This window comes from Eptesicus fuscus, chromosome 5 (genome assembly GCF_027574615.1).
Source record: "Eptesicus fuscus isolate TK198812 chromosome 5, DD_ASM_mEF_20220401, whole genome shotgun sequence".
In the NCBI taxonomy this organism is placed as follows: domain Eukaryota; kingdom Metazoa; phylum Chordata; class Mammalia; order Chiroptera; family Vespertilionidae; genus Eptesicus; species Eptesicus fuscus.
The window spans coordinates 24713381-24977061 of NC_072477.1; the positions used below are offsets into that span (position 1 = coordinate 24713381).

The following is a 263681-nucleotide window of genomic DNA, read 5'->3' on the forward strand; positions in this document are numbered from 1 at the left end:
AGAAAAAGCCTAACTGGTGTTACAACAATCATGGGTATAATTAGCAACAAAGACACAGATCAAACCCACTGCATCATTTTATACCTGCTAGGAAAAATTCTAGGAATGCCTGTACTCACCCTTCATAGTGCTACAGTTAAAACAGACATCCTTGCAAAAGCAATGCAAATGGGCAGAACCCTTTGGGGTGGGGGGTGGGGGGTGGGGGGGTAAGCCAGAGTATTCAGTTTGGTGGGCTCTGTAATCTCGCCACAGTTGGAAGTATTCCGCTGTCCAGAAGCAAAAGAGATTTGCGCTGCTGAGCCCAGGACTCCTGCTCACACTCACACCAGCTCTCCACAACCTTCATTCCTCCAGCAGCCCCCGAGCTCTGCCCCATTTCCCACTCCTTGTAACCTATTAGCATCCCCTCTTTCTCTGAACCTCCCCTACACTCTCCACACACCCTCAGTCCCCAGAAGACATTCATAGAGAACATCTTGGTTTTACAAGGTTTTCTGATTGCTCCACTGCCCCCGTCTCACCGTCCCGCCACCCGCAACCACACAAGTGTCCAAGCCAGGGACTGCCTCTCGTTAGCTTTAGGACACCTAGTCCCTAGTAGAGGCTGAAGGATAAATTCAGCTCCTTCTGAATAGGAAACAGGTGGTACAACACGCACTGGGATGTGCTTTTACAACCTGTAAGAGGAAAACCTATGGTCCAGAGATACTCACTCCCATGCTATTTGTTTAGTTTACCATGTGTGTTTTCATCAAAGTAATGCGCACTCTATTAAAGGCAAACAGCACTCCAGGCAGAGAAGGAAAAACACTCAAACTAAAAGCAAACGGCGGGGCGTTACTCGTCTTCTCCACTCCCAGGAGCAACTGCTTTCCATTCACTGCACCATTTCCTCCAGTGTTTCCGTTTCCCAAATAATGCCCACGTGCTGTTTCTTGACGTGTCCGTTTGTGCTCTGCTGAAGTTCTGCTTGAAAGATGAGAAATACCTATGCTTCCAGTGAGCGCCCCCATTCCCTTGCCCATCTATGTACACATGTACTACAGATGTATGTGTATGTGTGTGTGCATGTGTACATATATATGTTACTATAGCTATATTTATATTTGCTGAGTAGCTTACTTTATTTTTCCTGGAGTTGATAATTGCTTCATTTCCCTCCCCAACCTTTAATTCTTCCTAATCTCAACAAGAGAAGGAAAAAAACAAAACTCTTCTCATTACTTTTTCCTACCTGGTCAGAAGCAACAGGTGCTCTATGAACTCCATTTCTCCTTCCTGGAGACCCTCTCCTAGAGCTCTCCATTGTCACAGCTGAGCTCCGTCCAGCCCGGCTGACCTCCAGGCCTGCGGCACAGGCATCCCGGAAACATCCCATCAGCCTCATCCTGGCAGTGCCCTATCCTGGGATGGACCCATGCTTCCCAGATCTCAGATCTTCCTTCTTAGTTTAATTCCTCATGATGGACCATGAGTGGCAAAAGCTTTGAGACTTGGCATGGCTAGCCTTATACTGACTGACGGTTTGGCTGAGTACAGAACTCTATATTTACATTTAGAGTATTTTAGGTGTTATTTCATTATTTTCTAGCTTCCACTGTAGGAATTAAAACAATGATATTGTGATCCTGCTCTTTTACACATTACATGTTCTTTTTCAGGAATTTTTTAGGATCATCTTTGATACTGGAGTGGCCTTTGTATGTCTTTTTATAGTGCTTGTACTGGACATCCAGAGGGTCTTTTCAATATAAAAACATACCTCTTTCAGTTAAGTGCAATTTTATTTCATTTTTTTAAAAAAATAATTTCCTTTCCTTCCTTTTTCTTTCATTTTATAAATGTTCTATTTTTTGGATACTGAACCTCCTGTATAGTTCCTTATCTTTTCTCTCCCACCCTCCATTTCTTTTTCCTTTAGATAATTAGGAGAATTTTTTACACTTCATTTTCCAACTAGACCATTTAATTTTTCATATTAACTCTAGGACCCAATTTTGAAGAAATTTTGTGTCCTCTGATTGTTTCTGTTTTGAGTGTTTGTTTTTTTAATCATATATGAGCATTTACTCCAATCCTACCGGCAGTATGGGGGAGCAGCAGGTCATCCACAAAAAATCTGCTCTGCACCCCCGTAAGCCAGCTGCTTAGATGGGGCAGGACAAAGATTACATGGGGAAGTAGGCAATGTGGGCTGGGTGGGACTCCATTGTTTCAGTGTTTCTGTTTCTTCCATTTAAGAAATTCTATTCTTGTTTCGTGACTGCAACATTTTTGCAATAAAGTTTTCTTTTCATATTCAACTATCTGTATTTCTCCAATTTACTTTTCTTCTGTTTGTGGCAATCACCATCTTTTTCCCAGGGAAGGTTTTTGCTGATCCGTCTGCCATCCGTAACTGTGCCTTTATATTTACTGTCTGTCTGGGGGCAGGGCTTGTTGACTATGAAGTAGACTCTCCGGTAGGGGCTGCCCAGGAAACCAGTTGGTTTCCTTAGGAAAGCTGGACATGGGGAAACACATCTCTATGACTGCCTGGCATCTGTGTAGTCAGTCTCTGAACTCTCTTCCTATATCGAGGGAAATTCCTTGCCTTATCTAGAGTCTGTCTTTAATATAGAAGCTAAAAGTGCCACACTGTCACCTAACCAGCCATTCTTACAGACAGGGCGCAGACATACCACCTGCCCCTCAGCCAAAGGGATGTTCACGTCCTGGACTCTGAACTGCAAAGTCGTGTCTGGAGAGAGGTAGGCAGCAGATCCATTTACACGGAAGTGGGTGGCAGCAGTGGGGGCTCCGGTGTGCAGTGGCACCCTGTTACAGTGCTGGTGGTGGCAGTGCAAAGGCACCCAGTGTTCAGGGACCCGCCGCAGCATCTTTCTTGGGTAATTAGAGCAGCAGTCGCCAACCTGTGGTCCACGGAAGGTTGGCGAGCGCTGAATTAGAGTACTGTCTTGGCCACTTGGCATCCCTTGCTCTTGCCCATTTTCCAAACCTAGTTCTACCGCCTCCCCAGTGATTCTGCAAGTCTCTAAATATTATTTCCATGAACTCCTTTCCTGCTTAAATCAGACCGGGGTTCCCCCTCTGTACCGGGAGACCCAAACTGCCAGTACTCACTGGTCATTTTTAGAATACACTCCATTTTTCTAGAGAAGAATGGTTCTACTTCCTGCCTGGCTTTCAGACTCTGGGAACCAATCTTAGCAAAAATGTTTCAAATAATTCCTCCCTGTGTCCAGAGCCTTTATGATTACACTGATCAGAGAAGAACCCAACTATCTACCCATAACCAGTCCCACCTCACGGTCCAATCTTCCCAGCTATGTGGCCTCCAATTCCAGATCAGCACTTTCTAGAATCCCTCTTAGTGACAATACATTCATCTTTCCACTGACCAAAACTGCACTGACATTTCAAATCTGCTCCTACTTCTTTTGCTCTTACTTGTCCTTGTATATTTGTATCTTTTGAGATTCCTTTAATAACTGGCATAGGGCTTGGGGAGGGGAAGGAAGTAACTGCAGCATGTGATCAACCTGCTGTGTTTGACTGGGGACTGAAAACTTTCAATTGTGACATATTTGAACATGCAAGAACTTTGAGATACTTAGTACCCATCTTCCAGATTTAATAAATGTTAATATTCTACCAAATTTGCTTCAGATCAAAAGGAAATAGAATGTTACAAGCACAGCTAACATGTCAACTTTCAATCCCATTCTTCTCTCAGCCTCTCCAGAGAAACCTCTCTCTTCACCATGCTATGCAGCCTTCCCTTAAATACTCTGTATGTTTATGAAATCTATGCAGATGGTGTCATTTGCAACACATCCTTTGGCAACTTGTTTTTTCACATAAAACTGTCTTCCAGATTTATTCATAGTGATACAAAAAAATATATAGATCCTTTATAATAACCTCTTCATGTTTTGCATTCTGTGTGTATACTAGGGTTTGTAAATTAACATCTAGGCTATTTCCAATTTTTGCTATTACAATGACAGAATGGCTGCTTTCCTTTCGCTTCTTCTTTGGAAAGGTGTGTAAAAGTCTCTCGAGAGGACTCTAGAATTGGAAACTGTTGAAGCCTTACATTGGAGCACCTTCCAACAATATTAGATAACAGAAAAATGCTCTCCAAAGTGGTCTCAACAATTTTGCAATCCAACAGTAACATAAAATACCATTTGCCTCCACATCTTTGCCTTTAAATTGTTACCAATTATGGTACAAAATATTATCTTGTTTTCATATCACTTGCTTTCAATGGCATTTCCCTGATAACTAGTGAGAATTTTAATTTGTTCATTGGTCTTATCTACCTATATTTTGCCCATTTTTCTCCTAGGTCCTTGTCTTCTTTGATATTGATTTGTAGCATTTCTTCATTTACTATGGATATCAAATCTTCATTAAACATGTGTGTCTGAATGGATTCTCATTCTATAGCTTATCTTTTACCTTTAAGGTATATTGTCTTATATATACATTTAAACCTTTTCACGTAGTCAAATTCATCACTCCTCTTCATAGTTTGGGCCTTTTATATCTCATTTTAAAAAATCCAATATCCAACATCATAAAGATGCTTTTCTATATTTTCTCCTCAAAGTTTAAAAAGCCTGTCTTTAAAATGCATGTCTCAAATTCAACCAGAATTGTTTATAGGAATATAACTTTATTTTTACCAAACTGTCCCACCATTACTTTTTGAATAGCCTGATCTTTCCATAGAGATTTGTAATACAATGTCAAAATCAAGTCCCATGCACATGAAGGTCTCTTTTTGTGGTGTCTCTTCTGTTTGGATGGTCAGTTCTCTATCTGTGTGGCATACCACAGCAATTCAACTATCACAGCATTATAATAAATCCTGCTGTCCCATTGATTCTACTTCTTCAATTAATTTTAGTATCCTTCTGTCAGGTTTCGTGGCAAACTCTCTTGGTTTTGTTCTTTTGTTTTCTTTTTGCATCAAATTTATAAATTTAGGGAACTTTAAAATCTTTTTAATACTGAGTTTCCCATGCAGTATCATATATAATTCCTCTTTATTTAGATCTTCTTTAAAATATCATATCCACAAAGTCATTGGATATCTTTTGTTATATTTTTTATGAAGTACACTATAATATTCTGTTATTTTGAGTAGGATTGTTCATGTAATTATGTTTTCTAATATACAGCTGTCAGTATACCAAAAGGCCATTGATATTTTGTTCATTTAGTTCATATCCAATAGAGTTACTGAACTCTTATTAGCATTAATAGTTTATTGATTCTAATTTTTCTAGTTAGACAACCATATCACTTGAAAAATGATAATTTTCCCCCTTGTGTTGCTTTATTGAGTTGTCTAGGAGTTAACATGGCTTAAATTTAAGATGTAATATTATTTAAAAATAGACATGGTATATTCTACTTTGTAAACACATATATGCAAAAACACATGGACTTCAGGGGAATATGGGAAAATAAAAACAGTTGATTTTTTGGAAGGAAGGATTTACTTTTTAAAAGTATTTGCTATAATGTAGTAATGTGCAAGAAAATAAAATATACTCTAAAATTTTTATTAAAAATGATGAGAGATCAGTAAGAAGGTCATGGAAATATGCCAGAATATTTAAAAAAGGACTAAATCATACCATATCTGGATATTTGTACAATGATAAAGGATTTATCAGTTAGCAAACCAAATGAGTCTACTCCATATAGCCCACCATCCTCACTAAATCCAATGGCAAGAAGTCCACTGTAGTGTTATTACATTCCCTGTAGCATGAGTGTAGTAATAAAGAGATGGATTATACTTTCAAAAGCACTTTTGAACTGTTATTAATTTTGACTTGATTACAAAATTAATGAAAGATGGAGCCTTCAGTAAAACCACGGGTCAAGCCTGCCAACCTCCTTCCCCAAAGCAATGTTAGGATCAATGTTAAGAGCACACAACGTTAAAGCTAGGTCTCTAAGGCCTAGCGTGTTAATAATAGTAATAAAAGGCAGACAAAAATGATATCCTGACCCAACTGAAAAAGTTATGTAAGATAGTAAGTAAAACAAAAATTGAGCAACAGAATGGGGGAAATTATCAGAGAAATAAAGTGAATGAAAGATATTAGGGTTAATATGAAAATGTAAGATGATAGGATAAAAATGAAAATTTCTAAATAAAAACTCCAAAGAGAAAATAAGAACAAATAGAAAAGAATCAATGTTCTTCAAAAGACAACCCATTTCTCCATATTCTCTGCAACAACCTTTAATTTCTCTGAATTTGATGATGTGAAATCCAATGACTCTTTCTATAGAGAGAAATGGAGGGCATGATTCAGAGAATGAAAGGAAAAGACAGAGAGGTTTGTGATATGAGACATGCCAATATGGAAAAGTACTAATAAAACCTGTGCAAGTAACTAGCACCTGTTTTAAAATAAACAGTTACACTGAGTAGAAAAAGAGTGGGGATAGGACAGAAAATATTAAGAACAAGAATTAGGACAACAAGGAAGAGGAAAAAATTCTGTTCATCTTTCTAAGTGCATGTTCAAACAAATCAGGCCTCCATGCACTTTTTTAAAAACCTCGTAAGAATTAAGTCATTTATTGACATCACACCAAAGAAAACTGGGTCTGGAATACAGAGAACAAAAAAGTACAACTGCCTTGTAAATGATAAAAATAGTATTGATGAAGAAGAGAAGAAAAAAAACAGCAATATTTACTGAGCACATAGTGTGTGTGTCAGGGACTGTGGAAAGCACACTGAATTATAAGAAGAAAATGACTAGAAATATACACATTGTGCAGTAAGAATACACAAGACAAAAACCTAAGATTTACTAGAGTTAGGGAAGTCTTCATAGGAAAATAGTTGAGCTGAATCTTGAAAGTAAAATAGGATAAAGCTAGGATGCAGAGCGTGGTGAGAGAAGAAAGAAAGAAAGAAGCATTTGCTGCAGCAGAAAGGAGTGAATCAAAACACACTGCATTGTGAGGTCCCCAGAATAGCAAAAACAGGATTAAGAATGTGGATGCAATATGTAAATAGGTCATGAGAAATGGTGTAGTCCAGAGATCACACTCCAAAATATAGGAAGAAAACAAATCATGGTCAATGGCAGAAGAAACCGATTATAATTCTTAAAGATACATAGCCTTAAAACCAACATACAGGTTCTCAAATTAAAAACAACAACAATAATTTAGGAACGTTTAAGTCTAAAAATAAAAGCAATTTACTTCCACCTTATTGAAAGAACCTCAGTTTGTGATAAAACAAAATCAAACATGTTGATTTCAAGATGTATAAACCAATAGAAGAGAAAATTTAAAATGCAAAATTTAACAAAGCTGTATCTAAAACAAAACAAAACATAACCAGCAATATTATTGGATGTCAACAGTAATAGAAAAATATCAAGCTAGGTATCATGATAAAAGAAATATTTGTAATAAAATTTTATGTCAAGTAGCAATAAATGAACTCAAGGCAAATTAAGACATAAAAGGAGAAACCAACTGAAAAGAATCACAGTTATTAGACAAATATTTACTGCATGTCTACTCTGCACCAGGCATTGCTCCGAATGAAAGTGACAAAATTCTCTGCCTTCTTGAAGTTCTAGTCTAGGAGAAAGATACACAAAAAAATAAATAAAAATACTTTTGACATGCTGCAAAGTGCTGTAAAAAGTAACAAAGCAGAAAAAGGAAGAATGAGTGCTGGGAATCCCACGTCTAAGATCTGCAGGGAAGACATAAGCTGAGAAGTGAATGTTTCTGCCAAGAGCAGGAGGAAGGGAGGAAGGCAGTCAGAGCACCACACAGACCTAGCCCGCAAACTCGGTAATGACAGGAAAAACCGAAGGCTGAAATTAATGAAACAAATAAAGTTATACTGATCGCCATGGCCTAAAAAAATGGGATCAACTTTCTAGTCAATAAACTGTCTATGGTATCCTATCTAATAAAAGAGAAACATGCAAATTGACCATACCTCCACCATGCCCACAACCCAATCAGGAGAGTGTATGCAAATTAACCCAACCAAGATGGAAGTTAATTTGCATATCCAGGCGCAGAGCGAAGACTGAAGACAGCGTAGAAGGAAGCCAAGCGCTGCAGAAGGGAGCGAAGCTTCGGAGAAGCAAGCAAGCGGGGCGGGGAGAAGGGAGGGAAGCAGGTGTGGTGGCGGAGATGGAAGGGAAGCAGGCGGGGTGGCAGAGACCGCCACAGGAAGCTCTATTCTTGCAGGAATCTTCCTGCAACGGGCCTCTAGTGTATATAAAAACTGAGCAAATGGTATTTAAAAACCCTAAAACAAAATAACAAAATAATAACTATGTGTAAGACCAAACTGAAACACAAAAAAGATTCTTTAGAATCCCTAACCCTAACTCTAACCCTAACCCCCAAAAGTAAAAGTCTAGCAAGCCTTTTGCCTACAATCTCCTCCCTCCCTACCCCCTTTCTCCTGGAGTACAGAAAGAGCAATCTGCATCTTCCATCCATAAGGCCAGCCTGAGCAAAGACCCCAATGGAATGAAGGACAAAGATGCAGGGTACCTTGAGGCATCCCTGAGCATGTACACCTGCCCTGGAGTGTTGACTTCTGGTGCTGCTTCTCATATGAGAAAATAAACTCACATTTTGCTTAAGTGACTAGAATATTTTCTAATGCCTGTAGCTGATTGTATCCTAACTGATAAAGCAAATAAACCTGAATAGGTAAATTCACAAATACTTGCCATTTAATTTTTACCAAGAGTAGATAATATTTTGATCAAAGACATTTCAACAAGAGGTTACAAGCAGAACAAAGAAACAAATGAATAAATAAATTTTAAGTGACAACAGGATCTTGAAGATGTAACTCTAAATTTAGTTACAAGTCTCATTAATGAAGAAGTTTCATTCTCTCAATCTATATTTGAATGTTTATCTAAGAAAAAGTACTCCACATCAAATCTGGCTTAGAAAAAAGAAGAGAAAAAATAAACTTACATAATTCTCCCGCTTTAAATAGGAGGGAGGTGGCTTCTTATTTTTTTAAGAGTTAGAAAACCAGCTCTTGGAAATTTCAAAAATTAAATTTTATATTTGGTAGAGAAAAATGCACAAAACATTTTTTAAAATTCTGTTTATAGAAGCCAATCAATTAGAACTGATACCAGTAGGTAAGAAACAGCTGACCATTAGCCCTTCAATCAGGGGTGTTGGTTTTAGGATTATGTATTAAGAAACTTTAAAATGTTTACATATTTCTACCCAGTTATTTTATTCCTGACAATTTCTTTAAAAGTAATCCAAATGAAAAAATTGTATCCAGAAGATATTCATCACAACATTATTTATAATAGAAAAGAACTATAAACAACCTAAATGCTCTCAAACTACATAAATTATGTGCTGTCCACAAATGCAATCTATATATATAAATAATAGACAAACATGTAAATTGACCGTACCTACGCTACGCCCACAGCCAATCAGAGTGAGTATGCAAATTAATCCAACCAAGATGGAGGTTGGATTGCAGGCGCGGAGCGGCTGGGAGAGGCAGGACGCCTGCTATGAGGGGGAAGGGGGATGGCGGAGGGAGCTACAGGAGCAGTGCTCCGGACAGAAGCGAGGACTTGCTGGCTCCCGGGCGGGCCTGGAGCGGTGATGTGGCGGCTCCCGGGTGGCTAGGAGTGAAGCCAGGGGAAGGAAGGCCTAATCTTGTACGAATATCGTGCAATGGGCCTCTAGTCTATATATATAAAAGCCCAGCGACCAGAACGGTGGAATGACCAGAATGACAGAAACGACCGGGGGCTATGACGCTCACTGCAGCAGCCAAACAGCCTGACCGGGGCCCAATCAGTCCCCAACCCCTGGGCGGCTTGGCCCCCAACACCCCAATCGAGGGCGGGGCCAGCCAGCCAACCCCCTACAGCCCCTCCCCCATCTGGCCCTGCTCCCGATCGACCCCAACACCTCAATCAGGGGTGAGGCCGGCCAGCCAACCACCTGCGGCCCCTCCCCCTGACTGGCCCCACCCCCGATCAGCCCCCAACACCCCAATTGGAGGCGGGGCCAGCCGACGAACTGCCCGCGGCCTCTCCCCCCCCTTCGCCGGCCCAGCCTGATGGGCCCCCATCAGGCGGGCCGGCTGGACCCCACCCGTGCACGAATTCGTGCACTGGGCCTCTATCCTATATAACAAAAGCCTAATATGCTAAGTATCTAGTCAACCGGTCGGCTGTTCAACCAATCAAAGCATAATATGCTAATGATATGCTAAGGCCACTCAACTGCTCACTGACCACCAGGGGGCAGTCGACCAGTCGCTATGATGTGCACTGACCACTAGGGGGTAGACGCTCCAACCGGTAGGTGAGCTTGCTGCTGGGGTCTGGCTGATAGGGACTGAGCAAGAGGGTCTGGACACGCCCTGGAGCCCTCCTACAGTCCTTCCCCAGCTGGCCAACCTCCTGTGTCCCTCCCCAACCCCAATCATGCACCAGTGGGGTCCATCAGCCTGGCCTGTGCTCTCTCGCAATCCGGGACCCCTCAGGGGATGTCGGAGAGCCAGTTTCGGCCTGATCCTGCAGGCCAGGCTGAGGGACCCCACTGGTGCACAAATTCGTGCACCGGGCCTCTAGTATTATATACTCCTTAAAATTATGTTCAGAGTTTTTAATTACACAAGAAAACACAATATAATGTTAAGTTTAAATTTAAAAAGTTATGTATGTTAGTTAATACGATCTCAACAATGTAAAAAGGGGGAAAACCAAGTAACAAAAGCACGTTCACGGATGGGGAGAATACTGCCAGCAAGGAGTAGTTCCGGGTTTGTAATGTTAATAGGGATTATTATCCGTCCCTTTGTACTCTACTGTATATTCCAGGTCTCCTATGGCTCTAGGAAGACAGAGTCACCACTATGCTCCCAGCACTGTACCTGACACATAGTAGGTACTTAGAAATATTTGCAAGGAGACATATGTAAAACTTTAGACAATAAATAAATAAATAAAGGAAATATATGGTGACTAAATTTAAAGCCAAAGGAAAAATAAAAACACTGTATAAAAAATTAATAAACATACACATACATGTATATATTTACATGTGTATATGTACATGTATATGTGTGGATGTGTATATATACATGCAAACAGAGTGGCAGTATTAAAAATTAAAGACGGAGAAACTTTCCTGCAGCTATGTTTATATTCATAATATTATAAAAAGCAGGATAGTATGAATAAGAAAGAAAACATCCAAAAACTGGCCAAACATTTTTTATAAGAATAAAATCAGAGGATGTTGTAATTTGTGAAGTGTTATCTTTGTTCTGATCAATATACAAATGAACAAAGAAAAACACTCACTGCTTCTTTATACTTTGGGGAGTTTTATTCAAGAATGCAAAGAATGTCTCCTCAAGTTTCAGACCCAGAGTAACTGATAAGGAGCTAAGGACTTCATGCATCAGAAAAGAGCATCTTTCTCAGTATTCCTATCGCAAAAGCAGTGTAAGCTTTAACGTTTCTATTTTTTAATCATTGCAATTATTTTTAAATCTCTGATGTTTCCATTCCAGTTTTAAGGTCATCCACTTTTAAATTCAATATTGTGTCTTCATTCATGCAAACGGAAGCAGTAACACTGTTTAAGAAGAAATGAGGCGTCTAAACTTCCTGAAATTAATGTTTGAAGGGTTCAACACAGTGAAACCATTATTGGATTGATAATTAATATATTAATTTGTTTAGAAAAAAATACTTCTGTATTTTAAACAGAAGAATTCCTCAAAACTACCTTTGCTGAACAGAAATGTGTTAGTACATGTTCCTACATACCAACAGAAGAAACCACCATTGATAAATATTAGGGGGGAAATCCCTATTTTATATTAATTTCATATTAACCCTTGGTACATGTGAATGTTCCTCCCAATAGGCCAAGGCTTAAAGTCAATAAATGGGTGAAGATATGAGTTTCAAATATAAACACTATCTGAACAATAAGAAGGACAACCAGAGCTATCTTTTTTTGCATTTCCTATGGCAATGAACTAATTGGTTCAAGAATGTTGCATCTACCAATCTCCAGCATCTCCACTACTAAGATGAGAAACTCCAATTCTCCAAAAGACTATTTGTGACGACTTACTACTTCATATATAATACTAAGTTCTCAGTTTTTTAAGAAAGCTGGTAAGAATTGCATTTATTCAAAGAATCAATCTGTTTTACACTAAAAACTAGCATACACACATTTTGATATTTGCTTTCTCTCTAAAAAAAAATTCTATCCTACATAATAAAAAGGTAATATGCAAATTGCATCACTCCGCTACACCCACGATTGGGCCGGCTGGAGGCGCGGGGGGTGGGACTCAGGGTGGCCGATTGGCTAGCGGTAGGAGGACTAAACGGCCTGCGCTGCGGGAGGACCCATGGGGCTGGCGGGAGGACCCATGGGGCTGGCTGAAGACGCCGGTGGCGGAACTCGGGGTGGCTGATTGTGTGGCTGCCAGCACCAGTTTTCCTCTGGCCACCCCCGATAGGAGCGCCTCCAGAGTCCCACCCTCAGCCTTCGGGAGGCACTCCAATCGGCGGGTGGCCAGACGAAAACTGGTGCTGGCAGAAAACTGGTGCTGGCAGCCAGGTGAAGGAAAGTCTATTGCATGAAACTTCATGCAACTGGCTTCTAGTCTATATATATAAAAGGCTAATATGCAAAGTGTCCCCTCGGAAGTTTGACCAGGAGACCGGGAGTTTGATCCCTTGTTATGACGTGCACTGACCACCAGGGGGCACGCAGAACAAAGGAAGGCCCCGGCCAGCAGCCAGCAGCCAGCAGCCAGCAGCCAGCAGCCAGGGAAGAGTGGCCTGCACCAGCAGCCAGAAGGAAGGCCCTGGCCAGCAGCCAGAAGACCCCGATCAGCCCTGATTGCTGGCCTGGCCTAGGGACCCTACCCATGTATGAATTTCATGCACTGGGCCTCTAGTAAGAATATAAAGTCGTCCTAAGCAAGTCAGTATGACCTTTAATTCACATAAATCTGTAAAATGGGTACAGACCCCAGAAATAGGCCCCCTCCCTTATCTTAAAATATCAATTCACTAGAGACCCAGTGCATGATTGAATCATGCACGTGTAGGGTCCCCTACACGCTTTCCCTTTCGATCACGGGGAGCTGGGTGCCTGTCCGCTGGTGCACCAGGCTTCTGGTGGCTTCTGAAAGGCCTGGTGCCTGAGTGGACAGGCACTCAGCTCCCCCGCTTTTGATGGTCCGCACGGCGGGACGTCAGCTCGCTGCCCCAGAGGCCCCTTCTGTGCTGCAGCACAGCCATGGCGCAGACGCTGAGCTCGTGCTGCTGCTGGCGACGCAGCTCAGCGTCCCGCCTGCCCAATCAGCTACCCCGGCCACCCCGAGTCCCGCCCCCCCACGCCTTCTGGCCAATCATGGGCATAGCGAAGGTATGGTCAATTTGCATATTTGTCTATTATTAGGTAGGATAGGTCTGCTCAAATTATGTTAGCTTATTCCAGGGTGAAAAAATTGCTCTGAAAAACATGCCTTTCCTACCTTGATGCTCAATTTAAAACATTCATATTAAATATCCCATTGGTTGACTGAGGGGTAAGGAAGAAGTGAGGAGAAGAAAACGGAAGCCAAAGAAAACAGTGTCTCCTCTCTGTCATTACTGCTTTTAACCTCACACGCTGCTCAAGTGCTCAGCTCCATGGTGATAGCAGTGGGCGGAAAATATAGAAACACTGGAAGAACAAATGCCCTCAGAATATTGTAGAGTTTCGGTGCAAAGCTCACCATGGCTTTACAGAGATACATGTTGAAAACAGATTGTTACAACTTAGTAATGATGTAAAATGAACAATCTACCTTTATAATAGCTTTTAAAAATTCTGCTACATTCCTTCCCCATCCCCCAAAACAGCCTTCTACTTGATTTTCGTAATTAGTAATTTCCCAAAGCAAAGAACATAGGGTGAAAAACCCATAATTATTGTTTAGAACAGTGTGTTTCAATTTTGCCCCCACCCAAGGAGACACTTGGCAGTATCTGGAGACATTCATTTGTGGTTGTCACAACGCAGGGGGGTGAGGGGGGCTATTGGAAGTAGAGGCCACAGACACTGCAAAACATTCTACAAGGAGACAAGCTTCCATAACCAAGAATTACCTGGCCTCAAATGCCAGTGTTCCGAGATTAAGACCCTGATTTAAAAGTATCTTTAACACTGAAATGCAAAGAATTACTTGGAAGCCAAGTTCTAAGCCACAGTTGCTTGGGTCAAAGGAAGCAAAGCCTCTGCTCTGCCCACAGACCGAGGGATGCAACAATTCCACCTTCACACTCGAAGTGCAGTCCTCAGAACTATCACAGGAAGAGAATTCACTAGTGAATAGCTTACCAACTCAAAAGAAATATAAGAAAATGCATTTGCAAATAAACCTGGAAAGGTTTTGAAATCATTTGAACTAACATAAATAAGGATGACGATGCACTACTACTATACATTTTATAGTAATAACTAGAGGTCCAGTGCACGAAATTCATGCACGGGTAGGGTCCCTAGGCCAGGCCAGCAATCAGGGCCGATCGGGGCCTTCCTTCCCCCGGCTGCCGGCTGCTGGCCAGGGCCTTCCTTCCCCCAGCTGCCGGCTGCTGGCCAGGGCCTTCCTTCCCCAGCTGCCGGCTGCCGACAAGGGCCTTCCTTCATTCCGCGCCACCCCCTGGTGGTCAGTGCACGTCATAGCGAGCAGTTGAACTCCCGAGGGGACAATTTGCATATTAGCCTTTTATTATATAGGATAACAGATATCGGACAGTTAATTTCCACTTATTGATCATCGCTTGCTAAAAATCTTTTAAAATCTTTCCCTCAGAGTTTGAATTAGATGGCCTGGGTGATTGAGTTTATTTTTTTTCTTTAATTAATAATATTTCCTGAACACCTACTTTTTGACCTGTCTACAGCCTGGGAACTGGGTGGTGAGCACAGCAGAAAAACCCTCGTCGCTCGGGAAGCATTTAGTTCTAGTGGGGGAGAACAGGGACACACAAATCAATATGACATATACAGGTCGGGGAGTGCAAAGCACCATCCAGAAAATTCACATTAAAAAGGAGCATGGTTGAGATGGCTGGGTGACTGCTCTCATCAACTGGTTGTGGTCCAGGAAGGCTGCCTCTCTGTGGAGAAGTCGTTTAAGGTAAGAAGATCTGAATGCCAAGAAGGAATCAGCTATGTAAGGGAAGGACAGCCCAGGCAGATGAAAGGACATGAGGAAAGACCCTAAAATACGAACAAACAGCACGTCCAAGGTGAAGTGAGCCAGTGTGGCTAGAGGGGTGGGTCAGAGGACATGGGGCAGGAGAGACAGCCGGTATCCTATATAATAAAAGGGTAATATGCAAATTGACCAAAAGGCGGAACGACCAGTCGCTATGACGCACACTGACCACCAGGGGGCAGACACTCAACACAGGAGCTGCCCCTGGTGGTCAGTGCGCTCCCATAGGGGGAGCGCTGCTCAGCCACAAGCCAGACTGACAGCTGGAAAGCGCAGCGGCCCGCCTCTGCAGCGGGGCTAAGGATGTCCCACTGTGGCTTAGGCCCACTCCCCATGGGACTTCTTCTGAGGGTTCCCGGACTCTGAAAGGGCACAGGCTGGGCTGAGGGACCCCTCCACACCCCCACTCCCTGTGCACGAATGTCGTGCACCAGGCCTCTAGTCAGACTATAAGGACTCTCAGAGGCCTTGGTAAGAGCAATGTGAGGCAGATGCCAGGTTCCACGGCCTCATCTCATGAGATGACCTAGCACAGGGTATGAAGGGCCTGCATTAAGGGGAAATCAGCAGAGGTGGAGAAGAGAGGAAAGTTCAGTATTTGGGGATGTAGAGAGAGAAAGCAATGCAGACAGATTAGTTTGGTTAAGAAACATGACATACTGATGAATCAAGGACAACTATGGTATGTTTATCTGGAGCAACTAGATGGATGACTATGAGGAACTCAGACTGGGAGAGACACAGTTTTAAAAACTATAAACAGGATGCCCAACCAACCTGGCTTGCCTGGACCTAGAGGCTTCCTAGAATGTGAGACTTTCAGTGTTAACACCAAGAATGTCCTGGAAAACCAGGAGGAGTTGATCACCCTAGATATAAATGAAGAGTTCTGTGCTGACCATGTCTATCGGACACCTATCTGGAGATAAGGGAAAGGCAGTTAGAAATACAAGTCTGCACTGGAGATACAGAACTGGGAATCAGAGGCCTAGGGATGGCATGTTAAAGTCATGAAACTAGATGACATCACTCAGGAGAGAAGGGAAGAGGGCTCAGAACAGATAATATATGTCAAGATGCCTGCCTCGGTTCAGCTCTCTTCTGACACAGCCATTGCCTTTTAGACTTTTTATTCTTACTTTCCAGATCTCCCCAGAAAATCAGAAACAAAGTAAAACACATCTGAAATGTGTTTGTAGACTTATTTAAGCTGCTTTGCTTAAAGCCTCAGTCACACCCTTCTGAGCTCCTCTCCCAGGAGTCACAGAGGAGCCCAAGCATATGGAACAGATTTCTGTCCATCCTTGCCTTTCTTTTCTTTAAGGGTTTACTTTAAAAAAATAAAAATATAAAAATATATAAATATATATATATATATATATATATATTGACTTCAGAGAGGAAGGGAGAGGGAGAGAGAGATAGAAACATCAATGATGAGAATCATTAATCGACTGCCTCCAGTACACCCCCGCTACTGGGGATCGAGCCCGCAACCTGGGCATGCGCCCTTGATTGGAATTGAATCTGGGACCCTTCAGTCTGCAGGCTGACGCTCCATCCACTGAGTCAAACCAGCTAGGGCATCCTTGCCCTTCTTTTTCCCAAAGTTTTGCTGCAAAGAAATCTCATTATTGCTACTGATAAATGTTTGGCCCCTTTTTCTTACTCCCAATCCCATGTCCCTGTTTTTCTAATTATCTTCAACAGCCATGATCCTCAACTTCCATAATCAAAAACTCTCACAATTGAGGAAAAAGGAATTCAGAAGGAAATAAGTAGACAATAAAACTTCTCCAAGGGAAGTTTTGGTTGACAGGGACCCACAGGTCATTGCATTAGTCTCTCTGGAAAGACTCCTAGCATCCTTGGCTGGAACTTAACTTGGGTACACTGTTATTCAAAAAAGAAACAATTACCAGAGGGAATCAACAGATGGGCCATTTAAATGATGGAACTAATACAATGTGTGTGGTGACCTAGTTCAAAGTAACTAAACTGAAATCTCCTGCCAATTGGTTAACTTGTGACTGAAAATATCAAATGTTGTGTTTTTTTTTTTTTTTTTCGTTTTTTTATTGTCTAAAGTTTTACCTATGTCCTCCTTTTCCCCATTTGACCCCAGGCAAGCCCCCACCGCCCCAGTGTCTATGTCCATTGGTTATGCTAATATGTATGCATACTGGTACAAGTCCTTTGGTTGCCCTTGCCTGATCTGACTCTATCTGGGCAATCTATGCAGAGATAAGAAGAGAATAAATAAGACACCAGAAATAATCAGAAGGGGTCCTAGGGCTTGTAATGGACAGAAATGGACAGACACCGTGGAATTACTTGCTCCCCTGAGGAAGAGCTCTTTGCCAGGGAGGGCAAGCATCCTACAGAGGGAAAGCAAGAAGACTCGGAGCATTAAAAAGACTGAGTCTGAGAGATGGTAAAATAATTGGAAAGGTAGAATTTCAGAGAGAAGCAATTAATGGGAATATCTCACACCTAATAAGCCCCAGGGCCCTATATAAGGCCAAGGGAGCCACTGTAATCACCCTTCAAAAGGACTTCCCAGGTCTTTGTCCAGCACTTAAAAACAATCACATGCGAAATCACTCTGTACTCTCATTAAGTGTAATAAAGGTGAAGTATTTTTAATCCTATGTAAGGAAAAAACAAACAAAAGAGCAGACTTGCGTTTAAAAATAAAAACAATAATAATAATTTCCGAAGGGTAAGGCTCAACTGCTCATGATCAAATAGTTTAAATAATTATCTCATTATATAATCACACCTTTCATTTCACTTTTACACTGAATACCAATTTTTTTTAAATTAAGTATCAGGAGGGAAAAATCCCCCCTACCATTCTTGTTTTTTGTTTTTGTTTTTGTTTTTTGGCTGATTTAATAATTAAATTGACACAAGACAGATTAACAGAAGGGGGAAAAATTTAAGCCATACATACAGAGATCTCATAGATATGAGATCTAAAGAAATGGCCAAAGCATATAGATTTTACACTTTTTAGACAAAGAAACAATAAATTGGTGAGGAATTGACAGGTCAAAGAAACATGGGCTTGAGTGCTTAGTGAGGAATCTAAGCAGAGTTTGGGCTTAGGGTAGTAAATTAGTAAAGAAGCAACCATTGCCGAAACCGGTTTGGCTCAGTGGATAGAGCGTCAGCCTGCGGACTCAAGGGTCCCAGGTTCGATTCTGGTCAAGGGCATGTACCTTGGTTGCGGGCACATCCCCAGTAGGGGGTGTGCAAGAGGCAGCTGATCGATGTTTCTCTCTCATCGATGTTTCTAACTCTCTATCCCTCTCTCTTCCTCTCTGTAAAAAAATCAATAAAATATATTTAAAAAAAAAAAAAAGAAGCAACCATGTTTGCCCTGGCCAGATAGCTTCAATTGGTTAGAGCAACGTCCCAATACATCAAGGTTGTGGGTTCGATCCCTGGTCTGGGCACATACAAGAATCAATCAATGAATACATGAATGAAACAACAAATCTCTCTCTCTCTCTTACCCCACCAGAATGGCTAAAGTTAAAACAAACCAACAAAAAAACCCTGATAATACCAAATGCTAGTAAGAATGTGGAGCAACTAGAACCTCAAAAATTGCTGATGCAGGTACACAATAGTACAACCACTTTAGAAAAATAGTTTGGTAGTTTCTTTTATAGTAAAACACACATCTTCTCTAAGATCCAACAATTCTATTCCTAGGTATTTCTCCACGAGAAATGAAAATATATGTCCAAAAATTACTTTATAAAAATGCTTATAGCCGCTTTATTCATAACAGCCAGTAACTAGAAAGACAAATCTTAAGAACACTTAAGATCTATGCATTTTACTGCATGTATATCTCAAAAAAACAACAACTTTAAGATGAAAGAATAAAGGTATAAAAGAGTAGTAGAGTAATCCTTCCTCTTCCCCTACTTTTTTGTTTTCCCAAAACTAGAAACAAGAAAGAGAAGATGAGAGGGCTGGGCGGGGGATTTGTGCTGGAGAAAGAGGGCTGAAGGAAATTCAGGGGTAAAGAAAAGGCATGAAGAGATGAGAGGAGAGAGTGGCTACAGGATTAGCATCTAGAGGGTGGAAGACCACAGGACGAACAGGATGAATAGGGAAACTGTGGAGTTAAGGATGGAGAACGGAGGAAGTGAAGGTGCTTGGGTGCTGGAAGTACGTTTATTCTCTCACAGATTGGAGCCGGGAGCTTGCAAAAACACCTGTCTTTGACTCCTTCCTCTCTCTTAACCCAATAGTCAATCTATTACTTCTAAGCCTTGGGTGTTTTTTCATTCTTGTGCCACCCGATGGAAAGTGTATTGAAAGGGGAACCTTGAGTTATTACTGTGGAGCAGCTATAATATTTGCCTAATATAGTGAGAGAATATCTGGCCAAAGACTGGAATCTCTCTTTTGAATGATGTATGCACTGTGTCAACATGGATTAACTTTTACAGAAAGTATGCTAGGGCCCATCTGTTTCCTGCTCTTTCTATGGCTTGTCTTGCTACTTTGAACAAATGACTATGCATTTGGGCCTTTATTTACTTAACCTAAGATGGAGATGTCACAGACTAATAAACATGAGAATCCTTAGATTAGCCAAACATTCTACAAATGGAACATGTTCTCTAGGTCAATTTACTCACCAACAGGTGGAAGTTAACATTTAATAAATGGCCCAACAAAGCAGCTGATTCCTCAGATGGAGTAAACTCGCTAGAGGTGGGGACAAGAAATTATCTTCCGTGTAGCATGAACAGGTCTGGGTGCTGTGGAAGCCACGACTTTCTTTCCTCTACGCCCTGGAGCAGCGGTTGCCAACCTTTCGGACCTCACGGACCACCAGTTGGTGACTGCTGCTTTGGAGTATGTGCTCTTTTTGAGGTCATCAAACAATTTAAGAAGCCAAAAGAACTGATAAGTTTAATCACCACTCTCTTCTGAAGAATTCTATCCTAAGAATTAAAATGTTTTCATCAAGGCCAGTTTTCCCATTGCCACTATATCCTTTTCTCCTCCTCCCCCTCCCCTCCCCGCCGCTCCCCCGCCTTAAATAAAAGTTTCTTTGAGCCAAACTGATAACATGTGCTGGGAACGAAATCTCAAATTCTCAATGCCCCCCCCCCCCTCTCTCTCTCTCTCTCTCTTTCTCTCTCGTTTTATGCCCTTCTTTTTCTTAGGTCCGTGGTCAGCAAACTGCGGCTCACAAGCCACATGCGGCTCTTTGGCCCCTTGAGTGTGGCTCTTCCACAAAATACCACGGCCTGGGCGAGTCTATTTTGAAGAAGTGGCATTAGAAGAAGTTTAAGTTTAAAAAATTTGGCTCTCAAAAGAAATTTCAATCGTTGTACTGTTGATATTTGGCTCTGTTGACTAATGAGTTTGCCGACCACTGCCTTAGGACATCACTTCTAAGATAACTGATAACTTTTCATTAGCCCTAGCTATAATGATACTGTACTTTACAAAATAAAAAAATCCCTTAGAACAAATTCTAGGAGTCAACTTGATCCCAGCCTTTCACAGAACTTGATGTCAATATACACTGGAAAGGAGAGGACAGACAGCGCGGGCTCGGAAATGTCCCTCTAATCAGGGCGTCTTACAAAACAGGCAGTAATCAGCCCAGCTCTTCCCTGAGCGGAACAAGCTGCTGACAGCAAGCGATTAGTGTTCTGAAACAACTCCAAGAGGCTTGTCGATGTAAACTACCGGGCAGCTCCAAGGAAGGTCGCATCTCCATGACACTGTCTGTTCAGAGCCCTGCATCAGAGTCAGCACGGGTTTACCATGATATGCAAACAGCATCTGGGATGAGGTGCTGCTGCCCGTGCAGAAGCAGTGCTAGGCCGGCTTCCAAATGTGCCCTGGCATCGTCCCACTGAACGAGGCACCCGCCAGGATCACATCTGCAGCAGGAGCGGCATCTGTTTACCCACGGGGGCTTGGGGACTTAAACAACAGTTCCGCTTTCTAATCACTCCAGGAGCAAGGGGAAGGAAATGTCTTTCCCCGCTTCTTAATTCTTCTTGCGAGCTACGCCGTCTGTAGTCCAGGGCACACACATCTCTCCGTGAGCGCAGTCTCTTGCATCGATTTGTACAAACTGAAAAGCCTGAGGGCAAAGAGTTAAACCACCCAAAAAAGCAGCAATCTATACAAAGGCTTAACAAAGGTACAGGTCTAGCCGTCAGATAAAGGTCCTCTCGCTGAATAAAAAGTGAGATTGAGACTCTGAAATAATAATTACAGAAGCCGGTTATTTTTCTCGTGGCCAGGAAACTTCATGGTCTTTGCCAATAGAAACTCAGTGCCGTACACAGAGGGCCGTGCCTCCTCTAGCTGTAATCATTATGAAATACCAACTCACTTTAATGCAATATAGGCTAAATTTGTTCCACGTGCAAAGTGCTTTGTTTTGCAAAAGGTCCCAGCAAGTAAAAGTGGCCTAATAAAAAAAATAAATAAATAAATAAATAAAAAAGCTTTTCCCTGGAAACAGGACTGTCAAATGTAATAACAATACCCCCCCTCCCCCATTTCTGACACTTTACAGTTTATCAGAGGGCATTTCTGTATTCCTTATCTCATTTGGGAAAATGGGCCACAGGAGCATCCCAGCACCAGACAAGCCATAGAGCCTTACAAAGGTCACAGGAAAAACAAAGTAGCCCCTCTGTCCTTGGAGGACAAAACTAACAAAATCAAAATGTGTGTCTTCTCTTGAGCTGAGAAAGAGTAACTAAGAAGCTATGACACCACAAACATGTCCCATAAAAGTGGTCTGAGAAGAAAGACTGCAACTACTTAAGAAACCAGACCTCGGCTTTTCTTTCTTTGTTCTTTTGTTTTTGTTTGTTTTCCAAGCATTGAAATGTATAGGATTAGGCCTACTTTGCCCTTTTGTATCCAGAAAACAGATACAAACTCCAAAAAGCTCCATGTCTCTGCCTCTACTTTATAACAATAGGAAGAAAGTGGACCAGACAATGACGTTTAGAGACCTGGCAATGAGGACAGATAGATCAGAAGTAGCAAACCAGAGAAGGCCGAAGAGAAATGCTCAAGTGCCCAGATCCCATTCTGCCAGACGTGACAGATCAGTGTCTTCCTCGCCAAGGATGGCAGCCTCGTGTCCCAGGTGAGAGGATGAGCTCTAAGGCAGCGTGGATTTGAGCTGTGGTTTCAGACCACCTCTGGGGGACTCCCAAGAATCTCAAAGACTGACAAAGTTTTAGGGTAACATTTTATTTCAACCAATTTGTGGAGGACTGATGTACCGGAAATATCGAATGTAAGTATGGTTGGATATCACCTCTCTGGGAACTAGACAACAGTGTACCCTCTTGTTTTGAAATAAAGAAAAATAACTTCTCACACTTCGCACTCTTCTAGAGAAAAAGAGATCCTGGTATATAACGAGAGGAAAGAAGGTTCGCTTTTTTAAAACTATTCAATTTATTTCATAGACGCTTCACAGAATTAATAAAGGAGGCATTCATCTAGGAGAAAATCACAGCAGCTATTTTAAGGAAAGAAACCAAGATTAGGGTTAGGGTTAACAAGTCAGCAAGTCAGTCCAACTTTCTATTAACTGAGCATCTACTATTGAAAAAAACAAAACAAAACAACAGAAAACACCAAAAACTGAAAAGTTAGCTGTTGCTCAAAAGCTGTCCTCAGACCTTGGTCAGAAAATGGTAACTATCTGATATGACTCAAGTCAACAACAACGAAACAGGTAAAGGAGTAATGATGGAATTAGCAATTTTTCTTTGGTGTTTTACTTTTTAGGTGACAAATTTTCTAAAACAAACAAACAAAAAAAACTGTCTTTTCATCTGAGTAGCAAATTTCACAGAATCAGTAACCACTGAGAGAGAGAGTACAGTAACTTCCTAAGAGTCCAAGTAGCAAATAAACAAATAGAGAGGGTTCTTTATCTCTGGCTGAGAATAGGTCCCTATAATAAATCGGAGTGCTGTGCAAGGAAACCAACTAATACACAACCCAGCACTGGGGATGAAATGACAGCAGTTAAGAACTATTGAACATGATTATGCAAAATCTAAATGTCCTATTAGTAAAAGAAACAAACAAAACAAAACAAAACCCACAGGAAAAATAGGATTACTATTAGTGACAAAAATTTGTAAACAAATTAAAATGTGTTCTCTTTAACCATTTAAATACTAAAATCTCAATTTGATGGTTACAACTAAAAACATATCATGATACCAATTACTCAACATTTGAGTGAACTCAATACAACAATACACACATGAAATAATCTAACACTTGGAAATATTTGCCTAATATCATTCCAATTGGCCTCTCAGTGGAAGAGACTGCAGTGGCAAAAGTGAAATCCGGAGAGCTGCTGTAGAGTCCAAGAATCTTCAGACAGTGCTGTGCTCTCGCTAACATTAACAGCTGCTGAAACACATTCTTTTCTAAATCCTCACTTTCTTCCAGGGGTGGAGTTTCCCAAAGAATTCCAGGCGCCAAAACGGAATGATTCCACAAAATGCAGACTTCCCTCAACTCAACTTGGACACTGTACTTGGAGGAGAGGACAGAAGACAAAGCTCTCATCCTGCTCTGTTTACACCACAATGGCCTCAGGACGGGGAGCTGTGGGGTCATTCCTGGCCAGCTGGTGGCAGGGAGAAAGCCTCTCTTAAGAACACACTCAGAAGCAGCCCCAGTAGGCCTACGGGCTGTGGCACATCATGTTATTTTGAGCCTCAGGGAAGGAAGCCCACAAACAAATGCTCAGAAACTATCCAAACACCACAAAGGGCAAATGCCTTCAGGTCCAGGGTGAAGTCTGTTGTTTGCGTCTTTGTGGTGCGATGATCTGAAAACCAGACAATCACCCAAGTTATTGTAAATGGAAGCATGGAGTGGATAATCAGAGATGCTGAGGTAGGGCAGGATTCCGTAAGCTGTTTTGCAGGGTTGCGCTGTCCAGTTACATGGAGCTGTTCCAGCACAGGGGACCGAGCAGAGAGAAGAAGCACACGAGAAAGAATGTGGCTGAGGACAGATACACCACGTCCAAAAAATTCATCCAGAAGGGACTGTCCTACAATTACCACTTGAGAACTACCATGTGCAGTCTTTGGTCACTTGACTTTCCTATATTTCTCTCAGGGGAACGGAAGACATTTCTCTTAAAAGTATATTACTCTTCTACTCCTTCTATGTAGCAGCTTATTTTGCATGACTTTTTCACTTGAAAAACTCACGCCCTCATAGAGAAACACACTCTTCACAAGAAAATCTCTCCTTGAAATCATTGGAAAAACTCTAAATCATGTATTCACAAAGATATATGCACCCCTATGTTCATTATTCACAGTGGCCAAGACAAGGAAACAACCGAAGTGTCCTGCGACCACAGATAAAGAAGATGTGGTACATATACACAACAGAATACTACTCAGCCATAAGAAAGGAAGAAATAATGCCATTTACAACAACATGGATGAACCTTGAGAACATTATGCGAAGTAAAATAAGTCAGTCAGAAAAAGCTAAGAACCATATGATTTTACTCATATGTGGGATATAAAACTCAGACACAAACAGCAGTGTGGTGACTGCCAGAGGGAAGGGGGTGGGGGGTGAAAGGGATCCTAATACATGGTGACGGGAGAAGATTCGAATTTGGATGGTGGGAACACGGTGTAATATACAGATCTTGTAACATAGAAACCCACATCTGAAACCTGTATAATCATGTCGATCAATGTCACCCCAATAAATTTAATTTTAAAAAATGATAATTAACAAATGGGGAAAAAAATCATTGGAAACAAAGCTAACGGAAATGGAATAGGCCAGAGGCCAGCTTCTCTTTAAAGAGGCTCTCTCCTTATCCTATGATGAGATGTCACAACCTATAGAAAGAAATACTTGTAATTTAGAAGATATTAACTTTAACGCACACCATATAAATAGGTGAGAGTTTCTGGGGTCCATCACCTTCAGTCAGTCCTTTATGGATAGTTGGTGTGAGGTGTTTCTGAATGAAATGCTCTGTGTTCTGTGAGAACACATTATCAGCCAATGTTAATAATAGCTACTCTGGATGGTAAAATTGCAGGTCGTTTTTATTTTCATCTTTATACTTATCTGCTTTTCTACATTTTCACAAGTATGTATCATTTTTATAGATGTTACCTGAGGCCCGATGCACAAAATTCGTGCAAGAGTAGGCCTTCCTTCCCTCCCCACCGGCTGCCGGCACCGGCTTCCCTCCAGCACACGGGACCCGGGCTTCTCTCGCAGCCCTGGCTTCCTCAGGAAGGACGTCTGGTCTAATTAGCATATTATGCTTTTATTATTATAGATTTTTCTGGAAGAAAGTGTTAACTGAGATTTTCTTGATGCTTCAAGCAAATACAACTGAGTGGATGTTACTCCAAACGCTGAGTGAAATACAATTAAAGGATCAAATCATAGCAACAATGATTGCTGGACCTTGGCCTGAATCTTTAAAACCAACTAGCTCTTTACTCTTGCAGAGTGAATGGATATATACTGGCGTTTCCATCTTTAAAACAAGGCCACTATGCAATTATACAATACAGATACCAAATTTTAGAGATGGGGCCAGCTATTCAGACAGCAATAGAGACAGCAAGCTTCACACACTGTTTTATCAGAGCACTTCAGATTACAGAGGGAGCACCTAACCCTACAGACCAGACTAATGGTATTTTATTGATTTGACAAGAATTTAAAAAATAAACAAGTAAGGGTGGAAAGCTCTCATCAGAGATTAGCATTCACTCAGAAACTGAGATTTCATTTCCAGAGGTAGAAGACATCTGATACTGAGGGGATGCCATGCCATCAAAGGTGAAACTCTTAGATATGCTTCACCTTGTTGGAAGGTCAGAATTCCTGACTGCTGTCTCACAATCACCGCACCCATTAGCAACAGACACTGGCTGCCCTGGGAGAAATAACTCACACAGTAATCCAGAAGCCCTAAAGTGATGTGAAACTCCCACTAAAGGTAAAACCTTTCACACTCCTCTGTTTAGGTGTTGGCTAATGACCTAATTATTTATACAATATGCAAGCTAAGGATAATAAGGTTGGGCGATTTGTATTTGGTACTAAAGCATGGTCTCTGGGCTCCTAATTGCAAAGAGAGACAAAGTGAAAAGGATAATTGGAAACTAAACAAGTCCTTAGACAAACAGGATCACAGTTCTTAGTGAATAGCAGCTTTTATAATCACAGCCTAAATCGATAATATGAAGGTCTTGATAATTTATATCAAGGAAAAAGAGCTTAACTATGTAATAAAAGAATTTTATCAAGCGTAGTCATTGATATGAAATACTTCACCAGTTAGTTTCTTAGAAACTCACTCTAAAATCTTTCAACTGAACTCAGCAGATCTGCTAACAATGTTATAATCTGAACACCTGATTCTTTACAGCTCCAAAGTGAACATGATAACGTGTAACACACAGCACTGCCACGGATGAAGACAACCTCATTCACAGGCTCACGCACATCTACCCACAGACGCAAAACACAAAGTTACACAGCCAGCTATGGCTTCCTTCTTCCCACCAAAAGAGGCATTCCTCTGCCATGCCCACTCACACATACTCCAATATGAAGAGAAACAGTTACCCACGGATTAAAAAGTCAACTCACATTACAAGCTGAAAAGCTGGTGTGTTTCTTACAAATTGGATAAATCTGCTTGTTGTTGTTTTTGTTCTCTCTCTCTTTAGAGCAAACATAGTAAGACAGTAAAGTACTGGGCAGGACCCTTAATGCACCATCAGAGAAAACAAAAAGGAAAAAAAAAAAAACTAATTAAAAGGTTCACTTTCTATCTAAAAATAGTCTTTATTCCTAAATGACTTATAAATGTCCTCCACTTTAGAATGAATATGATTATTTTAAAGTTTTGTTATAAAATAAATGGAAACAAAGTCAAGTTACTATTTAGTGAAGACAAAAACTGACTTCCACCCGCTTCATTGCCAGGTGCCTAACAGGTCGTTCGATACATCTGTTGACCCATCATTTTGAGAAAGGGAAAAAAAGCATATCAAAATTCCATCCTAACTGTGAGAGATAATGATGAATAGGACAAGTTAGAGTAAGCAAAACAGATACAATATAAACTTCTAGAATTCCCTCCTACCTCCAATGTGCTGTGGGGGTTAAGCTGAGGCTCCAGGGGGCAAGCAGCCCCTAGGTTTCCCTTTCTGAGAGAATGGGGTGTGTGTGTGTGGGGGGGGGTGAACTGGAGCTAGGAGACAGGCAACAGTTACCACCTTCTTCACAAAGGAAAGGATATAAAGCGTGGAGGAATGTTGTAATACAGACCCACAAAATCGGAACTGCTTTACCAACATCAGATATTCTGCTTTGCACTCTATCTAGGGAAGGCATGTGCTTTCACGGGTGTATCTTCACCCTCCAGGATACTTTGAAACTCAAAGAACAAGTCTCCCTTTCTAATTCCCTCAATGAGAATAGAGAGGAGAAAGCGTTTAATAGCATTCCAGATAATTTGTGCCAATTTAGATGATTCATGGATAGCTTTCCCAGACTAAATGGTCTATGGCCAGCACTTTCAAGTCAACAAGGGTTTGGAGAGCAGGACCTAATTACAGATCTGAGTCACTGTCTGCACGTCCCCTCAGCCCAGTGGGCCATCCCCCACAAAGGCACCGTTTCATTTTGAGGTATAAAAACAAGCCAAGTCTACGAATCCCTTTATGCAGAAAATAAGTAAGAAGACGTCATTCCACAAGAAACAAAAAATTGATTTTTTTTTTTTATTTTTTTTTTTTACAGAGGGAGGGAGGAAGAAACAGCAACTTGTTGTCCCACTTCTTTATGCATTCATTAGTTGTTTCTTGCATGTTCCCCATGGAGAGCAAACCCGAAACCTTGGCACATACGGACGGACAATAGTCTAACCAACTGAGCTACCCGGTCAGGGCCCTGAATTAAAGTTTTTAAAAGAAAATTTTCAATAGGCTTTTTCCCTTTAAAAGTACCCATAACACTAAAGTTTTTAAAACAAGAAAACGGATATAAGACATATTACAGGATATCTTGCATTTCTTGTGTCTGTATTTGGCCTGATGTACAAAATGACATACTATCTTGAAAACTGACCATATCCTAAGGGGAGAGACTTAGTAGCTCTTTTCATAGGGGCCTCATTGATTAGGTGTTTCAACTGGATGGCTTTAATCTTCTAACAGTGGCAACATTTTAATTTAAGGTCCTGGGTCCACATTGAAGGGAAAAAAACTAAAGATAGTGACATTTAAACAAAATTAAAAGAAGAACACATTCTTTTAACAACAACCAAAAAAAAACAACAAGCATGCACAAGCACAAAAACCTAAATTTCAACAAAAGATGTTACTGTTTTCCTTCTTGTAATATAGATACAATATAGCTGAATTAAGGGGTAAAACTCTTTTGCGCTTACTTTTTGTTCACACGGGAAACATTTAAGCAAAGATAACCCTGAAAGTAAAAAGGAAAGAAATCCTCTCTTGATTGTCATTGATCTTTCTCTGGCACTTTATCAGTAATTCTGTTCCCCAACCGAAAGAATTAATGATCTCTAAATGGAAAGGACTATTCAGTTTCTAGCTCCAACAACAACATTCCAAACAAGAACAAGGGGTAATAAGATTCCTCCAACAGAAAGAGAGGGGGGGAGAGAGAGAGAGAGAGAAAGAGATCTGAATTCAGAAGTTAAATGACCTAAGATACATTTCAGACAAGAATGATAAAAATTATCTCCCAGGCTCACATTGGGGCCCAAATGGAAATAACAGCACAGCAAAGATTTCTGAGGTTTGCAAGGGACTGAGATACTGAGAACCTCCGTCACTTCTGAGGTTCGCAAGGGCCTGAGAGACTGGGGAAAGCATAGTTTGCCACCCCAAAACATGCCTTTTGGAATACTGATTATTTGAAGCTGGTTATTTTTTTAAGAAACAGAAGACTCAGAAGAAACCTTTAACCTTCCCCCTAACTGCCTAAAAAAATTTAGACAGAGGACCTAAAGGAAGGGAAATGTCATCACAGATAATTGCAGTTAACATCAGTAGGGTGTAATAGGGAGGAACCTAGCCAGGCCCTCTTGATCAAAGTCCTCTGTGTCCTGTTAAGGATGGTCCAGCAAACATTTACTTATCAAATATTTGCTTTTCTATCTCCATGTGAATTACCTTCCTGCCCTTTGAAGTCCTAAACCACAACCCCACTCCCTATCCCCCATCCTCCATCCCCCATCCCCCAAGGTGGCTTATAAGCCTTAACTGCCTGATCTGTCCTCAGATCTCATATTCATATGGAACCGCTGTAGGTGCACATGTAATAAATTTGGTCAGTTTCTCCTATTAATTTGTCCATGTTAATTAATTAGTCCAGCTAGAAGAACTTAAAAGGGTTTTGGCGAGCCAGCCAGGAAACTTGGCTGGCTGGACTCTGTTCGCTTTGGGAATTTGATCATTAGTCTAGCCAGAAGAGCGTAGAGGGGTAGAAGAAAAATGATATTTTTCCTCCCTCACAGTATATGTTTCCAGGTGCACAGTCTATTCATTGGAGTGGATGCCTCTTTTATAACTGCTGCTAGCAGCACAAGGGACAAACTGACAAACTTAGAAAACACAGAAGTAAGTTCTGTAAGTGTGACAGCTAACTGTCAGAGTACAGAAAAATGCACAGATTTACCTAGGTATCCCAAAAGCAAGCACACTGACCATAGGATGAGTAGAGCTATTTAAATAAAAAAGGAATGAACACATTCTGAAAAGCTCACTGATGACACAGCTGGTCTGAAAGTGTCCTGCACGTACCAAATGCACGGGAATGCAGAACCAGGTACAGAAAGGACACTCAGAAGGTCACCAGACTACGGCGTAAGTTAAAAGGCTGTCAGCATGTTGATTAAATTCATCAACCACTTAAAAGTTCAGATCACTAGGATGCCTAGTAATCAATCTTTAGAGAAGCATTTGAGAACTAATTTACAGCCTCTTTCCCTGATCCTGGATTTATTCTAAATCGAGATTCTGAACAACAAATAGACATAGTATCTACATTGCCCGAAGTTAAAAAGCATGCAAAAAAAAACACACTACACATGTGTGGTAAAAGGACAAACACATGCCCAAGGAGAATAAAGACCAAAACCAGGATAGTGGTTCCTCAGAGGCAGAGAAATGGCACTGCGGTTTGGAGGCTTACCCTGGGTTTTAACTGCTTCAAAGAATTGGTAAACAAATTGGGTTGATTAAAAGGCAAGACCTTCAGGAGGAGGGGGGAATCTAAAAGTGATATATTTTATCTTCCTGTCTTTGAATACGAAATCACTACCTGTTAACTGTTAAGTGTGAAGAGGGTGCCACCAACACACCAGCACACTCGGCCAGTGTAACTTAATGGTACCATTTTGCCTCTCTTTGTAATTACTCCCACATTCCCCAGGGAGAAACTAATGGATTACTAAAAATAAATGGAGATTAAGTGAATCACTTGGGATATTTGGCTCCCAATTCAAACTGGCTTAAACAGAAAGGAAATGTATTGACTCAACAGCTTGGACTTCTGGTGGAGAGACGGGCTCCAGGACTGGCTTCTCTGTCCTCCACCCTGTGTGGCTTCTTGCTCAGGCTGCAGACACACCAGACCTCACACTGGCACAAAACAACACCCAGAAGAAGAAAGAGGCAGGCTCTCCCTGTACTCTGTTTATCAGAAAACTTCTGCCAGAAGTTCCTGGCAAGCCTACCTTGGAGTCTCATACACTAGAATGGGATTACCGAGCCATTCCTGAAACCATCCTTCTGGCCAGGTAATGCCCAACACTAGTTGATGTTTTATCCACGATGAGTCATCATGGACAAAGCAAAGATAGGGTTGCCCCTAATCCCTGGGCCTACCCTAGAGCTGCAGTCAGTTGCTCAGCTCATGACAGGGGGATCAGTAGGATACATGACATGGCTCCAGCCCCAATATGCTAATACTTACAAAATAACCTAGGTAAGACTGTCATGATATGTAGTTATAAATATGGCTGAAGACTCAAGAAGCAGATGAAATGAACTGACCCCTTTGAGAAAAGTAGATTTTAAAAACTTGGCTTCTATATTTCCACTGTTCCAATGAGAAATTTGAAGACAAAGTCAACACATTTAAAGTAGGTACATCATAGGAAGAATGGTCTAGTACTTACTATAGTCTTGTGCCATGGCTACAGAAACATAGACAATTAGCATCCACAGAAATAATGTATAACCTGAAAAAAGAGAAACAAAAAGTTAAAATGGTATAAAATTTAAAAGTTAAGTACAAAAGAAATTTCACTAAAATAAAACAGTTGCATAAAAAACTTTTTATCGTTTTTTCTGAAAGCAAACCAGCCTTTTTAAAGTATGCAGCTGCTGTGCTTGCTTTGGCAGCACATATACTAAAATTGGAACAATACAGAGATTAGCATGGCCCCTGCGCAAGAATGACACGCAAATTTGTGCAGCATTCCATATTTTTGTGAAACGGAAGCATGCAATATGTCAGAAAAAGAATTCAGAATAAGGGTCATACAGTACATAAACTGAATGGATGAAAAAAATCAACTTATATAAGAATCAAGAAGAAATAAAGAATGATATAGCTGCAATAAAAAATACCATGGAAAGTTTCAACAGTAGACTAGGAGAAGTGGAGGACCGACTGAGCAAATTAGAAGACAGGGGAGCAAAACACACACAAACTGAACTGCAATTGGAGAAAAAAAATTAAAAGACAGGAGGAGAGCCTAAGGGAGCTTTGGGACAACATGAAACAAAGCAACATATGAATAATAGGGGTGCCAGAATGACAGAAAAAGGAACAAGGGTTAGAAAACCTACTTAAAGAAATAATGTCCAAAAACCTCCCTGATGTGGGGAAGAAAAAAAAAAAATCACACAAGCACAGGGAGTCCCAAACAAGATGAACCCACCAAGACACTTCGTAATTACAATGGCAAACATTCAGGACAAGGAGAGAATCTTAAAGGCTGCAAGAGAGAGACAGAAAGTTATGTACAAGAGATCTCCCATTAGATTATCAAATGATTTCTCAACAGAAACACATCAGGCCAGAAAGGAATGGAAGAAAATTTACAAAGTGATGCAAAGCAAGGGACTGATCCAAGAATACTCTATCCATCAAGGCTATCATTCAAAATTGAAGGGGAAATAAGGAGCTTCACAGACAAAAAAAGGCTCAGGTAGTTTATCACTACCAAGCCAGCAATGCAAGAAATGCTAAAGGGACAGGTGAAAAAAGAAGAAGTAAAAAGGGAAGAAGGAACACAGGTACAAAAAATAAAAATGGCTACAAACAAGTACCTATCAATAATAACTTTAAATGTAAACAGACTAAATGCTCCAATCAAAAGGCATCAAATGGCAGAATGGATAAAAAAAAAACATGACCCATATATATGCTGTCTACAAGAGACCCACCTCAGAAAAAGGGACTCACACAGACTGAAAGTGAAGGGATGGAAAAATATCTTTCAGGCAAATGGAAATAAAATTTTAAAAAGCTGGGGTAGTAATACTTATATCTGACAAAATAGACCTCAAAGTGAAGGCCATAACAAGAGATAAGAAAGGCCACTTCATAATACTAAAGGGATCGATACAATAAGAGGATATAACCCTGGTAAACATTTATGCACCCAATGCAGGAGCACCCAAATACATAATAAAAACTCCTAGAAGATATCAAGGGAGAGATCGACAACAATATAATCATAGTAGGGGACATTAATACCCCACTGACATCACTGGATAAATCCTCTAGACAAAAAACCTGCAAAGAAACAGCAATCCTAAATGATTCACTAGATCAGATGGACTTAATTAACATCTTCAGAACATTTCACCCCAAAGCCACTGAATATATGTTCTTTTCAAGTGCACATGGGACATTTTCAAGACAGACCACATATTGGGTCACAGGCAAAGTCTCTCCAAATTCAAGAAGATTGAAATCATATCAAGTATCTTCTCAGACCACAATGGCATATTAGAAATAAACTATAATAAAAACAATTCAAACACTTGGAAGCTGAATAGCATACTATCAAACAATGACTGGGTTACCACAGAGATCAAAGAAGAAATTAAAAACATCCTGGAAATAAATGACAATGAAAACACAACAATCCAAAATCTATGGGACACAGTGAAAGCAGTCCTGAGAGGGAACTACCTCAAAAAAAAAAAAAAAAAACACAAGAAAAATGGTAATAAATCATCTAACTCTACAACTTAAAGAATTAGAAAGAGAACAACAAGAAAAGCCCAGAGTGAGCAGAAGGAAGGAGATAATAAATATCAGAGCAGAAATAATGACATAGTGACCAAAACAACAAACAAAAACAATACAAAAGATCAATGAAACAAAGAGCTGGTTCTTTGAAAGGATAAACAAAATTGATGAACCTCTAGCCAGGCTCACAAAGAAGCAAAGAGAGAGGACCCAAATAAACAAAATCAGAAATGAAAGAGGTGAAATAACAACAGACCCCACAGAAATACAAAGGATTGTTAAAAAATACTATGAACAACTCTATTACAACAATCTAGACAACCTAGAGGAAATGAACATATTCCTAGAAAAATACAACCTTCCAAAACTCAATCAGGAAAAATCTAAAAATCTCAATAGGCCGATAACTATGGAGGAAATAGAAGCAGTCATCAAAAAGCTTCCAGCAAACAAAAGCCTGGGATCAGATGGCTTCACAGGGGAGTTTTACCAAACATTCAAAGAAGAACTAAAACCTATCCTCCTCAGACTATTCCAAAAAATTCAAGAGGAAGAAACACTTCCAAGCTCATTCTATGAAGCTAGCATTACCTTAATGCCAAAACCAGATAAAGACAACACAATGAAAGAGAATTACAGGCCAATATCCCTCATGAACATAGAGGCCAAAATCCTCAACAAAATTCTAGCAAATCGGATCCAGCATTACATCAGAAAGATCATACACCATGACCAAGTAGGATTTATCCTGGGGATGCAAGGATGGTGCAAAGCAATAAATGTGATACATCACATAAACAAATTGAGAGATAAAAATCACATAGTCATAACAAATGATGCATAAAAAGCATTTGACAAAATCCAACACCCTTTCTTGAAAAAAAAAAAACCCTCAGCAAAATGGGAATAGAGAGATCATACCTCAACATAATAAAAGCCTGTTATGACAAACCTACAGCCAACATTATACTCAATGGGCAAAAACTAAAACCATTTTACCTAAGAACAGGAACGAGACAGGGATGTCCAGTTTCTCCACTCCTGTTCAACATATATATGAAGTACTAGCCATAGCAATTAGACAAGAAGAAGAAATAAAAGGTATCCAAATTGGAAAAGAAGACATAATATTGTCATTATTCGCAGATGACATGACATTGTACATAGAAAACCCTAAAGATCCCATCAAAAAATTATCAGACTTAATAAATTAATTTGGCAATGTAGCAGCATACAAAATTAACACCAAGAAATCTATGGCATTTTTATATACCAATAGTGAACTTACAGAGAGATTTTTTTAAAAATCCCATTTACCATTGCACCAAAAAAATTAATATACGTAGGAATAAACTTAACTAAGGAGGTAAAAGAACTATATGCAAAAAACTATAGGACACTGAAAAAAGAGACAGAGGAAGACATAAACAGATGGAAGAACATACCGTGTTCATGGATTGGTAGAATCATTAAAATGTCCATACTACCCAAAGCAATCTTAGATTCAATGCACGCCCCATTAAATTAACAACAGCATAGTTCACAGACCTAGAACGAACTTTCCAAAAATTCATATGGAATAAAAAAAGACCCCCAATAGCTGCAGCAATCCTGAGAAAGAAGAACAAAGTAGGAGGGATCTCAATACCAGATATCAAGTTGTATTACAAAGCTACTGTTCTCAAAACTGCCTGGTACTGGCACAAGAACAGACATATAGACCAATGACATACAATAGAGAACCCAGAAATCGACCCAAACCACTATGCTCAATTAATATTTGACAAAGGAGGCAAGAACATACAATGGAGTCAAGACAGTGTCTTCAATAAGTGGGGTTGGGAAAATTAGACAGATACATGCAAAAAAATGAAATCAGACCACCAACTTACACCATACACAAAAATAAAGTCAAAATGGATAAAGGACTTAAACATTAGACGAGAAACCATAAAAATATTAGAGGAATCCACAGGCAGCAAAATCTCTGACATATGCCGAAGCAATATCTTCACCAATACAGCTCCTAGGGCAATGGAAACTAAAGAGAAAATAAACAAATGGAACAACATCTAAATAAAAAGCTTCTGTACAGCAAAAGAAACCATCAACAAAACAACAAGAAAGCCCACTGCACGGGAGAACATATTTGCCAATGTTATCTCCTATAAGAATTTAATCTCCAACATTTACAGGGAATTCATACAACTTAACAAAAGGAAGATAAACAACCCAATCAAAATGGGCAATGTACCTAAATAGATATTTTGTGAAAGAGGACATTAAGAAAGCCAAGAGACATATGAAAACATGCTCATAGTCACTAATTATCCAAGAGATGCAAATCAAAATGACAATGCGATACCATCTCAAACCTGTCAGAATGGCTATCATCAACAAATCAACAAATGACAAGTGCTGGCGAGGTTGTGGAGAAAAGGGAACCCTTGTGCACTGCTGATGGGAATGCAGACTGGTGCAGCCACTGTGGAGAACAGTATGGAGTTTCCTCAAAAAACAAAAATGGAGCTCCCATTTGACCCAGTGATCCCACTTCTAGGAATATATATCCCAAGAAACTAGAAACACCAATCAGAAAGGATATATACACCCCTATGTTCACAGCAGCACAACTTACCATAGCTAAGATTTGGAAACAGCCTAAGTGCCCATCAGCAGATGAGTGGATTTAAAAAACTGTGATAAATCTACACAATGGAATACTACGCTGTGGTAAAAAAAAAAAAAAAGGAATTCTTAACATTTGCAAAAGCATGGATGGAACAGGAGAGCATTATGCTAAGTGAAATAAGCCAGTCAGAGAAAGGTAAGTATCAATCACATGACCTCACTCATTTGTCTAATATAATGAACAACATAAACTGATGAACAAAAACAGATTCAGAGACAGAGAAGACTAGATCAGACCGTCAAACCTCAAAGGGAAGGTAGGGGAGGGGAGGGGTAAGGGGGAGACATCAACCAAAGGACTTGTATGCATGCATATAAGCCTAACCAATGGACACAGACACCAGGGGGGTAAGGGCATGGGGGGGGGGATAATGGTGGGATAAGGATACATATGTAACACCTTAATCAATAAAGAAAAAATAAAGTATGCAGCTGCACTTAAATTAAGAGAAAATGTCTGTAATATTAGTATCTCTAAATATTTTCAAGTTCAAATCATCTGCAGACGACCAAAACAAACACACAAAATACATTTTAATCAAATAATATTGCTCTGCAATGCTATTTATTAAATTGAAACAAAAGCAGAATTACTAAATTGAACTAAAAAAAATCATACATTACAACACACATCTGCTCTATTCCATTTGATGCAACTTAAAATTAAGTAAATCAGCTTCAAATTCTAAACTCAGGGATCTTAAGCAATAATAGTTCTCAAAATAATACACATTTCTGGTTCAAATATTTCACACTGCCTCCTAATAAAATCTTAGAATATTCAGCGTGTATATGGAATGCTAAAAAAACACACCCATAGAATTGAGGACTCTAAGACCCTAGAATGGCTTTTAATATTCATAAGTGAAAGACAAAAGAGTCCAGGACAAATAACAATATAGCAAATCACACTCTTAATTAAGCAGGACTTAGATGCATAGAAATTGATTGATGCTGTGGTGTTTCCTGGGGCTAGTGTGCCTTGACAAGGCCAAGGACAGCTACTGTCCCTGTCTCTACAAATAATACCATGTCTAGTTTCACTTGTCTCCGTGTTTGCAGGAGAGAAAAAACTTCCTCTACCCTCTCATGTTCAGTTCCTGGGCACATGCATATTAAACTGATAAAAAGAAATCAATTGGAGGAAAGGCATATATTTCTTTATTGATGTTAATATTTTTATATGCAGGGGTATATCACAGAAAAGAAGTAAAATCTCAAAGTGGAAGTTATGGGACTTATATACCATTTTAACAAAGGGCGATACATTTTAGAGAAGTGACTAGACAAAGGAAAAGGTTTGGATTCCCACAGATGATAAACTGTAGGAATATGACTAAGAAATGTATGGTAGGTAAGAGTTGGTTAGTAAGATCTGTTATGCAGACTCAATTTCTGGTGATAAAAATCTTTTTCCTCTTTCTGGTTTGGAAGATGGGTGCACCTTTAAAAATGGAAACTTATGCCCTGCTTTCAGGCAGATAGGGGGAAGACATGTCTTCCTGTGTCTGCTATTTCTCAATTTCCTTCAGTTCAAAATATGTCACCATTGGCATATTGTGGGGTACATATCCTGATCCCCTACAGCAGTGGTCAGCAAACTGCGGCTCGCGAGCCACATGCGGCTCTTTGGCCCCTTGAGTTTTTAGCAAAGGCCAGCTTAGGAGTACTCTAATTAAGTTAATAACAATGTACCTACCTATATAGTTTAAGTTTAAAAAATTTGGCTCTCAAAAGAAATTTCAATCGTTGTACTGTTGATATTTGGCTCTGCTGACTAATGAGTTTGCAGACCACTGCCCTACAGGTTCAGAAAGATAAAATAAAAAATACCTTAAAAAATAAGCAGGACTTAGATGCATAGAAATCAGCATGAAAGAAGATGTTTTCAATATATATATCCTCCAAAGGACTCCAATAGAATACATAAAGAATTCACATAAAACAATAAGAAAAAGACAGGCCACCCAAACAAGATATCCAAGTGACAATAAGCATAGGAAAGGTGCTCAATCTCAATCATTACCAAGAAAATACACATTAAAACCACAGTGACATAAAATTATATACTGATCAAAATGACTAAAAATGAAAATCTGAGGACACAGGTCTTAGGACCTGGAGCAATTCAGCTCTCATGCACTGCTGGTGGGAGTGAGGACTAGACAACTGTTCCTCAATAGCTAATGAGGCGGAGCATAGATATACACTGTGACCCAGCAATTCCACTGCTAGGGAAATGCCTACCAGGAATGCACATACAGACACATCGTCCCAAACACACATACAATAACATTCAAAGAAGACAAAACCCAGTAACAAATACACTGTGGAGCATTCATACAACTGAATACTATACAGCAGGGGTCAGTCAGTGTTTTCTGAAAAGGGCCAGATAATAAGTATTTTGGGCTTTGCAGGCCATAAGGTTTCTGTGCCCTGTTGCAACTACTGGCCTCTGCCTTTGGAGTGGGAAAACAGCCCCAGACCACATGGAAATGAATGGGTGGGTCTGTGTTCCAATCAAACCTTATTTACAAAAACAGGCAGCCAGCCCAGGCTGTAGTCTGAGTGCTACACAGTAATGAATATGAATGAACTATAAAGAATGCAACAACACAAATGAATTTCACAAACATAATGCTGAAACAAAAAAAGCCAGACATCTGAGAAAATATGATGCCATCTTAGTAAAGTTCAAAAGTAGGTAAAACTATTTTTTTACAAAAATTCCAGAGACAACAAGTTCATGAGATAAAGTTACCTCTGAGTGCAGGGGGGTGGTAGAGACCAGGAGGAGGTGGAAGGGGGAATTTTGGTGGGCTAGTGATACTGGATTCTCTGATTTGAGTGGTGGTTTCATGACTATGCTCAATATGAGAAAATTCATCAAAGCATTCACTTATGATTCACTTGTCTTTATGTGTGTTATGCTTGAATAAAAAGTAAGACATTTTAAATTTTTTAACAAACAAAGAATATGGGCCAATTCTATAAGTGGCTGCTTTCTCATAGCTCACTCTCCCTGGACATCAAACACAGATGCACCAGCAAGCCCTGTGTCCTCCCAAAGCAGAGCCAGGAAGCCTCCCTTTGCTGAAGGTGATGTCTGCATTGCAGCTCAACCTCTGCTCTGAGTTCCAGGTGGGACTTTGGAGAAGAGTTATGATCAGATGGAACACACAGGAGTGTCAGGAGCAGAATGCGACCCTCAGGGAGAGAGGAAAGTAACAGATGGTGGGCGAAGAGACTGGTGGAAATAAGCCCCTACATTTCAACATACGCAGCTGAATATTCTATACAGAAAAGAGGGTAAGAAAAACAGCTTAGAAACACAATTTGGAAGGTCACTGGGCTTGCCTTTTGGACAAAAATAAAGACATTTTAAAAGCGGACTACGTTCTTCAAAGGCTGTTGAAGGGATTTATTTTCAATACCACAATTTCGTCCAATCTAACACGTAAGAGGGTAGGAAGTTTTAACTTTTCAAATGAGAAAGCAACCCTGACAGATAAAATTAGTCTTGCCTTTCTAGGCCTGCATATTTTAAACCATGTCTACATCTTGTCATCTTGTCCCTCCAGACCAGTGGTGGGGAACATCGGGCCCAAGGGCCGTATAAGGCCCGGAAATCATTTGGTCTGCAGGGCATTGGGGGTGAGTTAATTAAATGTCTGACCAAATATAGCAGGCTAGTTTTAAAGCTGATAATTTTGTATGGCCCGGGAATGATGTTCTAAATATCCAAATGGTCCTTGGCAGAAAAAAGGTTCCCCACCCCTGCTATGCTGTGTCTAAAATTTAATTGTAACTTTCCAGGGATCATAGGAAGCCATTAAATTTCCAGGGTTGTCGAAACCGGTTTGGCTCAGTGGATAGAGCGTCGGTCTGCAGACTCAGGGGTCCCAGGTTCGATTCCGGTCAAGGGAATGTACATTGGTTGCGGGCACATCCCCGGTGGGGGTTGTGCAGGAGGCAGCTGGTCGATGTTTCTCTCTCATCGATGTTTCTAGCTCTCTATCCCTCTCTCTTCCTCTCTGTGAAAAATCAATAAAAAATATATATATTTTAAAATTTCCAGGGTTGGGCCCACATATATTAGGAGAGGCAGAAAATATGAAAATTCCAGAAACAACAAGATCATGGGCATCACATTATATGGATTCACATTCTGTAACTATGAGCTTATATCATGAGTGAAATAAAGAGCAAAGGAGGAAAGAAAAAAGTCTGTTATTTTGTCAGTCAGCAACCACCACGGGTGTGATTGCTTCTCTTAGGTTCATACCAATTGTGTTGGGGATTCATTTAAAAAATACATATTTTAGCTCTGGCCAGTGTGCTCAGTGGTTAGAATGTTGAGTTCCATGCACAGATGGGTTGCAGGTTTGATTCCCAGTCAAGGGCATGTACCTGGGTTGCAGGGTTCACTCCCCACCCCAGGTTGGGGCACATGTGGGAGGCAACCAGCCGATGTGTCTCTCACATTAATGTTTCTGTTTCTCAGCCCTCTCTCTTTCTCCGCCCCCTTCACCCATCCCTCTCTTCTCCCCTCCCTTCCCCTCTCTTGGAAGAAGCAATGGGAAAAAACATCATTTGGTGAGGATTAACAAAATATATGTTTTTTATATTTATTTATATATGTAAATTTCTACCAAAAAAATAAATAACTTTTCAAATCAGTACAACTGGATTAAAAACAAAACACTGCTCACAGTTGTATGGCCCTCTGATAGTGATCAGCAGTGGTGTCACCATTGCTAACTGACCCGGCCAAAGTCAGAATGAAAAGCACTCAGGAGCCTACCAACCACCCTCAAAGCAATAGGTTCCTCACAACATATAATAAGATTAGCAAATTTTAACAACTGGGAAAAGCTTAAGCTACGTATTTACATTTGGCAGCAAAGGAACAATCTATTTTTCTTTATTTTAAATGTTATAGAATAGTGTTCAGAATTTAGATCGTGGTCCATATTTTATATGGTGGGAGTATGTACAAAATCTTTACAACAGATGGGAAATTACATAAAGACATCAAGTGACATTTCTAGCTGATTCAGCTCTAATTCATTTTGTTTGCTTTCTAACAGCACTAGTTTAAAAAGAGCAGTTCTGTGGTCCATAGAACAGAGTTATACTTTAAGCAGAGGTGACAATCTTTACTTATATAAGAAGCAATTACACAGGTTAACAGAAGAAATGAACTGTAATGGAATACACTAGAGATATGTCAGGGGAACCATTAGTTTTCATTCTTGATGGTATGTAATAAGTGCATCAGTCTAACAGTTATTGAATTTATTAAGCCATAATTTTGCTACACAAATTCTCCATTCCTTTTTTTTTTTTCAGAGCACACTGAATAATCAGAAGGCAGTGTTTGCTTTTCTCTATACAGTAACAACTGTGCACTTGGCCTGAATTCTAAATAACCAGGTTCTTTACAAATTTTTTGAATTCTAGCCAACATACAGATCTTTTCACTAAAAATAAGCATGTAGGAAACAGGCTCAAATCATAACTGTCATATTTACTCAAAATGGGGAGAACATACTTCTCAGACAAGTTGGATAAACATGCACAAACCTCACCATCACCATATATACTCTACTATCAATTAAAAACAACATTGTTGTTAAGAACTTGAGGCATGAATATTCAATGGGATGTTTGATGACATCAGTATCTACAGCCTAAAATTTATTGCTATAATAGTTAACCAATCAGATAGTGTCTTTCTACACTGGTTAAGCCTAAACAGTAGGTGTGATGGTTAGTTTATGTATTAACTTGGCTAGGCTATAGTACTCAGTTATTTAATCAAATACTAATCTAGGTGTTGCTGTAAAAATAGCTATAATCATTTGACATTTTAGTATTACCCTCAATGATTTGGGTGGGCCTCATCCAATCAGATGAAGGCCTTAAAATCAAAGACTAGGTTCCCTAAAGAAGAAGAAATTCTCATTCAAGACTTGAGCATCAGCTTATATATTTCTACTGGTTCTGTTTCTCTAGAGAACCTGGACTGATACACTAGGCAAAATAGGAATCGCACTATGAGTTTTAAAGGTTTTCATATTTAAAGTCAAACAAGGAAAGAAATGCCTTAATTTAATTCCATTCACCTGGGGGAAAAGGCATCATGCGCCATCACACCCCTAACCCAGGGGACACAACACAAGGGATCCTCTGCACATGGGCTGCAGAGGAAACACCTTTTCTTTTCTTTTAAAAATATATTTTATTGATTTTTTACAGAGAAGAGGGGAGAGGGATAGACTGTCAGAAACATGGATGAGAGAGAAACATCAATCAGCTGCCTCCTGCACACTCCCCACTGGGAATGTGGCCCCAACCAAGGTACATGCCCTTAACAGGAATCAAACCTGGGACCTTCAGTCTGCAGGCCGACGCTCTATCCACTGAGCCAAACCAGTTCGAGCATAAACACCTTTTCTGACCGCTCATTGGCTAAGCTCCCTGTATACCACCACTTGCAGTGTTCTTGGTAACTTGGGTAATAAGAATCCAAGAAGGTGATCTAGGGTTTGTCCACCACACTCCTGGAGAAAAAAACGAAGGTCCACTGCTGGAGGGGCTAAGAAATGTCACATCCTGCCCTAGCTGGTTTGGCTCAGTGGATAGAGCCTTGGTCTGCTGACCACAGGGTCCGGGTTCGATTCTGATCAAGGGCATGTACCTAGGTTACAGGCTCCTCCCTGGCCAGAGCCCAGGTCAGGGCTCATGTAGGAGGCAACCAATCAAAGTGTCCCTCTCTCACTGATGTTTCTCTCTGTCTCTCCCTCTCTCTCTCTTCCACACTCTCTAACAATCAATGGAAACATATCCTCAGGTGAGGATTAAAAAAAAGAAAGAAAGAAATGTCATATCCTATGAAAGACACATCTTAAAAATGCCTAAAGAAAGTTGTCATTTTTTTCATGGTGAAGGGACTGGAGTCCATGTTGATGAAAACACCTTGGTGGCTGCAGTGGCTGGCAGTGGCTGCAGCAGCGGGTGATAGGGCTGGCGCCTTCCCCTAATGAGCCCAGTCGCCTCCCACAGATGGAGGCCAGGGAGCAAGCCTAAGCCGTCAGTAGGACAATCCCCTGGGGGCTCCCAGTCTGTGAGAGGGGGCAGGCTGGGCTGGGGGACCTCCCCCTTCCCAGTGCACAAATTTTGTGCACCGGGCCCCTAGTCCTATCTAATAAAAGAGTAATATGCAAATTGACCATCACTCCAACACACAAGATGGCTGCCAGAAGATGGCCAGTGGGGGGGAGGGCAGTTGGGAGGGATCAGGCCTGCAAGGGAGGGCAGTTGTGGGCAATCAGGCCAGCAGGGGAGGGAAGTTGGGAGGGACCAGGCCTGCAAGGGAGGGCAGTTGGGAGTGATCAAGCCTGCAGGGAAGGGCAGTTAGGGGTGACCAGGCCAGTAGAGGAGGGAAGTTGGGGACGACCGGGCCTGCAGGGAAGGGCAGTTGTGGGGGATCCAGGCCTGCAGGGGAGAGCAGTTGCGGGGGACCAGGCCTGCAGGGGAGGGCAGTTAGGGCCAAACAGGCTGTCAGGGGAGCAGTTAGGCATCAATCAGGCTGGCAGGGGAGTGGTTAGAGGGTGATCAAGCTGGCAGGGAGAAGCGGTTAGGGGCAATCAGGAACGCAGGCAGGCGAGCAGTTGGGAGCCAGCAGTCCTGGATTGTGAGAGGGATCCCAGATTGGAGAGGGTGAAGGCTGGGCTGAGGGACACCACCACCACCACCCCCGTGCACGAATTTCGTGCACCAGGCCTCTAGTTGTTAAATAAACAGAAAAATTCACGTCTAAACTACCCATGAAACTACTCCACGTCAATTGGTTAAGGTCAATTCAGAAAGATGTCTCTCTAATTCCTGTCAACATAAATGTTATATATACCAAGTATTTGAAAGCCTCTTTTTAATTGACCGGAATTATCATGTAATATTTAAGTTACTTAAATTTTATCCTATATGTTAAAAGCATTTTAAAGTAAAAAGCAAAGGAAGAAAAAAATATTAAGCACAATTCAGCAACATATTCCTCAAATTATTGCATATAAGAGAACCACTTACACTACCATAATAAGAAAACTGGCCAGTTAACAAAGGGAAAAAGTTAGCAGGTTTTCCTCCAAATTTCTATGTAACAAGAAGAGGGAAAAGTCCATTTAACACGAGAAGATTTACAAGAATTTAAAGCATCATAGTGGCAAAAGCCACCAGTCTGTGAATAAGCAGGACTACCTCTGTACATTTGGCTTAAAAAAAGTCAATTTAGCAATTCTACACCTACACAGGTTTCCTTGTTAAGACTTTTGTATTAGATTATTAGATAAATAGGATATAGAACATAGAATCCATAAGGAACTATTAATTCAATATTAAACAGAATGGAAATGTTCACCCTCATTAATAATCAGAAATAAATATTAGAACAAAAATGAAGTAGTCATCATTTTAGAACTTCAAATTGATAAAAGTAACATTTTGTACACTTATTACATTAGTAAAATAATTTTTGTGCATTTGACACTGGTAAGCCTGAAATTAAAACTGGCTGTGGCTCTATAAACTGGGATCACATCTTTAAAAGTAGGTGATGTCTAACAAAATGTTCAAAAGCCTTGTAATCTATGGCACTCCCAGAAATGGATTTTATGTAAAAAATGCAACAGAAGCAAAAGGTTGTATGAATGAAAATATACTCTGTTAGAATGTTATTTTTAAACAAAAAAGACAAAGAATCTGGAAACAAGTCAACTTTCCAACAACTGAAATATTATATAGAAAATTATAGTGTATCAACACTATAATCTATAATTTATTGCCCCTTAATGTGACAATAATAAAGGCCATATGGACCATGGGAAAATAATTGTTATCATGTGAAGGTAAAAAATAAAATAATATGCCTACCAAGATTACAACTAGGTAAAAGAAAGACAGAAAGGAAGGAAGGAAGGAAGGAAGGAAGGAAGGAAGGAAGGAAGGAAGGAAGGAAGGAAGGAAGGGCTTGCATGTGGTCAAGCCAAGGATGAGAATATGCAAAACAATGGAAATAATTAATAATATACTGGATGATACATTTATGGAGCGTTTCTTTCATGTTTTAATATTCTTTTAATAATACCGTAGATGAAATAGGAAGAAAATCTGCATCACGGGATTATAAAATTGGCACAGAGACAAAAACTGCAGTGCTCAAGAGAGAGGCTGGAGAGAGCTGGGAGAACCAAATATAAGAGCAATAAGAGGTTTAACAAGTGAACTAAAATTAGAAAGCTACTGGGGACCTCAGAGAGCAGTTTCAGCAAAATGGCAGAGGCATAAGTCTTATGCAAAAAAAAATCTATCTATCTATATCTATCTATCTAAATATATATATACATATATATATATATATATATATAAAAAGAGGTAATATGCAAATTGTCCAGGATACCATAACATCACGACCGCTCAGGAGGAGACTGCATGCGCAGGTGGGTGGGAGGGGACTGTGTGCGAGGTGAGGCCAGCCACAGATGGCGCAGGCCCGGAGCGGAGACGGGGAGCCCGCCAGCCTCGGAGCGCCAGCAGTCCCGCCTCTGCACGTGAGCTGCACAGGAAACACCTTCTCTGACCGCTCATTGGCTAAGCTCCCGGTACGCCACTCACAGTGTTCTTGGTAACTTGAGTAATAAGAAGGTGATCTAGGGTTTTTCCACCTCACCCCCAGAGGAAAAAACGAAGGTCCGCTGCTGGAGGGGCTAAGGAATGTCATATCCTGCCCTAGCCGGTTTGGCTCAGTGGATAGAGCCTCGGCCTGCCGACCGCAGGGTCTGGGTTCGATTCTGATCAAGGGCATGTACCTAGGTTACAGGCTCCTCCCTGGCCGGGGCCCAGGTCAGGGCTCATGTAGGAGGCAACCAATCAAAGTGTCCCTCTCACACTGATGTTTCTCTGTCTTTCCCTCTCTCTTCCCCGCTCTCTAAAAATCAATGGAAACATATACTCAAGTGAGGATAAAAGAAAGAAATGTCATATCCTATGAAAGAGACATCTTGAAAATGCCTAAAGAAAGTTGTCATTTTTTTTCGTGGTGAAGGGACTGGAGTCTGTGTTGATGAAAACACCTTGGCGGCTGCGGCAGCCAGCAGCAGGGTAATGGGGGTGGCGCCTTCCCCTGATCAGCCTGGTCACCTCCACAGAGGGAGGCCAGACTGTGGCTTAGGCCCACTCCCCACTGTCAGTAGGACATCCCCTGAGGGCTGCCAGACTGTGAGAGGGGGCAGGCTGGGCTGAGGGGACCCCCCCCCCAGTGCACGAATTTCGTGCACCGGGCCTCTAGTTGATTAATAAGTAACTGAGGTGAAGAAGTATCTGGGAGTCAGGCAATGCTGGGAAAGAAGAAATGAGTGGTAATCTTAGGGAAAAAAGAAATGTACTAGTAGTTTGGGGAAGAATCAGGGTTGAGAAATGTTTTTTTAGGCAACAACCTAGGAGAGTGAATAATCATTTAGTAAAGAGGAAAATGGAAAATTCGGAAATGATGAAATCAGGATGTATCTTATTATCAGTGACATCTTATCATACTTTAAAAGGCTGTGGTCTTTTCTCTTAATGATACATAAATTAATGGTATATCTTACAGTTGAAAGCATCTTAAATTCAAAATGTGGGATCTCTCTGTCCTTACAAAATACTCTCTCATGTTACTATACAACTACAATATAAAAGAGGAGAAGAGAGGGGAATGAAAATTTGGCACATGCTATTTTAAACTACTTTATTTTATAAAAATATAAAATTGTGAGCATTTCTCCAGGCAGATTTCTGATTCTATAACTGAATGATCCCCAGGGTCCTGATTCAATAGATTATTCATGCTCATAAGTGTAAAACACAAATCATATATATATATACACATTTGTTTCAAAGCTCTCCATATAGTTGATAGCCATTTTTACAGTGCAGGAAAATGGACATTTAAGGGAAAAGAACAACTAAACTAGCATACTTTCATTTAAACATAATAATACTCTAAAGCAAAAATCTTTTCCACTGAACAAAAATCGGAAGTAAAGGTATTTTTATTAAAAATAGTAAACACTAATAGAAATACTAAATAAAGAACTATCACTTAGGACAATTTAAAATGCATATTCACATCTTTATAAGTTTTTTATAAATATAAAATTATTATAAGATAGTTTACTAAAATCATTAAATATATATATATATGCATATTAATTTCTACTGGCAATTTGGTGTTTTAACCTCAACAAGTGGGTTATCTGGGAAGATAAAAATTTAAAGAAAAATATTTAATGAAACATTTACAACATCAAACACCTTTGGAAATTAGCCACTCTAAATTGCAATTCACTACATGTTTTTTTTAAAATATATTTTATTGATTTTTTACAGAGAGGAAGGGAGAGAGATAGAGAGTTAGAAACACCGATGAGAGAGAAACATCGATCAGCTGCCTCCTGTCTTTGATGCTGCCTCCTGCACGCCCCCCACTGGGGATGTGCCCACAACCAAGGTACGCGCCCTTGACCAGAATCGAACCTGGGACCCTTCAGTCCGCAGGCTGACGCTCTATCCACTGAGCCAAACCGGTTTCGGCATCACTTCACATTTTTTAATGTTTTACAACTAAGGAAACCAAACTTGCCAACCAATACATTTATTATACCTCAGTATCTTGTGATAATGCACAAGATAATAAAATCAATGAAATTAGCATCTTAAAATGTTTCTTCAGCATAATCAACTATGTCAGGCCAGTGATTTACCCATAAAACATTTTAAAGCCATTATTAATTTAAACATGGGTTCAGCATCAAAGACAGAATAGGACCATGCCAGAAAATTCCTTTACAACCTTCTAGTTGTAAAACTTTGCAATTTACAAAGCACTTTCACAGCATTGTTCTTTGAATAAAATGAGCTACCTATCAAACATGAGTCCAATTTTTACACAGTATTATCTACACTATTTGAGGCTAAACTTAGACAAAGTTAATCACACTGACATATATTAAGAACAATTTTTCAATGGAGGTAACAGGATAGATGCTACATGATCATCACCAAACCACTGCAACTAATTTTGTCCTATATACTAGTAAAAGGGAAATATACAGCAAGATCCACAACTTCCAGGATGTTATCCCTATCTTCTATAAAATGTGAAGACAATCAACATTTTATTTTTTCTACTTGCTAATTGACTTTCATTCTTTTTAAAAACATTCTCTGATGATTTAATATAAGCAACATTTTATGTTAGGAGAAATAAACAGTTCCTGCCCTGAAGAAAATTATAGCCTACAGGGAAAAGAAACATAAAGAACCTTAACATATGGCAGAATATGTTAAGTGCTAGTTGTATGAAAACACAAAGGTGATAAAATTATATTAGCTAAGAAGTATATTACACCATGAGTAGATTTACATTATTACAAATGAAAAAAAATTCTCTCTGAACCAACAAGATCACTAGTAAGACGACTTACCAGCACCTTATTTTAGTTCTCTGCAACATGCATTTTTTTAAAATCCTCACCCAAGTATATTTTACTGATTTTTAAAAAGATATATTTTTATTGAAAAAAAAATTTTTGAGAGAGTGGGAGAGGGACAAAGAGAGAGAAACATCTATGAGAGAGGAACATCATTGATTGGCTGCCTCTTGCATGCCCCGTACTGGGGACCAGGCCCTCAAGGCCAGCATATGCTCTGACCAGGAATGGAACCGGAGACCTCTTGGTTCTTGGGTCAATGCCCAACCCCTGAGCCACATCAGCTGGGGGCTTTATTGCCTTTTTTAGAGAGAGAGAGAGATGAGAGAGAAACATCCATAGGTAGCCTCCCGCAAGCCCCAACTGGGAATCCAACCAGAAACTTAGGTATGTGCCCTGAACAGGAATCAAACCTGAAACTTTTTGGTATAAGTTATCTGTGATATTTTTTGTAAACAATGATAGGTTTCATATTTCATAAACCCACTGTAGTTTATTCCTAACCTAACAGCCAAGAAATTTTGTGTTTGACTCTTTAAATATTCAGACTTTACAAAGATCCTTATAGTAGTACAATATTGTGACACATAAGAATTAGATCTTTAGCCCTAACCGGTTTGGCTCAGCGGATAGAGCGTCGGCCTGCAGACTGAAGGGTCCCAGGTTCAATTTCGGTCAAGGGCATGTACCTTGGTTGCGGGCACATCCCCAGTAGGAGGTGTGCAGGAGGCAGCTGATCGATGTTTCTCTCCCATCGATGTTTCTGACTCTCTATCCCTCTCCCTTCCTCTCTGTAAAAAATCAATAAAATATATATATTTTTAAAAAAGAATTAGATCTTTAGTCATTCAGGTGGCCAAATATGTAGATGGTCTTTGTTCAGTCAGCTTCCTGGCTGACAGGTCCCCAAACTCTTGGAATTTCCTAAGCGAGGAGAGCTTACAAGTGTCAATGAGGTGACTTTTAGAAAGCAACATGAATAGGGGCTGGTTGCCAAAGGAGCCAACCATTTGATTAGAGTTGGAACTTTCAGTCCCACCTCCTGCCTCCCCAACCTCCAGAGAGGGCAGGAGAATGGTCAATGATTTAATCAATCATGTCTAGTAAGGAAGCGTCCATAAAAGTTCAAGAGAACAGGGTTCGGAGAGCTTCCAGGTTGTGGAACACAGAGATTTGGGGAAAGTGGCTTGCCTGGAAAGTGAACCCACCCATGTAACTACTACTCAATCAAGAAAGAGCATTATGACCCTGGCCGGTGTGGCTCAGTTCGTTGGGCAATGTCCCATGCACTGAAAGGTTGCCAGTTTGATTCCTGGTCAGGGCACATATCTGCAGTTGCAGGCTTGATCTCCGGCAGGGGGTATACAGGAGACAGCCAATCGATGTTTTGCTCTCACATCAATGTCTGTCTGTCTCTCTTTCTCTCTTTCTCTCTCTCTCTCTCTCAAAAATCAATTTAAAAATCTTACTTATGACTTCTAGAACCACAGATTGGTTCTACCTGCTTCTGAACTGGCCATTCTACAGCACAACCAAAACAATTTCTATAAATGAGGTCACAGAATATGCTGTCCTCTTTCACTCAATCCTGTGAACCTCATCCATATTGTAACATGAAGCATTAGTACCATTATATGAACACACTACAGTGTATTTCTCCATTTACTATTAAGAACATTAGTATAAGTAATGCTGCTATGGATATTTTGGACATGTTCTTTGGGGCACATGTGCATGTTTCTATTGAGTCTGTACACACCTAAGAGCGGAACTGCTGGGTCAAAGGACCCATTGATATTCCCACTATCAATGTGAATGAGTTCCAGCTGCTCTACATTTGGAATTAACAGTCTTTTTCATTCTGGTGAGAATATAATGTTATATCATCATAATTTTAATTTGCATTTCTCTTATAAAAAATCATTTTGAAAAGCTTTTAAAAGACTTAGTGGCCAACTGAGTATCTTCGTTTGTGAACTACCTATTCAAGTCTTATGTCTTTACTTGGGGCAAGGGTAAGAGAGAATGGAAGGTCTGGCTTATATTGGTTTGTAGTTCTTTATATATACTGGATGAGTCCTCCGTTGGATATAGATCTATATCTATATAGATGTATATAGATATACAGATATATATAGCAAATATCTTCCCCCACTGAGTAAGTTCCCTTTTTGCTCCTTACCAATATTCTCTGATTGTTCAACTTATCAATATCTTTCTTTCTGGTTAATTACTCAATGGAATTCAAATACTACTCCCCAAACGTAAAAAAAGGAACATTTACACTACTTTCAATTAACATACTGTCATGTTTAAAATTAATCACTTTAAACAAGTATATATACAAAGATTCTTAACCTCTAACAAATTAAGTGTAGATAATTGTTCAATAAAAACATCTTAGGGTCATTTTAGTGTGGAATTATCAGGAACTGTATCCCTGGTCTCTGGTGGGACATATCCCATATTAATAATCTCCATCCCAGTCAAGATATTTTAAATTTCTACTTCCATTTGAATAATTTTGAACAATAGTTCTTAAAGATAAATTTTGCTTGATTATCATGAAGAAATCTGGGAATCTAAGTATGATTTTTTAAAATAAATTACATCTCTGAATATCGTATAACTAAAATTAGGGTGCTGATCATTTAGTATATCAACAACCTTTCTCTTGTACTTCTGCTTAAATAGTTTCTATTGACATAAAAGGAATTACTACCTTCACATCCTGAAATGAGAACCAAAAATAATTATATCATATTATGACATAATTACATATATTTTGAAGAACTTGCTTGACAGTATAAGGCATGCAAAGCAGCAAAATACTTTAGAGAGTTAAGAACTTGACCAAGAATACGCAAGTAGACAGACACTGTGCTTCTATAAATTACATACGTGGGAACAGTTTCCTTTTCTATTTTATAAACTTTGTGTTAAACCACCAAGCCACTAATCAAGTTTTATTTATAGTAAATGCATTAAATGACATAAAGAATATGGAAAAAGAGTCAACCCTGCAACCCATGATTTAAACATTTCATGTATGCAACAATGATTTGAGGAATACACTTTTTCTTGTCATTTTTTAGTTTAGTTTAGGTTGCTATGAATAATAATTCACATAGGCCCTGTTGTTCGAAGAATGTGAAGAACCTACAAGTATCCTAACTTCCATAAGAGGACTTTCAGCAAAACATATGCCACACTATATGTTGTAAAAACGTTTGGTTAACCACCTACCTGCGGTTAAACAAAACAACCTAAATTCATACCTCACCCTGTCCTGGTTGGTCATGAATAGCACCATCTAAGTGATTAGGAAAGCTCTGTCGGATAACCTCTGTTCACCCTACAGTGACAATAAAAGAAGCAGCAGTAGCAAAAGAGCTGGTAGAAAAATTACACTGGAGAAAACCCCCACTGTTATAATAAATCCAGGTTGCTCAGCAGCATTCAGATTACTTCTGAAAAATAGTAGATTCTATTGCAAGTTATATCGTTTATTCAGCCTATAAACAATGCTTAGTGCATATGCATCACATTCAGACCCCTCACAGCAATTTCATGGCTCCAGTTTGAGAAGCACTGAAACAGATGTTGGAGTTTATGTACTTGACTGAGAGAAGAACTCCCGCAGCACTTCCTGAGAGCACTTCACCATTCTTTATCAAACACAATTCTAACAGGCCTATTCGCGATCATTTCATAAAAGCAGTCAACCAGAAAGGTAATGGGAAGTGGATGGCTGCCAGAACCAGGCGCAGACAGCAGGAAAGTGAGCCTGAACGCGACAGAAGCTGCCTTACACCACTCGATGTCCTTGAAAGCTTCCCGGCGATTCCAAACCCATATAATAATTATGGCGCATAACAATGAGCTCCGTTATCAAAAAAGATTATATTCAGTGCACTTAAACAATTTTTCTCAGAAATGATTAACACAGAAAATTTAAAGCTGAAAGAGGACACTTCAAAGAGGCTATAAGGATGGTAAGTACATGAAAGATGTCTACACTCACTTGCCATTAGGGCAGTGGTCGGCAAACTGCAGCTCACGAGCCACATGCAGCTCTTTGGCCCTTGAGTTTTTAGCAAAGGCCAGCTTAGGAGTGCCCTAATTAAGTTAATAACAACATACCTACCTATATAGTTTAAGTTTAAAAAATTTGGCTCTCAAAAGAGATTTCAATCGTTGTACTGTTGATATTGGGCTCTGCTGACTAATGAGTTTGCCGACCACTGCATTAGGGAAATACAAAGCCATGGCGAGGTACTGCTACACACCTACTAGAATGGCTAGAATGACAAGTACTGGCAATACTCTGTGGTAAGGGAAGCAAGGGGAACACTCAAACACTGCTGGTGGGAATGCAGAACGATACAGTGCATGGCAGTTTCTTATAAAGTTAAACATGCACTTACCCTATGACCTAAACATCACACACCTGGGTATCTACCCAAGAGAAATGAAAACTTATGTCAACAGAAAAACCTGAACGCAAATGTTTATAGCAGCTCTACTCATAATCACCCCAGCTAGAAACTACCCAAGTGTCCTTTCACAGACAAATGTATAAACAAACTGGCACATCCCCACAATGGAATACTCAGTAAGAAAAAGGAATGAACAACTGACAAATGCAACAACTCCAATGAACCTCTAAGGCAGTGATGGCGAACCTATGGCACGCGTGTCAGCACTGACACGCGTAGCCATTTCTGATGACACGCGGCTGCTGAGGCGGCCGCATGCCGAGGATGAAACATTTGCGAAATAATGTTTTTTCCTCAAAGTGACACACTACCCGAGTTATGCTCAGTTTTTTGGCGGAGTTTGACACACCAAGCTCAAAAGGTTGCCCATCACTGCTCTAAGGCAAGCTAAGGGAAGGAAGCCAGTCTCATGTATATGACTCCATATGATAGTCTAATTCATTAAGTTAAATAACATTCTCAAAAAGACAAAAGTATAGGAATGGAGTACAAACCAGTGGTTGCTGTGGGATATGGGTGGGAGGAGAAGTGACTATAAAGGGACTGTATGAGGGAGTATTTTGGGATTATGAAACTGTTCTGAATCCTAATTGTGGTGGAAGTTACAGGAATCTAAATATGTGTTAAATTTTATAAAACTGTACGCATACATGATAGTTTAAAACTGTGTGATCGCCCAGCTGGTGTTGCTCAGTGGTTGAGTGTCCACCTATGAGCTAGGAGGTGGCGGCTCAACTGGGACTCGGGGCACATGGCTGGGTTGTGGGCTCAATTCCCAGTAGGGGGTGTATAGCAGGCAGCTGATTAATGATTCTCTCTCATCATTGATTTTTTTTTTTTTTATCTCTCTCCCTTTTCCTTCTTTTCTGGAATCAATAAAAATATATAATTTTTTAAAATGAAGAAAATGTAGCCTCACACCCCTCCTCTTGCTACTGCTACTGCTTTTTCTTTTTTAAAAAAAAGCACACCAAGTTGATCCTTTATACTGGTGGAAAAGCATGATTATACTGAAATTTAAAATTTTCAAGCTACTAAAACTAACACCATGCTCCTATATTCTGGCATGCCTCACCTCCCTCCTTTCTGCCACGTCCTTTCCGTACTGTGCCATGAGGCAGCCAGCACAAAACATAAAGCCAGCACACCTCCTTGCACTGCAGCCCTGGTAGTCACCGGTATTTCCCAAAGGATCCAAACAAAGACCTTGTTGTCAAGAACAAGAGTCTGTGCCGACCTGGCTGCCTTGGCGGGTCATCACAGACAGGTTTAAGTACAGTCAGACCACCGGGTGCCGACAGCCTTCGATGAGCAGAAAACAGAAGCGCATTTTTCTCAGGCCATCAGTCGGTTCAGAAATATTTATTGGGCACTCTCTCTTGTGTCAAGCTCTGCTCAAAGTCAGGGGCACACTGCAAGGACTAAGACCAACCCGCAGGACTTCAGGGAACCTTCCCTAAACCTCATCCAAAATGCAAAACTAAAAATTCCAGCTGTAGTTTAGGAAAAAAGGAAAACAGTTAACCCCCTTATGCCCCATAATAATAGCAGTAAAAGACTGTATGATCAAACCTCCTACATCTACTCATGCTGCCTTTTAATTAATATGTTTTCTCAACACAGCAACCGAGTGGCCTTTGGAAAACACAGGACACCCTTGCCTAGAGCCATTCCATAGCTCCTCATCACACATGAAATTACAAATCCATGACATTGTCTAAAAGCCCCTTCACTACAATCCAGCACCATGCCCCCAACTTGTCAAACACATTCAGCTTCCCTGTGTGTGTTGGGGGTGAGGAGGTAGGGGGCTGAAATATTTTCGCACTTCCCAAGTCGAAATTTGGATCATCCCCACTCATCTTTGTTAGAAATGCTTTCTGCCATCCCCCGGCTCCTCCTCCACCACTTTCACCCCAAACACACCCTGAACTAAATGAGGGTAGGTATGTTCTCATATTTCTAAATAACTTGCTTTTATGTACCATCTGAGGAAAATGTAACCCATTAACCCCACCTCTTGCTTCTTGTAGTGTTGTGTATTTTTTAAAATATATTTTTATTGATTTCAGAGAGGAAGGAAGAGGGAGAGAGAGAGAGAGAGAAACATCCATGATGAGAGAGAATCATGGATTGGCTGCCTCCTGCAAGTCCCCCACTGGGAATCAAGCCTGCAACCCAGGCATGTGCCCTTGACCGGAATCGAACCTGGGACCTTTCAGTTCGCAGGCTGACACTCTATCCACTGAGCCAAACCAGCTAGGGCTGTTGTTGTTTTTAATAAAACATCAGGTTGTTCCTTTATACTATTGGAAAGACAGGGTTATGCTGCTTCCAGAGCACTTGTCTAATGTAAAGTTCAATTTACCTGTCGTTACGGATTTTCAGCTTGGTGAAGAGACAAAGACAAGCTCGGTGTCAGGGTGGGGAAATACAATGTCCCCAGAGCCTACAATGGTACCTGACACATAGGAGAGACTCAAAGAAACAACGAACAACTGATGATTACTGACCAACGGTAACACGGTAATTTAAACTTCAGAGAACTGTGCCCAGAGACAGCTCAGAGTTTCCAAGAACCACATTTAGTTTTTTGCTTGAGTTTTCCGTTATAGTGAAGGCTTTACTGAGAAAACAAAACCCACAGTGATTAAAAGACTGATGAAAATCTAGTAATTGGTAGTTCCTTTCCAATCGGTTAGAAATGAACCTATTATGTGGATTTGATTTCTTTTTGGTTTTAAATGTAATGCCCCGTTTATCTAAAGAACTAGTGTTCCCATTGCAGGAAAAATCCTGCAATAGGGTTTCCTGCTGCACTCTACCCCGCCCCGCCTGCTCTCCTCCCTTGTCCCCCACCCCGCCTTCTCTGCCAGTCCCCCTGCTTTTCTCCTTCTCCGCCAGCCCACCCACTCTCCTTCCTTCTCCCCTGGCCCCGCCTCCGCTCCTCCCTTCTCCCCCAGCCCTGCCTCCGCTCCTCCCTTCTCCCCTGCCCCGGCTTCTCCGCCAGCCCGCCCACTCTCCTTCCTTCGCCCCCGGCCCCGCCTCCGCTCCTCCCTTCTCCCCCCCCCCACCTTCTCCGCCAGCCCCCCCTCTCTCCCTCCCTCGCCCCCGGCCCCGCCTGCTCTCCTCCCTTTTCCCCCGCCCCACCTTCTCCACCAGCCCACCTGCTCTCCTTCCTTCTCCCCGGGCCCCGCCTCCGCTCCTCCCTTCTCCTCCCCCTGGCTTGCTTGCTTCTCCACAGCTTTGCTCCCTTCTGCAGCTCTTGGCTTCTTTCTACACTGTCTTGATATGCAAATTAGCAGCCATCTTTGTTGGGGTAATTTGCATAATCGTCCTGATTGGCTGGTGGGCGTGGCTTGGGCATAGCGAAGGTGCGGTCAATTTGCATATTTGTCTATTATTAGGTAGGATATCTCTTAGGATCAAAAAGGGTGTTATTACATAAGCATTCGGCAACCTATGGAGCATCATAAAAAACTAAGCTATTACAAATATTATTGTTATTAAGTTAAACAAACTTCCCAGTATTGGGAACAGTCATCTTCATTCCTATTAAAACACTAACTTTGAAAATGTTCTCTATAGCTACACACATCATTATTAGGAAGCTACTCAATCCCTACTGTTACTTTTTTTAACAAAATTCTACTTTTTATAGTTTTAACTTTTTATTATGATGAAAAATTACTATTCTGTTTTGCTTTTGTCCAAGCAGGTATACAAAAAAAAAAATATATACGTAAGTGCTTCCACAAATGTGTCGCTGTATGACATATCTACTCTAGCTAGTGTGGCATGGTAGTTTTGGAGATATCTAAACATTACTTGTGCAATGCAAAAATATTCACACTAGCCCTCTGTCGAAAACATCAATTTTAGTAATAACATGGGACACACATACACACACAATATGTACAATATACTCTGACCTCTTATAAGCAGGTCAGATATTTATTTTGATGTACAAAGTAATATTACAGATACAAGAGAGTCACAAAATATATAATTTTGTGTTGCTAAATGAACCAAAAAGGCTTAATATTAAACACGAACTGTTTAAAGGTATAAGCCTCAAAGAAACTGTTATGCAAATGTATTCGTGATAACCATTAATACTATAAGAGGTGTCTAGATATAAAGATACATTTTACTGCATAAAAAGTTTATTTTACCTTTTTAAATCATGAAGAAAAAATTTCCCTTAATAAGGGTTGCTTTTTTAATGAAGTCAAATAACTCAAGTATTTAAAACTTTACACTTACCATTTTGTATCAATCTTGAACAAGATTTTAGGGCAAACATATCCACACAAGTTCAATGTATGCTTGCTTCTCTGACAATCAAAAGGTTAATAGTAGACTTCTCCCCCACCTAACCTTACCCCATTAACTTTTCTGTTGAACACATTCCCTGTAAATCTTAGACTTGGGTGTGATAACTGAGACATGAAAGAATTATTCCATATTTTGATAACTGATTAATCACTTGCATAGTATAAATGTTTAGTTACATCACTGGATAAACTAACTCTGAGCCCCAGATCAGAGCAACCAGTAGTCTCATCTTTCTCATCATTAGGGTTACCAACATTTACCATGTCCCCTGAGGAATATTTCTGATTGATCTTACTAAAACTGAAGAATATATCATATAATGGTCTTATTACCATAAAATTAACCTGTTAGATCTCCTTTCTACGTTCTGTAGCCTTTCCTAGTCAAACTGGAAAACACCCAATAAAATAATGTACAGAAATCAGATTCCCTTCTATGATGCACAGTCTCTCATCTTCCATGAATTCCTTGGAAATGATGCGTATGGACTGAAGGTAGTGGTGTGTAGTATGAAGACTGGGTCTCAAGTTATGAGGGCACCGGTTCATCCAGCCTAAATGCACACTGCCTTTCAGAGTCTAAAACAGGGCTGGGTGAGTTATGAGAAATAGCCCATCAGATTCCCAAGCCCAAAATGTACCAGAGGTCAGCTTTCTCGAGGCACTGTCTATTTTTAAACTAATATAAGTTGGGTTCTAAATTTGACCTGCATTTAAATTATCATCTGGTGAGGAATGTCCAGCTGGACTCTCATGCACTTGAAGTTGCTTGAGGGAGGTCCAAACAAAGTTCATTTTATATGCAACAGACAAAGCCTCCTCTTAGCAACTGGCATCCTCCACAAAGGAAGAATAGCAGCTGTGAAAAAAGAGCTATCCTGCAGCTGAGGGACCCTGGAATCTACTTCTCCATATAATTAATAAAAGCGGGCATTCTTTATATGGAGATGGTTGGGGAAAACCAATTTCCGATTGCTCAGCACAATAAAATAAAGTAATAGAACATATTTTCAATGGGATGCAGAGAACATGTCATCCCAAAAAAGAAGCCAACAAAAACCTATTTTGAAGGGTCCTCACAGTACATGTCTCTTCAGAAAGTACAAGTTCACAAGGCCATACTGACCAGAATAGTCTCTTTAACAATGAAGAACGTTTTCTTTTTTAATGTGTGTTCAGAAACCGGAAGATCAAAGAAAACCATAAATATCCTATCAAAAATATCAGTGAAATAATTACAGCACTGATTGCTGATAATTTTGGAAACTGTTATCATCCTCAATTTTAAGGAAGCTTCAAAACACTTAAAACTTTTACAATTTAAAAAATATGTATTTCAAGGGAACTACAGTGGTATAAGGTTGGCACTAGCACACTGCCTCACTTAGGAAATTATGTTCTAGTAATTTTGGTGTCTACATTCAAAAAAACCATTGCCAGGACAGAGGTGAAAAATATAAAGCAATACATTTCTGTAAAAACATCTATAAGTATAAAATGACATAATTATATATCCATTTCTATAAGCCAAAATAATAGTAATTCAGTAGAAGCCATTAAAATAAATTAAACTATTGCTAATTAAGAAGGAACGTAAAATACCAGAGGTGCCCATATATGTACTAGTAAATGTCACTATAAAACCAGTCTCCTCTCATAAGCTTACAATTCTAGCCTGGTCCACCAATGCCTACAGAGAAACTAACACTATGATTCAGAGCAAATCCAAATAGTTCATTTTCTAGACATCTGAAAGACCAATCTGATTTTAAGGTTCAAAAACTAGACCATGAAAAGTGTATAATATCTGTACCAAAAGCCTTGATCCTGCCATGTTTCTTTCATTCAGTCATTCAAATAACATGTATTAAGCAATATCGCTGAAGCCGCTTGTTCCTACCCAATATCCACTCGCCACTTGTTCCTAACAGAACCCCAAATTTATCTCAGGGAAACAAGGCAGCTAACTAAAAGGCTACCAGCATAGTCTTCCTTGCAGCCAGGTGAGTCCACATGAATAAGCTCTAGCCAATGAAAAACAAGCATGTGTGTTTTGAGAAAACAACCAAAGACAGATTGCCCAAAAGGAGCTGACTCTGTTTAGAACTGCACCTCTTTTCTCTCCCACCTCCCACTTTTTAAAATATGAAAGTGTTGCTTCCAGTAGCCATATTAAACCGTGCAGACACCTTAAAGGATGCAGGCCCAGAGATCACAGAGAAGGTCTAAGTGGTTTGTCATTAGTGTTGTCACATCCAGGGAGGCAGTGGTCAGAGATATTGGCATTGCAGAGTATAATGACCTCTGATGCTATTTTTGCCTCGCTACTGCTAGCAACAGACTGGTGTCTCATACATATTAATATATACAAACTTATAAAATCTCTGAAAGAATGGGGCCTACAGAACAGCACTTACCTTCCATACTGAGAACTTACCAGTAATGCTCTTAAAGAAGAAAAACATAAGAACCACCGGTCCCTTCTCTGATCATACCTATAATCTTTCACTTAAGCACTTACACACTAAGGATGGTGTGTATGTGGTGTTCCCTCCACTATCCTGTGGAACTTAAAGGTAAGAATTATTCTTGTTCACTTTTACAGACACTCGAGAAGCACTAAGTGAAAAACTTAAAGCAAATTAATACAGAGCTCCTAAATTAAGTGTTCCAATGACAGGTAATTCTGGAAATTATACCATGGTGTCTGTAGAAGGGCCAGCTCACTCAGTAAGACAGGGAGAGCTAAGGTCCCCTGCTCTTTCCATCAGGGATGTACAGACCTCTCCGCCTCGTGTCTCCACGGGCTGAGTAGACGGAAGTGAACACTGAAGGACTCCGGTCTTTCTCCTCTTCCTGCTGACCCACTCACTTGCTCGTCCATTACACATTTACTGAGAACACACTGCAGGGATTCTAGTGAACAAAACATGGCAACTGTCCTCAAGCAATCTATGATCCAGAAAAAGCACAGAAGCAATTACAATGAGGTGTAAAAAAAGATGGATATGGATGATGTGTGTTCCCCATGGGGAGGCTGGGGACCATTCAGAGTGCTTTTCACGGACTAGTTCACTTACTCTACACCATCACCCCTGGACTTCCTCTGAGAGGCGGGCAGCTGAGACCAAGAGGACACTCAGTAGGACGGAGCCCCAAGCAACTAAACCAGTCAGGAGGCAGCAGGTGGAGAGGGTAGGCAGCACAGACATCTGAAAGACCAATCTGATTCAAGTAGATGCAGGGCAGGAGAGGCTGAGCAAAGGAAGTGAAGTCTGAAGGTGCAATAGAACTTCCCCAGGTTGAAAGGTAGAGGCAGAACTTTGGAGAGAATTTACCAGGGAGAAAAATCCAGAGGCAAGAAAAACCACAGCACATCAGAATTTGCCAGGAGATCGTGAACATAGCCGCCCCCAAGCAGTTTTGTGTTTTGTTTTGTTTTTTTATTGATTTCATAGAGGAAGGGAGAAGGAGATAGAAACATCAGTGATGAAAGAGAATCACTGATCGGCTGCCTCCTACGTGCCCCACACTGGGGATCGAGCCCGCAACCCAGGCATGTGCCCTGAGAGGGAATCGGACCGTGACCTCCTGGTTCATAGGTTGACACTCATCCACTGAGCCATGCCAGCCGGGCCCCCAGCAGTTTTTAATACCTGACAGGCTGAGCTTTCATGAGTTAAAGGACGGACTCTGAGAAAGAGAGGATGATTTTCACAAATATTTTTAAATCATGCTCCCTTTAGGAAAGGCAGGAAAGAATTCTTTAATCTGAAGTGCATAATATCAATCCTGCTCTATTTTTAGCCCCATGTTTATTAATATTTATAATTTTATAATTTTAAAAGATTCCTTATTAGGGTGTAATAAAAGGACATTAAGAATTTTTTTTAAAACATAACAGTTCTTTTGGGGAAAAATTCCCCAAACTGAAACAGTTCTTTAAAATATGCTACATAATATACTTCCCTTTAAACTTTGAAAATATGGTTACGTTAGATCCATGGCTTCAAAAATAAAGTTTGCATTTGGTGGTAGAAAGTCAACTCTTTCTAACCTAATTTCCACTTCCCTCCCCCTCTTCTCTAATCACAGAACTCTGGTTTTATTTGGGCTGGCAATGTGCCCACTTACACATCTCACTTGGGTCCCCCTTGAAGACATCGGTGGCCAAGGACTTTCAAGTAAATGTCAATGGGTGGAGGTTCCACAAAGTCCCTTTGCCCCGTTCCCTTCCCCCTCCTCTGGCAGACATCCTTGCTGCAGCTCCAACAGTGGCCTGTGGTTAGGGACGAAGGCCTATGCTCAGGACGCTGAAAATCGGAAGGAGCCTAAGTCCTTCCTGATGACTTGGTAGAAGCACATTCCTAAAGGACATTTTATATGAGAAAATGAAACCCTGTTTAATCAGATCCCCCTTCCTACTTACCAGTCAACACAAATTTCATTGCAGATGCCAGAGAATATTTAAAGTATACATGGTTAAGATTTGGCAAAAAAGCAATTTCAAATGAATTTACAGTATTAAAACATATTTCACGATTCACTGCCCTTTTTCATCTAAATCTCACATCCACATCCTTTAAAATACAAATAAATCTTTTCCAAGTTTTTTTTCTTTGGGCACAAAAAGCATCTGGATACATCGGATATACTCTGGGGGCTTAACTGGGCAGAGTGAGTGGGACCAGCAGAACAATCCCTGGAGAGTGGATGTGTGGGGCAGTGCACAGGGGGATTAAGAAGTTAAACAACAGCCCTGGCAGTGTTGCCCAGTGGCTTGGAGCGTCGTCCTGTGCACCAAAAGGTGGCAGGTTTGATTCCTGGTCAGGGCACATGCCCAGATTGTGGGTTAGATCCCTGGTTGGGGCCCGTGCGGGAGGCAACCAATCGATGTTTCTCTTTCTCTTTCTCTCTCTCTCCTCCTTCCTTCCCTCCTCTTCTCTGGAATCAATAAAAAATAAATAAAGGAAGTTAAACAACAATAACACATCACACTGTAAGCTGTTTACAAAAGCTTCTTTGTGTTTTGCAAACCAGGAGAATGGTTACTAACAGTCACTCGGGGGCTCTACGATCTGAACTACTCCCTGGCTACTATCACAGAACCACGCTGAGATTGAAAAGTAACAGCATTCTTATTCTGATACCCCTCACCTTATTTTTAAAAGTTATAGTTGTTTTATAGCAACCTGCCTAAAGAGGTGAGATAAATTATTTGTATTTTACTTTTTTGGAAATGCTCTTGTACTCTTTCCTACTCATACCATCAAAACAGCTACAGGATTGTGTGCAATAGATTATGCCTAGCATAAACAGAAAAACTCCACAGAGCGGGGGTGGGGTGGCGGAAAAGGCTCCTATCTGTGGGGAGAATCAGAAATTTACTGACTATAGAAAAGTCACGATCAGCTTCTCCACTTGAAGTCGACGTACTGATTTTGTTTAAAGCTAGAAACAAAATCCAAATGAAGAAAGTAAACATGAAATAACCTATTTCCATTTTTGTCGTCACTTCCTTAAAAAAGATCACTTCTTTATTTTCCAAATATTATTGCCAAACAAAATAACAAGCCTACTGACATCAAGTCACCACTATCTGACAACCGGGACCTCCTGCTGTACGTTGTCATTACACAAACGTCAGTTTTTGAGATGTACATAGCATCTAGAGTCAAACCTAGATTTGAATCCTGGCTCTAATAATTACTAACTGTGGGTAAAACCTTGGGCAGGCTAACTTACTTCTCTCTGGCCTCAGTTCCTACCACTATAAAATGAAAATAATGCTACCATTCTCCTCCTAGCATTGTTGGAAAAGTTAGTGCTAATGTGTCTGGTAGGCATTTTGTAGCTATTAATATGATGCTAACTACTAAGGAGGTTTTATTTGATTGTTGAAGATAAAAATTTTAAATAATAAGTAAGCTAACTAAAAGATCAAATAAAATAGGAAAAAACAATGAGAGCTAGAGTAACTTCTGAATAATAGAGTCCTCTCAGATCCTGTCTGGAACACCTCTAGTGATGGGATCTCACTTGCTACCTCAAAGGCAACTCCATCATCCATGCAAGGCTGTATGAACACACCCAGAAGATGGTATCTACTACCATCTGTGTCTATTTCTGTATCAGGCTTGAGGAAACAGAATATTAAAACATGGTCCCCTGCTCTCAAGGAATTCACAGCTCTGTCACATGTTTAGTGAGACAGGCAATGTCACATGTACAGTGACAGGGCATGCTACAGGAGTGCAGAGGTGGGGCACCCTACCCAACCCAGTGGTGTCAGAAGGAAGGAATGCCTCGAGTAAAACCTTTCAGAACAAGGAGGTGGAAAGTGCTGAGAGGAAACAGACCAAGCACCCTGCGGTGACAGAAGTACCAAGTTCAAAGCAGGGAGTGGTGGACGATGTGGTTGCCAGGTTCCCATCAGAGGGCTGGAAGGCCACCTTAATAATCCTGGGCCTTCTCCCACAGGCTGTGGGGTGCACTGGGAATGTTTTAAACAGGAGAGTGACATGGTTAGATATGTTTTTTTGCAAAGAAATTATGGTGGCAATCTGGAAAATGAACTGGGTGCAGGGGCAGAATGAGACAGTAAAACCAGGTAAGCAAGAATAAGGCCACATAATAGGGATGCACATTTTAAACTAAACCACGTTGTTACAAAATTTTGTAAGGAATTACAATTAAGATGGGTCTTCCGTGGTTTCTGTAGAGGTTTTGTACATATGTAATCTTCCAGTCTTCAGAAGAATAGAATCAAGTGAATAGAATTGAATCTGGTTTTAAATTCTCGCAAAGTATGATACAACGTGAATGAAAGGTGAATTTGGAGACATTTTCATAAAGAGGAATGTGCAACTTCACAGTGAGATACCACAGAGCACAACCCCCACATCAGTTTCACATCCAATGAGCAACTAGTAACAGAAATAAAAACTGAATCTCAAATATTCATCATTTGTCTATGTGCTGTGGGTAAACTGCTATCTAAGCAAGTGTTTCAATTTAGGTAAAGAATGAAATTTTGATACAGATAGCCCTTAATTTGGACCTTCTAAGACTTTCCCCCAAGGACTGTAGAATGTCCTTGGCCTATAGCTATGAAGGCACTTATTGAAAAAACAGCAAAACAGCTCTGAGGATCTTATCTGAGTTTAGCAATTGGCCGGCATTGCTCATAAAAAGGAAGGATACCACACAAGTTGTCTGGCTGACTCTGACTTGGCTGCTGCCTGTACATTCACAAAGGAAAATGTGTATAAACATGCACATCCAGGCACAAATATTCATCTGGACAGGATGTGAGCAATTCCTTAGGGTCTTATTCTCTCTTAGAAGCATAAAATCAACCAACTGGTTTAGAGCATCTTAATTAATTTGGGTGAGAGGGAAGGACAGAGAGAAGGAGTCATCTCTTTTGAACACAAAGACTCATCTCTGTAAGGTCATTTTGGAAGTTTAAAAGATAAAGTGCATTAGTACTCTAAATTATCCATATGAAAACGTAACAAATTCTTATTGCCTTGAACTTCAGCCCTTCCTTTGGATTCTGTCCCCTGACACTGGGCTAACAAAGCTCATTGCAGCACAATTATATGGAGTCAGACATACTCAAGAAAAGGGGGATGATTACAAGAGGCTACTTATACCAAGCTGACATGGGGAGAACTGGCAGAAGGAATGTTCTGTTGACATAATGAATCATAAACCAAGACTGTTCTATTCTTTCTTCGGCTGAAATTGGATAATCATGAAACCCAGTACTTGATTTTTGAAGCTCCTATATACCTAGTCAAAATGCTCTTTACCTTCATAAAATGCATAATTTTTAGTGAGGTATAATTGACACATAGCATAATATTAGTTTCATATGTTCAATATGATTGAATATTTGTATATACAGGGTAGGGTAAACGTAAGTTTACAGTTGCGAGTACGCAAAACTGTTTATTCTTGTATTCTTATTTATTAATTATTGTATTTTCCATACAAACAATTGTAAACCTACTTTTGCCCAACCCTGTATTGCAAAATAATAACCACACTAAGTTATCCATCAATAATACACAGTTACAAAAAAGTATTATTTTCCTGTGATGAGAACATTGAAGATCTCTCCCCAATTTTTAGTATTAGTAGTCACCATGCTGTACATTATATCCTTGGAATGTATTTATTTTACAACTAGAAATTCGTACGTTTTGATCCCCTTCACCCATTTCACCCAACCTGCCACCTCTGGCAACCACCAACCTGTTCTCTGTGTCTATGAGCTTGGTTTTTGTTTTGTTCTTTTTGTTTTGTTTTGTTTTCTAGATTCTATATATAGGTGAGATCATGATGGTGTTTGTCTTTCCTTGTCTGAGCATTTTACTTAGCATAATGCCCTCAAGGTCCACCCATGTTGTCACAAACAGCACGATTTCCTTCTTTTTAACAGCTGAATAATATTCCATGCCTACACACCACATTTTCTTTACCCATTCATCTATTGATGAACTCTTAGGTTGTTTCCATATCCTGGTTTTTGTAAATAATGCTGCAATGAACGTTTATAGTATTAAATTAGGTCTTCTCAACCCCTTCCTTAAAAGTGGAGAAAGTCTTGCCCTAGCTGGTTTGGCTCAGGGGATAGAGCGTTGGCCTGCAGGCCAAAGGGTCCCAGGTTTGATTTCAGTCAAGGACACTTACCTAGGTGGCAGGCTCCTTCCTGGCCCTGGCCCTGATCAGGGTGTGTGCAGGAGGCAACAAATCAATGTGTTTCTCTCACAGCGATGTTTCTCTCTGTCTCTCCCTCTCTCTTCCACTCTCTCTAAATGATCAATGGGAAAATATCCTTGGGTAAGGATTAACAAACAAACAAACAAAAAAGTGGGGAAAGTCTTCAAAGGGGTTAAAGTTAAGAATTTATTCCCATTCAACTGGACAATTTTGTAGCTGAAAGGTTAAGAGCACCAGCCTCACAGAGTTCTTATGAGGATGACACAGGATAACCCAGGCAAGTTGCTCAGCACTGGGTCTAGCACAGAGTTCTTTAAACATCCCAATGTTGTAAGTCTTAAATAATATAACATGGCACAAGCACTAGGAGAGGCAATATTCAAGTCCTCAAGACTTGATCACTCAGGGGAAAAACAGATGCTAAAAGCATGAAAACAATAACAACCATTGTGTTACATCTATTAAGGAATAATAGGATTATCCAACTATCTTCCATATTCATATATTACCATCACTTTTTATCATTTAAATGCTACTAGTAAATGAGTTATTCTTAATTACCTGAAACTTGGCCTTACTAATTGCCTGCTCCTATATACTGCTGTGATCACATTCACATGGCCTTCTGAGGTTGATTCCAAGAGATTGATCACCTACAGTTGAGTCCCCCGTCACTAATTTTTAATATATTTCTTCTGATAAATAATTACTTTAATGTGCTAATTTCTAGACCATGGCATTGTTTCCACTAGGAATCCACTGAACTAATTTTTGTTTTTCACCAAATGTCTGATTAATTATATTTAGCCCACTTTTCTTTTTTAAGTCAGTAGAGAATGAATCTGTTAACAATAGCCTCTCATTTTTGGACTTCCCTAAGTCCTCTAATTCCTCCTAGAGCTTATACAAGGGGTTCAGAATGAAGATGCATCAACTCTCATCTCAGAGGCAACTCAATACTGGATATTGAGGACTTAAAATCAGACAACTCTTGATGTAACAAAAGATAAAAACTCCGAGGTAAACAGAATAGTGAATGACTATAGGCTTCCCAAATGCATTTCTGCACCAAAAATCAGATGGTGCTAAATGAAAATTTGTATCATGGCACTAAAATGTTTACCTCAAATTGTTAATTTTTTATTAGTGAAGAGGAGCAAGAGAAAGAGCCCATTGTATTCTTAACACAGGATTTCCACAAAACTAGGAGGTTTCTACTTTGTTCTCATACTTATAAATGTAAATCAATTCAGGCAAGATAATATGACTTTTGTTTTAAAGTCTATGAGAAACAATTGTCCACAGAATACCCACTGTTTCAAGATTTATGTAACTCATCCAAAACACTATTCCAAATTTTGTATTTAAAAACAACATAGAGGGGACACTGGTTCTGGATAAGATGAAGGAAGTCCACTTGTCCCGTCTCTCCCTGAAGGCACTTGTACTGCCTGTACAGAATATAGGAAGCAGCTATTGGAGGGCTCTGAAAAGTAAGATGATAGCAAATTGACTGGGAGAGAAGAACAAAATTCAATCACTAAACTAATGATAAACTTCCCCATTTTTTCCTCCAAAATCCCCCAGCCTGGACTCAAGGCAGGCAGACTCCTAGAAGTAAGCACCAAGATGCAAACAAATGGAGCAAACCCACAAATCCCTTGAATTCTAGCTTGAGAAGCAGGAAAGGGGATTCCGAACCCTGGAAGGATTGGTGGAAATCCCTCATTTTCCTCCTTTTTTCTCTATTCTCTTGCTTCCCAGTCCAAGGCAATCTCAAGGTAATGGTGGGTAGAGGGAACCACAGCCACCTAAACCTATGAGGAAAAGGAACCTTCCTCTCTAATCAGGGGAACTGTGATCTCAAGGTATAGGGCAAACCTCTGTAGCTCTTTTTCTCCGTCTTTCTGCCTCGTGCTCCAGAATGTAAGCAGTCACAGGAAGTGCACCACCCCATTCTAAAGCCCCATCTTTGTGGCTAGATGGCTGAGAAAGGGAACCGCGGGAAAAGGAAGTACCAGAGAAATTGACCCCCGTGAATACAGCCAGTTGATTTCTGGCCAAGATGCAAAGGGCAGTTCAAGGGAGAAAAGGCTATCTTTTGAACAAATAGTGTTAGAATAATTCAACATCCATGTATTAAAAAAAAAAAAGAAAGAAACTTGACCTAAACCTCAGACTTTATACAACTATCAATCCAAAATAGATCGTATAGATCTACATGTAAAATGTAAAACGCTAAAGTTTTTAGATGACATACAAGAAAATCTTTATGACCTAGAGATAGGCAAAGAGTTATTGAACATTATCTCCAAAGCAGGATCCACTAAAAAAATAAGAAAGATAAATTGCACTTCTTCAACATTAAAAATTCTTGCTCTGATTTAGACACTACTAAGAATGAAAAAATAAGGGACACACTGAGAAAAATATTAGCAAATCACAAATGCAACAAAGATTTGTGTATCTGGAATACACACACACACACACACACACACACATACACACACACACACATCCTTTGAAAACTAAATTTAAAAAAAACAATTAAAAATGGACTTTAATAGATTGTTCACCAAAAGTGTGGTGTGTGTGTGTGTGTGTGTGTGTGTGTGTGTGTGTAAATGACTGCAAGCATGCACATAAAAAATGTTCAACATCATTAGCCATTAGGGAAATGCAGACTAAAATCACAATTAGATAACTGCTACACAACTAATAGAATGACTAAAATTTAAAATATTTAAAAACACTAACAATACCAAGTGTTCACAAGGATGCCAAGTATCTGACACTTTACAAAATTAAATGTACACCTATCATATAACCCAGCTATTCCACCCAAAAGAGAGAAAAGCATGTGTCCAAACAAAGATCTGTACACAAAGGTTCATGGTAGCTTTATGTATAACTACAGGCCTGATGCACAAAATTCATGCAAGAGTAGACCTTCCTTCCCCCAGCTGCCAGCACCAGCTTCCCTCTGGCACCCCGACCCAGGCTTCCCTCCAGCTGCCGGCAGGCACCCGGGACCCGGGCTTCCCTCGCAGCCCCGGCTTCATAGGGAAGGACTCCGGTCTAATTAGCATATTACTCTTTTATTATTATAGATACCCCAGAACTAGAACAACTAAAATGTTCTTCAACTGGTTAATGGACAAATAAACTGCAGCACAGTCACACAATAGATCCTACTCAGCAATTAAAAGGAACATGCTATTCATTCCCACAACAACCTGGATAAAACTCAAAGGCATTATATGAGTAAAAGAAGTCAGCTTCAAAAGATTTTATACTGTATGCTGCCATTTAAATGACAGCTTTGCAAAGACAAAACTATAGCGATGGAAAACAGATTGATGGCTGCCAGGGTTTGAGGGTGGGAAGAGAAAACAGCATGAGGAAACTTTTGGAGGGGATGGAACACCTGTGAGGATGGCTATACAAATCGACACATGTGCTAATACTCATAGAATTGTGTACGAAATAAATAAAGGTCATTTTACTTCATGCTAATTTTCTAAACCAACATAAAAAATACCTCAGATTTACAATGACAGCACCCATAACTAACTTATGTAAATATCGTATTGAATGCTGCCACAGAAATGGGTTTTAAGACAGTGGACACAATAGTATTATGCATATTTAAATCAAATTTATTTATATAAAACATTTTTTATAATATATTTTATTGATTTTTCACAGAGAGGAAGGGAGAGGGATAGAGAGTTAGAAACATCGATGAGAGAGAAACATCGATCAGCTGCCTCTTGCACACCCCCTACTGGGGATGTGCCCGCAACCAAGGTGCATGCCCTTGACCAGAATCGAACCTGGGACCTTTCAGTCCGAAAGCCGACGCTCTATCCACTGAGCCAAACCAGTTAGGGCTATTTATATAAAACATTTTTTTAAAGGCACTATAAAATTGTTTCTTTCCAACGGGAACTGCTTGACCATAAAAATACAGCTGTTTAATAGCAAGAAAGCCAATATTCAACAGAGCCCAAAAGTTCCAGTCATTTTGGCATCTGCCTTTTGAGATGTTGATGTTACAAAGCAGGTGAATCATCCAGGAAACAGATGCATGAGCTCAGAGTCATCCAAAGTTTGTCCACTATGACAGGTTCCATCTCTGCCCCACGGGGCTTCACACACCTCCTCGGTTTCCTCTACAGGAAGCACTCATCGAGCAGTTTGTTTTTAGAAACTGAAGAGCATGTATACAAAAGGAAAGGGTCAAGGAAACCAGCTCACTGAGCACGTGTGCACTTGGTCATCACTACCACCACAATGGCTGGTGCCTTCCCAGTGCCAGAAACAGACCCCGACTCCTGTACACCTCGTGTCAGAACTGATGCTGTCCTCAGCTCGCAACTGCACTGCTAACCCGAAATGATCGCCCAGGTTCAAAATGCTATGAAAGAATCATTTCCTAAGACATATCTCTGCACTGTTTCTATGAAAATATGCTAGCCTTCCATTGCCTCAAAGCATTTGTTATGAAGTTATTTTTGCCTATTTCAAACAATAACAACCACTAAAAGGATAGAAGTACAACCATCTTTTGTCCATTGAGGCTCCTTTCCTTTTTCAAGTGTGCGCAGCATGATTTAATGCTGGTCATTCAAGTGCTTAAAATAATCACATATGTGCTACTTTAAAAAGTACTTTTAAAGAAGAATTTTCATTTTAATGGTACAGCTATGGACAATTTTTTTCTCTCTATTTTTCTCTACTTGTCAAAGGTTCCCTAACTGAAACATCGAGATAGTTGAAGAATTCCCTTTCCTCTACTTCTGACATAATTTGCTATAAATTATGGCTGTCACTATTATGTTTTCATTTTTCACAATCTTAGAGAGATTTTAAAGGCTCTCCTATCCCACCATCACCACCCAGAAAGTGGGGAAGGACAGTTAGATATTCTAACATTTCAGATAATATTGCTCTCACCAATTATTACAAAAATAATTCAGTTACCAACATAAGGAGAGTCAAGTTATTTTTTAATGGAGAAGCTCCTCCTTGATATGTTTAACTTGGCTGAGAACAGTGCTCAGGCACGAATGGGCATTTAATAAGCCTGTTTTGATGATAATAATTCAAGCCTAAAGCATATGCTCCATTATTCTTCAGAAAGTGGTACTTCTTGGGGTCCTTTCAGACATACACTTAAAATAATCACCCGACTGTACACGACTGAACCTTGACTCAGGCACAGGGAACGCTACTTTCTGTTCGATGTCAAAATGAAAGGTGATTCCAATGATGCCGTCATAGCAGGGCTCTCCTTTCTGTTGCCTGGGATGCTATTATTTCTATGAGCCTTGGTAGCTGACAAAGATATTCTGCCTTCTAAATAATATCAATACACAGAATTTCACACACACACAAATTTTACATGATTTAGAGCCTTTAGTTGAAGGTTTTTTTCAGACTGAACTATGTTAGCAATGCCTAAAATTTAAGTTAGAAATCAGGCCTGAGTATATATCACTGTCAACAGCCAAATGAAGGAAGGAAAAACGGGATGCCATTCTGTGAAGCCTGATGACACCAAGGCAAAGAGGAATTCCGATGCCCCCTGCCCCCCTGGTGCCAAGAACAGGGACCCATCCCTGTGCGTGCCCAGAAGAGAATCCCCACCTAAACAGTAATGGGCTTGGATGAGATACTCCACAAACCCTTACACTCCTCATTCGATAATTTTAGTGCAGGATTGAGACCTCTTTAGACTGTGAGCTCCTCAAAGGCTCTGTCTTCTCCATCCCCCAGGCATGGCACCTGGCACCTAGGAGATGCTCAATAAATGGTTGTTGTATAGAAAGACCTTTTTCAAAAATTGAACTACATGAAAACAACCATGACTTCCAGTGGTCATTATCCACGGGTCCCCTGAAGCACACGCAAAAAAGAACTACATTTTCTGAGACAAAAGTCACTTTTCAGCTGACTTCATAGCTGATAATAGGATGTACTCGAAAACATATCAGCTCTGCTAATTTTTCACAGATCATTTATGTTTGCATTATCAACATTACCTTCAACCCATGGTTCCTCATAGGAATCTTTATAAGCCAATTGTCAACTCTGTTGTTTTAATTATAACGGTTAACATAATCTGTAAGTCTCTTGAGTAAACGCAGCATGTCACAATAGGCTGAAAGCAGACAAGAGAGTGGGGCCGCCTCCACCCTCTGCAGAGTGGAGCCCCTTACAGTTCCCAGACACCTGTGTTCCAAAGGGGATGCCTATCACCAGACTTAGGACCCAAACAAGGGTCCCAGCTTCAATCTCAATGCTGAATATTAGTAAATTTTAGTTTATTTCTTAGAACAGCTTAATAACAGCTCCAATGTTTTCTTCCTTCACTCCAACATATGCAACCATTCTGGAAGACAAATCTAGGCTTCTTCTGATAGCATTTCTGCTCTAGCTCATCGGGTTATGTAACCTTCTATCCACAGGTTCAGGACTTCTAAGGCAGAACATCACTAGTCCTTCTTTCCATACTTAACTTTACTAAAGAAAAGATTAAAATGCAGTGCTGGGGGCAGAAAGACCAACAGTTTTAGAATCAGAAAATCTGGGTTCAGAATCTGCCATTACCAACTGTGTAGCTTGGGATAGGCAAACAACTCTTTCTGAGACTGTTTTTCTTTATGTCTAACATGAGGGAAATGCTATTTGGTTCAACTATCTTGGTTATTATAAAGATTAATAACTATTATAAATGAGTACTAATAATTATAAATATTGAAAGCAATTTTTTCTATACCTCTAAACTTTAATTATATATTATCTTTATTATTATACAGATGAACAGAAATTTTATTTATATATGCATATATTTAAGTTTTAAAATAAAGGTAATTTGTGTATATACTTAATTATAAGTAATTAATAATTATTTTAAAGACTAAAAGTAATTCTTACCATTTCCATTTATTTTCTCTCTTAGTAAGTCATTCTATGAAACACCAACTCTCAACAGCAACCAAATTCAAAAGGCCTCTTTGTATTTCAAGTCAGCCTTTGCTATAATAAGGTTATTATGTGGTATAACACCTGTCTGTCATTTGTGAGAATTACAAAATTCAAAATTAAGTACAAAATATACACTCAAAAGTCACCCACCATCCTACTACCCAGATAAAGTCCATTATTGTTGTGGTACAGTTTTTAAAGCTGAGGTCATATATGTAAAACGCCTTGTACTTCTCCATGCCATTCAGGGTTCTTCAAAACCAGATGCTCAATCCTGCATAACAGTCCTCTAGGTGTACATGTCACAGCTGAACCATGGTTACAACACCTGACATATAGGCTGCACTCAACTTTTATGTTTAACTACTAAGGTAATAAACATTCTGAACATAAATTTTTGTGAATTTAAAAAAAAAAATGTTTTTCCAGAAAATCCTAGAAGTGCTAAAGTAGTACATAACCATTTTGAAGGCTCTTAGCACAGACTATAAAACTGGTTTTTATTACGTTCATAGGGCAAAACCTCACTTAACCAAGGTAACAAGATAACTGGTTTAGAAATGTAAAGGCTGCTTTAAGCAGAGAACCATTAAACACACACACACACTCCTTGGCCATTTCATTTTAAGTTAACATAATATACATTCTTTTGCCAATTTCCTGATGTGGGGGTCAATGTCTTTTCCATAAATAATCAGTCTGTGGATTGACTGTTAGGCTAGTCATTCTTATACAAACCATACCCAAAAAGGCATCACCCCCAATTTCCAATTTCCCTTTTTTATTAGGGTGGACTCAAAGGCTCTCCAGAAGCAAGGTGAGAATCCTTACGGAAGTGTAATTACTCCCCAATCCTTTATAGTTGCCATGACCATACCCAACTTAGCAGCATTTGGGGCGGGGGAGAGGGGAGGAGAGTGGGGGGGGGGCAGGCTCGCCTTTGGAGGCCTTCCAAAGCATTTGGCAAATCTTCGCAGAAAAATAATATCATATTTAATCAGATTACATAAGATTTTAATTATGTGATTATAATAACAAGTACCACTGACAAAAACAGGCTTTTGTTATAAACACAACTGACTGGATCGACATTCAAATCGACCCTCCAACCCATAGGGACATGGGCACCTAGGGTGGCTGCCAGCCTGTAGGTGTTGGGGTAATGGGCATCAAGGTGTTTGACAGGAGGAGGAGGTCAGGGAGGTGGAGGTCACCACAGAGAGCTCTCATCTCTCAGCACCTTGCACATATTGAGTATTATGATTTTACAAGTCATAAATACATGCACAGTATAAACTTACACAGACACAGGTTGCCCCTGAGCTTAAAGGAAGAGCAGTATATGCTAGTATTTAACACAGACTTGCTGAATGGAAGCCAAAAGCAACCAACCACGGTCTCTCTATTCCACTCCTCCACCTGACCTCCAAATGTTGGAGGCCAGGATCGGTCCCCAACAATCCTCCCTTTTCTATCTAAATTCAGTCACCAGTTGATCTCATCCACTCCCAAAGCTTCAAAGACCATGTATAGAGCAAAGATTCTCAAATTTAAGACTCTAGATAACTTGTCTACCAAGCAGCTCACACTTAGCAGTATAGGGACCCAAACCTGTAGCATTTACCAGACGTAATCACCACCACCCTCTGCTTAAGCTACATGGCTCAGATGACCTTGACTTGTCCCATGTGTAACCCCACACCCATTGTAATAGTAACTCCTGTCACCTCCCCATGTGTTTGTTAGTTTATCTCCTGTCTCTTCTCCTTAAAAATGCAAGCATCCAGAGAGCTGGGCCCTGCCTTGTTCATGACTGTATCTCCAGCCCCCAAACTCATCCCAGACACATAATACGTCCTAAGTGACACTGTTGAATGAAAAAGGCTCCCAAAAAATGTCAGACTGCTCTAGGAGATTTTCCGTGTATAATTAGAAGAGTAGGAGACAATTTTCCAACCCTTTTTAAAAGATGCAATTTTCCCAACTTGGGAGTGACAACCGACCACTACTTCAATACTCTCATTTTACAGATGTGAACCTTATAGTCCAGAAATTACACAGTTTACCCAAAATCACGAGAACGCAGAGCTCCAATTGCAAATGTAAACTGATGCACAAGTAGCCCCACAAATTACCCCTCCACCCCCTCTGCTTTTGCTGATATACAACACATTTTTTTCCAAGTATCTGGAGAACACTATACTGAGTTAACATTAGAGATGTGTATTTTGCCATTTGGGGTGTGGATAACATTCGGCAAGAGGCCTCTCACACTGTACCCGATTACACAGCCACTCAAAAAGCCCAAGATGAGTGTTGAGGCTGCTGAAGCACCAGAGAGCAACTCACAGCAGACAGAAACCAAGTCAAGTCACCCAGATTCAACATCCCAAAGCCACTGCAGGAAGCTGTTGCTGCTAACCTCACTTCCTCTTTTCACAAGCCTGTCCCTACCAGAATCTACTGTAAATTTCCAGTACAGAGAGAGAGACAGAGAGTAGCTGGGTGTTCAATAATTGGTAATTGTCATCTGGTTTCATATTTATTGTTCAAAGATTCTTCATAAAATGCAGCAACACAGGGCCTCACTCAGAAAGCTCCCCCAAGTGAACTCCCCACAGATGTAAAGAAATGTTACCTTGTTGATTTTATCATTCCCCTGTCCCCAATCTCAATACCCTGGTGCTTACAAGCTCTTGGTACCCCCACCCCAACTCCCAGCTGCTGCCACCAGCTTGGGACCAGACCCAGTCAAGGTCAGCAAGGTCTCCCCTCACCTCCTGTCCCTACTCACCTAACCACATCAGCCTCCTGGCTAGGACTAAGCATGGTGTATGAACTTATCCAAACGTGATCAGAAGTTCTACCTAGTTATTTGTTTTTAGAAACAATAACTAATAAGCACTTTAAAATTAACAAAATGGTTTTTCCACAAACATCTCATGTACGCTGAATAACCACCACCCATGAAGTTTCTAGCAACATCACCTTCCTTGCTTTTCATATGAGAATGTGAGTAGTCAAAAAGGTTAAGAACAGGGCCAGCCCAGCTAGTATGGCTCAGTGGTTGAACACTGACCTAGGAACCAGAGGTCATGGTTCAATTCCCGGTCAGGGCACATGCCCAGATTGTGGGCTCAATCCCCAGTGTGAGGCATGCAGGAGGCAGCTGATCAATGATTCTCTCTCTCCCTCTGCCTTCCCCTCTGAAATCAATAAAAATATATTTTTAAAAAGAACAGTGCCAATGTCACACAGTGACATCCACACCTACACCATCTGTCAAAACGAAGCCCTTGCTCTTTTGCCTTCGCTGACTATAGAGCCTCTGGTGAGAGCACCTAGATCTGTTAGCCACCTCTGCTACGCCCAGCAGAGCATCCTTCAGCTCACACAGTCATTACAGCTCCCTATTGCCTTGATCTTTCCCAAGGCTAGGATGAGAGGTGGGGGAGAGATGACAGGTTAAAAATACAAGAGGTAAAAAATAATGCAAGAAAGATAAGGCAATGATCCCCTCATCGCCGCCGCCCCCCCCCCCCATATACATACATCTTTACTGTACTTCATAATTTGCAAAGAGCTTTCATGTAGACTTAGCGTCCCCTAGAATCATAACAGAGCACTGAGGCCGGAGCCTGAGAAGCTGGGACTCAGGTCTGTGGTTGGATAAGGTATCCTGGAGCTGAGACACAAGTGCACTGTGAAGAATGGAGAAGGTCTCAGGGAGGTTGAGGTGAGAGACCAGAGTATTCCAGACTTAGCACATACCACCACGACCTGGAAATGGACACAGACCTGGAAAGTCGGGAACCTCCACGCTGGAGCACTTGGTTTTTATTATGGACTAACAAGAGCTCAGATGAAAGCAAGGGAGATGTTTAAAGAAAAGTAGGGGGACTTCAACTTCATCTAAAATAAATTAATAGCTCTATAAGAGAACAGACATAATGAGCTCTCTTCCGTAAAGATATGTGGTTTTCAGAGAAAAGGCTCAGACTTTTGGGGATGGGATTTTATGTTTCTTGTCCTCTAAGATCAAAATTCACCTTTTATACTCCTTCATCTCCTCCGTTTTCACTGCAAAAGAATCATATCTTTTTATGAATATACTAGAGGCCCGGTGCACAAATTCGTGCACATGTGGGGTCTGGCCGGTCCTCCCCAATGGGCAGTTCCAGCAGGAGGTTGGGGACATGGGAGGTTGGCCGACTGGTCCTGCCACCAATCGGGGGTGGGTGGAAAGGCAGTCTGACATCCCTCTTGCAATCCGGGACTGCTGGCTCCTAACTGCTCACCTGCCTGCCAACCTGATCACTCCTAACAACTCTGTCTGCCTGCCTGATCGCCCCTAACTGCTCATCTGCCTGCCTGTCTCATCGCCCCTAACTGCTCGCCTGCCTGCCTGATCACCCCCTAACCACCTCTGCCTCGGCCCCCACCACTGTGGCTTTGTCTAGAAGGATATCCGGAATGACGTCTGGAAGGTCGTTCAGCTGTGTGGTCTAACTAGCATATTACCCTTTTATTATTATAGATTGCCACCTAACACTTTCATTTGTTTATCTATTTAAATATGGTGCAAGATTTCAAAGAAGGGACCATGTCTTTTATTCCTTATGTAATGCCCTGGAGAATCTAGAGTAATACCATGAAAGTTACTCTTCAAATATCATTGACTGATCAGGACCTCACAGACTTACTTTAACATAATTGGAATTGATATAGGAGAAGCCGCCGTAATACACACATCCATCTCTTTCACCCTTTATACTCTTGCTCATTTGTCCTTACTATGTGCCATGCACTTTATATCAACGTATACATCCTGCCACCAACCCTAAGAGGTGCACACTATTATCAGTGTTGTTACCATTTTATAAAGATGAGGATTGAAGCACAGAGAATTTAAGTAACTGCCCAACATCACAAAGTGGGTATGCAGGCAAGATTTGAATCCAGGCAGTCTGCTTCCAGAGTTAATGCACTAAACCTTCATGCATGACACAGTCTCTCAGAATAACACAGTATACTTGAAAACACATGAGCCAAATTTTGCTTCTTCAAAGAAGTTTTTAAGCTGTGGCAGCAATCACATTGGGGTTTTTTTTGTTGTTGAAAATCTGACACAATGCAAACTGCAATTACTTTCTTAAACCACAAAAAATACAAAGACTTTAATATGCTTCTAAATAATACATTTAGATATGGGCTTGCATGCTGTTTATTCTAGGAAGTACATCTGCTCTTGGCATTAAACACAACAAAATTAGCTGTTTTATGATTACACAATGAGAATGTCAGTGCTATCATCTGATCAAACAAATAGTGAATGACTAATGCGTCTTCTTAGAGAAGATTCTTTTTAAACATATTAACGGATAAATAGCTAAACAAACATTACTTGATTCAAGTAACCCAATATCTACAAAGACAAGGGAGTTCTTTACCTATAAATAAGAGTCAACGTTCACTTGCACGCGGCAGCATCCAATGGTGCATTTGCAAATATCCCCACAGTGTTGAGTCAAAGGATCCCCCACCAACAGTAATTAATGCTGACATAAATCTGGACACTGGGATGGCAATGAACGGCATGGCTGGTTTCACATGACAATTAAGAGTGCTGTTCCAAGCAGTCAGGAAATTTTTCTGTAACAATGTTCTAAAACCTCGTATCTGAGTTATAAGATAAAGCTAGTTTGACTTACGTCCCTAAAATTATTAACTACTACATATATTAACTGATTTACAGATTGAAAGCGTTCATATACCATGACTTCACTCCATTAAAATACAACAAATAAGTTTGTTTTTTTGTTTTTTCAAGAGAGAGTAGGGGAAAGGGAAAGAGAGACAAACAGCAATGTGAGAGAACATCGAATGGTTACCTCCCATACACACCCCCGACTAGGGATCAAACCCGCAACCTGGATATGTGTTCTGACCGGGAATCAAACCCAAGACTCTTCGGTGCATGGGGCGCCACTCCAACCAACTAAACCACACTGGCCAGGGCAAGATAACAAATATGAAAGTAAAAATTTTTATCAAAATATAATAAAAGGACAAATAAATAACTAAAGCCATTAAATTTGGTTCCTGTGTACAATACAAAATAGTCCATAAAAACTAACTGGTCAACATGCTTGAGACTAGAAACATTAATCTTAACCCACTTTAACCAGAAAAAGTAGCAAACACTAAGCAAAACAAGTGCTCTTTAAGAAAAAGCATTCAATTTGGCTTATAATGCATATACATCTCCAGTTCAGGCACAATTTTTAGATTAAAAAATTAATATAGCTTTGCTCAGAGGACAGAATCAGAACACAATGAATTTTATTACTGTTGCTTTCAGCATGGTTCTATTAATGCCCAGTTGTTTATCTCTGCAAATAAAGAGGAGCCTGGGAACTGTCCTAGTTTCTTTGTGAATTATCGACTGAAGCTAATGTTTCCTTAGTGAGAAGGCCACTTTAAAAGGGTACTCCTATGAACCTGGCCCACTTCCTTTGCTATTTACACAGAAACAGCACCATTTGCAGCATGGGCAACACTAGCATTGTGATGGAATCTGAGTATACTCCAGTGAGGTCTCTCAACAGTCCTCATTATGTTCATTTGCTCAGCTAAAAATAAAGGACAACCTTTACCCCCAATAAAGAGCAAGTTTAAAGAGTACAATCATACATTAGCATCGCAACACGAAGTGAAGCTCCCTTTAGGAGTAACATTAGCTTCTTCCTGTCCTACTCATACCCCACAGCAGTGTCCTGGACACATTCACATGCAGTACACGGACACCTTTCTTTCCCCCGCCACACATCTCAGAAGTGACCGAATTAGCAGTACTATATATTGTAGTGTTACCTACTGTGACTCAGACACTTGTAGGGCTCATGAGAAGCCACCATTCAGAAGATGTACTAGGAAACTATTGTATGTTCCCCCACACAACCCCCAAGTGTGTGCTGTGAAAATCTTTCTTAACTTCCTCTTTAAAACCAGATTGTTGTAAGAAATGAATGCTTACAGTGTGGCTATCCTACCTAATAATAGACAAATATGCAAATTGACCGTACCTTCGCTATGCCCATGAATTGGCCAGGAGGCGCGGAGGGACGGGACTCGGGGTGGCCGGGGTGGCCGATTGGGCCGGCAGGACGCTGAGCTAGCGTAGCCAGCGGCAGTGCGAGCTCAGCATCTGCACCATGGCTGTGCAGCGGCACAGAAGGGGCCTCTGGGGCAGCAAGCCCATGTCCCGCAGCAGACCATCAAAAGCGGGGGAGCTGGGTGCCTGTCCTCTGGTGCACTAGCAGACAGGCACCCAACTCCCCGCGATCGAAAGCGGGGAGCTGTGTGTCCGCTCCGGCACCAGCGGACCCCCTGCCATCAAAAGCAGGGAGCAGGCTGCTAGCAGTGTCCGCGGAGCATGCTAGGCTTTGTGGGGCAGTGGATATGGCCTGGATGGCAGGTTAGGCCTAGGGGACCCTACATGTGCATGATTTAATCATGCACTGGGCCTCTAGTCACATAATAAGAACCCAAAATATATACCATCAACGAAGCCACATTAATTGCTGAGAATTCTCTTTAGCCTGAGATGCTGGTACTTGGTGATATTTCTACAATGTCCGAGGAGACACCTTAAACAGTAGGAATAAGGGATATAACTTGAGAGAACTGAAAACTGATAGCAATTTTGAGCCCCATACTATATCTAGTAAAAACAATTAAGTAGGTTAGGTTTAATAAACTCAATCAATTTGATTCTTTCAATTCAACTACTAATTGCAATATGATTTAGTATCTTAATAGGCAAATCACTCCAAGTCAGCTTCATAGGACATCTGTACAGAAATGCATCTCTACCTGGTACAATATACACACAAAACGTTGCAATCTTGTTCTGCACCCAATACCACTTATTTCATTATGGGGATGAACCCAGTTACCAAAAATATATACATTTATTTGTTAATTGCAATGGTTTTGAGACAACAATCGAGGTATGTCAAAAAGGTTTTGACCAAAATGCTATCACAGACGTCAGTGACCTAACATATATCTTAATCATGATCATCCTCCAAAGGTTCTAAAAACTCTAAATCAAACTTACTATTACATATGATGTCTAGACTGCCAAATTCTCAGAATGCCAAAATCCTCACTTCTAAAATGGAGGTGATGCCTAGCCCGAGTGGCTCAGTAGTTGAGCATTGACCTATGAACCAGGAGGTCACGGTTCAATTCCCAGTCAGGGCACATGCCTGGGTTGAGGGCTCGATCCCCAGTGGGGAATGTACAGAAGGCAGCTGATCGATGATTCTCTCTCATCATTGATGTTTTTCTCTCTCTCTCCCTCTCCCTTCCTCTCTGAAGTCAATAAAAATATATACTTTTTAAAATAGATAAAACATAGGTGATATCTCTTAAAGATTGAATGTTAATAATATAGCATGTGAAAAAAAATTAATTCAAGATGGATCATGGACCCAAACATATGCTAAACCCATGAAGCTTTCAGAAGGAAATATATGCGAATATTATCAAGATTGGGAGTAGGTAAAGGCTTCCTAAGACACAGAAAGTAATAATCATTTTTAAAAAGTGATAAATTAGATTTAAGCACATTTAAAACATTTGATTATCAAATGACACTGTTTTAAAAAAACAACAACAGGGAAAATCATGGCAAAATTACTAATCTTTAAAAGGGAGGACTGGTATCTCGGCTATGTAAGCACCTCCTACACTCAGCAATGAAATGTTCACCGTGGCTTGTTTATAATAGCCTGTTTGGGAAGGAACAGCTCAATAGAGGAAGAGAAGGCACTGGAAATTTCTCTCCTGTGAAAAGCTAAGGTTAAGTGGCTAGAGAAGAGTACACTGCCTAGAAGACTACTTGAGGGAGAACAAAGAAAACAAAAATCAGATGCTAGAACAGTTAGAACTATTAAAAAATATACTGCATTCAATGCCAGTAAGTCTACATCTAAAGGAAATTTGGATATAAAGTGGCAGTTTTGCTGTCCTATTAAGTTCGTTTCAAAAGGCTCCTACCCAAATTTAATGCCAGAGCAATAATTCCTATTTATGTTTACTCAATTCTCCAAATCAAGAAACATATATTTGTGTGGGTAATATATTTTAGTTAAAACCTGGATTCGTATTATATCACATTGTACACATCTTCTGTTTTATCTACAAATAAACTTTAATTCTTCTACAACAATAAGCCAGAAAAATAAGACTACGAAGTAATATAACATGGCATAGAGTTGCCAATAATTATTAAAGTTTTTCAGCCATAATTTCTGAGCTATGTTTTTATGTAATTATACATTCGGCCCTGTCTAGACATGTCATTCAGTTGGATTTGTAAAGCATACCACCCTTCACCACAAGCACTGGCAGACCAACATATAATAAACAGTTATCCACTGTGGTATTACAGGACACAAAATTGATAGTTATGTTTTTAACATGTAGATGTCAACTACTTATAACAATACAAATTTTTGACATTTATTGTTTTTTAGATGCTAATCTAAATACATGATGGATGACGGATCAGTTCCTGTGAAACCCTACTGTCTCATTTTATTTACCCTGCTCTTTGCTATTTGACCTTAAGTGTAAAGGAGTTGCTTTGTTGCTATCCATGCACTATGCCCTTGCATAGTAAACTACACAACAACTTGAGATGCTGTTCTGCACAAATTAGTAAGAAATATCTAAACTCCAGTCCTCTGTCTGAGGACTACTAGAACCTGTTTAGACTAAACTGCCAATCAGAAAAATATGACATATGTGAACACAAAATAATTTTTTCTTCCTTTAATCTGCTTAAAAACACACACAAAATAACGTAACTTCTAAGTATTGTACACACAATAGTAAATGGAAGAGTTTTGACCAGAATAGCTAAGATGTCAAATCAACAAATATCTATAATAATAAAAGCGTAATATGCTAATTAGACCAGACATCTTTCCAGACGACCTTCTGGACTAAGCTAGGGCTGCAAGGGAACCCCGGGTCCCAGGTGCCAGAGGGAAGCCAGTGCCGGCACCTGGGGGACGGAAGGCCTATTCTTGCACGAATTTTGTGCATCGGGCCTCTAGTTACTACATAAAGATTAGAGACAACCAAAAGTATGTTATTTTAACATACTAAAATAATGGATCCTACCACTATAATATGTGAGGGGAGAAGCATAAATACATAGAAAAACCAGGGAAGAACAGTTAAACATAGTGGCTCAGATACTGAAGGCAGATAGATGTGGGTTTGAACCCAGCTCAGCCACTTAACAAGTTTTATGTGACCTTTAGAAAGCAATTAGTAACATGAGTATACCTGTCAACATCTCACAGGATAAAAATGAAGATTAAATGAGATAATGGAAGCAAAAGTCTTTAGCAAAGTTTTGGGTACAAATTAAATACTCAAAAATGGTAATTATTATTATTTTCATTATTATTTATTAACTTAAAATTTCTTCAATAAGGATCAGCAATTACCAAAAGGCCACAATGTAAAGAAACCAAATTTAATCACAAAAAATACATCAATCAAAGATTTCTAGTTTAGTAATATTTTCTTGTGGTCCCAACCAACAACATTGTAGAACAACACAAACGGATGAACAAAAATAGAACCAGAGACATAGAAGCATCGAACAAATTGTCCAACCTATGCAAACTGTCCAACCTATGAGGGAAGGCGGGGGGTGAGGCTACGGTTAAGAGATCAACCAAAGAATTTGTATGCATGAATATGAGCATAACCAATGGACACAGACAATAGGGGGGTGAGGGCATGTGCTGGGGGAGTGGGAGCAGCTGGGGAGAGAGGGCAATGGGGGGAAAAAGAGAATCATGTAATACTTTAAACAATAAAGAATTTAAATTTAAAAAAAAAAGAAACCAAGCAAATTTTAAAGTTTAAACAAGCAATACAGGGTATAGAAATAAACCTTTGTCCTTCCTTTTTCCTAGTCCAAAGAGTTTAAGAAAAGGAATGAGAGAGGGAAAAACAAAAACAAAAAAATCATTTAGGAGTTTTTTTTTTATCAACAATCATTCACTTGGTCAAACAATGGCACACATGCAATCATGGCTACAGATAAACAGTTCCTGTGTAAAGTTACAAAACTACACACTCAGTCCCTCTTACCTGTAAGCCAATACTACAATGATTTTCTAGGTTAGGTTGCCAGTAACCCGAACAAATACTGTTCATGATAAAAATATGAATTCAGTAAGAAGACATAATCTTCTATTTCATTCAGTCCTTCATTAGTGCATTATTCATGAAGGATCTATCAAGTTCTCACTCTGTGCTTGGCTCTGTTAAATATTAACATGGTAACAAGGGCAACTCCTACAGAGAGAAGAGCATCTATAAAGAGTATGAAGAAGCATGTCCTGTCTCAAGCACAGGCTCTCCAGAACCTCCAGAGCAAAGGACCCGATAACGGGAGTGATGGGGTGACATTTACCAAACAAGGCCAGCCATTTGACCACTAAAGGACTCTTAGTTTCATTTTATGAGCCAAGAGAATTTAATATTAAAAGCTAGAAACCGGACTCCAGGATTACAATTCTCCCACAAATATTTCATAGAACTATTAGACTTAGACTGGAGTCTCAAATTCACTTTGCACCTACATTAAATTTACTTGTAATTTTTTTTGGAAGTTAATGAAATTCTTTTATTAGGTGCACGTCGTATCATATATGAAATTGTCTAGTATCAAATAACAAATATCTGGGTAACAAGGAGTTAAAACTCTTCCATCTATATAAGAATTCAAAGTCTGAGTATTACATATTAATAATTAAAGAAGGATAAACATGGTCTTGATTTGGTCAGGATAAATGTGTTTCTCCTGCCCCAATCATTATGTCAATGATGGCCTTATTCTAGAACCTCCCAAACTGGTTTTGAACATTCCCAGTCATCATTCCTAAAAATGAAATATTATCTGCTATGTACTTGAGCTCTTGAGAGCTTTCATAGCTTGTAATTAAATAGGCATAAAAGGTGAATAGCACTTTCAACTCAAGTGGAATACTGGTTTATCAAGCATTTGCAAAAGTACTTGTAATTTTCTATTCTACAGTGAGATTCTTTTCAAGGTTCCTCTGAATAAAACCAGGGGATGATGAGTCACGCTCGACATACTGGTCTAGAGAAAATTATTGCACTAAAGCCAGAGAGTTTTTTCTTTTTCTTAAGTTGAATTCTTTGACCAGCATCTTAATCGGTCACAATGAAAAGCAGATGGTAACCTGAAATATTTCATGGTTTCAAACACTTCAGAATAGAAATCACATTAAATTGGGTCATCAAGCAGCAAAATCTGGCTGCACAACAAGTTGTATCTACTGGTGATATCCCACTTAAATGATGCAGAAGAATAAATTCTGGGTCTGGTGATGAAGAACTTGATGCACAACACATCTTCAATGCCAGAGGGAGAGAACAGTCTCCATTAAAACCGAAATAAAGTTCAATTAGCACAAGACTGAATAACAGTAGATTTTCCTAGGGTCAAAGTATTCATACTCCCTAGTCATCAGGAAAATGCAATCTAAACAAGGGGTACCACTCCACACCCACTAGACTTAAAGCCTAAGAGTCAGTGTCGACTCTTGTCTACTAAAGCTGAACAAACACATATCCAACCTCAGTAATCCCATTCCTAAGCAGATACACAACAGAAATGTACACATATGTGCCCCAACACAGGAATGTTTATAATAAATAACATTAGCTGTGAAGGCTCAAAACTGGAACAACAAACAAACAAACAAGAAACAGATGTTGTGGTAAATCAATTAGACTAGTTACATGATTAAATACTACATGGGGGAGGAGGAACCTGTTACACCTACCCCACAAATACTGAGCAAACGAAGCCAGAACATTATTCCATTTTTATAAAGTTCAACATCAGACAAAACTAATCCAAGGTGACATAAGCCAGGACACTGGTTACTTCTAATAACCATGGAGGTGGCTGGAGGTAGTGAAATAGAAGAGGACATGTAGGAACTTCTGGATTGTTGGTAATATTTTAATTTTAAATTTATGCATGTGTTTTGAGTCTGCAAAAATCTATCAAAGGTGAAAACAGGATCTGTGTGCTTTTCTACGTGCATGTTACACTTTTTTGTTGTTATTGTTAATCCTCACCCAAGGACATTTTTACCCACTGATTTTCCTAGAGAGAGTGGAAAGGAGGGGGTGAGACAGAGAGAGAAACACGATGTGAGAGAGACACATCAATTGGTTGCCTCCCATTCACACCCGACCTGGCTGGGGATCAAGACTGCAACCAAGGTACGTGCCCTTGACCAGAAGAGAACCCACGACCCCTCAGGCCACGACCCCTTAGTCCACGAGCCAACACTCTAACCACTGAGCCAAACCAGTGAGGGCACACTTTTTTTATAAGAGAAAATTTCAAGGTATTTATGAGTGCATATATCTATATTTTTTATGTAAGGATGAAAATACATAACGATATTTGAAAGAGTAGAGTGCTTTTTCTTAATAAAATTGGCATTGTATACAATTCCTAACAAGCATTTTTCTCTTATTATGACTATTTTTACCTCTCTCAAATATTTTAGAATGAAAAGTTTTATGACTGCAAGGTTGAAGGCAGTATTGGATAGTCATATGCTGCTGCACAATTTTTCAAATATTTGCCTTCAAGAGCAATGCACCTACGAACAGCATGGGACAGACATATCTGTGCATGTCTCTGTTTCATTAAGATACATTCCTTGGGCCAAAGGACTCAGCTGGAATGTGTGCAATAAAACTCTAGAAAAGTTTTCATCAACACTGTTTAAAAAATCTCAGTATTCAGCCCTGGCCGGTTTGGCTCAGTGGATAGAGTGTCGGCCTGAGGACCAATGGGTCTTGGGTTCAGTTCCTGTCACGGCACATACCTCGGTTGCAGGCTCCTCCCCAGCCCGGGCCCGGGTCAGGGCTCGTGCAGGAGGCAACCAATCGATGTGTTTCTCTCACACTGATGTTTCTCTCGGTCTTTCCCTTTCTCTTCCACTCTCTTAAAAAATTAATGAAAAAATATCCTCAGATGTGGATTAAAAAAAAAATCGTAGTATTCATTTATTAGATGAACACTTAACTACATGGAAAACTTGGCTACCCAGAATCAAAAATTTCTCTGGAGTTTTGCTTTATTAGTAGATTCATCTTCCTACAAAGATTTTAGATCATTTTACATAAATGATACAATCCTAGAGAAAGCACTCTCTAGCTATAAATGGACACCCTGAGAAATAAATCTATGACATCAGTGCAGGAATCATTAAAAAAACAATAAAGCTCCCCAAAATATGACAGAATATTAAACCAAACAAAAAGTTGTATATATGCATTTTTATATTACATGTGTACAAAAATTACATAAGGACATTTTACAAAAATGTTAAATACATCTCTGGGCTAGAAGTTGTGTAATTTTTACTTTCAGTGTTACTGTTTGCATTATTTACAGTAAACATATACCAACCATTTTTTAAATCCTGTTAAAAAATAATAGCCGTGGCTAGGTGGCTCAGTTGCTTGGAGCGGCGTCCCATACACCAAAGGCTGCTGGTTCTATCCCAGTTAGGGCACATACCTAGGTTGCGGGTTTGATTCCCTGGTCAGGGTGTGTACAGGAGGCAACCAATCAATGTTTCTCTCTCACATGGATCTTTCTCTCTCGCCCCCTCTCTCTAAAATCAATAAAAACATATCCTTGGGTAAGGATTTGAAAGGAAAAGGCTAATAGATGTCTTCTTTCCTATTCACAAAACAAATTACACTGGTAGGAGAGAATTTTCTCAAGTTTATGATTTTTCTCCCATATATTTTCATCAACCTTCTGGTTTCTGCCACAGAGTTTCTGCTAGCAAATACCAACAAGGCACACACAGCAGAAAAAAATGAGGAAAGAACAGTAGCAGGAAACTGGCACACCCCCACCCCAAAATAATCATGCTTAGTTGAGGCAGTTCCCCACCCCACCTCCACGCCTGAGCCAGTCACATAGGCGGTCATTTTCTGCTAGTAAAAACATTCTTAGTTCCTAAGATTCAATTAAGTGCATGTATATTTGATGGTTCTCTATTAAAATCACCATGACTTCCTGGTGCTATCTAAACCTGGTTGATATCTAAACCAAAAAAAGGACCCAGAGACTTCCCTGTTGCCAGACGTGTAGCCTCGGTATAACATTAATTATACCCTGCAGACCCATAAAGGTTATTAATTCAGCTCCCTATGAAAACAGGGTTGTTTACCCATTATCTCAATTACCCTTCCCAAGAGAACTGATGTCACTTCATGGGTTCAGAGAGAAAAACAAAAGCCAAGTGAGTGCACATTCCCAGCCAATCAAGCCATCCACACTAAGCTATAGAATTGAAACCAGAATTAGTATCTAAATTTCCGGTTCCCTTTCTTCACGGTAGTGCCTTGCTTATTAATGATCATTAAAAACAGAGCCTTAGCAAATCAAAGATCAAAACGCTAGGATCCAAAATGGGAGCAGCCTTTGTGGTGTCCCTTTGGCTTCAATCACTGTGAAGGTCACAGTTTTTACTCCATCGGGAATTCTCCTTCCTTGGAATAAACAGGCTGACTCGGAGAGTAACATCCCATTGAGCGTAAGGGCCTTATTCCCCCACCCTAACTTCAAAAGAGAAGACTAGCAGAGTAAACACTTGCATTACTGCCATTTGGGGGGGGGGGGGGGGTACAATTAGATTTGAAGTGCAGGCTATTATAAAGAGTCTCTTAGCTACAGTTCAAGGGAAACAGATCATCCTAATGCAAAAACATTTTCAGCTTTCCCAAAATCCTTTTCAGCCAATTTCAGAACTTTATCTCAACTTGGAAATTCAGGTTATACTTGTTGTAAATGTCAGAGGATCCTGGGAATACAGAACTCCAGAGATTAGATTTAGCACGAAGGTTGTTTTAAGTGTGTTCATGCCGCAGAACACAACCAGTCCCATGGGAGGTGCCCCAGGCATGATGGGGGAGTTCAAAAAGGTGGGTGGCCAGAGTATAGGCCCCTATAGGTTCAATACAGCACCAATCTATACAGACTAAACATGACAACTTGATTATCCAAGTGATTAACCAGATGCAGGAGCATACCTGTAACACAGCACCAACAATGAGCTCAATGGCTAATGAAGACGATGATACAGAAGCAGAAATTATAACTGTGCACATGCAATAATCATCATAACTACTATCCTTTACTGAGAGCTTAGTACTGCTTCGAATTTACATACTGTATTTTCATTTATGATTCTCAATTACCCTCTGACATGAGTGTTAAAAACTGGGCAAGTTTCTTATCCTCTCTGGGCCTAGGTCTCTAAAAAGAGGGTAATACCTATTCTTTAGGATTGGGGTGAGGGTCAATGTATGCAAAGCATTTAGAAGAGTAACATTGCCTTGGACATGGCAATTGATCAATCAAGCTCAGCTCTTGTTATTATTATAATCACTGCTATAGGGGGTGTTTTTACTACGGGAAAGCCAACCAAGGAAAATAAAGGGAAAGAAGAATGGCAGCTGCCATATAATAGCCAAAGGGCATTAGACAAACTTTTTCAGTTTCCTCATCTATAAAATGGGATGACACCACCTGCTCTATCCTCCTCCTCACAGGGCTGTCCTGGAGGCCACCAGAAAGCATAGTTAGCCGCAAAACACAAAGCTAATGCCGTATACTATCTTTGACCAGAGGACCTCGCTAAACTGTGGAAAACAATAACCCTTCATGGTGAGCCCTAAGTCAAATAACTGTGGATATGAAATGAATATTCTGGACATCACTCCCACCAAAAAAAAAAAAAAAAGAAAGAAAAAGAAAAAGAAATCAAAAGTATATGCTTTTTAAAAACCCCACAATAGCTAGATAAAATGTAAATACATGGTAAACTCTCCACTACTTAATGACACTAAATCGCATACTTAGAGCCTTTCATTGGCAGGACAGTAAGAATTTGGCATTTGACATCATTTTAGAGGCAACCCCGAAGTGCTGAGAAACCTGACTGAATTGAGGCGCCACAGCTCATTTTGGGCGCCACAAGCAAGTACGGTCTAGCAGATCCAAACTCCATTTATTTCAGATATGACCTTTTGAATAAAGTGATTTTCAAGCTTGATGCTATATTTTATTATGTCTTAGTTTCCTTTCACTGCAGCACTAATGTGAAAGTTAATAGGAGGTAAAGTTTCCACTTCAGGCTTCCACAACTTCAAACACACATACACAAAGCTTCTGGCACTGTTTTAATCTTGTGGTCAGTGCTGGGAGATCACAGACATCCAACAGACGATGCCTGTCCTGCGAAATTCTCTGATTAGACGCCAACCCTCTTTAGCCGCAGGATCTACTCAACTCATTAACTAGCAATGTGCTTTCAAATATGGTTTTAATATTTTAATTAAGAAAATACTAATATTAGAAACATAAATGAGGATTTCCTTTTCTTGTCCCTTTCTATTTTCCAAATTAGCTAAAATAAGCATCTATTACCTAGTCAGCAAAAAAGAAATCCTTTAGAATAAACAAAAAGGCATGAAAAACTATTTTATTTTAATTGAAAATTCTGTTAAATCACCTACTACCTATATTACTTATATTACAACTACTACAATAAGAGGAAAAATGTACTTTGCAGTAGCAATTCAGGTGATTTTCAAACTTGATTTTCCAACTGTTACAGTCAACAAAGATTTTTATACTCATCAGAGTATTAACACTTAGTAAGAAGAGATAATTGTGCTACCCAATATTAATATCAAATGCATATCTCCCTATAGCACATATGCATTTAAACAGCTAACCAGCAGTGTTACAGCCAATCAGCGACTGTCCAGACTCTCTCTCCATTCATGGATGAGAACAGCGATTCTGCCGGACTAACATCAGATTTTGTTTTTAAAGAAAATCCCCAGAAACCATGATCAGTGTAGGTGTACTGGATTCAGCTTCAGCTCTGGCTGCTAACTTCTCTCATCTCAAGACAAGAAATAGGGGAAAACTACTTATCTTCCTTAATACGTGGGGTAGACACATCAACCAGTATTTTCTCCAAATGGGGGGACACTATACCTTGATTCTTATCCTCAGCTCTTATCAGGGCCTCAGACGACTGAGAATCCTCAACATATTAGGGAATAAGGAGGAGGTCACACCTTTTGAAGAACAGAGTTTCTCCAATTCACCTTCTCTCCCCCTGTTCACACATCAGAAGTCAAAACTCCTAGCTATGTTTTCAGCTTGCTAAGTGGATTTTCTTTCTAATCTTGGATAGGTAAAAACTGTCATAGGAAGCAATTAGCTTGCACGACAACTTCCACTAATTGCAATTATTTCACTCAAAAAAAGTTTTCTCTCCCCAAATAAAATGTAAGCCCGATTTTAAAGTTCATTATCACAAATATTTTATAATTAAACTTGGCATCTGCTAGCTTTTGCTCAGCCTTTTAAATGTGGGCACCAATTGGTCCTGGGGTGAAGGCTCCCCCCAACACACACACATTTAGGAACTGGCTCTTATGGGCACAGAATGGGTGCCAGAAGCGAGCTCCCCACTCCAGCCTTTAGTGGGAAGGACCACATAATCAACTTCTTTAAAATCTCCCAAAGCTACAAGTGTTACTCCCGATTACTTCACATGCTACAAAAACCACAACTGGGCAGCCTGTAGGGGCAAAGTCTAAAGAGTCCAACCACGTTGTCCTCTGTGCAAATAAAGGAGTGAGCAGCACGCACCTCCTGGGCCTGGCTGCACAGAGCCTACTGTCAACGCCATTCTCCAGGAGCCAAAGGAAAAGAGGTCAGTCTGGTTTCTCACAGTCCTGCTCGGTACACAGACTATTTGCAAAAAAATAAATCATATCTCCTTATCTTTCAGGCTGAGCAAAAGAAATACAACCAGGGAACTACAGATGGGAAACGGTCTCAGGCATTCAAGTCTGATGCACATTCATTCCCTGTTCTAAGAACCACGAATCAGCCAAGTCCGGGAATTTTTTAAAGTTCTGTCTTCTGAAGTTCCTCCAATTTCAGAACATTCTCCTATAACCCCCAGAAAAAATACAGAATGGTATACCTCTATTTTTTTCACAACGAATGCTAACTTGATTGAGATTTTAGACTGGTCCCATGGAAGTAAATACAGTCATTCTTTGTGTCCTAGAGGACTGGGAAGGGCTGTAGCTCCACACTATTTGTAAAGGCTCTGGACACCTAAGAGGTGGCCAAGGATATTACTTTCAGGGACATGAATTCCCTGGCTCTGTCCTTAACACACCTGCTAATAAACACACACAGAAACTAGAGCCCCAGAGTATCTACCAGTAAACACACACCAAAAAGGAATGTTCTTACAGCACTGGCATCTAACCTTTAAAAATGTCATATTCTAGCCCGGCTGGTGTAGCTCAGTGATTTAGTGTTACCTATGAACCAGGAGGTCACAGTTCAATTCCCAGTTAGTGCACATGCCTGGGTTGTGGGCTCGATCCACAGTGTGGGGCGTGCAGGAAGCATTTCTCATCATTGATGTTTCTATCTCTCTCTCCCTCTCTCTTCCTCTCTGAAATATATATATATTTAAAGTCACATTCTAGCTCTAGCCAGTTTACTCGATGGTTAGAGCACCAGCCCTCGGACTGAAAGGCTGTGGGTTCAGTTCCAGTCAAGAGCACATACCTTGGTTTGGTCTCAATTCCCGAGTGCCAGAGGCAACACATGGATGTGTCTCTCTCACATCAATGTTTCTCTCTCTGTGTCTCTTCCCCTCCCTTCCACTTTCTCTAAAAATCAATGGAAAATAATATCCTTGGGTGAGTATTAACAAAAAACAAAACAAAAAAAATGTCATGTTCTATTTTGTTTTAATGACTATAATAGAATAGCCTGGACAGAAACTGATAATCAAAGAAAAATGTGTCCAAGCCTGTCTGGATTTCACATGTTATTTATCCCCTGGGGGGCGGGGGGATCTAGTCTCTTCTCCTGCCCAGCTATGCAGGCGCCAAGGGATGGACTCCACACAGCTCGTACATAGGGGGTCCCTAGGCAAGTGCTTTTCAGCACCAGGAAGACTGGCTTCCTTTCTCTCTAAGAAAAGGGCTGTTCTGACTGCACAAATTTCATGCACCGGGCCACTAGTGAAATTATAACAGGCTAAATATTTTCAGAGATGAATGAAACTATGACATTTTTTATAGTATAAAAATAAAATCTCAGGCCTTAACCGGTTTGGCTCGGTGGAAAGAGAGTTGGCCTGCGGGCTGAAGGGTCCCAGGTTCAATTCCGGTCAAGGGCATGTACCTTGGTTACAGGCACAACCCCAGTACGAGGTGTGCAGGAGTCAGCTGATTGATGTTTCTCTCCCACCGATGTTTCTAACTCTCTATCTCTCTCCCTTCCTCTCTGTAAAAAATTAATAAAATATATTTTTAAAAATAAATAAAATCTCAGGACTTTTTAACTCAAGATCTATAAGCATAAAATGTATCTCCCCACCTACTACTGTATACTGGCTCCCAAATGTGTAGTGTCCAGAAACTTCCAAAGGATATTGCAATAATCACCTCACAAGCAACATGTCATACTACGATGCTACATTATATTGAAGAAAACATAAGGACCTACTCAGATGATCCAATCTTCAAATAATCACCCTTTCCTCATATTTTGATATCACTTTATCCAAAAAACAAATCATATTTAATATTAAGATATTAACTTTTTATTAAATGTTAAAAAACAACATTTTTTCATAATTAATTACTAGAATTACAAAAATAAATTCCAAGTTTCTGGGGGCAAAATAAATCTCATTACTGCTCCATGCTTGTACAAACTTTCTTGCACTTCCTTCTATACTCTGGGCTTTGAATCAAGTAAGTGAAATCTTGGCCGGAAGGGAGATATCTTTTTTTTTTCTTTTTTTTAATATATTTTTATTGATTTCAGAGAGGAAGGGAGAGAGAGAGAGAGAGAGAGAGAGAGAGAGAGAGAGAGAAACATCAATGATGAGAGATGCCTGCTGCACGCCCCACACTGGGGATCAAGCCCAGACCTGGGCATGTGCCCTGACCAGGAATCAAACTGGGACCTCCAGGTTCATAGGTCAATGCTCAACCACTGAGCCACGCCAGCAGGACAAGATATTCTTTTTTTATTATTTTTGATTTTTCACAGAGAGGAAGAGAGAGGGATAGAGAGCCAGAAACATCGATGAGAGAGAAACATCGATCAGCTGCCTCCTGCACACCCCCTACTGGGGATGTGCCCGCAACCAAGGTACATGCCCTGACCGGAATCGAACCCGGGACCGTTGAGTCCGCAGGCCGACGCTCTATCCACTGAGCCAAACCGGTTTCGGCCGGAAGGGAGATATCTTAATGTGACCCTTTCTAAAGAGAATGGAAGAAAATGCAATGCTACATTTTTTTAAATTAGCCTACAAGATTTTATATTTTTAGTTACTGTTCTATTTGGTTATTTTATCTAAAAAGAATTTTTAAGTGCTATTAACATTTTCAAGCTATATATTAGATAAGCGTTTAAAAATCTTTATCACTAACAAAACCTGTAGAACCAGGAAAAAAGAGACTTAATGAAAAATGTCACCAGTTTTTCCATCAACTGCAATAGCTACTCCATAGCAACAATCACCCAAGATTCATCATAAACATTCATTAAACAGCATTTATTTAGGGCTTACTGTGTCCCACGCACTGAGCTCAGTCATGAAGAGACAATTACGAACAAGACAAACTTGGTGCCTAATTGTAGGAATCTTTCAGACCGTATCCTTCTGTGCCACCACCTCTAGGCTCAACGAAAAAACATGTTTCACATCAGTCCTAAATAGTCTTGAACAAATTTTCTCCTTACATTGAAAGTAATAAATAAGAAGGTTTTTATTTGAAAGTATAATCTTCAACAACTGTATTTTTAAAAGTACTCTGCATGTCTCAAGGTCCAACCAGAACCCCTTGGGAACTTCTGGGCACTAACATAAGAAGAACAGCCACCAGAGGTCTGGCTGGAGCTGACTCCTCTCTGGGACCAGGGAGGCCAGCCCAGTGGAGGCCACCTAAATGCTTTGGCTGGCCTTATGCCCCATGGGAAAGACTCCCTGTGCAAGACGTTGGATCTGAAACAGATCCATAAATAACCCATCTGTGGCAGACTTAGTGGCTGTGTATATAAAATAAGTCACAGAAGTACCACTATTCAAATAGATTTACGAGAATACCATGTTTCCAGTCCTTCACAGCCATGAACTCACCAAGCTGACAAAATCCTGTGGAAGTTTATACACTCAGAATTATAGCCATAAAACAATTAGGTTTCACAATCTTTCCTGGACAGTAAACCTTGCTTGGTTTTTCCCCCTACGGAATCTTAACTTTCCTGAGCCCTATTGTTTAAGGAATTTAGGAATAGTTTTAACTTCATTCAAAGATACAGCTAAAGATAAAATTCAAATTCATTATGAAAAACAAATCACATCCACCACCTTTACCTGCCCCCAAAGGATCAATGGCTTCTCAACACTACCTCTATGAAAAAGGGTCTGAATTCTTTCACTGGGCATTCCAAGTCCTCAATGAGTCAGTTTCAATCCAATTTTCAACTGGTTTCTCTCTATACCCTTCCACGGAAGCCATCACTCCAGGCACAATGAACTATTATTCTCTCTTACCTGAGCACTTTCTTCACTTTCCTTCTTACCGTGCCTTTTCACATGGATTCAACTGCAATAAGAGCCCACTGACACGTGTCCATAACTCTAAATTACATCCCCACTAGTCTGCCTAATGGAAGAGCTGCCTCATGGAGCCTGTTAGTGCCTCCTCTGCTGAATGTCCACATCTATGGGGAAAGAGCATGTGCTTTAGAAACAAAGGTCATGCAACTCTCAGCTCTGCCATGTGTCAGTTAGGCCTTGAGCACAGTACTTGCCTTGCTAACCTCAATCTGAACAACACAGGAGCCGTAATTACTACTCTGCAAGGTTTAAGGGCTTCTTAACAACATTTGCTGCCATGGGTTTAAATCTCAATTCTAACAACTGTAAATGGTCTGACCTTGGACTTACCTTAGAAAAGAAACAAACACCAAGGGCCTCAGCTTTCTTCTCACGGGTCAACTGGGAGGAGCTGCATCCATTTCACAGCAGGATAATGAAGGTAGAGGATCAGTGCAGGACTCTCCCTCCCAGGCTGGGCCCCTCTACCCCTACCCATCCTCTGGATCAGCGACCTTCCTCTGTCATCATATGACCTCTTTTCTCCATCAGACTCTCCCCCTCTGATGGCATGTTTTCAGCCCAAGCATAGACAGCCTGGCAGAACACAGGACCTAAGATGAATAAACACACTAGAAAAAAGTATTTTTAGGTTTGAAGTGCTGCAGAGATATAAATCAAAGCACACAAATAAAAATCAGAACACTGAGAGATTCTAGGGCTGAGAAACAAAGGAAAACACCTGCTAAAATGTCCCTTACCCTTTAAAGCTCAATTCAGATAACAGGAGCTGTGACTTCTGGACGTGCTAGAGGCGGGGAACAGCCCAGGCACTTGCCTGCTGCCTCCTTTCCTTCGGTGGTTTCCCCAGGGAAGCTCACTTAACTTTGGAGCCACCACCACCACACTTCACCAATTCACCTCTAATACAACTCACCGCACCCTTCCCTGCACTTTGCTTCCATCAGAAGCTCCAGGAGGTCAAGGCCTGTGGGGGAAGGCCGTTCTTTCCAGTCCCTCCTCCTCACCACAGAATAGGAATTAAATGAATTAAAAAGGGGCGGTAAAATTTTAGAAATAAATTACCCAAATCACGAGGTAACTCAACATTGCACTGTTGCTCTGCCAAGTGACTCAGCACCTCGAAGAACCCCAAAGTCAGGTTTGAACAGATCTAGACAGTTGTCTTATATCCAGGGAAGGAACTCACCAAAAATCCCTCAAAATCATAAGAAAAAGTTTTCCACGAATAAGGTTTTCATTAGTGGTAAAAGAATCAGAAACAACAGAGAACAGTGAACTGAAACCAAAAATGTCAGGGGGAAAATTTCTGTCCTGTCGAACTTTAGAATGTCCACGATATTTAATATTCTCCTCTCCTCAAGACAAATACTTTTCTTAGAAAAATAAATCAATGTTTCACATTCCATATTCATGAGTAGTTATAAAAATAACTAGCATATACTATGGTAGGACTTTTTAAAGTCCTTGATTAATCAAATTAATGAAGGTTGACTTATAAAATATATTTCGAATCGCTTTTTTCCAATGTGGAGGTCACCTCATTAAAACATCTGTTTTCTATCTCCACCATTTCAGAATCAGCAAACCTCTAACAAAAACTGAATGCCGCCTGCCTTTTTAAAGATGTAGTTTTAGAGACAGATAGAAACATCAAGGATAAGAGAAGAATCATTATCGACTGCCTCCTGCACACTCCTCACGGGGATTGAACCTGCAACCGAGGCATGTGCCCTGACCGGAATCGAACCATGGCCTCCTGGTTCTTAAGTCCACGCTCAACCACTGAGTCACACCAGCAGGGCTGCTCCCCCCTTTTATGGGAGGGTGGCAGCAGTGAAGAAGAGGGAAAGGTTGTGATTCTGGAATTAAATATTTGGGTATCCCTCTCCTTGTCTGTAGTAGTGAAAGAACCAGAAGCTTGGATTTAATTCTGAGTTCAGCAAAGCCTGAGGAGCCAACTGCTGAAACAGAAATTCATGGGCAAGCTAGCCATCCCTTGTGTTGCCTCTTCTCTGTGATGTCTGCCCAGAGAGGACTGCTCCACCTCTCCTTGGGACACCAGAGGTGAGCTATTAGAAATGCTCTCACGAAGCTAAATCAAGTGAGTTAATCAAGTGAAAGAACAGTAAGCAGGGAAGCCAGAGGCAGGGGGGAAAATCTCTGCTCTCCTATGATTTTTGAATCAATTCCAAGAACTTTCCTTCTCCCACTGCCAGCAGCACCCATCAATTCCCATAGTAACCAGCCCACGGATTTCCAACTGGTCCAAAAGGGAGGCATGCATGCTGCAGAGAGAAGCACATGAGAGCATGACCCAAACCCCAGGCACCAATCCAACTGCCGCTTGGTTGTTTAAACATTCCAATTCAACCTCCCTGATTCCCTTAATCCCCAGGTTACCAAGTGGTTCTGTTCTTCCTCCCTCCCTTCAACCGAAAGCCGAGACAACGAAGGAGGCGATTTCCTAGGACCCGGCACAAAACAATGTTCTGTTTTCTGCTGCAATCTTGGTTCAAGGCTATATGATGTGAAAGCAATCATGCCTCCCCACCCCCACTCCCAACCGCCACGGTGCACAAAAATGTTTGTTTAATGAAGGAATCCTCTGGTATAGAAATAAAGATTTCAAAGATATGGGGTATAGATTTGTGATCCTGGATAGGAATGCAGAGGCTCTACTCCCAAAAGGAATGAAGAGAAGATAAAAGGGCTACAGTGGGTGGAGTTCATCTTATCTTTGTGAAGAATAGGATTTGTTAGGATGACTGAGCAGGAGTGAGAACCGGAGGAGGAGGACCACAGGGGACTAGAGTATTTCTGTGCCCAGCACACACAAGGACACTGCAGTCAGGAACACTGGCTCCTGATGGTGATTTTCAGCAGGGAAGGAGGAATGAGCAGAACTGGGGGGAAGATGTGGGTGATCGCTTTGTAAGGTTGAAAAGAAAAAAATATATATTTAGCTGATTCTACCATGTTTATCTAAAGAATGACTATGCTGAAGAGGTTGTTGGTTTGTTTGTGTGTGTTTTTTGTGGGGTTTTGTTTTTTAACAGAAAAATTAATTTATTCTTCCATAATGAAAAACCCATAAATGAAAAATCCAACAATGGTATTTAGGCTTCAGAAAACAATGTGATCAGCCACATTTTTCTGTTGGTGTTGGTTTGTTTTTTAAACTAAAAGGGTAAGGTGGAGACTCAACTTAAAAGTGCTCAGGCTATGACCCAGTTCTACACAATTTCACATCTTCAACAGTACTTAATGGCTAAAGGAAAGGGTGGCCGTAGGTGCTGTAAAAAGCAGCCCTGTACTTGCCACTGACACGGAGCCTAAGCCTCACTGAAGAGATGCACATGTTTTCCTTAAGGTAGATGCTGAGTAACGCAACTGCAGGGTTATGATGTATGCATGCATACATCTTAGTTTTGTTTTTCTTTTATTTTTTTAAAACATGTTCTTATTTGTTTTAGAGAGGAAGGGAGCAGGAGAAGAGAAACATCAATGATGAGAAAGAATCATCAATCAGCTCCTCCTGCATACCCCCTACTGGGGATCTAGCCAGCAACCCAGGCACATGCCCTGACCAGGAATCGAACCATGACTTCCTGGTTCATAGGTCAATGCTCAACCACTGAGCAACACCAGCCGGGCGCTTTTATTTATTTTTTTATTGTTGACATTATTACAGTGTCCCTCATCCCCCTCCCTTTGCTCACCTGCAGCCAGCCCCCGTAACCTCCTCTCCTGGGTTTCACCATACTGTTGGTGCTCCCAAATTACTTTCCAGCAAGGACCCCACAGCAGTCTGAATGATTTTTTGTGTGTGTTTTTTTCAATGAGATTTTTAAACATTCACCTACTATATTCATGGTACTGTGCTAATTACAGGACATGAAGTTATAAAATAAAGACTCTAAAACATGACTCAGCATCACCAAAAGTATCGGGAAAATGGAAGGAAATATATGAAAACAGTAAAGTTTATTGTGCTAGGAAAATAAGATTACATGTAATGTAGTTTATATTATCAGTAATGAATCTTTCTAAGATAAACTTTTTAAAAAACAAGAAATATTTGAGTTATGCCAAACAAATTCCTAGAGGATTCATGCTCTAAAAAGAAAAAACAACTAAAGTAATATGTAAGTTTATCACACTCCCAGTAAGACTAACAGGAAATTAATCTAAGTCTAAAGTTCATAAGGGAAAATAAATGAGCGAGAATAACAAGAGGAGTTATGAAAAGGAAGACTAATAAAGGAGAAGAGCCTTAATACAGGGCAGGTGGTAAACTGTTTTACAAATATATACTAATTTTTAAAACGTGAAATGGTTCATGGATAGACCAAAAAATAAAAGGGTAAACTAAAAATTCTAAAAAAACTTTGGAGATAAAGGGATGAAGGATAAATTGGGACACTTAAGATCAGTGCAGAAAAGACAAATCACTCGATAAATGGTATAGGCACAACTATACAGCCACATGGAAAAGAGAATAGGATACTGACTCGCACCAAAAAACTCCCAAATTGATCAAAAATTAATTATAAGAAACCACAAAAGTATTAAAGAAAGAAGGAGACATTTTCATATTCTTGAAGAGCATAAAACCATTCTAAGTAGGAGATAAAATCCAACACCCAAAAGTAAAATACTAATAAATTTGATTATACAAAAGTAATAAACTTATACATGGCAAAATTTACCGTTAATGACAAAATATAAACCAGTGGGGAAAAAGTCACAAGGTGCTAATCTAATCATTTTTTCACTTAAAGGGCTTATCTCCCTAGGTAAATGAGCAAAGGATCACAAGAGTCAGTTCACAGACAGAAAAACTGCTCTTCCCCACACACCAGTATGTGGAACCTCACTTATGACAAGAGAAATGCACAGGAAAAGAGCAACGAAATTCCCTTTTTCGGGTATGAAACTGGCAAGGATCAAAAGGTTTAATCACACACTATTGGCAAGAGAGAGCAGAAAGGCACACAATGTTCATGGGAGTGTAAATTTGTACCATGTCTATGGAGGGCAGTTTAACAATACTTATCAAAGAAATGAAGATACATATTCTTGGACCCGGAAGTTCCTTTACATAAACCGGCACAGTTGCAAATTCAAGGACAGCCACTGTATCATTGTTAATAATATCAAAAGATCGGAAACAACTCCAAGTCTATCATCAAGAAATGGGATAATAAATTACAATCATAAGCTAGAATGAAAAGGAATGAAAGCATAGTACAGTATTCTAGCATCTGTGTAAAATTAAATTTCCAAAAGCATATATACTAAATGCAATATGACATTTCTGGACTGGGTCCTGGAAAAGTAAAGGGTAACAGCAGAAAAACCAGTGAAATCCAAGTAAAAGCTACGCCGTTTAGTTTCACAATATAACCTTTTAGTTTCATAATATAACCTTTTGGATTTACTCTATGGGCATGAATTAGCTTTTTAAAATATAAAATTTAATTTTTTTTAAATCCTTACCTGAGAATATTTTTCCCCCATTGATATTTAGAGAGAGTAGAAGAGAGGAGTAGAGGCAGACAGAAAGAGAGAAACATCAATGTGATAGAGACACATCAATTGGGCCAGGGATGGTGACTGCAACCAAGGTATGTGCCCTTGACTGAAATCGAACCTGTGACCTTTCAGTCCATGGGCTGATGCTCTAACCACTGAGCACTGGCTAGGGCATAAACTTTAATTTTTTAAAAACCTAATTGCTTTATGATTGAATTTACACTATCCATAGTATCCATATCCTTCTATATATCACTAATGAGACACATCAAGTATACATGTACTGCTTTAACACTTCTAATTGCACTTAATACAAACCTGCCTCACCTACTAGATTTTAGGTGCTTAACACGTTAAGCGCCACGTCAGTCACCGGTGACTGACACTATACTTTCCGTCCAGACCGGTCAGTCACTGGTGCCACCAGCATATCGGTGAAATCGGATATCACGGGCTAAACGGAAAGGAAGACGTGTTAAAGGCAGAAGCCTTGTCAACTCATCTCTGTACTCATAGAATCTGGAGACTACAGGGTAGGGCAAAAGTAGGTCTCCAGATGTGAGTCCAAGAAACACAGAGTTGTACTATTATTTATTAACTAGAGGCCTGGTGCACGAAATTCATGCACGGGGGTGGGGAGTGTCCCTCAGCCCAGCCTGCACCCTCTCCAATCTGGGACACCTCGGGGGATGTCTGACTGCCCATTTAGGCACGATCCCTCTCACAATCCAGGACTGCTGGCTCCCAACTGCTTGCCTGCCTGCCCTCCTGTTTGCCCCTAACCGCTTCTGCCTTGCAGCCTGATCACACCCTAACCACTCCCCTGCCAGCCTGATGGATACCTAACTGCTCTCTTGCCAGCCTGTTTGCCCCTAACTGCCTTCTCCTGCAGGCCTGGTCACCCCTAACTGCCCTCCCCTGCAGGCCTGGTCACCTCTAACTGCCCTTCCCTGCAGGCCCAGTCGCCCCCAACTTCCCTCCTCTGCAGGCCTGGTCACCTCTAACTGCCCTCCCCTGCAGGCCAGGTCACCCCAACTGCTCTCCCCTGTAGGCCTGGGTCCCCCCCAACTGCCCTTCCCTGCAGGCCCAGTCGCCCCCAACTTCCCTCCTCTGCCAGCCTGGTCACCACTAACTGCCCTCCCCTGCAGGCTTGATCACCCCCAACTGCCCTCCCTTGCAGACCTGGTCCCTCCCAACTGCCCTCCCCTACTGGCCTGATCGCCCACAACTGCCCTCCTTTGCGGGCCTGGTCCCTCTCAACTGCCCTCCCTTGCTGGCCATCTTATGGTGGCCATCTTGTGTCCACATGGGGGCAGGATCTTTGACCACATGGGGGCAGCCATCTTGTGCGTTGGAGTGATGGTCAATCTGCATATTACTCTTTTATTAGATAGGATGATTGTATTATTAAACCTACCTTCGCCCCACCCTATATGTCATAAGGTAAGACTTCAACAAATGAAATCCAAAATTATGTCTGGCCTAGTGTTCTATTTTTGAAATTTTGTATTTCAAATGTCCAAACAATTCTTTTTGGGGTTTCCTTCGATCCTGGGTTCACAATGACATAGAAGAGAAAAGCTAGGGGCAGCAGAGGAGGGTGAAGTAATAATTCTCACTGAGGATTTGGGTAGGAAAACCGAGAGAGACATTTCAGATAAACAATCCTCCAACTGAACTTTCTAACCATTTCACTGTGTGCTAGGAGCTGCAAGGAGCATTAAGATAAATGAGACCCTGTCCTTACAGTGGAAGTTAGGCATAATTAACTTAATGCCAACACTTGTAAAGGCGAAACTATGAAGCTGCCTTGGATTTCCAAAAATGTTTTACACAAAGGCGATTAAAATGCTTTTCAAAAAATGATCTATTTTGCAATAGAAGATAATAATAAAACTCCAATTTAACAAAGTGTTGGTTTTCTATGATGTCTTCTCAGGAAATGAGCTCATGGGCGCCATGCTAAAGAATAGTCAAAGAAAAAATTCTAGCCTTAAACCCCATCAATAACCGAATTTTCTAAGAATTCAAAATACAAAAGATAAACTACTTATGAAATACTCTGAGGCCCCTGACTGGGTGGAGAAACACTAGAGTTTCTCAGAAACGCATCACTGGTGATGTCCCATCTCCACAAGCTCAGGGCTCGGAGCCGAGTGTCATAAAGTAACACAACCTGGGCAAACCTCTGATCCCTGGGAATACCCGTCTTTCATCTATAAGATGAACCGATGCCAGCTAAGGCTCCTTCCTGGTCTACAATGCTATTAGCTCTCTTTTCCTCCACACCCCAAATATACACTAAGGCCTTGCAGTCCTTTCATATGAATAGGCATACCAACACATGCATTTGTCTGTGTGTCCTGGGGAAAAAGCTACCTGTAATACGTCCTCCCTATTCCTAGAAGGGCCTAACATAGCCCCAAAAAATATGACTACAAATGGGTACCATATAGAAGCAGTTCTCTATTCAACTCTATATTGAAATTACATGAAAATGTGCATGCTCCACAGTGAAACAGCTGTTCAACTGTACATTCATTCTTGTTTAGAATTATAAAAGCTTCTAACTTGGTTTTCATCTGTCTGTTATGGACGAGTCAGTCCACATGTAACTTCCCCTGAAAGTTATATTGGTATGTTTGTCTTGTCTACCACTTTTCATAGCATAGGAAAAAGATGAGAACGGAGCAAGTTGCAGGCGTACTCGTCCGTGTGCAAAGATATATGAATTATCAGTGGGCAATTTTGTTCCCATTTATTTACAATAACCCTTACTCTGACCTACTGGCTTGAAAGGTGATTGTGTAAAAAGCAGAACAAAGGTCTGTGAGTAGGAGCTAAGAACATGGTACAGTATCTACTGAGAGTTTAATTATATCTGTCAGTTGACTTTTTTTTTCCCGAAACATAAAAATAACATTGCACTGTTAGCAAATATGGTTTTCTTGTAAGGAAGTTGTTTTTCCCTAAATAACCAGCATTTCATGGCATAGGTCCCTTATAAATACTAATGGGGACACAGAAGAGTTTTCTAAGACATGCACAAGTAAGCTCAAATTTTCACAGTGAAAGATATAGCTGAGTGAATGTGAATATGAAATAATATCCACCTGTAGGATTAGCCCGAGAGGCCTTCCTGAGGAAATGAACTTGAATGTGTTTCAAAGGAGGACAGGGAGGCTGACAGGTGGTGAAGAAAGGGAAATTCCAGGCAAGGAAAAGGTTGTGCGCAAAAGCTGCCTCTGTGGTTTCTTAAGAAGCAGGGCCACAAAGCGATCTGGCGTGTGGCAACGATTACTTCAGTCGTTTGGACAAACCGAAGGAGGACTGACTGGACTTCACACTCCTGACCTCGGTCTTCTCATCTGCTGCAGGAGGCTGGACTCGGGGCTTCGCTGGTCCTGGGCAGCTGAGCACTTGCTTCCTAATAGGCAGCACACTGGCACCTCTCCAACAACCCTGCAAGGCCTGTGGCTTATCAGCCCCATTGGATAGATGAAAAGAGCGAGGCTCAGAATTCCAATGAAGCTTCCAGTTACAGGCTTTAGAAAGTAAAAGAAATATGCATAACTTTTGTAGAGAAAAAAGTAGTATATGAAGACTGACAACTTCAAAAGTCAGAGCTCTTGACCATAATCAATCGAAATCATTTTTACATTCTCTTAAGAGATCAAAAGAATATAGAGCTGTATTAGCCTTCCCCATCATGCCAACCAATCAAAGGAAAGGAAAAGGGTGTATATACCGTCTTTACTTTGAAGAATGTGCTTTAAGGAAAACCAAAGGAGACACCATGCCTATTCCTGCCCGGTAGTGGCTCTCATTTAATTATGTATTCCCTCTCCCTGCGGTGTCCACAATGAGGTGGGTGTTATGTTGAATATATAACACATTCTTTGGCCATTAGAACAGAGATTAGCAGCTCACTGAAGAGGCCTTCCAAACCTCAGAGCAATTAAGACAATCCTCACAGCCAGCTTTACCTCCAATGCACAAATTCTCTAGAGAGAGGTGTTACTTTTATACAAAAGCTCAGTGGACATTATCATAACTTACTTGTAACTATTTAATTGCAGAATTTTCTATGTATAAATTCAAATCTGGTAGCAAAATATAGTGCAAAAAATAAAACCAGTCTTAAAGAAAAATTCTGAAGACTAAATATTAGAACTTAATGAGGTCTACTTATTTATAAATAAGTTGGTTCTTCAAATTTAGCTCCCCCCCTACCATTTCTTTAGATAAACATGTGGAGTTAAAGAACCTGTCCACTACTGATGGGAGTCCCTGGTAAAACAACTTGGGAGTATCTATTACACTATCCCATGACCTGGCAACTGCCTGGAGAAACATATGGCCGTGTGCACAGAGCCGAGGACAGGGCCTTATTTGTACTCAGGTTCTATCAAAAACAACCTAGAAGCTCAGCAATAGGAAAATGTTAAAACACACACACACACACAACTATACAATATTCCCAACTAGTCTATATAACATTAAGCGGCAGTTCAAAAGGATGAACTAGATTTACATGAACTAACATGGACAGATCTCCAAAGCATGTCACTGAATGAAAAGAAAAGTTACTGGTATTCAACAATACCAATTATGTGAAGTTTGTTTGCTTATTTTAATACTCAACTGAGGATATGTTTTATTAATTTCAGAAAAAGGAAGAGAGGGAGGGAGAGGAAGAGGAAGAGGAAGAGAGAGAGAGAGAAACATCAATGTCACAGAGAAACATCAATCGGTTGCCTCACATGCAGGCCCCAACCAGGGTCAAGCCCACAACCTAAGTATGTGCCCTGACAAGGAATCAAACCTGCAACCTTTTGGTGTACGAGATGATGTTCCAACCTACTGACCCACCTGGCCAGGGCTATTATATGAAGTTTTAAGACACAAAAAATACAATACTATTATATTATAAACAGCCAATCAACAAAGTGTTTGCCTCTGGAGAGCTACCAGAGAAACCAGGAAGGGGGTAGGGAGTGAGGAATAAACCTTATAGACTAATTTATTACCTTCTATTAAAAAATTAATTTTAAAAATCGTATCACAAGGGCTTTATAGGGTTATTAAGTGAGTTAGTACTAAAGAATAAGGTAAAATAAAGATATCTCTGCAACCACTGCTAAATTAAAAGCTAATCAAATGCAAGAAGACAAACTACCAGGAGCAACTGCAACATCACAAATGAAGCTAGGGGCTTTTTTGACGAAGAACAGAAGACTGTCAACTTAAATGGCCACATGAGGCTTCAGTTGGTGTAACTAATTATTATTAGTGTGAGCCTGTACACATATTCTTTTTCCCAGGCTAGAAACTTTGCAGTAACTGAAAGAGAACCTGATACCGAAATGTTAAAATTACGTTATCATCACTAAGCTAAAACAGTCATGCTCCCTTTAACCCCTGGGAATCCTTCCCCACCAGTAGTCTATGTTGATGTAAGAATACAAACTGAAATTTTTAATAAAGGTCAGCTTATCTATATATATAAAAGCCTAAGCGACCAAACAACTGAACCACCGAACGACTGGTCGACCAGTTGATCGGTCGCTATGACGCACACTGACCACCAGGGGACAGACGCTCAATGAAGGAGCTGCCCCCTGGTGGTCAGTGTGCTCCCACAGCGGGGACACGACTCAGCAGACCAACCCCTTTCTGGAGGCCCACCAGCCACTCACTCCCTCAGTAGTCCTGCAGGTCTAATCTCCAGAGAATGGGCCAGTCACTGACGGACCAGTGCCACTGGCACAATCCCAACAGCGCCATCGGCTTCCTGGAAGTCGGTCTCGGGCACCTTGGCCGCTTACCCTCCCTTGACGCTCAACAACGAAGAACCGATATAAAAGCGGCCGCCAGGTGGCTCCCGACAACCAGCACGAATGTCAGCAGGACGGATCCAGATCCCGGGCTGGCAAAGGCTTTCCACTGCCCAACCAGAGGGCTGATAGTATCCACCCCCCCGCCGCCAGGATGGGCGCCAGATGCAGGGCCCACAGGCCACCCTGAGGGACCCCACCTGTGCACGAATTCATGCACCAGGCCTCTAGTGATAACAATAATGAGGGGCCCCTTCATGCACTGGACTCTCCAGAAAATCAGGGTCTGGATGGTCAACCTTCACCTTCTCTATTTCCAACCTTGTCAGTGAACTATCAGCCAGGCTGTCTTTTACACAACCATCTATCTGCGTTCCTCAAGGGGGGAGAATGAATCCTCAATTCAAATAATTACATCACCAATATTATATCCATCCATATCAAATGTGGGAGGGAGGGAGGGAGGAAGGGAGGGAAGGAGGGAGAGAAGGAAGGGAAGGGAGGGAAAGGGAGGGAAGACTTTGTTATTATAATACATAACATTAATGTAAGATTTGCTTTAAATACAATCAAATGCATCTTTCTCACTTTTAGTTACTATAATGCCATAAGATCTAACAGAAAATAAAAATTAATTGTAGAAGAGTAAATGTCCTCATATATTATTAAATATAAAAAGTAACTATTTTATAAAAGTTATAAACAGCAGATCAATATAATCCCAATTTTGCTTTTAAAATATATACATGGTTACATAAAAGAACAAAAATGAAAGAAAGCTACTAAAATAATAGTAGTCCTAAAGAACAAATGACCCAATTTTTCCCACAATAAATTGCATGAAAAAAGAAGGGAACAGAAAATGTTAGAGTAAGAAAGACCTAAAAGAGGGGAATGCAATGTGTTAATCCTACTGGGATCCAGATTCCAACAAACTAACTGTAAAATGACATTTTTGGCAAAATGGAGGAAACTGAACATAGACTCCAGGACTAGCTAATAAATACTAAAAAATAATTGTTAATTTCATTAAGGTTAATGATATTGTGACTAATTTTTTAAGTCATTATCTGTTAAAAAATACTAACTGGAATATTTATAGGCTACATGGTATAATATCTGGGCTGTTTTAAAACTCCAATCAATCAATCAAAGCAGGGAAAAGATAGATGCAATAAGAATGACAAATTATCTATAAATGTTAAAGCTGGAAGATGGGTACATGGGGCCTCATTGTATTATCCCCTCTACTTTTGTGTATGTTTAAAAATCTCACAAATAATCAGTAAAAATGCAAGCAGGGATAGTTATCTCTGGGTGGTAGAGACTGAGTGATCTGGTGGGAACTGGTGACTTTTACTTTGATCTGTGTGCCCTTTAGAAACATCCAGATTTTATACAATAAATATTAATTGCTTTGGTTACTTGGGGAAACAAAGGTTCCTCTTTTAATAGATGGGTCAATGGTTCTTTCAGTGCCCACTCGATGGATTTAATTCTCCCTCTATGCATTTTACTTGTATTTCCACTACAGGCCTTAATACATTTGGTAATTTATTATAACAATTTTTAATTATGTCTTGTCTCCCCCTCTAGAAAAACAACTTGATCACAAGGGGAATTTCTTTTTGTATTTCTGCTCAAAGCAAAAAGATCTCTCTATATAATAGGTGTCAAATAATTCTTTACTTAACTGAATTAACTGTTCCACTAATAAATCCAGGGAAGAAACAAGTGGCAACAGAAGTAAAATATCTTATATCTTGTAACTACAAAAGCTTTAAGGGAGGAACATGACCAGAGGTCCATATACAAAGACCAATATCTATCAAATCAACCTAGTGAATTCCTCAAACTATTTATTTTTCAATTAACAAGGGGGCGGGAGGGGGACATCATTCAGCAAAGAAAGGTTACAGACTTTTAAAAAAAACAACAACTCCCTGAGAAGAAAATCAGTGATGAGCTCCTCAATAAGCATTCATTATTTAACCTCCTGAAGACTCATCTACAGTGCCCAGCAGTCTTTTTTTTTTTTTCTTTTCTTTTTTTTAATTAAGGAAACCATTTTTGGAAGAACGCAGAGCTAGCCATGTGCTGAGACACAATGGTTTGGAAACTTCCCTCGCTCTGAAGAGGCTGACGTCCTGTGGAAGGGCTACACTACACACCTCTCATGTTTCCCTTACCATCAAATTGCTGGAGACCTCAATATGTGCACATGTGAGCAGTAGCCTATTCATCTCTCCATTATCTTGCTTAAAAATCATTTCCAAAAGAACACAATAAAGCCCTCCTCCCAGGAGTACCAAGACCCCAAGAACATGGCCTACTGGACTTCACCACCCTATAGCCTTAATTTTGCATGCATTATTTTGATGAAAGCCACTCAAATAACAGTGAGGATATTTACAACTTCCTTTTACATCTAAAATATGCTTCCGTTTGACAAACATTAAATAAAGTCAGGTTTCAAACTCAAACCCCCACCACTAAGTTTCCCAAACCTTTTGAGAAACATCAGTATATCACGAAGAAATGGCAGGTGCAAGCTCTCCACAAGTTTCATCTCTAGGTCCACCTTGTGATCTGGTCCCAGAAGCCAGGTCTTCACAAATGCGTTCACCCACCCAATTTATGAAGTCAGGCCAGAGCCGGAGGGGAGGGCAGAGCTCTGCACAATCCCCACCCTGACCTCCACCATACTCACACACACCGTTCGTGTTCTTACTTCTCCTTTTTCTGATTCCTTACTTTACACTTTTGTCCAAATCACTCCTATTAGCCAAGTTTAAATTAACTAGACAGTCAAGAAAGTGGTCACCTGGTAGCATCACAAAGAATCATACATGTACAAATTGGGCTCAGAAAAATGACTTGAGGTATGAACTAAGAAATAAGGCACTCTTCCAACCATGTGTGCTGTTTGCCACTAGAATGAGCTTAAAAGAGGCATCTCCCTATTTGATGTGGACCGCTGCACTCTAAATTTCTGAAGAACGTCAAGATAAGAATTCAGTGAGAATAAACTGTCCTCATGGAAGAGAAGAGGGTATGATGGCATTAATAAATGTGAAGGGGTCATATCACAGTTCTGCAGACTGGTAAAAATGTTTGCTAGGCCAAAAAATTTCACCAATTTTCTTTTTTCAAGAACAAAGAAGGCTTTTCATAATAAATAAGCATCATAAAATAATTCTGAGGTGACCTCAAGGCATGCCAAACTCAATTCAAATTAATCATGGACAAAGATAAAAGGAAAACTCTGCAATCATCCCTTTGCTACTCTAAATATTTAATATTTTCATTATACTTAGCATTTAGTTCATACAATTTCATCTAGTGTTTATCTTAAAAAGTTATCTCCATTTTGTACCCTCAGTGCCACCATGAAACTTCAATTTAGGTTGACACAAAGAATCTAACAAGTCTACTCAAGGTAAACATTTGAGTGATATTCTTCCTAGAGTTAATATATTCAAAGTACTATTATTATTTAACTCACTGTCTTTTGTCACTGGCACAGCATTTCTTTTATGTTGTAATGAAGACATAATTTGTTAGAATAATGAGGAGAAGAGAGACAGGGTGCACACCATCAATGGACATGAGAGGGTAAGTGCCCTTACCCTCTCGTGTCCATTTTTAACTAACCTTTGAATCTTCCATCATCATTCTATTGCCCGGTTGGCCAATGGAAGGCATTATGATTATTAGGTTTCTTGCTACCACCACATATAACAAGAAAAGTCTAGGAGCACTTTTTCACTTATTAAGTAGTTGCAACTTCGCATAAAACAACAAAAAGTATGTCTTTACTTCTGTGTATTCTATCAGCAAGCTATCAGTTTAAGTAAATGTGATTAATGTTATTTTTTTTTAGAAAAAGGAAGAAGTTGAGAGTTTTTTTTAAATTTCCTCAATTAAAATCTGAAGCCTGGGTTGCAATAACTACACTAAAATAACTGAAAATTTTAAATAATATCTCACCTACCTATGAGTACATAATTATCTATATAAGGGGAAAATCCAAAATAAAAATGTAATACCTGGGAAAATGCTTAACTTAGTTAGAGATCATAATCAATACTTGGGATAACATCCCTCTATGTTTCTTGCTGGGTATTTATTTACAAAGAATATAGCAATTTTAAAAAATTTTAAAGGGAAGGGGAAAAGTGTGCTTTCTTAATTCACTTTTATAATTCTAGAACAATACTACTAAAAAATAAGTAAATAAAAAGATATAAGAATGACAGACTTAATAAGATACACATACAGAGCTACCTATAAAACACAAGGTTTTGTGGGTTGGGTTTTGGTGGGTGTGTCGTTTTGGGTTTTTGTTTAGGTCTCCCTTATGTGGAGAGCACTTTAGGAAAGAGCACGACCCATTTAGAAGGCCAAGAAAGAGTCAGGCCAGCAACAGGTCTAGAAAACTGTTCAATGGCCTCCCTCATCTGTTGTCTGAGTAGACCTGAGAAAGTACGAATGCCTAAGAGAAAAATCTCCCACCCAACCTGCAGTACCAGCCTCCTCAGATATTACTGCCATTAAACAAAAAATGAGTTAAGTCTTAGGTTATTAAGCTAAGCAACTAATTCAAAAGACAAGGTGTAGCTGCTTAAACAAGGTTGGCTTTGTAATAAAGCTAAAACGTAAGGCCTATGCTAAAAACTGTCACACTCGAGTATATCAACCAGCAGTTATTTATTCAAAAGTGTTTCAAGTATCGTAAGACATACAGAGACAGCACTGAAGGTGCACATTTCTACACAATTCTCAGGAGGGGGGAAAAAAACAATCTTGAAAACAACTTACATGATTGAGGTGAAAACCATTGGGCACTCCATAATATTCAGATTTTTCTTCTCTCACGGAGTACCTGAGCTACAGCTACCTTCATGGAGCATGCCTGGCAGGCTGCTGCTCACCACTAAGGAATTCTTGATGGTTAAAAAGACGCTACATTCCCAAAGACATATTTTCATTTGTGTTGCTAATAAAAAACGTGGACTCTTCATGGATAAAAATTACAGAGACCTAAAATTCTTTCTCAGATTCCACCTCTATTAAACAAGAATGACTCTGGGAATCGTCAAATAAGTGCCAGAAGCAATGTGTCCTCATATAGTTTAAAAACATTTTCAGAATTAATCATTCCCCAATTTCTCTTACTGAAATTCAAGAAGGTCAGAAATAGCAAGCCACTTTGAAAGCAGTGCTCCATTTACCCAGCGGACTTCAGGAAAGAAGCCCTAAGCTCTGAGCAAAGGTGGCAAGGGGTGAGGTGCTCAGATAACCTTGACCACCCTGGCAGGATGCAGGGCTCCAGAGGAGCTGACTCCTCAAGCAACCGGCTTCTGCTCCTGACAAAGCAGAAAAGAAAAAAACCAAGACCTTGGTTTCAGCATCTGGCTGAGTTGAAGGTTAAGTACAAAGAAAGAAAACCAAAGAAACCTACACAACTCAAACCACTTGTTTTATCTGAATTTACGAGTTGAGCATATTATAGCATTTTCAGTCTACAAAAAAAGTCTCTTTCAATCAAAGTGAGCTGTTATTCTTCTCAATGAGAATATCTTTTTAAACTGATGAAAATATTTGAGAAACGTCCACTAAAGCATTAGGATAGGCCTAGGACAGAACTGGGTTTCTACCTAGCAGTACCCAAGTGCAATCACTACAAAGATCAAATGCAAATGTCAGTCAAACAGTAGATCATCCAACCATCTCTCAATTTTTCAGGATAAGCTTGGTATTCCAAACTAATGTATCAGGTTAACAGGATTCATATTTAGAACATGAACTGAGGTATAAATTCCAATCACAATTTAAGAAACATAGGTTTTTTGAAATGCATTTACTATGCAGCAGAAACGTAAATATGAACAAAATATCTTCATATTATTAATTTAAGTAGCCAGAAAAATTTCTGAACCATCCTATATAATAAAAGCCTAATATGCTAAGTGTCCGATTGTCTGGTCAGCCATTCAACCAATCAAAGCATAATATGCTAATGATATGCTAAGCCCGCTCAACCGCTCACTATGCTGTACACTGACCACCAGGGGGCAGATGCTCCGACCAGTAGGTTAGCTTGTTGCTGGGGTCCAGCCAATCGGGACTGAGCCAGACACGCCCTGGAGCCCTCCCAAGACCCCTCCCCAGTTGGCCAACCTCCCGTGTCCCTCCCCGGCCCCGATCATGCACCCTCTCGCAATCTGGGCTAAGGGACCAACCCCCAGGATCCACCCACCCCCCGAGTGCATAAATTTCATGCACCGGGCCTCTAGTTTTATCTATAAAGATGGAGAGAGGGGTTTCCTCTCTTCTCTCTGTTCATTTCTGCCTCTCAGAAATAAAACAATTAAAGGAGGAAAAACCAATGGGGAAAAAAATAGGATCCACATTTACTAAATCAAAATTTTGCTATAAGCAGCTGGCCTTCTAAGAATGAACACTGAGTGACATTCCCTTCCCCCAACAGGACTTAGTGACTAATGCACCAACTCACCCTTTTCCACTTCAAAGTTCTTGCCTTTGAGTCCAACTTGAGGTATTCTCTCAAAACCTAGATTAAAATAATTATAAAGTTTAGTATAACAAGGTTCTTCTCAACGTTTGAAAAACAAACAATGGTACCTCATAGAAATAAAAGGAGGAAAATCACTACTACAAATACAATCATAATTGCAAAATGTACTTTATCTCTAAAACCCTCTTTCATTTGTAAACTCTCTATGTACAGTTCAACACATTCAAATTTAAGTCAGCTAATAACCACTCCCACTTAAACAACAAATTCTTAAGCCTGGCTATTCAGTATCTACACAAATGGGAAGAAACCCAAGAACCTGTAGGAGTAAGAACCTCCCTCAACTAGGTGACTTTGATGTAGTTAGTCCATCATCTGCCTATGGCAACCACTATTCCAAACCAGTGGTTCTCAATAGGGGACAACCCCGGGGACATTTTGAAATGCCAGGACATTTTTGGTAATCACAACAGAGGGAGGAGATATGCTACTGGCATTTAAAGGGTAGAAGCCAGGAATGCTGTCAACCACCTTACAATGCACAGCACAGCCCCCCACTACAAACAATTATCCAGCCCCAATTATCCAGCAATCGTAAGGTTGAGAAACTCTGTTCCAAAGCAGCCAGCCATCGTGATTACTGATAAATTCTACAGTTCTCACACTGGTCACTTCAGATAGGTTTATAAGCAAGAGTCATAAGCATCTCCTGTGACTGCTAAGCTCATTAGTTCAAAGAATGCACAAACGTGGCCAATATTAATAATTTACAGTGCATGTGCTATTCTAAAAATATTAAAATAAACCAGACTATACATGTCCATCAGAGCTTTCAAGAAACCAGTTTTTAAATTTTTGCTGAGGTGAAACGGTATTTCAAATTATGTTAACTCCCAAACCCTGTTCCCAAACGTATAAAACAGAAGTTAAGAGTAAGAACAACAAGACCTTAGTCTCCCTCACAGATATTCCCAATTCCTGGTGAGGACAAGAAGGAAGGTTCCTCTTCCCAGCCTATCACCTTGGATATTAGGGCTCCCACCTTTTATTCGGCCAAATATAAAAGCACTTCACAGCTTCCTTTAACTGCATGCAAAACGAGACTTACTGAGGGACTACTATGTCCCCACACTATGATCTTATGTAATACAGCAGAATAAAGCTCAGGAAGACCCTGCAACGGGTCTTTTCTACCCTACCGTAATCAAATGGTATGCACAGCAGAAGAAAACTTGGGGGAAAGGAAACCTATAAGAGGATATTCTGAGTCAGATATTCCAGGTAATAAAATTAGCATTTTTTTATATAATTAGTCTACAGATTGCTCCCACAGAATGGGTCAAGGAACTTCTAACACTCAAAATATATACTTTGTTTTGTTAATCGTAATGGCAAAAGACACCATGTGATACCAGAAAGTCAGACCTCGGTCCTTGAGTTTGGCTAGAAAGTCACAGAGGTAGAAGAAGTGAGCCAGCTGAGCTGCATGGACTCAGGACACAAGTTACAGAGGCTTAGGAGAAAGAAAGCAAAAGTATGCACCTTGAGGAAAGAAACGGGAGGAAAAGCATGGGGTGTGCTCTAAAGCAGTGGTCGCCAACCAGTGGTCCGAGAGGTCCAAAAGGTTGGCAACTGCTGCTCTAAAGAGAGACCACACCTGAGGGAAGAAGGGGAAAGAAGGGTCCTTCTTCTTAAGGGGTTTTATCTGTTTCCGAAAGGCAGGATTTTAAGGGAAATCTCAGGGGAGGATTTCAATCGAATATTCATCAGCTTTCCAGGTGTGTCCCTTTAGGGTTGTGGTTTCTACTGACTGGTACATGCCAGGGGGTCAATAGTCATTGCAGCTGGTCCTCAAATCAGCCATGGAGTTGCTTCATTTGATTTTGCTGCTTTTATACGCCTAGAACTGAAACACAGCTGAGGCTTAATTGTTATCTCTATTATGACCAAAACCCTGTCTCTGTGATCAACACACCCAAAGCTTTGTTTCTAAGAGTATTTGATGCAGACCAGAAGAACCTCACTGTGCTGGGGGCTTATTGCTTAAGGGAGTGGTCATGCAAGGCTTGTATGGAAGTCATATGAGACTATTCTCCCGCCCCTTGTTCCTCCTCTAAGGGTTCTACCACCTGCCAGGGGAGAAAACGTCAGGGGAGGGTCGGTTCCAAATACCATAACCAGCAATATGCTAGGGGAGGAAAGGTCACCTTGGGGATGAGGTCCCACCCTAATACTTGTTTTCCCCATTGCTAGCACCTGGATCTTTCCACTGGTGACCTTCTATACCTGGCCTATCATTCTTTCTCTGCTCATGTCTGTCTACCTGTCTACTATATCATAACTAGTTAATTACATAAATAAAACATACCTGAGAGCTAATTTGCACTAGTATTACACTTAAGTACATGAACAAGCATGCAAATTTTAAACTCAAACAAAGGATATGATTTCTGAACACACTTAGAAAGAGTCCATCAGAATTACTCCATTCCACTGGACAACATTTCCATGATGTGGCATATGGGCTTATATACTGACTAGAGGCCCAGTGCACAAAATTCGTGCACTGGGGGGTGAAGGGAGTGTCCCTCAGCCCAGCCTACATCCCTCTCATAATCCAGGACTGCTGGCTCCCAACTGCTCGCCTGCCTGCCTGCCTGCCTGCCTGCCTGATTGCCCCTACCGCTTCTGCCTGCCAGCCTGATCACTCCCTAACCACTCCCCTGCCAGCCTGAATGCCCCCAACTGCCCTCCTCTGCTGGCCTGATCACCCCCAACTGCCCTCCCTGCCGGCCCGGTCACCCCTAACTGTCCTCCCCTATAGGCCCAGTCACCCCTAACTGCCCTCCTCTGCAGGCCCAGTTGCCCCTAACTGCCCTCCCCCACCAGTCTAGTCGCCCCTAACTGCCCTCCCCTGCAGGCCTACCCCCCACACACAACTGCCCTCCCCTGCAGGCCTGGTTGCCCCCAGCGGCCCTCCCCTGCAGGCCTGGTTGCCCCCAACTCCCCTCCCCTGCAGGCCTGGTCACCCCCAACTACCCTCCCCTGACAGCCTGGTCACCTCCAACTGCCCTCCCCTGCCAGCCTGGTCACCCCCAACTACCCTCCCCTGCCAGCCAATTTGTGGCGGCCATCTTTGACCACATAGGGGGCAGCCATCTTGTGTGAGGGTGTGAGGGTCAATTTGCATATTACCTCTTTATTATATAGGATTTCTTCCTCTGAATTTCCAAGGCTATAAAGGAACCACCCAAATCAAACTCAAGCACCAGCACCCCAGGCAAAGAGCACCCGGCCTTGGAGCCTTTTGTACTAACTAAATCGTTGGGAAGCTCTACTGAAGGACATGCTATATTCCAAAGAAAGGGCTAACATACACCTAAATTCAGATGCCTGTTAAAGCAGCATAGAGCCATCGCACCTCCACTACAGAAAGGAGACAACTGGCAAAGGCAGCCTCGTACAAAAGCCAGGAAAATAATGACCTGGTCAAAGACGACTTCTTAATGTCCATCAATGACTAAGAGAACAAAACAAGCAAAGAAAGGTTAGGGCCTTCAGACCTTCCTTTCTTTCTACACACACACACACACACACACACACACAAGGGCCCAAAAATTACTAAGAAGGTTGAGAAATATTAGTGCGCAATATGAAATTTAATCCCTTCCACCATTTTTCTAGATTAAAATTGATCATTAAATAAAAACATCATAAAATTTCAAAACATAAACATTTCATTTTTTCCCCTCTCTCTCTCAGCAGTAAAATATATTCTGTTCCAAAAAAGAAAGGTTGCTCAATTTCCTGTCAAAAGCAATCCGGAGAAGGCCACCTACACTGTAAAAGCAGCGAGAGAGAAAAATAAAATGCTGAAGAAAAGCCTGTATGTGTGGGTGTATACTAAGTGCAATGTAACTGCTGCTCTGGGTTTTTAAAAGCTTTATTCCTTGAGCCTTCTGAGAAATGTGGAGATTAGTATAACTGCTAAGGAGAAGTTTGTCCTCCAACCTATTTAAGGAAAACAAGCCCTCTGATGGACTTTAGTTCTACCAAAGAAAAGAAGGTATGGGATGGGAATGGGAAATTCAAGGCCTGTAACCCATGATTTTCTATACTGAGGGGGAAAGAGAGATTCTACCAACCAGACAACTGACAAGTGCTGTTCTCAGAAAGAGAAGGCTGCTGTGACAGTTCATCTACTCCCCACAGCTACCCTCCCCCCATTCCAAATCACACACATTTTTAGAATAGGACCAGCTTGGTCCCAATATGCTTAATCCTAAACCTGTGGGCTAACCATTCACAAACACAGACATGAGCTGACTAGATATGAATTAGTACAGCACCACATTTGCCACTCTACCAAATTCCCCTTACCCTGCTGATACTTTCTGAAAACTCTGAATTCTAAGACAGCAATCAACTAGCTCAACACCTTTTACTAAAAACCTACTGAAACATGCTCAGTTCGGGGATAGAAGCAGTGTGGTGAAAAAAGAAAGCTTAAGCAGCTCACCAGTGAACAGAGGAGAAAAGAATAGCATAACAACGTAAGGTCAAATGCAGCATTATCACAGAATTGCATCGCAGTAAAATGCCACCTTTCTGTAAACCAGACTTTCCCACTGAAAGAAGCAGTTTGTTGCAAAAGCCAAACATAGGTAATGGGAAATAGAGAATGGGCAAGGAAAATAATGTATTAATGAGGTGATGGAGAATATCTGGAAGAATAGCAAAAGACAACAATATACAACAGGAAGCCACACTGACAAGGCAGTTAAAATTCAAGACAACTCAGAGAAGCAAACCCCTTAAAATGGTTTGTTTGATAAGCAAACGAATTTGAAGTACTAATCAACTAACAGAAGGGGGGGTTCAGGGGGTGTCTTATTTAATAATCTCAGATCTAACTACAAAAAAAAATAATATTGCCGGTTTGGCTGAGCATCAACCTATGAACCAGGAGGTCAGGGTTCCATTCCAGGTCAGGCACATGCCCAGTCTGTGGGCTCAATCCCCAGTGGGGGATGTGCAGGAGGCAGCAGATAGGTGATTCTCTCTCATCATTAATGTTTCTATCTCTCCCTCCCTCTCCCTTCCTCTCTGAAATCAATAAAAATATATTTTTTTAAAAAAGAAGTTACCAGATTAGGACAAATAACTCAATTTCCCTGAATCAGCTGAGAGTAAGTAGCCAATATAATGGTCTATCACCCCTACAGAGTTTACTGAGTAACTTTTATACACAAGGACACTCTCCTACAAAGCTACAATAATTATGACCATCAAAATCCAGAAATTAACTGTGATATAGTACCATCATCTAATCCACAGACCAGATTTGCCTTTCTTCAGTTATCCCAATTATGTCCATTTTTATAAAAGGATCCAACCCAGGATCTCACATGGCACTTAGTATTCATAGCTTATTAGTCTATTTCAATCAAGAATTCCTTAGACTTCCTTGACTCTCAAATATTGACCATTTTGAAGATTCCAGGCCAGATTTGTAGAATGTTCCTTAATTAGAGTTTATCTGATACTTTCTTATGATTAGACTCAAGCTATGAATATTCAACAGGAAGAGCTCCTCTCATTGTATTCTATCAGGTGCTATTGAAACCAGCATCTGGCATTAAAAAGACAAGAGAAGTTATCCTGAGGAATTCTGAATGAAGAAAACACACTGGATAACTTAATAGGCACCTGTTTCTCTAATCCTACCTATTAAGCTTACATGATCACAAGACAAGCAGTAATTATCCTTAGGAGTTAAGGAAAAATAGCCCAGTTTTAAAAGAAATTTAAAATCTAAAAAAGAAATAAGAAATAAGTTAAAATGTATTTGTTAACACCCCAAAAAAAAGGAAAACTCTGAAACATTAGAGTTTCATTGTAAACTCCCAGATAATGAATTCTGGATAAAGATCAATACAGCTATTTGAGAAATAAATCTTCGCAGGCTAATGTAATTTACTTGTTGTTGAGACAACCCACTTATCAAGGGATTGCAAGACTTGTATTTTTTAACTTTAATGGATTTGACAACTCATGAAGACACAAGAAAAATGTTCTTCCCAAGAATGTGTATACCCAATGGTTCTGTGGCCCCAAGCTGTAGAAACTACTTCTTCTTCTTCTTTGCCCTGCAATTTGACGCATAAAAATTCTACATAGACAGAGAGCAGGAAGCAAATAAAGTGGCTAAGAAAAGGCTGTATGGTGATGACAAAAGAAGTCAGTCATTTTACAGGCTTCTTATCTTCATCTTGAGGCTTCTTCAACTCAGTTAAAGTCACCTCTATCTACCCTTTAACTTGAGCCAAAAATTTAGGATTCATCCCCATTCCTTTCTTTCACACCCCTTTTTCATTCTGTCAAGACATAAATTTTACTTCCTGAACACTATTTGAATCCTCTCCATCTTTCCACTGTCACCACCTTAGTCCAAGTCACAGTTATCTCTCAACTAGACAACTGCCCCAGATTCCTCATCAATCTCCTTTCTCCCCGTGATCATGTCCACAGAGTACTCAGACTGACTTTTAAAAAGGTTTACCTCTCCAAATGGCACTCTTCTAGAACAGATAGTCCTAATCGCCCACAGGAAGGCACAGGCTGTTGTGACAACTTACAAAGGGTGCCACCTACTCTTCACACCAGAAAAGTCACTTTGGGGATTAAAGTGACAAGAGGATATATTCATGGCGAGCTTGTTGCCTACAACAGTAAACAGATCTTTAGAAAGTGAGTTCTTCTCACTGGAAGAACCCGAAGCCACATGTGCATGGTGCTTCTGACTCCACGGGCAAAGGCACGAGGTGGAAACTGCTGTCACATACAGGAAACAGATGGGGGGGATACTGCAACTAGATAATCAACTGCCTCCCTCTTCCCTTCACTAGAATTTAAAAAACACTCAGTTAATAAGGAAACAAACTAGAAATGCAGTTCATAGCTGATGCAGGACCTGAATACACATCAAGGAACATATTATGAGCATCACAAAGTGGTTAGACCTAAACGACAAAAAAATTTCAGCTGACAAAAATAATTTCCTTATTCTCAGAAATGAGTGTTATACTTGCCCCAGCCTCAATTAAAACTGAGCTCCACCTATACCCTAACAAGTAAGATCTTAATGGAGATGCAATTATTTGCTGTGTTTAAAAACAAGTATTTGCTTTGATTCAAACCCTTCTTAAACATCGACGGGGTATAAGGCTCTAAGCACAAAGCTGCAGAGTTCCGAAGATCACAGGCATACAGACTCTCCCTTCAAAAAGTTTATTATCTTATTCATGGGGAAGGATATGAAAAACAGCAATAATACAAACCAAAGTGTTGGTAGGTCCAATTTCAGGGATGGCAAAGAACACAAAGGTTAGAAGACATACTCAATGGAATCAAGGAAGAACCACGAATAAGTTTCCAAAGAGCAAAGAAGAGAACAGAGGAAAACCTTTCAGGGGAGGAAACAGAATTCAGACAGAAAATCTGCTGTGCACATAGTGTTTGAGTAAACAGAGTACACACCATGGAAACCATTTAAATATCAAATATACAAAGGAGCACTTGAACTCTAAAGGCTGCATGGAAATTTTCCCTGAGAGCCACAGGAGATGAATTGGCTTTCCTCTCCATTCAATGTCTGTCGAATAGCTTTGGCCTTGCCCTTCATAAAGCCAGGCAGCCAGATGCCTACCTCAGTATCATTTCTGACATCCATGGACTTGTGTGGGATCAATCACCACACAATTACAAAGATGACCACCAAACCTCCATCCTAACAGCGTCAGTTGTCAGCACATGGCCCAGCAATGGGAGTTACTGTTGTAGTGTGGGTCATCACTTTCAAAGAGAAGTATTCGGGTGAAACTAGGACTTATAATGTGACGTATAAATGAGCATTTTTTAAAACCTATGGTGATGCGAATGCCTTGTGAAGCTTTGTGGTCTTCATTATACAAGGAGAGGTAGGCTAGCAGAGTGAGTGAGTGAGGGAGTGTGTGTGTGTGGGGGGGGGTTTCCTCCAGTTTTATTGAGATACTAGAGCAGGGGTCCTCAAACTTTTTAAACAGGAGGCCAGTTCACTGTCCCTCAGACCACTGGAGGGCCGGACTATAGTTTAAAAAAAACTATGAACAAATTCCTATGCACACTGCACATACAAAACGGCAAAAACACCCACATGTGGCCCGCAGGCCGTAGTTTGAGGACGCCTGTACTAGAGGCCCAGTGCACGAAATTCGTGCATAGGGGGAGGGGGTGTCTCTCAGCCCACCTGCACCTTCTCACAATCCAGGACCCCTCAGGTAGGGTCCCTAGGCCTGGCCGGTGATCCGGGCCTTTCCTTCCCCCAGCTGCCAGCAGCTGGCCCCACCCCCGCCGCTGCCACTGCTTCGACAGGCGTGGGCTACAATCACTTGGCTGCAGCCCCCCCTCCCCCCGATCAATCAATCACCCTGCTGGCCGGTGGCCTAGGCCTCCCTCTGCGGGGCGATCATGAGGTGATGGCAGGGCCTTCCCAACCAATCGCATATCACTCGTCTTGGCTGGCCTGGCGCCACTACGTGTCATAGCACGGCCGTCTGGACGACCTTCCGGACGTGGTCGTTCTGTTCAGTCATTCGGTCGATTTGCATATTATACTTTTATCATTATAGATCACTGACATATAACATAGTATTAGTTCAAAGAATACAACATAATGATTTGACATGTATATATTGGGAAATGATTACCACAGTAAGTTTAGTTAACATCCATCTCCTCACATGTTCCAAATAAGTATTTCTTATTGCAAAAGAAAATACTATAATTCTAATGATGAACTTGAAGTTAACTTTATATACAAAAAATAGTTCAGAACTTTAAAATACTGCCTAAATTGGAAAATAGCTTTCAACACATTAGTATAAAGAAATGCAATTAAATTTTAGATATTTTATTCCATTTAGGCCATAAGCCTTTCAAGAAAAAAATATTCTATGTGAGAATTTTTCACACCTTGTAAAGCAAAATGAAAACACTGCTACCTTAGATGACAGAATTGCTTCAGCATGTACTAACATAAGATATTCAAACAAGATGAAATGGTGGCTTTTTTAAATTAAGTTTATTGGAGTGACATTGGTCAACATGAACAAATAGGTCCCAGGGGTGGGTTTCTATGTTACAATATCTGGATATTGCACCGTATGTCCACCACCCAACAGCAAATCTCCCGTCAGAAATGGTGACTGTTACATTTATAAGGCTACCTGAACAACAGAAAGTGTGAACACCTAATGCCAGCAAAGCATCCCTAACAATCCCACTGCAAAGAAAGCAGCGCACTGACTGGAACCACCTGGAAGGGCAAGGAGAAGGTGAGGGACTGGTGCTGGAAGGCAGGAACCATCCCACAGTTTTAAACAACCTGCTAAGGAGACTACACTACAGGCAACAAGGAGCCACCAAAGATGTACTAGGGATTGTCACAATCAGGACCAAATATGCATGTATGTATATATGCAAACACACACACACACACACACACACACACACACACACACACACACACTTTATTTCCCCCCGAAAGTACCGTATTTTCCAGCGTATAAGACAACTGGGCATATAAGATTTTCCTGGGTTAAAAAGTCGTCTTATACGCTGGAAAATACAGTAGTCCAATATATCTAATCCATTATATCTAATCCCATCAATATAGTCCAATATACCGTATTTTCCGGCGTATAAAACGACTTTTTAACCCAGGAAAATCTTATACGCCCAGTTGTCTTATACGCGGGAAAATACGGTATTCAACAGTGACATGGAAGAGAGCCTGAAGGAGGAAAGGCACTGAATAAAGGGCTGGCGACAAGGTTGCTGCTATTTTGTAGGCCAGAAAATGGGGCTGAACCAGGAGAGTGGGAACAGAGAAAGGAATGAATTAAGAGAGACTTAGAGATAAAACTGATAACACTTGGAACATAATCTCATGTGGTGATTGTGGTAATTAGAAAAATGGAACTCAAACAAATCACAATCTCTATGGTGACAAACTGGAGCATACAGGGCTGATGGTACCCAAATGAGGAACTGCACACTATTCTCAAAATTAATATTTTTATCAAGGTTACATTTAACTGATTTTCGAGATTATGACTATCTTCAACATTCTGAAATCATCCATTAGCCACACAGAAACCAATTCTAGAAAGAGACTCAGCTCTAAATGCGCATTTAGAAAGGTATCACTTTACATGAAAGATCTATCTGTAAATAATTGAGATTTATCAAAAGATACAAGATATTCTGCAAAAGAAACTTCCAAAAATGGGATGAACTCAAGTTTCTCCAAAATGAATAGCATTTGCTCAATGAATCCTATATAATAAAGAGGTAATATGCAAATTGACCATCATGCCCTCACAAGGTGGCTGCCTATGACCAGGCTGGCAGGGGGGTTAGTGAGGAACGACCAAGCAATTGAACAAGCAGGCTGCGTGGGGCAACCAGGCTGGGGGGGGCGGGGCGGCAGTTAGGGGTGACCAGGCCGGCATGGAGGGGGCAGTTGGGGGCAATCAGGCTGGCAGGCAGGTGAGCCATCAGGAGCCCGCAGTCCAGGATTGTGAGAGGGCTGTCCGACTGCCGGTTTAGGCCCGATCCCCGGACATCCCCCAAGGGTCCCGGATTGGAGAGGGTGCAGGCTGGACTGAGGGGACCTCCCCCCCCCCAGTGCATGAATTTTGTGCACCAGGCCTCTAGTTTATATCATAATAGAACATGTTACATGTTCTACTTAATGAGTTTTAGCATTAACTCATTTACATCACTTTAAAATATAGTAAACTTTTTAAAATGACACATGTAGTATAATATATGGTAAAGTATTAACAATGCTACTCAACACAATACAAAAGTATATGTACATTATGTAATAAGGGTTAATGCCTAATAAAAGAGCTAAAATGGTAATATTTTCATTAAAAAATTATACCATTTTTATCATACCACCTTCCTTATAACCTCCCCCACCACCACTACCACAACCCCAGATTTCCTGAGGAATACTTGACAAATAAAACTGTAGAATATTTAAAGTGTACAACTTGATGATTTGATATACAGTGTGGGGCAAGAGTAGGTTTACAGTTGTGAGTACGTGAAGTTTAATTTATTCTTGTATTATTTACTAATTATTGTATTCACAATTATTTTATTTTCCATACAAACAACTATGTAAGCCTACTTTTGCCACACCCTGTAAATACACGTTGTGAAAGGATTCCCCCCATTAAGTTAATTACCATATCCATCACCTCACATATTTACCTTTGGGGGGATTTAAGTCATACCCCTGTAGAAAACTTTAATTATGCAATACAGTGTCATCAACTATAATCACCACGTTGTACATTAGATGCTCAGATCATATTCATCTTATAACTGAAAGTTTGTATCCCAGGCTGCCTGTTATTACTCAAAATCAGGGTAACTGACCACTCCAACCAAGTCTCTTTGTGGGACATGGCGGCTTCCAAAGATGAACAGGCTGATCTTAAACTGTGAAGAACACAGAAACCCACGTCAGCGATTCAAAGTACAACCATAAACGAACCAACGGGACAATCGTTGGCCAGGGGCATAAATACTAGGTAAAAATGGGTGGGCAAAAGAAACTAACACTTGTTGAGGGCCTCCTGTAAGTCTGGTTCTGGGCTAAGAAATCCAGCCCCTCTATCCTCACTGTAATGAGTGAGTCTTTGGATGGCTGGGTATAAGCTTTATGAAAGCTGAGAGGGCTTGGAGGCCAGCACAGCTCCAGGTTCTCAAACAACACCTGGCACTCAATAAGTAGTCAATAAAAGTTTGTTAGATGCTTTTGGTGAATGAATGGATGGCTAGGTGGCTGATGGATGAATGAATAGGTAGTTTTAATAAGGATGTTCATCTGGCCCAAGTATACAGAAAGAGATCCTGACACCTTAGGAAAGAGGGAGCAAGAAATGTTGTTTCAACCACTGTGTTTCCTTCTTCAGGCCCAGAGTATCACAGCCGAATGGAAAAAGCATGGGCTCCATCATCAGACCTGGATGGGAAGCCAAGGTTCAGACTCGCCTTTAGTGAGTCCCTGGACAAGTTACTGCTCTATGACTGAAATGCATAAACTAATTCCTTAATCTTGAAGCTGTAAAAAGGCTTAACTGAAATAACACATTTAGAATACCTAGCAAGTACCTAGCACATAATTAGTTCTTAATAAATATAAATCTCTCCATGTCCTGGGCCAAGGGAAACGAGCCTGGTGCTGACAGAGTCCCGGTAGAAGAAATTCTAGTGTAGTCCACAGCAGGACCACGTTTGAGTCATTCTTAACCATCCATCCAAAAGCCCGGCTCAGCCTATCGCTAGAGGAATTAACAACCATAGCATGAGCCCCACAGAATTCAAAGAAGGGCTGGACTCTGACAGTGCAACAAAACACAAAACTAACCAACCAGTATATGCTCTGTGCTAGAGAATTTCACATTTGCCAAAATTAAGCGTGTTTTTCTTCGTTATTATGTCAAAGCTACTTCTCTGATAATATATGAAGTGTATTTTATTGACTTAATAAAACTATGGATCAGCAAGGATTCTTTTTAAGAAAAATTTCCTAAGGGCTTACTCCAGGTTTCATCTCAAGAGACCAAGATAATTGCATGTTTGGTTATAATTAGCCCCTTATCCGTTTTCTCTTTCACAGTTCAACAGTATTATATCATAGAATGCAGCCCAAACATGACTAAAACCCCCAAACTTCTTAACCATAATTAAAAAGGTAAAAATATTTTTTGACAAGTTCTAATATAGTTTCCTCTTAGTAGCAAAATAAATCACAAATTATCTTACCTCTCTTTCTAGTTACTGCTTAACCATCATATGAAGTCAACAGCATGTTAATACCTTTTCTCTTAATGAGTTCATGAGGAATTTACCTTAACTTTAGAAGGTGTTTTGAGCATATTGCTCAACGATAGGCTTCAGGAAGATCAATGTGAATTCACACCACTCAACTGAAACATGGATCCAAATCACTAAATTCAAATATGCAGATAGATAGTCTGCTTCTGGATGAAGTAACTGTACTCACTGCTGATCTTAAGTGAACATTTTACAAAGGACGAACGTAGCTGGAGACATGGAGAAAAGGAGAACAAATTTGGACAGAGAGAGACAGTCACGCCAGAGAAAGCTTCTCAAGTAAAAAGGTTATTTCTTATAAATAAAAATCTGAGTATCAATCAACAAGTCTAGAGAGTAGATCAATGGAAAAAGAGATCAATAATAAAAATCTCTACCTACAAAATAATAGTCCCTTACAGAGGGTTCCAGTTAATAAGTCAACATTTGAAAATGAATGCTGTGTAATTTGGTGAACAGAGAAACTGAAGCTGTTTAGGACAGTAGGGAAGGAACGCCCTATTTTGATTAGAATCAGCCAGAAGCTCTGAGAAAAAGATTAGTGCCTAGAAGAACAACTCCCTGAAGAAATCTAGGGCAATATGTTGGCTGGGAACAAAGAACCAAACTTGGGTAACAAGTCTTAAGCTCCACCTGTAGGAATATCTGATCAGCTTCAATGCCTTCATCCGCCCTTGCCAGCCTTGATGCCACACACACACACACATCTTGTAGCTTTCTGAAGATCATGATACTGCCCTACTAATCTAACAGCTGGGAACAGGGCTCCTCTACACTATGAGATGCTCATTCACTGGGAAATGTATTTGTCATTGCATGATAATTCATTTTCTAGTAGACATCAATGTTTAGAAATGTCTGTTTAAACACATCAGATTTTCCAAGGTCTGATTAGCCCTGGGCAATCAGGGTATTGATGGATTACGAAGCCTTTTTAAAAAAATATTTTTTTTTTCTTAATTTCAGAGAGTAAGGGAGAGGGGGAGAGAGAGATAGAAACATCAATGATGAGAGAATCATTGGTCAGCTGCCTCCTGCATGCCCCTATTGGGGATCAACCCACAGCCCGGGCATGTGCCCTGACTGGAAACCGAACCGTGGCCTCCTGGTTCACAGGTCGATGCTCAACCACTGAGCAACACTGGCCGGGCTGAAGCCTTTTTTAAAGCAAGTCCTGCAAGCATGAGTGTGGTCCAGTAACATCTTATAAATCAGCTTTTGCAAACTATGAGCTCTGCATCGTATCAGAACACAATCTGTTCTTTAGTTGCTCATAGTGTACTTTCAATTTTATTTGAAATACTTCTTACTATAGATTTCCTTCACTCTAAATACTTTCCTATAAACACCTATCACCTCTTTACCACAATAGTCTAAAAAGATGGTGATTCTCAATTTGTTTCTTAGTCTCATTTTACCCTTTCTTAGTCCTGATTAAGATAAGGCACTTCATGAAAATATGAATACAACAATTTGATAACTCTGCAAAGGTTTTAAAACAAGATACCCCAAATGCCTAGCCGGCGTAGCTCAGTGGTTGAGCGTCGACCTATGAACCAGAAGGTCAGAGTTCAATTCCCAGTCAGGGCACATGCCTGGGTTGCAGGCTCGATCCCCAGTGTGGGGCATGCAGGAGGCAGCCGATCAATGATTCTCTCTCATCACTGATGTTTCTCTCTCTCCCTCTCCCTTTCTCTCTGAAATCAATAATATTTATATATATTATATATATGTAATATGTATGTACATAATATCTATATATACATATATAATATACATACTAGTATATGGAAGATAACCCTAGTTACTTTTAGTGGTAACGAGGAACATCCTATATAATAAAAAGCTAATACGCAAATCGACCAAACGGTGGAATGACCAATCACTATGACGTGCACTGACAACCAGGGGGCAGACGCTCAATGCAGGAGCTTCCCCCTAGTGATCAGTGTGCTCCCACAGGGCGAGTGCTGCTCAGCCAGAAGCCAGGCTCACAGCTGGCAAGCGCTGCGGCAGTGGTGGGAGCCTCTCCTGCCTCCACTGCAGGCAGGCAATAAGGAGCAAGGGGTCCCAGACTACAAGAGCCCTGGACTGTGAGAGGGATGTCTGACTGCCAGCTTAGGCCCAATCTCTGGGGGAATCGGGCCTAAGCCAGCAGGTGGACATCCCCCAAGGGGTCCTGGACTGTGAGAGGGTGCAGGCCGGGCTGAAGGACCCCCTTTCCTCCCCAGTGCACGAATGTCATGCACCAGTCCTCTAGTATGCTATAAAGTAACTAATGCTAGGAAGCCAAGAAAACTACAGATGCTAACATTTAAACTGGTCCTGAAAAGGAGGGAAGAAAGAATTCATTCAATAATAGAAATTAGTGTTTGAGAAAAAGAAACAGCAACGGCCCCAAAGGGCAAGACGTCACATTATGCAAGGAATTTCCACATCCCTGGAACAAACAAGGCTCAGTGAGGAGAGATGTTGAGGAGAGAGGAGTTGGCGAGAAAGCCACAGGCCTGCTACCATGGGAAGGCATTCAGACTTCATCCTGTGGGCTATGGGGAATTCCTGGAGCATTTAGCTGTAGGAGCCTATCCTCAGGAGACACTGGTTATTGGGAGTCACAGCTCTCCCTGAGGACCCCAAGCCTCCATGGCTTCCTCTTGCCTAGAAGGTTGAGTTAGAGGGGTCCCTGGGCAGGGAGGCGACTGGACACTCTTCCTCCACACCTCAATTACACAGGCTGAAAACAATCCTCAGGGTCTTCCTGGCTCCCATGAGATACGGAATGGCTTCAGATCCTCCAAAAGCTGTGGAATCTTAGAATGGAAAGGGTACTAGTAGAGCCGTCTCATGGCCTGTCAACTCTCAGAATCCCTTCTATACACCTCGACAAGTGACTGCATATTGGACAACAGCTAACATGCCCTCGCTGTCTCTTCTTTTCTTCAGAATCACTTGCTATAGTTCTAGCCAGGCATCATTTGAAATCCTTTCTAAAATCTTCTTCAGGATGATTCCTTTGGATGTACTCCAGCTGGTCAGAGCTGGGCACAAAGAGCCCCGATGTTCTCCAACCACAGCAGAGCACTGTCAGCACGTTATGTTCTTAGAGTGTAAAAGGCATTTCTCGGTTGCACTGACCTTTACAGACATGCAAGACAAGGATCATATTAAATCTGTGGTCAAATAAAACACCTTGTTTTATTCGTTCTCATACACACCATTTGCCTCTCCTTCAAACCATTGAACACAGTTATAAGATATCCTTTATTTGTGTGATTATCTGAATAATGTCTGCATCTCACCGGCCTATGAACTAAGCATGTTGAATGCAGGTACAAAACTGGTTTTTTTGTTTCTTTATTTCCTTTTCACTGCCATTGTATTGTGAGGTCTTATCATAGTACCTCTTCCAAGGAAAGGTTCAGCAAATGCTAGATGAAGAAATAGATGTGTACACTCAAAAAATTACATGGGGCAAGATGCAGTAAGTGTGACAGGAACATTCAAATCAACATTCTGTGCAAGCCCAGTGGAGGTTCCTGCAACACCCCTGTGAAGGAAAGGCGTCCTGAGGAAAAGGCATCCAAGCCAATTCCTAAACAGTGTTTCAACTACATATGTAAAGTAAAGAAAATATATGGGCAAAACAGTTATTTACACGGGAAAACAGTTACTTGAAAAATAGTTATTTACATGGGAAACTGCTCAGATTAAATTAACAAACAGGGTGATTGTGGGGGGTAGAGAATGGGGAAAGGTGGAGAAGGCAAAGAGGGGATAAATGGTGATGGAAAAAATAAAATAATACAATAAAAAATTAATAAACAGGACATAAAACAGTATGCCCCCTTACACTAAGGTGACCAGACGTCCCGCTTTTGGTGGGACAGTCCCGATTTTTAACAATTTATCCCGCGTCCCGTGGCGTTTTTAAAAAGTCCCGATTTTTTGAAAGAATGCTCGACAAGCTAGGGAACGACGGGAGAACGGGAAGGGAATATACGGTTTTCTGCGGCCATGTGGCTATTTAGCCAGGATATGAGTTTTATATTATTTTTGTTAATTGTATAATGTTAAACTTTAATAATAACAAATAATTGTTGAGAACTGATTATCGAGAACTGCTTATTAAAGTTCGCATTGTTGATCAGTTGTTAGAATTCGACCACCATTGTTTGGACTTAATGAACAATGGCATTTTTGGGGATTGGCAACGACGAAAACATTTTGTAACTGTCTCTCAGACGATACACATCGTACTGCGTGCTAGTAAGCTAGTTAAACAAGTGATGTCATTACAAATCAGCCATTCAGATAATTTAGGTAAGTAATTTATTTATTTCATAAATACATAAATTTTCTTGAATTTAGCAGACAGTACTCGTATTAATTATATTTTATAGTGGCGGCAAAAAGTCTAGCGCCGGCCTTGAAAGTGACACAACTTACATTATGGCAAATTCATGACCTTTTAAACGACGATAGCAATCTACTAAAAAAATTCACTCAAATGAGAAATATGCCAAAGAATAAAATAATACTATACATAATTTTTTATTTATTATATTTGTAAATTGTACTTATGTTGAAATTTTTAAAAATATATTACAATACTATTTTTGCGTTCTATGAAAATTTTTGTTGCTCCATATAGACCAAATTTTTAATCAAGAACCGCCCCCCCCCCCCCCCCCCCGTCAATGGTGTCCCGCTTTACCAATGTTAAAATCTGGTCACCTTACCTTACACACACACATACACACAGGAAAAAAATCAAAAACAGAAAAGCCCTTCCAGGCTCTGAGATCTGCCCACCTGTCCCTCCCCCTTCCAGCTACCCACGGACCCAACTCCCCGGGGTGTGTTCCCTCAGGACTTCTTGCAGAGGAGCCAGCCCGGCTCACCCTTACCAAGCCTCCCTGTCTCAGAAACAAGCAAGCCAACTGTCCTGGATGTTTTGGAGATTCATCAGAACACTACTAATACACAGAGTAGTAAAAAGTCCATGGTGCGCCATGATTATAGATTCAAGGCAGCTCTTCAATGAGAAATTAAAGTCCTGGCTGACGTGCAGCGTGCACTAGGGAGACGCTGATGGAAAACAGAGGAGACTGGCAGCTCTAAGGTCCTAGAGCTCCTCGGGTGATTGTGATGCTCAGCCAGGGCTGGGAACTGCGGCCCCAGACCCTCAGGCACCTGCTCTTCATGCACTCGAGTGTATTTCAAGATTCCACCCCCTTCTGCAGGAAGGACCTCCCGGCTCCCCATCCATTCAGATTCTAGGTATCCTATTAGGAAAGAAGAGCAGGTGTGACTTTGCAGGCCATCACAGTGACTCTGGAGTCTGGGATATGGCACAGAAAGAGGGCTTCAGTCACGTAAAACATTCATTTATGTGAATTCATAGCATTCTTCCAGGCTATGAAAAGAGAAACAAAAGCATGTGTAGGAACTATCCACTCAAATTCTTAGTGCGCGTGGAAGATAATAATATTTGTGTGGTTTCAGAAAAAATTCCTTGTGACTGTTCTCCCAAATATGCAAGATAAATGAGAATTAACTTCTTTGCTCAGGTCAATTAAAGTCTAGGCAGTGGAGTTTGCTGTGACAAAGACCTGCATATACACTTTGTACTGAATAACTTCTGCATTACTTTTTTCAAATTCATGGTACATTATCTTAAATTGAGTGACAGTGAACAAAATAGTTTGCAACATCTTCTGACTTTAGGAAAAGCTTAAAATTGTATTGTACGTCTATCTTTTTTGAACACCTTGTATAACATCTGTACTATGCACAGATATCCCATTAACGCACTGCTCTGCAGAGTAGAATTTGGGTACAAAAGTGGTCGGTATTGGCCTCCTTCCAAAAGGATGCTGAAATGCAATGTTTCCATTATCATATGGATACTCTAGAAATTAACTTGAATTCCTCTTCAACATTTTCGACATAAATTGAATCATACCAAAAGTATCTGCCTTACGGTGTTATTTAAATGTTAAGCACAATAAAACCAACCATTTTAATGGCTTGAAAAACAAGCCACACAACCCAGTAGCTTAAGCACTGGCGGGTTATTGTGCTGGTTTAGTCCCTTTTCCACTGTGCAAGAGACAAGGCATTTTCCCATGTGCTAGAACAGGAAATCATGACACATCCCATTGGAGAACAATGCCTGTAGAGGTAAAATGGTTACACAGAGGGACAGCTTCAAATACATGTACACATAACTGTCCTAAATACTCTTTTTAACTCACCAAATTTTTTTATCCTCGCCCGAGGATATGTTTTATTGATTTGAGAGAGAGAGAAAAAACATCAATGTGAGAAACTTGCCTCCCCAACTGGGGATGGAACTAGCAACCTAAGTATGTGTCCTGACCCAGAAATTGAACCCGCAACCTTATGGTGTATAGGAGGACACTCCAATCAAGTGAGCCACCCAGCCAGGATACTAAACTTTTATGTGCCTTCTACTATTCAGATGATCCAACACCTAGAGTAAGGCACACACAACTTTCTTGGCTATGTACCTACCCATGTCTTTATTAATTAAAAACAAACTTTAAGATGTGGCCTTTAATAACCTTTTTAAATAGTTCTGTATTAACAATATTTATTCAGTCTGTCTTTTAATACATACCCTTATCTAAGTACCGACTAGTGTTCAAGGTAAGTATGGGCATACCTAACACAAACGGATGAGAAGGTTCATAGTAGGAGAAAGTACTGATGTTAAAACACAACTCACTCAACCTAGCTAAGCCTGTAAATTAAAGACAGTAAAATTTAACCTATCTAAACAATGTTGCTAAAGGGATGTATCAGTAAGATAACATATTTGCAACTGATTTTAAACTAAAAGTTTAATAAGCATCATTCAGCTGCTGCTCTGGTTAGAAACTGCCAAGACAGTTTCCAACTAAAAACAAATAAAATAATGTTCCTCTGTTTACTTACCTTTGAAGTTTTGCTGCGTCCTTCTTCCTTTCCTCCCTCCCTCTCTCCCTTTCTTTCTTCTTCCTTAATTTCACAGAAATTTACTGTGCTTCTACCATATACCAGATATAGTTCCAGTCCCGCATTGCCCAACACTGTAGGCAGTAGTCACATGTGGCCAGTAAGCATACAACATGGCAGTGGTCCAAATGGAGGTGCACTGTAAGTATAAATATACACTGGGCTTTGAAGACGTGGCGTGAACAAAAGGAGGTAAAATTTCTCAATTTTTTATATTGGATTACATGTTGAGATGATAGTATTTTGGATATGCGGGTTAAATCTATTATTAAAATAATCTGTCTCTTTTTACTTTCTTTAACATGACAACTACAGGTTTTAAATATATGGAGGCTCACATTATATTTCTGTCTGACAATGCTACTCTAGACCTTGGCGCTATATTAGGAGTCATGTTTCCTTACATGTAAACATCTATGGCCCTAAAGTATTCAGCAGAAAAGGGAAACTGAAAAACAGCAAACATGTCCAGAGAGGACTCTGGGATGAAGGCCCGACACAGAGAGCTGGACACACCTTCTGTTAGTCCTTCATTCTACCAAAGGCAGGGCCCAGAGCCTCAGGACAATCATTCAGCAAAATGGTGAGCTATGACCTTGACCATCTTGGAGAAGACTGCTCCTTCCACGCTGGGCGCTTCTGAGAATGTGACTTTTAATCCAGACTTACTAAGGAAGAAGGCTTTTAATTTAGGACACAGGTAGTTTCAAGGCATCATTTTTAGTACTTTGGGTTATGGCTCAAAAGCACTTAAAAAGGCTTCCAGTTGTTGGAAGATGATTCCTAACAAAGGCACCCTCCCTCTGCATTCCAACACCCTCCCTTATCATGAGAGTCCTTCGTTTTTCCTCTCCACGGGTCCAATTAGCCCTGCCGCTCCTCAATACCTTTAGTTCTCACATCACAGGCAGAGCTTCTACATGAAGAGCAAGAAGCTGAATCCGACCGCAGGAGTCCCTTACAATCGGAAGGTCTCTGCTGGTCTAAAGAAGACAGTCAGTGGGAGGAAGCTCCAGTCGGCTGACTACAGGCCAGTTAAATGGAAGGTGACTTGTTGTAAGATTTTAAGGAATTTCTGGAGGGTAAGCTTAGTTTAGACCAAATGGGCCTATTTTTCAAGAGCACTTTTTCTACCAAAAAGGCATCTTAAGCATTTGAACTTTATATTCCACATGTTAGGAACTTACCTTAAATTCAAATCACAGTAAGGCAAACATTTTGCTGGACCATCCATCTTCCTGGCAGACTACCAAAGAAAATCAGGGCTTTCAAGAGATTCTCTAGCCTGTAAAGTGGGTGTAGCAGGAAGCCGAGAGGCTCAAATTTCAAGGCAGATAGTGTTATTTCATATGTGACTCCATCTCTGTCCTCTCTGCTCAGGCTGCTCTCTCAGCTGGGCGTGCCCTGTCCCTTTTGCCAACATAAATGTTACACCTCCCTCAACATCAAGCCCAAAGCCCAGTCTCACACAAATCACCCCCAGTAACCCAAAATCCGGAGTAATCTCTCTCCTTCACTCTCATAGGAACCCAGTCAGCTAAGTATCATATGGTATCTTACTTTACCTCTTCTCGAAGTATTTCAAACACATATAACTCAGAAGGAAAGCAATAAGGAAACATCAATAAGATGTCTAAAAATTCATCACCTTCCCTTTCAATTAGCTGAGATTTATCCAAGCTTCATTCAGTCACAAATATGAACGTAACCCCAGGGATACAAAAGGGATACACAGTCTGAATCCCTTCTTCCGTGGCAATTAGAAAAAGCCTCACAGAGAAAGTAACATATCAGCAAAGAATTTAACACTTTGTAGAGATTAACTAGGTAAAGTGAGAAAGGCATTTCAAAAGCAGCAAAGCAGGGCATATTAAAAGAAATGAGAGAATCTGTTTTAAACCATCACATAGAACCACTGAAAAGAATAGTATCTTCTAATATATTAAACTAGAGGCCTGGTGCACGAGATTCGTGCACCCCGGTGGGGGGGGGGGGGGGGGTACCCTCAACCCGGCCTGCTCCCTCTTGCAGTCCAGGAGCCCTCAGGGGATTTCTGACTGACAGATTAGGCCTGCTCCCCGCAGGCCTAGGCCATCAGTCAGACATCCTTAATGCTGCCATGGAGGCGGAAGAGGCTCCCACCACCGCCACTGCGCTTGCCAGCCTCGAGCCCAGCTTCTGGCTGAGTGGCACTCCCCCTGTGGAAGCACACTGACCACCAGGGGGGGCAGCTCCTGCATTGAGCATCTGCCCCCTAGTGGTCAGTGAGCATCATAGCAACCAGTCATTCCGCCATTTGGTCGATTTGCATATTAGCCTTTTATTATATAGGAATATTCATGTGGGCATTCGAGGCTCTACATAAATATACTCCAATCCACCTCTGCTACATTTCCAAAAGTATAACAATGCAAATCAGGGTGGGCTCTCCAGAAACAGTCAGGGGTCAGATTCTACTAAGTTCTACTTGGAAGATGTTTTCTAATCCTTGCAAGTTTCTTAACCTACCTGTATATCAATTTCTTCATCTGTAAAAATGGGGATGATCTACCTCAGAGAGTTATTATGTTATTGTTATGATTAAATGAATTAAAATAAATGATAATTAGAACAAGTCAGGCATTCAATACATGCTGGCATCATCATTATTTACTTCCCATGCTAGACACTATAGCAGATCTGAAGTTCTTACTCCCAGCACTTGTCCATGCCTCAATCTGAAGAGCTCTTCATATGATCAAATCCCACCTAGCAAGACACTGCTCAAATACCACTTCGTACAGGAGCCTACTGAGCCTGCTCCCCTCACTCACTAGGACAGTGATGGGCAACCTTTTGAGCTTGGTATTTCAAACTTCGCCAAAAAACTGAGCATAACTCGGGTAGTGTGTCCCTTTGAGGAAAAAACATTATTTCGCGATATTTATAGTTTAAATAACATAAATGTTTCATCCTCGGCACATCAGAAATGGCACTGACACGCGTGTCAGAGGTTCGCCATCACTGCACTAGGAAATAACATGAGTCTGCCTCCCTCCTCTGAACTCCTGGTCTCTCTTCGGGCACTCATCACTCTACTATCATTATGCTCATGTCTGACTTCCCCTAGAATGCTACAAAACAATCTTTAAGAGCAGGGACAGCATCTTACTGATCCTTGTCCTCCCCCAGAGAACTGACACATACAGACACTCAGTGTTTGCTGTTGAACAAATTAAAATACTCTCCTCTTTAATTAAGTCAAGAATAGACTAGAGCTTCTAAAATTGCTGTGACATCTACCAACGTATTCTTCCTAATAAAAACCCTTACTGAGAGAGAAGCTCAGTGCAGTTTTCTGTAGCTCCTTTGTTAGTGAATCCTAAAGAAAAGTCAATAATAATAAGTTCTTCAGTTACTGACAAATCTGAGTCACCTTTGAACTGCTGCTGGGTAAACAAGTCTTTCTTAATTTTTGAACTAGTTCTAACGTAAGTCTGTTTAGGTTATTGTTACTTTTCCGCTACTTATTTGCAAAAGGTGGAACAAAGTTTCCATAGCAATGCCATTTTTCCTGCTTATCCAGATTCTAAAGCCTATTCTGTCTGGATTTTACTGCTTTCTACCACGCAGGCAGAGGAAGGCCAGCCTGGAACCACCCAGAACGCTTGGCTTACACAACAGCAGTGTCAATACCAAACTGCACAGACCTCCACCTTTGGTGCCCCGTCCCTAGTGAAAGGAACGGGAAGATCAGCATCATCACTCTCCTCCAACGCTGACCTAACTCAGTAACATAATTATTGCTAAGTAACATTTGATTACAGTCCTAAGCTTTAATTAGCACAGAAAAGTGTTAACTAGGATTGGCTTCCTCCTACAATAAAAACATTTTGACATTCTAGTGCATGCAAGCAGTTCAAAGACAGTCTTCATCTACTACGCAGTATCAGTGACTTTTCTGAGGAAGAGCCTTAAACAAATAAAATTAACAAAACAAGCGAAAATAAAACAGAATTCAAATGGGACTGCCCTATCCTTAAAATACATGTATGCTAACAAGCTCAGAGATAGAGAACAGACTGGTGCTTGCCGGAGGGAGGCCAGGGAGATGAGTGAAGGAGTGAAAATATGTATGTATGCAATTATTTTCATAGTATCACACTGGATATCATGGATACAAAAAGAAGGAATTGGACACAGAGGAGAGGTGAGGTTACCATCCCAGAAATACATTCACAGAGATGAGGGTCCCGAGAATGAGCAACCTGACTGGCACACACACAGTATATCAGAAGTCTATGAAAATATCCCACTGTAGCCTGGCTGGTGTGTCTCAGTGTCGATCTATGAACCAGGAAGGCACAGTTCAATTCCTGGACAGGGCACATGCGCAGGTTGTGGGCTCGATCCCAGTACATTCTCCCTCATCACTGATGTTTTGATCTCTCTATCCCTCTCCCTTCCTCTCTGAAATCAATAAAAAAATATATTAAAATATATATACATCCGACTGTTGTTGCCCATAAGTCTGTTCAATTCAAAATTAATGCTACCTTATAATAAAGATTTTTCAATATCTCCAGGACCAAAAAAAAAGATTTTAAGCAAATGCAATGCACTTGAATGGCTTCTAAAACCAATACCCCTATGATTTTTCAAGCACCAAGGCTATTTACACCTTATATCAACAAATATAAAAGTTGTAACTAGGTGAATCTATTTTTAAAAAATATATTTCTAATATATTGATCACTATTATCCCCAAATTGACAAATATCACTATAAATGTATCATTTCCTCTATAACTTAGCTGCTTCCAAAATAAACTAAATAAGAGCAGAAGGGGCAGGGAAAGGGAAGATTGTACACTCATTAAATACATGACATCAATTAATGCTTTATACTTTATCTAAATGCCAATTGTGCTATAACAGAAATAGCCAATTATTAATATTCTTTTTTCCCCCAGTTCTCCTAATTAAGAGTGGGAAAACTTACATTTTTCCTCACAACTGAAACAAGCTTTAAGAGGCTTACAGGAGGAGCATACTAAGTGTTGCTAAGTTGCTAGTACTTATTAGACCTTTGGAATGCAAGTGCAATGAGTTTTATGCTTAAACTAGAGGCCCGTTGCTGGAAGATTCCTGCAAGAATAGGGCTTCCTGCAGCCTGAGCAAAGCAGAGAAGGGAGCAAAGCAGAGGCGGGCTTCACTTCCTTCTCCGCTGCCTCGCTCCCTCCTGTCTCCACTGCCTCGCTCCCTCCCATCTCTGCTGCCTTGCTCCCTCCCATCTCTGCTGCCTTGCTCCCTCCCATCTCTGCTGCCTCACTCTCTCCTGTCTCAGCTGCCTCGCTCCCTCCCTTCTCCGCTCCCTCGTTCCCTCCCTTCTCTGCCACTTTGCTTCCTTCTGCAGCGCTTGGCTTCCTTCTATGCTGTCTTCAGTCTTCACTCTGCGCCTGTGTATGCAAATTAACCACCATATTTGTTGAGTTAATTTGCATACTCGCTCCTGATTGGCTGCTGGGCATAGCGCAGGGACGGTCAATTTGCATGTTTCTCTTTTATTAGTATAGATAGCACCATAACCATAGAAGTATGATGATGATTACGAGATGAGACAGGGCTGGATTTAAAAGTACTACAACATAGCCGTATTATCCCTACTCCACTTGAGATCACTTCCTTGCTTCCCAAGGCTAACGGCTATGGCTCGCTATCAAGGTCTACCACCCTGACATTGCTCTAGATTTTAGATTTGTTCTAACCTCCCTCACAAAAAAAACAGACCTATATCCTATTCCTTAATATCCTGTTCTCCAGACAAACTAAATTGGCTGACATTCCATAGGCAGACAATATCTCAAGATGTAAGTTCTCCAGTGATAAGACTGGCAACCTAACAGGAGTCTTTGGAAAGCATCCCAAAATTCTAGGTTGAACACAGAGCAACTTAGAGGTCTATGAGTTCTTGAGCATCCTTTAAGTAACAGCATTAGGACTGAACCTGGCCTTCAAAAATATCATGAAATGAACATCATTTTGCAAAGCACAGGACAAGTTCTACACCATGAAGAATATTCAACTAAAAGTTATTTGCAAGAAGTCTTCAATTACCAAAGAGCATAAATACAAATACTTTAAATTCCTGACTGCCCAAGGACACATTAATTACTCATCACACCACCTTACACAGATGTCCTTCTTTACAATTTTTAAAACACTTTCCTGTCTGTTATCTTACAAGTAAGATAGCCTTAACAATCCTATAAACTTTATATTTCCCATTTATAGGTCAAGAAGATGGCAAGTGTATTTAACTGATTTACCCAGGTAACTCAGGTCAAGGAAATCTCTATTTTATATAATAGCCCTAATGTGTTTATTTTAAAAAATAAGGCATTTGAAAGAATATAGCAACCGGGGCTCTAGTATTAATTATAATTGTTTCCAGGGAACTCTACAGATCATTTCTAAAGTAGACTCCATCCCATTGGGCCATTTCTCATTGAAGATGTATTCGACCTATGTACTCATTCTAGTGTTTGTAAAGTGTAATCTATGATTATGCAATTGAATATTACAGTCACCCCAGGCCATCCTGTGTTTAAAGAGAAGTGTTTATGGCCATAACCTGCCAAACAACCATAATACCACTTAACCTCAGTTCAACCACTGCTTGAATGAACTTGTTAGGATTACACGGAAATACAGATGCAAAACAAATACTAGGCCAAGGAATGTAATGTCCACATATTAAAAGGGAGGGTGGGAGGATCCTTATATAATGCCACTAGGACAGAATGTACATGAGTATTTAAATTCTGAAAGCTGGAAATTTAAGTCCAGAACATGGATAAAAATAACAAACACTAAATTTTGGAAAAAGAAATGAATTCCTCTGAAGGGTAGAGTGTGTCATCTCAGAAAGCAGCCCCAAGTAGGTAGCAATAAAATACAATGTTGTTTCTGGATCTCACCAAATTAGCAAATCTAGAAAAAGATAAATCTGAGACCATTTTTTAAATGTACTGTTTAGAGTGGACTGCACTAGGTTATTGATTTGAGTCTACTGTATATCGATATAAACTAAAAGTCACTACCGCCCAATTGCTTCCTGTGATGTAAACCCACTCTGTGGTGCCAGACTAATTCTTAGTGAGCAAGTCAACACAAGAAGGTAAGCCAACGCACTCATTCTCTTCTGTCAGTCAGTTATCAAATATGTACTAGCCAAAATATGTCTTTTAAAGAATACTCATAAATTAAAAACCGGAAATGAGACAGGATGATAATGTCTGAACTGTGGTTTACCAAACATTTTCTTACTTCTTAATAAAATACAGAGTTCATTCTGTAAGGCTGAGAGCCCACCCAATATGGTGTCTGTTTCAACCATTCAGACCCATATTTCAAGTTTAAAAAGAAGTTTTGTTTATTAAGGAGACTGAGTAAGGATTAAAAAACTGAAACTCACCATCACATGGACTCCAGACCATGCCACTTAAACCTCCATTTTATTTTATCATTCATGTGAAATGTGACACAGGAGTACACAAAGAATATATGTGAAACCACGTATTTGCTAAAATTCCATTTATAATCATCATTATTGAGAAATAACCACCCATGGCTCCTTAAAACAATTATGCCTGTAATTTAAGTTATGAAAACATATATTTCAGTGTGTTTTGCTCATGGATCAAAAGAATTAACATTATTAAAATGTCCATATTTTCCGAATCAATCTATAGATTCAAATCAATTCCTATAAAATACCAACGGCATATTTCACAGATCAAAACAAATATTCCAAAAATTTATATGGAACCAAAAAAACACCCCTAATGCCCTCAGCCATCCTGGAAAAGAACAACAACGTTGGGAGAGATCCTAATACCTGATATCAAACTATACTACAAGGCCACTGTAATCAAAGCAGCCTGGTAATGGCACAAGAACAGGCATATAGATCAATGGAATAGAAGAGAGCCCAGAAATAAACCTACATCTTTATGGTCAATTAATATTTGACAAAGGAGGCAAGAGCATACAATGCAGTAAAGACAGTCTCTACAATAAATTTTGGGAAAATTGGACAGGCACATGCAAAAATATGAAATTAGACCACCTTCTTATTCCACACACAAGAATAAACTCAAAATGGGTTAAATAAAGACTTACATGTAAGACTCAAAACCATAAAAATACCAAAAGAAAAATTTCAGACATTTCTCATAGCAATATTTTTGCTGATATATTTCCTTGGGCAAGGGAAACAAAGGACAAAACAAATGGGACTACATCAAACTAAAAAGCTTCTGCACAACCAAAGAAGCCATCAACAAAACGAAAAGGGAACCCCCTGAATGGAAGAACACATTTGCCAATAATACAACTGACAAGGGGTTAATATCCAAAATATATAAAGAACTTATACAGCTCAACACCAGAAAGACAAACAACCCAATCAAAACATGGGCAAAGGACCTGATTAGACACTTCTCCAAAGAGGACATACAGATGGCCTATAGACATATGAAAAAATGCTCAATGTCACTAATCATCAGAGAGATGCAAATTAAAGCCACAATGAGATATTACCTCACACCTATCAGAATGCAGATCATCAATTAATCAACAAACAAGAAGTGTTGTCAAGGATGTAGAGAAAAGGAAACTCTAGTGCACTGCTGGAGGGGATGTAGATTGATGCAGCCACTGTAGAAAACAGTATGGAGTTTCCTCAAAAAATTAAAAATGGCCCTAGCCAGTTTGGTTCAGTGGATAGAGCTTTGGCCTGCAGACTAAAGGGTCCCAGGTTCGATTCTGGTCAAGGGAACATGCCCAGGTTGCAGGCTCAATCCCCACTGGGGCGTGCAGGAGGCAGCCATTCAATGATTTTCTCTCATCATTGATGTTTCTCTCCCTCTCCCTTCCTCTCTGAAATCAATAAAAATATATTTTTTTAAAAATTAAAAACAGAACTGGCCTTTTGACCCAGTGATCCCATTTCTGGAAATATGTCCTAAGAAACTCAAAAACATTAATTTGAAAGAATATATGCACCCCTATGTTCATTGCAGTGTTATTTACAATAGCCAAGATCTGGAAACAGCCCAAGTGTGCATCAGTAGATGAGTAGATAAAAAAGCTGTGGTACATTTACACAATGGAATACTACTAGGCTGTAAAAAAAAGGAAATCTTACCTTTTGTGACAGTATGAATGGATATTATTATGCTCAGTGAGATAAGCCAGTCAGAGAAAGATAAATACCATATGATCTCACTTATATGTAGAATCTAATGAACAAAATAAACTGACAAAACAAAATAAAACACTCATAGATAGCTGTCACAGGGAGGGTGGTTGGAGGACTGGATGAAAGAAGGTGAAGGAATTAAGCAAAAAATCCTATATAATAAAAGCCTAATACGCTAAGTGTCCAGTAGTATGGTGGTACGTTCAACCAATCAAAGCATAATATGCTAATGATATGCTAAGGCCGCTCAACCACTCGCTATGACAAGCACTAACCACCAAGGGGCAGACACTCTGACCAGTAGGTTAGATTGCTGTTGGGGTCCGGCCAATCGGGTATGAGTGAGATGGGCCAGACATGCCCTGGAGCCCTCCTGCAGTCCTTCCCGGGCTGGCCAACCTCCCATGTTCCTCCCCAGCCCTGACTGTGCACCAGTGGGGTCCCTCGGCCTGGCCTGCACCCTCTCGCAATCCGAGCTGAGGGACCCTCCCCCCCACCACCACCACAAGTGCACGAATTTCGTGCACCTGGCCTCTAGTAGATATATAAAACACATAGACACAGACAACAGTGTGGTGACAGCCAGAGGAAAAGGGGGGTGGGGTAGGTGGAAGTGGGCAAAGTGAGGGAAAATGGGGAGGAAAAGAGACTTTGCATTGGACAGTGGGTACATGACACAGGACGCAAATTTTTTGTTGAGTTGTACACTTGAAGTACGGTTTTGCTAGCCAATAGCACCCTACTATAGGCAAGTTAAAAAAAAATTTGTACTAAATTATATTAGTATATTGCTTTTATTATAAATACTTTCTATAAAATAGAGCTCCAAAGCACAAACTATTTCTGCATTTGTTAAATTTTTACTGGTATTACAAGGCAAAATACAGAAATATAAGTAATTTAGAAAGTAACTGAGATGTCACAGATGCAAAGCACCATCTCAGATTCCATGAAATCCTGACATCATAGTTGGAAGCAGAAATCTTTGCATTCTAAATCTAACCTTCACATGTGACATGACTTCTCCAAATCATTTCTAAATACTCAACCTGAAAAATACCACAAACCGCACTGTTGTTATTGAGAGAAAGAAATGAGACTGTGTATACAAGGAGCTCTCAACTCTGTGCTTAGCATAAGATAGTACTGGCCATTACTGCTGTGCTGCTGTTGTTATTGAAGGGAAAAGCATGTAGCAAGCATACCTAAAGGAATTAAACTTGAGCAATACACACACGGGTCTTTAAAGGTCTATCCAAAGAGTAAAATGAGACTACCAAAAAAAAGCAAAATTTACAAAACCATATGAATAGGTTCTCCAAGGTCTAGTATACTTTACCACAATTTTTTTAAAAATCTAAGTTCTGTTCTGACTTGAGCATACAATGTCTAAGATTTCATATGCAAGACATTGACTACTTCATTTCTCAATATCCTAAAGACAGAATAAATCTTTTAATAAGAATTAACTAATATTTTAATAAGAAAACTCTAAGAATGTTCATTAGCATTTTCTGCAAAAGTTAAAAATTGGAAACAGGCTAATGTCCATCAATATAGAAAATATATGAAAAAATTAAGCAGCTATAAAAAGAATAAGAGGAATTTATATATACTTATATGGAATGACCTAAGACATGTTATCAAGCTAAAAAATACATAAAACATATAAAATATGACTATGTTTAAACAACCAAAAAATAACTTGTTACATGCATACATATTTATGCACTTAAATTCATACACAAACAATTGAAAGCATGCAAGCAATGGTGACCTCTTGATTTGACTCTGTATAATTCTGCTATTTGACTATTTCAGTGAGATTGTATTTATGTATTACTTGTGTAATTTATGACCCGCAAGGAAAGTTAGCCAATAAATACACTAGGCTAAAATAAAAATAAGTTTTAGAAAGCACTATAGTTTACAAAAGGATTTTATAATATTTTAAATAAATCCTTTAACACATTACCTAATTTGATCCCCACAATAAGCTTCTAGAATTTTAGGTAGTGTCCTTATTTTAAAAGTGAGAACACTCACTTAACAATAAATACAGCGCCCAAATGGAAACATGGTCTACTGACTCAAAATCCAGTGTTCTGGTCTTGAGGCTACAGTACCCCCATGCCCTGGAAACACTAATATCTACACCAAGGCTCTCAGTCTCTGCAGCGCTGCCATTCACACAAAAGTTCCACATGGAAGTTCACAGTGCAGAGAAAAAAGGCACTAGAGAAGGAATCAAAGATCTGGGTTCTAGTCCTTTTTTTTTTTTAAGCAGGAGAATATCAAGTTTTAATACAAACACATGGAGAATTCATAAAGCATGAAAACCCCATAAAAATTCCAAAGATGGTGAGGCAATATTTGGGTATATAACACATTTTTTAACCAAGGAGAAAGTGGGGAAGGGGTATGCAATTTCAGAAGTGAGACTGTACAAGTTATAGGTAGTTCAGGAAGAGGCAATGGGACATGAGGGTGCAGGCCCCTGTCTAAAGCCTTCTATTTGCCAACCTTAATTCAAATTAGGCTAAGGTGACATCCTAAGCTCTCCTTCCGGAAGCAAGTTTCTCTGAATCTCTTGGTTCTTTCTGAGTCTTGTTTTTCAATAAACACCTTAAAATTAATATCAGAATCTTGGTTATAGGTCTTTGCTTTTCATCATTTTTAATATTTCTTGCCAATCCCTTCAGGCCTGCAAAGTTTCTGTTGAGAAATCAGCTGACAGTCTTATCAGAGCTTCCTTATAGATAACTGCTTTTCTCTTACTGCTTTTAAGGTTCTCTCTTTGTTTTTAACCTTTTGCATTTTAATTATGATGTGTTTTGGTGTGGGCCTCTTTGGGTTAATCTCTGCTTCCTGAACTTGTACCAGTATGTCTATTTCCTTCACCAAGTTAGGCAAGTTTTCTGTCATTATTTTTTCAAATAGGTTTACAATTTCTTGCTCTCTCTTCTTTTTCTGGCACCCCCATGATGTGAATGCTGGTATGTTTGAAGTTGTCCCAGAGGCTCCTTATACTATCCTCATCTTTTTAGATTATTTTTGTTTGTTTGTTTTTAATATATTTTATTGATTTTTTACAGAGAAGAAGGGAGAGGGATGGAGAGTCAGAAACAGCGATGAGAGAAAAACATCAGCTGCCTCCTGCACGCCCCCTACTGGGGATGTGCCCGCAACCAAGGTACATGCCCTTGACCAGAATTGAAACTGGGACCCTTCAGTCTGCAGGCCAAAGCTCTATCCACTGAGCCAAACTGGTTAGGGCAGATTATTTTTGTTTTGTTTTGCTGTTCTGATTGGGTGTTTTTTGCTTCCTTATATTCCAAATCTCTGATTTGATACTTGGCTTCATCTACTCCACTCTTGATTCCCTATAATGTATTCTTCATTTCAGTTCATGTATTTTTTATTTCTGAAAGGTTTTTTTTTATGTTTTTATCTCCATTTTTATGTTTTCTATCTCTTTGTTGAAGTTCTCACTAAGTTCATCAACTCTTCCCCTAAGTTCCTTGACTATCCTTATAACCATTGTTTTCAACTCTGCATTTTGTTTAGTTCTTTTTCTGTAGTTTTGTTCTTTTCTTTTATTTGGAACATGTTTCTTTGCCCCATTTTGGCAGCCTTCTTGTATTTGTTTCTATGTATTAGGTAGAGCTGCTGTCTCCCAGGCTTAGTAGAGTAGCTAATATAGTAGGTGTCCTGTAGGGTCCAGTGGCACAGCCTCCCCGATCAACCAAATTGAGCACTCAAGGTTGTTCAATTGGGTGCGTACACCTTCCTCTTATAGTTGAGCCTTGATTGCTATTGGTACATCAGTGGGAGGGATTTACCCCTCAGGCCAATCAACTGCAAGGATTGGCTGTAACCACCAACCACCAACCTCTGACCACAGTGGAGGATCAGCTGTGCAGAAGCCCACCCCACAGAGCAGAACTTACTTCAGGAGGGTCTGGTGCCCACTGAGTCTTCCCCTGGAGTGTGTCGCTGTGGAGGTGGTTGGGTGGTAGTGCTTTGACATGCTCTGAAGTTGTCCACTGAGTGCACTCGTACAAGTACTTCTCAGAAGGTGCAGGCCAAGAACATCTGCTGCCTGTTCTGCCTGGGCCACCCGGCATGAACTACGAAGTGATCTGCAGATGGCTACCACTTCTGCTGGGCTTGGAGATGCCCAGGTGAGGCCAAGCTGTGAACCAAGGCCAGGCTATTGCTAGTGCTGGGCCTGGGGCCAATTAGTGAGCGGTACAGGGCTCTCTGAGGCCAGATGCGTGTTTGAGAGATTTTAGGAAAATCTGAAACATGAGCTAAGGTACACCATTCCTATGGAAAAGCCACTGGAAACAGCTTAGGTGAGCCCAAAAGTTGGTTTTGGTGGGGCCTTAGAGAATCACCAGAGCAGGGCAAACAATGTGAGTTAGGTTGATGGAGTCTCAGGTATGGTGCCCACCGGCTGGCTCTGTGGAGGGAGACAGGTCTCAGAAAAGAAAGGATGGTGCCTGCTAGTCCTTCTGTCTGGGAGAAAGTTGCCACCACCACCCCCCTGTCCCCAGCTCTTGTCCTGATCGGGGCAATTTAGTTTCTCCCCATATGTCTCTGGTGCCTTTTTTTAAAAAATATATTTTATTGATTTTTTTACAGAGAGGAAGGGAGAGAGAGAGAGAGAGTCAGAAACAGCAATGAGAGAAACATCAATCAGCTGCCTCCTGCACACCCACTACTGGGGATGTGCCAGCAACCAAGGTACATGCCCTTGACCATAATCGAACCTGGGACCCTTGAGTCTGCAGACCAATGCTCTATCCACTGAGCCAAACTGGTTAGGGCTCTGGTGCCTTTTAAGCTGCCGTTCCTGTGCTGCAGCTCAAAGGGAGTGAGTCCAAGTAAGACCATGTGCCATACCTTTAAGAGGAATTTTCTGGGCCTCCAGCAGCCCTTGTCTCCTTCAGCCTCAATTCCTGCTGGTTTTTACAGAGAGAAGTTATGGGGATTTCTCTTCCTGGCACTAGAACCTTGGGGGGGGGGGGGGGCGCTCGTTTGGGGCTGGGACCCCTCACTCCTCAGGGGTGAGTCTGCAGCTGAGACATCTCCCAATTTTTATTTGCCACACGTAGATGTGGGACCATCCTATTCCATATCTCTGCTCCTCCTACCAGTCTCAATGTGGCTTCTTCTTTAATTCCCCAATTGCAGGACTTCCATTCAGCCAGATTGCAGGTGGTTCTGAATGACAGTTGTTCTGTAGTTTAGTTGTCATTTTTATGTGGTTGTGGGAGGAGGCAAGTACTGCATTTACCTACGTCACCATCTTGACCAGAATTTACTGTGTTGCTGGGGGAAGTGGTGTTCTGAGTTGCAGGAAAGCACCCCAGGGACCCACGCATGGAGGCTGGACCTGGGTTCTACTCTTGACTACGTCACCACTAAGACTTCATGATAAATCAAACTCTATGCCCATGATTTTCTGTGGCTGCACATCAGATTCCACAGTGATATTTTTTTTAAATATTAATACCCAGGCCTGACCTCCAAAACTTAAGATATAATTGGTGAGGTGTTAGCAAATTTATTAGACGCTCCCTAGGTTATTCTAAGGTGTAACTTGGTTAAGACCACAACTTTAAGACTTAATATATTTATCTGATCAAAATCCTATATAATAAAGAGCTAATACGCTAATTAGACCGAACAGCAGAATGACTGTCCAGACGAACTTCCGATGAAGCCGGGGCTGTGGGGCTGCGAGGGCCGAGCCCCTTGCATAAATTTCGTGCATCGGGCCTCTAGTAAGACATAAAAATCCTTTGTGACAGGTACTTCGCAGAGTTGAAATGAGGGATGAATATTATATGGGAAAACCTCTTATAAATAACACATGCTTTATAAATGTAAAGGAATGATTATTCATTCATTCAAACATGTATTTATATCTTCTTCTAAGTGCCAGGCATGTGCTTAGGATGGAGAGGAAAGGCATTGCCCCCAAGAAGCTGGGAAGCTATCACATCCTTAAACAACTACTGAACAGTGACACCACAGCAGCAGCAGCACAAAGGTGGTGATGACCAGCCCAGCCCTGGACAAAGGTGCACAGGGGTGATGGCGAGAAGACGGCTTAGAGAGGCCTGCACAGAGGAGACCCTGGGGCTAGATCTTGGCATTTACATCACACCCAGGCAAGTACTCAGGAGAACCAAAGGTTCTCAGAGAGAGGTGTTGGGATCCTGGAGGTACCGGAGACCTTTTCAGGAGGCCTGTGAGGCTGAAACTATTTCAATAATAAAACTAAGACACATCCCAAATTAGAAATAACCCAAATTCCCTCCAAGTGGTAAATAGACAAACTGCAGTATATTCATACATTGGAGTAAGACTCAGAATTAAAAGGAACAAATTAGTGATACACACAACAGCATTGGATGAATCTCAAATGCATTATGTTAAAGGAAAGAAGCCAGCTCAAAAGGCTACAGAATGTATGATTCCATTTATGTGGCATTTGGGCAAAAGCAAACTATACGGCTAGAAAATAGGTTAGAGGGTATGAGGCTAAGGGTGGGAGAACATTTTGGGGAAATGGAAATGTTCTATAACTTCATTGTGGTTACACAACCGTATGTGTTTGTCAAAACTCAGAGAACTGCACACTAAAAAGGGTGGGTTTCACTTTATATGTTATACCTCAATAAATCTTAACGCTTAAAAATAACACTGTGCTACCTGCCGGTTTCACTCTTGTTTTCTCACAATTGTACCATGTTCCCCAGAAGCTGCATGGCCTCGATGATGTCATCACTCTGCACTAAGGAAATGTATATTCCCTTGGGTTTTTTTTTTTAATTTTCATTTTATTTTATTTTTTCCATCACCATTTATTCCATCTATGCCCTCTTCCACCTCCACCCACCTCCCTACCCCTGCAATCACCACACTGTTGTCCATGTCCATGAGTTCTCTTTTTTTCCTTTTTGCTCAATCCCTCCACCACCCCACCAAAACCACCACCCCAAGCTGTCTGCCTGCTCTCTGTCTTTGAGTCTCTTTATTTTGCTTGGTAGTGCAGTTTGTTCTTTAAATTCCACATAAGTGTGAAATCATATGGTTCTTGTCTTTCTCTGACTGGCTTATTTCATTTAGCATAATGTTCTCCAGGTCCATCATGCTGTCTAAAGGGTAAAATTTTCCTTTTTACAGCAGTGCAGTATTCCATTGTGTAAATTTTTCTTGGTTTTAATTTCTAACACAGTCAATAGTGAAGAATCTAATCAACCTAAGCAAAAGCTCTCTTGGGGCCTCAACAATTTAACAATATTAAGGGATTCTGAGACCAAAACGTTTTAAAATCACTGCCATAGAAAATGGGGAGGCCCTGAAGTGTTCTAAGCAGAGAGTAACAAGACCCAACTTTACAAAGAGTGATGCAGGGAAATTAGTTAAGAAGTTACTGCAAAGCTCTGATTAAGGCTGACCTCAGGGTGCACGGAAAAGAAATTATGTCCACACATCATCTGTGGTGTTACAAACCCTGAGCTAGTTCTTCCCCACTGGGCTGTCTTTGCTGGTGTGCTAACAATGCTTTCCAGACTAAATCCTGCTAACTGGCAATGTAGTTAGGAAACTAAATCTGCTACAAGAGACATCCTACAATGCATTACTGATAAGTGATTTTTGGATTATTTGCTCAATTGCCTATCATTTAAAACTGAGTTTCACATATTTTAAAATTGGAAAGTCACCAGCCTAAAGAGGTATAGAAACTAATTTAGAAGTGACTCACTACCTCAAAATAAATTAGGGAAATTAGGTAATTGCTTAAAAAGCCGATATATTACTCCTCTGAAATGTGCTTTCATTTGCATCCAGAAACACTTATGACAATCCCAACTCAGCACAATTTTTCTGTACAATCAATGTGGGATTTTTGGGGTGTTTTTCTTGAAGGAGAGAGAGGGAGGGTGTTTGTTTTTGGTCTGCACAGTTCCCTTTCCTCCTGGGAAAATTCCTTTCTGAGTCCTAACCCTATAAATTATAAATTATCTCCGGTACAGATCTTTTTCTCTAATCTTCTCATGCCCAGAATTATTATAAACTAGTAGCCCGTTTGCACGAAGATTCGTGCAATAGACCTTCATTCACCTGGCTGCCTGCACCAGTTTTCTGCCGGCACCGGGGACCCAGGCCTTGGCTGTGGCCACCGCCTTCTGCCTTCTTTCAGGGTCGGGGCTAAGCCCCAGGCGGTGGCCTTGGGCTCGGCCGCACCCAACATCCCTGCTAAGGATCGCAGGAGCCGACCCCCAGTGGTTTCCTGTGATCCATGCAGGCTCCCCGCAGGTGCCCAAGGCCAGGAAAGCCTCCGCCCGAGGCTTTCCTGGCCTTGGGCTCGGCCACACCCAGCGTCCCTACTACGGATCATAGGAGCCGACCCCCTGGTCGTTGCCTGCGATCCGTGCAAGCTCCCTGCTGGTGCCCAAGGCTGGGAAAGCCTCCGCCCGAGGCTTTCCCGGCCTTGGGCTCCGCCACACCCCAACATCCCTGCAATGGTTTCCTGGTGGGCATGGTTGGTGGGCGTGGCTTGGTTGGTGGGCGTGGCTTGGGCGTAGCGAAGGTGCGGTCAATTTGCATATTTGTCTATTATAAGGTAAGATACTTTGGGATGCCACAAAGGTAGAGAAATTAACCTTAAAACCATCCATGTCTTTAAGTTTTAAATGTATAGAAAATACATGAAAGGATAGATAGACGATAGATCAATTAATCAATCTAGGAGGAAAATGGCAGATATTAGAGGAAAGGATGATTTCCTTCCCCTAAAAGAAATAAAAACTTATAGTTTTACAAGCCACTTTAAATGGACATGAATATGTTTTAACTGCCACCACATATAGCTTCTCTAAATATTCTATGTAGCCAACCCCATTGACACCTCTTAGGGAATCCCAAACAGGAGAAAACCTGTCTGGAAAATTCAATTTGCCACCTATACATGTGAAAGGGGGTAAGGGTAACTCTTAGCTTCTGCCAAGGTAGCTGTGTATTGTTAATACAAAAATAATTAGATCCTTACCTGAAAGTATAGTCCTTTTGATCTACCTCTGACATAAAAATCTTGGAAATTAGGTTACAGTCAGTACTACAGAAGATTCCAATTTGAAACTGAACCTATGGATTGAAAAGAGGAAAATAATTAATTTGAAATACATGCCCAAGGAAGATAAAAACACCAATCTGATCAAAGATGAAATTTCCGTACACTTGTTGAAGCCAAATGGTTTCTGCAGGAAACCTGTTTTCTGTGACTCAAATCCAAAAGGGAAAATGTGGGTGGCTCTTCCTGTCTTACCACCAAGAGTCAGCCAATTGGCTGGTGAAGTTTTCACACAACGGAAGCTCAAACTCTAGCCTTCCATCTGCTCCAATACTGTCATACCTTAGCGAAATGAAATAGGAATAAAGGCTTTCTTAAGCCTCACAATAAGCCTTTAATGGAGTACCTTGGCTTATTCTATCTGAGCAAACTGCCAAGTTCTTCAAAACTTCAAATCCAGACGATGTGAAAAATAATGAGAGCGAAATCACAAAATAATTCAGGGACTTGAGAACTATCTCCGACTTTGGAGCTATGATTTATGAAAAATGACAAGTGAATCTCTCTTGGGTGCTAAGCGACAACAGCAGCGTAACTGTGGAGCAGGGGCTTCCAGCCCAGCCATCTTACCCAGGCTGCACTTCTTCCCCACCCAAAGTCACTCACGTGCCTGCCAACACATACCATATATGAACTGCTAAACACAACTCTGCCAGGCTGGGGTAAGAATTCAATAATTCAATAGGGTATTTCTGCATCTCCACCTAGAGCTAGTAAACTGGCTGATGTGATACAGACTTAACTGAAAACACACACAACAGTATGCACGCCTTCCAGGAGAAAAAGAGCACGGGTATGTGATACTAGCATGGTAAAACAATCGTGTACAGTAATTCCTCAATTAACGTCACTGATAGGTTCTGCAGCTTTAAGTGAAATGACATATAATACGACCAATTTTGCCACAAATAAATTTAAGTTTCTAGGCATCTCATCAACATCTTAATGAAACATTATTAGAGGACCTGCTGTACACTGCCAAAGGCTTCCTTAAATTTACACCTACAATCAACAAAAAAATCTGCAAGCAGAAGGCAATAAAAACTCAGATGACTACTTCCAACAGTAATACTGGGACTCCAAGTGCCAAACTGCTCAGGGTTAGCAACTGTCCATTACCTAAAGATTCCAGGCCCAATATGAAAAGTCCTCTTGTCTTAGAGGTTGTCTCAAAATGCTGAGAGTCTCATATAAAAGGACCTTTTGTGAGCCACCAGGGACTACTCAGCAAGTTCAAGTTCTCGCCTGGTTCCTCTGGTAGTCACGCAGGAAACTCACTGACCAGACTAAAGCAGGGGTGCTGGCTCCCAAAATATTCATCTCCAGGGAACTATTTCATTGTGTGGAGACAATGAAACCTGAAATAACGCATAACTGTTTGTATGTTTAAATTTTAGAAAATATGTGGATGGAGGCACTAAGCAGATCATGAACAAATACAGATCATAAGCTTTTAGAGTTGGAAAAGACCTCAATATCCCATTTACCACAGTAAAACCCTCATTTTACAAGCAATATTAAGTCAGGATCTCCTGACTGCCAGCTTAGTGTTCTTTCTACAATGCCCTGCTCGCTAATCAATTGTGGAAACAGTATTTTGGAGCATATAAAAATAAAGTCATAACTCAGTCGCATGATAAGTTACACTTGACCATGTATTACAAAAGAAACAATTTACATAAAAGATTACAAAATAAGAACCTTTAGAGCAAGCATGTCAAACTCGCAACCCACAGGCCACATAAGGCCCACAATGAATATTTTGGCAGCCCAGCCAATATAATGGTATGTAAGAAAAGTTTTAATAAAAATTTCATAACTTAATTTTTACAATATCCTGTTATAGATAATGGGGAGGCCCTGAGTGTTCTAAGCAGAGAGTAACAAGATTTATTACATAATCCTATATAATAAAAGGCTAATATGCAAATTGGTCAAACAGTGGAATGACCGGCCGCAATGGTGCACACTGACCACTGGGGGGCAGACGCTCAATGCAGGGGGAGCACCGCTCAGCCAGAAGCCGAGCTCATGGATGGTGAGTGCAGCAGCAGTGGCAGGAGCCTCTCCCGCCTCAGCAGCAGCACTAAAGATGTCCAACTGCCGCAGACCTAAGCCAGCTGTTGGACATCCCCCAAGGGATCCGGACTGCGAGAGGGTGCAGGCCAGGCTGAGGGACCCCTCCAAGTGCACGAATTTCATGCACTGGGCCTCTAGTTATTAATAATGAACTACAACGTTCACTAACGACTGATTACTATAATTGTGTTGCATTAATTTCCCTTACGCGCCTTACACGCAGGTGCACCATTTCTCTCCACTAATACTAGCAGCAAATATTTTAGGAGCCAATTGCCATGTCATTAGTCTTGAACTGACTTGTTTGGTGTGCGCAACAGGAAATATTTCGCTTTTGGAGAACAAGAAAAATAGATTTAAATGTCTGGTAAGTTAATGTTCAAGAAAAAATATTAATTTTTATTAAAATATTCTATTATTTTATGTTAATGATTAGTCATTTATTTCAGCCCTTTGTATTCAGCATGTCTCTATCAAAATAAACCTAAGTTTCTATGAAAATTGAAGCTTTTGTTTTTTTTGCAGCCCACATAAACTTATTTATTCGCCTAATTTATTTGGCCCATGTTCACCTTGAGTTTGACATGATTGCTTTAGAGTATTCCCTGCTGGGGAAGTGGTAGGGTGCAGAATGGCTGTCTTTCTCCACACAAATATGGTCTAACTTCATGGTCAGGGAAAAGTATGTACAAATTATCTATACAAGTCATTATCTCTCTCTCTGTCTGTCTCTCTTTCTCTCTCTTTTTAAATTGATCACTTCCAAACTACTGGAAGTGAAAAGATACAAAACAGGATATCTTAGTTCACTTACACAGAATGTTGAATGACAAAAAGAGTAATCTTTTCTTCTCAAATTGAAATTTAAAATATTTTCTACGTAAGATATTTTCACTATACTATCATTAATTCCCTCTAATATAATATTTAACATCAAAACAGATCAAGTAGATTTATTTCCCTGCTGTAATTTTCTTTTAAAACTTTGATTTTTTTTAACAGTTCTAAGACAACATAAAGTGATCTTTCATTCTGTTCATGTCCTCACGTTCCAAATGACAATTTCTCAAATAAGCACATTTTTTGCAAAGAAACAAAACAAAAACAAAGAAAGAAAAAAAAGAAATACCACATGCTAATACACATAAAAAGAGAAATCCATAAATAATTTGTATAGGATGAAATAGCTGCATAAAATTTTTTTTTTTAATTTTTTAAGCTCTGGCTGGTTTGGCTCAGTGGATAGAGCATCAGCCTGCAGACTGAAGGATCCCGGATTCAATTCTGGTCAAGGGCTTATGCGCAGGTTGCGGGCTCGATCCCCAGTGGGGGCGTGCAGGAGGTAACAGATCAATGATTCTCTCTCATCATTTATATTTCTATCTCTCTCCCTTTCCCTTCCTCTCTGAATTCAATAAAAATATATTTTTTAAAATTTTAAGCTAAAACATAAATCTTTACACAAATTAATAATTGTTCCTTGGATTATCTCCAAAGACAGTCTATACACACCTCTCCTAGTAAGGATACTTCTCTGAAAATTTGTGATAAAAATTAGTGGCAATTCTGCCATGAATTAGTTGTGTGATGTTAGACAAATCATTTAAGCTTTGGACATTAAGTATCACCTTTATTTCCCTTGAATTAAAGAAATTAAGTATCACCTTTATTTCCTAAGACATTAAGTATCACCTTTATTTCCCTTGAATTCTAAAAGTCAAATGTATCTTTAAATAATAATGTTAGTCTTTATAAACTACAGTATACCCTAGAACTTACTAGGAGACGACCACCAGCTTCGCTAAATGAACATTTTAAGACACTGTATACTCTAATTTAATGAACTGTGCCTCCTTGTCTCATGTCTGAGCTTTTCCAACAAAGGTTCAGAATGTACTTTCACATCTGGACGACTCTGCAGAAACCTCTTCCACTCCACTGAGACCTCGGTTCCTCCCTCTTCCCTCCCCATTGCCTCAGTACCTCATGCTCTTAAACCTGTTTGGTTTAGCCACAATGTTGAAAATGAAAATAAGCAAGTAAATAAATGGGGAAAAATAAAATGAAAACCTAAGTCATTTGTTTAAAACCAGCTACTGTCCAAGTCTATATATGAAAAACTCTGTTTTTATCATTTAGTAATCTAGATTTTAATAGCTAAAGAATGTGTTCCACTGATGATATCTGAAAATCTTATGATTTTTCTCATCTGAATCCAAGTTCCTTGTTTATTGCCAAAAAAGGCAAGGAGATTCCAGAATACTGTATATAACACTACTTATTTTCTTTACATTCCAACTGATGATTCTGCCATCCCCAATGAGTTCATGAATAAAATAATCACTACGGCCCTAACCGGTTTGGCTCAGTGGATAGAGCGTCAGCCTGCAGACTGAAGGATCGCAGGTTCGATTCCGATCAAGGGCATGTACCTTGGTTGTGGGCACATACCCAATAGGGAGTGTGCAGGAGGCAGCTGATCGATGTTTCTCTCTCATCGATGTTTCTAACTCTCTATCCCTCTCCCTTCCTCTCTGTAGAATATCAATAAAATATTTTTTTTAAAAAGTAATCACTATCTGTCTTTATACTAATCAGAATCTGTCTTTTTACTAATGAGAATCCTAAAGAATATCTGTTTTTGCCAAGTGCATTTATTCAACATATATTTATTGAATATCTACTATAGGGCAGGTACTATTTATTTTTCATGCTAAGGATACATAAACTGAGAAAAATCTGCCTTTATGGAGCTAATAGCCTGGAAGAGACACCATAAGCAATCAACATAAGATACAAACTACATGTTACATAATGTTAGAAGGGATATGTGCTATTAAAAAGAAAAAGGCCAGAATGGCAGAATAAAGGGGTTCGGAATGAATGGAGTAAAGGTGGATTGCAATCTTAAGTAGACTATGTCGGGTACGATGCACTGCAAAGGCAGCTCTGAGCAAAGACTTGGAGGAGGTGACAAATGAGACAGACTGAAGTTTCCTAGTAATTTTGACCTTGTACTAAATATGCAAGTAACGACGGATGCCTTATCCAGAGTTGTATATGAGCAAATTTATGAACAGCCCAGTTTGGTGTACTAAGTAAAACTTACATCTTCAATTAGGCTTTCCCCACCCCGCCAAGTGTGGTTTTGAACAAAAGTCATACTTCTGTGATTCATTTTCCTTAAAAGTTAAGAATAAATTTCCAAGTATTCAGCAAACACATACAAGCACACCAATGTCATCCAACTAACATCAGCCCCCTGAAGACAACCCGACTACTTAAATCAGGACTTAAATGTCAAGATGGGAACCCAAGAGGCTGTGGCTGAGGCGAAACCTCTGCATTCCTAGAGGGCTTTGTGGGAAAAGGCCTCGCCACCTGTCTAACCCTGAGCAAATCACTTCACCCCCTGGGCTTAAGTTTCCCTCAGCTACAAAATCAGGGGACTGGACCACGTGATGTCCAGTCCCCGTCCACCCCCCCACCCCACCCCCGCCGCCCAGAGTAATTTTGAACAAATTCTTACTTCTGTGATTCATTTTCCTTAAAACTCAAGAACGAATTTCCAAGTATTCACTTGATACATAAAAGTTTTATTATTTCAAATAGGCGCTGTAATGGCCATCTGTTATTCAAGAGGCCCATAATCTTTGGCCCATTCTCCATGTAGAATTTAAAAATGAAAACAAATAAATAAATCAGGGATGGGAATATTATGTTTCCTGTTTCCCCACCCTTTAGTCCAGGGAGACTTATGAGTTATGTTCTGCCAACCAGACACACCACAGAGACTCCTTAAGAATGGAGTTAGCTGGGGAAAGAAGCAAGGTAGCAGAGTGTGTGGCATCCATTCTGCTGGCAGACAAAAGCGAAGGGATTCTGGTTCTGGCTTCTCGATTTGGAGCATCCCCACCCAGGCAGGGGCAGCAGCTCCTTGGAGATCCAGTTCCACAGTGCAACACGGGCTCCCACAATGCAGCACGGGCCCCCACAGGGCAGAACTGGCCCCACAGTGCAGAACTGACCCCACAGTGCAGAACTGGCCCCACAGTGCAGAACTGGCCCCACAGTGCAGAACTGGCCCCGACGGTGCAGAACTGGCCCCACAGTGCAGAACTGGCCCCCACAGTGCAGAACTGGCCCCCACAGTGCAGCACTGGCCCCCACAGTGCAGAACTGGCCCCCACAGTGCAGCCCTGGCCCCCACAATGCAGAACTGACCTCCACAGTGCAGAACTGGCCCCCACAGTGCAGAACTGGCCCCCACAGTGCAGCCCTGGCCCCCACAGTGCAGAACTGGCCCCACAGTGCAGAACGGGCCCCCACAGTGCAGAACGGGCCCCACAGTGCAGAACTGGCCCCACAGTGCAGCACTGGCCCCACAGTGCAGCACTGGCCCCCACAGTGCAGAACTGGCCCCCACAGTGCAGCCCTGGCCCCCACAGTGCAGCACTGGCCCCCACAGTGCAGCCCGGGCCCCCACAGTGCAGAACGGGCCCCCACAGTGCAGAACTGGCCCCCACAGGGCAGCACTGGCCTCTACAGGGCAGCACTGGCCTCCACAGTGCAGCCCTGGCCCCCACAGGGCAGAACGGGCCCCCACAGGGCAGAACGGGCCCCCACAGTGCAGAACTGGCCCCCACAGTGCAGAACGGGCCCCCACGGTGCAGAACGGGCCCCCACGGTGCAGAACTGGCCCCACAGTGCAGAACTGGCCCCCACAGTGCAGAACGGGCCCCACAGTGCAGAACGGGCCCCACAGTGCAGCACTGGCCCCACAGTGCAGAACGGGCCCCCACAGTGCAGAACTGGCCCCACAGTGCAGAACGGGCCCCCACAGTGCAGCACTGGCCCCCACGGTGCAGAACTGGCCCCCACAGTGCAGAACTGGCCCCACAGTGCAGAACTGGCCCCACAGGGCAGAACTGGCCCCCACAGTGCAGAACTGGCCCCCACAGTGCAGCCCTGGCCCCCACAGTGCAGAACTGGCCCCCACAGTGCAGCACTGGCCCCCACAGTGCAGCACTGGCCCCCACAGTGCAGCACTGGCCCCCACAGTGCAGCACTGGCCCCCACAGTGCAGCACTGGCCCCCACAGTGCAGAACGGGCCCCACAGTGCAGAACTGGCCCCACAGTGCAGAACTGGCCCCACAGTGCAGAACTGGCCCCACAGTGCAGAACTGGCCCCACAGTGCAGAACTGGCCCCCACAGTGCAGAACTGGCCCCACAGTGCAGAACTGGCCCCACAGTGCAGAACGGGCCCCCACAGTGCAGCACTGGCCTCTACAGTGCAGAACTGGCCCCACAGTGCAGAACGGGCCCCACAGTGCAGCACTGGCCCCCACAGTGCAGCACTGGCCCCCACAGTGCAGCACTGGCCCCCACAGTGCAGCACTGGCCCCCACAGTGCAGCACTGGCCCCCACAGTGCAGAACGGGCCCCACAGTGCAGAACTGGCCCCACAGTGCAGAACTGGCCCCACAGTGCAGAACTGGCCCCACAGGGCAGAACTGGCCCCACAGTGCAGAACTGGCCCCACAGTGCAGAACTGGCCCCCGCAGTGCAGCACTGGCCTCTACAGTGCAGAACTGGCCCCACAGTGCAGAACTGGCCCCACAGTGCAGAACTGGCCCCCACAGTGCAGAACTGGCCCCACAGTGCAGAACTGGCCCCACAGTGCAGAACGGGCCCCACAGTGCAGAACTGGCCCCACAGTGCAGAACTGGCCCCACAGTGCAGAACGGGCCCCACAGTGCAGAACTGGCCCCACAGTGCAGAACGGGCCCCGCAGTGCAGAACTGGCCCCCACAGTGCAGAACGGGCCCCCACAGTGCAGAACTGGCCTCCGCAGTGCAGCCCTGGCCCCCACAGTGCAGAACTGGCCTCCACAGTGCAGCCCTGGCCCCCACAGTGCAGAACTGGCCCCCACAGTGCAGAACTGGCCCCACAGTGCAGAACTGGCCCCACAGGGCAGAACTGGCCCCACAGTGCAGCACTGGCCCCCACAGTGCAGCACTGGCCCCCACAGTGCAGAACGGGCCCCACAGTGCAGAACGGGCCCCACAGTGCAGAACTGGCCCCCACAGTGCAGAACGGGCCCCACAGTGCAGAACTGGCCCCCACAGTGCAGAACTGGCCCCCACAGTGCAGAACTGGCCCCCACAGGGCAGAACTGGCCCCACAGGGCAGAACTGGCCCCCACAGTGCAGCCCTGGCCCACACAGGGCAGAACGGGCCCCCACAGTGCAGCCCTGGCCCCCACAGTGCAGAACGGGCCCCCACAGTGCAGAACGGGCCCCCACAGGGCAGAACTGGCCCCACAGGGCAGAACTGGCCCCACAGGGCAGAACTGGCCCCCACGGTGCAGAACTGGCCCCCACAGTGCAGAACTGGCCCCCACAGTGCAGAACTGGCCCCCACAGTGCAGAACTGACCTCCACAGTGCAGAACTGGCCCCCACAGTGCAGAACTGGCCCCCACAGTGCAGAACGGGCCCCCACAGTGCAGAACTGGCCCCACAGGGCAGAACTGGCCCCACAGGGCAGAACTGGCCCCCACAGTGCAGCACTGGCCTCTACAGTGCAGAACTGGCCCCACAGTGCAGAACTGGCCCCACAGTGCAGAACTGGCCCCCACAGTGCAGAACTGGCCCCACAGTGCAGCACGGGCCCCCACAGTGCAGCACTGGCCCCCACAGTGCAGAACTGGCCCCCACAGTGCAGAACTGGCCCCCACAGTGCAGAACGGGCCCCACAGTGCAGAACGGGCCCCACAGTGCAGAACGGGCCCCACAGTGCAGAACTGGCCCCACAGTGCAGAACGGGCCCCACAGTGCAGCACTGGCCCCACAGTGCAGCACTGGCCCCACAGTGCAGCACTGGCCCCACAGTGCAGAACGGGCCCCACAGTGCAGAACTGGCCCCACAGTGCAGAACGGGCCCCACAGTGCAGCACTGGCCCCCACAGTGCAGAACTGGCCCCCACAGGGCAGAACGGGCCCCCACAGGGCAGAACTGGCCCCCACAGTGCAGCCCTGGCCCCCACAGGGCAGAACTGGCCCCCACAGTGCAGAACTGGCCCCACAGTGCAGAACTGGCCCCACAGTGCAGAACTGGCCCCTACAGTGCAGAACTGACCCCACAGGGCAGAACTGGCCCCACAGGGCAGAACTGGCCCCCACGGTGCAGAACTGGCCCCACAGGGCAGAACTGGCCCCCACGGTGCAGAACTGGCCCCCACGGTGCAGAACTGGCCCCCACAGTGCAGAACTGACCCCACAGTGCAGAACTGGCCCCCACAGTGCAGAACTGGCCCCACAGTGCAGAACTGACCCCACAGTGCAGAACTGGCCCCACAGTGCAGAACTGGCCCCACAGGGCAGAACTGGCCCCCACGGTGCAGAACTGGCCCCCACAGTGCAGAACTGGCCCCACAGTGCAGAACTGGCCCCACAGGGCAGAACTGGCCCCCACGGTGCAGAACTGGCCCCCACAGTGCAGAACGGGCCCCACAGTGCAGAACTGGCCCCACAGGGCAGAACTGGCCCCACAGGGCAGAACTGGCCCCACAGTGCAGAACTGGCCCCCACAGTGCAGAACTGGCCCCACAGGGCAGAACTGGCCCCCACAGTGCAGAACTGGCCCCACAGGGCAGAACTGGCCCCACAGTGCAGAACGGGCCCCCACAGGGCAGAACGGGCCCCCACAGGGCAGAACTGGCCCCACAGGGCAGACCTGGCCCCACAGGGCTGAACTGGCCCCCACAGTGCAGACCTGGCCCCACATGGCTGAACTGGCCCCCACAGTGCAGAACTGGCCTCTACAGGGCAGAACTGGCCCCACAGTGCAGAACTGGCAACCATTCCCAGAAACTCAGCCTAAGTCTCTTTCTTCAGCCCTCCTGATGATTGCTAAGCTAACTATCCCCTTTAATAAGTCCTGTTGTGCTTACTCTATCTAGACTAGATCTTAGTATCTATAACTAAAAACGCTGACGGATTCACCAAGCACATATTCCTTTCATTGTTTCACATACAAGAGCTGAGACTGAAAGAAACAAGTGACACACAGAACATTCTAGTATAAGTCAAGAGTTCTTTGCTTCGAGCCAGGGCTCAAGTCCACAATCAACACTCACAACCTTTCCTTATATGTACTTTCTCATAAATTTCATCACCTCTGCCATGCACGGAGAAGAAAATGATTTTTACCTAACTAATTTTCTATCAATAAAGAGTCTGATGACAGTAACTTGGCAAGATATTTGAGAACAGAATACAATAAACATCCCCTTTTTTACCAGCTCGAGTTTGTGGAGAATCCTGCAGTGTTAGGTAGCACAGAACCTTCCCAAACTGCAGACAAGGTGATCTAATGCTGCGTTTGAATGCCAGAACGATCAGCGCTCTGTGCCAAGGCACAACTTGATTCACAAAGCAGCGATGAACTTTTCACTTATTTTCTCCCATCCCTCAGGGCAAGACAGTCAAGTTAAAACCACAGACACATCAGGTAACTAAAATATGACACTATTACCTAATGCCAAAAGCAGACTGGAAATGCTGAGGAGTGAGTATGCATGTTAAAGTGCTCTTCTTGGTAGAAAGGCATTACGTCCCATAAAACCAGTTGACAAGGATGGGAAAGTTGTTAGTAACACTGTCCTTTAACATGGTCACAGAGTTTTACAAAGGATAGTTGATATCTTTGAGTAATCAAATTACTCAGTCTGAAACGGCACGAAATATTTCCCAGGTAATACTCAAAGGCAACACGTTCACATAGGAGATCACTTACACGCTCCTGAGGCTTTCTAATGACACGGACTCTCACCGAGAAGGCGTCTCAGGGCTCTGCCAAATGGAAGATGGTATCCAATTCAAAGGAAAGCACCAGTACGCCTCAGCGGAGATTCAAGGCAAGTCTGCTTGTTCGTGCCAGCCAGGCTCTGGGTCACGGACACTCATCTCCACCTTTGTTACTGCAGTACCACTTTCCTTTCCCCCTCCCGCTGCCCCACGCGGCTCTTACCAAGTACTTTGTACTGCGCTTAGCTTTAACATTGGGGGTTGGGGGGTGGTATATCCAAAAGTTAAAATGTAGCTATACTGTATTTGTCCCTAAGGACAAGGCAAATCAATTTGCTAAAGAAAACTGGGAGGTTGGCTACTTCAACACAAAATTTTAGAAACAATAATTTCATAGAGCCCAATAGCAAAGAAGATACTAAGATGAGTATCAGCCTTACTATGATTGCAGCACGTGTACCATATGTGCTCTTAGGAGGCATCTGGCTCTCTCTTTTTTTAAGAGATGAAGTATTTCTGGGCTAGAAATGACACATGGCCTACTCTGACCATGTTTTTTTATGGTTTTTCATATTTAGACTCTAACCTCAATCAATCTTACTGCAAGTTTCAGGACAGATATGATGCTCATTTATTAACAGTATCAAAACCAAAGGATATATGCATAATGCTACAGATCAGTGATTCCTAAAGCTGGTCTGCAAAACAATATCAGCATCTGTGGGTCTTCAAAGAAATGAGGGGGAAAAAAGCAAAAAACAAACAAACAAAACAAAAAAAGACAACAACACTTGTTCATGAGTATTTCAGAAAGCTAAATTTATCCAATTTAAAAGGGTTGCCTTTTATACCGAGGTTATGTCCTTCCCATTTTTTTTCATTTATTTTATTATTTTGGTATTCAAATGGCCTTTCTTTATAAAATGCTAAAAAAAAATATTTTACATCCCTGGGTCCGGGTGAGACCATGTGTCCCAGGATCCGGGTGAGGCCTCGTGCACCTAGGCCCGGGTGAGCCCAAGTGGCCCTGGGTCTGGGAGAGGCCAAGCGTCCCTGGGTCCGGGTGAGACCATGTGTCCCTGGATCCGGGTGAGGCCTCGTGCACCTAGGCCCGGGTGAGCCCAAGTGGCCCTGGGTCTGGGAGAGGCCAAGCATCCCTGGGTCAGGGTGAGACCATGTGTCCCAGGATCCGGGTGAGGCCTCGTGCACCTAGGCCCGGGTGAGCCCAAGTGGCCCTGGGTCTGGGAGAGGCCAAGCGTCCCTGGGTCCGGGTGAGACCATGCGTCCCTGGATCCAGGTGAGGCCTTGTGCAACTAAGCCCGGGTGAGGCCACGTGCCCCTGGGTCTGGGAGAGGCCAAGCGTCCCTGGGTACGGGTGAAGCCAGATCCTGGTTCCGGGTGAGGCCGTGCGCCCCTGGATCCATCCGGGTGAGGCTGGGTCCCAGGCCCGGGTGAGACCACGCGCCCCTTGGGTATGGGTGAGGCCACGTGCCCCTTAGTCCAGGTGACGCCGTGCCCCTGGGTTCGGCCGAGACCAAACCAGAGGGAGTCGGACCTCCATTACCACCATTTGTCCACCATCCAGAGCTGAGGGGTCAGTGCTGACATGTACACATAAGGAACTACTGGACATCGAAATTGGGTCTCAAAAGAACTGTTGGTCCAGGGGGAAGCTCGCTACAGATTGATTCATTTGCCTGTCAGCATAAATATTATTGCTAGTCTCACATTCAGTTCTTATTAGTATATATCTAGTGACATTTGATCTCATTCATCTAGAGGAAATGATGAACAACATAGACTGAGGAACAAGAACAGAACCAGAATCAAGGAGGCATCGATCGGACTATCGGGCCTCAGAGGGAGGATAGGGGAGGGGAGGGGGAGGGTGGGGGGAGGGGGAGAGTTCAACCAAAGGACCTGTATGCATGCATATAAGCCTATCCAACGGTTAAGTTCAACAGGGGATTGGGGCATGCGTGGGGAGAGGGGTGGGATGGGAATGGGGGGATGAGGACAAATATGTGACACCTTAATCAATAAAGAAATTTAAAAAAATATATATATATTTTAATTACATGCATAAAATGCATAGGTTTGGCTATAATTAACTCCGGATCTTCTTTGCCTTTTCTTGTCTCCCACATCCAACTTCCCTCCACCTAATGCCATTCTTGACTCCTCTTGTTCACAGCACTTCCATACCTTAAGCATAACCTGTCAGCCTTACTCTCAAAATGTGTCCATATTCAACCACTCTCATCATCACAGTGAAGATCTAGAACATTTCCATTACTCGAAAAGTGGAATCAAGTGGCCAGTAAACATGAAAAGGTGCTCAACTTCATTAGTCTTCAGGAAAATGCAAATTAAAGCCGCAATGGAATATTTCTACACACCCACCAGAGCAGCTAAAGTCAAATGGCAGGCAATACCAAGTGTTGCCAAGAATGTGGAGCTGTCATACGTTGCTGGTGGCTATGTAAACTGATACAACCACTTTGGAAAACTGTTTCTCAGTGTCTACTAAAGTGAATATACACATACCGCATGACCCGGCAAGTCCACTCCTAATTATAGCCCCTGTAGATGTCTTTACCAGAAAGACATACACACAGGGATGTTCATGGCAGCACTAATCACCAGTCAAAGACAAGGAAACAACTGTGGGATCATCATACCATAGAAAGCTCTACAGCAACGAAAATAAACCAACTGCAAACACGTGCAAGAACGTGAATGAACCTCACAGACACACTGAGGGAAAGAAGCCAGAAACAAACAAATACATTATGCATGATCACGTTAATATAAAGTTCACAAACTGACCCAAAAGAACTAAGCTACAGTGTTAGGAGTTGAGGGGTAATGCTTTGACTGGGAGGAGGGAACCAGGCCTTCTGAGGGGCTGGCAATTATCTGTTTCTTAATCTGAATCTGATTATACAATCAGATTATTAGTCACTTTGTAAAAATTTATCCCACTGTATCTGTGCTTTCTGCACTTTTCTAGATGTTTGTAAAAACTAATGTATAGTGTTAGAAGTCAAAGAGTGGTTACTTCTGAGGAAAAAGGAGGGCTAGGGATCACAAAGAGACACTGAGAGCTTCTGAGGGGCTGGGAATGTTCTGTTTCCTGATCCTGCACGGTGATGACATGTGTATTCATTTCCTGATCATTTATTAAGCCGTATATTTATGATTTGTGCATTTGATGTATATTATAATTTTTAAAGTTTTTTTAAAATAATTGTGGTAATTTCACATTTTTTCCTACAAGCTATAGATCATCCTAGGAATAACCTCAATATACATTTGTAGCCATAGCCTACTCTTTTGTTCCCATGCTTATTACATGCCCTTTTCTCTTCTGTGCACCACTTAAAATCAGGTTTCCTAAAAAAGTGAAAAGATGCCCTGGCCTGGTGGCTCAGTTTGATGGAGCCTCCCGTACACCAAACGGTGGCGGGTTCAATCCCCCATCAGGGCGCATACAGGAAGCAATCGATCAATGTTTCTCTCTCTCCTTCTTTCTCTCTCTCTCTAAAAATCAATGAAAACATATTCTAGAGTGAAGATTTTAAAAAAAAAAAAAAGTAAAAGACAACACACAGAATAGGAGCAAATGTTTGCAAATACCTTATCTGATAAAAGATTTGTATCTAGGGTATATAAACAACTCTTACACTCAATAATAAAAAGACAATGTTTTCATAAGAAGAGGCTTTGAATAGACACTTCCCCAAAGAAGACATATAAATAACAGATAATCAGTGAAAAGAGGCTCAACATCATTAGTCATTAAGGAAATGCAAATCAGCCAGATGAGAGGGAGGTTGCTGGGAATGGATAAAAAGGGGAAGGGATTAAGATGTGCAAATTGCCAGTTATAAAATCAGTCAAGGGGAAGTAAAGTACCGCATAGGGAATATAGTCAATATTGTAAGAAGCATCTATGGTGTCAGATGGGAAGTAGATCACTTCCTAAGTTATATAAATGTCTAATCACTATATTGTACACCTGAACTAATATGTCAACTGTAACTTAAAGAAGAAATAATTTCTTTTAAAATTTATTTTTTTTAAAGGAAATGCAAGTCAAATGAAATACCACAATGAGATACCGCTTCACACCCATTAGGATAGCTAAAAGGCCAGCTCAGCAACAAGTGTTGGGAAGGTTGTGGGCAAACTGAAAGCTTCATAAACCGCTAGTGGGGATGTGAAAGGGGACTGATACTTTGGAAAACAGTCTGGCAGTTTATCAAAAGGTTAAACATAGAGTTACTACGTAAGCCAGCAATTCCATTCATAGATATATACACAAGAGAGATGAAACAGTGCACACAAAGACTAACACATGAATAGAGGCATTATTCTTAATACCCAAAAAGTGAAAACAATCCAAATGTCCATCCAAATGTCATAAATGAATTAACAAAATGTTATATATCCATACGATGGAATATTACTCAGCAATAAGAATTAGGAACTGATACATGCTTACAAAAGACCACATATTATATGATTCCATTTACATGAAACACCCAAAATAGGCAAATCTATAGAGACAGAAAGTACATTAGTGGTTGCTTAAGTCTGAGGGGAGGGGAAGGGGAAGTGAGAGCTAAAAGACATGGGTTTCTTTCTGAGGTGATGAGGATGTTCTAAAATTGACTGTGGTGATAGTTGTACATAGCTGTGAATGCACTAATCACCAGGGAACTCCGTTCATTTTAAATGGCCTAATTCTATGGCATGTGAATTATACATCAGTAAAGCTACTTTTTAAAAATCTGGCTTCTTCTGCAATGGCCCTAAACAGCAGTGCTGCCTACTTCAGAAGAGGGCCCCATTTTTGCTCATTAGTGTGATTTACAATTCTACAGTCACAACTTTTGTTTCTTGAAGTTTTCCATCCATCTAGATGAAATCATATTCCTTTTCATAGTTCTGCTAGCCTTGGAGGTACACTACATTTTCTCTGAACTTTGTGAAATCTCTTTCTAAAATTCTAGGCCCTAAGACTCTCTTCCATCATGAAGAAACTCCAAGATGAAACAGCCACTTGCACCCAAATTCTCAGCATGAACCAGTCACAATTCCCACTTTCTACCTTCTAAAACTGGAATGACAAATAAGCCAGAGGTCTCCACTTACAGGGCTGTGACTCCCACAAATACACAGGGAGCTGAAATGCACCACTGACAAACTGATTCCTGCACCAGCTTTGAGCTTACACACATTTATTCCGGGATGCATTCAAGATTAGGCTGTGGGAATACAAAGTCGCAAAAGACACAGCCCTGGCCTTCAAGGTCTAATGGAAGAAGCAAATACAGAAAAATAACTTTAATATAATTTGGCAAAGCTCCCCAGCTTCCCTCTACCCTGGCACTTAAAAGTAAATTGTAATTTTCTGTTACTCATCTGTCAACTTGGTTGCTCTCATGAGGACGGATGGTCCCTCTGGGTCTCAAGACTAATGTGCCCTGAACATCGGAGAGCTTCCAACAAGCTGTGGCTTGCACTGTGTGTGAATGAAAAAGCACGAGTATGCCAGGAGAACCAAGTATCTCCCTCGGAAGTACCCATCCTGCCCCCTTAATCCCTGCTCACTGTTCCAAACCCCAGCCACACGGGTCATAGGACAGTCCTTGCTGAGGCTGGCAGGTAGCAAATTAAAACAGGAAAATACCCAAATTGCTTCTGCCCTCTGCTCCCTCCCCTCTTCCCCATCTCAGCTCTTGGCTTTCCTAGCCCTAGCCTTCCCCCATCTCACACCCAGGGAAAATGTTCAGGATGACCTCACAAAGAGGGCTACCCCTGAGATGGGATTTTCCTATATATGCAGATGAACCTTATTTTACAAATCCAAGAACCCACCATTATAACCCAAATGAAGTTTATCCCTCAGTCAGGGTCTGTAAAAATCCAAGGGGAAGAGACTAGGAAACCTGAGGAGCTGGGAGGCTTGTAAGGAAGGATGGGGAGTTGACACCTACTGTGTTTGTGCTGCCATACAACTAACATCCTAAGAGCTCCCATCTACTGGAACTGAATCCAAACTGTGAGAAGGGCGTTATGTACATTGTCTCATTTCATGGTGACAATAACCTGAGTTAAGCATCATCACTGTCCCTGTCTTAAAAACTAAGACAGCCCTAGCCACTTTAGTTCAGTGGACAGAGCATCAGTCTGCGGACCAAAGGGTCCTGGGTTCGATTCCTGTTGAGGGCATGAACCTGGGGTTGAGTTGCAGGCTCCTCCCAGGCCCACATCCTAGTCAGGGCCTGTTCAGGAGGCAAATCAATCAATGTGTTTCTCTCACATTGATATTTCTCTCTGTCTTTTCCTCTCTTCCACTCTTTCTAAAAATCAATGGAAAAATATTCTCAGGTAAGAATTAAAAAAACAAAAAAAACTAAGACAGAAATTAAGGAATTACCCGAGGTCACACTGGTAGGATGGAATCCAGGTCTCTGGTCCCAAAGCCTGCCAATTACTGTGTAACCTAGACAAGCAACTTAGCCTCTGAATCCATTTTCTAACTCTAAACTAGAAAAATGAGGAAAATCACCCTGGCCACGGTAGCTCAGTTGGTTAGAGTGTCATCCCAATATGCTAAGGTTGTGGGTTTGATTCCTGGTCAGGGCACATACCAGAATCAGCCAATGAATGCATAAATATGTGGAACAACAAATCAATGTTTCTCTCTCCCTCTCTCCTCCTCTCTCTCTAAAAATTAAAAAAATAAAAATGAGGAAAATCCCTTCCTCAAATGCTATGAAAATGAAATGAGACAATATATCAAAACTAGAGGCCCAGTGCATGATTGAATCATGCACGTGTAGGGTCCCCTACACGCTTTCGCTTGTCGCGGTGGAGCTGGGTGCCTGTCTGCTGGTGCACCAGGCCTTTCAGAAACCTCTGGCTCGGCGGAGGCTTCTGAAAGGCCTGGTGCCGGAGCAGACAGGCACCCAGCTCCCCCACTTTTGATGGTCTGCGGCCGCTGAGGGGGGCTACCCTGCGCCTCTCAAAAGTCGCTGAGGGGGGATGCCGCGGACACCTGGCTACCCTGCCGTTGAGAGGCGCAGCTGGGTGTCCAGGGCAGGCCCCCTCAGTGGCCGCGGATCTGGCCGTTGAGAGGCACAGGGGGAGTGAGTCCAGCCCCCTGCACCTCTCAACAGCAGAGTAGCCCCCCTCAGTGGCAGCGGATCCGTGCCTCTCAATGGCCAGATAGGCCACCCCGAGTCCCGCCCCCCAGCCTCCCGCCGCCCAATCGTGGGCGTAGCGGAGTGATGGTAATTTACATGTTACTCTATTATTAGATAGGATAAACAGTGCTAATACCTAACAGACCCTCAAAAATAAAATTGCTTCTCCTGCTATGAACTCTCTTATCTCGTAGCCTTAACCCACGGCCATGCAGTGGACACACTGTAAGCTGTAAATCGTCTCTCACGGCCTGTCCTAAAGGGTAGGCTCTGTCTTACGCATCTAGAATAGATTAAAACAAAATTAATGTTTGAGGAAAGCATTTGGAATGCCAACTACCATTTTTACAAAGTTTTAGGACACAACACACTTGTAACTCGGGAACTATGCACAGATAAATCTAAGGTCAACACTGCTGCTGGGTTTTTTCCCCCAAAGTTTTCTTTCTGAGAAATCCCTGAAACCTTCCCTCAGGCTGCTGTGTTTGATGTCATAGTCCACCACAGAGCAAACACTGCTGTTTTCCGGGGCCTCATGCCTTCTCCCCAACAACTTCCACCTTAAAGCCCTTTTTTACTGGACAGAGTGCTATGATTTGCTTATTTTTAGAAGCCATTTTTAAAAGACAGGAAACATGAAAAAACAATGGTGATGGTACTACTTGGGTGGTAGAAGGATGGATGACTTTTTTCTTCTTCTTCAAACTTTCTTATATCTTCCAAACTTTCCACAAAGCCTTATGCAATGTGTTCATAATTTAAAAAAGTAGCCCTAACCGGTTTGGCTCAGTGGATAGAGCGTTGGCCTGCGTACTGAAGGGTCCCAGGTTCGATTCCGGTCAAGGGCATGTACCTTGGTTGCGGGCACATCCCCAATAGGGGCTGTGCAGGAGGCAGCTGATCGATGTTTCTCTCTCATCTGATGTTTCTAACTCTCTATCCCTCTCCCAAATCAATAAAATGTATTTTAAAAAATAAATAATTAATTTTAAAAAGTAGACAATACATTTAAATTTCATTCATCTCCTGTTGGACATGTTTTCCTCAATTCTTCCCAAGTTCCCTGGAGAGCTGTTAGCATCTTGAGAAAAGAACTGCTATACTTTCAGCACAGTCCCTCATCCACACTAGGTGCCTGGCACAAAACAGCTAAGTCTTTGCTGGTGAATGATGAATATTCAGCTAATACTTAGAAACAGACTGCCGACGGATGGTGGGTGGACCAAGGTGAAAATGTGGCATGCCCTTAATGGGCTTAGATTATTGCAATTACATATCATTATTAAAAAGGGAGCTTTCAAACGATCAAAGCAGTTAAACTGAAGACTGCAACCTAAAGACAAGGTGAGCCGCTCAAGGTGAGTTGTTGCTGCAGTGGTCAGCCTAGGACAGGCCAGTGAACAGGCCTAAGGTCCTTGCGCATCTTGCTATAATGAGGGCACCCAGAACTGAATTCCTTAAATAGCCTCTGAGCTCTCTGCCCCATTTAGAAGGCACATTGTGGCCCTGGTCAGCCACCCAAACTTAACAATACTCCTAAAGATTAATCTTTGTTCTTAAGATTAAATAATAAGCCTAAATCCTACAGCAAACGGGGGATTAAGATAAAACCACCCCAGCCATGTTATTACGCCACCAGCAGTCTTTATCTAATAAACCAAAGCAGAAAATCTTGAGGATTTATTTAACAGGAAAGAGAAATCTCAAATATTTGGTTTGCAGAAATGACCTACACATAAAGCTTAAAGAAGGATACAATAAATTCAATAAACCTATAAAGCCCACAATTCAATAGAAAAGTTAAGGTAGTAAAAAATGCTCTCCTTTTTCACCATAATCTAAGTTAACTAGGTTAACTTTTACTAGTAATTTTGATACCGTTGTAATTAGCTAGTTATTAATAACTAGAGGCCTGGTGCACGAAATTTGTGCAGTGAGGTGGGGGAGGGCCCCTCAGCCCAGCCTGCGCCTTCTCACAGTCCGGGACCCCTCAGGGGATGTGTGACTGTCCTCTCACAGTCCAGGACCCCTCGCTCCTTACCTCCCACCTGCTCACTGCTCCTTACTGCTTGGCTCGCTGCTCCTTAGCACTGCCACGGAGGCAGGAGAGGCTCCCACCACTGCTGCTGTGCTCACCAGCCGTGAGCCCGGCTTCTGCCTGAGCAGCGCTCTGCCTGTGGGAGCGCACTGACCACCAGGGGGCAGCTCCTGCATTGAGCGTCTGCCCCCTGGTGGTCAGTGCACATCATAGCAACCGGTCCTCCGGGCATTCCGCCTTTCAGTCGATTTGCATATTAGGCTTTTATTATATAGGATAGGAAAGGAGCAAAGGGAGAAGCCAGACATTATAGACATGTCATTTGGGCAACTTCACCAGGAAGCTGCAATTTCATACTCCCCAGGGAACCACCAGCCCATTCCCCACAGACCACTGGGGTGAGGAGTCCAACAAAGGAGAGATAGACACATGCACAGTGAAGTTGGGGTGGCTATGGGAGGTGTCTATCAGTGAAGTTGGGGTGACTATGGAAGGTGTCTTTCACGGGCTTGCATTAGTTCTCCTCATTCTGGTCAATGATCTCTGGGCCAAAATGAGTAGAACCAATGCAAGCCCGTGGAAATTTGGGGATACATAATCCCCCAAAGGAGTTCACTCTCTTGGCTCGTGGGGCTGTCTTGTTACTGTTTCTTTGCACTTCCCCATGTTCCCTCCAAACCTTGTGGCCATGTGGATCCCTCATGCAATGGACTGATGGACTACAAATGGGAACACAAACTAAACTAGCCTGATGCTGGACTGGACCTGGCTCCAGCATGGAGTGACAACTCCGGATGCTGGCTCTGATTCTAGCTCTGCTAAAGCCACGGCTATACTTCTTCTTTGGGGGACAAAGGCAAATGGGACTTCGGAAACACAGGGGTTTGATTTCAATGGAATAAAGCTTTCTACAATATCGAATACTCCCACGTGAGACTCAGAAAATTCTTTTTCTGTGGCTATCACAAGAAGCCCACAGCGGGGATAAGGATCTCTCCACACCTATATCAACTTTAATTCTGTTTGATGAATTCAATGCTTCCTAGAAACACAACTGATTGCCAAGATTGATCTTATATCTGTTTTTGTATTTTTAATTAACTTCAGTTCATTAACTTCTCTTTTAAAACCTACATATTTCTAACATGCTTCCAGACTTTTAAGATACTTCTTTCAAAATAGAGCAGATGCTGACTTCATGACAGCATGATCATTTTAGGCTATAGCCAGAAGTCAATGACAAGATGAGTGCACAGCAGAACCCATGCTACAAGATATGAGGAAAAAATTCTATCCAGAATATAAATTTCTCACGAATCTTGTGTTGTTATCAGTTGGGAAGTAAAGTTAAGGTGTTCTTAATAGGAAAAAAATTCTGTGGTTATTACAAACTCTGTGAAGCTTTATATTTATTTCATCACAACTATAAGTATTTACATTTTATCTACCAATTTGTACTAGAAACATCTGCAACTCCAGGCCTTGAACTTCTCTAGCACGTGTGAGCCCAACATGAGGTTTGTTTCCCAGATCTCAGAAAAATTCAGCTGGTCAGAGAGAACATTCAATGATAACCATCAACTAGACTCCACTGGAAGGGAGAAAAGTAAACATATTACCCAAGAATTTTCCCTAGGAGTCTGAGATACTTGCTCTTCTTCACCTCCTAAAAGTTTACTCATCTACCACTTAATGTTTCTCAGTAAAGCCAGCAACAGAAGGTGAGAGAAATTAAAGAAATGGTATCACTCCTGTGAGGGCCTCAGGAGAAATGCAAACAGATAGGAGTCTGAAAGCTAGGCAAGTTACTAACCTTTCTAAGCTCCAGTTTCACTGTCCTTTAAATGCTAATGGTATCTATTTAACAGGAATTTCACAAGGATAAAATGAGATGGTATAAATAAAGAACCTAACATAGAATTAACTATTGGTAAAGTTCAGCAAAGACATTTATGATCATTATTAACTGAGAACTCTGGAGGTCACCTTGACATGCCAAAGTCCTACAACAGATACACTGTGTGTGTGTGTGTGTGTGTGTGTGTGTGTGTGTGTGTGTTTGTGTGTGTGTGTAGGGGGGCGGGGGGAGACACCAAATGGGTCACATGCCAGTTTTGGGAAATCCTGATCATCACTGAAAATATAATAAACAGCCCCTGACTCTCCACTGTGTCTCAACACGGATGAATGATAAAGTGCATACCAGGCTTAAAAATCTACCAGTAAGTCCTGGCCAGGTAGCTCAGTTGGTTAAAGCATCATCCCAATAGCCAAGGCTGCAGGTTAGATCCCTGGTCACAGCACATATAAGAATCAACCAATGAATGCATAAATAGAACAAGAATCTATGTTTCTCTCTCTCTTTTCCTCTCTCTCTAAACAATCAATAGGTAAATAATTTCTCTTTAAATCCACCAGTAAGACCAGGCTTTCATTGGAAAAATGGGTGGAGAGCTTCTATCATCAGTGTGGCATAGTGTTTAAAACAAATGAGCAGTTAACCAACAGGATAATGGTCATTACTACCCTATCATAAGTAGACAGGCTTTCTGGCATTCCAAACAATAAGATACATTCTATGCACAGAGCTAAAACATGACTGCACTACCCTAGTCCCAACAGATGACTGCACTAGACAATTTCTCAACTCAGTAAATGCTGCAATGTATCCCCCCCCCCCTCTCTCTCCTCTCTCTCTCTCTCTCTCTCTCTCTCTCTATATATATATATATATATATATATATATATATATGCCTAAGCAACCATCTAACCATTCAACTGTCCAACCGGTAGCTATGACGCACACTTACCACCAGGGGGCAGACGTTCAATGCAGGACCTGCCTAGCTGCGGTGACTTGGCAGCTGCTGTTCTCAGGTGACACACCCAGAACCAGAGAGGAGGGAGCCTGATTCCAGGGTGCGTCACCTGAGAACCGGCCTCTCGAAATCCGGGACCCCTCGGGGGATATCAGAGAGCTGGTTTCGGCCTGATCCCCGCAGGCCAGGCCGAGGGACCCCACCGATGCACAGATTTGTGTCAATATAAGAAGAAATTCTATAACAGGAACTCAACATCCTCTCTCCCACTCAGAGTCCTAACATCTATCTTGCAGCTTGTTATAAAGATTAGCAATAATGTGACATGAAGTGCCTGGCATACTGGTATTCAGTAAATGGTAGCCAATGTTAATTTATTAGTAGGAAACAACAAATCTCAAAAGGCTGAACCTGCCATGAAGCAACTGTAGATAGAGCAGCTCCTTCTCAACCAATAAGTTAAGCTGTGTGAAAACAACTGCATAAAGAATACAAGAGACAAGCTTTACAACAAGTCAACCAGTAAACAGCAGGCTTACCACTCCAGAATAAATGCCAATGTGCCCCTACAAAATGAGAAATGGTCCCTATCCTCAAAAAATCCACATCTACCTGACAAGAACCCACCTGGTTTCACCCATCTTCTTCATTCCCCCTTGACTCTAGGTCCTTTCAAGGCAAAATCCATAACTTTACATGGTCACACATGCAGACACTCAATAATACTTGGTAAATAAATGAGACACTCATAGGATCTCAAAAGTTTCCAAACCTGACTTCACAGACTACTTAATCTAAACTTGCCAAAATCTGGGAATCTGTACTTAACATGCTCCCCAGGTGTTTGTGACACTATAGAGTCTGAGAACTACTACTCTCATTGAACCCCCATGAATCATCTGAATGCCCTTTACAATGACCCCATCCAAAATGCTCTAGCCTGTGCCTACCTGTCATCCCTGCATGCAGCTCTGCTAGAAAAGTTCTTTCAAATCTATATTCACTCATTGTTCTACCCTGTGGCATCTGAGAAGACAAAGGTAATCTCTCCTCTTTCCACATGACAAACTTTCAACTCTTTTGACAATAGACAACGTCCCTTCTGAGTCTTCTAAAGGCTACCCATCCTTGATGAATCATGCATTATTAAATGCTAAGCTCTTTAAGTATACTAGTACGACAGAGTACAACAGTGTTTCAGCAAAGGGAGAAATCAAGATGAGTTATAGAAACCAGAAAGATATCAGTGAAGAGGTGGGTCTTGAAGGATGAGAAAGATACACATAAAACTAGAGTTCTGGGGCTGGCATGGCATCAGTGGGAATAGGGAGACAAGATAATGGTAAGGAGCATGATATGCAGGGAAGGGGATAAGAGAGATGAAGCTATGCGTGAGGAACTTAGTAGATTTTACACACATTTTTAATGGAATAGAACAAAAATTGGAAATGAACAATAGTTGGGGAGAGGAGAAAGCAGAGGCCCAGCATATGAAGGCAAAGACACAGTCTTTAAAAAACCAAAGAAATCAGATAAACAGGAAAGGAGAGACCCAAGAGAAAGATCACAAAAGCAAGCAGGAAAGTGTGAGTTTGATGTGGAGAGGTACTGGAACCACTTTAATTCCTCCAGGGTGGCACCTGTACTTAAGTGACACATTAGAAATAATCAGACAAGATGGATTGGAGGTGGGGCAGCAGGTGTCAAAGAGGTCAGAAAGGAGACTGCTACAGCTACCTATAAACATCATGGGTCTGTTCTTAGATGGTGGCAATAAAACTAAGAGAAGCTGAAAACAAGAATCAATTCAAAAGAAAAAAATAGCAAGGCAGGGTTCCAGACCAGACCAAAGGTAGAAGAAAGAGAAGAATCAGAGATGATTTCTAAGAGGTATCTGAAAAATTCAAGGAAGAAGTAGACAATGGTCAGGCAAGCAGAGGATTAGTACCCGGGTGGCTCCTCACTCTACACACACACACACACACACACACACACACACACACACGTAATGTGATTTTCCTATTTTCTCTGGTACCAACACAGGCTGTAGTTTTTGTGTCAGCAGACTGGGAATATCTGGTTTTGATTCTGAAATCTGTAACATTAACACCAAAGTTAGGGTCTTTAAAAAAATTAGATGTGCTTTGATAGAGCTAGGTAAAAGAAGCTAGTCACAAAATACCACAAAAGTTATACAAAACATCCAGAATAGGCAAATCTATAAAAATTGAAAGATTAATGGTGGACTGGGGGTGGGGAGGTGGGCAGGGGTTAGAAAGAAATGGGAGTGACTGCAAATGGGATTGGAGTTTCTTTTTGGGATAATTAAGATGTTCTGACATTGTTTATGGAGATGGTTATACAATTCTACAAATGTACTAAAAACTACTGTGTACAACTCAAATGGGAGAATTGTATAGTAAGTAAAACTCAATAAAGGTGTTATTAAAAAAACAAAAAACTTAGGAGCCCATAAATAGGTACTATGACTTCAGAAACTTAGAATATCTCCCCCATAAAAATGACTATTAAGACTCCAGTTCAAATAAAAACCATCAGGCGATTTGGAAAACATTACAAGATATTTTAGAAAGTCTAAGTAAGTTACATTCCTTCTAGAAGCATGAAAAAGACAGAGATTTAAACATATACATTCCTTTAAAATTATTTTTTACAACTTATCTAAATATTCTAATACTAGAGGCCCAGTGCACGAAATTCATACACGGGGCGGGGGGGCGGGGGGTTGTGTTTGTCCCTCAGCCCAGCCTGCACCCACTCCAATCTGGGACCCCTCAAGGGATGTCCGACTGCCCTCTCACAATCCAGGACTGCTGGCTCCCAAACGCCCTCCTGCCTGCCTGCCTGGTTGCCCCTAACCACTTCTGCCTGCCAGCCTGATCACCCCCAAACCACTCCCCTGACAGCCTGATCGACGCCAAACTGCTCCGCTGCCAGCCTGATTGCCCCCAACTGCCCTCCCCTGCTGGCCCAGTCACCCTTAACTGCCCTCCACTGCCAGCCTGGCTGCCCCTAATTGCCCTCCCCTGCTGGCCTGGTTGCCCCCAACTGCTCTCCCCTGTAGGCCTGGTCCCTCCCAAATGCCCTCCCCTGCAGGCCTGCCCCCCCCCCCAAACTTCCCTCCCCTGCAGGCCTGGTCGCTCCCAACTGCCCTCCCCTGCAGGCCTGGTTGCCCCTAACTGCCCTCCCCTGCAGGCCTGGTTCCCCCCAACTGCCCTCCCCTGCAAGCCTTGTCCCCCCAACTGCCTTCCCCTGCAGGCCTGGTCACCCCCAACTGCCCTCTCCTGCAAGGCTTGTCCCCCCAACTGCCCTCCCCTGCTGGACATCTTGAGGCGGCCATCTTGTGTCCACATGGGGGCAGCCATCTTGTGTGTTGGAGTGATAGTCAATTTGCATATTACCTCTTTATTATATAGGATGTACTTCAAAAGGACAGACAATGGCATGGTTTTTTTTCCATTATATCAAGTGATATTACACTAGCTACCTATGGTTCAGTTTTTTAGAAGCTGAAATAAAATAAGGTATAGTAAGGCAATTCGGTGAAAAATAAAAGATTATATAACTTAACAATTATCGAGCAGATGAGTAAAGTTACTTTATAAATCTGAGGATCTGACAAAAACCCTAATATAGAGAGATGTCCTCATTTAAAAGATACCAAAAAATAACCCAAATAATTTCGGCCTCCACCATATCTCCTAACAAATATAGGCCCTGTTACCCTGACACATCCCCTCATTAAAGCCATTGCTGCCCTCTTTTCACTGAACACCTGGAATACTTACTTAGACAGGGTTCCCAACAATTGTCAGTTGTTCATAAACATGTGTCAGGCACTCAAGGGCACGTAATTTCACCTTCTAAATCACATAACCTGCACTGGGCACAGACAGCCAATACCCAACTGAATCTTGTAGATCAGAGTTTTTCAACCTTTTTCGTCTCATGGTACACAAAAAGTAATTACTAAAATTCTGTGGCACACCAAAAAGTATGTTTTTGGTCAATTTGACAACAAAAAGAGTACATTTTTATTTATTCACACTGGATGGCTATTGTTGTGTTGGCTGCTGTCAGTTTTTTATTTGACAATCTAAGGGGAAAGAGGTCAGTGCCCCTGACTAAATAGTCAGGGATTGCCCGTTTTAAGAATTCCTGCTGCCTCTTGCGTCTCACCAGCTGAAAATCGCTGTTGTGGATGGATGATGAAATGAGCAGGGCAGTGAAGAAAGAGCAGTAGTGTTTCTGCTCAAACTGCCTCATGGGTGAGAAAAACTAGCACCACATCTCTTGACTGAAGATGTTCCTAAAGCAACATCTCACTTTTGGGAAGAAGCCAATTATCAAAAAATACTGCATTTTAAGGATACAACTTTGTATTACGACCTCTAAGGAAAGACATTTAGTAAATTCAAAATACCATTGTTTGAAATATAATACTGATGCTTTTCAACATTTTTACGCATATCTTAAATAAATTTTAATTCAGTGGGTTCAAATATATATTTAACATATTTCACCTGCTTATAACAAAGTTGTAAGCAATCAAAAAGAACCTAGGAGTACACGGAGAATGGTTTCCCCAATAAATCTGACCTATAAGACCTTACCTGAGCTAAGTTATGGAAAGCCTAAAATAATAAAGACTTTGAGAAAAGACAGGGCCTTTTTGTTTTCCTACTACAAAATCCTCCCACTTAAAAAAAATTACTTTTGCCTGAAACCATGTTTATTAAGGGGCAAGTCTGGTGCCACACATGTAGTGCCCCAACGTCTTTACACAAAATAAAGCCCATGACACCCTGGAAGGAACTGAAATACCAAGTTCTTCCAGAAGCTGCCCAGAAATCACAGAATGGATCACAGAAAGCGTTTCTATCTATTTGAAGAGAAAGCATTTGGACAGCAAATGCTAACTTTCCACAATACATTCTGGCCTATGAAGCTCAAAAGAGACCACAAAGTACATAAGATGGTAACAGTGTACTTTCCAGAAATAATATCACCACCAAAGGACATAACTTTAGAAGCTTTAACTTTTTTATCTCGAGAATTCTGAGAAGAGCAAATACGTTCCCCATGTCACCAATGAGAAAACTGAAGCTCCTGAAGATTGGCAGACCTACCCGCTGCCACCTTGACTTCTCCACTTGCACATCCACTGGTATCGCATACCCAACGTGTACAAATCAGCACGAAATCCCCACCCAAACCTGCTCCTCCAGTCTCTCCCATTTCAATAAATGGCACCTCCATTACTTCAGCCATTCAGCCAAAAACCTTGGTGTTATCCTTGACTCCACTCTTTTTTACCCCACATCATCTCACCCTTCAGTAAATCACATTAGCCCCACTTGGGCTATGCCTAGAACCCAGACACTTCTCATCACCTCCACCATTGCTATCATCACATCTCACCTAGATTATTGCTAGAATCCAGTATCTCCCTGCTTCCACCTTTGCCTCCCCTCGCCCTCCCTCCCACCCACACACACACACTTCTATTCTCTACACAGCAGAGTTTTAACCTTTAAAAACATGTCAGATCAAACCCCTGTTCCGTCTAGCGGCTTCCTATCTCACTCAGAGTTGTTCACAACTGTATATCCAGGATGAGAACAGTATTTGCCATCTAAAGGTACTCAATGAATGTTGCTGATCAATAAATGAAAGAAAAAAAAAAGGCCACAGCCACAGAGCCAGAACTACAACCAATTTTCCAATGTTCTTTAGTGACACTGAGGCCAGATTCCCAACAGCCAACAATATCCACATGAGGGAAAAATTTTTAAGTTTTACTTTCCATAGCTGAATCTTATAACACATAAGCAATACTCTGTGGCATTTCTAACAACAAATTAAAATGAAATTATCATTTTATAAAGACACAGAAACTCACACTGGGCTATCTGAATCTCACATATTTGCAGCATGGGCAATTGCCAGCTAATTATCACAGTGATGTTACTAAGATCTTCAGTGTGGCTTCTGCACCCAGTGACCATGTGTCACCATATCTCAAGACTACCCCACACATAAGTGATACGAGCCCTAAAAGATTCAGAACCGAGCACACGGGAGAGGTGATAGGCATTTCCAAATCTCCCACAATGGCACTGTATCCATCATCTGAAATAGGGCGTTACAAGTAACAGCAGAAAGGTTAGATCCAGAACTGTCTTCTACCAAAACTTCAAGGAAAGACTCTCAATGTTGAGTTAAAATGTAGATTTTTTTTCAGATCAGAATGAAATTAATGTTAAAATGACCCAGCATTATAGAATTTTGCCACTAAAATGTTTTAAAGTTTAAAACAAAAACTCTACATTTCTATTTCTTTAGTGTTTTTTTTTCCAAAAACATTTCTACTATCTGTAAAAAGCCCCCAAATCTCTATAAATCACACTAATAAATTCACAGAATTTTAACAGTTGGCCTTCAAGGAAACTTAATTCAACCCTCAACCTTCTTCCTTTTACACATGAAAATATTATCTGGTATATCATTAGTGCACATCGAAAATTTGTTACATGAACAAATGAAAGAAGATCCAAAAAGGGTATATGGCTCTTTTAAGATGTGACAATTATTGGATAAATCCAGAATTAGCCAAAACGAGGTTTCTATATTCTCTAGGCGCAGAAGTGAAAGAAGAAACCAAGATTTTAAAACCTTATTTGGTTCCTCAGGAAAACCTTAACCAGATTCATTAGAGCCAGTTTCCTTTATGTTACTTAGAAAAGCACTTGATAAAACAAATTTAGCCAAGACATCTCCTTGGAAACCAAAAGGCAGAACTGTCTAGTGTTTCTTTCTTCCTCTACACAAAGAGTATTTAATGTGGGGCTATTTTCAACTACAATTGTTTTATGCCAGAAGTAATACAGGTGCCCTTTGACTAAAAGAAAAATCCAACCAGATGAGAGGATAGAACACTGAAAAGGACCACGCAAATCCCTAGAAGAGTATCCGCCCCATGAGAGCAGGAATCATGTATCTGTCCTTTCTGCACTAGAAGTGGCCACCAGCCCCTGGCATACAGTGAGAGTCAATAAATATTTATGGGATAAATGAGTGAGTTACTGCTTAGAGACCTACCCAGGTACACATAAATTTACTTGGTCACCATTAAATAACTCTTTACTGCAGCATACTATATGTAAGCAAACCACCATTTTCCCCACAGACATTCTACTAAATGTCTTGTCAATACACCCAACCAACTATCCCCCTAGTTTTATTAAGAAGGTGAGAAAGTAGGTCTTAAGTATCCTAAATTATTGAAGCAGCCACTCAACTTGCTGTTCTGGCTCCAATCTCTCTCCTTCAACTCATCCTATCCAACCCAGCCAGGTTAATTTCCTTGTTTTTTGCACATCATACAAATTAAAACAGTGCTATGGCTAAGCACTCTATCTCTGTATGCTGCCCAATGCCATTCAATGAGCAGATATAAAAAATAAGAAACTACTGGATTGGATTAGGAAAGGCAGTATCGTGTCAAGAAAAAAAAAATCGCCGAAACCGGTTTGGCTCAGCGGATAGAGCGTCGGTCTGCGGACTGAAAGGTCCCAGGTTTGATTCCTGTCAAGGGCATGTACATTGGTTGTGGGCACATGCCCAGTGGGGGGTGTGCAGGAGGCAGCTGGTCGATGGTTCTCTCTCATCGATGTTTCTAGCTCTCTATCCCACTACCTTCCTCTCTGTAAAAAATCAATAAAATATATTTTTTTAAAAATCACAAACAACAGTTCTTATAATAACGGATCCCATTGAAAATTTTGAGATTACTATTAGAGGTTTTCATTAAAGACTTCCCTACAGCACTGTGATGCAACGGACACAGATGGTTTGGGGTATTTATACCCACTGAAGTACACATCCAATCTTCAAGATAAATTCAAGATCCATCATCCTCTTGAAGCTTTCCCAAGTCGTTGGACTAAGTATCTGTGAAAGTCCTTGGTAAACTAGGAAGTGCTAGCCCACAGCTCTTACTATAACAGTTGGCCAATTGATAATCTTGCATACATTCTGCCATTTAAATCATGTTACCTCATTTTTAAATGTGCCTAGTCCCCTCAAAAAAGTGAGAAGTTATGTGAGTTGTTTTCCCTATTGTTAACTTCTCTATTCTCTATTACTTAACCCCTACAATAGCATAAAGTAAATGTCTCTTACACTTCCTGATTTCAAAATATATTACAAAGCTAATATATTCAAAACTGGGTGACACTGGCATAAAGATAGACAATTAGATGAATAGAATAAAGAATAGAATAGAATAGAATAGAATAGAATAGAATAGAATAGAATAGAATAGGAGAGCCCAGAAGTAAACAATCACTTATATGGTCAACTGACCTTTGACAAGGGTCCGATGATCACTCAGTGGGGAAAGGACAGTCTTTTCCACAAATGGTGCTGGGAAAACTGGATACTCATGCAAAAAAAATGAAGCTAAACATTTATCTTACACCATATATAAAAATTAACTCAAAATGTATTAAAGATCTAATATAAGAACCAAAATTATAAAACCCCCAGAAGAAAACATAGGGGGAAAGCTTCATGACATTGTACGCAGCAATGATTTTTTGGCTGTAACACCAAAAGCACAAGCATAAAGACCCAAATTAGACAAATGCGACTACATTGAACTCAAAAAACTTTCATGCATCAAAGGACACAATGAAAAGCTAATGTACAGAATGGGGGAAAATATTTGCAAATCATATATCTATTAAAGGGTATTAATATCCAGAATATATAAAGAACTTTTATAACTCAACAATAAAAAATCAAATAACCCAATTAAAAAATGGGCAGTCTTGGATAGACATTTCTCCAGAGATGATATAAAAATGACCAACAAGTGTATAAAAGATGCTCAATATTACTTATCATTTCAGAAGTACAATTCAAAACCACAATGAAATTATCACCTCACACCCATTAGGATGGTTACTATTTAAAAAAAAAAAAAAAAGCAAAGTAAGTGTTGGTGAGGATGAGAAGTAACTCTTATACATTTCTAGTAGAAATGTAAAATGGTGCAATCACTATAAAAATAGTATGGAGGCTGCTTAAAAAATTAAAAATAGAACTACCACATAATTCGGCAATCCCACTTCTGGGTATATATCCAAAAGAACCGAAAAAAGTTCACAAAGAGATATTTATACATCCATCTTCATAGCAGCACTATTGGCATAGCCAAAATGTGAAAGCAACCCAAATGTCCATCTACAGATGAATGGATAAACAAATGTGGTATATACACACACTGGAATATTATTCAACCCTAAAAAGGAAGGAAATCCTGTCACATGCCAATATGTATGAACCTTGAGGACATTATGCTAAGTAAAATAAGCCACCAAAAGACAAATACTCCATGATCCACTAAAATAGTCAAATTCATAGAAATAGAAAGCAGAGTGGTGATTGCCAGGGATGAGGGAAGATGAAATGGACAGCTGCTTAATGGGTACAGTTTCAGGTTTGCAAGATAAAAACATCCTGGAGATCTGTTTCACAACAATGTAAGTATACTTAACACTACTAAACTGTACACTAACACATGGTTAAGAAGGTAAATTTTACGTTATGCTTTTTACCCCAATACCAAAGTAAGTGCCAACATGCAATTCCAAAATGGATTTACATGTCCTACCTCCTCTTTAGGAGTTAAGCAGCCTCGCCCTTTTAGCTGTTGACAGTCATTTCCAAATTACTTCCAAGTTTTCTTTTGTCTTTTTTAATCAACGGCACTGTACAGAGGACAGGGCGTTCTCTTTTTCACCCATCCAAAATGAAGTTTCCACAACCCCCAGGAAGCTGCTTTCTGGTTTAAGTCCATTACTTATTTGCCTATTGTCAGACACAAATCCAAAAATATAAAAACCATTATGTTCTCAAGTGGGTGGGGAAGAAGCATAACAGAATCTCAAACCATCTATTCACCTATCTAGCATGCTCCCCGGGAGAAAAGCCCCAGCGGTCACTGCGATTCTCTACCCTCTCCATCAAGCGCTCACTGCTCCCCCCAACACATCCTACCCAAGGCACTGAAAACCACTATTTTTAAACATACCTTGAAAACAGCCTTCAGAACAATCCCACTGAAAGCCATTACTGGGCTGAGGTTCCGGGACTTATAGTAAGTCTTATCTGTGAATCCTATTGTTCTCCATAATCATTTATCTACTGAAACAGGTGCTTTTAATGTGTGTGTGTGTGTGTGTGTGAGTGTGTGTGTGTGTGTTATCTGTATTGGTTTTAGAGAGAGAGGAAGAGAGAAGTAAAGGGAGAGAGAGAAACACCAATTGGTTGACTTCTGCCCGGACCAAATCCGCAACCTGAGTATGCGCCCTGACCAGGAATTGAACCTGCGAACATTTTGGTACATGGGACAATGCTCCAACCCAACCAAGTCACAACAGCCAGGGCTCTACTGAAACAGTTTTGTTATGCAATTGTTATACCTCATTTTCTCCTACAAAGGATAAGCACGAAGATCCTAATTTTAAAAATAAAATAAAGTAACACTAAGACTCTGAAGAATCACAGGCATTTCTAAAACTGAAAAAGAGACAGAGTTAGAAAACTACATTCAGGCTCAGCCAGAGCAAACCTTCCAAACAGGTTTTTCAAGGGCAAACCAGGAGCCAAACCCCACCCCAAACACATATACATACACTGAGTACACTCTCTTTACACATGAAAAACCAGCTACTCAGAAGTTAGAGTCTGGCAAAGTATATTGGCAGAACCTTCTGAGGTCTCCATTGGAGCAGCCACAAGGATGGTTAGGGAAGAGTCAAATCAGCTAACACACCAACCCTCATTTCAAGACTAAGAACTTGTGTTTCTGAAGTCTTCAAAATAGTATGGTTCTGACAAGTCACAAACTTACACTTCTTGCAAAAATAGGGGGAAATACTGCTTTCCATTTTTCCCTAGGTACATACCAATGAAATAAGCAATAAAAGTTAGTCAAATTGGGTGAAAATGTTAGGCCATTCTAGTCCTTTATAATTGCATATCATAGAGGCATTTCCTTATAAGTACTCTCTCTTAAAGGGCAGCAGTACCACAGTTCAGTTATCAGTTGCTTCTCTGCAAGCATTAAGAACTAAAAATAAACTTTGAAAGACAAATAGTCAATCAATTCTGGGAAATAAGACTGTTAGAGGAAATGCAAGGATCTGACCATATATCAAACCAGAATTCCTACCTAGGCAAATAATTGAGAATACCGGGGAAAAATAAATTACGGAAAAATAACAGAGGAGTCAAAGTAAAAGATACTGATCACAGTCGAGTCTTGATTATAGGAACATGACCGTGAGGCACATAGCCCTTGGCTTTTTGTTTCTCAATAGCTTTATTCTGAGAACTTCAGAACTCATTCTAAAAGGAAGCAAGATGCGCCAAAACTGGTTTGGCTCTGTGGATAGAGCATCGGTCTGTGGACTGAAAGGTCCCAGGTTCGATTCCGGAGGAGGCAGCTGGTCGATGTTTCTCTCTCATCGATGTTTCTAGCTTTCTATCCTTCTCCCTTCCTCTCTGTAAAAAATCAATAAAATATATTTTTAAAAAATAAATGAATGAATGAATGAATGAATGAATGAATGAATGAATGAATAAATAAATAAATAAATAAATAAATAAATAAATAAATAAATAAAAGGAAGCAAGATGCTGAACCACAAAGTCCAATCAAAGACTATCCTTGTAACTTTGGGAAAAGGTTTTGAGGGGAAAGTGGACAGAGAAAAGAGGAATAACCAAAATTCACCGCTGGGTCTGTAAAACTCATTTAACCTGAACTTACTCTGGGGGAGGAGAGAGGAGAAAAGGAATCCAGTGGCCACCTGGGTTGGATGTCCTACCTGCTCAAGTTGCCTCTGAGTGACCCCTGTGTTTGTACAAACGTAACTGTCCCTCTCCAAGCAGGCATTCTCCCACAAGTATGCATTCTCCTCCTGCCTCTCCTGCATTGAAAAAAAAGGAAATCTAACATTATGCAATTGCCCGTTTCTCTCAGTTTAAAGTTAGGCATACTACAATCCTAATTAAAGGGAGAACTTGGTGCAACATGACAAGTAACAAATTAGAATCTAAAGGCTGAACATTCTCATCACAGACCTCCAGAGGCAAAGAAACAGCTTCCCTGGCTCAGTGGCACACCCACCAAGCACTGCTCTTTACTAAGGAAGCCCCTGACAGTCCCCTGTGTCATTTTGGTATAATTTCTCTCTAGAGTGTCAAGAAAACGCTCATCACTGGGGCAGTGGCAGCTTGCCCGGGGTAGGAATGGCTGGGGGGCAGAGAGGGTCAATTGGGGGAAAAGGAGACATATGTAAAACTTTAGACAATTAAAAAAATTACCTATACTAATAAAAGGGTAATATGCTCATTAGACCAGGAGACCTTCCGGACAAAGCCATGGTGGCAGGGCCAAGACAGAGGCAGTTAGGGGCAATCAGGCCAGGAGGGGAGGGCAGTTCGGGGTGATCAGGCCGGTGGGGGGGGGGGGCAGTTGGGGGCGAGCAGGCTGGCAGGGGGGGCAGTTGGGGATGAGCAGGCTGGCAGGGGGTGGCAGTTGGGGACAAGCAGGCCAGCAGGGGGTGCAGTTGGGGGCAATCAGGCCAGCAAGAGCAGGCAGTTGGGGGCAAGAAGGCCGGTGGGGGGGGGGAGCGTTGGGGGCGAGCAGGTCGGCAGGCAGAGTGGTTAGGGGCGATCAGGCAGGCAGGCAGGCAGGTGAGCGGTTAGGAGCCAACAGGATCGGGCCTAAACCAGCAGTCAGACATTCCTCGAGGGATCCCAGATTGGAGAGGGTGCAGGCCGGGCTGAGGGACACCCCTCCCCCAGTGCATGAATTTCGTGCACCGGGCCACTAGTAATAAAATAAAAATTTTAAAAAAATACACTCATGTTCTATTTCAGCTGGATTTACCTTACTCTCCTCAGGTCAGAATAAAAGAAGAAGGTGGATGGGGACTGGCCTCTATCCTCAAAAGATCCACCAGATAGATGGTCTTACCCTTATGACCAGAAACCCTATGACACTCATATTAGTCCATCCCTCACCCAAATCATCTGTGTTTAAGAAAGCCAAACAAAAGGGAGTCTTTATATTTCTGACTCACTCCAGGGCTCATCGAGAGCCTAAGGAAAGAATAAATGAGCTTCATCTTAGAGTAATTAACTTATATACAGTTGACCCTCGAACAATGCAGGGGTGAGGAACCCTAACCAGTCCCCCTCCCTCCCCCAGTGCACTCAAAAATCTGATTATAACTTTTGACTCCCCCAAAACTTAGCTAGTAATAGTCTACTGTTGACCCAAAGCCTAGATAACATAAAGTCAGCATATACTGTGTATGTTACATGTAATACATACTGTGTTCTTATAATACAGTAAGCTAGAGAAAAGGAAACATTATTAAGAAAATCATAAGAGCAAATACATTCACAGTATTTATTTTTTAAAAATCCGTGTAAAATTGGACCCTCACAGTTCAAACCCATGTTGTTCAAGGGTAAACTGTATAACCTTTAAAAAACAAAGTACAAATGTGAGTACATGCATGGGCTTTGTTTTGGTTTGCTTTTTTTTAAAAAAGAAAAAGAAAACCAAAGAGCAAAAATCCAATGAGGCCAATTTATTTCCCATACCAAAAAGTAGAGGTGCAATGGAGAGACGGTTGGATTGTCAAGTTCAAGTGACAGTGAAACACCCATATTTTAAATAGCACTGTATATGGAACAAGACACAAATTTTTATGTGAGCACTGAAGGAATAACATAAGGCTTAACCCTCCCCGGAACAGGGAGAGCCCCTCATTTAAAAGGCAGTCTCCTAACTGGCAGGGATGTTTCTTGTCTCCTGGCTCAGATTACCCAGAGGAAGGTAGGGTAGTGCTATATAAATCAGTCACGTTCTCAACAGGAAGCTCCTACAACATTTTCCTGTTTTCTATGCAGTTATCCTTCCACCTGACTGATCCTCCCCACCCCCAACCCCTGCCCTCTGGTTACCCTTACAGGTAGCTGAGAGAAGGTCCAAAAGTTGCCACTGTTTCAGAAATAAGGAAGATACAACCACTTCTTCTACAAATGAAAAACAAGTTTAAAAAGAGAAGAAAATGGTAAACTAGAATAAATTAAGTTTGGCTTCTCTAAAGAACATACAAGTACATTGTGCTCTGACTTAACAAAGATTCCTTTTCTTAAAAAAAAACAAGCCTACAGGCTCTACCATGTAAATACTTTAACTCATAATTTCTTTTTCCATTACTTTGGGATTTGAGTAACTTTAACTAAAGCTTAGTTACTGAATACTACATCAATGCTGTTTTCATAGCTTTTCAACCTTTACATAGATTTTGTTTCCTTTAAGTTTTGCTACTTCTCAGTTCAGACATTTAATGAACTCTGAACCCTTAAGTGTGAGAGGGGAAAAGTAATAAACAAATTTTAACTTAACAGGCTTTAAGGTAGGAAAAAAACAAACCAGGAAACAGAAGTAGAGTTAACTCTGACAACCAACTAGTTGTATAACCTTCAACAAATCACTTTGACTTCCTGGTCTTCAGTTTACCCATCTGTAAAATGGGGAGGATGGGCCAAATGATTTTTACTCAAAATTCCTTCTAGCTGCAACAATCTATGAATCTGCTTATCAGAAAGTAAGAAAATGCAATTACAAATAGACTTTATGGTTTACAAAGTACTCACACAATTTTGCAGAAAAGATGTGAGGCAAGTATTGTGCCCATCTCCGCAGAAAAAGATTTTTGGAAAGACAGTTCAGAAAAAGGTTCAATTATTTTTCAAGATTCCCATACCTGGAAAACTTAAGCCCAGACCCTCTGAGAACAAATTCTTTAGTATATCATGATTTCAAAATTATTTTTCAAAAAATTACTTTTAATTAAATTATTTCAGAAATTAATTTTAAAAAGTCAGTTAAAATTCAAAGACAATTGCCTGCTATGCAAGACCTTCATGGGGGCATCAGGATATCATAACACCAAACCAGGAAAGTTTACTACAAATGGCCCCGTTGCACAGAAGTTCCTTGAGGCAGGAACACACTGTAATTCACCACTGGGAATCACAGAATCCAAGAGCATGCCTTCCAGATAGGAGCACCCACTAAATACTGTTTGACTTACTACAACTCTCAAAAGGTTAGGGATATAGTGATATTATGGGGGCGGAGGGGTCTGAATTTGAGAGATGAACTTCCGTGATGTGAGTCAAAAGGAAGAACAGAGCTCTAACTCTATATTAATGGGGGTGAGTCTATTTGTCTTCCTCAGAGGAAGTCCAATTTGGTCAGTGAACCAAATGTGAGATATCATGAGAAAATCTTCAGACTACTCATATTTTACACTAGAGGCCCGATACACGAAATCCGTGCAAGGGACTCAGCCCTGGCAGCAGTTGCAGCTTGCCTCAGCCCTCGCAACCCCAGCTTCGTCCGGAAGGTCATCCAGAAGGTAGTTCGGCTGCCCAGTCTAATTAGCATATTATGCTTTTATTATTATAGATATGCATTGATGTGGACCAACAGAAATGATAATACAACAGTAAGGACTGACGTAAACACATAATCATGTTATCATTAATCACTATATATTTTCCACTAAATGGGAAAGATTTGGGGAATCTGTACTCTTATACTGTTCTAACTCTGCTCATGCTCCTGTTTCACAGCTCGGAGACATAGAGAATAGGAATTTATTTAAAATTTCAAACTTGAAGATATATATCTCTCAACTCATAGTCAACCAAGATCCCCCAACGTCTACTGAATTGCTAATTTCAAGCAATCTTCCATCTATGACTTCAATGAAGTTACTAGAAAGTAGTTTTTAAAAAGTTGTTTTAAAATGGGGGGAGAGGGGAGACACCAAAATTATACACCTAATTCAAAACAAAAGCAAATACAAAAGCCAGAAAAGAATAATGAAAGGATAGAGGTAAAAGAATCTCAATATACAATTTTAGTGAGGTGCTTTGAAATTATTCCCAAGAGTTCAAGTCAACCTTGCCATGGAATGCTACAATGGAGTCACAACTAACACTGCCTGACACTTGGGATCTAAGTTCACTGCACCAGAACTGCAATTTCAAATTCGAGGAGCAGTACCGGGAACTGCAGAGAAGCTAACAGCAACACCTACTGACTGTCTTGAGCCACTTGCCAAACTTGTTCTCTCAGTCAACTAGAGAAATCTAATGATACAGTCAACTTCAAGAGTCCTTTACTTAGGCATAATGAGATAAGAAAATAAATGGTCAGCCACATGAAACCATTCATCCCCCAAAAGCTCTTATTTTGCCCCTAACCATTTCCATGCAAATCACCACCCAAGTCATTTTAAACGCATTGTTAATTGCTAATGCTTTAGTAGAAATAATTTATTCCATGGGAAAACATGCTTTAATATTAATATTCTTGTTAATAACTGGTATGTCATCTAATAGTCAGAGACATCAGTGGCCATAAACTGCTTTGTGTAAACCTTTTATTTGAAACTACTGTTACCACTGTTCTATATTATTCCCATCAGCTTTCTTTCCCATCCTCGTAAAAAAAAAATGGCTTAATTGCAAGCTTTCAAAAAAGTAAAAAGTAAAAGTCATTAAATCAAGGTTATATAAAAACAAAAAAGTACCGTTACCAAGCTACCGAGAATTGATTCCATAGGACTTAACCTTGTCCTTTTCCAAAAAAAAATTGAGTCAGAGAATCTTTTCCTAGGACGAATATTCCATCTGAGAAATCAAGAGAAAGTTGACACTTCACTCCCACAGAGTACCAGTATAAAACAATGGCTTTAAGAGTCTGAGTCAGAGTTTCAACATGAAAGAGGTTTGCTTTATAGAGGAAACGCCAACCCCAGTTCATCCAGATAGACCTGGAACCTGATGAAAGCCGACACCTTTTACTCTGAAATTTGCATCGCATCCCTGGCTCCCCAGTTTAGAAATATAATCGTTTAGCAGGTAGTAACAATTTCAGTGACGGCTGCCTCCCGTCATGAAAAATAAAATCGATAAGATAAATAAGATAAATGCCGTCTCGGAGCCGTCCGTCCCCAAATGCTTCCCTTCACAAGGAATACCAACGGCTCAAACACCATCTCTCCTGAAAGTGAGCCATTCCCCTTGTCTGTATGTTTTCTGAACGGCGAGCCCGATGAAATTTCAACCTGCCCAGCACGCTCACTAGTCCTCCTAAAAATGCCGCGGAGCGATGGAGAGCCTCGCTAATGTCTTTGAGGTCAGGAGGGAAGTTGGAAACAGATGGGGCGAGGGAGGCGAAGTTCTTTTTTGCAGTACCCTCACGCGGAGCTCCCCATCCCTCTTGAGGTGTACTTCAGAGTAGGTGAGAGCACCCCGAAATTCCACCGCCCCCGGACCCCTGGGAGAGAAATGAACCAGCCGCGGGCACCGAGCTGCTCTCCTCTGCATCTCGCGACTACACCTCTCGGCCTGTCCCCGCCGCCAGCTCAGCCTCCAAAGCGCTCACCCAGGTGACTGAAAGGGAAGGCTCTCTCCCGCGGAGACGACGGCGGCGGGGTGGGCGCAGCCGCCCCAACGGGGCGCGGGTCTCTCCCAGCCTCTCCCACGGGCGCCAGACGGAGAGTTGTGCAGCTTTGGATTCCTCGGGGCGCGCGCGCACGCACGCAGACTCGCCCCCACGCAGACTCGCCCCCGCCAGGCTGCGGTACCAGCACGCCACCAAATCGGAAATAAAACTTTGGCCGCCCGGTGTCCTGCTCCGGGTCCTAGACCCGAGCTCCGGCCAGAATGCGGTGGGAGGCTGTCAACAGTCCTGCACCCCCACTTCCCTGGCCGGATCCGGGGCGCGGGAGCCACTTACCGCTGGGCCCGGATCTCCGGGGCCGCCGCGCGTCCCGGGCGGGTCCGCCGCGCGCTCTCCCTGGGGAGAAAGAGAAACCGTGGGCCGTCGGCGCGCGCCCCCTCGCCGCCGCCTCTGCGGAGAACGGCAGGCGGCGAGGCTGCTGGGCCGGGGCGGGCGCGGAGCTGAGGGGCCCAGGGGAGGCGGGGGCGAATCAGCCCAACTCCCGAACCAGGCTCCGAGGGGCGACCCGGAATGCAGACTGGAGCGCAGCCGGCGGGGGGCGCGTTCCCGGTGGAGTAGGGGGCGGAGGTGCCCGGTCCCCGAGCATCAACTATTGTCTGGGCGCACGGGTCCCAGCTCGCGCCGCCTCCAGAGCTCGGCACCCCCCATCCCGCCCGCCTGCCCTCGGGAGATCTAAGAGCCGAGGGGGCGGCCGGCGCGGGAAACCAGTGCGGGGTGTCTGGGGGTCCGAGGTTCAGAGGTCCTAGGTGGGCGCCGGGGAAGGGGAGGTGCGTGCCGAGTGGGGGAGGGGACAGGTAACTGCAGACGCGGGTGGGCAGGCCGGGGAAGACCGGCGGCGGGAGGAAATAGGAAGGGAGCCACGGAGGCAGGAGGGGATGGATGGCCGGGGCTGGGGGGCGGGGGCGGCCTCTGAAGTCCAGACCTGGCCCTCCCCGGGGACCCTTCTCCCGGGCACTCAGCGCCGCACTGACTTTCGCTCACTCGCTCACGCTCGCACTGAACTCGTTCACAAAGTTGCCGGCGGTGGTGGCGCCGAACTCGCCCTTCCCGTCTCCTCCCCTCCCCTCTCCCCCCCCCCTGCCTCCCCCCCTCCCTCCCCGGCCGCGGTGAGATCACCGCGGAGCTGCCCGGCTCTGCGCGCAAATCTCGCGAGAAAAGCGGCAGCTCTGCCCCGCCGCCGGGGGAAGTGGTAGGAGTTGGGGGAAGGTGGGGGGGGGGATCGCGGAACTCCTGGTTGCTATGACGACGGCAAAGCCCTGCCGAGAAGAGGCAGCCAACGTGGGTGCAGTTTTCAACCCGCCCCCTCCATTGCCCGACGCCCGAACGGTGGGGAAAGCGAGGACTGGAAGCGGGAGGATTTTTTTTAACCTACTCGGAGAGGACATCTGGAGAAGACGAGCGTCCCGATAGCTGGCCACATCTGGCAATTAAGCCTAATTGTGTTTTAAGAGGTTCTGGGGTAGATTTCTGCCTAAAAAGTCTGCGCATATCTGTACCCTTATATTTCTGTCTTACATATACTCAGTTTTTCGATCACCCGGTCTAATCTCATCCCTCAACCTCCACCCACTCCATTCCCTCCCTCTCTTTCCTCCCCACCCGCCCACCCCTCCGTAGAGCCGCTGCCGCCCCCAGACTGGGCTCCTTGAGGAGCTGCCTGACTCATCTTTGTATTCTTAGCGCTTCCACAGGCTTGGTACAGATTAGGTATTTACTTTATGTCTATGGGGTGAGGGGGGGATGGACGCAACAATCTGTGCCTGCCCTAGCCCTTTTCTTGCACCCTACCCTGGAAAAGTGCCTAGGCTTAGAATGTAAGTTTTCACTCCACAGTTACGTTTTTTCAGTCTACGAAACTAACCTCCCAGTTCCGTTCACACAGAATGTGTCTGTTTTTAATAGTTATAATCCCTCCTTTCTCCATCTTTGTTTCATAAAAACCCTAATCACCCTGGGAGGGGGGACATTTTATTTTAATCACTAAGCTTCTTCAGACGCCTTTGTACCTACTCCAAAAAAATGCTGTGAAGGGTGAACATGAAATCTTTTCAAATCCAGTTTTTTCTTTTAATTTTAGAAACTTTTCTTTGGGGGTTTTATATACCCACTGCCTAAATAAAATAGACACTATAAGTAGAAGTTAAGTTTAAACTTTCAATATAAAAATGAATGAGTAAAAATTGATTTCATGGTATCTGAATTAGATGTTTCTCTCTCTCTCTCTAAAATCAATAATAAAAGTTAAGGGAAAAAAACTTTAAAGAATAGATTCTATCCCTATTTAACATCAATATGGGGAACCATTATTGAACCCACTAGAACTAGAAACCTAAAAAAGTACATTAAGCCAGCCGGCGTGGCGCAGTGGTTGAGCATCGACCTATGAACCAAGAGGTCATGGTTCAATTCCCAATTAGGGCACATGCCGGGTTGTGGGCTCGATGCCCAATGTGGAGAGTGCAGGAGGCAGCAGATCCATGATTCTCTCTCATCATTGATGTTTCTCTCTCTCTCCTTCCCTCCCTCTCTCTTTTCCTCTCTGAAATGAATAAAAATTTATACATTTTTAAAAAGTACATTAAGTCTCTTTTAGGTTACATGCAAGCTTAAATGCTATGTGGATGAAAGTTTTTATATTAGAAATCTAGTGATATGGTCATAAAAAGCACTAGACAAAGTCAGGAAACTAGCATATCACTAATAATTGACACTCCTTGAGAAGTTATTTAATCTTTCTGATTTTTCACCTGTAAAATGAGGAGTAGACCAGATGTTAGGGCATTACAGCTTTAAAAATCTATAGCTCTTAGGCTTAGGAAAAGTTCCAATAAATAACAGATATTTTCCTTTTACATCAAACAGAATTAAAAAAAAACACTGTTTCATTTTGTAGGTCAGCTTCACAAAGTTTAGCTACATGTTGACAAGTGGATTTTAAAGTTCTCTTGTCTCAAGTATAAAAATAACAAAAATATTGACCATGTTACAGTAATTTCAAAGAGAATCCATTGTTCCTGGTTTGCTTTTACACTAACTCAAAACAGATCCCTTGTTATTTAATAAATATGCCAGCTCAAACCAAAGACCCAAACTGAATACATCCATACCCCCACCAAAATAATTTTAAGAAGAAAGGAGGGAGGGACGTAAGGAAGTATGGTGTTTTGTGTTGTTTTTTTTTTTAATTGGTTTTTAGAGAGAGACACAGGGAGAGGGAGAGAGAGAAACATCGATGTGAGAGTGAAACATCCATTGGCCGCCTCCTGCATGCCCCCCACGGGGGATGGAGCTGGCAACCCAGGCATGTGCCCTGACCAGGAATATAACTGGCAACTTATGGGCCCCAGATGACACCCGACCCTCTGAGCCACACTGGCCAGGGCCAGACTGGTATTTTTAGTATCAAAATTTTATACAAACGGAGCATCACCGTCAAGCTGTTGATCTGTCTTAAGGAACCATCTTTCATAGCATAGCAGACAACCAGTTGTTCATGTGCTCTGTCTCAACCTTTTAACATCCTTTTGCCCTTAAAGGACGGTTGCCCATCTATATCCACCAGATAGTACAATTTCAGGGCCACCTGTTTTATGACTCCCAGAGAGCCATTTGATACATTTGAAATAATTGATCCAAGTGCTGGCCAAATCTGTTAACTTTATTCAGTGCTTCTTATGAGGCTCAAGAGATGGGTATTGGCCTCAAGTTACAAAGATGACTTCCCTAACCTTCAGGCATAGTAGAATAGCAGGAACTGTTCCGGAGAAAAACTGCTCTTTCAGGACTACTATTTACCCCTCATGGTGGCAGAACTTTCACTAGTATTTCTGGAGGAAATCAAAGGCAAAAATCCACCAAAGTTAAGGTTCCAACTGCACATTTTCTGGGTCAGGGACTCCTGTACCCTCCCTGACCTTCCAGAGGTTTCAAAATAACAGACAAGGGGCAGCAGAAGAGGGAAGTGAGGAGTAGAGAGTTTGCCAAGCACAGATTAGATCTCAACCCCCTTCTTGTCTGCTCTCTCTCGGCTCCTCTGTGCACAACCCCTCCACACACAGCTAAGGGATGTGTAACATTTCTTTTCTTTTTTTTTTTTTAATATATTTTATTGATTTTTTTACAGAGAGGAAGAGAGAGGGATAGAGAGTTAGAAACATCGATGAGAGAGAAACATCGATCAGCTGCCTCCTGCACACCCGCTACTGGAGATGTGCCCGCAACCAAGGTACATGCCCCTGACCGGAATCGAACCTGGGACCCTTGAGTCCGCAGGCCGACGCTCTATCCACTGAGCCAAACCGGTTTCAGCTAAGGGATGTGTAACATTTCTTAGCGATAAGGTGAGCATCCAGTCATTTACCATCTTATTTCCTGTTCAGCTGAATTAATTTCCCTCTGGCTATTCACTTCTACTCAACAACACACCCTAGCATATCCAATATGAAAACAATTTTGACACCGAGGCCTACCAAGCAAGGAAAATTGATATTTTTTAATAATATAAACATCAATTCACAACTACATGTTTTGCTATTAAAATCTGGTTTGTCCATCCTATTATCATAAGACTAGAGGCCCGGTGCAGAAATTCGTGCATGGGTGGGGTCCCTCTGTGTGGCCTGCAGGGATCGGGCCAAAACCCACTGTCCAACGCCACCTGCAGCTCCTACCTGCCGCTCCCTCTCATCCCAGCCCCACTGTGCCTGCTGTGGGCTCGTGGGCTCATGCCCAATCAGAAGAGGCTCATGCTGCTGCAACAGCACTCGCCAGCCATGAGGCCTGCATCTGGTGCCCTCCCAAGGGGAGTGGCCTGTGGGATCACGCTGAAACCGGCTCTCTGACATCCCCCAAAGGGTCCCAGATTGAGAGAGGGGGCAGGCCAGGCTGAGGGATTCCACCGGTGCACTATCGATCGGGCCAGGGAGGGACCGCAGGAGGGCTCTAGGGCGTTTCTGGCCCATCTCGCTCAGTCCTGATCAGCCGGACCCCAACAGCAAGCTATCCTTCTGGTCGGAGCATCTGCCCCCCTGGTGGTGCACATCATAGCGACTGGTTGACCAGTCGACTGCCCCCTGGTGGTCAGTGCACAACATAGCGAGTGGTTGAGCAGCCTTAGCATATCATTAGCATATTACGCTTTGATTGGTTGTTCGGTTGTTCTGATGTTTGGTCTATTTGCATATTACCCTTTTATTATATAGGATAAGAATTTCCTGTTACTGGCTATACATCTACAAGGCATTATTAACTAATACTCAGAAAAAATGGCTCTTAACTATTAAAAAAAACACACAAATTGCCCCCAAATCATCAAAGATTAAATTATACCCAATGTTGTTTCAATTTTTTTTGTTTTATTGTTTTAGCCCTCTGTGTGTAACTCTACTTACCTGAATACTAAATTTCTTAAAACAATTCATTCTCCCATCTTCATAACAGTATTTATTACATTTTTAAAACATCAACTACTTTATAACCAATTAACATTCCTTAGCAAAGATACTACACTTTCTTGTTCACTCTCCCACTTTCGTAAAGGACTATTTCATACCTTCTCCTCCTCCATCAAACCTCTAGCTTATTCCTCACAGCTTATGGTCCTGCTTTTCTTTTTTAAATATATATTTTTATTGATTTCAGAATGAGGAAGGGAGAGGGAGAGAAGGATAGAAACATCAATGATGAGAGAGAATCATTGATCAGCTGCCTCCTGCACACCTCCTACTGGGGAGTGAACCCGAAACCCTGAAACCCGGGTATGTGTCCTGACCAGGAATTGAGCCATGACCTCCTGGTTCATAGGTCAATGTTCAACCACTGACCCACACCAGCGGGGCTGGTCCTGAGTTTCTTTCACTGGTATAATAAAAGCAATCAGAAGAGAACTTAGCACACACTCTCTCTACCACTCTACATGCATCTGTCTGCATATACCCTTCTGTCCTGTTGCTCACAGTGAATGCTCAGTGCTCATGGTGAAGATTAACCTGTCTCCCCGTGTACTAGTTCCATTCCCCTCTGACTCAGGGACATGGATTCAGGAAATTGTCCCTCTCTCTCTTGCATCAGGAAAAATTCCCTCTCCATTGAATCATTTTAAGAGCTTACAAGCATACTGTAACACTTTTCATGGTAAAAAAATAAAATAAAATAAAACATTTGTTAGATTCCATATCTCCCTTCACTTTATCACTGAAATCTTCAAAAAAAATTTTTCCATGCCTGCTTTCATGTCTTCAATTCCTCTCCTCCCATTCTCTTGAGTCTACTCTGAGCAGCCTTTCAGACCCACCACTCCCGGGAAAGGATCACTTCTCGGGGCCCTTAGTGACTGACTCGTCGCTAAATCCAGTGGTCAGTTCCCATCCTGCCCTCAACCTACGGCTCAGTGGCAGGGAAGAAGTTGACCACTCTCATCCTTAAAACACTCTCTTCACACGGCTTCAGTGTTAAGAGACTGAGAAGCCCTGGAAGGCCTTGGGGCAGAGAAGTGACTGAGGCTCCTCATCTCACTCAGAGAAAAAGCCAAAGTTCCTATCTGCTCTAGAGATCTGTATATTATCTCTGACACCTGTCTAGAGCTCTGGTCTCATCTCCCTCCTCCCAGCCTCCCTCTCTCCGCCCCAGGCCGCACTGGTTTCTCTCTGTTCCCTGAATATACCAGGCACTCTCCTGCCTCCAGACCTTGCCTTTGCTGTGCCTTCTATGGCTCATTCTCTGAGTTCCCTTAGGTGTCTGTTCAAAGGTCACTGTGTTAGTCATTTGCCTGCTTGCTCTCTGGCACCCTCTCTTCTCCTTTCCATATCTTGCAAGGGGGCTGACATCCCCCCAACCCCACCCTGGGTTGTGTTTCCCAGGCTCCCCTATCAGGAGCTCACTGCTGGGTTTAGCCTCTGAGAATATTTTCTCAATGTGTAAACTTTGTAGGCAGGATATGTGTCTTGTTCCCTCTTAAATCCCTAATGTCTAGCATAGTTCCAGTCACAAGCAAGACACTCACTACGTTTGTGGAATAAACTAATGGAGTTTAATAACAAGTAGAGTCAGAGCTCCCATCCTGGTCGGGTGGTGAAATCACTTAACTGGCTTTACCTGACGTCAGAAAGGGAAGAGCACACCTTGCTATTAGGAAGCCTCCTTGAGCTTTTTGAGCCACGAAGATATAGGGGCCCAGGGCAGGGAGACAACCCAGGGTGCAGGCATCAATGTCAGCAATGACAATAGGGGCTTTGTGTGATAGGGTGAGGACTTGGGGCCTTATTCTGTAGGCAACAGGGAGCCATTGAAGGATTTCAGCCAGGCAGAAACATATTCAAATTTGTGTTTAGTAAGGGATAGCACACTTAAAACATGAGATTTTGAAATTCATGGGTCAGAGAAGAGGTCAGAAGTAGAGTCGTAAATGTAGGAGCCAGGAGCTTATCGTTGCTGACATATTTTTGCATTTTGCTAACATTTTAATTAAAAAGACCCTCACAAATTTTCTTTCCTTCTCCTAGGTATCTTCTTTTGAAATATTCCATTGAACTATAGTACAAGCCATTCCTGGTTTTCTGATGATTTTCTTATTAATATGAGCTCAATAAACATCCCATGGCTTACTAGTCCTTTTATTTTTTAATTTTAAATCCTCACTTGATATGTTTGGGTGGGTTTTTTTATTATTGATTTTAGAGAGAGAGAGAGGTGAGAAACATCCATTAGTTGGCTACCTCACTTACCCACCCTGACCAGGGGTCTAACCCACAACCCAGTTATCTGCCCTAACTGGGAATCGAACCTGCATCCTTTTAGTGTATGGGACAACGTTCCCACCAACTGAGCCACCTGACCAGGACACCAATCCTTTTGACCTTTTTCTATGTAGGCACCAGCAGATACGAGTCCAGCTTTAATTTTTAAAGAATTGTCTGAACCACTTAAAAATATTTTTATTCGTCCCCCCAATAGTATTTCCTTTCAGTGAGTTCTTTGCACTGTTTAAAACAACTTGAATATTTTCCTAGGAGCTGGAATTTTCCTCCCAAGTAACCTTCCTTTCATCAGATTTCATAGTGGAGAATGTGTCAGGGAAGGAAGGTGGGGGAAAAAGATCTCTCTCCACTCCCTTGTCTTTTTTAAATCCCTAGAAATGAGAAGAGGCTTGCTCATGACTTAGAAGTGGTGGGCTGAAGCCTTCTAGAGCCATCTGGTGGGTTCCATTGCCAGCCGGAATCCAGGCAGCATTCATGGGAACCAGGAGCTGCAGGGCGCTGGCACGGCAGCTGCCCCTCGTGGCACCGAGGAGAGCGCAGCGCGAGTCTGCAGGAGAAACCACGCCTTGCATGTTCCTGAGTGCAGGAAACATGTAACGAGGGTGTCTGTTCATGGGCATACCAGGGAGCACGACTGGAATGTTAAAGCCTTCAGAGCCTCTATTTGAGGAAAAAGAGGGGGAAATGAATCTGCTGATACTTCATATATATTTTAGGACCTTAACACAGCTCAGCACTCACCCTGAATTTTTGCAAATCACCTTTCAGAAATTAAAGCTTTTAAAGTCTCTTTCCATTTTATTATTTTTCATTTGGAGGGTAGTGATGTGTATATCTACTTCACATCAGGTATGAGAAATGGCCAAGGCCAGTACATGTAATTTTTTATGTATCCTACAAATACACCAAGAAAATATCACCCAGTGGCATGGAAGAAAATCTACTAGACCTTAGGTTCTGGCTTGGGTTTCTGGACTCAAACTCAACCAGCTCAACTCTAACTTTAATAAAGTTATTTAATTTTTCTGGACTTCTCTTTCTTTAAATGAAAAAGGAGAAGACGAAGGGCCCATCCTTCTAGACTAAATATTTGTATGTTGCCATGTTGCCATCTTTCAGGGACCTATATAGTATGCGGTGGGTCAGGAATCTGAGATCTGAAAAAGAAAGTTTCCTGAATCTCCCTCCATTCCTATCACCTTTTCTGCCCCCTTCCCATACGTCCATTCCACAAACCCATCTCAGACATCAAGGACAGCCATTAGTCATGCTAGTATGGTGGAGACGGGTGGACACCCTTGGTCAATTCTCAGTCACCTCCTTCCTGAAGAGCTCTCCTGGTGGCTGTGGTTGGCGTTGCTACAATGGATCTCCATCATTGCTTGTGGCATGGCCAGCCCATGCTAGCTGCTCTAGTGGCAGTGGAATGCCTGGGACTGCTTCACCCAGCTGCTCCCACCTCTCCTAGTGTGGCTCCCAAGCTACTGGATCCCTGGGCATTTACACATCACTTGCTCCGTACTTCCTCTAGAGGGCAGCACAAATCACAGTCCCTGCCAAGTAGTTGGCTTGTAGAATCCATTCTAATCCCCCTAGCCTGGATTGATATTCTGGGAACAAGAACAAAAGTGTCACACCCACTGGTCTTCCCCTGAAGGCATTTCTGCATGGTGGAATCAGCCCTGGCCTGATATCCCATTTCCACCTCCATGCTTAGTAGCCACGTGGTTTTGGGGAAAGTTATTGAACCTCTCTAAGCCTCCGTTTTCTTACCTTTAAAATAATAATAATAATAATAATAACCATAGATTTTTAAAACACATGGTTGTTTTGAAGATTAAGTCAGATAACACATGTCTTTTTTTTTTTTAGACTGTGGATTGGCTGCCTAAAAGCCATCCACACCCCCTTTTCCCTTGCCCTCATTCTTTCCAGACTTCCTTGAAGCCTCCAGGACTAGTTTACACAGAACAGGGACTTTATTCTAAAAATTATGAGTTCCAACAGATTCCCAGGGATAGAAATGTAATACCACCCAACCTCTCTCCATCACTCATGTGCCCCTCTCTCTCTGCAACTGCCTCTCTAGCATTCTTCTCCCCTTCTATAGAATGCTTTCCTGGACTCTTTTCGTCCACAGAGGGAAAATGCCTCCTGGGTTCATTACGAACTCAAACATCTTCTATGTTTACAAAATACCCGGAGAGGAAAGGACCTGCCTGACCCAGCTTTGGATCGGGTGCCTGCCTCTAGACCGGTCGGCTGTGACCAAGAATCCAGGCCATGTTGTATAAAATGGCGCAGAGGAACCATGACACGTCTGCGAGGGTGGCAGTTCCCAGAGAAGAGGAACAGCAGGCAGCAATAAATGTGTAGGGTGGAGGAGTTACATAAGAGGTATAAGACTAGGTTTTAGCCCTTACGGAGGTTATCATGTAGTTGGGGAACATTAAGAAACAGTCTTTGGTTAAAATTGATTTTGAGCCCTGGCCAGTGTGGCTCAGTTGTTTGAGCATCATCCCCTGCACCAAAAGGCTGCTGGTTCGATTGCCAGTAGGGGCATGCCGGAGGCAACCAATCAGTGTTCCGCTCTTACCATGGATGTTTCTCTCTCTCCTTCCCTCTCTCTTTAAAAATCAATAAAAAATCGTTCTTAAAAGTTGATTTTGATGGTGAAGGGAATAATGTTTTTAAAAACAACTCCAAAAACAATCAATAGTGGTATAAGAAATATTGTGTTTCTTTAGGTCCAATCAATGAAGCCCAATGCAATGCTGGGTGTGTCATGCGGGCATTGCCCTTCCTTCTGCCTTGGAAGAGAATTAAAGAAAGCACTTATTCAAAATAAAAGATGGTAGGAAACAGGCCTAGTCAGAGAGGGGAAGCATTTAAAGTGGGATGGATCTATCTGCCCTGGGCAAGAATTAATGGAATTAAGCCAGGAAGGGGGATTTACTATTCACATGAAAGAGGTTGCAAAATAAGGCAGGATTAAGTAGCATAATTAGAGGCTATGAAAAAGAGATCAAGAAGTTTGGTTCTATGAAGCCAGTAGATCTTGGCCCAGGGGTAAAGAAGATGGAGGGGGCAGGGGCATTCCTGGAGGCATACGGTGAACAAAGGAACCCAGGTTGGAGTGAACGTGCAAGGGAGCCCAGAGCAGCGGCCCTTAAACTGTGGGATGCACAGCGAAAGCACCCAGAGTGCCTGTAAGATGCAGATTCCTGGCTCCTGGTGCAGAGATTCCCCTATAGTTGGTCTGGAGTGGGTCCCAGGACTGGACATGTTTAAGGAGCACCTCAGGGGTTTTGCCTCAGGGGGTCTGCGGAGCACAGCTTGAGAAGCACAGGGGTCTACACTGGTGCTGCCTACTAGGCAAAAGAAATGGCTTTTCCTTCTGAGTATGTGTTTCCTCGGTGACAGCAGCTACCAGACTATGAAGTCTCTTCTGTTGGCCCAGGAGAGCTGCTTTCAGCCAGTGCCATCGTGGCAACCTCCTAGGCTCCTTCAGTCCTCCATCCCCAGAGGGGCCCCTTGATCACCAGCTGATATGACCTTCATCGCACAGCCTGTCACTGTGAGGCAGTGACACCAGCTCAAGATGCAGGAGGCAGCCAATTGATGATTCTCTCTCATCAATGATGTTTCTCTCTCTCCTCCTCCTCTCCCTTCCTCTCTGAAATCAATAAAATAAAATAAAAATCTTAAAATAAAAAGACCTGGGCCCAGAAATGGCACACTGTCACTCCTGCCATATTTTATTGGTCAAGCAATTACATCTCTGCCTGTGCAGTAAAAGAGAGGAATAGTAAAGAATATGTGGCCATCTTTAATCCATCACAGAGGTTATGCACCAAATGTTTGTAGAACATGTCGTAAGGTCTGGGCCCAGTGAAAGGCTCTGGGAGTACTCAAGGAGAGCTCACTCACTCCCTGCCACTAACAAGCCAGAGCCCCGAGGAGAAGCTGATGTGTTTATACTTCCTACTCTTGATCTTTCAGGAACTCTCCAAGACAATAAATCAGTGAGATCAGGAATGAATTTTAGAAGGAGATAATGTTAAAAGTAAAAGAGAAAAAAAACACACATTGTCTAATAATCTCCAGTTGCTCATAATTCAAATGTTTATTTATCTAATAATACCTGGTGTTACAAATAAATTGTGGTGTGGAGCTGAAGCTTGAACGGTCAAAGGGGAACTAAATGGCAGAGATAACTTCTTTGAGGAACAGAGCTTGTGCGTGCTAAGAAGAAATTGTAGTCGGTTCTCAGAGATAGTGGGATGAATTCTAAATGATTTTAGTTCCCATCTGTAAGGCAAGTGGTTAGACCAGTTATCATCCTTGGCAAACCTGTCAATCACAAGTCAGAGAAGGCTCACTCTTGTAAAGATTGTTAGGATCATAAAGGAAAGGCAGAGTAATCACGCATCACACCTTGGTGAAGAGGGAAGGTAATGTTCCTAGTTCAGCAGCCTTCCAGCTAGGATGCTGCCTCGTCCTAAAGCAGAGCTATTAGACATGAAGCCACTTAGTTTAATAGACTGACATGTCACAGTTGATTAAGGTCTGAGATTTCTAGCAAGAGTCTGGAATAATATGGTTAGACTATAATAGGATATTGTATTCATAAAGGAAAAATATAATAAAGATTTTTACTATGAAGCAACTGGTTTAGATTCTGCTTTTGAGGGTTGTTTCCTGAGGGACATGGCCATCCATTTACTGACGTACAAGTTGTCCCCTGAATGCCATGTTCTTTTGGGTCTCCGGGCTTTGCCCATGCTGCTTTCTCACCTGGAACACCTGAGTTATACTGGAAAAGGGAAAGGAAAACGTGAGAAGGTGACTAAAGAAGTGGTCCCAGGAAGACAACATGTTTTCCTAACAGAGATGCAGATTACAACTGCTGTTGTTTAGACAGGAGAGAGATCAATGAGGACCCACATGATGAGAAAAGGCCTTTTTTTAGGATGTATAATCTTTTGCTAATCAGAGATGTTGAAGAAGATTTCATGCTGGCAAAATAGCACAGGTAAGAAATGGATGCGGTTCGGGCCAGTGGTTTTTGTGCACCTACTCTATGGCAGGCATTGGCTGCTAATGAGCAAAGAATGGGACCAGGACACACTCAGGAGACCTTGAGGCAATCAGCCCAGTACCGGTGTCTCTGGGTGATTGAAGAATGTTGGGAGAGAGGGTTAGCAACATAGCCATGGCCAAGTTCGGAAGAGGCTTGAGCCCTCTACTGAAGTCTTCGAAGCCAGTATTCCTCATTCTAGAAGTAGGAGTTTCTTTGTTTGCTGCAAAGAACTCTTGATAGATTCCTTCCCAAAGGCATAATCCATTTTTCACATAAAAAAGAATAAGGCCTGCATGCTACATATAACTCTATTGTCATCTCTGTTAAACATAATTTATATTTGAAATCAAATGCCTAATGTTCTTGGTACCAGTCTCTGTACCCATAGACTTCTTATTCTTACATATTTGCTGATTTAGACATGATATGAACTGTGTATTGTCCAATGATTTAAAAATATCATTGGTTTTCTTAGATGATTATGAAATTAGGGGTAAACTATTTCATATGTTGTGTTTTTCTAAATCACATTCTAAATCAGTTTACTTCAGGAAGATGAGGCTAGGAGAAGGAAGAATAAATAGTATCTATAAAGTAGACTCCTGAAAATGGAAGATAATTGTAATTCCCGATCTTCTATTTTCCCCTGGTATAGTAGGGGTGAAGTACATAGACTGCTTCAGCTACTGTGGGAATGCCTTCCATATACCAACATTCTTGCTGCTACAATTCTCTTACTTCAACCATTTCTTCCATGACACGCTTTCCAATGTTTCGACTATATTAGGCTAATCTTAGATATTGTCCATCTTAAAACATGGTCTTCTAAACTAAAGCAAATAACTCAGATGGGATCTGATTAGACCATGTCATAAGTCTGGTCTCCCAAACAAAATTACAAGGCTCTCAAGCCAAGCTCATTGCCATTCTCCTCTCTGGGGCCCTCAGCCCACCCCAAACACATATCAATTCCCATCTTCTGCCACATGTACACTTGGCCCAGTTTCTGAATGTGATAGTGGTTAGGATTTCCATCTACATTGTGAGTGGAGTATTAGTTAGGAATGCTTTCCATTGTGAATAATGGAATTCTATCAATGGCTTAAACAAAGGGGTTTATAACCCTATCTAATAAAGAGGGAATATGCAAATTGACCATCACACCATCACAAATATGGCAGCACCCATAGCCACAAGATGATGGTGCCCAGTTCCCTCAGCCCCGCCAGAGTCCCACAGTCCTTTCAGCCCAGCCAGGGGGGTGGCAGGCGCACGGTGTGGCCGGACCTGCCCTCAGCCCCCCAGCCATCCAGGGCCGGCCCGAGGCACAAGCAAGCCTTGGATGGAGGCTGCCCAGCCGCCCAGGGTGGGCCCGAGGCATAAGCAAGCCTCGGATGGTGGTTTCCCAGCCGCCCAGGGCCGTCTGAGGCTCAGGTAACAGGGCCAGCCAAGGTTTGCACTGCCGGCAGTGGCAGCAGCAGAGGTGTGATGGGGCGTTGCCTTCCCCTGATCGCCAGGTCGCCTTCCGCCCCTGAGGGCTCCCAGACTGAGAGAGGGGGCAGGCCGGGCTGAGAGAGACCCCCCCCCTTTCCAGTGCATGAATTTTCAGGCACCAGGCCTCTAGTTCTTATATAATAGCAGACAAGATAAAAGTTGCTCCTGGCATTATTTTAGTGGCCAATGATGGCAGGGCTGGCATCTCTTAGACTTTCTTAGCGTTTTCTTCCTAGTTACAAGTACAGGCAAGTCGGGGGGGGGGGGGGAGGAGTGAAGGCTAGGTCTGTTCTATTCCTTTTAAAGGAAAAACAAAAGCTGTCCCAATGACATCTTCAGCAAACTTCCCCACTGTCTCATTGACTACACTTGGGTCATATGGCACTTACTGCTGCAAGGGAGTCCAGGAAGTTGGAGAACATGACTGATATGACTAGCTTAGACTGTTCACAATCCATTGCCTGGGGCTGGGCACATTACTGTCCAGAAACAAGGAAGAAAGAAGGGAAAGGTCCTGGATATCAGAGAGTGTGTAACAGTGTCTGCCATGGTGGAACATGAAATTCATGTGGCCCTATATCCAATGTCTACATTGCTTGGGGATGAAATTAGTCTTTGGGCAGGCATATATACATCCATCTACAGCCTCCCTCCCTACTCTACTGGTATCTATTCATTTTCTGCTAGAACTGAAGTCCAGCTACAAACAGAAGCCATGAATTCAGCTAATGCCTGCCAATCTCTCGCTCTGGATCCTGCAACCAGTTATAACTTTCAGCAATCTCAACAGATGTCCCTGATCTTGGACTCAGACTTGACCCTTAAGTATTAGAGCTTTTTGTTGCTTTTTAATATCTGCTTCATGTCCCATTTTACCTTTCCAATTCAGACTTCTTGATTTTGGAATTGGGCCTGGACTGGGATTTGGTCTTGGCTGGCGTTAGCTCAAATCCTCTTCCTAACTGGGAACTCCCAGCATGCCTTGAAGCTCAAGCCACATTGTTTATGACACATAAATAGATTACTAAATAAATTCTTGTTGAATTGCTTTGAATATTTAAATTCCCAGGATGTCAACTGCTGTTACTAACAGCAATTGCCATCTGTCAGAAATGCTATTAAGGAAGTGACCTCATTCAGTGAAGATTTGTAAGTAAACTTCAATTTATTAGACAATATGGTCAAAGATAAATGAAGTTCCATTTTTAAGAGAGAAACTTTTGAAAGTTTCATACATCAAATAATGAACCACAACAACAATCAGAAAGTGATAAAACAGGACAAGTCTGAATATGGGTTGATTTTGTGCTGTATGGCCAATCTTCCCTGAATATTTGATGACTAAGTTTTCATATAAAAGAAGCAAAAGCAGAAAGTCAGAAGACTTGGAAATATGATAACATCATGTACGAATCCTGATATCTATATTCCAGGAAAGTGTCTCATCTAAAGAGTGAAAATACTTTCTTTTACCCAGATAATGAGAATTATTTAACCTACCATTTTTTTCTATAGCTCAGAGCTAAGAATAATACATAAGCACAATATAATCACATTTTCTAGAGTCTTGGTATCTGTGCATCCCCATAATCCTGCAAAGCTTTTTATTTTCTGTGTTTTTTAAATTGTTTTTTTTACATATATATAGCCTATTGAAAGACATCTAAAAGTCTTTTTTACAAAAGACAAAGGTGTTTTTGTTTTTATTTTTGTTGTGATTGTTTTGGTTTGAAGAGGGACAGCTCAAAGGGGTTGCAGTTAATCAGTTCCTGATATACAAATTTTTTGTGATCTAGCTTTTTAAAAAATGTAGATTAGATTAACTGTAAGTAAATAGGTAGATCATATCTGACTTTCATATGATGTCAGTTGGGCATTTAACATGGTTTGGCAAGATTTGAACGGCAATAACATCAAGGCTGAGGTCTCTGGCAAGAGCTTGCCCTGTAGACATTGTGCCTATATTGCTAACTGGGAGGAGTTTCACATGCTGTGGTAACTGGGTATGCCTATGTCAGGGATGATCTTTGATTATAAAAGTTCAGAAATCCAACTACTTTTCTTACTGTCCTGAGGGTCTCGTGACCTCTTAAGGTAGAGCCACAATTTTCTTTTGGGGAAATTCAAGTAATTGAATGAATGTTTACATAAGGTCTCAGAGTACCATCCACTGACCAGGCATGCCAACTCTGATTGACTTGTAGTGGCTGTGGGCACTGTGTTGCAAGGGTTCTGAGATTTCATCCAGCCTCAATGGGAAAGATGCTCAGTGTCATTAATACTATCTGTCGGGGATGGAGGGGAAGTTAGAATATGGTTGTTTGTTTTTAAATTCTCATCCGAGGATATTTTTCCATTGATTTTTAGAGAGAGTGGAAGCGAGAGGAAAAAACAGAGAGAAATATCGATGTGAGAGAAACACATCGATTGGTTGCCTCCTGCAAGAGCCCCAACCAGAGCCCGGGCCGGGGAGGAGCCTCCGACTGAGGTACGTGCCCTTCACCGGAATTGAACCTGGGACCCTTTGGTCTGCAGGCTGATGCTCTATCCACTGAGCCAAACCGGCTAGGGCAGTTGGTCCTTTGTGCTCTGAAGAAACTGATGTAGCAAATATGATAACATCATGTATAATCCTGATATCTGAATGAGTTGTTTAATATTGATCATTTGAAATCTGAAGGGATATTAGCTGAAGGCAGCAGTTTGGAGTGTGGACCACCTAATAGAGAATTGTTCTCTCACTGCGAATTAGATATTAGGAGAAGCTGCATATTGAGCCTACTTTTGGTTCATGGATTGTGAAATCAGAATAGAACAGGGCATCTGTCCTCCTGTTTGCGGGGCCTGAGGAATGGCATCCTACTCATCTAACAGTTATTAATAACTGAGTACATGCTAGGCAGATTAGGTTTTGCATATATTACCACATTTAATCCTCATGTCAACCATTTTCCAGGTGAGAAAACAGAGGCTCAAAAAGGCTCCATAACTCTCCTAAGGTCACAGAAATAGTAAGGGGCACAGCTGAGACTGAAATCCAGGCAGTCAACCTCTAGGGCTTGTACCCTTACGTCCTACAGTATCTGCAACTGCAGACTAAACCAAATTAAACAGCTGTTGGTTGAAGGGGCGAGGACCAGGACACAGCCTGGTTTTATAACATTTGAGCCAGACATAAGATGTTCAAAGATTATTGCTCTCCACTGTGATTCTAGAAATACTATTTTACTACAATCTTGGTTCACCTGTATTTCCATTGTCCTTATCTGGCAAGGCCACCCCAATGACATGGATGGGAAGTGTTAGCAAAAAAGTTCTATGTAAGTCATGCCATTGTCAATCATATCTCCTTTTAAACATGCCCAGGGAGTTGGTTATTTAAAGGAATCTATTGGCAAATGCTCTCCCTGAAAATGAAAAATCTTCTTGTAATGAAAATAATCAGCCCATGTTCTGTTTTACAAGTCTGATTTTTTTTTTTTTAACTCCAGATTTTTTTTCTTGGCAGGTGGGAGGTGTTTGGTTTGAGTGGGGAGAATTTAGCCCTGAGGAGAAATCAGGAGCCAAAACCAGAAGCTCATTTGCTTTTTTTATCCTTCTCCTTCTTAAATCTAGGGGGCAAGGTGGGATTTAGACCAGGAATGGGCATCGCTGCACTGGACATGGGTTTCTCTGCCTGGGTGGTTACTGTCCCCACGCCAGGGGACGGTTGCCTTGCCCAGCAAGACTCCCCACAGTGGACGCCACGGAAGCCTGGTGAGCACAATAAACCAGCATCTGGAAGGCCAGCATCATTCAATTTGGGGTAAAGATCAAGGAAATGAGAGAAAAATGTTCATCAATTCTCATACGGGAGGCCAAAGAGATGCTGTGTAACTTCACATAGTCATCCAAGGGCGAACTGTCAACAACAACAACAACAAAAGTTCAATGGCCCTTTCTCACACAGCCTTCATCTTGGGAATCTTGATGGGACTCTTAGGAATGTGAGTTTCCCCGGATTTGTCTCTGTGTACTTACCTGGTTTACAGAGCCATTTTGAATTGTGAAAACTCTGGGGCCGTGAATAAGAAAGGAGAGGGAAGATGCAAAACCCAGACTAAAACCTGTGCTCCGGAGTAGTCGCTCAGCTGCGCCAGCTGCTTTATGAATCTTCACTTATTGTTATTTAAACTGTGTTTTAAAAGCTGAAAAAATTTTCCCTGATCTATATGTAGATCAATGCTTCTCAAACTTTTCAGCTGAAGTACCTCTAACCACAGCAGGGTTGAGCCATACACTTCTTCCAAAGAGGTTCCCCGCCAAAATCTCCTGCGTGTCTGACCCCGTATTGGTGTTTGCCTCTTGAAAGATCTGAACTAACCTAAAAGCAAAGGGGTAATTATAAGATACTAGTAGCCCTGCGTATAAATCCGGCGGGGCTGAGAGGACTGGGCGCTGCCATCTTGTGGCTATGGGCACTGCCATCTTTTGTGATGGAGTGACTGTTAATTTGCATAGTACCCTTTTATTAGATAGGATTCTAATTGCTAGGATTCTCAGTATGAAACAAAGGAGATGTAATATAGAATAAATTAAATAAAAACCCTGAGTCCTACATGTGAAATGGAAGTTTCTGTAGAAAGGTGTGAGGTATTTTATCTTTAAATACCAACCAGCCTCCAGGATGGTCCCCAGCGTTCTGTCCTCTGGGTATTCACAGCCTCATGCAGTCCCCACCCCTTGCCTGACCTGTATAGCGAGTAGGAATAGCTTGTGAATGACAGAGTGTGACTCCCAAGGCTAGATCATAAAAATCATCGTGTTTCTGCCTTGTTAGCTTGGATCACTTGCTCCGGGGAAAGCCAGCTGCCACGCCATGAGGACATTCCTGCAGCCTTTGGGGAGGTCTATGTGGTGAAGGCCTGAGGTGTCCTGCCAGCAGCCAGCACCAACGTGCAGATCGGGAGGGCACTACCTTGGAAGTGCATCGTGCAGCCCTGGCCGAAGTCACAACCCCCCCAGGAAAGCTGCTCTCAGGTTCCTGACCCACTGAAACTGTTTAAAATCATAAATGTTTATTGTTGTAAGCAGCTATGCTTTGGGGTAATTTACACAGCACTAGAAAACTAACTCACACACACACACACACACACACACACACACACACACACACACACACTTTATAACTTTGTCCATTCGCTGAAAGACATATTAGTATAAGCAATGTTTCTCATAGCAGGACTCCCTAGTGCTCAGACTAGCCTTGAAATACCATTTGGCCCTAAAAGGAGCCAGGTTTGGCTCAGTGGATAGAGCATCAGCCTGTGGACTGAAAGGTCCTGAGTTCGATTCCAGCCAAGGGCATGTACCTTGATTGCAGGCCTGGGCCCTGGTCAGGGCAAGTGCAGGAGGCAACCAATCTCTCACATCACTATTTCTCTCAGTCTTTCCCTCTTTCTTCCACTCTCTCTAAGAAGCAATGGAAAAATATCCTTGGGTGAGAAATAAATAAACGACTGAAAGGAGCCAGGGTTTCTTGGAGCAGTGATTTCAGATCCAGGGTAGGAAAGGTACAACATGAACCAGAGCCTCTTATCATTTCAGCTAGCAGGGAAGCTACCAAAGACTACTAGGGTCCTCCCATAAGGACTTAGGAGTCAACTTCAAGGGACTCCCACGAGCCCAAGGTGGGATGATTTGAGCTTCAGTAATGATAATGATAGCAATGGATTGAAATCTATCCAATATATGTAATTCTATGAATCATTATGATATTAAAAAATAATTGTTCACTTTTGGAGGATAATGGGGAACGAATTTATTATCTTCAAAACTGGTTTAAAAAGATGGGAAATAATCAAGCATTTATTACCTTTCTATATAAATTGTACCACTGGGTTAGTAGAAGAAGGAAATATCTCTTTACAAAAGTATTCTAGCTTAATAAATGAAAAAGAAATGATAGAATTAGAGCATCATTACTTTGCCACCCCTAATGAATTAATGGATCTAGACATTATTAACAGCTTCTAACATCCCCAACGGAGAGACAGCCATACACTATTTGCCTCCTGAAAAAAGGACAGAACGCCACCTGTAGTCTTGCCAACAAGATCAAAAGTCCAACGAAGCTTCTGAATCCAGCTGCCAATTTACAGGAAATGCAAGGACAAAAGAATATGTTGATTAAAAAAAAAAGAAGAAGAATATGTTGAACTGAACTGCACCACACATTCAATCAGCAAATTCATGTATTCCAATTTAAACTGTGTGTTAGTCAGCAAAGTCAAACCGTGGGGAACTCTGCAGGTCACGCAGCCTGGGTCCTTGAACAGGAAGGAAAGGGAAAGAAAGGGCCGGATGGGAAACCTTTAGATTAAAGGAGACTTAAAAATCACAGTCAATCTTAAAAACAGACAAGAATATAACACAGTGTTTAGAGATGCATACTTTGGTGATAAAACTAGAAAGAAACACAAGGAATTGATCGGTATTAAATGGACAAGGCAGATACTATAAAACAATTGTTCTCAAACTTTAAACACATGCCCGAATCACCCAGAGGGTTTTTCGAAACACTGATCACTAGGCTCTACCCCTGGAGTTTCTGACTTAGCAGGTCTGTGATAGGGACCAAGAATTTGCATTGCAATCAAGTTCCCAGGTAGTGATGAAACCACTGGTCCAGAGACCACCTGCTGTAAGGCAGGGGAGTGGCTACTTGGGATGGGAAGGTGACAAACAAATGAGGACAGGTGGCTGGCCAAGTTCCAGTTCTTGGGTATTGGTTACCGGAATGTCAGCCTTATTGTAATTCATTTCGCTACACATTTGTTTTATATGGGTTTTGTTTGCATCTGAGTTCTGTTTTATAATAATGAGGCTAAAAAATTAAAATTCTGCAAGTGAAACAAACATACAGACGTCAGATATTTAAAGTCCAACTGAGTGATTTCCTCAGGTTCCAAAATCAGAATTTAGGTATGGCACGTCTGTCTCCTATATGGCATGTACAGTCTATATTTTAGTTCCAGCCTCAGTATAGGCTCCCCTGTTCCCTCCTACAGAAATTAGATAAATCATGGAGAAACGGAACAGTCTCACATGTGAGAGACAACTTATTTATAATTAGACATTTCTCACTTTTCTTTACCACTGATATTGTGATATATCTGAAGCAGCGATGAAAGTAAAGCCCTGGTATCAATATAAAATGTTGGGAGTTAGAAACAAAACAAAACAAAGCATAGTGTGCATTGGTGGCATAGTGGGAGCACAGCTGCCTTCCAAAAGACTACTTGAATCCTCAAGGCACTTTGGTCTACTCTGGAGATGCAGATTTTTTTTTTAAAGTTTTTAAAATTGATTTATAGAGAGAGGGGCAGGGAGGGAGAGAGAAAAACATCAATGTGAGATGGAAATATTGATCAGCTGCCTCCTGCACGACCCTCACTGGGGATCGAGCCCGCAACCTGGGCAAGTATCCTGACCGGGAATCGAACCGTGACCTCCTGGTTCATGGGTCAACACTCAACCACTGAGCCACGCAGGCCAGGGCAGAGAAGCAGATTTTTTAAAAAGGCTACAAATAAATGAAATTAGAAACATTATATAAAATTAGAAACATTGACTGTACTTTTTGTTGCTCTCTTCAATACATTTGACTTGCTTTAAAAATTTTACAACACTATAAATTTAGAAGTCATAGTTATAATCTAAGTCCCAAACTATTGAAATATTTATGACAAAATTAAGTTCTAGCAAAGCTTTTATGGAGATATCTTTGTAGTATCTTATTTTTATTTCTTCTTGATTCCTTCTTATCACCATCAACTATTTATTATCTTCTCTTTGTAAGACACTGTATTGAGAGTTTTACAATAGCTTGATTATTGTTAAATTGAAATAGATAACGTGGGCATAGTGATTTAACTAGGGCAACGTTAATATTAAGTGATCATCTTCCTATCACTCGTTCCTTCTGTGTCAACAAGACGTTTTCATGGTGTTCAACTTCTCCTTTTATTTCTATTTTCTCCTTTGAATTGGGTATTAAATGGACAAGGCAGATATTGTGAGAGAGTCCAGAATTCTGGTACTTTTGTCGTTCAATAAATAGATGCTGAGAGAGGAACCAAGATGGCGGCATAGGTAAACGCCTATACTTGCCGCCTCCCACAACCACATCAAAATTACAACTAAAATACAGAACAACTATCATCCAGAACCGCGGGAAAGCTGGCTGAGTGGAAGTACTACAACTAGAGAGGTCAAGAAGAAAGCACACTGAGACTGGTAGGAGGTGCGTAGGCACAGAACAAGCTGGCCCGGCACCCGGGTGTGCCACTTTTTTAATCAGGAGGAGATCGCCTCGGCGGAGGCTGCCTGGAGGAGCGAGGGGTCCCAGTACCAGACGTCCAGCCTAGTGTTCCAGAGTTGGGGAAAGAAGTTCCTACGGGCAGTAAGAACTACGGACTGTAAAAACAAGTGTGGATTGGGGCTGAGTGACACACAGGTTGCTGGAGACTCAGCTGCTCATCTTAAAAGGCCTACACTATGAACTGAATTTACAAGCTCCCGCTTGCTCTGAGCTCCAGTACCAGGCAAGGCTCTGGTGGACCCAGACAGATATGGGGAGAAACTGGACTGTCTGGCATCAGTGCAGGAATGTGGGGGTAGCTCTCTTCCAGATGGAGGTGCTCGCAGAGGTCATTGTTCCTGTGCTGGGACCTTCCTGGTGCAGGGCTGACTGGCAGACATTTCTGTTCACTCTGCCCTGGAGATTCCCTGAGACCCTGCCCCTCCCAATTTACAACCACACCCAAGCTGTGCGCAGCGGCTTTTGTATATGAATGGCCTGTCCTTTCTCAGCCTAAAACCTGTCAAACAAGCTGCAGCTGGGTCAGGGAGCCCCAGAGTTTTCAAAAAAAGGCCCAAGGCCAGCCCCAGCACCAGCCTGCCTTGCTTCACAGCTGGGCCCCATCCAGGCACTTCCAAACCTGATACAAGGAGGAGGAATGTGCAGATTGCTCTGTAGCTCCTGCTGGGTGGCTCCAGGCAGTGGCTGACTTTGCACCTCCTTGGAGATCCAAGAGCCAGTGTAACCAGTGGTCAGTGTGAGACCATACCAGATTACAACTCTTCATATCCATAAGCGACACACTCAAGGGGCAGACTCAGTGAGCACCAAAGCCCCACTGAAGCAAGTCCTGCCCCATAAGGGTGTCTCCTGCACAGCACCTCTCCCACTGTAGTCACAGCTGGTCCCCAGAGCCAATTGGCCTGGAGGTCAATTCCTCCCAGTGATACCAACAGCAATCAAGGCTCAACTACAACAAGACTGTGCATACAGCCCACAAAGGAGTGTACCAAGAGTGTCCACCTCAGGTGATTGGGGAGGCTGAGCCACTGGACCCTATAGGACACCTACTACACAAGGCCACTCTATCAACTCACGGAGACTTAGCAGCTACCCAATACATAGAAACAAACACAGGGAAGCAGCCAAAATGTAGAGACAAGAAACATGTCACAAATGAAAGAAATGGAAGAAAGCAAACTACTGGATATAGAGTTCAAAACCGCAGTTATAAGGTTACTCAAGAATCTTCTAGAAACCTCTGAGGAACTTAGTGATACCTTCAAGGGTCTTAGTGAGAATGCCAAAAAAAAAAAAAAAAAAAGAAAAAGGACCAGTCAGAAATTAAGCATACACTGACTGAAATAAAGAATAACATACAGGGATTCAACAGTAGACAAGAGGATCCCAAGAATCAAGTCAATGATTTGAAATATGAGAAAGCAAAAAACATCCAACCAGAAGAGCAAAAAGAAAAAGAATCAAAAAATATGAAGATAGTGTAAGGAGCCTCTGAGACAACTTCAAGCGTGCCAACATCTGAATTATGGGAGTATCAGAAGAAGAGATAGAGCAATATATTAAAAACCTATTTGAAGAAATAATGACAGAAAACCTCCCTTACCTGGTGAAAGAAATAGACTTACAAGTCCAGGAAGTGCAGAGAACCCCAAACAAGAGGAATCCAAAGACGACCACACCAAGACACATCATAATTAAAATGCCAAGGGCAAAAGACAAAGAGAGAATCTTAAAAGCAGCAAGAGAAAAACAGTTAGTTACCTACAAGGGAGTACCCATATGACTGTCAGCTGATTTCTCAACAGAAACTATGCAGGCCATAAGGGAGTGGCAAGAAATATTCAAAGTGATGAATAGCAAGAACCTACCCAGCAAAGCTATCATTTAGAATTGAAGGTCAGATAAAGAGCTTCACAGACAAGAAAAAGCTAAAGGAGTTCATCACCACCAAACCAGTATTACATGAATTGCTGAAGGGTATTCTTTAAGAAGAGGAAGAAGGAGAAAAAGGTAAAGATAAAAAATTATACCCTGACTGGTTTGGCTCAGTTGATAGAGCATCGGCCTGCAGACTGAAGGGTCCCAGGTTCGATTCCAGTCAAGGGCATGTACCTTGGTTGTGGGCACATCCCCAGTGGGGGTGGGGGGGTGCAGGAGGCAGCTGATCGATGTTTCTCTCTCATCGATGCTTCTAACTCTCTATCCCTCTCCCTTCCTCTATGTAAAAAATCAATAGAATATATATATTTTTTAAAATTATGAGCAACAAATACATATCTATTAACAAGTGAATATACAAATCAAATGAATAAAAAATCTGATGAACAGAATAAACTGGTGAATGGAATAGAATAAGAGGCATGGAAATGGAGCAGACTGATAATTCTCAGAGGGAAGGGAGGTGTGTGTGGGGGTGTGGGAAGAGATTAGACAAAGATCTTATATGCATGTATGCAGTACCTATGGACACAGACAATAGGGTGGCAAGGGCCTGGGGTGGGGTGGGGTGGGAACTGGGTGGAGCAGAGCTATGGGGGGGAAAAAGAGGGACATCTGTAATATCTCAACAATAAAGATAAATAAATAGGAGAAGGGCAGTAAAAAAAATAAATAAATAGATGCTAAGGGCCTCCTTTATGATTTTTACTGGTGGTTTGTTTGTTTGTTTTGCTCACACTGTTGAAAATCAGAGGAGAGCTATAGACTTACACCTTAAAAAATGTCCAAAGGCACCACAGAACTTCATGATGCTTCTAGGCTGTGTGCCAACATGCATGGATTTCCCACTGGGTTCAAGGACCGGGCAGAGCATACCTGACTTCATTATGCTATACTCTGCTGAGTACTGGGAATAGAAATAAGTAAACAAATGGTCCCTGTTTTCTAAGAGCTTTCATCCCAGTGCATAAAAAATAGGCAAAATATTTTTATTGCAATAAGATAATGTTTTAATTGAGCTATGTACAGGTCAAAGCCTTTTGGTAAACAACACTATCCTTTTTATATGCTTGTATCTTTTCTGAAAATACCTTAGAGCTCTTTATAAACCATACTAGAGGCCCGGTGCACAAAAATTCGTGCACTTAGGGGGTCCCTCAGTCCCGCCTGCGCCCTCTCATAGTCCAGGACCCCTCGGGAGATGTCCACTTGCCAGCTTAGGCCCGCTCCCCAGGGGATCAGGCCTAAGCTGGCAGTCAGACATCCCTCTGGCAGCCTGGGAGCCCTCAGGGGATGTCCGACTGACAGCTTAGGAGCAGGCCTAAGCTGCAGTCGGGCATCCTTAGTGCTGCCGAGGAGGCAGGAGAGGCTCCCGCCACTGCTGCTGCGCTGGAAGCCATCAGCCTGGCTTGTGGCTGAGCAGAGCTCCCCCTGTAGGAGCACACTGACCACCACGGGGCAGCTCCTGCGTTGAGCATCTGCCCCCTGGTGGTCAGTGCACGTCATAGCGACTGGTCCTTCCCGGTCATTCTGCCATTAGGGTCAATTTGCATATTACCCTCTTATTATATAGGATTTCCAGATGGTAAAACGGGTGAGAAGAGAGATTCTGAGCTTGCCAAATATGACTCAGCAGTCAGTGACATACCTAGACATGGAAATGAGAAACGAAACAAGTTTTCAGCAATGTTCCTTGAAACAAGCCATCTCTCTATTAACTCAGCACTGCAGTTGGAGAGAGGCAGCTCTGACACTGTAGGAAGAAGCCAGTGAGTCAGCCAGTGAGGAGACAGGGTTTGAAGAGAGACTTCCCGGGCAGAACAGTGCAGAACTCTGACTCCTTGCCTTAGTCACTTCCTCCCTGGTGGCTGGAGAGACCTGGCCACGCTTTATGCAGCGGCCCATCCTGCCACCTGCGTTTTCTTTGATCGATGACACAGAACCTGTCACTTCTGATTTCTTAGAACTGTTCCTGTTTCCTGCAGGTAGACTGACTGGCTGGAGGTTGAAGGTGAGGCGAGTTTGGGTCTATAGACGCTGCCCTGCAGACTTTTTTTGGGGGGGAGGAGGGGGAGTTGTCTTGTTGGCCCTGAGAACCTTCTAGTGAAAAACTCTCCAGAGGAAATGAAGTGTTTTGTCCCCAGGACCTGGCCTAGGAACTGACTCATATGTGGATGCTTAATAAAGATGTAATCATACTTATCAGAATGTGCTGCCGTTGTGTGCTTAGACTTCTCTACTAAATTATGGTTTCCCAAAAGGCAAATATGACACGTATTCATTTCTCTATCCTTAATAACCAACATATGGCCTGGAGCTCAGTAGATGCCCAATCAATTCATGAATGAGTGAATGCTGAATTATGATGAGTCTATATGATGCTAGTTCTTGATATGGGTTTTAAAAGCGGGGGGGGAGGGGGGGGAGAGCGTAGTTACAGGGAGAAAGAATTCAAACCAAATTATTAAAATCCAGCTCTAAGTAATGATAAAGTTAAATGTGTATGTTTTAAAAAATTTGTTAAGGACATTTTTATTAGACTACTGCTTATCACTTTAAAATCTAAGTAAAACCAAAAGTGCAAAGAATAAATTAATCACCTCACCCAAATGGCCCAAGTCCAAAAGTAACCACGATTAAAGTTGGGTTGCCATTGTTCCAGACATCTGTTAACACATAGGTTTATGGATAATATTTTAAAATATTAAACTGGTCCAGTTAATTCTCTTCTTAACGGGTTCCCCAGCAGCCTACCCTCATCAGGGCTGAGTAGTTGAGTTACAAGGCTTATTGTTCCTGGGAAATTATAGATACTGCCTGGAATAGGGAGATTGATCACAACTGATTTCCTTGACCTCTTAGTTTCAAACAAAAAAATATTCATGAAAACCAGACATTATTAAGAAAGAAAAGGGGTTTTAAGCCATGCCACCGCCCCCTCTAACATCAATACTAGGTCACAGAGCTTCTTCCTCAGTGCAGGCTGGCTGCTCTGGGAAGAGTTTGTGCTGCTGATGAAATGGAAGTCCCAAAACCTGCCCAATTCTGACCCCAAGAATTATTCAAAAAGAAGGGTCAGACAGGGATTGAGAAGGTCAGATAGAAGGTTCTGGTTTTCCACCTGCCTCAGAACCAAACTCGTGTGCACAGAGGAAGGTTTACGATGTCCAGATAGCTAAGAAGAGTCCAGGAACTCGGGGGTTCCCCCACCCATCCCACAAGGAGGTCTCCATTCTCTAGCGCAGCCCAGCAAGCCCCCACCTCCAGAAGAGCACAAGGCAATAGTGCAGCAGCCTTGGTGGGGTTCAGGTAGGTAGTTCCACCTGAGGCAGAGTTTCTCATCCCCCCATGACTTGTGTGCGGCCTGTAGGGGGCCCAGAAGTTCTTACATGTCTGAGGACAGGAATGCACAGGGAGACATAGGGTCTGTGGACAGGCAGAAGCCTGATTGTGTGGGACTTCAAGACCAGAGGCAAATGTCCAGGACCATACGCCGCAGTGGTACGTGCCTCAGAAGCCACCTGTCCAAGAAAGTCTACCACAGCCAGTTCAAAGCAGAGCTCTAGGTGATCGGAGGGTTGAGCACGGATTTGAGGACTTTGTCTCTACCCCCCACTCCTACTGAGGCCACCATAAGTTCATATAATCCACCTTCCCTTATAAAGACAGATTTCACCTTGGAAAGAAGCAAGGAGAAGAGGAAATCTGAGAGGCCGAGAATTTACCTAAATGAACTCCTTAAATCACTGCATTCTCTTAAGCTTCCCAGATTGGAGTACAATTTGGACCCCTCCCTCCTTGTATTCTACCCAGCACAACAACCATTATCACATAGCTGAAGGAGATTATAAACAATATGAGAGCATTTATTTATTTTTTAAATGGTGTCTTTTCTTTGTACAGATGAGTATAGTAAATTATACAGATACACAGATAGAAGTGTTGAGAGGTAAATGTAAACAATTGTAGCAACATGTGACCATGTTGTGTGTTCTCATTAGGATTCAGCTGTACACAGGAGAAACATTTGCAGTTTAAGCAGACAAATACAATAATGAAAGGGCAGGGAGGCAGGCTTCTGGTTTGGGCCTCTAGAAATGGCTTACAGAGCCTTTCACAACGGGTATGACAAGCAGTGTTTACTTCCGCTACAATCAGGAAGCTGCTGTCCCAAAATTCAAGTTCCAGGATGATACCACTTGTGGTAGACTGAAAATGGCCCCCCAAAGATATCCAGGAACCTATGGGTGTTATTTTATGTGGAAATAGGATCTCTGCAGATGTGATTTAGTTGAGGATCTCGATTTAGGATTATCCTGGGTTACCAGAGGGAGGGATCTAGAGGTGTTCAATAGGTACCCTAATAAAAGGGAGGCAGAGAGAGATTTAACACAGACAGGAAAGGAGAAGGTGATTGAAAATGGAGGCAGAGACTAGAGCGGTGCATCCACAAGCCAAGGAATGCTGCAGCCTCAGAAGATGGAAGAGGCAAAGAACAGATTTTCCCTGAGAACCTTTGGAGAACATTACCACTCCCATTTAAGAAAACACAGTAGACTGAAAATAGGAAGAGGTGTTAAATAATCCATTGTATGTACCATATGATCCTTGACATTTTCTTCTATTTTTTTTTTAATCCTCCCCTGAGGATATTTTTCCATTGATTTTTAGAGATAGTGGAAGAGAGAGGGAAAGACAGAGAGAACTATCGATGTGAGAGAAACACATCAATTGGTTGCCTCCCGCATGTGCTCTGACCAGGGCCGGAGATCTAGCCTGCAACCGAGGTATGTCCCCTTGACTCCTTGACTGGAATAAAATCTGGGACCCTTCAGTCTGTGGGCTGACACTATCCACTGAGCCAAACTGGACAGGGCCCATTTTTTTTTTTTTTTTAACTACAGTTTACCCTATTCATCCCCTGGTTAACTTCATTTTATTCTTAAACCTTTAAAAAATTTCTGGCAAGAAGTTGTACTTCTCTCCTTGTTTGGTTGCTACTAAGTGAAGCTTGTTTGTATGTTTATTGAATACTTGGTTATTTTTGTATCTTTGTTCTTAAGAGGCAGATTTTATTGTTTGCATATTAAACCAGCCCTTTTTGCCATCTTGACCTGAAACTCTCCAAGAGCTAGTTTGGAAGATCAGTGTGGGAAGGGCCCCTATTGGTCTTACAGACAGACAAAGCCAGTGTCCCTGTGCGCTGGTTCTGTCTGCCAGAGCAGAATACACTCCTGTCCCAAGTAGCGACCTGCGAAGTGGCCCTTCATGTATTTGAAGAGAGCTCTCCTGTCCTGTCTTCTCATTTCCAAGGTAAGTATTCCCAGATCACTTCCACACCAATAGCAGTTTTGATTGGACTTCTCTTTGTCACCATCCATCATAAAATGTGATTCCCAGAGCAGAACACCACAGATAGAACAATGAACACAGCAGATCCCAGCAGGCCTAGGCCTTCCTTTGTGCCTCCACGTCTATGATCATAGCTCAAGTTCATGTTAACCTTTTTGGCAGCTATATTTCACCATGAACTCATGATGAATTTGTCTTTACTTAAAGCCTCTAAAACTGTTGTACACGTGCTGCTGTTGACCCATCTCTCTCCTATCTTCTATTTGTGTAGCAGTTTTGCTGTTGTTTTTGCTTGTTTGTTTTAGACCTACAGTGATTCATCCTGTTTACATTCATTATTTTAAATTTGCTCTATCATTTTGGACTGTTGATCTTTTTGGATAATAATTTTATTATCTGATGCATTAGCTAGGCCTGAAAGCTGTGTGTCATAAGAGTGTCACCAATGTCTTAATCTGGCTATAGCAAAGTCTTTGGAATCCATTAAGCATAGGTTTAAGTCTTTGCTTCCTACTTACTAGCTATATGATATCGAACAAGCTAATTGTCCCTTTGAGCCTCAGTTTTCTCATCTATGAAATGGTGATAAAAATGATATCTACACTTGGGATTAAATGTAGTGCTTAGCAGTGTGCCTGGCATATATTAAGCATCTAATAAAAGGTGATATTGTTAGCATTATTGATTAAAGTGACAAAAAGGAGCCGACGAGGAAAGAGCTCCTCAGCAGGCCATTAGAAATACCGCCAAGGTTTGTACTAACTCTAACCAACAGACTTTGGGGATGGTCTTCATAGTGTTACATCCACCTAATGGCATCATAGAAACTTCACTTTGTATGTAAGGTTATAATGAGAGATGTTGTCAAATATGTAGCTCAAATCCAGATGAAGGGTACTGCGGCATTGCCCCACAGCCAATGGAAAGGAGCTGAGGTGGTCTGGCCTTGCTCTCTCCTGGGGAACCCTTGCTCCCTGGCCTCCAGGGTTCGCTGCTTCCCTTGAGGGAGCTAATGAATGACTTCCTGAGCAAAGGTCCACCTTACTGATCTAGAGAGGTGGTTTCCACCGCGGGCTCAACAGAGTGCTTCAGGGTGTGCCCCCTTTCCAGGGAAAAAATGGGGTGTCCCTAGCCCTCCTGTCCCTATGACACCCAGAGCACCTCTCTGTTGACCAGTTTTCTTTATCTGAGTTCCAGAGATTTAGATTGAATTTTTTTTTAAAAGAGCATCGGGAGGGATCTTGGAAACAACCGGTCCTAGCTATTTTTGAGATGTCACCTTTTTAATCTTTGCTCCCCTTGAGTTTAAGACCAACATTCCAGTTCTTTATGGTTTGTCAAAGGTCATTGAGAATAGTAGCACCTTTATCTGCAACAAGTTCCTTCTGACCTCGGGATGGAGCTCACGTGGGCTGAGAGAGCCGAACCCACCCGAGATGCCCGAGCCCTTGACTCCTGGCTTCCCTTGCTGCTCACCACCTCCTGCACCCGCTTCAGGATGAAGAGCTTCCTCCCTGCAGGGGAGGCAGAAGGCCAGGACCCAGTAGCTCTTTTTCCCTGTCATCTGTTATCATTACACATCTTGCCCCAAAGCAAAGAGGCTCTGTCTTCCTTGTTCTCCTTCCTCCTATAACTGAAAAGCCCTTCCATTGTCTTTGCATGTTACACAGGACCCGGCTGGTCTGGGTTTTAGAATCTCTGTGGCTTTTACAAGTTGAGTTGAGGATACACACACACACTACCCATCCCCTTCGTCCCCGCCCCCCACCCCGCTTCTCTCATTTCCATTCTTGCTCTTTTCTTTTGTTATTAAACCATGTATATGTGGTCTTTCTAATCCATTTTGGGTTTTTAAGACTTTCTTTTCTCCCTTACGTGTGTGCTTTTGTTTTTGTTCTTGTACTAAGTGTCTTGTAATTCCCCCTGTATAATCACATCTAATTTTTTCGCTATCCCCCCATTTTTCCTCACCAGTCTCCTTCATTCATTTAGAAACTATTTATCAAGGTTGAACTGTGTGCCGACCCTGGCGGAGCACTGGGGATACAGCACATAGTTCCCATGCTCAGGGTGCTGGGCGACATAGACAAGTGAATGGGCAGTCACAATGCAGTGTCACAATTTCATTTTTTAATATATATATATATTTTCTCTTTTGAGCCACTTCCTTTTTAGACCTGAAACCATAGGATAACTCAGGGGCAAGCAATGACCTCTACCAGCTGTGACTTTACTTTGAGCAAAGCCTGAGCAATGGGTTTCTGTTAAAGACTGGAAAGAGAAAGGGAACTAGAAGGTGTTAAATGCCAAGTGCATGCTACTAGGCTGGGCCCTCTAGTGACATGTCTTATTTACTCTCCACAATTACCCAAGAAGGAGAAATTATAATCCTAATTGTGCAAGTGAGGAGATTCGCGTTCAGAGAACCCTATGGTCACACAGCTGTAAACGACAATGCTAGGATTCATATCCAAGTGTGTCTTCCCAGTGTCTGCAGTGCCTCCTTTGAAATGGTGCCTTTGACCTTCCACGTCTCCCTTTGCTCAGCGTCCATTTCTCATCCCCCGACTCTGGCTCAGCAATCACTTCTCCCAGTCGCCTTCGCTAACTGCCCAGGAAACTCTTTTTAACTCCGTGCTACCCCTCTTTTGGACTTGTCATCATGCTGCACTGGTTGATGTCTGCTTTATACCCGTGTTGGCATTATTTCATGCTTATGTACTTGGCTTTCCTAACTGGTTACTAATTCCCGGAGGGCTGACTGGATCTCTCGCTGGCGACGAGCGCGAGGTGTCCAAGGCGTGGATGGCGATCTCCCACAGACTCGTTCTTCGTCCTTCCCCTCCTCTCCTCCTTCACTGTTTAAAACCTAGGTCTCTATTCCAAGTACAGAGCAGGATGGTCTCAGCAGCTGTCTTTATAGGCTCTGCCCGTATTGGGGCAGGAAGGGGTTTTAACCTGTGGTAGGTAGTTAGCCAGACGTGAGCAGAGCAAGGATGATGGGCCAGGTACACAAGGTCACTAGAGTGGAAAGCCCCACGTGCCTAGCAATGGGGAAAACTGGGGAGACAGGGACCTCGCCCCCGGGGTAACCTTTCTTCCCCTAGCATGTCGCTGGTCATGCGTTTTAGACCCCCTGACCTTTCATATCAGTGGTTGTGTGGTTTGGACCCTCCCCTGACCTTCCTTCCGTTGGCATATTTCTAGTCATGCAGGTTGGACCTTAGAGGGGGAATGAACAAAGGGGCAGAGAATAGCCCTTAAGCATGAAGCCCCCAGGACAATGAGGTTCTGACCCATGTCAAATATATCCAGGCCCCAGTTGTGTTTCAGCTCCAGGCCCAAAAAAGCAGCAAAACCAGACAAGTGATGTCATAGCTGAAACCAGGACCAGCTGCATTGGCTAAACCACCTGCCCTGGCACCCAACTGTCAGTAGAGACCCTGAAAGGACACACCTAATGAATATTCTATTGGGATCCTCCCCTGACACCTCCGGATAAATACCCTCAAGACTGGACCCAGTGCTGCTCTCTCTGGAGCATGCCCTAACCCTTTCCCCGCCCCTTCCCCAGGTGCGTTTTCCTGTCTCTCTCTCTCTCCTAAGCTCTAAGGGTCCTTCCTTTGCCTCTGTAACTTGTTTCCTGAGCCCATTTCTTCTCCTGTGCTCACTTCTACCTCTGTGACTTTCTAAATAAACTTTCTCTTACAGTTTGAGTCTTGGTTCTGAATTCTTTCTTAGCCAGAACTCAAGTATTGAGGCTGCTGAACCCAGGTCCAGTCTGACTCCTGGTGCCATTTTCGTTCTCACAGCCAACAAACCCGCCAGCAGTAAGGAATGACAGAGGCCAGAGCGCTGCTTCCCTCCTTCCATAGAGCTGTGGTCCTCCGGGAACATAGCTCAGTGTCACTCAGTCCCCTTGGCTCCAGTTCATGCTCCCCGCCGAGGCCACAGCTAGCGCTGTGATGAACTCTGAGCTCTACTCTCTGCTCTGTGGTCAGCCCTTCCCATCAGCCAGAACTGCTGATTAATTCATGAGACTTATAGCACTATCCTAAGGGACCCATAAGTTTTATTGCACCCCCTCTGTTTTATTTTTCCATTCACAAACATTTCCAGACCTTGCCCAATGAGTAAGGCCACAGTTGTCATGGCCATCCCTGCAGGCAAATTCTTCAAAGGGTTAGAGAACAGGTATTGGTATCATATGACATAACAAGTGGGAGTTTGCTGTGTTGTTTTTTTCTTCTCTTGTCTCTGCAGAGCACACATATCCTCACTGCAGTCTGTGACTCATTCATCTCAGACACGGGTTCCTAGCCCCTGACATCATTTTGTCCCCGAGCCAGGACTAAACAAATACTCAATGCGGGGTAAAGGGTTAGCATTCACATCACCGCCAAGCTTGCCAGTCCCTGAACCTGCCAAAGAAGGCCCTCTCACATACTCACCCCACCCTGTCACCCCACCCTCTGAGCAGGTGTGTTGGCAATTGTTGCCCATCATTCTGCAAGCGGAGAAAGTCAAGATTCTGGGTAAGAAACTTGCTCAGGGACGCATGAATTCGTGACACACAAATGGCTCCCAGGACCCAGACTCTGCCTGTCCTATGTTGTCTGTCCCAAGCCTACCCTCAAAGTCCAGAAGTCCAGGGCCCTCCCTGCACTCAGACAGAACTGAGCTATCACACCTCTAACGTGCCAGCCACTGCTCTAAGAGTTGTACACGTGTTAACACTTTTAACTGTTACAAAACCCAGGAATTAGGGTCTATGATTATCCCCGTTTGGTATATGAGGGAACTGAGACACAGAGTTGCCAAGTAATTTGCCCAAAGCCACACAGGAATCAATAGCAGAGCTGGAGTTGGAACACTGGCGGTCTGGCTCCTGAGCCTAGAATAACCATCTCCAAACGGATGTTCTGTTCTCAGAGTGAACATATCTCTCAGAGAAAGTGAGACAGAATCTGTGACGAAACTTGTTGTTTACCCAGAAGCCATTTTCCCAGAAGCCATATTCTCTTCTTCCCTCTCACATAGCTCTCATCTTAATCACCCCCTGAAAGGCCATGTGCTTCGAGCTGGAGGGGCCCCAGGTGCAGGTGTGAGCCATGGTTGGTCTAACTCCTGCCTGATTGGTTGAGAGGTGAACATGGAAGTGACTAGAAGGTTCTGGGAAGTTTCCTTGCTCTTCCCAAGAGTCACCCAGGAAGACACTCTCCCTTCCTGCCTTTACACAGTGTGGTGAGCAGGTAGATGCGATGCTTGAAGTGGCTGCAGCACCCTGGGACCACAGGGGACAAGCAAGGGCCAGGGCGTACTTGACCAGCATGCTCACAGGCTCTGGGCTCCACTTTACAAATAAGGAAGCAAAGCCCCTTGGAAGTCAAAGAACTTCCCCAGCCAAAGCAGCAGGTCCTGGCAGAACCAAGGGCAGAGTGTTGTAGGAGTGGGTCCAGTCACCCTCTGTTGGCAGGAAATGGGTTCGGTTCTAGCCTAACAGTTTCTGTGGAAATGTTAGTGATCAGCTGCATCTCTGCTTCTTATGTCTCCCTCCTCTCCCGTTCTAAATGGGCATGAAACCTCTCTCCTCCCAGGCCAAGCCATCTATCCCTTGTCGTTTCCAAGTGTCAGGAGTCCCAGAAAGCTACCCGGACCCCTGGCACGGTCCTTTCCTTAAGACAAGAAGGAACAAAGGAGGCGCTTTTTTTATTGGCTGGTACTGAGCAAATATGGGTACGTTAATCCATTTACTTTCTAATTCTCTTTGTTTGCCCATAGAAATTACCTGGGAATGTTCTTTAAACTGAAAGTCATTTCTTCTGAAAGAAAGAGGATAAAAGGAACGGTGCCTCTGACTGTGGTGTTAGAGTAGCTTTGCATTCCTCAGAGCACAGCCCGGTGTAGTCCCTCAAACCCTCCATTGCCTCCTCTCCAGAGCTGCTTCTCATTGTCCATTTTAAGTGCTGAACTATGGCCCAGGGGTCTATTTTCTCCACAAGAAGATGAATTAGTGACAAAGTAGTGTGACCAGAGCTACAAGGATATTACCAGAAAATACAAGTAAATGTATCACCCCCGGGGGCACTGTGGCTAAAAATAAGAAGCAATGTACAGAAGCCACTCTGAAATGTGCCCCAGACCTTCCCAGCACTCGGCAATTGAATCCATTATTATGAAGAAAGTGCTATTAAGCCGGGTGCTGTTCTGGATGGCAGGGGCACGGTGGTGCTCAAAATAGATGACTCTCCTGCTCTGGCGGAGCTCAGCTTCTAGAGGGGAAGGGACAGGCCACAGACGAATGAACCAAGAAGTATGTAATTTGTCACGCAGTGATAATGCTGTGAAGAAAAATAAAACAGGGCCAGGGAGAGAGATATTGATGAGATGGGTGTTGGGTTAGTGTGGTATAATAAGAAGCATACTTAGTCTTTGTCCCTGGTTCCTGGCCACAAAGCCCCTAAAACCTTCGGAATTTCTTTCTTTAACAAAAATATATATATATATAGGTTTTTTTTAATTGATTTCAAAGAGAGGAAGGGAGAGAGAGATATATATCCAAACATCAATGATGAGAGAGAATCATCAATTCATTGCTTCCTGCATGCCCCCAATTGGGGATCAGGCCCACAAGCAAGGCACATGCCCTGACCGGGAATTGAACCATGACCTCCTGGTTCATAGGTCAATGCTGAACCACTCAGCAACACCGGCCAGGTGACCTTTGGAATTTCTTGAGTGACAGGAGTACCTTTTGTTACTCATAAGGAACTCCCCTCCCCCAGATAGCCTGAGGGACCAGTGATGAGAAGGTTGGAACTTTCAGCCCCACCCACTGGCTTCTGGGAAGGAGAAGTGGGTGGGGCTGGAGATTAAGCTTTGTAAAAACTCTTGAACAATGAAATTTGATGGGTTTAGCGGTTGGTAAGTGCATCCACATGCCAGGAGGGTCAGAACCTTCAGTTCCCTGGAGAAGGAAGCTCCCGTGCTTGGGACCCTTCCAGACCTGCCCTATGTACCTCTTCACCTGGCTGCTCACCTGTATCCTTTATCATATCCTTGATGATAAACTGGTAATGTAAGTAAACATTTCTCTAGCAAATTAATCAAACTGAGGAGGGAGTTGTGGAAACTTCCCATTTATAGCCAATAGGTCAAAAGAACAGGAGATAACTTGACCTAGGATTTTTGTCTGAGGTGGGGGCAGTGTGATGGGACTGAGCCCCTTTGCCTGTGGGATCTGACACTATCTCTAGGTAGTGTGAGAACTACACTATCTACCTAGAGATAGAATTTAATCAAATGTGTAGGACACCCAGTTAGTGTCTCCTGAGAATTAGTGACTTGCTTGATGGTGTGGGAAACAGCAGCGTTAGGTAAGGTGGGCCACGAAGGCTTCCCTGATAAGGTAATATTTCAGCAGAGATCTGAAGAAAATGAGAGAGTAAACGTGGTTTGCCTGCAGAAGAAAGAGCACATGCAAATGTCCTGAGGCAGGACTATTGGCCAGAGTCAAGGAAGAGCAAGGAAGCCAGTGTGGCTACAGCAGTGTAAGAGAGGGGGGGTGAAATAGATGTCAGGCACGGTAGGGCTCTATAGGCCAAACAGACTTGACAGTATACTGAGAAAGTAATGAAGCCATTGAAAGTTTTGAACAGTGGAGTGATAAGAACTGACTTCCCTTTTAGAAAGACCTGCTTTAGAAGGATCTCTGTCAGCTGGGGGGTGGGAGAGGGGGGTGGGGGAGGGTTGCCAACTCCGGAGCCTGGCACTTCCCACCACAAGCAGCACAAAAGTGACAGGCTAGTGGGGAAGAAAGTAATGGGTAAGTGGAAAGAGAAGAGCAGAATGCCTTGGACATCTATAGTGTCTGATCTCGACTGAGGATCCAGGGGAAGGCTTCTGGAGTGAGTGATTTTAAGCTGATGTGTAAGGGATGAGTAGACGTAGAGGAGATAAAGAAAGGAGGGGAAGAGCTTCCCAGGGATGGGGAATGCCCAGGTAAAGACCCGAGGCGTGAGAGAGCACAGGCTCATTGGGGGAACTGAAAACAGACCAAAGAGGCTGAAGCACAGTAAGCCGGGGGCCAGGGTGGTGGCTTAATGCTAAAGAAGGGAGGGCTGCCTGACCGGTGTGGCTCAGTGGTTGAGCATTGAACTGTGAACCAGGAGTTACAGTTCAATTTCTGGTCAGGGCACATGCCCGGGTTGCGGGCTCGATTCCCTATGGAGGGCTGCAGGAGGTAGCCCATCAATGATTCTTTCTCATCATTGATGTTTGTATCTCTCTCTCTCTCTTCTTTCCTCTCTGAAATCAATAAAAATATATATATATTAAAAGGGGGTGGGGAGCTGTTCCTGAAGGGCTGTATCCAGAGTGCTGAGGACTGGTCATGACCCTAAAGTTACAGGGGAGCAGTGAAGGGTTTTCTTTAAAGGCGTGACATGATCAGACGGGCATTTTCAGAGGATGACTTTTGCCCCTAGTCACCTGGACAGATACAGGTGCCATTCCTGAGCGAGGGAACCAGGAGCAGCCCTGTGGTTTGGAATTCTAGGGCCTTGGCCAAGGCGGGTTTCTCCACCTGAGCAGAGCCAGCGCTGCCCTGTAGGTGGAGCCGGCAGGAGCCAGCTTGCACCCGCCAGCCAGCTGTTCGGCTGGCAGTTGAAATCGGCTCTGAAGGGAGAATTCACACAATGGGGGCCAACATGACAAATCAGTGTTCCCTCCAGTGAGCACACCACTGTCAGCGAGGAGAAATTGGCCCTGGTTTCAGGCTCTTCCGTGACTAGTTGCTGGCACTTCAATCGTTTGGGAATGCAGGTCATCATTCTCCAATTTGGTTACAAAATGTGGATTTAATGCATAGGTACTGTCTTCGGTACAGATGATCTCCTCCGGGCTCCGGCCAGATGATCTCCTCCGGGCTCCGGCCAGAGTTGAGAATGGAAGCGGCTGTGGGACGCTGGAAAGAGCTCTGGGTAACCGGGAGGCACTCCCAGGAAACCAGTCTTGGCTGCTTTTCTGTTTTATGGCTTTCTGGGCTTGCTGCCTGGACACCCTGCCTCCCCTTGACCTTTTATCTGATGCCAAGATTCCTTGATTAGCAGGATATTTGAGAAGGAGGCAGATACTGGAAAGCACAACAGGCAGGATGCCTATCCATCCATCCATCCATCCACCCATTCAACAAATATTTGCTGAGCATCAAGTATGTGGCCTATGATTCCTAGGGCTGGGGTTATAACAGTGAAGAAGTCCTTTGGGGTTATAAACATCAATGGGGAGAGAGACTCATAAATAACTAATGCCAGTTTTCATCAAGATGTGTTCCACTACAAATACAGAAAACCTAACTCAGAGTGGCTTGAATAACAAAGGCATTTATTGTCTCAGATATCAAATAGTCCAGAAGTAGGGCAGGTGCCGTGTGCATTACATAAAGTTCCAGTTCCTCTCCTCTGTAGTACTCTTGGACTTGCCCTGCTCTATGTCTATTGGTGTCCAAACCAGGCTACAGATAACATGGCTGCAGTGGTTCCAGCCATCACAACAGATATCCTAATATCCACAGGAAGAAAGAAAACAATTTCTTCTTGCATCTCTTTTTTAGAAGAGAGGACACTTTTCCCACAAATTTCAGGGTAGATGTTTCTTCTTCTCTTAGTTCTCAGAACCAGGTCACATGTCCATTCCAAACTTCATCACTGGGAGAGGAATGAGATAAACTTGATGGGCACAGACTGATCAGGATCTACCAATGATACTGAGAATGGGCCATCATCCCTGAGTCTCAGGAGGGAGGAGTGAATACCTGAATAAAACTGTGTTTTCTTAGTAAAGGAGAATGGGGTGAGGGCTCTGGGAGTTAGGTAGGATGGGGAGATGCCGGAAACAAATCAGTTTTACTAAAAAGAGAGATGTTGACAGGAAGCCAGGAAGGCTGGTCAACAACCTTAATTGCTCTAACCACTCATCCTTTAGTTGAGATATTGTTAGCTGAAGCAGCCTCCACCTTTGTTTGTCCCATGTAAGTTTCTGTTATTTCCTGCCTAAGGGCTACATGTATATTTCTGTTTATCTTGCCTAAGATGTTTTTCCCCAAAGCCTCAATAAAAGGGATGGCAGAGCCAGAGCAGTCGTGAGTTCTCCCACTAGAGGTGGACTACCGCCTGGCCCCCCATTTCGCCAAATTGAATTTCTTCAGTCTCCATTCATTTGTGTGCGGCCCTTCTCCAGAACCTGAACCCTGAACTGGAACCCTGGACCACGCGGGACGTGGAAAGGGATTCCTACAGGGAGATGCTGTATCAGAGGTGTATGTACATTGCATGCTGGGGGTTCAGAGGGAAAGACAAAGTTTTTTCTGGGTGAGGGAACAGAGGAAATGATTGGGAGGCTTTTAAAAAGATGATTTGGGAGCTGCGCTAGGGATAAAAAATATGAGATTGAAAATGATGCCAGATCAAGACTGAGAGGGTCTTATCAGCCCTCTTGAAGGATCTGGCTTATTCCTACAGGAAGTGTAGACTTCCATGCATTGTTTTAATATTTTAAAATCATATTTAAAATATGACATGAAATATATTAAAATGATAAGAACTAGGAAAGGGGAAGAAGAAAACCCATTATTGAATGTCCGCTGTGTGCTAGAGGCTGTGTGGATACTCTATATAGACTCCCTCCTTTAACCCCCACAACAGTCCTAGTAGAAGTCTATCACTGCCCCATCTTACAATGAGCAAATGGGTCAGGGATCGGGGACCACGGCCTGATCAAATAACAGAAGCCCTCCCGGACTGATGTTTGCTCAGGGAAGCACCACAGGTGTGGCAGTCCCCAAGCCCCTGCCAATGGGTAGGAAAGGGCTCTGTAGTGAAAAGGGCATGCAGTGGCCATGGCAACAGCACAGAAGGCAGGTGACGAGCACCTGCACTGGAGCAGCAGCATCAGGGATGGAGAAGAAGAAATAGATGTGAACAAGCAAAAGTCACGAGAATTCGTGACCAAGCACCTGTGTGGGTAAAGAGAGTTTTTCCAAGATACAGTCAGTTAACCTACAATCCTTGCTTTGGAAATTCAAATTTCTTCCAATCCTACTGAGGTATTAGGGAACAATTTGAGCACAGGATTAGTTATGCACATGTTTGTCCCTTGAGAAACACTAGGTGAATGCAGGTTAGGAACACACAAAACACATGTGGACACACACACACACACACACCAAACTTCTACCAGCTGCCTCAGTTCACCACGAGTGTTATGAGCCATGTTCCTCCACATCCACTGTTACAGCTATCTGTCTGATTTCTAATCATCTTCCTCCTACCCCTTCACAATAACCCACAAACTACAGCCCTTCCAACATCCACTTCCACAAGCAAACTTCAGGTTTTGTTAAAATGCCACATTTTTGTATTATCTATGTATTTCTCAACCATTTCACAGGTGTAAAACCACGCTACCATTTTTGTTAGGTACCTATCTTTTTTTTTTTTTTAATGCCCCTAGTAAACTTTTTAAGTGTTGTGCCCATTTTCCCCATAGCCCTGTGGGTTTTATTGATCAATTTCACACAACATGCTGATTTTCAGGAACATGTACACTGCTTATAGTAGAACTGACTGTACCTTATGTTTTTCTGGTTCAGACTTAATGACAATGTCCTTCACTGAAAGAGAGTTTGGTGAGCGACAGAGAGATTGTGACTTTAGCTTTGGATATACGACTGAGTTAGAAGATCCAGGAGATGCTGGAAAGTATCTGGAAGAGGATTAAAAATATTAATCTGAACATCAGGAACCAAACAACTAGGGATACACAAGCTGGTTTGGAGACAATTAGCAAATACAAGGTAACTGAGGCTATGTGAGTAAGAGAGGCTTCCCAGAAAGAGGTGTGAAGTGAGAAGACCAGAGAGTCTAGGAGGAACCCGAGGGGCATGAGCATCCAAGGACAAGGGCAGGTAAAGAGGCAGACAAAGAGCCTGAGCAGCAGATGAGGTCAGAGAACTGGGAGAGAGTCGTGTCAAGAAGTCAAGACAGGTCAGAGCTCAAGATGGGAAAGCCTGCCAATAACATCAAACGCTATAAAAGTTCAGATAGAATGAATATGAAGAGTGTTTGTTGGATTAGAGTAAAATTCATAATTCATTTTTAGCCAGAGGGAGGGTAGGCTTTCAGAGTCTCTTCCCCCACGATTTTTATGATACAAATGAAAGCAAAAGAATGGTATTTTGGCCTGGCCAGTGTGGCTCAGGGGTTGAGCATCGACCTATGAACCAGGAGGTCACAGTTTGATTCCCGTTCAGGGAACATGCCTAGGTTGTGGGCTTGATCCCCATTGGGGGGCGTGCAGCAGGCATCCAATCAATAATTCTCTCTTATCATTTATGTTTCTCTCTCTCTCTCTCCCTCTCTGAAATCAATAAAAATATATATATATATATTTTAAAAGAATGGCATTTTATAAGGGAGTCAAAACTGAAGGAAAATTTAATAGATGTTCTATCCCCAGTGGATAGAGCATCAGCCTGCGGACTAAAGGGTCCCAGGTTCGATTCTGGTCAAGGGCACATGCCCAGTTTGTGGACTTGATCCCCAATGGGGGCATGCAGGAGGCAGCCAATCAATGATTCTCTCTCACCATTGATGTTTCTATCTCTCTCTCTCCTTCTCCCTTCCTCTCTGAAACCAATAAAAATATTTTTAAAAAATAGATGTTCTTAGAGTAAGGAGTAGGGATTAGAAGAGATTAGGAAAAAGTAAGAAAAGAAGGAGATGGGAGGAGCCAGAGAGAAATGGAAATGATTGAATTTGGAAAGAGTGTGGTCCCTTCCTGCTCTGAGACAGGGATGAACAAGGCAAACGAACTTAGATATGGCAGGGTTTACACCCACAGCCTCTATTCTTCTTGGGAGATGAAAGGGATGTGAAATTAGGATCGCAGTGTCTTAACCAAAAAAGAGCTTACTTTTCTGGCTTAACAAGAAGCAAGTAGAGGTAGCCAGTCCATGGCTGATATAGATGCTTCCCAATGTACCCAATGCTCAGACTTCTACATTGCTACCCTGCTAGCCTTCGTGTGTGGCTTCTGTCATTACATAGACAATATGGCAACTGACACCCCAGACACTCTGTCTCTACTAGTATTTCAGGAGGAAACATGGAGAAGGGTAAAGAAATTGCATGCCAGATATATTCTTATTTTTCTTCTTTTTAAATATATTTTATTGATTTTTTTACAGAGAGGAAGGGGGAGGGATAGAGAGTTAGAAACATCGATGAGAGAGAAACACTGATTGGCTGCCTCCTGCACACCCCCTACTGGGGATGTACCCGCAACCAAGGTACATGCTCTTGACCGGAATTGAACCTGGGACCTCGCAGTCTGCAGGCTGACGCTCTATCCACTAAGCCAAACTGGTTAGGGCTATTCTTCTTCTTCTTTTTTTTTTTTTTTAATATATTTCTTTATTGGTTTCAGAGAGGAAGGGAGAAGGAGAGAGAGATAGAAACATCAATGATGAGAGAGAATCACTGATCGGCTGCCTCCTGCACGACCCCCACTGGGGATTGAGCCCGCAACCCAGGCATGTGCCCTTGGCCGGAATTGAACCTGGGACCCCTGAGTCTGCAGGCTGACGCTCTATCCACTGAGCCAAACCGGTTAGGGCTATTCTTTTTTTAATCAGGAAAACAATAGCTTTCCTGAAGGCCCCCACCCAAGAGATTTCCATTTACATCTCACTGGTCAGAACCAGGTCTGGCTAGTTAGTGTTTTTAACTCTTAGGAAGGGAAAAAGGGAGGTGGGTATTGAGTCAACAACTAGCTCTGCCTATGGCACTGAGAATAAGAATGAACTCTCAGGACACAGTTGGGTTTTGAGAACACAAACTGGTAATAGCACCAATTTCTATTGGGGTTCCGTCATCAGCTAGTTGGGCAACTGAGGGTAGCTATCTCACCTTAGAGGGCCTAAAATGTTCTCATCTATAAGAGAAGATGGTTAAGCTATATTATTTCTAAGATTTTTTTTAAATCTACCATCTGTAACTCTAAGGGCTTATATACTATCCATTTCTAAAACTGACTTTCTTGGATGTGTGAAAAACCTTCTTCACTAAAGCTACACTCTTCAGCAATGACCCAGTGCGGTGCGTAGGAAAAATGCTGGCCATAGGTATGTTTGATAAGGCTAATTAGTACACTAAATTCAAGTTTTTCAGAGTTAAATATGCACCTATGAATAGTTTTGGGTGTCTAATGTAGACACCCAGAAGTGCAGTTGCAGAGTTTAAGCCGATGGGATTTAAACAATGTAAAAGATTGAATTTCCCTCCAAAAAGGCTGTACCAATTTATGTTCCTACTGGCAATGTGCCAGAGTGTCAATTTCCCTAGCAGAAAATATATGTAAACATGAAGAAATAAATCATATTGTGAATTCTTTTATTCTTTGTCAGATACTGTCATATGCCCTTTATAATCATCTATACCTATAAAAGCCTAAGTGACCAGCCCATTGGCCGGTAGCTATGATGCACACTGACCTCCAGGGGGCGGATGCTCAATGCAGGAGCTGCCAAGCTGCGGTGACCTGGCAGCTGAGGTTCTAGGGTGACGCACCCGGAACTAGAGAGGAGGGAGCCCAATTTCAGGGTGCATCACCTGAGAACCGCTCTCTAGCAATCCAGGACACCTCAGGGGAGGTCAGAGAGCCATTTTTGGCCCAATATCTGCAGGCCAGGCCAAGGGACCCCACCGGTGCATGAATCCATGCACCAGGCCTCTGGTTATTGTATATAATTCTTCTGGCTACCCTATGAGGTAGATGGCAATATTATGATCATCCTAGAGATGAAGAAAGTGAGGATCAGAAAGGTTAAAGAGCTTGCCCAAAACCATACACCTAATTAACAGCAAAATTAAGACTGGATCACAGGTTTGTCTGACACCAAGTTCATTCTCTTAAACCCTGAACTCTACTGCCTCACAAGGTATTCCTACTGGGTCTGTAGTGTAATGGAGAAACAGAAAGACCCCTCTGTCTTGCCTCAAGATTCTGCCCAGAAGCCCTACTATTGCAAAGGTTAGCACTTGGTGGAGAGCAATACTGCTCAGAATAAGTCTGAGACGACACAAAGCCACAAAGTGGTAATATTCACCGACAAAACCTTCAAGAATCATAAAAGACCCTTCCTTTGAAGGCTTTCAGCCATGTGAGTAACATGGGAGTAAAGAAAGGTTATTTTCATCTTTCCCCCGCCCCCCTTCATTCAGTAGAAACTCACTGTCCTCTGGTTACATTTAAAAGAAAAGCTCAGGCTTTTCTTGTTCTTTGTCATAGACCTGCATGAGGTTCTCACAGATCCTGGTCTAGGCCCATTTGATCCTCCCTGGATGTGCTCACTCACACATCCAGGTGCTGAACTTTGTTTTGTTGTAACACATAACCACCACAGGAGGGAAAAGAGACCGCTGAATGGACTGACCTGTGCTCAGAGTATGGATTTTGTTGTAACAAGGTCAAAACACGGTGGTAGCTATTAGTCACTGACTAGTTCTTAGAATCCTGCCAAGATAGAAATGGCCAACACAAGTAAATCTCCAGAGTTTCGCCTGCACTTTTTTTAAGTGCACAATAAAAAGGGGCGGCGGCAGGGTTGAAATGGTTATTAGAAATCATGGGGTACCTTGACCAGAGATAACAGCATAGCCTTGGAAAGGTGTACACTCACATCGTGGAGATGCGGGGGTGTCACCGTTATCAACCAGCGAGAAAGATGCTTAGATCGGTTTGAATGAAACTAATTTAAGAGTCCTCTATCTCAAAGCTGAACAAATGGCATTGGCTGATATGATCATGCTTTTTAAAAGTTGATTAATTAGGGGGATTACACTGATTGCTTCTTTTAAAGCTGAATGGAGGCATAGCTTGCTTACAGTCAAATCCACCCATTTTAAGCATATACTGTAGTTTAATGAGTTTGGGCACATACATAAGTCATGCAACCGCTCCAGTGTCTGTAGGACTTTACTCCCCCTTTATTCCTGATATAGATCATTTATATTTTCTCTTTTTTCTTTATCAGTCTTGCCAGGTGTTTCCCACTTTTAATAGTCATTTCAAAGAACCAACTTTTGGCTTTATTTTCTCTATTGTTCATCTGTTCTAGTTCATTGACTTGTGCTGTTCATTATTTCCTAATTGTTATTTACTTTGGATTTAATATGCTCCCTTTCTTTCTAGTTTCTTATGTGGAAAATTTAGATTTTTTTGGGGGGGGGGGTGGTGGGAGTAACAGCTTTATTGAGACGCTTCACATACTATTCAATGCACCCATTTAAAGTATACAATTTAATGGTTTGATGTATATTCCCAGAGTTGTGTAACCAACATCAAATACATTTTAGCACATTTTCATCACCCCCAAAAGAAATTCTATACTCTTTGTCAGTCACCCTACCCCTTGCTAGCCCCGTCCCCTAGCTCTAAACAGCCACTAATCTAACTTCTGTCTCTATAACTTGCCTAGTCTGAACATTCCTAGAAATGGAATCACACAATATGTGGTCTTTTGTGACTGACTTCTTTCACTTAGCATAATGTTTTCAAGGTTCATCCACATTGTAGCATGTACCATACCTCATTTTTTATTGCCAAGTAATATTCAATTGTATGGGTACACCATATTTTATGTATCCAGTCATCAATTGATGCATAGATGATTGATTTCAAGTTTTCTTCATTCCTAGTACAAACATTTAAAGACCGACAATTCCCTTTGAGTACTCCTCGGAAACACCACACAGACTTTGATATCTTATATTTTCATTATAATTCCATTCAAATATTTTCAAATTTCATGTGTGAAATAAATCATAGATTTTTATGTTGACTAATTTCTAAATGTTTGAGACTTTTATCTATATGCTACAGATTAAATGATATTTGTGTTGTTGTTGTTTCTTTTCTTTCTTTTCTTTTTTTAATGTTCTCTTTTGATCCATCTTCAAGTTCACTGTTTCTTTGCTGCCTCCAAAATGTTAAAAACAGCCAATAAACTTTTCATTTCAATTATTATATTTTTCAGCTCTAAAGTTTCCACTTGGTTCCAACCAAGCTGCTCCGCCATTATCAGAAGTCAAAATTGGTTTTTAACCAATTTTTAAAAAACACAACATTTGCAGAGATCTTATGGGGAAGGGATCTAAGTAGGACACCTCCTACCAATGTGGTTTTGGAAAGAATCAAGATCTGCTAAGAAGATTATCAAAATTAGGGAAATGTAAATCTTCATGGCAAAATCACATACATCTCTCTGAGGTACATACATTAGTTTTTAAAAGGGAAAGAAAACTGAAAATGGAATAAGCAGTTAAAGATTACATCAAATTTTAAAATTGGTATTTTTCATAGAAGACTTGAACATTGAAGGGAAAGCCTCAAATGTCAAACACGGTGGGATCCATTGCCGTGTTAAATGGCTTCTAGTTTGATCCCCCCTCGTTCAGATGATCTGCGGCTATAAGTGACAAACAACAAGCACCCCAAGGGTGTGACTAAAGCAGGTGCCACGCAGCTCCTGAGGCTGAGAGTGGCGGGGTACAGCGTGACCCCAAAGACCCAGGCTCCTAGCTGCCCAGGGCAGAGAGAGCAGATGCACTCCAAGGATTGGCCTGTTTGATAGGCTGAGGTCATGACAGCGTTTGTCCCCACAGAAAAAGTCAGGATCACTATTTAGCAAGAAAATTTTGTAGTAAGTATCCCATCCAAACCAAAAAATGTTAACATCACATAACAGAAGCGAGTGTGACAAGCAGGCAACTGGTTCATGGATTAGTAAAAATAAGCCGGTTAAAAACTCCACTATTGTCATTGGTTGGTTGGGGTTATGCGTGTTCGCTCAGATTCCTCTTTTGGAAATGAAGCCCCCCTTGCACAGGTTGAAAGAAGGGTCTTGATATTTTGGAATGGAAGTATTTCAAAAATCTTTCCTTCTCTAGGACTGTGTTAGAGCAACATGGGACTGTTGGGTTCAAAGGACCGTAATTTTCACCCTGAAATAACTGATCTAATGATCCTAATTTAGATTTCTTTTTAAAGCAAGTTCACATGATTCAATGAACCATCAAGATTCAGAGGCAGCCAAAGAGAGAACACCCTGATTCTCAGAGATCAGCTGAGACCCTGGCGGAAAGACAGAAGGGACGGGAGTAAACGGAAAGCACTGAGATGGAAGCAAGAGTGAGTTAGAGGGAGGCAGAATTAAAATTCACTGCCGTTTTGAAGAGCCACCAACATTTAAAGCTCAAAGCATCATGCCATCCATGCTATTTTTACTGGTCAGTGTACTGCTGGCATTTTAAACAACTAAAAATTTTAAGAACTATGGCAAAACACATAACATAAAATTTGTCCTCTTAACTGTTTTTAAGCACACAGTTCAATGGCATCCGTTGGTATTTTTGTTGTACAACCATTGGTACTTTTTAAACATTATAACATTTTCAACTGGTGTGCCACAAGAATTTTTAAAACATGCAATACCTGACCATTTAGTCAGGGGCACTGGCCTCTTTTCCCTTAGATTGTCAAATAAAAAATAAAAAAAATGACAACAGCCAATACAACAACAGCCATCTTGGTGTGACTGCCCTGTCTTGAACCATAAATATATGGGTCATATAATACACTTGCATCTTATTGGTCATGTCACATAATAAGGTTGCGTCTGATTGGTTAATTCTTGGTAACAGAAATCTTATATATAAGTATAGGCAAGTGATTTTTTTTTTAAAGTCACTTTGGAGCAAAAAGGGTAGGTAGACAAAGGAGGACCAAGATGGAGGCATAGGGCGGACACCTGATTGTTGCCTACCACAACAATTTTGAGACTACGACGGGAGAGCAGAGCAGACACCATCCAGAACCACTGAACAGATGCTCTACAACTAGAATAAAAGAGAGGGGTACGCGGGATGATGCTGATGCCGGTGACCCAAAGACCACACTTTAAGAACTACGGCTCAGGCGACACAACGGAGGCCTGGAACGTGCTCGGTGCAGTTCCCCCGGCGGTCTCCGGCTGAGGGGACGGCTCCACTCGCTGCCGACAGACGAGCCCCTGGGGGGCATGGGGTGGGAGACTCCGCGCTTGCTGACCTCCGAGTCCTTCAAGAATCTCAACGCCACGGAAGCGGCCAGGTGCGCACGCTCGGCGACCGGCCACCGCTGCAGACCCAAGTGCCGACGCAGCGACACCGGACCAGCCCGCCGCCGTGCACCGGGCACACTGGAGCTTCGCCGAGCCCGCCGCTCAGCGAGTTCCATGGCAGCCGCCCCGGAGCTTTGAGAAAATGGCCAAAGGAATTGCTGAGAGGGAATTGACCAACAGGAATTGGGATCAAGAAGACGAAACCCCGCTGGGTCCCGGGTCCGGGTGAGGCTGCGCGCCCCTGAGTCCGGGTGAAGCCGTGCCCCTGGGTCCGGGCGAGACCAAACCAGAGGGAGTCGGACCTGCATTATCACCATTTGTCCACCATCCAGAGCTGAAAAGTCAGTGCCAACATGTACACATAAGGAACTGGTGGACATTGAAATTGGGTCTCAAAAGAACTGTTGGTCCAGAAAGAAACTCACTACAGACTGATTCATTTGCCTGTCAGCATAACTATTATGGCTCGTCTCACATTCAGTTCTTATATCTCTAGTGACACATGATCTCGCTCATCTAGGGGAAATGATGAACAACATAGACTGATGAACAAGAACAGACCCAGAAACAAGGAGGCATCGATCGGACTGTTGGGCCTCAGAGGGAGGGTAGGGGAAGGTGGGGGTAGGGGGGAGAGATCAACCAAAGGACTTGTGTGCAAGCATATGAGCCTATCCAATGGTTAAGGACAACAGGGGGGTGGGAGCATCCGTGGGGAGGGGTATGGGATGGGAATGGGGGGAAGAGGACAAATATGTGACACCTTAATCAATAAAGAAATTTTTTAAAAAAAGGGTAGGTAATTACTATTATTGTTTTGTTATTATACCTATTTTTTTCAAATATATTTTATTGATTTTAGAAAGGAAGGGAGAGGGAGAGAGAAATAGAAACATCAATGATGAGAGAAAATCATTGATTGGCTGCCTCCTGCATGCCCCCTACTGGGGATCAAGCCCGCAACCCAGGCCAGAATCGAACCTGGGACCCTCCAGTCCACAGGCTGACGCTCTATCCATTGAGCCAAACCAGCTAGGGCTATTATACCTATTTTTATTATACCTACTAGGAGCCCAGCACGCGAAATCACGTGGCCCCGCCCTGCCTTGACACCTGAACCTCTCCACGCAGAGCTCCAGCACGCCTGGCTCAGCCCCCAACCCCTCTGTCCTTCTCTGGCCACTTCAAGCCCTGCCCTCAGTCCCTCCAGTCACCTTGGGCTGGTCCTGCCTTCTCCAGGCGCCTCCCCGCTTCCGCCCCGTCCCCGGAGCAACACGGCAGCTCCACCCCGTCATGGCTCTGGAGGAAAGTGTGGAAACCTCCCATCTGCTGCGCTGTGCTCCTTCCCCTGGCAAGTGGGCAGTGGGGCACTCTGAGTGCGAGCGGTGGGTGACTAAGGACTGGTGAGGGGGGCGCTATGGGCTCTCACCCCCGCCCTCCCTGCCATGGGATGGTCCCGCCTCCTCCGGGCGCCTCCCCGTTTCTGCCCCGTCTCCAGAGCAACACCCCGCCGCGCACACGCAGGCAGCCTCTTGCGATTGGTCGTGACATTATGGAGTAACGGACAATTTGCATATTCCTCTATTATTATATAGGAGGATTTTGGGGGCTCAGAATGGCAAAAAAACATATTTTTGGTGTGCTGCAGAATTTTAGTAATTCGCTTATATGTGACACGAGATGAAAAAGGTTGAAAATTGCTGCATTATAACCATTATGTGGCCCTCTGAGAGCATTTCCTAATGCCTCCTCTCTAAGGCTAATGGTTTTTCTTTGAGGAAAAGAGACCCAGGGAGAAGACACTGCTGGCTGACAGGTGAAAGTTACAGGAAGTTAGAATTTGGCTCCACATGAGAAAGAACTTTCTATATTTAGATCTGACCAACAGAGAGGGGAACAGGAGGCCTGGGAGCTCCCTCCGAAGGTGGAGAACGGTCACACAGGGGCCCCGAGGCCATCTGTTGGGTGTGTTTTGGAAGAGATTCCAGTGCTGGGTGGGAGAGTGACCTCCGGGCTGCCCTCCAACTAGGAGATCCGATAGTTGGTCTGAATGCTGTGCACTCAGGTTTCAGATGAGCTTACTGGAGTTCAAGTTTCTAGTTCTGGGCTTTAAAGTAGTCACACTCAAAACCACTATTGGTAGGTTTTATCCTTTCCTGGCAAGTTGGCTGCTGGTTTTGTCTAAACTATGAAGAAATCATTAAAAGTGGGATACCTGGGTCTCAGGCCCAGTCCAACCACTGATTCACCAAGAGATATGAGGCAGGTGACCTTCACAAAAAGCAAGTTTTTTCTTTTTTTTTTTTTTTCAAGCAAGTTTTCACTTAAATGGGCTCTGTTGCCTTCAGGCTTACACCATGCCAATCCATGTCCACAGTGCTGTCAGAATAATCTTCTAAGATGTAAATCTGAGCATATTACTGTCTCCCACTTAAAAACAATCTTCAATGGTCCCCCTTCATTTGCAAAATAAAGTTCGAATTTCTAACTAAGCATGGCCTCCCAGGCCACCCTGCTCATCCCTCAGTACTTGTCTCCTGTCATTCCCTCTCTAACATGCTTGTCTTTAGCTGGTGAATTATTTCAATTCTCCAGTCCTTATTTGCCTGACTAATTTTTACATATTCTTTAAGATTCATCTCAGGTATGGTATTTTATAAGAAAATGTCCCTGTCTTCCCTTACAGCTTTGTCAGGGCTCATTACAGCACCCTCATCATCTGCATGACCCTGAGCACAGCAGAAAAAGCACGTTTGGTGCACTTTCAGCTCTGTGGGGAGAAAGATAAAATTGAATACCTACTTCAGTCCGTACATCAGAGTAATTCCCCAGTTGGTCAAAAGATAGAAGGATTAACCTTTTGCACTCGGATGTCGAGTGTGACTCGACACGGTTAGCATTAGAATAAAGGAATCGAGAAAAAAGCAAGCGAGTGCAAAGGGTTAAAAATAATCTTGGAGTGGGAAAGTCTTTCAATATATGATATAAAACATAAAAGCCCCTTTAGAAAGACTATTGAATATGGTTAGAGGAAAAATTAAATTCTCCATGTCAAAAACATCATTAACAAAATCTAAATACAAATAATAAATGGCAAAAACTTGAAACATATTTCACAGAGAGTCCCTACTCATCAATAAGAAAACAAACACATAAAATGGGCAGAGAATACAAGTAGTATGCCTAAAAGAGTTACATATGGCTTTTAAAAAATGAAAAGATAAATTTTATTATAAATGTTATTACTCATAAGAGACATGCAATTAAAGCTGCAATGGAATACCAGTTTTTTTCACTTAGATTAGCAAAGATTAAAAATTTTGAGAACATTGTTGGTAAGATTATGTGGAAGCAAGCATTCCATTCATACACTGTGGATGGAAGTGTATGAATTGGCATGATCTTTATGTTAACAATGACCAAAATTACAAATGCACGTATCCTTAATCCAGCAATTTTCTTGCTGGCACTTTATCCATATATTTGTATATGAACAAAATGACAAATTGAAGATGAAGCTTTCCTTCTTCTTCTATTCTCAGACAGAAAATAAAAAATAAGAAAGATCTGTTCTTTGAAAGTCTCCTAAAATTTGCCTGGTTTAGGGAATATATACTAATATTCTACTTCTTCTTAGTTTAATTTTGGCAATTGTTTATTAAAATACATCTAAGTTTTTTAAATTTAATGGCAACATTTATTTGTATTATTACATTCATGATTTTGTATTGTACATAGCTACTGTATCTAACTCCTCTTTTGAGTTAACATTGTTTATTTGAGCTTTTAAATTTTTTCAAAGTACAAGTCCTTGGTTTTATTGAATCTATTGCTTGTTTTCTATTTCATCAACATTTGCTCATATCTTAATTATTGGTTTAATTTTGCTTTCTTTGGACTTACTCTGTTATTTAAATTTTTTTAGCTATTTGAATGTAAGGATTTGCCCATTTTTTAAAACCCTTTCTTGCTTAAATAAGTTTATTTAAGGCTATGAATTTTCCTCTAAATACTACTTTAGTTGTTTTCCACAGGCTTTAATATGTAAGGCTTTTGTTTTCATTTTAAATATTTTATAATTTCTTCTGATTTTTCTCTTTGCCTCATGAGTTACTGAAGTGAATTTTCCCCAACTTTTTACTTTATAAAGTTTTCATTTATTTTGAAAAATTTCAAATCTATAGGAAAACTAAAATAGTTATACAATAAATTGAAAGAATAATAAAATGAACACCCCTATACCACATACTTAGATTTACACGTTAACCTTTCACCATGTTTTTCCCTCCGTTAACTGTTTGTGTTTTTTGTAGGTTGTTTTTTGTTTTGTTTTTTTGTGGGGTTTTTTTGGTGAAGCACTTAAATGTAACTTGTAGACATCATGGCACTTCCCCCTTAATGAAATATTAACTATTACTATTATTGGTAGACTTTTCTTTTTATTGTTGTAAAGTATCATTCTTAAAGCCTATTAAACTTTTTCTTTAAATTCTATTTTTGTCTACTACTAATCTTGGTATATAGGCTTCCTTTTGATTAGTATTTGTATGATAATCTTTTTTATTTTTTACTCTTTAGAGCATGTTCTTACAGCTATATTTACCTGGGGTTTTTTTGTTTGTTTGTTTGCTTGTTTGTTTTACACTAACAATGAAGTGAGAAAGAAATTTGAAAAACAATCCCATTGACCACAGCACCAAAAAGAATAAAATAGGATTCAGCTTAACTAAGGAAGTGAAAGACTTGTATATGGAAAACTACAAAATATTGTTGAAAGAAATGAAATATGACATAAACGAATGGACTAACATCTTGTTTTTATGCATTAGAAGACATAATTTGTTAAATGTTCATAGAAAATTTAAGAAACCTACCTATTCAATGAAATGCCTATCAAAGTCCCAATGGTGCCTGACTGGCATGGGTCAGTGATTAAGCATCCACCAATGAACCAAGAGGTCACAGTTCAATTCCTGGACAAGGCACATGTCTGGGTTGTGGGCTCAATCCCCAGTGTGGGGTGTGCAGAAGGCAGCTAATCAATTATTCTCATCATTGATGTTTCTATCTCTCTCTCCCTCTTCTTTCCTCTCTGAAATCAATAAAATATATATTTTTAAAATCTCAATGTTTTTTTTTTACGAAAATTGAAAAAAACAATCCTAAAATTTATATGGAATCACAGTAGACCCCAAATAGCCAATCAATCTTGAGAAAGAACAAAGCTGGAGGCATCATACTCCCTGATTTCAAACTATATTACAAAGATACAGTAATTAAAACAGTATCCTATAGGCATCAGGCAGATATATAAACCAATAGGACAGGATAGAGAGCCCCCAAATAAATCCATATATATATATGGTTGACTGATCTGCGATGGTGCCAATAATACATATTGTGGAAAGAATAGTCTCTTCAATAAATAGTGTTGGGAAAACTGTATACCCAAATGCAAAAGAATGAAATTGGGCCTTTAGCTTATACCACACACACACACACAAAAATCAACTAAAAATAGATTAAAGACTAAAAAGTAAGACCTAAAACTTCTAGGGAAAAAACACAGGGGACAAGCTTCATGGCATTGGTCTTGACAATGATTTCATAGATAAGACACCAAAATCACAGGCAAAATAATACTATATATATATGTAAAACTACATCAAAGTAAAAACTAATGCACAGCAAAGAAAACAACAGACTGAAAACACAATCTATGAAATAGGAAAAAAATTTTGCAAGTCATATATTAAATAAGGGGTTAATATTTTTTTGAAAAAGAAATTCTTAAACTTTTCTCATCTAAAAACAAAGATACAAAAACTGCAAAAAAAAAACCCCAAAAAGAACCAAACACACACACACACAAAAACCTACAAATGGCCCACAGATATATGAAAATATGCTCCATGTCACTAATCATTAGAAAAATGCCAATCAAAACCACAAAAAATAAAGTGTTGGGAGGATATGGAGAAATCCTAACCTTGTATGCTACTGTTAACAATGGAAAACGGTGTAACCCCTATGGAAAACAGTATGAAGATACCTTAAAAAATTAAAACTAGAACTACTATATGATCCAGTCATCTCACTTCTGGATATTTATCCAAAAGAATTGAAATCAGGATCTTTCATGATCACTGCAGCTGCATTCACGATAGCCAAGATGTGGAAACAACCTAAATGAACATTGATGGATGAATGGACAAAGAAAATGTATCATAAACACACAATGGAATACTAATCAGCTTTTAAAAAGAAGGAAATTCTGCAATATGTGATGACATGGATGAATATTGAGGGCATTAAGCTAAGTGAAATAAGCCAGTGTGAAATATCCAAAAATTGGTTACCAGGAGCTGGGGGGAAAGGGAAGGAAGCAAAAAGAGAGTTGCCAATCAATGAGCATCAACTTTCAGTTATACAATATCATTAAGTTCTAGAGATCTGAATAACAAAAACTTAAGAGAGTACAGCTCATGTTAACTGTTCTTACCACAATAACATAAAATACAATTTAAAATGCAATTTGTTCATGTCTCTATTTTAACTGTGGAATTAACTTACATTTATTGTCATTACTGACAGATTTGGAATCATTTCTATCATTTTATTTTGTATTTTCTGTTTGCTGTTTTTCTCTTTGCTTCTTCCTTCCTCCTTTTCAACCTTCTGTGGGAGATGACCAAGTTGAGGATACTTTCCTTTTTCCCTCCTGCTGGGTTGGAACCTATAGATTGCATTTCTGTTCCTTTGGAGATTACTGTTACTCTGTTACTGGCGCCAACCAACCATGCCATACGTGTATACTCAGGTGCTGCGATTCAAGGTCTCTAAATCATGGGTCGCCAACTCCAAGTAAAGGAAAACACAAAGATTCCGCAGTACTTGGTAGATTTTGTTTCTCATGAAGTCACCCTGTGCTCTTTTGTATATTACTTTCTCAAAGTTATTCTTCTTTTGTTTTGAGGAAACCATGTTTTATACAGCTTTGTATTTATTTACAAGTTCTTTGTTCCCCTTGCTATATATACAATTTGATGGGTTTTGACAAATGCATATATCTCTACCAAGATAATGAATATTTTCACCACCCAGGAAGTTCACTTGTGTCCCAGAAGCAACATTTTTTTCAAAATAGATGAGTTTTGCTGCTATAAAACTTCATATAAAAATGACTCACACGGTATGTACTCCCTTGTCTCTCGCTTCTTTGCTCAGCATAATGTCTGCAAAATTTATCCATGTTATTGTGTATAACAGCAGGGTTTGGTTTTTGTTTTCTTTCCAAGTCGTATTCCATTGTATTGATGTACAAAATTTGTTCATCTATTCTCCTGCTGATGAACATTTGATTTGTTTCCAAATTGAGGCTATTACGAATAAAATTGCTATGAACATTCTTGTATAAGCATTTTTGTGGACATGCTTCCATTCTCTTGGTTAATTACCTAGGCATAGAATTAACAGCTCATAGACAAGTGTGTGTTTAACTTTCTAAGAATCATTTATAACTGTTATGTCTTCCTTATTATTTTGACATGTCCCTTTTTATTCTCTTTGTCTTAACGCCTATTTGTCTGATTTTAATTTATCCACTCCAACTTTCTTATGTCTTTATTCATCTTGTTACTTTCAATCTGAGTCTTTACATTTAATGTGTGTCTCTTGCAGATAGAATATATGTAGGCCTTAATTTTATATTTTTATTCAGTCTGATCACATGGTTTTTAGTTGGAATGTTAGTCTGTTAACTTTTGATGTACAAATGGAAATGACTAGAATTAGGTGTTCAATTGCTACTTGTTTTTATTTGTTCATCTGTTTTTTATTCCTTCCTTTCTTATTTTCTTGGGTTAATCAAATTTTTATCTTATTATTATTACTAACTAGAGGCCCGATGCACAAAATTCATGCACAGGTGGGGTCCCTAGGCCTGGCCGGTGATCAGGGCCTATTGGGGCTATCTCACCCAGTCCCGATTGAGGCCAGACTAGCTGCCAGCCAGGGCTGCCGCCTGCTGGCCAAGGTCTGCCGGCTGCTGACCAGGGCCTGCCGGACGGGGCCTGCTGGCTGACAGACAGGGCCTGCCGGATGCGGGGAGGGACAGGGGGAGGTTGGCTGGCTGTGGGAGGTTGGCTGTGGAAGCGCACTGACCACCAAGGGGCAGCTCCTGTGTTGAGTGTCTGCCCCCTGGTGATCAGTGTGCATCATAGCAACTGGTCGACCAGTTGTTCCAGTTGTTCGGTCATAATGGTCGCTTAGGCTTTTATATATATACTAGAGGCCCAGTGCACGAATTCGTGCACAGGTGGGGTCCAGCCGGCCCGGCCCCAATCGGGGCAGATCAGGGCTGGGCCTGTCAGGAGGAGGAGATGGCGGGCGATTGGCCAGCAGGCCCTGCCCCCGATTGGGGTTAGGGGGCTGATTGGGGGTTGGGCCAGCCATGGGGAGGGGTTGTGGGTGGTGGCCCAGCCATCCCAGTCCCTGAATGGGTTAAGGACTGCCAATTGGGGGGCCAGAAGCCTGGGGGAGGGGCCATGGGTGGTTGGCCAGCCGGCCCTGCCCCTGATGGGGTTAGGGGGGGCAGATCTGGGGTGGGGCCAGGTGGGGGGAGGGGCTGCAGGAGGTTGGCGGGACAGCCCCGCCCCCTATTGGGGTGGGGGAGTGCGGTCATGGGTGGAGCAGCCAGGGGGAGGGGCTGCAGGCCTATTGTGGTGGGGTGGGCTGATCGAAGATGGGGCTGGCCTGGGGAAAGGGAGGGGGCATTTGGCTATAGGCCTGCTCTTGATGATGGTTGGAGAGTCCGATCAGGGGCAAGCTGGCAGGGGGAGGGGCCGCAAGGTTGGCCAGCTGGCCCCACCCCCTGATCGGGCCAGTTCGCTGGCCACAGTGGGCATCATAGCGACCAGTCGTTATGGTCATTATGGCTGTTACAGTTGCTGGCTTTTTATATATATAGATATAGATTATTTTACTATTCAAGTTTAAGACTTCTGTTGGCATGTCTAATTCTGTCATGGCATCTGCTTCACGCAGGACTTAAGCTGATTTAGTCTTTTATATGTACCATGTTTTTACTATTTCTGGTGCTCTTCTTTTCTGTAGATTGGAAATTCCAACAGACTTGCCCAACCTCAGACCTATGGGATGAAATATACTTTTAAGAAGATCCCTGCGTGATTTTGCATACACATTATTTTTGAGAAGCACAGTTCTAGCCATTGTCATACTACTTATCACACTATCATGGTGTTTTCTTTTTTCCTTTTCTAGGATGTGCACTACAATTGTCTTTTATACTTCTATTCCTTAAAACTACACAGTACTTGGTACAGAGTAAATGCTCAATAACTTCCTATAGAATGAATAAAATGGGGATAACACACCTACTAAGCAGTTGTTTGCCTTTAAGCTGCACCTGAGGTTGGCAAGTTGTGTTTCATTCCTAGGTTTCCATTAACTATCACCCGCTCGCCAGTAATAGGAACCACTCCACATTAGGTCCAACAACACTATCTGTCACCTCATAACCACATAGCAAAAGCTTTTTCATCTTTTAATGGAGCTTTGCGTAATTTAAAGTTTTTTTTTTTTTAGGCAGAAACCAGAGAACTTATGTTAGGTTAGGCTGTTAGAAACATCCCAGGAAAAGTGCATAAATATAGGGTCAAGGAGAATGGAATTCGATTAGGTCATAACCATTGCTCTTTGTCTAGAGGAGAGGAATATCCTAGAAGGAGATCTGAAATTTATCAGGAATAGATTGAGAAAGGGGAGAAGAAGGATGGCAAAGGAAAAAAGAAGAGAAGAGAGAAAAGTATATAAGAGAAGAAAGGAAATTTCCCATCAGCATTGGGCCCCAGGACAGAGAAGAGAAGGAACATTTTAGGGTCCCATCTAGTGCTTAATGCTTGATAAGGGTTACTGATCTGCATCGTTGCTCACAATGCCCTCTTGACCTGGACTGTCACCTTGTCTGATCTCCTTCTATAAAAAGTCTACCAATCCTTCAAGGCTCTTCCAAAATTCCCCTCTACCTGGCAAGCTTTCTTTTATTGTCTCCAATGGATAACTTATTCTCCATAGAATCCTCTTCTGTGACTTGGCCCTGGCCAGGTAGCTCCACTGTTTAGAGCATCATCCCAATAAACCAAGGTTGTGGGTTCGAACCTGGACCAAGGCACATACAAGAATCAACCAATGAATGCATTAGTAAGTGGAACAACAAATCAATGTCTCTCTCTCTCTCTCACTCAATCTCTCTAAAAAAAAAAAAAAAAAAAGGAATCCTGTTCTGGGAATATCTTCAAGTCTGTTTGTGTGCTTGTCTTCCCTTATTCAACGGCAAATGTCATTGACCATTTTGTCTCTCTCAGTCTCCTAGAGCACAGCCCAATGAAGATCAACTTACAAGGCATCTATTGGTCATAAAAAGTAAAAACATTTCAGTTCATTTGCACTGAATTGATTTGGACCTAACCTGGAAATAGAGTGACCCCCCACTTCTCCAAAAATTACCCCTCACCCTCTGTTTTAAAACTTTGAAGATTTTCTTTGGCCCTGTCGGTCTGCTTCCTTCTTCTGTCTGGTAATATTGACTGAACCACAGGCTGGTCCCAAGGAGAGGATTGCTGGGTTGTCGGATAAGACTGTGTGTAGCTTTGTAAGGAACTGCCACACGGTCTTCTGAAGTGGGTGCTATCCTGTTATGCTTTCCCACTAGCCATGAATGAGAGTTCCCGTTGCTCCACATCCTTGCCAACACGTACTACTGCCAGGGTTTTGGATGTTAGTCATTCTAATAAGTGTAGATGGTATCTCATTGTTGTTTTAATGTGCAGTTCCCTAATGACACATGATGGGGAGCATCTTTTCATATGCTTATTTGCCATCTGTATATCTCTTTGGTGAAGTGTCTGTTCAGATATATTTTGTCCGTTTTTAATTGGGTTGTTTGTTTTCTTATTGTTGAGTTTTGAGTTCTTTGTATATTTTGGATACAAGTCCCACAGGATATGTGTTTTGCAAAGATTTTCTCTAAGTCTTTGTCTTGTCTTTTCATTCTCCTAACAATGGATTGTGCTTTTGGTGTTGTATCAAAAGTCATTGACAAACCCACGCCTGCCTGAATTTTCTCTTACGGTATCTTCTAGAAATTTTGTATTTTACATTTAGGGATATAATCCATTCTGAGTTAATTTTATAAAATGTGTAATGTCTGGGTCTAGACTTATTTACTTTATCATCACCTGAAGATATTTTTCCCATTGATTTTTTTTAGAGAGAGTGGAAGAGAGGGAGATGGGGAGGGAAAGAGAGAAAATCATTGATGTGAGAAAGACACATCAATTGGTTGCCTCCTGCTTGTGTCCCAACGGGGCCAGGGATGGAACCTGCAACCAAGGTACATGCCCTTGACCGGAAATTGAACCTGCGACCCTTTGGTTCGCTGGCCAATGCTCTAACCACTGCGCAACCGGCCAGGGCTAGATTTAATTTTTTGCATGTGGATACATGCATTTATTGAAAAGATGATCCTTTCTCCATTGAATTAGCTGTGTGCCTTTGTCAACAATCAGTTGACTATATTTGCGTGGGTGTACAGAGGCTCACTTTAGAGATGTACTATGGCTCCTGCAGCAAAGGCATCTGGGAAGTGCTGCACTCTCTGTAAATGCAAAACTCTCTGTGACTCTGCAACCTCATGCTTGGCTGACTGCCTGGAAAGCTGAAAGCCAGAATGCTGCCGAAAGGCAAACATCATGCCCTGGGAGGGGGGTTAGTGAATATATAGAATGTGATAATTGCCTGATGTTTCCTTTTAACTTAGGAATGTATAGTTCATTCCGGTGACTACCCACCTTTTGGCTTGCTAGTAACGCCCTATGAAAAGGGTCTCTAGCCCTAACTGGTTTGGCTCAATGGATAGAGCCTTGGCCCCTGGACTGAAGGGTCCCCGGTTTGATTCCAGTCAAAGGCGTGTACCTTGGTTGCAGGCTCAATCACAGGCCTGGGTCGGGGCACATGTGGGAGGCAACCAATCCAGGTGTCTCTCTCACATGGATGTTTCTCTCTGTCTCTCCCTCTCCCTTTCCCTCTTTCTAAAAAATCAATGGAAAATATCCTCAGGTGAGGATTAACAACAACAAAAAGGGACTCTGTCTTGGGAGGGGTGTGGGTTTTTCCTGGCCCGCCACCACTGGGCCAGCTGCTTTTCCCACGTATGGAAGTTTCTCCTGTTAAAGCTCTTATGAATTTGAATAAGGCTACATGTCAGTTCTTCAGAATTGATCCCGGTTTCAGACTTTTGGGGCTTTCCCCCAACAGTGGGTTTATTGCTGGGCTTTGTATTTTGTTCCTGGCCTATTTATCTATTGTTTAACCAGCACTACTGTCCTGATTGCTGTAATTTTGTATTAAGTCTTGAAGTTGGGTTCTGTAAGTCTTCTCACTCTTCTTTAGTGTTGTGTTGGCTATGCTGGGTCTTTTGCCGCCCCATATAAATGTTAGAACCAGTTTTAGTTTATTTATATCTAAAAAATAATTACTGAAAAAAATAAAATAAAATAAAAAATAATTACTGACATTTTGAATGGGTTTGTGTTGAATTTATATGTCAAATTGTAAAGAATGTACATCTTAACAATGTGAAGTCTTCCTATTTGTAAATATGGAGTACCTCTTCATTTATTTAGCTTTGCTTTCTTTCATCAGGGTTTTGGAGTTTTCCTTGCACAGGTCTTATACATATTTTGATGGATTTATACCTAAGTATTTGAAATTTTATATTAATGTAAATGGTGGTGTTCTTCTCATTTCAAATTCCAAATTTTCATTTTTATTATATAAGAAATTGACTTGTGGATCATGTTGTATCCTGCAACCTTGCTATAATTGCTTATTAGTTTCAAAGTTTTTATTAATCCATTCTGGGAATTTTTTACATAGGCAATCATGTCATCTATAAACAAAGATAGTTTTATTTCTTTCTTCCTAAATATGTATGCCTTCTATTTACTTGTCTTGTCTTATTACATTAACTAGTACTTCCAGGATAAAATGAAGACATTCCATATTCATATCTCTACTTCTCACTCCTCTTGAAAAAAATAGAGAACCGGGCAAGCACCCTGTCTGGGCAGCCTTTGTCTGGAGTTAATGAGTGGTGCTTCCTCAGATAGAGCATGTGCTTCTACATGCTCCCTAGTTCTTACCACTTCCTGCAAACAACACTCTGATTCTTTGTGAGAAATGGCAATTAAGAGAGGGTCAAAATTTGTATTTAAATTAAAAACATGGTCAAGGGATACCAAGATCTTCACACACACACACACACACACACACACACACACAACACCACAGAGAAAAATCTCCACAGACATGTGATTTGGAAAAAAGCCAGAGCCTCTTTAAATAGCTCTCCATTTATGTATTTGGGAATTTTAAGATTTCCAAATACCTCCTTGTAAGATATTTGTCTACTAAACAGGCAGCGCCCCCTCACACCACCTCACTCACAGCTGCCCCATCCTCCTCCTTAGGTCTTAACATTCAGCTCTTACGCCCTCTCGCCTCGGTCTCCAAAGCCAGTTCTCACCTTTGAGCTTGATCTACTCCTTTCTCCTTCCCTGTGTCATTGACATTTTATGTTGCTCTTCCTGCCTCTGCCATTATTCTTCCAGGGAACATACCAGTGTATAGGAATCCAGCAATGTGGACCCATGTTATTAGTGCTCTCAATTCACAGTGATTGCCCTAGATACTTTTTCTATGCTTTGGTTCAGCTGTTTTATGGGTCAAAAGGTTGTACTAGGCTAACTTAAGACGTTATCGCCATGATCACACCATTTCTATGAACGTGTGTTGGAATTCCAAACAAAAAATTTAAGACGGAAAATAACGTGTCACTAAGCTGAGGTCACCTGCAGCCCAGTAAGGGCAGGAAGACCATTCTGACAGACCCCAGCTGCTTCAGTGTTTTGTGCCAAGCAGGCCAAAGCTGGAATTTGCGTGTGGAGCTACATACGTCACTGTGTGTGTGTGTGTGTGTGTGTGTGTGTGTGTGTGCGCGCGCGCGCCCACGCACATGTGCAGGCAAGCATGCATACACGTGGTGGGGTGGTGGGGAAGGAGGGAAGAAAGGATCATTATAGTTCACCCAGTGTTCAGATTCGAGCATTTGACTTTTCATAACTTTGGACCTTGTAGACTTTAGGTGTTGCATTTCCTTTCTCTTTAGTTATTGGGTGTCATAGGCTGTAGATAGGCAACCAGCTAAAGAATAGCCTTTGAATTTCAAAAGAAGTTTACCTAGTTCATAGGGCAACAAATCCAGGCATGGGCAGACTTCTTGAATCTCTAAGCCAATTAGGAAGCTTTATTTATTTTTAAAATATCTTTTTTATTGATTTCAGAGAGGAAAAAGAGAGAGAGAGATAGAAACATCAATGATGAGAGAGAATCACTGATCAGATGCCTCCTGCATGTCCCACACTGGGGATTGAGCCTGCAACCAACCTGGGCAAGTGCCCTGACCAGGAATCGAACCATGACCTCCTGATTCATAGTTCGACGCTCAACCACTTAGCCATGCCAGCAGGCAATATAGGGAGCTTTAAAAAAACTACCAATGTCTGGCCCTAACTCAGACTAGTTGAATCAGATTCCCCAGGGTGAGGTCCAAGAAATCAGTGTGCATGGGTATGTATACACACTTGCACACAATCCCCCAGGAGATTCTCATGTGCAAATCGGGTTGAAAAGCACTGCTCTAAGGGTGTGACACTCATGCGTGTACTTCTTTGAATGCGATGCTAAGACCTAATAGGAGCAAGGATCCTGTGCCAGTTCTACAGAGGAGGCTGTTTATGGACACTTTTTGGTGAATAACAGACATCTGATACTTTAGAAAGGAACTGGATCTCCTTTTTAATAAACAATGTTCTCTCCTTCAAGGGAAGAGGAGGAGGTAGAATTAAAATCCAGTAAGATAATTGAAGCAAATAACTCCAGGCACAAATAACAAAAAATTCTTCCGCATATTCATTACATAAAGGCAACTGCTGCTTATAGAAGAAACATAATTTGTACTGAATCTTCCTTTTTTTAGAATTATCTATAAAATTTTAAATTGACTTGTAGTTGCTGAGACACTTAAAAAAAATCCAAGGATATATTTAGAGAGAGGAAGGGAAAGAGAGAAAAAGAGAGAGAGAGAGAGAGAAAGAGAGAGAAACTTCGATCAGTTGCCTCCCGTATGCACCCTGATGGGGGATTGAACCCACAACCCAGGAATATGCCCTTACTGGAAATCAAACCCGCAACTTTTTGGTGTACGGGATGACACTCCAACCAACTGAGCCACCTGGCCAGGGCTTAATTTCTTCTTTTTAAGAGAACACCCACTTCCCCTGTCTCTGTCTCCCCGCTCCCCGCCCCGACACACACATGCTTTTCTTTTAGTCCTTCTGCTACAAGTTGAGAGCAGGAGGAGAGGAAGATCTTTAGTGTTTATTTTAAAGGTAACACGTAAAATCTCACCAAAACAGGAAGTGAGTAAGGGGTTAGCAGGGAAGGACTATAAACATTAGTACCCGGCATTCCTGTGAATCAAGCCACCAGGAAAGTGTAATTTGTGGAATAAACCAGGAACCAACACCGGGGGTCTTAAATAATCAAAACTAGAGGCTGTAACAGGTACTGTTTCCAGGTAAATTAGTGAGGAAAACTGATCTGCTTTAGACGCTAAGCTGGCGTTCTTGTGGGGCTGGAGAGTGTGCTCCCCGGCTCTGAGGCTGAGAGAGCTGGTTGGATGTGCCGATTCATTTTACCTGACTCCACAGATGGGGGCCTTGGAGTTCAAGGCTCTGCAGTAAGGAGAAGGCGGAGGCGGGGGAATGAATGGGAAAAGGTGAGGAGTAGAACACAGCAGGAGTGAGGACGGAGGTATGAGGAAGGTGCACATTTAAATGCCCATACTCATCCGATCCCGCTATATAATTCACTATTCTCACTGCACACTGACTCATCTCTGAGCTAGGAGAAACTTGCATGGACTGCAGATGTTTGGCTCTTGAGTTCGGAACGGAAGAGTGTGCTGTCATCACTCGCTGGTCACCGAAGAGGACCGGGAACAGAGTGCGGCTGTGCTGCATGGTCCGCTGGAGTCACCATCACTCCAGGAAAACGACTCAAGATGCATGCACGCTGGCTGCTGTCATCGCAGCAGAAGACAAATGGCCTTCCAGGGTGTCATTACCACAGCTTCTGTCAGACTTGTTTATCGAGCGTCTGGCTGCACTGACAGGCCAGGTTAGTGAGAGTGGAAGAACTCATTTGGCACAGGAAGACAGTTTTGGGGGGCGGGCATAATGCGTTTACATGGGCAGGAAGATCACAAAGCCATTCCAAACACACTTCTCACAGGTTTCCTCCAAAGGCTGAGTTTAGGTAGATAGCCATTTTCCTTTAGCATGCCTTGATCTCCAGCTGAGAGGAGCGGGAAGGCCCTGGTCCCTATCACATAGCCTAGTGTTCCACGCCTGTTTCTTATATACAGGAAATTTAACTTTTCTTTTTTCCAAAACTTAACTTCAGAATTCTGAAAATAAAAATAATATCCTTTATATCCATACACCTGGTAGTAGATATCAGGCACACACACTGTACTGTTATTCTCCTTTATAATACAGCTCCCCACCCTTCCATCCTCTACCCTTCTTTGTCCCTTTTGGCTTCTTATTGGGTTTGGCCAAGGTGGGGGAATAGTAACAAATCAGAGGGTAGGAGGAGAGAAAAATGGGGACATTTGTTTCCTGTGCCATCTTGTCCACAGCCCCTAGGCACTGTGCTGTGTAGACTTACAGAATGCTTCACTCATTGCCATGGCATGCCTCCCAACTCTGCCTCCCAAGAAAGGACTCACATGCCAAAGGAGTTGAGGTGATTACTAGTAAGAAGGGTCTAGGGAAATGAAGTAACTGCCCACTGCCTCTCAACCAGAAAATGGATTAAAAAATAAAAGCAATCTGTGTGATTCTGAACCCCTAGCTGTTTCTACCAAATTACAACATCTCATTATTGCCATGTTTGATATATCTCAATTTCATGGCAAAATAAATTTGCTCAGACCTGAATAACACTCTAGGGTAGATCACATGAAACTAAGAGACATATTAGAACATTCCACTCAACAGCAGAGTACATGCCCTTCTGAAAAGCACATGGAACATGCTCTAGGATAGATCACATGTTGGGCCACCAAGCAAGCCTTAACAAATTTAAGAAGATTGAGATTATGTCTAGTGTTTTTTTCCAATCACAATGGTATAACACTAAAAATCAACAACAGGAGGAAAACTGAAAATTTTATGAACATGTGGAAATTAAACAACACATTCCTGAACAACCAATGGGTGAATAAGGATATTTAAAGGAAAACCATAAAGTATCTAATGACAAATAAAAATGAAAACACAATATACCAAAACTTACAGCATGTAGCAAAAGAAGTTCTAAGAGGGAAGGTTATAGCAATAATTGCTTACATTAAAGAAAGAAAGATCTCAAGTAAACAACATAACTTTACATTTCAAGGAATTAGAAAAAGAAGAACAAACTAAGTTCAAAATTAGCAAAAGGAAGAAAGTACTAAAGATTAAAACAGACATAAATAAAACAGAGACTAGAAATGCAATAGAAAAAGTCAGTAAAATTAAGAGTTGCTTCTTGGAAAAAATAAATAAAGTTGATAAAACTTTAGACTAACCAAGAAAAAAAAGAGGACTCAAACAAAATTATAAGTAAAAGAGGAGATATTACAACTGATACCCCTAGGAACAATTATACACCAAAACACTGGATAACCTAGAGAAAATGGATAAATTCCTAGAAACATACAACCTACCAAGATTGACTCATGAAGAGATAGACCAATAATGACTAAGGAATTGAAGCAATAATCAAAACCTCTCAACAAAGAAAAGCCCAAAACCATATGGTTTCATTGGTGAATTCTACCAAGTATTTAAAGAAGAAGGAATACCAACCCATCTCATATTCTTCCAAGTGTTAATGAGCACTCCCATCCTCATTTTATGAGGCAGCATTATCGTGATACCAAAGCCAGATAAGGACACTACAAGGAAAGAAAAGTATAGGCCAATATCTATCATGAATAAAGATTACAACACTGTTTAGAACTGATGAATGAATTTAGCAGGGTTGCAGGATACAAAATCAACATACACAAATCAGTTGCATTTCTATACATTAACAATAAAATATCTGAAACAAATAAAGAAAACAATCTCATTCACAAAAGCATCCAAAACAAAACAATAAAATACTGAGGAATAAATATATATTAAGGAGGTGAAATAGCTGTACACTGAAAACTATAAGACATTGATGAAAAAATTGAAGAAGACACAAATAAATAAAAAGATATCTTGTATTTGAGGAAGAATTAATATTGTTAAAATGTCCATACTACTCAAAGTCATCTATAGAAGCAATGCAACCCCTATCAAAATGCCAATGGCATTTTTTCACAGAAATGGGAAAAACTATCTTAAAAATTTTATGAAACCATAAACAACCCTGAATAGTCAAAGCATTCTTAAGAAGAACCCAGCTGGAGGCATCATAGTTCATGATTTTAAACTATACTACAAAGTTATAGTAATTAAAACTGTCTGGTACTGGCACAAAAACAAACACATAGACCAATGAAATAGAATCAAGAGTCCAGAAATTAACCCATGCATATACAGCCAACTGATGTTTCACAAAGGAGCCAAGAATACTCAGTGGAGAAAAAGATAATATTTTCAATAAACGGTGCAGGGAAAACTGGATATTTACATGCAAAAGAATGACATTGGACCCCTATCTTACACCAGTAGTAAAAAGTAACTCAAAATATCAAAGACTTAAATGTAAGACCTGAACCTTAAAACTCCTAGAAGAAGACATATGGAAAAACTCCTGGACATTGCTCTTGGCAATGATTTTTTTTAATATGACACCAAAAGTACAAGCAACAAAAGCAAAAATAAGTAAGTGGGACTATATCAAACTAAAAGGCTTCTGCACAGCAAAGGAAACAATGAACAAAATGAAGAAGCAACTTATGGACTAGGAGAAAATATTTAAAAACCACACAGCACATAAGGGGTTAATACCCAAAATATATAAGGAACTCATACAAATATATAAGGAACTCAATAGCAAAACAACCAATAATTTGATTAAAAAACTGGCAGAGGAACTGAATAGACATTTTTCCAAAGAAGACCTATAAATGGCCAACAGGTATATAAAAAGATACTCAGCATCACTAATCATCAGAGAAATGCAAATGAAAACCACAGTGAGATATTATCTCATACCTGTTAGAATGGCTGTTATAAAAAAGACAAGAGATAACAAGTTTTAACAAGGATGTGGAGAAAAGGGAACCCTTGTACACTGCTGATAGGAATGTAAATTGGTACAATCATTATGGAAAACAGTATGGCGGTTTCTCAAAAAATTAAAAATAGAACTGCCATATGATCCTGCAGTCCCATTTCCATGTACTGGTATATATGTGAAGTAAATGAAATTACTATCTCAAACAATATCTGCACTTCCATGTTCATTATAGTATTTATTTACAACAATCAAGATATGGAAACAACCTAAGTGTCCATCAATGGATGAATGGATAAACAGAATGTTACACACACACAACCTTAAAAAAGAAGGAAACCCTGCCCTTCGTAACAACACGGATGAACCCTGAGGCATTATGCTAAGTGAAATGAATCAGACAAAGACAAATACTGTGTGAATCCACTTCCATGTGGAATCTAACACCAGCCAAACTCATGGAAGCAGAGAGTAGTATGGTGGTTGCCAAGGAGTGGGGGTGGGGAAATGGGAAGATGTTGGTCAATAGAGACAAACTGCCAGTTATAAGCTGAGTTCTGTGGCTCTAACGCACAGCCTGGTGACTATACTTAACAATACTGTGTTGTATACTTGAAATTTGCTCAGAGGAGATCTTACATGTTCTCAACACACACACCAGTTAATTTGAGGTGATGATTCACTCACTCACCTATTGTGGTGATCGTTTTGCAATATACTGTGTGTGTGCACCAAATCATTGCATTGCACACCTCAGTGTTACCCAATGTTATATCTCAATGTCAAGTATGTCTCAATAAACTTGAAAAGAAAACATTTGCCTTGCATTGAGCCTTAACTAAGATGGTTTAAAATGTTAGCAGACAAGAGCAGTGTTGTGGTAAAAAGGGCTGGGTCAGGGGGGTGAGGGGTGCGCGCTGTCTCTTCCTATCTGAGAAGCCCTGATGTGTCACCTGAGAGTCCACAGAGGGGCGTGGCAGGCCTGGCTGGGAGCCCCACCCTGCAGTCCCATTGCCATTGCCATTGCCCGTTTGGATCCTTAATCCTTCTCCTTCACAGACTGAATCCCAGGCCCATTCACCCTGCCTGAACGGCCATGCGCTTCAAGGAAAGACCCCACAGAATGACTCTATCAGTCTCAGCCCGTCTGTTTGTCTATAGGCCTCACCTTGCCAAAAGATAGCTCTGGGCAATGGCGTGGCAGCGCAATGCAATTGTTGCTGAAAAGATGTGAGGGAGAGTTGCAGGAGGCGCTTCTGGGAAGGGAGTCCTTGCTCTCAAGAAGTTGCACCAGGGAGGAGGAGCTTTTTTTTCTGTCTTGAATGTCACTGCCTGCAAGGATGCCTAAAACTGCAGAAGCCATGAGGAGGGCCCTCCTAAGGGGCCGGTGTGAGGCTGAGAGGGGGAAATGGAAAGACCTGGGTCCTTGCCATAGGTCTGGGGCCCCGACTGGAAGAACCTGGCACTGCCCAATCTCGCCTACCTTCTGATTATAACACATATTCCGCAGAGTGCAGACTCCATCTGCTGAGTCTTGCTTCTGGAGGCCCAAAGTACAACGGGGACAGAGAGGTACAGATTGTGGCTCTAGCATTAACTTCTAATATGTAAGGACATTTTCCAAAGGAAATAATTCTGTCCTGCTCCCCTGTGGATCCTCTTATTCCACTGTCTTTGTCAAACCTCTATGTAGTTCTTTTCAATGGTCGCCCTTGTTACATGAGGTCAAGCATCATACAAAAGAACTCCAGAAATTTAGGACTCACATCTTTGTTCTGAATCGGCGGCCTTGACCCTCCCCTGCCCTCTATCCT

At 41.9% G+C, this 263681-nt stretch overlaps 1 long non-coding RNA gene and 1 other non-coding gene across 4 annotated transcripts; one reads left to right on the forward strand and one right to left on the reverse strand.

Annotated features, from left to right (window-relative positions):
* Positions 1-22659: 22659 nt before the first annotated feature.
* On the reverse strand, positions 22660-194258 carry LOC129149118 (uncharacterized). 3 transcript variants are annotated; one of them, XR_008556071.1, is made up of 7 exons: positions 194166-194258; positions 193520-193579; positions 187509-187610; positions 152543-152637; positions 114232-114288; positions 31605-31667; positions 22660-22874 (listed from the first exon to the last, which is right to left on the reverse strand). It is a non-coding gene; the product is annotated as an uncharacterized LOC129149118 (long non-coding RNA). The 3 variants fall into 3 exon arrangements; XR_008556070.1 differs by lacking the exon at positions 187509-187610; XR_008556072.1 differs by lacking the exons at positions 22660-22874; positions 187509-187610 and adding an exon at positions 27670-28345.
* LOC114230685 (U6 spliceosomal RNA) lies at positions 31815-31918 on the forward strand. The gene has a single exon (XR_003616652.2). It is a non-coding gene; the product is annotated as a U6 spliceosomal RNA (small nuclear RNA).
* Positions 194259-263681: the final 69423 nt, after the last annotated feature.